The 288,358-nt window shown below is 43.4% G+C and overlaps 1 protein-coding gene and 1 long non-coding RNA gene across 16 annotated transcripts; one reads left to right on the top strand and one right to left on the bottom strand.

Moving 5' to 3' along the window:
• The first annotated feature begins 85,354 nt into the window (after positions 1 to 85,354).
• LOC122465897 lies at positions 85,355 to 91,261 on the top strand. The gene is made up of 3 exons (XR_006291030.1): positions 85,355 to 85,487; positions 85,919 to 86,009; positions 91,063 to 91,261. It is a non-coding gene; the product is annotated as an uncharacterized LOC122465897 (long non-coding RNA).
• A 24,200-nt stretch (positions 91,262 to 115,461) lies between these two features.
• ZNF462 (zinc finger protein 462) lies at positions 115,462 to 219,770 on the bottom strand. 15 transcript variants are annotated; one of them, XM_037902351.2, is made up of 14 exons: positions 218,133 to 218,981; positions 217,723 to 217,962; positions 172,965 to 173,216; positions 166,650 to 172,126; positions 165,461 to 165,625; positions 163,546 to 163,817; positions 160,449 to 160,567; positions 156,119 to 156,310; positions 135,656 to 135,923; positions 133,802 to 133,938; positions 128,461 to 128,684; positions 126,024 to 126,156; positions 120,135 to 120,249; positions 115,462 to 117,930 (listed from the first exon to the last, which is right to left on the bottom strand). In XM_037902351.2, exons 3-14 carry the CDS (start codon positions 173,182 to 173,184, stop codon positions 117,729 to 117,731), a joined length of 7,524 nt encoding a protein of 2,507 aa, XP_037758279.1. In that variant the 5' UTR covers positions 173,185 to 173,216; positions 217,723 to 217,962; positions 218,133 to 218,981; the 3' UTR covers positions 115,462 to 117,728. The 15 variants fall into 15 exon arrangements, 13 of the variants coding, with proteins under 13 accessions (XP_037758279.1, XP_037758280.1, XP_037758278.1 ...); XM_037902352.2 differs by lacking the exons at positions 217,723 to 217,962; positions 218,133 to 218,981 and adding an exon at positions 219,386 to 219,770; XM_037902350.2 differs by lacking the exon at positions 217,723 to 217,962.
• Positions 219,771 to 288,358: the final 68,588 nt, after the last annotated feature.

Raw genomic sequence — 288,358 nt, 5'->3', positions numbered from 1 at the left:
GGCCACACATCTGAACATCTCCACGACAATATTGAGTACCATGATGGTCATCAAAAGCACAGAGGGCGTGTGGTCAATTTAGTTTAACCTAGTGCTATTTGTGTGATTTGATAGTGTCACCATCAAGGGTCTTCCCAAATCCAAGCCTCGACTAGGCAATTGTGGAATGTGCTGCTGACTATGCTACAAGGAACTCTGAGAGGGACCTTACCTCAGCTATTGGCTGTGATTAATCTGGAACGTTGATTCCAAGCATGCCTATCATATTAATAAGTATCGTAAAATTGTGAGACAAATCCTGCAGGACTAACTTGGGAAAAACTCCCTTTATTTGGGCTATTATTAAAAAGTTAGAACAGTTTATTATCATATGATTTATTAATAACATATTACAGCTATCATTGTCATTATCAGGAAGATTTTAATCAAAATGCAGTTAAAATTAATTTAAACAATTGTTGGCCCAAATTGCACTGTTCCACGCATAGACCAAACTTTTCAAACCTGGGTGTTTAAAGTTAGGCCCCGGTGTCCATATTTAGGAGCACACGCTTTTCAACATTTTGCTTTTAATGCCTGTAGACTAAAGGAGAACAATGTGGTAAGGCCCAGGGGGCTGGTCACACTATTAGCAGTCCGTACAGACCATCTGTTCTGCAGCAATACAGCTGCTAGAATACACTGCTGTCCTACAATATGGGTCGTCTGACAGCTGGAGTGTGTGGTTCCTCTGGACTTCTCACGGGATTGCTCATATGTGTAGCTACTCTAGTTACTTAAGTACTTTATGTAAAACAATCTTAACTTTTAGGTCTTGGTGACCAACAAGCTTTCTAAGTGACAGAATGTCATCAAAGTTCCTACCCCATTCTATAGCCAATGCAACTCGAGAGCAATTGAAAAACTTATATTATGACTCATAATCAAACTGCTCTCTGCAAAGCATAGTCAATGGAGCTGCCAAGCTCCATCTGCTATTTCCATTTACTGACATTGCCCTCCCTGCCTCCTTTCCTCACCAGCTGCTTTCCTCCTCATGTAAGTGCTTTTCCTGACTGAGACAAGACAGGTGATTTTACTGCATCACTGTAACAGGGCTCTTACATCAGCTGGAGACAAATCTGAGTATAGACACATGCATACGATAGGTCTATGCAAAGCAACTTGCATCTGCCTAACTTGTAGCGTAGACCCAGGCCCCTGTTTCCAGCTTGCATGACTCTTCCCTTCCCAGCTCTCTGCTCTTCCCAAGCTCTGCTGCTGAGCAGGGGTTTGAATAAATGTAGCTGGCTGGCGATGACGAGCACAGGCAGCCGGCAGCCAGCAAGTCCATCGGCCTGCGGGTTGATTGTTCTCCTTCCTGCTACGAGCCACCAGTTTGGGGGGCAGCGTGATCCAGTGGGTAGGGCATCAGACTGGGCGAATAGACCTAGCTCAGTCATTAATAAGCTAGTCATCAGGAGCTGCTGATCTTTAGACGAGGTGGTACTACTCAATCATTTTTGTCTATGCATCATTCGTCCATACAGTGGCATTGATGAGTTCCATCCCCCAGAAGGATCAATTTCTTGATTTTGGCACCTTCTCATTGGACATCACCAACTTTGCGAATGACTCGACGTCAGGTTAGAGGTGATAAATCCATCAGTTAGGGAGGTGAGTGTCCTTGCACTTTTTACCCATCCAGTAGGTGGCAGCTAAGCTTCAGAAAAGTGAATCTTTCCGTGCAGATTCAGTTTTTCCTGGAATTCTTTAATTCCTTTTTGGTATTGTCAATTCACATATATAATACTAACATAATTGTGCCTTTTTGTTCTGTTTTCTATTAATGCTTTCTGAAACATTTAACAACAGTGATAACTGTCTTTTTCATATTCTTTTGTAAATTATTTTCTTGAAGTTTCATTTATCTTGGAGTTTCATGGGTTGTATATACCCCATGCTGGCCTGACAACCAAGGGGTTAATGCAGGAACCCCGCCCAATGCTGATTGGCAGCTTCACAGCAGCTGGGAGAATAAAAGAGCTGAGAAGCAGAGGGGTGGGGCCAGCTGCCAGGGGATCAAGCAGGCTGGAGAAGGAAACTCCTGCGAGCAAGTTAAAGCCACCAAGAGGCAGCACACAGAGAAGGAAGGACCAGATCTACAGGCTGGAGAAGCCTGCAGAAACAAGGCGGGCATTAAGGAGCTCAGGGCACAGCAGGAGGAGTTCTTCAGGCCTGGTTCTGCCTGCCGGGTTTAAGGGCCCTGAGCTGGAACCCAGTGGAGTGGGTGGGCTTGGGTTCCCCTACCTACTCCTCAGAGACTAAGAACTTGAAAGGGTTTCCAGACCCCCTGAGCACCACCAGAACCACCTGACCCTGCCAAGTGTAAGGGAACCCCGTACAGCTGGCAGGCTGAAACTAACTGTGACCCGGGGTGCTTGGAGCAGCCCTCACTGGAAATGCCAAGGTCAGGGCAGGCTGCAAAAGGGAGAGCAGATACTCCCAAGACTGGTGGGTAACACTGAAGTTATACTCCCCAACCAGTCACAAACTGTGCTTCTGATCCTCCACACTGGTTATCAAGAAGCAAAAAAAGAAATCACGCAGCCCCCTTTATTGCATTCCAGTTCTCTGACTCCCAATCAGCACCTAGGTCCAATACAGTGAGCAGTTATTTAAAAAATTCTGCTCACATATACAAAGTGTTTGTCTGACCCCAAAGGGTTGGCCACGTTACCAGGTCAGTATAGGTTTGGATCTTACCCAAAATACCACGCTGCCAGCCAGTCCTTTAGTATCTAAAACTAAAGGTTTATTATAAAGAAAAAAGAAAAAACAAGAAGAGAGATGTTAAATGGTAAAACAGGCACATACGTAAAAAGACTTCAAAGTCCATCAGGTTCCTAGCAGTACTGGTGAGTTTGCTGGCTTGAAAGTCTCTCTAGAACAACCCACAGCTTGGATGGGTCATTCAGTCCTTTGTTCAGAGCTTCGTTTGTAGAAAGGTTACTCCAGAGATAAGAAGCAGGAATGAAGACAAAATGGAGACGATGCAGCCGCCTTTTATAGTCTTTTGCCAGGCAGCTTGATTTCCTTTGGTCCAAACACAAGCCACCCAGCACGTGTCATGGAAGCCTTAGAGTTCAGTCCATAGGCATGCCCCTGCACGCCTTCCTGAGTCATAAGGTACATCCCTTACCTTCTCTCAATGGGTCAGTTGTATAGCTGATGGCCCTTGATGGGCCGTCAAGCAGGCTAGGCAGTACTAATGCCAATCTGTCTGGGGATGTCATCCAGATGCTTGGAACTACAGACATACCATACATATAACTTACAATACAAAGGTGATACAAACACATAAATGAGATTATCATACCTGGCAAATTATAACATTTTAGCAAATTCTTTACATGGCACATTTGGCATAACTCATTGCAATTTTATAATATTGGTTTTCATAATATCCTAAAGTGTTTCCCAGATTGCATACAGCATCACACTAACATCCTACATAGCCCAGAATGGGACTGCCATAGAGACTCAGGCCTGGTCTACACTTAATACACTGCAGCTGGGCTGTGTCCGTGTCCATGAAAGACATTACCTATGCCGACGGGAAAGCTTCTCCCCTAGGCGTAGGTACTCCACCTCCCCAAGAGGTGGTCTACAGCGGGGGTTAGGTCAGATTAACTGTGTCACTCAGGGTTTTTCACACTCCTGAGCAATGTAGTTATACCAACCTAATTTCCTAACATAGACCAGGCCTCAGGCAAGAGGAGCTGCCTGATCTCCCTGTCAAATTGAGTGAAGTCTGTGCAATGCCCTGCCTGACCAAAGCATCAGCACACCAGCTTACATGGAGTTTAAAGTTTATTCTTAATACTTCCTTCAATTAGCTTTAATTTGAGGACAATTTATCCTGCCTTCAAGCATAGGAAAGTCTTATTTCCCAGTTTGATTCTAATTTCAAACTACTTTTGGGGTTCATTATGAAATCAATATCCTAACTCCTAATTTTTAGAATCCTGTGGCTATTCTAAGCATTATCCCAGAAAGTTCTAACTAATATATCCTAATGTTAAATTCACAGTTGTTACTCTTAAACTCTGTATAACATTCCTATAGTCCATAATATGTGAATATGCATTTCAATACCAACAATCCCTTATAGTAGTAGCTTAATTATTAGTCCTAAACTAATACCTACAGACAAATATACAGTTTGTAACAAACCTAGTTAGACATTCTTGCTTTTAGTATATTTAATTCAAAGCTCCATGCCTTGTTACAAGACAGGAATTTGTAATTGTTATACTGATTGTTAACAGAACCACCATATAATCCATTTGGTCGACTGATTCTTTGATTTCCTAGATGGCAAAAAACACTTGATTGTGTCCTAAAATCTGGTAACCTTCATAAGAAAACTCCTATGCTAATTTATTTCCTAGCATGTGTCTCTCAGCTCTTGTCTATGGAGGGGAGCAAGGGCACGAGGAACATGGAGGGTTAAACCGGGTTGATTTGATGCACATCATTTAACTCACAATATATAATCTGCAGTAATAGCATGCACATGGTTTAGCTGTGCTTTCTTTTTATTCACATAATTGTGTACTCATGGCAGTGACTTGCTGCGTACTAAGCATGTGGTATTCTCAGCGGGTATCCCATGGTCCTTTGCTTTGCTGCTGAGCAGTGTGCAGTCTGAGATATTTTCACTGTGCAATGTGGGATGCATAGCAGAAGCCAGGCGGGTTCAAATTTTTAAATAATAATCCCGTGTATCTTCTGTCTCCACCTCCCGCTTTCTTTCTGGGCAGGCTCGGCTGCCGGCATGGATCCAACAACACTCCACGCCACTATGCCACCAGCCACACATATGCAGGAGCTGCTTGGGCGTCGTTCAGTACCTAAAGCCAGGTAAATTCAGCATTGGCCTTTGCCCGCCACACCACCGAGCAGATGCTATGGCAGCAGCATATTTTTCAGCTGGTGATATGTGTCTAATCTTGGAATCAAATAATGTCCCAGGGGCTTGTTCTTGACACGTAACAAAGAGGTCTTTCCAACTCCCAACATCTAAGATGGCGTGCAGCTTGTATATGTTGTTCAATTCCATATACTGTATATTCAGTGAAAAGGCAATTTCTGATCATTCAGAGTTTATGTGGATGGCCGTGGCACTTCTGAGATAGTAGGCAAGATGTATCTGTATGTCTTCTGCAGGTGTAGAAGCAGCTTTGGTTAACATGTCTTTCACCAGTTCTTGGGGTACAGAGTACAAAGGAATTTATCCTCTTATGAGGTCACTGACACTGGTATGTATTTTTTCTCTGTAGTTCCTGTCTATTGTTCTTTGTTAGCTGCTTTTATTTATCTTCTAGTTTTGTTCACTTTATTAATTCTGAAAATTCATGCCCAGCACTTTCAGTCGTTTCAGATTGAGTGTTCAACACAACAACATTGTCTTCTACAGTTCTACCAACTTTTATCAGGTTTGCTTGTTGTTTTTCAGCTTGGATACTGGCAGTGTCAAGATCTTGTTGTAATGCTCGAATATTCTGTTGTCTCTTATTTGTAGCAAAAGAAGGAGCAATACAGGATGTAGTGGAAAATAAAGTAAAAGCTATCACCACTTTAAGGTGGCAAGGAATCTCTTCTGGCAATGACAGTTTACTTGTCCTTGGTAACACAGAATTTTCTCAAGCTGGACCAGGATACTGGATGTCTCTTAAACTTAACATAGTTTGCATTCCACTTAAGGTAGTCTGGATCTCAGCTTAGTATTTTCTTTTTAACAACTTCTCTGGGATCCAGAAGTAGACAAATTCTTTGGCTGAGAAGATAAGTTACTTTTCTTTGTAACTGGAGGTTCTTCAAGATGTGTGGTCCCTATCTGTATTTTACTGTGAAAATTCATGGGCTCCCTGCACCGGAGCTGGAGAACTTTGAAAGTAATGTCCGTTGGTCCATGCATGCACCCTCGGTCTCCTTGTGCCTCCAACTGAAGAGATAAAGGGTGGGATGGAACCACGTCTCCATTTCCTTCTCTACCACCAATCAAAAGATGATTCGAAGCAGAGGAGAAAGAGGGTGGGTAGTGGAAAACAGATAGGGACCACACATTTCAAAGAACCTCCAGTTACGAAAGTTCCTCTTCTTCTTTGGGTGCTTATTCTTATGGATTTTCCCCTGTAGGTGACTGATGAGCAAGGGAGGAAGTAGGAAGAGGGTGTGAGGGGTACAGCTGAATGAAGGACTGCCATTCCAAAGGATTCATCAGTGGAGGAGACCTGTATTAACATAATGCCTCACAAACATGTGGATGGAACTCCACACAGCTGCTTTGCAAATATCAAGCAGAGGTACTTCTTGAAGCAGTGCCATAGAGGTCGCTTGTGCTCTCATGGCATGACCCCTCTCCCCGTGAGGGGGTAGGGAGATTAGATAGCTGATAGCAGAACAAAATACAGCCTGTGGTCCAATTCAAGATTCCTTGAGAAGATATAGCTTGACCTTGAACGATATAGCTTGACTTTCCACTATGGCGATACAGTCTGGCAGATTTTCTTACTGTTTTTTTTTTCTTTCCAGGTAAAAGGCTAAAATGCATCACACATCAAGCCTTCTTTCTTCTGAGGATGCGTGTGGTTTCAGAAAGAACACTGGTAAGTGAATTGACAGGTTCGGGTGAATTTAGGGCATAGACACAATGAAACCTTGTCTCTATGGAATATGGTATAAGGAGGATTCACTATCAGTGCTCCAAGTTCATGAACTCTCCTGGCTGAGGTGATGGCTACCAGGAATACAACCTTCATGGATAGGAGGGACACAGAATATGCACCTAATGGTTCGAAGGAAGGCTTAGTGAGCATGGAAAGAACAAAGTTCAAGTCCCATTGAGGAGTAGGTTTTTTTCTTGGCTGAAAGGTTCTGATTAGGCCTTTCCAGAATCTGTTACTCTGCAGGTGCCCAAAGATGGAATAACCTGTGAAGGTGGATGTTATATACTGGCTCCAGGATGATATTTGTAACAGGAAGTGCTATTCAGCTGGAAGTGGAAGACTGAAGGATGTCCCAAAGCTTATGTTGACGATTCTGAACTTCCTCAAAAGAAATCTGAAATTCCCCTGCAATTCTACTTAACAGTTCCTGGAACTACTCATGGTCCAGAGGGTTAGGAGAGACAGGAGCCATTGCTTCATCCAGAGAAGAAGGTAACAATCTTGTCGGTACCAGTGGAACCGCTGGATCCAGTGCATACTCCTCCTCTTCAATAGGGTCAGAAGGAAGTTCCAGTTGTCCTTTTGGGGGGGAGCACGGGGGAAAGGACTGATTCTCTAGCACATCAAATAGGATGGTACAGGACCCACAATCTGGAGTATGGCCAGTAAAATGTGCCAAAGGGAAGTTGTGGAGATCCCCATGGCATGGGATACCAACGGCTCTGAGGTAGGTGTTGAGATGGAAGTTGGCTCCAAACTGATTGAGATCCCATGTCCAGGAAGGGATGCTCTGAGGAGGAAACATCAGTTCATTGGGTGGATCAGATTCCCCTGATGAAGAAAAAGCCAATTCTGGATCCCTGGGGGGCACCAACAGTTCCACTGGAGGGAAGTCCTAGCTGGAGGATGCAATGGGAGACAGGCTTTCTCCCGTAAGTCACATCTCACAGTGGAGTCCTTGTGAGGGAAGGACCTGATGGAGAAGGAAACATCTGCCCCAGGAGGGTAAAATTATCCTCAGGAGGAGTGTAAATCTTGGCTCTTCCCAGAGTGCGAGGTATCCTGTCTGCTTGAACCAACGGGGCCAGAGCAGTGACAGAGTTGGTACCATTGCTAGTGATGCTCTCGATGGTTATCCTTTATTGGTGCCATCAGAGTCCAGATTTTATGCTTGAATGGCACCAGAGGCAAGGTTGTTGCTGGATCGTGGTCTGATTCCGATGGAGCCCTCGATTTGTGGGTTTTATCATCCTGCCCCTGTTACCAGATTTGCCCGTTACTTTGGGGCATGCCTATTTATTAGGATTACTCTTCGGCGGGGGTGGGTGTTTCTGTAATTCTGTCAGTGTACTGCTTGTGTCACTTGCGTTCACATATGGAGCTCTACTTCGGCAAGTTCCCTCCCAATGGAGCCATCCTGCAGGACCTGGGTTCTCCGGGGCTGGGTTCTTCCAGCCCCAGAATCAGACAAACACACACACATTAACAGAGCGCGTCTGAGAGGACCGTGTTAATCAGCACTCCCAAGCTGACCCCTTCTATGTCCCTGGACTCAGCAGCCTGGGTCAAACAGCACCTCCATGCTGTCACCCTCCTATGCCATGGGCACCGCACCGGAATAGAGCCCGCCTGAGCAGGCCAGGTCGAGCAGCACTTCCAAGCTGCCACCCTCGTATGCCCCAGGTTCAGCGCGTCCCTATCCCCACTTTCATGTTACCATTGTTCTGGTCGTAACCCACTAGATGAGCAAACCCCACAAGATTTTTGGGTGCTACAGGGATCTTTAGCTTAAGTACGAGGAACGTTGCTGCAGAGTGAATGAGGAAGCCAAAAAGCACCCACAGGGGGCAGGAGGAGGTGGGGGAGAGAGAGAGAGAAAAGCAACCAGCTTAATCATGACAGTTATTTATTGCCATGTAATAACCATAAGGGAGCCAAACAAATAAAACAGTGATAATATTAAATCTAACTTAAATTTGATTATAAAAGTCAAGTTTAGAAAACTATAACTGATCACACAAGTCAGGGTCAGAAAGCTATACCTAGAGAGAGAGAGAGCTGGGTTCTCGCCACTCCGTGAAGCTTGAACCGGTCGGGGTTCCCAGGTGCTGGTGGTAGCTGCAGGTCCAGAGTGCTGGAGTCAGGCAGAGCCCACAGCACGATCAGTCAGGAGAAGATGAAGTCCCAAAGGAACTGATGCAGATTTTGCATCCAGGTATCAGAACACTTACTTGAGTGTGGGTAGAGGGTTTTGTAGGGAAAGAACAATGGTTCAAGGGAGAACACTAGATTTGTTTATGAGTAAACTGATGGCTCAAGGGAGTATACCAAAGTTGTTTTGTTCAGGCTAGACAATAGGAACTGATCATTCCTGGCTATGGGCGGTGTTCCTTCGAGGGAGCCCACAATGCAATTAGGGAGTTTCATTGTTTTGGATACCAATAAAGGATTTATTACTAGAATTGGTCTGATAACTACTGAGCATTCATGTTCCTCCAATGCTTGGTCTTCACAGATGTAGCCCAAACCTTCTTTTCTCCTATACCCCTTTACATTTACTGTGTTCCACACATTATCTTTCTGGCAGGTCCAAGTGTTAGGATCTCTGGAGTATATTACTGAGTTATCATTAATCTGTAATCCCAGTGGGACTACTGCGTGGATTACTCTAATTTTTTTGCCTGCCACAGTTATCAGGAATAACTGCAAACTTTGCTGATGGTGATTGTACGAAGCGTTAAAGTCTCCACCAGGGACAGAGGACTAATTCTTCCTCTGTTACATGGGGCCGAATCAAGTTGATTGCCTCCATGGGAATTTGTCCTGCTATGGCTTGCCAAATCATTCCCATGTTTACGTTCTGGGTGACAGCCTGAGCTCGCTCACACGCTGAGGTCAATGAGACATTATTCTGGACAGACTGTACACCAGACATCATTACCTCTTCATCTTTTTCTGTGAGTCTTTCCCACCCAGGAAATACCTTACTTATTAACTGCTGTTCCTCACTTAACTGTTTCAAAGATGCTATTAATGGGGTTCCCATCTTTCCTATATTTTCGGTGGCATATGATAATTTATAAGCCAGAACTTCTATGTTTGTGGCATCAACTAAAGAGATTCTTGTTCCTACAGGTGCAATCCAATCACTTAATTCCCTTTTTACTCTATTTACATGGTTGGCCCCTTGTCACATTCTTACCCATTCATCCCAGCCCTTATGGCTAGTTCCAATCAAGGGAGTACATATAGATGCTATGTGAGAGAGATACTCATGCCTTTTAAGTGGATTTGAACCTCCTTCAGTAAAGTCTGAGGTTGAAGAACCAAATGTTCTTGTTGATCCAATTTCAACCAATGGGGTCCTGAAATTGGGGCTCTTAAACGTCGGAGGGGAGCGAGGTTTGTGAGCAGAGGGTCAACATTTAAAACTATTTTTTGTTGTTGGCCCAGTTCCATTCTGAGTTATCTGGGCTCATGGAATCCCTCCAAAATGGTAATGTGTGAATAGAATTTAAACCAAATTGTTGGCATGAGCTTGTCACAATGTATGACCTTTAATGGAACTTCCCGGGCTGGGGGACTTTGCTGAATCAGGTCATGTCCAGCTAAAGTCCAGTTCAGCAGTTCCCAGTTTATGAGGAATTGTGTGATACTCTTGCCTGCTGGCGTGATAAGAGACAGCTGCAGTTCTTCTCCGGGTAACGGAGGTGTCTGGGTTCCAACAACAGTGATGACACTTAGGGGCACGGTTGCTCCCCAAACAGTGGAGGAAACCAGGACTGTCCTGCACCTTCCACCACGCGGGAAGCTGTCACTGGTTGCGTTTGATGGTGTATGTCCCTTTCGAGACCACACGGCTTACAGAAGAATGGGATAGAGTCTGGGGTGGTCTTAGTTTCATAACAAAACTTGAGTGACTCCCCAGTGGCACTCTGCATGCAATTGGCAACGCTTTCCCAGGGGCAACCCGAGGAGTTGCCGACAGCGGAGAACTGGTCGCGACGCTGCAGGGCCAAGGGGTTGCTCCCATTCCCTAGAATCCATGCATGCGGCACAGTAGCAATTTTACTTCCTGGGGTGCAGCTGGCCAGCACCTCCAGAGGCTCAGAGGGATCACAGGTCCAGCATAGAGCCTGGAGCGCATCAGACTCCAGACACTTATGAACAGCAGGGGCTGGTGCAATGGTGGGATGTCATGGCTCATGTTCGGGACCTGTCAGAGGGCAGAGAAGAGAGAACAAACTCCCACACTCCCCCCTGTATATACTGGGAGAACCTGGGACCAGTATTGCAGGGTGAACATGAAGCAGTGACCTACGTGAGAGTGGTCATAATAAGTTGAGGACTTCTCTGGCCTTTTCCTGCCTCAACATCGGGCTGGGCACTGACAAGCCCACCCGACGCATATTTTTCCAATGGCCCCACGCCGTTTCTTCTTGCTAGCCAAGAAGGGTGGCTGGCAGGATGGAGAAGACAGTTATACTATCCCTTGAGGGTCAGGTGGTTTACCCTTCCACTCTTTGAGCTGTGAGGAATGAAACCATTTCTGCCAGAGTTTCCCATTTTGTCCACTCAGGATTTCTACCTGATAAACGCTGGGGCTGGCCCGATTCACAGTAAAGCAGGGGCCATCCCAGGGGTGTGTCAGAGAATGCTCCTTCGCTGAAAGCCTTCTGTCCCATCACTGGTTGGCTTAATTCCCAGATCAGAGGAGGTTTTCCCCAGCCTAGTTTTTTGTCGATGTTTTGCTGTACGATGCCGGGCTGTGCTGCCACTCGCTTGTGTAAAGCAGCGATCGTCTCTGCTCAGGGTTGTACCCGTTCATCTGTTCCCACGTTCCCTTCCCAGGCACTAGGCAGCTCCACTCCCAACCGCCAACTTTCAGGCATGCGCATTTGCCTTCCAGTCATAACTTCAAAGGGAGTGTACCCATGGATCGCCGTGGAGCCTCTTAGAGCCATTAAGATGGTTGGTAGCTTTTTATCCCCATCCCTCCCTGAGCTCTTTACTTGTTTTTTCAAAGCTTTCTTTAACGTGCGATTGGTTTGTTCAACTTGTCCAGAGGACTCAGGGTGTCCAGCTGTGTGGAAACGGTGCTTAATGCCTAAAGCCTTACGTAGCTCTGGCAGAACATCTCCCACAAAATGGGATCCCAAATCTGAATCAGTTACTCTGGGAATTCCCATTCTTGAGAAAACTATGTTAAAGACCTGCTTAGCAGTGACCGAGGCAGTGTTGGTTTTAGTAGCAATGGCTTCCACCCATTTGGAGAAGGGATCTACTATTACCAGGCAGTATTTATTCCCTCTACTGGTGGTGGGTAAAGGGCCTATGTAATCTATCTGAATCCAGAACCAGGGTACTTAAGTCCAAGGTATCTATTCTTTTGCCTCAAGTTTTTCCCCAGGCCACTAGCAATTAGGCAAATATCCCTGGGTTCCCCACTGTAGCCCTCACAGTGGGTCTCCCCCATACGTCGCACTGAAGTCTTGAGATCGGCGGGGGAGGCCCGTGGGGAACCAGGCACCCCTACTGATCGTCAGACTCCCCGAGCCTCCACGCAGAAGAGGGGGCAGGGATCTGGTTTTGACAGGGAGTGGGCATGGGGGACTCATGCTGTACCAGGGCAGTGGGCTGAGGAGGGGCTCCCTGCATTAACTCCGTTCTCCGCAAGACCTGAGAAAGCATTAATCAGGATGCTGAGGAGCTGACGATCGTATTTTCCCATATCCTCCCCTAACTTCACCAGCTCCTTCCAAATCATGTTCCTACAGGTCTCCTTGGGTCGGCGCTGCCCAGGGTTGTGGGAGGTAGGGGGATTAGAATTGGGAGGGCGGCTGGCAGGGTGAGGACCATTATTCACAAATGTGATAGCCTGCACTGGCTCTGAATCTTTTTGCTGATTTGCCTTTTTAAGATGCCCGTCTCTCGCAGCAAATCCCCTGCCCGTTTGATTTTTGCCACTAGTTCATTCCAGGTGAGGTGCTCTAGACCCACAGCCCCCATGGCCATGTCTGTCTGAGAATTTAGTCCTGCCTAAATGTTCTGTATTAATCCGGGTACCTGATAATGGGAAGTGATAATCCCATTCTCTTCTGTCTGGGATAATGAATCAGAGAGAGCTGCCAGCATCTTTTTTCAAATTAGGTAAGCTTCGGGGGCCTCTCCTGGTTTCTGCTCTTCCATTATATATAGTTTCTTGAGGGAAGAAGCAGGCAGTAATATTTTGAGAGCACTTACCACCCATTCCCGGGGTCCAGGCACAACCCGCTCCCAAGAAGCTATGCCTATGTCCAGAACATCTGCATCATAAGGAGAGGTGCATAACTGAGCCACTTGGGTTAAGTCCATGCCGTCAGCAGAGGGGTACATTTGCCAAATGCAAGCCAGCCATGCCACGGCAGTGTCACGGTTCACTGGTGCTAGTCTCTCGGCAATAGCTTTGGCCTGACTAGGAAACCATCTTACTATGTTCGTGACCAGCTCCATTGTGGGAAGATCGGCTCCTGCAACTATGAGTTTAACGTCCCTTGTGGAAACAGGGGCAACATTATGCATGTGTGGCCAATCGGGGTTGAATGGGTTTTTGGGGTCAGCACCAGGGGGTAACTCTTATTTCCCAGGGGGCTCCAAATCACAATCATCTCTCAACCTTAAATCACTACCACCCCCTTATGGGTACTACATTGGGCACGCAATTTACTAATCTCTGCCTCACACTTCTCATGGCCTGCTGCTTATTGCCTGCCTTATTCTCATCTACAAGGAAGCGAGTTGCTACTCTCACTTCTTCTAACAAAATTTTCATGTGTGTGTTAACTCTTTCCTATACTGTTCTACATCCCTGCTGGCCTTGTCGCTCTCCTCTTGCATATTTCTAAGTACAGTCCCCATTTTAAGCTTTTCTGCTATAAATACACACCCGTCTGTCTCACATTTGTTCAATCAGTCAATCTGCCTCACCCTTTATCTCCGCAGCTGGAGGCACAGGAAGAGCCAGTGTGCATGCACGGACCAACAGACACTACTGCCAAGTTCTCCGGCTCTGAGCGCATGCAGACCCACAGTGGCATATACATAGGGACCAGCACTAGAAGAATAATTCTGGACTCAGTGATGAGAAAATCAGAGGTCTTACAGCATCACTCGTGCAGGAGAACCTGGAATAGCAAACTCCTGAGATGGTTTCAGATCTGCCAGGGTGACAAGGATCAAGGGGAAAGCCAACACAACTGACGAACAGCCATTCCTAGATCTATCTATACCAGGAGATTGATAGGTTCAGAATGGGGATTATCCACTGGGAGATAAACTGTTCTACCTGCAAAGGCAAGAAGATGGCTTTCCTCAGGGTAGTGTAATGTTAAACCAGATTCAAGGGACAATCTGGTGGGATAAAAAAGGGCTCTTTTAGATGACATAATATGTCCTTCCTTAAGGTTTATCCTCAGGGGAAAGCCTCGAGTCATACTAGGAATTACCTGATTCTTATTGTTTACTTGGCAAACTTGCAAAATGGTTTTGCTCAGCTCTCATTTGTACTTTAGTATTTGCTTAGGGGGCACTGTTTGTCCCTCCAGGTGGGTGTTTTAATATCCAGATTTTCTGTGTCAGCATACAGCCGCCCAGAGACATAGACACATTGTAAATTGTTGAGGTGTTCTCTGGGATCCTCACTGGGGTTATGGTCAATAGCAGCAGCCATAGCTCTGGCTTCTCAGGGATCTTTATACTGTGTGTATTGTTTTCTGAGGGCATTACAAAATTATTCAAAACAGCTGGAGAAAGACAATGAAGCCATCCATTCAATCGCAAGTATGTCTCACAATGTCAATTTAGTCAAGATCAGACAAACCTCGGGCACTGTTGCCTCCTAGCTGTGAAATCACTTGCTGCAAATAGGAATCAGTGTCATGGTCTTATGAAGTCCAGATCATCTCTCTTCAAAGACTGAATGATGATATCCATCTTCCTGTGTGGGAATTTCTTTGTCTCTCTTCCACTAGTTCACTAACCTTCTCATTGACTAATTCCAATCCAGTGGCATGGAGTTTGTTCATTCAAAATCACTGGGTAGCAAGGTTGGCACAAAAGCCGTTAGCTACAGCAACTTTCCTTGTTTTATCTTTTAACCCTTTACAGTTATTGTGAGATTTCCCTACTACTCCTTGGATTTTGGCCAGAGGGTGTGTACTAGATTCTTTAATCCAATTATTTAATTGTGGGATTACATTCTCTAAAATGTTATGACTTATGCCCAGAATATTTAATTTCAATTCACTTAGACCTTCCATTCTAGTGCTAAAATGCAAGCAGTGTCTTACAGTGTAAATTATCGCTCTGCTAGCCACCAAATACTGTGTCAAATATGAATAAAATTCCTTTCTCTCAATGTGAGTTAGTGATAGTCTCTGTGATAGAATCTGGCTGGGCAGGTATAAGAGAGTCGTGAAAGGCAGGTGGATTAGTTCTAGAATGATAATAGCCCTTTTCCCTAGAAGATGAAAAGAGATTACCTCAGGTGAACTAGAGACTCCTGAGTCCAATTAAGGGCTGCCTGAGACTTTAAAAACCCCTCCTCTGGTAAGCGAGGAGGAGACGAGACAAGCTGCTGCAGGGCTGGAGGCAGCAGGGAGAAAGGCTACTCCAGGGTGGAGGGCTGATCTCTGCCCAACAGGGGAACCTACCTACCTACCTACCTACCTACCTGTCTGTCTGTCTGTCTGTCTGTCGGAAGGACTTGCACCTTGGGGCCAATAACAAAGCCACAATCCCTCAGTGTGGGTGTTAGGAAGAGGTATTCCCCTTTGTTTTGTGTTGAGAACTGGTTTCTTTTTTCGTTTGGTAGAGGAGCACTCCTTGGGCCTTCCCTGAGGCCTACCTGGAAAATATTGGGAAACAAACCCCAAGTGAGAGAATAAGCACCATCCAGAGTGGGGCTGATTTACTCAAGGCCCCCACCGCCAGAGGAGATGCCGTGGAGGAGGAGGTGCCTTGCCACATCACAGAGTAGTCTTCTGTCTTCTTCACTGATGAGAAGAGGACTTCTTAATACATGTCTTAAATAAATAAAGTACACTTCTTAAAGCTTTAACATTTCAAGTTGATTTTGCTATGAATGCTTTTAGCTTTCCTCCAGTTAGGATCACACCTGAAATGTATCAAATACACTTATAGAAAACAGAAAAAAAATGGTAGTTAGTGTTACATATGAATGTTAGCTTTGTTAAGTGTAGCAACTTTGATCCCATGACTGAGACTAAATGCAGTTTGAAATCACCAAAGGTGTCAATTTCTGAACAAGTTACATTTTGAGAGGAAAAAATATTACTGGGTCAGAGTCATGCATTAGTTATCAAGCGAAAAATAAGTTCAAGCCATACAGTGGGTAGGGAAAATTAATCGTTTTCGGGAGGCACTGCACTTAACAGGGCAAATTCTTGACACGCTTTGGAAACTAAACAACCCAGCCTTTGTCTGACTTGCCTGTTTAGATTGTAAACTCTTTGGGGCTGGGATTATCTCTTGCTCTGTGTTTATACAGTGCCTCGGATGATGGGGCATGGATCTCAGTGGAGGTTTTTAGCTGCTACTGTAACATATATAATAGGTTCACCTGCAGGAGTCCTGCTCCAATTAATCTGCTAAAGTTCTCCTGCCCAGTGAACTGTAAGTTTGTTATACACACACTGTCTTCTCCTTGCAGAAGAGCAGGCTGAGTTTGTTCGCAGAGTTTGGCTCTGACTCCCCCTCTGTTATTAGGGGCTGTGAAACAGCAGGAAAGGTCAGGCAGAGGTGAGACTTGCAGCCAATTCTGCTAACGTTCCCAGCTTCCTCCTCCATGAAGGAGGAGGGCCAAAGCTCCTATGGCTTGATTCAGTCAGTTTCTATTGTCTTAGGCAGCTCTTAGTCACTAATTGTAATTTCTGTTGGAAAGACTCCATACTTTCCTCCATTTTACTGTTTTGGATTCTGGCGTCTCCAGCTTGCCCACATTCCTTTTAATATTTCTCAAAGAAATTCCAGATTTCTCTCATCCCTGGTACATTACTTACACTGGTGCAAAGTCCAGGGCATTCAGTCACATCCAGGGCTCCGGTTTAGGTCCATGCCCCATGTGAACCGCTCAGTTCTCAAAACCATCTGACTAGCTCTTTGTTCCTGCTGCTCAGCTCATGAGAGAAACAGTGTTCAGACTCCGGCAGATCATTCTGCAACCTCATTCAGGGCAGGCTCCATTCCAGCCCCCTTTGCTTGAACATCCCACCATCAGCAGATCACCCCAATGGGACGATATTAAAAAAGACAGGGATTTGAACCCAAATCCAGGAATCTGGGATTGTCAGCATAGCTCCTATCCTGAGACCCTCGATACAAACACAGGAAAAAACGTCAAAGGAAAAAGCACTTCAATTTGCTCAGCTAATACCCAAGGGCAAAACATATTATGAAAAAAGGTACAGGACTAGGGTAGTTGAACCAGTTCTCATCTCTTCGGCCCCAAGTAAGGAAAGCATCCCTATTTAGGATAATCTCCAATAAGATTTAAACAAATACTTGAAGTTAAGCATGGTGGATTTGTGTGTTTCTGAATCAGGGCCCCAAGGCTGAAAACATTTGTCTAGCTGTGTATTTTTAAATTACCAACAACAACAAAAATAATAATCTGTAAAACCCAGATTTGTTTGGTATTCATCTGTAGTTGTTAACAACAGAAAAGATCTAATTGACAATTTGGAGCTATTAAAACCCAGAAGCGGTTTTTGGCTCCTGAACTAAAATTTTGCATGAGACAATTGAACACTCGGGCTCAGTGTGAACGCACAGCATCAGCAGTGACGTGATGGACTCTTACAGCTCCAGGGGCACTGGTGTGTTCTATCAGATCAATAATGTGCATGTGAAATAGCCCCTCCAGCACTCCTGGATCCTGGTGCTATGACTTATCAGATAAGAAGGCTGAATAATTATGAGCTACCTAAGTTAAAAACAATGTGTTTTAAAAGAAGGAAAGAAGGCATGATTGTTATTCATTTGTATTGTGCTAACACCCACAACATGAGGTGCCACACACACACACACACACACACACACACACACACTCACTCTCCTTGCCCTGAAGAGCTCACAATCTAAAGGCCAGATTCTGCCCCCTGTACTCATGTTGAATAATAAGTTAGACTAGATCCTGCAAAGTTCATCTTAGTGGTCGATTTTCAGGCTGTAACCTTTTCATTCACAAGTTACCCCTTGAACTCAGTGGGTCTATTTGTAGAGTCAGGTACTACTCAGGGCAGGATAAGGCTGTAAGAGGATAAACAATATATGTAGGGTAAGGGATAAAACACAATCAAAATTTATACTTTAAAAATGAGTGGATAGCTGTGGGACGTCTGCCTTGTAGCACCCCCTGCTGAGCTAGTGTGGCACTGCAGTCACTCCCTGACTCACTTTCCCTTCTCTTAGGGCCCCTTAAAAATTCCACCAAGTCCTAGTCTCTAAGGTGCCACAAGTCCTCCTTTCCTCTCTCTTAAGAGAGCCTTTTTCTCTGAGCACATCCCTGCACCTAAGCCCTGAAGGCTTTTATCAGGCTCAAGTGCTCATTATTCAATTAATTGCCTAGACAGGCTTGTTCCCTTTAGATTATCTCATGGTACCCTGGGCCCATGCTCCTCTTAAAGGGGCCAGCAGCTCTCTGACATAGATACGAACAAATACTAACTCAAACTGGCCTTAAAGAAGGAGAAAGGTAAATGATCAAACATAGTGCAATGGGCGAACTTGTAAAAAATCCATGTGTTTTCACTGCATCCACAAACGCCTTTATGTGCATGCACAAATGACCATGCAAATCATTTAAATGCAGATGCAAACAGGCAGAGGTGAAATGACCAGTTATGTCCGTAAAGATGTTGCTTTGTGGATTTCAGAGGTATGCACTGATTTTTATGCAGCCATTTGTTCCACTTACATTTAAAAAGATGGTCCCAAGTCCATATCTACATAGCAATAATGATTTGCATTAGAAAATGTTTTGGTATCCATTTCAACTTGGAGTCAATTTCTGTTCCTATTCTTCTTTCATTATTATTCTCATTGGCATTGGAGACTTTCATCAGTCCAGTGGGGAGGGCATTGCACTGAGAATCAGAAGACTTAGATGCTAATCCCCATTCTGCCACTGACCAGCTGTGTGACGTTGAGTAAGTCACTTCACCTCTCTGCTCCTCAGTTTCCCCTCCAAAACATTGACTGTCTTGTTTCTTTCAATTGTAATCTCTTCAGCCCAGGGACTGTCTCTCACTCTGTTTATACAGGGCCTCCATCTCTGTTGGGGCCTTTATATGCTATAATATTACTGATAACAACAACATTATTGTAGTTCCATTTTAGGATCAGTTCTGAGCAATAAGAAGAATGTAAAACTCTGGGCTTTATAAATAAACTTTAAATTATGTAGCCACTGATCATGCTATAGTAATGATTAGAGAAAATTACATTTTTTCATAATTACAGAAATTCATGGGTCAAAGATAAATTAAAGGGTTCACATACCTGATTCACAATGCCCTGCTTTCCTTTCTTCCATCCAGTGTAATGAAACCAACTGAAAAGTCTGGCAGATGGCATACATTTGCCAGAATACACAAAATATGCTATTATTTTTCTGTACCGGCTTTTCCTGGATTTTTTCATCACGGTATTTGAGATGCTCACCAACATTAATGGATGCAATCTCACACCACCATTATAAGATAGATAAATATTATTATCATCCCTATTTTATTCATGGGAAACTGAGGCATAGAGAGCTCAAGCGAGTTACAGAGTCACACAGGAAGTGCATTATCAGAGCTAGGAATTGAACTCCTACGTCCCTATCTAATGCCTTATCCTTTTCTTATGTAAGCAGGGTCAGTTGAAAGAGCCTCGTTAAGTCAGAGGCTCGAATGTCAGCATCTTGTGGAAGGGGCGGGGGCGAGGGGGAGGCACAAATATCCCCAGGTAAAAGGCTACTCACCTGCAAGGGTTCTTTCTACAGTGGTTTAACTTGTTTCTCCCCATTGTTCAAAGAATAGAGCTAAATAGGCTTTATTAGGAGTCTCTTTATCACGCTAAATGCCCAATCAGAGTTGAAATCAGTTGTGGTAGAACTGTGTTCTGCCCAGCCTGTGAAGAGCTAACAGTCACTGAGCACTGCCATCACTTAACATGAGCTAGTGTTTCTACCCAGCGTGCAAAGAGCTGAAAAGTACTAAGAGACGGATGTGCAGAGGTCACAGCAGAAGGCGACGGACAGTCAGCTGGTGAATTAGTGGCCAGCAGGGTGGCTTGTGGAGAGGCACGGTGAGCAGGTGGCCAGCAGGGTGGCGGCAGAGAGGTGTGATGAGCAGCCCTCAGGGTGGCTGGTGGAGAGGTGTGGCAAGAGCGGTGAGCAGTGGCTGGTGTGAGCGGCTGGCAGAGTGGGATGGCGAGTGAGTGCCCGAGCAGTGGCGTGAGTCAGGTACCTCTTTACCCCACTTGGGGAGTGGGGAGGTGAACTCTGCAGATGCACCTCTGAACTCTGGTCTGCACTGGCCAAGGACAGCAACTGTGAGTGGGGTGCAGAGAAGGGTCGGGCATGTGAAAGGGACTTTTGGGTTGCTGGACTTAAAAACCTGAGGGGAAAAGGACACTGCCCAACCTATGTGGGGGTGGGTCTTTTACTCATGATTTACGTTTATGAACCCTGTTTCGGTGTTTTCCCAAATTAATGCCGAGTTACTTCTCTCCTTTCATTCAAAGTTTATTTTGTGCACTCAGACTCTGTGCTTGCGAGTGAGGAAGAATTAACTCTCAGAGGTGCCTGGGGGTGGTGTGTAAATTTCCCAGGTTAGTGGGTGGGGGCTCAAGCAGGTTCTGTGTTGTATCAATGGAAAGGAACCCCTAGATATTGAACCCAGCCCTGGTTGCTGCTGGCTCCACCTGGCAGAAGGGTTACACTTACTCTATATCGTTTTATTGTGAACCCTGCAGAAATTCTCATAAGACCTCTCCTGTCTCATCAGTATATGGAAACTATACAAGTGGTACAATTACTGCTCAGAGCAATATTTTAAAAAGTTGGCAAAAGACTTGTTGCTTCAATTTAATTAATGGAACTGTGTCTAGTTTTCACCTACTTTGCTTCTCTTTGTGTGGGCAACAAGCAGGCTTTGAGAAAGTGTAGTTTCTTTTACAATATTCATTTATTTCCCTTACTGACGCTGCTTCTTGTAGATAAAAGCAGAGATACAGGACGAGCAGAATGATTGCTACACGACAGCTTAATAGAAAGACATAGCTCTGTCTCTTGATAGGATAACAGCTGCAACATCATCACAGGCTCTAAGAAGACAGAAATATGTGTTTGGCCATTGTTCAGCCTTGGCAAGCAACTGTGGCGATTTTGTGCTGGTAGCCATTGATACCAAGGGTAAGTCTCTCACTGCTTTTGTGAGAATTCACTTCACAATACCCATGGTGCTCTGCAGTTTTGCTTTTGAAGCATGCACTACTGACAAGTCACCTTAACCTAGATAAAGACAGCAGCGCCTGCTATGCGGAACAGCATTTCCAAAGGCAGCCACCCGTTTGCCAGTGCCCCAATTGTGCACTGAGTTTCTTCCATGATATGAGTCTCTGTTTTAGAAATAGTGTTGCCAATGAGGATAGAAATCCAGAAGCCAGGGTTTGAAAGTGAAATTCTATGAGAATCTAGCATGAAACTTTTGCTAGCAACATTCCTGCTGAAGAACTAAGAAAAAAAAGAACTGGCTCTAATGTATATGTATGTATTTTATATTTTGGCAGTTTTCTTCCCGTTATAAAAAAAATATAAACAAAAATGCATCCTGCTCCCTTCTTGGAAGGGGTCCAAGTTACACAAATTGGCAGCATGCAAATTGGTGTTTAAAGTCCCCCAACTCTTTTCTCCAAAATTTGGATCATTCAGAAAAAGACAGTTTATTTTCCCCCTTTACCATCCTGAAACAAACAGTAGTACTTAAAAGTGTGACTGTAGGATATTTTGGTGTGCAAAGGTAGTTATTCTGGAAAACAGCATAAAACAACAAAGACTTTTATGCCCATGATTCTGATCTCACTTACATCAGTTTATACCAGTGTAACTCCATTAATTTCAATGGAGATTAAAACTGATGTGAGATCAGAATCAGGCCCTGTATTGTTTCTAGGTCTACATTTTCCCCACATATAATGGAGCCACAAACAAATTTTGAAGGGGCTTTTAAAAGCATAAAGGTTTGGGGCTTTGATTTATACACCTAAGCACAAACACACACACACACTTTTAAAGTTGTATATGCTGTATTTTAGCACTCGCCATAATGAGATTTGCAAATAAAACCATGGGGAAAATATGATTTGAGATAAACGGAAAACTTTTTTTTTTCATAAAAAATATTCATCTGCTAAACAAAACAAAAACGTTTGGTTCACTGGTTCCAACAAATCCCAATTGCTCTTGCAGTTAGTAGTTCCTCCTTGCAATTGGAAGAATCGTTATGGAAAAGATTAGTTTAAGATTAGCTTACCGATTTCTGAGGTTGTTTATTGCTATGCAAATGGAGGGCCTTCAGACTGGAACTCTCTTACTTGGAGTGTGAAAAACAATATGATTTGGGCACAAACTCCTTCATATTTTCGGGGTAGATAGAATTTTCTGCATTTCCCAATTTAAGGCAATTTAACCATGAACAATGGCATTTTTCACCCAGCTGACTACAAATAACTCTGCCTCCTCTATCCCCAAACCATTACAGCAGTAGTAACATTTCTTAGTTACATTGCAGTAGCACCTAGAGGCCCCAGTCAGGATCAGGTCCCCATTGTGCTAGGTGCTGTACAAACTCCTAGAGAGCCGTGGTATTTGTCTCTGCTGTACAGTCTAAGGCACAAATCCTGCAAAGACTTAGACTATGTCAAAACTAGAAATGCTACAGCAGCACAGGTGCAGCACTGTAGTGCAGACCCTACGGCAACGGAAGGGGTTCTTCTGTCCCTACAGTAAATCCATCTCTCCGACAGGCAGTAGCTTGGCCACCAGTAGAGTTCTTCCATTGACCTCTATGCTGTCTACACTGGGACTTAGGTGTGCTTAACCACATCTCTCAGGGGTGTGGATTTTCACACCCCTGAATGACATAGAGGAGTCAGCATAACTTTCTAGTGTTGTCTAATCATTGCTCCTGGGCTTAACTTTAAGATTTGAGTAGTTCCATAACTATTCACGCACTTAAAGTTAAGTCTGTGCATAAGTGTTGGCAGGACTATGGCCTAATAGAATACAACCAATCCTACCATCCCAGTTGGAATTCCCTGTGGCTACAGGTTAGCATCCTTTGCAGATCAGTCCTGCAGGATATGGGTCTGAGTGGTACAGCACCTTGGAAGATAAGGCCCTAAGTCAATAGTGGTTTGTGTTCTTCCGAACAGTTATATAGAAAACGTGTGGAAATATGTAATTAGAGAAATTTAAACAATGTTTTTACAGCCGTTAAACAGTAAAGGTGCGAAAGTGTCCCTGCCCCTCTCACCCACCCACTAATTCAGTAATCATCATTAATTTTCACAGTCAATTCACTACTAAAGGGTTCATGCTTTCCTCATGCATGGTTTTAGGGGGCTTGGTCCTTATGTGAACTACCCACTAAAAAACTAATGCCGTTACCACTAGAAATGGGTCTGAACCACAGCCCCGGAGATCTGTCCAGCCCCAAACTTTTGGGATGGTTGACTCCTAATCCAGCTCAGAATATCACTGCTGGTTCTTGACCCCAAACCAAAACACCAAGTCACGTGAATCTTGGGGACTGTTAGCTTAGGATTCAGATGTGAATTTTGCAGCATTGTCTCATTGATGAAGGACTGTGAAGTAGGGAGCCTGTAACAAAAATCCTATATTTGTTTTTGAAGCACCTGCTTCCATGTTTCGCAGAGCTAGTTTCCCTGAAAGCAGTACCGATAGGCAGTCTGCTTATTCCTGAGGAAAGTCTGAACAATTACATACTTCTCCCAAAGCTAGAGAATTTTCTTCATCACCGTTTTTTTTAATGAAAATTAGGTTTTTGGTCACAATGAAAAAGTCAGTTAATAAGTGTAGTCCAGTGGTTTTCAAACATTTTGTATTAGTGACCCCGTCACACAGCAAGCCTCTGAGTGTGGCCCCCCTTATAAAGTAAAACCAGGCAGGCTTAATTTAATGTAATGGGGTCTCAGGGCTGGCTCATGACGCCCATGTAACCACCTTGCGACCCCCTGAGGAGTCACGGCCCCCAGTTTGAGAACCCTTGGTGTGGTCTATAATTTGACTACAGTAGTAACCCCTGGTAAGTAACAGTTTCAATAGTGCTTAAGGCCCAGATCTTCAAAGGCATTTGGTGTCTAACTCCCACTGAATGGGAGCGAGGTACTTAAATACCTTTTAAGGCTTTGGGCCTAAATCCCATTAGCTTTCAATGAGACTTAGGCTCCTAAATCACTTAGGCACTTAAAAATTATTCCATGAACTCAAATGCTAATGTCAGATCCCATCAGTTTAAAACGGCTGTGGTTAAGAAGGGCTGCACAATGCACTGAATTGACAGACTAGCATTTCAGCACCGGGAGTCTTCGTTCACACATGATCACAACCTAATGCTTAAAGATCATTTCTTCACCTTGCTAAACCACCCTACTGTTTTGCACAATCATTCTTCTCTACTGCGGGAAAACCGGGAACTGAATAGCAGGAATTCTGCAAGTCAGAGTTGAGTTTTTGGCAAAATCTGCCAGGTTCTCACTGGTGCTAAAAGAACAGGAGGACTTGTGGCCCCTGAGAGATTAACCCATTTATTTGAGCATAAGCTTTCGTGAGCTACAGCCCACTGCATCGGATGCATGGAGCGGTGCTAAGATTCTCTTCCTTTCATGGATTCCAAGACCACACGTGACCACTGTGATCGTCTGGTCTGACCCGTACAGTATGGGCTGTAGCACTTCCAATAAATTCCCAGAGCAGATCTTTTAGAAAATCATCCAACCTCGATTTTAAAATTGCCAGTGACCGAGACTCCACCATGAGCCTTGGTAAATTGTTCCAACAATTAAATTACTCTTAGTTAGAAATTTACACCTTCTTCCCAGTCTGAATTTGTCTAGCTTCAGCTTCCAGCCATTGGATTGTTTGTCTGTTAGATTGAAGAGCCATTATCAAATATCTGTTCCCCATGTAGATCCTTATAAACTCTGTCCTTTGCAAGGATTAATTCACAAACCAATAACTGTTTATTCTGAGTGCTATATCAAGGAGGTCAATTAAGACTATGAACAACTTTCCAAGGCAATTTTACTTTCAGTCTTAATGCACCTGAGCAGAGCTATTTGTCAGCACAATAATTTGTACATGAACAACAAATGACACAGTTTATTGGTTGAAATTACAATTAAGCACATGAGTAATCTCATTGAAATAAAGGGATTACTCACATGCTTAAAATTAAGCACATTCTTAAGTGTTCTGCTGGGCCCAGGGCTGGAGCACCCATAGAGTTGGTGCCTATGGCCCAGTCCCCTGTCCAGTGACCAGCAGATCTGACTCTGAATGCAGGCTGGGGGATTGAACTTGACACCCTTTCAAAGCATGGCACAGCAGCTGCATGCCTCCTACCCTTAAGGGGGCCGTGTTCACAATACCTCACAATGCTCCTACTGGCACACTCCCTGTGCCACTGCTGAAGTGTTCTTCTGCGGGTTGTGACTTAGAACAACCTGAAGGTCCCAGCAACTTCATACACTTACCCTAAACATGCAGGTTTCCTTTCTTGGTGTCTCCTTCCTCAGTTACATTTTGCTTCCTCCAGTTTTGATTGAGTTGTGCACGTTTCCTTTAGTTGTTTTCTTGGTGGGAGTTATTGCATTAAAGGGGGTTTGCACATCACTGATGGTAAACTGATCCTACTTCGAGCAAGCATCCCCCCACCCCCCATGCTCTGACTGCTTGTGGTTGAACTCATCTGGTCACTGACGCCTCTGGCTAATGGCTCCGATGCCTTCAGTGCTTAGATCAGTGAACGAACAATTGAGTGTGTCAAACTGATGATGGTGTGAATGAGCCAAGCTGTAATCACAGTCTCTTTGAGCTTCCACTGGGACTAAGTAAATAGGTTGATTCTAAGATTTTCAGGCCAAGAGACAGCGAGAGTCTGTTTATACTCCAGCAGGTGTCTAGGCAAGTTGTAAATGAAATGAACACTGTTTATGACATTTTGATTCAGCAAGAGAGAGTAGCCAGTCTTAAATCTCTGTGCATGCTGTGCAGTTTGGAGACGGAAGAGGAATGAACGAAATGGCCCACCAAATTCTGTAGGACCACAATCATATTCCTCGTGCAGGGTTATTCTGATAAGGCCTGGTTCAAAACCTATTGACATCACCATATGCATCCTTTCCTTTAAAAAATACTACACCATTCTACAGTGGCAGCCCGAAAGACTGCAGTGCTACAGCTGTTAAATTGCAGGGCCCGTTTCTCCTCTCCTCCCATATTTGCTATTTTTTGGCAATCTGCCTGTAGTAGCTTAGGCCTGGTCTACACTGGGGGCCGGGGGGGGGAAATCGATCTAAGATACACAACTTCAGCGACGAGAATGCGTAGCTGAAGTCGATGTCTCTTAGATCGACTTAGAATCACTTACTTCGTGTCCTCGCGGCGCGGGATCGACGGCCGCCGCTCCCCCGTCGACTCCGCTTCTGCCTCTCGCCGTGTGGAGTTCCGGAGTCGACGGCAAAGCAATCGGGGAATCGATTTATCATGTCTACACTAGACGCGATAGATTGATCCCCGATAGATTGATCACTACCCGCCGACCCGGCGGGTAGTGTAGACATGGCCTTAGAGTGGTTCCTCCCCATCAGCCTCGGAGGGAGGCCACTCCACCTCGTTGCGCCACTTAGTTGCTGATATCATGCAAATCCCCTGTCGAATGGCTAAGTGTCAGGAAAGAGTCTAGGGCCCTTGGGGCAGGGCAGGGCAATTGGCAGCTTTTAGCCCAGCTTCCTGACTGGGGCAGACAGCAAACACAGTCAGGCTCAAGCCCCCAGGATGGGCAGAGCAGGAGCAGTCTATAGCCCAGCTTTCTGGCTGGAGCAGTCAGCAAACACACACATCCAGCCTAAGGTGAGGCTGGCAGCCACCCTCTCCACTGAGTCCCAGCCCAGGACCCTAACAGTCATGAGTGTCCCATGAAGAAACAGCGGGCAGCCTACTGCAACACGCTGACTCTGGTTCCAACAGCACAACGGGACGAATGTCTGGTTTCTCTGGGCTACTTCCTACCCCTTCCTGTTTGTAGCGCTCCGTTGCTCGTGGGTCCTCAGTCTCTGCAGGGTACTCGGCAGCCGACAGTCCCACCATCTCCTCGAGGTAGTCGTCTAGAACCAGAACGAGACTGTGACTCTGGGGATGCCCACATTGCAATAACAGACCCACAGCAGTGAGTCTCAGTTGACTTGGGCTCGCAGGGCTGGAGGTAAAAACAGCAGTGTAGACATTCCCCATAGGGCAGGACCCCGGACTCTGAAACTCAGTATCGGGGGTGGGGGGCTGCGAGCCCGGGCTCCAGCCTGAGCCCAAACGTCCACGCTGCTATTTTTAGCCCCACAGCCCGAGTCCATTGACCAGGCTCTCAGACTTGGTGCTGCGGGTTTTTCTTTACAATGCAGACATACCGTCTAGTGGTGGTCCCAGCAGCTCCTTGGGATATTCGGTTGATGGCCACCTCAGCAGATCCCCTCCCTTAGGGTCCTCGTCCAGAGGCAGGGATTGGCACAGCTCGGTCCCTGGCCCAGGGCCCAGCAGCAAGGCAGAGGTGTCTGACTCCTTTCCTGGCTCTCGCTCAACTGAGCTGAGGGCCCTGCGTCTTACACTGCCTGTTCCACCCCTCCACTTCCAGCGCGAGAGGCAGGCCTGGCACTGCTCCCCAGCGGGCAGGGAGTGGTTCCTTCCTGTCAGCTTCAGAGGAAGGCCGCTCCACCTCCTGCACTGCCATTTAACAAGCACTGCACTGACGTAGTGTTTTGGTGTGTTTGCTGCTGAAAGTCTCACAATGCAGCACAACTATTCCTGTGAACTCCTTGAACCGAACTCTGCTTTCAGTGCCACAGATGCAACTCTGGAAAGTTGCACCTGTCCAGCTGAGAACAAAATCTGGCCCCTGTAACGGTGCTGGCTCTGGTGGGACCCAACGGAGAGTGCCAATTCAGGACAAATTGCTTCAAGCAGGGCAGTTACAGCCCAAGGCTGGGGTTTCTACGCACACCAAGGCAAACCAAACCAGCCAGACAGAGAAGACTTTGGTTTTACCCCACTGGCTAACCACAAGTCACACAAGCAATTCCCTTAGACACTCCAGTTTCCCAGTATCACCACCAGTGCCACTCGTTATGGGGACAGATGGTTATGAAAACCAATACCCTAATAAAAGAATAAAGGTTCTCTCGATCCCAAAGGACCAAGCCCCAGACCCAGGTCAATAGACAAATCAGATCTTACCCACAAATCACGCTGTTGCCAAACCTTTAGAATCTAAAATCTAAAGGTTTATTCACAAAAGGAAAAAGATAGAGATGAGAGCTAGAATGGGTTCAATGGAATCAATGACACACAGTCATGGCCTAGGTCTTGGTTCAGGCTTGAAGCAGTGATAGAATAAAGTGCAGGTTCAAATCAAGTCTCTGAAGAACATCCCCAGCTGGGGTGGGTCTTTCAGTCCTTGGTTCAAAGCTTCAGTGTAGAAAAGTCCCTCCAGAGGTCAGAAGCAGGATTGAAGACCAGATGGAGGAGCTGCAGCAGCTTTTTACAGTCTCTTGCCATGTGGTCTCTGCTTTCTTTGTCCCAAAGACAAGCTGCCCATCACATGGCCTGGAAACACTTCGGAGTTCTGCCCATAGGCATGTCCCTGCACACCTTGCTAAGTCCCAAGGTGTATCTGCCTTCTCTCAATGGGTCAGTTGTATCACTGATGGTCCTTAATGGGCCATCAAGCAGGCTAGGCAGTGCTGACACCAACTTGTTTGGGGTGTCCCCCAGAAGCATAGCACAAGTTTGAAATACAGACAGTATAGAGCCAATATTCATAACTTGAACTACAAAAATGATACACGTATATAGACAGCATAATCATAATCAGCAAACCATCACCTTGTCTTAGACACCTCATTTGACCCCCTTTATATAAGATTTGATGCCACTACAGGACCTTGGTTGCAACGATGATCTATACAGTCCCAGATTATGTCAATAATGTCACACCTGTCTAGCGGGGAACAAAATTTGGCCCCATGTCTATCCAAGGTGCCCCAGAATAGACTGTGTGGTATTGCTTTGCAACCACAGGTCTATGGTAAATGGGTAGCATTTCATGGCTTTTATCAGAATTATCATTTGCAGCAAAAATATTAATAAATCTCAGGGATTACAGCAGTGGTCACCAACCGGTGGATTGCCATCGAGTGGTTGATCCTGGAGCCTCTGACAGTCGATCGCGATCTCCAGACTCTAAAAGTCCGGCGGCACAGTGGGGCTAAGGCAGGCTCCCTGCCTGCCCTGGCCCCGTGTCACTCCTGGAAGCGGCCATCACGCCTCTGAGGCCCCGGGGAATAGGGGGGCAGGGGTCTCCATGTACATCTCCTGCCTGCAAGCACCACCCCCGCAGCTCCCATTGGCCGGGAATGGGGAACTGCAGCCACTGGGAGCTGCGGGGGCAGTGCCTGCCGAGAGGGCAGCGCGCGGAACCATGTGCCCCCGCCCCAGGAGCCGCAGGGGCATGATGGTCACTTCCAGGAGTGACACGGGGCCAGGGCAGGCAGGGAGCCTGCCTTAGCCCCACTGTGCCATTACCCGGGAGCCGCCCAAGGTAAGTGCTGCCCGGCGGGAGCCTGAACCCCCTCCTGCACCCCAATCCCTAGCCCTGAGCCCTCTCCTGGAGCCAGCACCTGGTACCCCTTCCTGCACCCCAACACTGCTCCAGCCTGGTGAAAGTAAGTGAGGGTGGGGGACAGCGAGTGATGGAGGGAGGGAGGAGGGATGGAGTGAGCAGGGCAGGGCTGTGGGGAAGGGGGCAGGGTAGATCCTGGGTTGCCCTTAAATTCAAAAAGCGATCTTGTGTGCATAAAAAGGCTGGAGACCACTGGATTACACTGTGAGCAAAGCACTTCTAAACACCTGACCACGAGTGCAAATCAGGGAGTTAGAAGTGCTAGCATTCTGATTCACACCTGCAGGTCCACTGAAGGGCACAAACTGCAACTGCACAAAGGGAGGTCTGGTTGATGGGCCAAACCCAAAGATTTATTATTATTTGTATTAAATTAGAACCTAGAGGCCCCATTAGACATGGGCCCAGTTGTGCCAGGTACCGTACATAGTGAGAGAAGGACTGCCCTGGAGAACTAACAACCTAAACAGACAGTAGATGAAAGTGGAAACAGAGACACAGAGAGGTGAAGTGACTTGCCTGAAGTTTCAAAGTAGGTCAGAGGTAGAGACAGGAACAGAACTGGATCTCCTATCCACTAGACCGTGTTTCCTCCAGTCAGATTCCTCTTTGAATTCCAGAGGAGTTCAGACATTAATCATTCGGTCTGAGGGTGCCCATATGATTTTCATTCCAGTTCAGATCCAGTACTGGACATGACCTATTTTCTGGTTTTGGTTTGGATGCTGTCGCTGCAACCTTGTGAAAAGAACTGTTGAAGAGAGGGAAAATCTGTTCTTGCAATGTTTTGATCAGAATTTTGAAGTATGAAAAATTCTGACTAGCTGTACTATTCACATTTCATGTATTTTAAACACCTCCTTATTTTGGGCCAAATGGTGACCCGTCCTACTTGTCTGCACTAGGGATTTAGAAGGTATAAGGCTCATCTCTTACTCTTGTACGTGGGCTATCTGGATGATGGGTTACAGTGCAGGGAGAGAGCAATCTCTTCGGGGCACGGCACTGCATCCAGTGCAGGTGGGTGGAGCTGAGCCTCCACTGTCCCCAACTCTCTGGGACGCTCACAGAGCCAGCGTGGAGGAGGAAGCACCTGCACCAAGGACAAGACGAACACTGATCACTGGGGAACCAGAACGAGACTGTGACTCTGGGGATGCCCACATTGCGATAACAGGCCCACAGCAGTGCGTCTCAGAGCCCAGGTCAGTTGACTTGGGCTCGCAGGGCTGGAGGTGTGGGGGTAAAAACAGCAGTGTAGACATTCCCCATAGGGCAGGACCCCGGACTCTGAAACTCAGTATGGGGGGTGGGGGGCTGCGAGCCCGGGCTCCAGCCTGACTCCAAACGTCCACGCTGCTATTTTTAGCCCCACAGCCCGAGTCCATTGACCAGGCTCTCAGACTTGATGCTGTGGGTTTTTCTTTACAGTGCAGACATACCCTCTGAGTCACAGTCTGGTTTCAGGCCTGTTTCTTTCGCAGCACAACTGCTTGCTTCCCCTTACTCTGTGCTACTGGCAAAGCCATGGGTCGGTCCTTTCTACCTTTACTCTGCCTGTGACTGGCGTGTTTTACAAGTTAATGTTAATTACATTTAATTTTTATGTGCCATCACAACCTGTTACAAAAGCAAGCCAAATCCTCACAGACAGAAATTCTAATTTACTCTTCCACTTGATTGCACCAGTCGCTTATGCAGATAAAACAGCACTCACACCACTTCTCCCTACAGGAAGCTCAATAAACACTTCCCCTCTCCATTTGAAATCGTTCCCATAATTATCTTCTCTGCCTGTATTTAGACACTTCCTCATCTGCTTTTATTCCATTCCTGCATTAAAGCTTACATTATACTTTAAAAATAAAAGGCAGACTTGAAAACTAGCTATTTCCTAGTAAATGATTTGCACCAAGGTAATTTGCTAATCTCGCCATTGAGGGCTAGATTTTGACTTCAGACACAGCCTTAAGCAAGGGAAGGCGCATTAACTACACCTCCCTAAGAGACATGATTCTGAGTCACAATTCCCCCCTCTGCTTTCTCTTGCTCCTCATTTAGGCCCAGATCCTCAAAGGTATTAGACTCCTAACTTCCATTGAGATCTATGGTTAGGTGCCTAAATACCGTTGAGGATGTGGGCCTTACTACTGATCTATACCAGTAGGAAATTCCTACCTCCCCAGCACTGGCCTACAAGTAGAAAGTTTGGAGTCCAGGTTCCACTCAATCTACCCAGGCTGTTCTCAAACTGTGGCTTGCGACCCGTTTGAATGGGGTCGCCAGGGCTGATGTTAGCCTTGCCAAGGCCCGGAACCGAAGCCAAAGTCCGAGCCCCCACTGCTCAGGGTGGCGGGGCTCAGGCTTCAGCTTCAGCCCTGGGCAGTGGGCTCAGGTTACAGCTCCCCCACCGTGGATGAAGCCCTTGGGGTTCATCTTTGGCCCCCCCTGCCTGGGACGGTGGGGCTCAGGCTTCAGTCCCCCTTCCTGGGGTCGTGTAGGAATTCTTGTTGTCAGAAGGAGGTCGCAGTGCAATGAACTTTGAGAATCCCTGATCTACCCCACCCACCCATTTCTTCCAGCAGCATCTTCTGACGCCCGAGGGCCAGATGCAGTCTGCAGAGGGCTGTAAAGTGGGTTCTTTTCAAATGATGACTGTTTCCCCTCTTCTCCCATCCACCTTCCTCCTCAGTTTGCCTCCTTTCCTTTCCAGTGCAGGACATTGATCCAAGGCAGGAGAGGAAGAGCTGCCTCTGCAACAGCTGGGGCAGTGGGACAAACACGGACAGGCAGCAACACTCACGGCAGTGCTCAGCCGGGAGCCTTCTCTTCCCACAGCATGGTTTTCAGTGCGGGGATGAAATGCATTCTTGGGCACTGCCATGATGGCTCAAGAAATCTGTGTCTTCATGCAATTTAATTGCTAATCATTCATTGCATGTGCTGGGCACCATCCAGCCTTCATTCGAAATGGTTTCCTGAACTGGAAATGCTCCAAGGAACATCAGATTATGGCACACGTACTCTGGCAATGCAGGGTATTGACCCTCTGCCGGAGAGTGTTAAGTCTGAGGCAATTCCGAATGGGACAGATATGGAGCTGCAGCCATTGACAGCAGCCTAGGGTCTGTCCCCGCATCTCCACTTGCATTCCGCTCTTTCAGCCACCGCACACGGAGTCCAAATGATTCCTCTAAGCCACCTTAACTGGCACAAGGCTCGTTTGGGCAGCTTGGGAGTCTGGGACAATGGCCGTAGTTGAGTACTGGGATAACTCCATGCTGGAAATAGCTACACTTGGAAGAGATTGCTTTTCTGTGAGCCAGCACACCGCCTATGTATGACCAAATCTAGTAACCGCTGGGAGAGCCATCTGCCAAGTAGATCCAAACACAGGGGAATGAGTCAGCATGTCCCATGAACTGTATCTTGTGGTCCATCACAGGGGCATATTGCTCATAACCGCTTGGTAGACCTTGGTGAGGGGTTGGCTCAACAGATCTTAACTAAATTGTACATATTTATATCCTTATTTCCACCCCTCACCCCCCCAGCCCATCTCTTATTTCCTTTTTTATTAAATTGCATCTTTCTTGCTTCAGTAGAACTGCTCTGGATTTCCATCAGTGCAAGAGATGTCAGACTCTGGCCTGCAGAGGTTAGTCTCCTTGCCAGAATACGTGCGCCTGCTTTTCTTCTCACATGGGGTAACTCCGTCAGTGGTGTGAGTGAAAAATGGGGGCCAGGGTTTCAGTGGGGCAACATGTTCTAGTGGATGGGACACTGTACTAGGATGGGAGAACTGGGTTCCCTTCCCAGTTATGCCTCTGACCTGCTGTGTGACCTTGGGCGATTCACTTCACCTCTGTTTCTCCTCATGCCCTATGTCTGACTCGTCTGGTTTTAGACTGTAAACTCTTCAGGGCACGTACTGTCCCGAGCTATGTGTTTGTACAGCACCTAGCACAAAGGGGCACTGATCTTAGGCCTTTAGATGCTAGGCTAATACAAATACTAGTCATACTTTGGAGGTGCAAATACACACATGGGATTTGGCTACAGTGTACAAGTTTGCTTCTGGACTTTCCATCCTTGCTATCTCGATGGAAGTGTCGCTAGCTTGTCAGACTGGATCTTCATCCTCCTTCTGTACAAAACAGAACTGTTTGCTTCTGTCTCCTCACCTGCCCCAACAGACCTGGGCACCTTTTATTGGCAAATGATTTTCCACTGGGCAGCCATTACTTACATTTAGAAACGGGATTCAAAGTAGCTTGGTATGTTACTGCAGGGCTCTGTTCTCTTAGTAATGGTTTGAGTACGAAAAATCCTACTCATGCCTTCTTTTTTTTAAAAGCACACTTGTTTTTATCCCTCTCTGGTTTAGAGGGGGAAAAAAGAGCAAGGAAGGGATTTGGTTTGACTCTTTCTCTGCCATGTTTGTGAAAGCAGCCAAGATTCATCTGTGCTTTTGACAGGAATATGTATTGACTAAAGGTCTTCAGTGTTGTAAACTCATATTATTTAAGGAGGCAAATGAAGCTCTCTCTATCTGCTGTATTTACATGCAGCTGTTAGTGGTTTCTTTAGGATTATATTCCTCATCTCAAATGAAGCAGTGACCACAACAGAGTTGACTACATTTTCACACTTGTTTAACATAGATGATATGATATGGAATTATTTAAACTCAGTACCAATGTGGACACAAGAACAAATGGATATAAACTGGCCACTAGGAAATTTAGATTAGAAATTAGACGAAGGTTTCTAACCATCAGAGGAGTGAAGTTTTGGAATAGCCTTCCGAGGGAAGTAGTGGGGGCAAAAGATCTATCTTGCTTTAAGATTAAACTCGATAAGTTTATGGAGGAGATGGTATGATGGGATAACATGGCTTTGGTAATTAAATATTCATGGTAAATAGGCCCAATGGCCTGTGATGGGTTTTAGATGGGGTAAGATCCAAGTTACCCGGGAAAGAATTTTCTGTAGTATCTGGCTGATGAATCTTGCCCATATGCTCAGGGTTTAGCTGATCGCCATATTTGGGGTCGGGAAGGAATTTTCCTCCTGGGCAGATTGGAAGGCCCTGGAGGTTTTTCGCCTTCCTCTGTAGCATGGGGCACGGATCACTTGCTGGAGGATTCTCTGCTCCTTGAGGTCTTTAAACTACAATTTGAGGACTTCAATAGCACAGATATAGGTGTGAGGTTTTTTTTTTTTTTGTGGGAGTGGTGGGTGAAATTCTGTGGCCTGCGTTGTGCAGGAGGTCAGACTAGATGATCATAATGGTCCCTTCTGACCTAAATATCTATGAATCTATGAATCTATGAAGACTAGTGAGATAAATTCTTTGTTTCGGAGAGAAAAATCAGTCTGTTTTATGAATGCACTGAATATGTAAACCCAGAAGGAACCATTGTAATCATCCAATCTAACCTCCTGTAATGCAGAGGCCACAGGATTTAGAATCATAGGACTTTAAGGGACCTCGAGAGGTCATCTAGTCCAGTCCCCTGCACTCATGGCAGGACTAAATATTATCTAGACCATCCCTGACAGGTGTTTGTCTAACCTGCTCTGAAAAATCGCTCATGATGGAGATTCCACAACCTCCCTAGGCAATTTATTCCCATGCCTAACCACTCTGACAGTTAGGAAGTTTTTCCTAATATCCAACCTAAATCTCGCTAGCTACAATTTGAGCCCATTGCTTCTTGTCCTATCCTCCGAGATTAAGAAGAACAATTTTTCACCCTCCTTCTTGTAAGAAACTTTTATACACTTGAAAACTGATCATGTCCCCTCTCTGTCTTCTCTTTTCCGACTAAACAAACCCAATTTTTTCAATCTTACTTCATAGGTCATGATTGTTTTCTAGGTTTTCTAGACCTTTAATCACTTTTGTTGCTCTTCTCTGGACTCTCTCCAATCTGTCCGCATCTTTCCCAAAATGTGGCACCCAGAATTGGACACAATACTCCAGTTGAGGCCTAATCAGCACGGAGTAGAGTGGAATAATTACTTCTCATGTCTTGCTTACAACACTCCTGGTAATACATCTCAGAATGATGTTCGCTTTTTTTTGCAACAGTGTTACACTGTTGACTCATATTTAGCTTGTGATCCACTATGACCCCCAGATCGCTTTCCGCAGTACTCCTTCCTAGACAGTCATTTCCCATTTTGTATGTGTGCAACTGATTGTTCCTCCCTAAGTGGAGTACATTGCATTTGTCCTAATTTAATTTCATCCTATTTACTTCAGACTATTTCTCCAGTTTGTCCAGATCATTTTGAATTATAATCCTATCCTCCAAAGCACTTGCAACCCCTCCCAGCTTGGTATCATCTGCAAACTTTATAAGTGTACTCTGAATGCCATTATCTAAATCACTGATGAAGATATTGAACAGAACTGTTCCAGACTTCCCTGAATTAATTAATTCCTGATTGAACAAAAGCAGATTTTTTTAGAAAAACATCCCATCTTGATTTTAAAATTGTCAGTGATGGAGAATCCACTATGACTCTTGGTAAATCGTTCCAATGGCTAATTACCCTCACTGATAAAAATGCAAACCTTATTTCTAGTCTGGATTTATCTGGCTTCAACTTTTACCCATTGGATTTTGTTCTATAATTTTGTTTGCTGGCCTGGAGTGGAGAGTCTGTTATCAAAGTTATAGACTACTATCCAGTCACCCCGTAACCTTCTCTTTGTGAAGCTCAGCAGATTGTATTCAGAAAGGCAGATTGCTGAACAGATGTACTCCATCAAATTTCATTTGTGACAAGACCAATCACAGTGATATAATAGGGATTAGAGGAAGTTAAGGCCCTGGCGCGGGACTCATCAGTCTTCGGTTCAGTTTCTATCTCCACCACAGACTTCGAGTGCGACTTTGATCACAGGTGCAATAGAACTAGGGGTTCTGGGGGTGCAACAGCACCTCCTGGTTTGAACTAATAATAGCAACCAAATGCATAGCTTCCATCCTATTCAGGGTTTTAGCATCCCACTATAAAAATTGTTCCAGCATCCTGCTTGGGCAAGTCATATAAGTGCTTCGTGCCTCAGTTCCCAGTCTGTAAAATGGGAATAATAATTCTTCCTCCTTCCACCCTTTGTTTTGTTGATCTAGCCTGTAACCTCTTAGGGACTGTCTTTTACTACACATGTGTACCATGCGTAGCACAATGGGGCCCTGGTCCTGGTGGAGACTGCAGATATGGCTGTAGTATAAACCCTAATAACTTTTTTGCATTATTCACCAAAATCTGGTTCTAAATCTCCTGGCCAGATGACAGTGGGGGAGCCCTTCCCCACCACATCTGCTGCTTGTACACTGCATCACGATACTTCAATTCCATTAGGAGAAGATGTGCCATATTATTACAGGCTGTCAAAGCAGTAGCTTTGAAGTCAGTTTGAATAAGGGGCCTCAACACAGCATCAAAGTAGGTAGTGAAAGCTTAAAGAGAAAATGTGTCAAAAAGAGAATAAAAGATGGGGTTTTTAGGTTGTCGTTTTCTTCCACAAGGAGAAACCTATTCTGTTAGCTATCACATTTTCCACTGTGTCAGGCTGTATATAATAAGGGCAAAACCTTCCCTTCAATTAAACAAACTAGGTTAGCGAATAATAGGTATGGAAAAATACAGGAACAATACCTTTTAGATGAGTTTGGCACTCCAGTGAAGTAGACTGTTGTCCAATATAGCTGCTTTTGTTCTTTGCAAATAGAATCGGAGCAGCTTTTTTTGGTCCTCCTTTCTTTGGGATATATATTTGTGTCTGTGTTTAAAAAAAAGAAAAGAAAAAAATAAAGGCACTGGTCAGGCGCGTGACTGGGATTTCTCGGTTGTGGTATCGCATTGCGCTGAAGTAACTGATGTTTTGCTGTGGGGGGGTAGGGGGAAGAATCACTCTAAAGCAACTAGGGCAACCAAAATACTAGGAAAAATATTGCGTGAGAGGGACTTATTCTGAATGTGCTTTGCAGGTTGATATTGAAACGTGGGGGAGAATGTCTTTCTAAGTTTGTTCGCACTAAGATTCAGATGCGGAGGTTTCCCGAGGTGCGGGGGAAGCTTAAAAAAACCTTGTCTGGGTTAGGCTAGAACTAGATAATATGTTCTAATAAGTTTGGAAACTCCGTGTTTAACGCATGCTAAGGCTAGAGAAAGCCTAGGCTTTAACTCAGCCCATTTAGCAGGGATGAAAGTTCATGTAGACAAGCCTCTCACCTCCAGGACACCTCGATGTGTTCGAGTGCAATAGCCCAGGGGCATCCCCTTAGCCATTCCGGTTCTACAGCAATCTGTGGTTTTCTATGGCCCAGCTCTACAGTCAGTCCACTAGTCCGTCCATTCCCCGTCCGGGGTAAACAGAAAAGTCCAAAAATAGGAAACTCGAACTAATGAGCCTCAAGCCCATCTCCTGACATTTATCAGGAACCTTTGGGAGAGGCAGGGGAGCCCAGGCCTGCCCTCTCCTCTGGGTTCCCTGTTTTAGGCAAATAAACTGTTTCTTCAATCTGTCTGCCGCTTCCCTGAATTGCTCATACCTCCACCGGGTCCCTGGACTCTGCTACCTCTGCCTGGATCTGAGAGTCCTCGGTGCTTCTCCTTAGCTAGCTAGGAAGGTGTTTTCTCACAGACTGACCCCAGCCCTTCTCTGCAGTAGCTGGGCTGTATTGCAAGCAGACCCTCCGAGTCTCTCCCCTTTAGAGCAGTCATTACCTCCCTCCTTCAAGCAGGAGCTTCCCCTCAGCCCTGCTCCTGGAGCTGGGGTTTGTGTCTCTGGCCTCTTGCTTTGGAATAATCAGCTGCAAGGCTTTTGCCAGCTCCCATCAGCTGAACACCCTCTCAAACTAGCTTTCCAATCTAGAGAGCTCAGGAGTCCAGTCTTCTCCTATCAGTATCTACACCTACTGTGAGGGCGGGGGCAGCTTTTATGCTGGCTCTTTTCTTCCAGTTCATCCTGATTGCTTGGGGAAGAGGGGAGCCTTGCCCTGCCCACTCTGCCAGGCTCCTGGTCCCAGGCCTTACTTACTTCCCACCCTTACTTATTTCTGGTGACGCTTCCTGTCTATTCCTATCCCTCCTTTGTTTCTTGCGTCTTTCTACTGGACCTCTCAAAACCCCTAAAGGGCCATGCCAGGTGGCAAGGTGAGCTGGCTAATAGGCACTACTGCCCTTAAGGGCAGGCCACCATGTCACAGTCCACTCTTGCAATTTTGTCATGAGTCTCATGATATTTAGTGTTTTCTTTAAAGCCCCAGCTCCTGGAGCCATGTGACTATTTGAGAATTTCACAATGAACCTTAAAGGCTCAAAAGCAGAAGGTAAATAAAAAGGAATCCCAAAGTTTGTATATTTTTAAAACAAAACAGGATATTTTAAGACAGCCACATGATTTCTGAACACTTGGCTGTACTCATACGCCGCTTTGTCTACACTGGACTTTTCAAATGTGTTAGTTAACACATGCTAACAACAAGCCTTTATGTATTAGTCTAGACAGGACCGAAGTACAATAACTCTCTCTATGTGGAGCAGTGGCTATTACTAGGTGAAGACTGTGGATGGTTAGTTCGAAGGACACAGCAATGCAGGGCTCTGAATGACAATCAGAGCACAATAGCTAGGAGTAGACGGGTCTGTGAGCTGTTAGGTAAATGTAAAACTAATGATCAAGGAACTGATTTGTTTAATGCAGACAAAACAGTTTTCCATTGGAAAACGCCATTTCAACAAAACTATGAAATCATATAGATTTAAATGAAATTTGATTTTAAAAAACTGTAAAAAACACTGCAACATTTGGGAACAAAAAGTGTTGTGTTTTTTAACCACTTTGTTTCAAAATTTAATTTATTTTAAATTAAGAAAAAAATTCAAATAAAAAGGACCAAATTTGAAATGAAACATTTCAGTTGGCTCAGAACAAAATTTTTTGATTTTTCACCTTTATTCAGCCTGAATTTATTTTTTCATCTCAAATCTTTTTGCAGGATGGAAAAATCTCATTTCCAAACGCTCTGTGCATTGGTATCCCAACAACAATGGCAGCTGCACTAGGACTAGGTCTCTACATAGGAGCTCAGGTATTTTTAAAGTCAGGGATTTTTACCATAGTATCCTGAAAATGGTAGTGAAAATATCTGATGTCTGTCTGCATGAGCAGATACATCATTGCTGATTGTTGCTTTAAAAACACGTTAATTGTCCTAGTAAACACACAATTCCTGTAAAATGGAGAAAATATTACTGTCCTACTTCCCAATTAACTAGTTAATGCTTGCAAATCCTTTCTTAAGCCTCATGCCTGCAAGCCGTGCAAGGAGTGAGACATAGTAATTATTATTTGCATATCAATCATTTAAAAAAAGATAACCTTACTTATGCCACCAAGATGTTCACATGCCTATGCTGAGTAAGTATTTGGAAAAAGATGTGGAAAAATTGGAAAACATCCAGCGGAGGGCAACAAAAATGATTAGGGGGCTGGAACACATGACTTATGAGGAGAGGCTGAGGAAACTGGGATTGTTTAGTCTACAGAAGAGAAGACTGAGGGGGGATTTGATAGCTGCTTTCAACTACCTGAAAGGCGCTTCCAAAGAGGATGGCTCTAGACTGTTCTCAGTGGTAGCAGATGACAGAACAAGGAGTAATGGTCTCAAGTTGCAGTGGGGGAGGTTTAGGTTGGATAATAGGAAACACTATTTCACTAGGAGGGTGGTGAAGCACTGGAATGGGTTACCTAGGAAGGTGGTGGAATTTTCTTCCTTATGTAAGGGGACTGTTGCCCCCTTATAACATTCAGTGGGGGTGTTTTAGTTGCTAGCTCCCAGTACTAAAAGGGGGAAGGGTCGATGGGGAATCAGGACCCTGAGACTGACAGTCCCCAGGAACAATGGGGAGAGGCCAATGTTCCAGGTCAGCCTGAATGACACGGTGGGCAGGCTAATCAGGGAGTCAGGAGGCCAGGGAGGTCCTGTCCTCCAGGTGAGCTGGATTTGCCTGGGTCAGACCGAGTGGGGCCCAGCTAAGGAGAAAGCAGGGGCCCAAGCTGAGCTGGGGAGCAGAGCTGGGCCAGATCCAGAGGGACCAGAAAAGCAGCCCACAGAGAGCAGATCCTGTCCTGGGAGCAGAGCTGTAGCAACCAGAGCCAGAGGGGCCAGAGAAGCACCCCAGGGAGCTGGAGGCAGAGCAGCAGCTGTGCTGAGGCAGAGTGGAGCTGGAGCTGGAGCTGGAGCTGGAGCTGGGGCTGGAGCTGGAGCGGTCCAGAGCCGGGTGTCGTAAGCAGCTGGGGGGAGCAAGGGGGGACCCTGGGCAGTGGGCCCAGCACAGGGAGATGCCTCAGCCAGGAGGCTCTGCAGGCCAGACTCGGAGGGGGATTGGTAACCCTGACAAGGCGGGGGCAACGCTGGGAAGAAGAGTCCTGCCACCTAGAGCCTGTGGCCACCGCCAGAGCAAGTGTCCAACCCACAGCATCCCTACAGCACAGCCAGTGCCTGAGCAGGGGGCCTGGGACTTACAAGGAGCAGACTGTGAACTGCCCTGACATTCCAGAGACGCTGTTTGTGATGTTCCCTGCCACAGAGCAGGGTGATGTGTTTCTTTTAACCTTTCCCATTTTCCCCTATTCTTTTTAAAATTAAGTGTTGATTAAATAACTTGCATTTGCTTTAACTTGTATGTACTGGTCAGTGGGTCAGAGAAGTGCCCAGGGCAGAGAGAGTACCCCGGAGTGGGGACACCCTAGCCCCTGTCCTGGGTGACCCCAGCAGGGTCGGGGGTCGAGCCCCCCAGGAATCCTGGGCCCAGCCTTGTTGGGGTTACGAGGACTCGGGAGAGTGGAAGGGGAGTCCTCAAGGTCAGGGAGGCCACTGGGTAAAGGAAGTGGGAGCGAGGACTCAGATCCTTTCGCTAGCCCACTTCACCGGGGTACTGCAGAAGCCAGGAAAGTTCCCCTCAATAACGGGACTATTCCCCCGCTTACACTTAGAGGTTTTTAAGGTCAGGCTTGACAAAGCCCTGGCTGGGATGATTTAGTAGGGGATCGGTCCTGCTCTGAGCAGGGGGTTGCACTAGATGACCTCCTGAAGTCCCCTCCAACCCTGATATTCTATGAATCTATCTTACTGCTGTTACCCTCATCCTTCCTCACTCTGTCCCCTCCCTGCTGTTTGCTCCTCTCAACTCATCACATTGCATCTAACATTAGATAGTGAACTCTTTCGTGTGGGGACTGTCTTTCTTTTTGTTCTGAAAAGTGCCAGCACACTCTTAGGGCATGTCTACACTTACCGGGGATCGACGCTGTGGTGATCGACGCACCAGGGGTTGATTTAGCGGGTCTAGTGAAGACCCTCAACTCCAGTACTCTACCGAACAAGAAGAGTAAGGGAAGTTGATGGGAGACTGTCTCCCATCGACCCAGCAGGGTGTAGACACTGCAGTAAGTCTACCTAAGCTACGTCAACTCAGCTATGTTATTCACGTAGCTGGAGTTGAATAACTTACATCTACTTACCCCAGTAGTGTAGACAAGGCCTTAGACTGCACAAAAATATCAAGTCATAATAATTAATGGAAAAAGCACTCAAGGATTAAAAACATCACATAGAGCTAAGTACTACTTATGGCCCCCATTTCCATAGTATGTTAGCACCTCACATTCTAATGTATTTCCCCTCACAAAACCCCTGTGCTGCGTTTATAGCTATTATTCCCATTTTACAGCTGGGCACAGAGAGGCTAAGTGACTTACCCAAGGTCACACAGGAAGTCTGGGGCAGAGCAGAGACTTGAACTCAGGTCACCCAAGGCTAGTACGCTAACCACTGGACTATCCTTCCTCTATTTTCAAATTGGGACCGATTCTTTTTTACTGTCAGGCCCCTTTTCATTGCTACTATCAAACTACTAATGAAGCCTTCACTCAACAGCAATGCTAGAGATAGTCAACATTTGTTTGCTGAGAAGTTTTTTGGCAAAAAACAGGTTTTCATTCAAAACTAAATTTTTCACAAACATTTTTTAATGAAAATATGGGCAGTTCCGTTAAACCTGAAAACGGACAGGTTTCTGGGGGGAAGTTTGTCACTCAAAAATTTCAGTTTTTAAGTTCAGAACTTCTTGCCTTTCAGTTGCCAAAACCTGAAAGTTTTAAGCCTAAACCCCAGAATTTTCAGGTTTCGGTTGCCCAAAATTGAAAAAGTTTGGGTTTTGTGTTTTCAGTTTTTCTGCAATTTTTTTGTGTAGGGTTGGGAGAGGGGGCCTGCCTTTTTGATATATATGTTTATAGTGTCTACATACAGTGTGTATAGGCGCTGATACCTGATAACAGCCCCTTAGACACTATTACAATATGAATAGTTAATAATTATAATGGGCTAATTATAGTTGGTCTTAAAAATGGGTGTGAGTTCAGCAAATGTCTGCATATTAAAGATAATCCACATAGAATGTGGAGTACAAAATGCTGCATTTGATTGCAATCAGACTCCTTAATGAGCTTAAAATAATCGATCAGTTTCAAAGCAGAAGGATGAATCAAGTTACATGGGGGATTAAACAGGTAATCAGAAGGGAGGATAGAAAAGCAGCATTTGGGGTAAATTGCCCCTCTCTGCCCTAAGAACGCCTCTCTTGCTCCGGTTGGAATCATGCATGCAGAGGAAAACCTGGAGAGTACTGTCTGTGTCTGCAAGGAATGGCCAATTTCACAAGAATGTAAATGAGAGCAGAATTGTATCCAAAAATGTCATCTCAGTGGATCCCCAATCCGTTCTGTAGGTGGCAGCAGCTGCCTCCAGAAAGAGAGGAGAGAGAGAGAGTGACTCAGAGAGAGGTCTAGCAACTCCAACCCTTCCTTCACCAGTAGTTTTACAGGACTCCGCAGGATCAGAGTTGAAAACCTCTTCCGATTTTAAGGCAAGGAACTGACACATTTCATCCTTAATGTCAGAACAAAGAAAGCTGTCCAAGCAGAGATTAAAAAACCCCAAACCCGTAAAAGGGAGACCAAGTGAGATAAGAAAATAAAATCAGTGTTTTCCTCTTTGGTGTGAATTTCAGACAGACAGAGACAGAGACAGATCTGTATGGAATCTACAGCAAAGGAGAGTGCTCCACAGTTTCACAAAAGCAATAACAACATATTCCAGGGTGTGTGATTGTACTTGGACAGAGGCACAAAAGAGGTGTGATAATTTCAGAACATCCACATACTCTTCTATATGTTGTTGTGTACATAAATACAGAGAGCGAGAGAGAGAGAGAGAGAGAGAGAGAGAGAGAGAGAGAGACTATGCCTATTCTTTGCCACAGTGCGGACTACGGGGCGGGTGGGGGGGGAGAGGGAAGTGTGAATTACAGACGGCACCTAAGTGTCCTGAGATTCCGTTAATGTGAACTAGGAACCTTTTACTTCATGCCAGCAGTGTCCATGTGTGGAAGTTAGATTGCAACAGTTTGCTATGCTCTGCAATTCATACCCCTGCAGTCCCCACTGTGGCACAATGTAGACAAACCCTTAGTGTGAAATTCTGTCCCTAGTAAAGTCAAGGGGAGTTTTGCCATTGTTTTCAGTGGGGCCAAGGTTTCAGCTTAGGTACAATTCTTATTTACAGTAAGGCCTCTGTACATTGCCAAAGGGATATAAAGAGCTGTTACTGTAAATGAGAACTAGGCCCACTTGTATTCAGGGCAATGGAGCTGCACCAATTTACACCAGCTGAGGATCTGCGTCTTTATATACACGCATGAGCACACGAGTCAGTGTAACCAACTCCTGTGAGTTTATTGCAAGTCTCACAACGTTCAGTTGTCTTTCTTAAAGCCCCTGCTCCTGGAAGCATATGATTGTGAGAATCTCATTTTTCATTTTAAAATGTAAGCTTTTAGCTCTCCTAGTTACAGAGAAGCTTGAAAATGTGAATCCAGAAGACAAATAAAATCCTACCATCTATTATTTTTGTATATCTCGTTATTTTCAAACCAATCTCATGATTTTGCGGGGTCCTGGTTCCTGGCTTTTGAACAGCTGGAGGTGCCAATGCTGGCATTAAATAAGTCAGGATTTAATAGAATGAATGATGGTGGTTACTTTCAGTGTACATGAGAATGCAGAGATCTGCTTTTCTTTCTTTTCAAAGCTTTTTTTTTTTTTTGTTCTTGCTCACCTGATCAGAGATGCAGTCTTGCATTTCAGTGGAGACCTTACATTGTAGCTGCACTCACCGGAAGCGAAAGGCCTGCATTTTAGTATGGACTAGCTAAATGTTAACTATATTATTCTGATCTAGCCAAGGGAAAAGTAAGGTTCTTCTCCTTCGTGTTTCTGAAAAGACTCCGTATGAATGAAACATTATAAGGGTCCCAGCCATAACTTGTGCACATTGTATTCAAAGGCAGCTGAGAATCAGGCCCAGTATATTTAAGAACTGTGAAAGAAAGTAAGGAGGGTACCTGCTCCAATGGAGACGTCCAGCACTGCTTTCCGCTCTCTACCAGAAGTTGGCAGTTACTCCTTAAGTGCCTGCTCCTGAGTAATAGGTTTGGGGAAGGTGACATGATAACGTCAGGCATAGTATTTCTTCCCCCTTCCTGTATTTCAGCTTACCTTTCTGCTATGGTACAGACCAAGAGTTGAGTCTGCACAGGACTTTGCTATAAATCAGCCATATAGAGTTAATCTTTGATAGGGGAGTGACACAAAACTTCTAAAGGAAAATGTTTGCTAGATCTACAGCTACATCTGAATACAGAACAGTTTATTTATAACCCTGGAAACAATTGCGACTGTTGTACTCTTTTGAACACCACAGTGTCAGGGGAATCTTTCCCTTCATGTTAGTACTGGTTACTATCACAAGTCAAAAGCAAAATAAATGCGGTGCACAAACATACACTTCCCGAGGGCTCTTCTCTGGGCAAATTTACCCTTCTCAGTCTCGGTGGAATGGTTGCCATACCTTCCATTGGATGTGCCAGCTCCTTAAAGTCTGGGAATCAAGTGATAGCCCCACAGTCTCCTTCAAACTCCCTTTGAGTCTCTGCCACGACAGCTTACAATTTGCTGTCTAGTCTTCTTCCTCACAGGATCTCCTGCACCCCAGCTGGGGACCCTAACCACTGGAAGGTAAAGTCCTTCTTGCACTCTTGTTCTGTCTCTGTGGCCCAATCATTCTTTATTTATGTGTCCAGAGTGGAACAGCATCAACGGGAGAGATTGAGCGAGCCCCTCATGTCAGAATATCCCATAGTGCCCAGTGATCAGACCACTTTCCTGAGAAGTAGGTGACCCCTGTTCAAACCCTTTCTCTTCCACTGGCTGAGGAAGTAATTGAACCTGGTTCTCCCCCATCCCAGGTGAGTGTGTCAACTGCTGGGCTAAAAGTTATAAGGTGGGTGCTACCAGAGGCATTGACTTTGGGATTTCCCCTGGGGTGCTGGACCCCACCCTGCCCCAGGCCCCGCCCCCCCCGTTTTCCCCTCTTCCCGCTCCCTCGCCCTGCCTTCCCCCTCCATCCCCCCCGTTCTGTCCCAGTGGATCTCTTCACATGTGCAGACATTATTGCTGGGTTGTGGCTGTCAGGACAGTCACATCTGGAGGAAGACAGACCAATATGGACAATGGATGAGAGAAGAGAACATTGTACTGCACTATTCTCATACTTACCTGCAACACTTGGGCCCAGTTCTTGCTCAAGCATCTCTTCCATTGATGTTCATGGGAGCTATGCTTGAATAAGAACCATGGGTATAGGTTAGGATCATATATATATTAAAATTCAGTGCAACCTGATACTTACTGTATCTTTGCATTTCTCAAATGCACTCTTGGTTATTGCTATTCCTCTGTTTCAGATATTGTATTACCAATTACTATTTGATCCTTAATAACAAAATTAGTAACCAGAGTTGAAAACACAACACTAACCAAAATGTTTTCAAGGGCAAACAGCGCATGGGTCCCACCTTTAACAATATGGGTGGAGGGAGAGTCCTTCACTTTGTGTGATGGAGATAAACAGAAAATGTTTCAAAAGAAGAAGGGTTTGACCTCTTCTGCTGCTCTGACCTATCTATCCCCTTATAGGTGTTCTGCATATCAGGTTTTCCTCCACTGTTATTTCTACTGTTACCATAGTCATAGCAACAGTCCTGATTAACTCAGTAGCCTATTAGCAAAACAAGATCAGCCATAATCAGTGCAGCTTTGAGCATCTCTCCTTTGCATTTTCACAAATGGCATAATCACATTTCATTTCTTCCCCCTGGCATACTTGGGAGATAATTGCTGTCATGTCACTAACCTTTGCTGATTTTTCTGGGTGGAAGTGCCAGTGGTTTAAAAACACAGCTAATCATGGCATGGTGTCATTAGCATTGGAGGGTGTGGGGGGGAGTGGGGGGGGGGGAGGTTATTAACCAGGTGTAGAGCAGGACTTCAAAAAGTTTGGAGTCTGGGGGAGCAAATTTAGAAGTAGTGCTACTGAGGGCAGGCATTGTCTGATATTTTGTGTTTGTTCAGCACAATGGGACCCTGATCTCAGTTTGGGCCTCTGTCCACTATGTAATACAAATAATAAGTCAAGCCGAAGAGCATTAGGGGAAGGATCTGTGACTATTCTTGGAGTACATTCAAAACAGGATCAAAGATGTACCAAACTTCATCTATAACAAGGGCCAAATTCTTCCCCGTGGTGTAATGACCACAGAATTACACCAGGGAATGTGGCTCACTGTATAGAACTGCAGAGAGTTGCTAAACAAGATTCATACTGCTCCTTCCAGCTCTGAAGCTCACTGCCATTGGCCCATTAAACCTCAGTTTATATCATGGGCTGACAGACTGCCAGAAATGTTCCAACTGCTCATAGTTTTTGGTGCTAATGAAGCTGCCAAAATGAAGAAGGAACAATTCAGCATGCAGTCGCTGTGTTGTAAACTCATGACACACGGGAGCTCTTTGGGTGGGTTGATCACTGAGGGTCACATTCTCAAACTTCGCCCCCAAACATTTTTATGCCCAGATGGATCAAAAAGGATATTTGCCCATTTGTTGCCTCCCTGATTTGACTCACAATTATTCGTGATAATATTGAGTAAGGGGAGGAGGCAGCTTTGTGAGTCTTTTCCCTTCATTTTTAAAATTCCCCACAGACTTGAGTGAATCCTTTCAAAGGGACATTTTCCAGACTGCTAGCCGTGTGAATGCTTGGGAAGGGAATATGTGAATATATTATAGCCAGAGTCCTCAAAGGGTTAAACTTGCCTAGATGCATGTGCTTGGCAGGCTGCTTTTCTAAAAGCAAGCTCTCTCGCCAAGGAGCTTTTCCCAAGCTTTTACAGCTCCACCAAAAAAAAAAAAAAAAGGACAGGGAGGGTGGGAAAAATGACGATGCTGCTAGGCTCCTACTGAGTCGCCAGAAACATCTTTCCAGCTCCGTAATGTAATGCCGCACCTACATTACACAGACAGGAATCGGTGAATCCAGGGCTGCCACCCCCAAGCTTTCAAAAATTAGGTCTCAAGGCCTCAGAAAAAAAAAATCACAAGGGTGGCTTAAAATTCATGAGATTTTAATTTGTTTCCTCGTTTCGGAGGCCCTGATTCTCAGAAGTATTTAGGCACCTAATTTCCAGAGTATCAAAGATATTTTGGTGGGAGTTAGGCGCTTCTGAGGATCTGAGCCTTTGGTGTGCACCTGTAGCACCTTTTCAAACTTTTCTCTTCAACCAATGAGAGCTAGAAACGAAATAACTAAAATAACATATGGGTTCCAGTGTGGGATGGTCGTTATAAAAAAGGAGTGTGTGGCTGGAGGGGGTTTTCTTTCTGTATTGAAGCAGGTTCTCTTGGGGTATTTGGGTGGCCCGTTCCATGATAAGATCTACTTCTCTGTTGGATGTCCTTGTTTGGTCAGGAAGGTTTTGAGTGTGTTAATGTGTATATATTTCGGACTATCAGCTATGCAGTCCCTGAAATCTAACCACAGACAGTGATTAAACCAGCCGACAAAGGGAGCACCATCACACTCCTCAACTGTGAGGACTACATGAACAAGGTCAACCAACAACTCTCCGACACTACCTACTGTAAAGAACTCAAAGAAGACCCTGCACCACAATTTACCAAGGAACTCAAGAATATCATCAAATCCTTCCCCAGGCAACTCCAACAGAAACTCTACAAACTCATCCCCAACAAACCCATCCCAGGGACTTTCTACATGCTTCCCAAGATACACAGACAAGGGAACCTAGGCAGACCCATCGTATCTGGCCAGAGCACTCTTACTGAAGGAATATCATGACTCCTAGAACCATCCTCAAACCACTCACTACACAAAAGGCCAGCTTCCCCCAAGATACAACCAACTTCTTCCACAACATTAACAACCTTCCTCAGAATATCCTTGCCACCATGGATTTCACTTCCCTAAACACCAGCACCCCTCACAATGACAGCACAGCTACCTGAGTCAACTATCTACAAGACAATGAGCAACTCTCAGATACCCGCCCCAAACATTAACTCTTCCATTTTATTTTCACCCATAACAACTTTACATTAAAAAACCAACACCTTGTCCAAACCATGGGAACAGCCATAGGTACTAGGATGGCTTCCCAGTACGCCAACCTCTTCATGGGCCACCTTGAAGAATTTCTGGACAAATGCATCATGAAAACAATGATGTACCTGAGATACATCGGTGATATTTTCATCCTCTGGACAGATCACTCCTATATAGATTTCCACCACAAGTTCAACCACCACCACCCCCCATCTATTAAACTCTCCCTGGAACACTCGCACACCAGCATCAACTTCCTAGACACCCCAATCAGCTTCAACAATGGAACCTCTCAGATAATTATATACAAGAAACCCAGGGATCACCACATCTACCTTCACAGATCCAGGAACCACCCCAAACACATCAAGACATCTCTTACCTACAGTCAGGCACTCAGACACCACAGAATATGCTATGAGGACAAAGTCCAGGTGTGACACTCTGTACCTCAGGGGAACCCCCTGCACCCCCATGTTCATCCTTATAATATGACTGTGTGATATGCAAAGTTTGTCACGTCGGGTGTCTTCAGAAGGTTCATGATGCACTGAGCATTGTTATTATAGTAATGTTATAGGTTGTAATTTCATGTATATAGTTACGAGGCTGAAAATGTGTCCTCATGGCTTAAAACAAGCCTAGGCAAAACTCTTCAGGAGCAGAGGGGCAGTTCACACCTCATAAGGGCATATATGGGACAAACCCCGCCCAGCCTTACAGGAACAAAGGACACTGGCCTAGGCAGCAATAAAGGATCTGTTGGACTCTTGAGTGAGTCACCCCTCTTCCCTTGGTCAGTTTGGGACTACGATGAGATAATGCTCACCTGGCTCTGAAGGGAGGCGGGCAAAGCCATGAGGGAAGAAAGAACATGATAAAAGGAAGAGACTTTTGCCATGCTCTTCCTCTCTCTTTCACCTCCATCTACAGACATCATGACCCAGCGACTGAATCACTGATCAAAGGGGAGAGCCTGGCTGAAGGGCAATCAGCCAGCCTGCGGTGAGAAGCATCTAAGTTTGTAAGGGCATTGAAAGTGTTAAGATCAGCTTAGAATGAGTTTTACTTTTATTTCATTTGACCAAATCTGACTTGTTGTGCTTTCACTTATAATCTCTTAAAATCTGTTTATTCTACCTAAAGCAGTGCGTTTGGTTTGAAGTGTGTCAGAGACTCCTCTTAGGATAACAAGCCTGGTACATATCAATTTCTTTGTTAAATTGATGAACTTATACAAGCTTGCAGCATCCAGCGGGCATAACTGGACACTGCAAGATGGAGGTTCCTAGGATTGTATCTGGGAACAGAGATATTGGCTGGTGTCATTCAGTTGCACAGTCCAAGCTGCGGCTGGCCAAAAGTGCTCACTCCCGTAGCTGGGAGCAGTTTACATGCCAGAGGCTGTGCGCGAACAGCCCAGGAGTGAGGGTTCTCACAGCAGAACAGGGTAAGGTTGGATCCCAGAGTCGAGGATTGGAGTGACCTAGCAGATCACTGGTCCAGATAACACCAGGGGAACATCACACCAGGATATACACCTGACCACATTCACAAAACCACTTTCACCAAACAAGGACTCTCCACCAGAGAAGTAGATTGGATCATGGAACAGGCCACGCAAATACCCTGAGAGAACCTGCTTCAATAGAGAAAGAAAACCCGCTCCAGCTGTACACCCCTAGTTGTCACCTACCATCCCAGCTGGAATCCATATGGGTATCATCATATAACTACAATCCATACTCGATGGGGACCTCATCCTGAAAGAAATTTTTCCTGGACCCTCTCTTCTGGTCTTCAAACAACCTCCCAACCTCTCCAAGCTCATCATCAGAAGCAGCTCCCCACAGACCAGGACACCCCAACTCAAAGTAGCACCAGACCCTGCCAGAACAATAGACGCAAAACCTGCAGACATAACTCCACTGCTACAATGATCAATACCCCCACAACACACCTTTCAAGATCCATGGGTCCTACGCATGCCTATCACAACATGAGGTGTACTTCATCCAGTGCACTAAATGCCCCAATAGTACCTATGTGGATGAAATCAGACAATCACTTTGCTTTTGAATGACCTTAAACAGGAAAATGATAAAAGACACCCTATCACCTGTGGGTGAACACTTTTCACAAAGTAATCACTCAATATTTTATATTTAGCTGTACCTTTCCCAGACCTGAGGAAGAGCTCTGTGTAAGCTGGACAGTTCTTCTCTCTCTCACCAACAGAAGTTGGTGCAGTAAAAGATCTTGTCTCTCTAATATCCTGGGATCAACCCGGCTATACCAACACTGCATTACCGTTAGTATAAGTCTGCCTGGCCAAACTGCATATGCCCTAAAAATCAAGAGGATTACTTGGCATACCCTTAATGCTACTCCATATTGCCACAAAGGCTGCCCCCATCTTGAGTAGTACCTTTGGGCATTACTGCAATACAAATATTTAATAAAACAACAACAACAACCACCCGTAAACTATTTGTGTGACTTGTGTGTTTCTTTTGTATTTGTAGTGATGAATAGACCTCTAGTGGTAACAGTAAATATATACTTTCATTTATAAATAACTTGCTTGGTTAGGGAAAATGCTGTAAATAGCAGCTTTTAAAAAGCAAAGGTAAGAAACATACAATCTGGATAATCAAATACTAAACCACCCACTTGTCATAGCTATGAGCGCTTAACCATATTAGTTGTCCGTGTTGGTCTTTGCTGTCAGTACTAAAAAATGAATAATAGTGTTAAGTGACTTTTTTAAAAACTGTGAAAAGATGGCCATTGCTATCAATCACTGTGGTTGTAATTGGTGTGTTTTCTGATTCAGATTTTCTGTACAATGGAGTTTTGAGTAACTTCTATAGTCTAAGTTGAACTTCAAACCATGCTTGTCTTTGACATAAGAGACAGCCAACATGCAATGGAAGACCAGTTCTGATTCAAGCCACACTTATGACCTCATCTGTGTGCTGTCTTCAGGCACTAATGGGCTTCGAAGGGGCATGGCAAACCAGGATTCAGCATGCTTTTACTCAGCTGGAGGAATGGATCATTGCCCCTTTCTCAAATCTGCTAGCTGGAGACTGGCAAAAGATTAAGACCAAGATAAACTTTTACCTCCTGCTAGCTCACACAGGTCATCCCAGGGACCTGCTCACCAGTGTAAGGGACTCACAATCTGGCTCCAAGGCCTTGCAAATCTATAGCACGCCAGCTTGCGGCACTGTAAGGTCCCATTCAGACAGTGCTCCAGCACGGTGAAATTCCGCACCATGCTTTGACATACTGTTGTTCGATGCGGTAGTATGCCCAGGTGCATTCTGGGACTTTTAGTGCAGTGTAGCATGGGCCGTTACTGTGTGGCAGTCTGGCTTGCTGTGCAGTAAGGTCACATGTAGACAAGCCCTTTGTTAGTTTAATTGAATCACCCTTAGAAAACATGACGGGGCTGATCTCATTTACTGCCCTGGCAGTTTAAGGCTCCTTTACGCTGACTTTAAGGCACTTTTACGCTGCCAGAGCAGTGTAAAGGAGCCTTAGTGTAAATGAGAATCAGGCCACAAAGGTTTAGCTCATAGGCAAACTCAGGTCATGTCTAAACCACAGACTTCTGCTAGCACAACTGTGTTTGCCAGGGTGGATTTGTGACTCACAGAAGTGCCTCGTGCAGATGCAGTTTCACTGACAAACTTCAGTGTTTTTACCAGTATAGCTTGTGTGGCAAATTGCCAGCACTACTTTGATGGGTCTCACGCTTTCTCTTCTTGGGGATGGTTCAGGGCACCGTTTCTCACCCCTGAACTGGGGTATTAACTGCCCCACTAGTGTCGTAGAGGAGGGAAGTGGAGAGGGAGGGACCCGGGCCCACCCTCTACTCCGGGTCCCAGCCCAGGGGCCCTAGGGATAGCAGTAAATCACTTGAACCAGCAGTTCCTTCCCCTGGGCTACTTCCCTCTCCTGCCCTTCAGCTTGTGGGGCTTCCTGCCCTCCCTCCGCACAGACCAGGTGTCCCTTACCTAGGGTCTTGGTCTTCTTAGCCCACCTCAGCACTTCTCCAAACTCTCCTCTGCTTCCCTTCAAACGGCTCTCTGCTCCAACACCAATCCACTCTGCTCCAACTCCTTTCCTTGTCTGATTGAAGCAGGGGGGTTTTATCAGGTGACTGGCTTTAATTAATCTATAGCAAACTTTCTTCCCTCTACGGGAAATAAGGCTCCCTTCTAACACTCTCCTGCTTTTTTTCAGGTGGTGGGCGGTGCGTCAGCTTGGCACAAAGATGGCAGCCCCGGGCAAACGGAAACTCGGGGCCGCCATTACTGGCAGTGGCACCGGGTGGAGGAAGCGAGGCTCGGGGGCTGCCGGGCCGGAGGGAAGCGGCCAGGGGCAGCCGCAGTCGCCCTTCATGGAGGGCTCCATAGTCAGGGTCACTATGGAGAATTTCCTAACATATGATAATTGTGAAGTGTCTCCAGGACCCCATTTGAACATGATAGTAGGAGCCAATGGAACTGGAAAGTCAAGCATTGTGTGTGCCATCTGTCTGGGACTGGCAGGAAAACCTTCCTTCATAGGGCGTGCAGACAAGGTTGGTCTGTATGTAAAGCGAGGGTGCGCTAAAGGCTTGGTTGAAATTGAACTCTTGCCTAATCTTTAAGGGAGGCTCCCAGCATGCAGAAAAAGAAAGAAAAGTGGTATATAGAAAGCAAGTGTCTTGACATAATGGTGTTAGATTTTTGGTGTATTTAATGTTAAGTGATGCAAATACTGTTTTATGTAAACCCTTATAACCATTAATATAACATGTAATTATATCCAAATTGTTTTATATTTAATAAAAATAAAATTAAAACTCTTCAGGAAAAAAAAAACACTCTCCTTCTGCCCTCTGGCCATGCTGTATCACACTTGTTTTGTTCAGAAGAATACATGGAATAAGCTATACCTGCAAAAGTGTAACTTTGCCAGCATAGCTGCTTCCACGCAGGGAGTGCTTTCCCTGTATATATACAGCTATTAAAGCACTCCTTGCATAGACCTGGCCTCAGACAGTGTTGGGAACTGTGACGGGGCAAGGCCAGATGGCTACAGAAAAGTAGTGGGAGATAGATATATTAGCTCCAGGCTAAACAAATCCCTGGTACCAGGATAAGTGAAATGGCAGCTGCTCCAGGTCAATTAAGACACCTGGGGCCAATTAAGAACTTTCCAGAAGGCAGGGAGAAGGCTAGGTTGATTGGGACACCTGAAGCCAATCAGGAGCTGGCTGAAACGAGTTAAAAGCCTCCCAGTCAGTCAGGTGGGTGTGGATGTCAGGAGCTGTGGGAGGAAGTTGTGCTGTTGGAGAGGCTGAGTAGTACACACCATATCAGGCACAAGGAAGGAGGCCCTGATGTAAGGGTGAAGTGGAGCTTGAGGAAGTGAGGGCTGCTGTGGGGGAAGTAGCCCAGGGAATTGTACATCTCATGTTACTAAAAGGTCAGCTACCATAGCTGATACTATTAGGGTCCCTGGGCTTGGGGCTGGAGCCTGGAGTAGAGGGTGGGCCTGGGTGCCCCCCCCAACCTTTGCCCCCTGATTAATCACTGAGACTGGGAGACAACAGAGACTGTGCAAGGAAGGATAACGTCTCCTCACCTCCCTCACTGGCTTATGATGAAAATGGCTCAGTAGACTGTGACCCTTGTCTCTAGAGAGAGAAGGGTTACGTGGAGGGTCACAGTGAGCCTCTGAGGCTAGCGAAATCTGCCAGGAAATGCGGGACCCATGGAGGCAAGGACAGAGCTTTGGCACAGAACCCAAAGAGCAGTTAAAGAAGTTCTTGAAAGCTCAGACCCCATGAGGGTCACCTGTCCCTAGCAGTCTGTTGGGTGTCGAGAGTCTGTCCATTGGACTGTTTTGTCACAAAGACTTTGAATGTCAGGGGTTTTATCTCTGGTTGTGACCTTTATAGTTATACGCATGACTTCTCCATCCACAGAAACAGGAAAAGGCCATCAACCCCAACATGCTTGCACTTTTCTGTCTGTTGTTGTTTTGCTTCACCTAACTCAACTCCCCTTCTAGTCCAGAAACAGATCTAGGTCACTCTCAAACTCACTGGTGACCTTTGGTGACTTATTCCATATGCTTATGATCAGGCCTAACATCCACCTCTTAGGATTTTCTCAGAAATGTATAGGGATTTTTACATACCAGTGCAGTGTAAAGGGGGCCTTGGGATAAATGAGAATCAGGCCCATAAGATTTTTCATTGGCTCATGAGACTGGACTGTGTGGTGTTCATTACTCCTGCAGGATCAAGTTTTACAGAGAACTCACCAATCTAGCTATCTTAGGTACATATCTGGTCCCTCTTACCACAGTATCTGAGAACCTTGCAATTGTCTATATAGCTGTTCCTGTGAGATAAGGAGGTAATATTATCCCCATTTTACAGATCAGGACTGAGACACAGAGAGGCTAAATGACTTGCCCAAGGTCAGACAGGAAGTCTGTAGTGGAGTGGGGAATTGAACCTAGGTGTCTAGAGGCTAAGAATAATGCCCTAACTATTAGACAATCTTTCCTCTCTACCAACCAACATTGCAGGAGTTGAACTGATTTAGCAGGCTGCAGTATAAATGCCATTTTACCCTAGTTTCTTAAAGGACAAGTGCAAGCGTCTTCAGTGATTCAGTCCACCCAAAGGACACTCAATAGAATGCTTAACTGCTTGCACATTCGGCATCTGTCAGCTTACGCCTATGCATCTTGCTTTCAAATGACTGGAACTTAGGCACTGGTACATCTATCCACTCTAGGTAGCTGGATCCTTCTGGCATGATACTCCGTGCTGAAATAGGGAAAGTATCCATTTCTCTTGGTGTTCTGGCCACAGACTCAAAGCCCACAGTTGTGGTTGATGCTGTCAGGGTTATATTTGGAACTAGAAAAAAGCTAGAGATTCCTCCCATCCCCCTTTTTAGATGAAAATAAACCCAGAAAGGTTAACTTTAACCATCAACCCGAGCCCTTAACCTTTCCTTGTAATGTTGTAGAAGCTGATATCTTTGTTGCCCTATCCTGCACCCTCTCCCAGGTTCGCTGTTTCTGGTGGTACAGTTATCAGTACAGTGAAAGTCAAAAAAATACTTTATAAAATAACAGTGCCATCTCTTTGGGCTTGCGTTCCTTTAGCACGGGATTTCCTCTTCCCACACCCCATTCTGCCCCCTTTTCACTACTCATGCCACACAAAGAGGGTGGAATCTGTTTGTGGCTACCCAGCTAAGAATTTCTCTAAGGTGGGGAGCTCTCAGCTAGTTCTATGCCCCTCTCCGCCCCTTCAGTATAGGGCGGTGCCAGATGAAAGAGAGGCTGTGTCCGCAGTAGGGTGGACTATCGCAACACTCTGCCAATTCTCAGCTGGCGTATAGTAGGGACTACAGTCATCTGGCATAATTCAGAGCATGCCCTAGGATGCTCAAACTTATGTCAGGGCTGGATCAGTTACAGTTTCAGAATGAGAGAGCCTTACCTTTCTCACCAATTAAGCTCTCAGTTCAGCATAGAATCAGGCCCATATTATCTCATTTACCTGCTGGGCTAATGAGCATATCAATCTTCTTCTCACAGTAACCCACATAATCAATCAGTCAAGGATGCTCTAATCAGCGGTTCTCAACCTTTCCAGATAACTGTACCCCTTTCAGGAGTCTGAGTTGTCTTACATACCCGCAAGTTTCACCTCACTTAAAAACTACTTGCTTACAAAATCAGACATAAAAATACAAAAGTGTCACAGCCCACTATTACGGAAAAATGGCTTACACTCTAATTTTTACCATATAATTATAAAATGATCACTTGGAATATAAATATTGTACTTGTATTTCAGTGTGATGCTGCTGGTGATTGTCTACTAGTTAGGGCACTATTCTTCGTCTGTAGACACCTAGGTTCAATTCCCCACTCCACCGCAGACTTCCTGTCTGATCTTGGGCAAGTCATTTAGCCTCTCTGTGTCTCAGTCCTGATCTGTAAATTCAGTGCTGCTGCTCACAAACCGGGAAGAATTAGCAGGGGAAGCAAAAGTGGATGGGAACCTGGGAGGCAGTGACCATGAGATGGTTGAGTTCAGGATCCTGACACTGGGAAGAAAGGAGAGCAGCAGAATACGGACCCTGGACTTCAGAAAAGCAGACTTTGACTCCCTCCGGAAACTGATGGGCAGGATCCCCTGGGAGAATAACATGAGGGGGAAAGGAGTCCAGGAGAGCTGGCTGTATTTTAAAGAATCCTTATTGAGGTTACAGGGACAAACCATCCCGATGTGTAGAAAGAATACTAAATATGGCAGGCGACCAGCTTGGCTTAACAGTGAAATCCTTGCTGATCTTAAACACAAAAAAGAAGCTCACAAGAAGTGGCAGATTGGACAAATGACCAGGGAAAAGTATAAAAATATTGCTCAGGCATGCAGGAGTGAAATCAGGAAGGCCAAATCACACCTGGAGTTGCAGCTAGCAAGAGATGTTAAGAGTAACAAGAAGGGTTTCTTCTGGTATGTTAGCAACAAGAAGAAAGTCAAGGAAAATGTGGGCCCCTTACTGAATGAGGGAGGCAACCTAGTGACAGAGGATGTGGAAAATGCTTTTTTTGCCTCTGTCTTCAAGAACAAAGTCAGCTCCCAAACTACTGCACTGGGCAGCACAGCATGGGGAGGAGGTGACCAGCCCTCTGTGGAGAAAGAAGTGGTTTGGGACTATTTAAAAAAGCTGGATGAGCACAAGTCCATGGGGCCGGATGCACCTCATCCAAGGGTGCTAAAGGAGTTGGCGGATGTGATTGCAGAGCCATTGGCCATTATCTTTGAAAACACATGGTGATCGGGGGAGGTCCCAGACGACTGGAAAAAGGCTAATGTAGTGCCCATCTTTAAAAAAAAGGAGGAGGATCTGGAAAACTACAGGCCAGTCAGCCCATAGTCCCTGAAAAAATCATGAAGCAGGGCCTCAAGGAATCAATTTTGAAGCACTTAGAGAAGAGGAAAGTGATCAGGAACAGTCAGCATGGATTCACCAAGGGCATGTCCTGCCTGACTAACCTAATTGCCTTCTATGATGACATAACTGGCCCTGTGGATGAGGGGAAAGCAGTGGACGTGTTATTCCTTGACTTTAGCAAAGCTTTTGATACCGTCTCCCACAGTATTCTTGCCAGCAACTTAAAAAAGTACGGATTGAATGAAAGGACTATAAGGTGGATAGAAAGCTGGCTAGATCGTCAGGCTCAATGGGTAGTGATCAATGGCTCCATGTCTAATTGGCAGCCGGTATCAAGCAGAGTGCCCTAAGGGTCGGTCCTGGGGTCGGTTTTGTTCAATATCTTTATTAATGGTCTGGAGGATAGCGTGGACTGCACCCTCAGCAAGTTTGCAGATGACATTAAACGGGAAGGAGAGGTAGATACGCTGGAGGGTAGGGATAGGATACAGAGGGACCTAGACAAATTAGAGGATTGGGCCAAAAGAAATCTGATGAGGTTCAACAAGGACAAGTGCAGAGTCCTGCACTTAGGACGGAAGAATCCCATGCACTGCTACAGACTAGGGACCGAGTAGCTAGGCAGCAGCTCTGCAGAAAAGGACCTAGGGGTTACAGTGGACAAGAAGCTGGATATGAGTCAACAGTGTGCCCTTGTTGCTAGGAAAGCTAATGGCATTTTGGGCTGTATAAGTAGGGGTATTGCCAGCAGATCGAGGGACGTGATCATTGCCCTCTATTCGGCATTGGTGAGGCCTCATCTGGAGTACTGTGTCCAGTTTTGGGCCCCGCACTACAAGAAGGATGAGGAAAAATTGGAAAGAGTCCAGCGGAGGGCAACAAAAATGATTAGGGGGCTGGAGCACGTGATTTATGAGGAGAGGCTGAGGGAACTGGGATTGTTTAGTCTGCAGAAGAGAAGAATGAGGTGGGATTTGATAGCTGCTTTCAACTACCTGAAAGGCGCTTCCAAAGAGGATGGCTCTAGACTGTTCTCGGTGGTAGCAGATGCCAGAACAAGGAGTAATGTTCTCAAGTTGCAGTGGGGGAGGTTTAGATTGGATATTAGGAAAAACTTTTTCACTAGGAGGGTGGTGAAGCACTGGAATGGGTTACCTAGGGAGGTGGTGGAATCTCCTTCCTTAGAGGTTTTTAAGGTCAGGCTTGACAGCCTGGCTGGGATGATTTAGTAGGGGATTAGTCCTGCTTTGAGCAGGGGGTTGGACTAGATGACCTCCTGAGGTCCCTTCAAACCCTGATATTCTATGATACCTGAGCCTGTTTTTCACTTGTGAACCTTGTCTGAAGCCTGAGTCCGAGGTGCCAGGGCTGAAGCATGTAACTTAACTTCGCGGGGCCCACTGTGTCATGGGGCCCTGGGAATTGCATGGCTTGACAGCCCTTAATGTCAGCATTGCATTTGCAATCCCCCTAAACCCTTCCTGTGACCACCCCTCTGGGGGCTACAACCCCCAGCTTAAGAAACGCTGAGCTAGATGAGTTGAGTAACCCCTGGAAGACCTCTGCCTACCCCAGCTTGAGAATCACTGCTCTAGATAATACTGCAGGGGACTGGACTAGATGACCTGTCGAGGTCCCTTCCAGTCCTACGTTCCACTTGTGGCACTTCTCAGATCTTTGACCTCAGATTAATTTTTTTAGACATATGTAGAAAGCATTAGCCATCTAGTGGCCCCATAACTTAACCTGTCCAAATCCTTTTGAATGCAGTTGGTTGGTCCTTGTTTCGATCTCCAGATATACTCTATTGTCCAAACTCTGTAATCTTGAAGCAACACTAGGTCTCCCTTCCCTCGCCGACTGTATATGTTTGGTTATCTGCTAGTGGATTACTGAAAAGGAAATAATAGTATATTCAGGCTTAACTCGAGATAAGGTTCACTCTTTGGCCTCGAGGGAGCCATATTATGTGCATGACTGTGCTTGCCAAGGAACTGCAACAGTCTGAACGTCGCTGCTTGTGGGATCTGTTTTGCTAACTGCATCATTATACTCAACAGTATTAGAGTAGCTCATAGAGGCCCCGGTTGAGAACTGAACCCCATTGCGCTAGGCCCTGTACAGACACATAGTGAAAGATAGATCTTGTCTGGAAGAGTTTGCAGTCTAAATAGGGAGACAGGCAAAGGAAGGGAAGGGGGGATTTAAGCTGAGAGAGATTGACTTGCACAAGGTCACATAGGAAGTCATAGCTGGAAATTGAACCCAGGTCACCTGTGTGTACAGGGCCTTAATTCTAAACCCAGTCTTCTTCTTACCAAGATTATTAGTAAAATATCAGATCAGTCCAATGAAACAAGAACAGGAATTTTCTTATGTCAATATATTTCTCCAGAAATAGTGCCTTTCCAAAATATAACTTCAGTGCATAAAATTAGAGACACTAATTCTGAGCTCACTTACATTCGTGTGAATCAGGAATACTGAAACTGTTGAAATCAAGGGAGTTACACTGTGCAGGGGCCAACTCTGAGTGGTGATTAATGTGTTGAAGTACTGAAACCTTTTGATCTTGGAAAAGGTATCTACTGGGAAATGCCGTTTCAATGAAACGGACAGTTTTGTGAAATCATATTGATTTCAACAACATTGCCTTGAGAAAGAAAAAAACCAAATGTTTTTAAAAAGTCAGAATGTCCCATTTTGACATTTTGAGAACAAAGTTTCAATTTTTCAGCTTGAAATGACTTTTTATTTTGAATGTTTTAATGTTTTTTAAGAAAAAAGGGTCAAAATCAAATGAAACTTTTACGTTTCTCAAAACATTTTCAATTGACCACCAAAGGATTTTTTTTTCAGAATTTTTTTTTTTACAAAACATTTCCAATTTTTGGTTTTCATCTGGATTTAGGACAAATTTTGTTTTCCAAAATCTCAATTTTTTTTGCAGAATGGAAAATACCATTTTCAGACCAGTTCTACTCCTAGTGCTCCCACCCTAGAAATAGTTATTATGCATCAGGGTCAAAACACACTGGCAGGGAGGTTGGGGTAAGCTCACACTGTCTGCCTTGCTTTACACATGAGGTTTGCTTTCACTAGGTCGAATGACATGTTAATGATGTATGCTCCCTTCTGGCCTTAAATCTATGAATGTATTAGCTACCGCATTCTAAAACTCCAGTGTAGACTTTAACACATGCTACTGAAGTTCAATAATGCTAGGCACCGCCCAGGTTTTGCAGATGCTGCTTAGCACATGCTGCTAACATACAATGGGTGGGTTTTTCAAATTTGCCCATGTGACTTACAAGCACCAGTCTCACTGAAAGTCAATGGGCGTTAGGTGCCTAACCTGCTTGGACACGTTTGTAAAGCCCACTAGAAGCCAGATCCCCAAAGACGTCTCGCTCCCATTGATTTCAGTGTGTAAAGCACCTTTGATGTCAATAGGAGTTAAGCACGTAAATATCTTTGAGGATCTGGGCTCTAGAGGACCTATTTGCAGATTGATAGGTGCCTAAATACCTTGTAAATCTGGCCCTCGGTGCTTCAATTCCCTAAGTGTAACATGGGGATAACAATCATTCCTTTCTCCTACCCTTTGTCTGTCTTGTGCAGGGCCAGATTAACCTATGGGGGGCCTGGTGCCAAACATATTTGTGGGCCCCCGTGGAGGCAATGGAGCATGGTGCGGGGAGGTCAGTCCCCCGGGTGAGGGACCAGCCAGAGGCAATGGGGCATGGCATGGCAGGAGTGGCCCTGCTCCGCCCAGTGCGAGGACACTATTTACAAACCGGCAGTTGCCTGCCCGACCCTGAGCTGCCAGCATGCCCCTTCCCCTTGGGGGTGGGCCTATGCAATGCCACACAGCCCCCCTGCGCAACACCCCCTGACTCCCTGTGGCCAGAGCCTCCTCAGACCCACCCACAAATGCACAGCACCCCCCACAGAACCCCCACTCCCTAGTGCCCCAACACACATAGATCCTCCCCGCCCCTTCATAGCCCAGCACCCCCCAAGACTCCCTGCAGACCCACTCCCCCATGCTCTGCCTCCCAGCTGCACTCACCGGCCCTGCTGGGAGGCGACTGTGTTTGCCAGACTGAGCCGGCAGCGCAGCCAGGGCTGGTCCTGGGGTGGGGAATCGCTCCGGCCCCTCGGGAGTGGCGCGATCAGCCAGGCCAGGACCTGCCCCGGCTGGGGTCCCTCAAGACACACTTGCCTGGAGGGGCCCAGCCAAGCCTCCCACACTGTTCCCCCCCGACACACACACTCCTGGCTGAGACTGGCCAGGCTTCTGCACCAGTGCCAGGCGGCTCAGCTCCGGGGAGACAGGTGGGGGCCCACAGGTGGTGGGAAGCAGAGACTGGGGTACGGCCAGGGGGCTGAGAGGAGCAGGAGGTGGGGCCAGGGGGCAAAGAGGAGCCAGCGGGCAGGCCGAGAGGAGCAAGTGGTGGGCAGGGGGAGCCAGTGGGGTCTCGGGGAGCAGGGCAAGCGGAGCAGGCCAGGGCCCCTTCTGAGCTTGGGCCCGGCCACTGGAGCCACTGGAGCCATTGTAAACCTGGCACTGGTCTTGGGTGTTAGCTTTCTATATACCATGGCATACGGTAAGATCTTTGGGTCAGGGACTGTCTCTCACTATAAGGTGTTTGTACAGCACCTGACACAATGAGGCCCCAGTCTCAGTTGAGGCCTCAAGACGCTGCAGTAATACAAATAAAAATAAAAAAATATTGAAAGAAAACGGCCCTTTTGGCATCTATTTGCTGATAAAAGATAGCAGCAGCCTGTTGTGTTAATAAGCAATTGAATACAACGTTTATGCCATATTAATAATTAAAATATCACCAATGGGAATCTGGCCTTGCATAAGCGAAGGCAGGTATGCCAATTAATACAGTAGTGAGGGTTCATCTTGGCCACAAGATATAATCTGAGGAGAAATTTATTCAGAAAGCATTTGAATTATTAATAAGGGGAGGTGGAAGGGGGAAGAAAGCACCCATCTTTCTATACAGCATAAATTAGAGCATCATAGAAGATGAATCAGGAGGTCATCAAGTCCAACCCCCTGCTCAAAGCAGGACCAATCCCAGCTAAATCATCCCAGCCAGGGCTTTGTCAAGCGAGGCCTTAAAAACCTCCAAGGATGGAGATTCTACCACCTCCCTAGGTAACCCATTCCAGTGCTTCACCACCCTCCTAGTGAAATAGTTTTTCCTAATATCCAACCTACACCTCCCCCACTGCAGCTTGAGACCATTACTTCTTGTTCTGTCATCTGCCACCACTGAGAACAGCCGAGCTCCATCCTCTTTGGAACCCCCCTTCAGGTAGTTGAAGGCTGCTATCAAATCCCCCCTCACTCTTCTCTTCTGCAAACTAAATAACCCCAGTTCAAACAGCCTCTCCTTGTAAGTCATGTGCCCCAGCCCCTTAATCATTTTTGTTGCCCTCCACTGGACTCTCTCCAATTTGTACACAACCTATCTGTAGCGTGGGGCCCAAAACTGGACCCAATACTCCAGATGTGGCCTCACCAGTGCTGAATAGAGGGGAATAATCACTTCCCTCGATCTGCTGGCAATGCTCTTACTAATGCAGCCCAATATGCCATTAGCCTTCTTGGCAACAAGGGCACACAGCTGACTCATATCCAGCTTCTCATCTACTGTAATCCCCAGGTCCCTTTCTGCAGAACTGCCGTCTAGCCACTCAGTCCCCAGCCTGTAGCTATGCATGGGATTCTTCCTTCCTCAGTGCAGGACTCTGCACTTGTCATTGCGGAACCCCATCAGATTTCTTTTGGCCCAATCCTCTAATTTGTCTAGGTCCCTCTGTATCCTATCCCTACCCTGCAGCATATCTACCTCTCCCCCCAGCTTAGTGTCATCTGTGAACTTGCTGAGGGTGCAATCCAGATCATTAATGAAGATGTTGAACAAAACCGGCCCCAGGACCAACTCCTGGGGCACTCCACTTGATACCGGCTGCCAACTAGGCTTTGAGCCGTTGATCACTGCCCGTTGAACCCGATGATCGAGCCAGCTTTCTATCCACCTCATAGTCCATTCATCCAATCCATACTTTTTTAACTTCCTGGCAAGAATACTGTGGGAGACCATATCAAAAGCTTTGCTAAAGTCAAGGTATATCATGTTACGTTCTAATTGACTGAACAATTTAATGTGTATTTTTAATTGAGTTTTTATCACAGGGAGAAAATGGGCTAATGAGAGGCTTTCACAACCTCATTTTCACCCTTATATGGCCAGATGATGTCACCACCAAACTGATCATCAAGCAATCCTCCATTTGTCCCCTGAAGTGCTGCAGTCACATGGCAGGTGGTTGTATCATTCTGCTCAGCACTGCTGAGGCCTCAGCTGGAATATCGTGTCCAGTTCTGGGTCCCACGCTTTAGGAAAGATGTGAATAAATTGGAGAGATTCCAAAGGAGAGCAACAAAAATGAAAACGTGACTGATGAGGAAAGGTTAAAAAGACTGGATGGAGAGGGGACCTGATAACAGTCCTCAAATAGAATCATAGAATCATAGAATATCAGGGTTGGAAGGGACCCCAGAAGGTCATCTAGTCCAACCCCCTGCTCAAAGCAGGACCAAGTCCCAGTTAAATATGTGAAGGGCTCTTAGAAAGAGGACAGGGATTGTTCTCCATGTTCACTGAAGGTAGGACAATAAGCAATGGATCTAATCTGCAGCAAGGGAGATTTAGGTTAGACATTATGAAAAACTTTCTAACTATAAAGATAGTGAAGCGCTGGAATAGGCTTCCAAGGGAGGTTGTGGAATCTCCGTCACTGGAGTTTTTTAAGCACACGGTCTAGGTACACTTGGTCCCGCCTTAGCACCAGGGGCCGGACTAGATGACCTCTCAAGGTCCATTCCAGCCCTGCATTTCCATGATAGCCTTAGTTTCTCTGTGACTCAGTTTCTCCCTCTGTAAAATGGAGATAATAGCTCTTCCCTACCTCACAGGGATTTTTAAAGATAAATGCATCAAGGATTGTGAGATGCACAGAAACTACACTAACGGTGAGGTGTAAGAGTCCTAGATCGTCTCACAGTGCAAAGATGTTTCTACCAATTTTCTCAAGGGCTGAAAATATCCTGGCAGTCTGGGATGGCGGATTAAAGATGACTGCAATACTGATGCTTTGGGATGGATTTGGTCTAAGGCAACTCTAGAGATGGTACCAGCCTGCACAAGTAGAGTGGCGCGAAAGCTTCCTGTCTCTGACTCAGGCTAGCATCCCCACTTCAGATCGCACTTAAACACAGGGTGAACTTCAGTGGAACATGAGAGAGCTTTCCTAAAGTGGAACTCTTGACATTCTGAATGTGTCAACAAGGAGTCTGGTGGAACCTTAAAGACTAACAGATTTATTTGAGCATAAGCTTTCGTAGGTAAAAACCCCACTTCTTCTGATGCATGGAGTGAAAATTACAGATGCAGACATCAATATACTGGCACAAGAAGAGAAGGGAGTTACCTCACAAGTGGAGAACCAGTGCTGACAGGGCCAATTCGATCAGGATAGATGTAGTCCACTCCCAATAATAGATGAGGAGGTGTCAATTCCAGGAGAGGCAAAGCTGCTTTTGTAATAAGCCAGCCACTCCCAGTCCCTATTCAAGCCCAAATTAATGATGTTAAATTTGCAAATGAATTTTAGTTCTGCTGTTTCTCTTTGAAGTCTGTTTCTGAAGTTTTTTTGTTCAAGTATAGCTACTTTCAAATCTGTTATAGAATGTCCAGGAAGATTGAAGTGCTCTCCTACTGGCTTTTGTGTGTTGCCATTCCTGATGTCCGATTTGTGTCCATTTATTCTTTTACGTAGGGACTGTCTGGTTTGGCCAATGTACACGGCAGAGGGGCATTGCTGGCACATATAACATTAGTAGGCGTGCAGGTGAATCAGCTTCTGATGGTGTGGCTGGGTCCTCTGGTGGTGTCGTTAGAGTAGATATGGGGACAGAGTAGGCAACGAGGTTTGCTACAGGGATTGGTTCCTAGGTTAGTGTTTCTGTGGTGTGGTGTGGTGTGTAGTTGCTGGTGAGTATTTGCTTCAGGTTGGGGGGGCTGTCTGTAAGCGAGGACTGGCCTGCCTCCCAAAGTCTGGGAGAATGAGGGATCGTTTTCCAGGATAGGTTGTAGATCGTTGATAATGTGCTTGAGAGGTTTTAGCTGAGGGCTGTACGTGATGCCAGTGGTGTTCTGTTATTTTCCTTGTTGGGCCTGTCCTGTAGTAGGTGATTTCTGGGTACCCATCTCCCTCTGTCAGTCTGTTTCCTCACTTCCCCAGGTGGGTATTGTAGTTGTAAAAATGCTTGATAGAGATCTTGTAGGTGTTTGTCTCTGTCTGAGGTATGGAGCAAATTCGGTTGCATCTTAGGCTTGGCTGTAGACAGTGGATCGTGTGATGTGTCCTGGATGGAAGCTGGAGGCGTGTAGGTAAGTATAGCGGTCAGTAGGTTTTCTTCAGAATGTGTTTTCTTCAGTTAGGTATCCAAAATAGTGCAACAAAATGTTCATTTTATAGGAAACGACTTCTGGCTCTAGATAAGGGTCCCCGAAATTTCGGCCTATTAACTAAGCATTCATTGAGAGAGAGAACAGACAAGTGCACAGCCACTGAACAATTTTAAACCTTGTTAAATTCACGATATGTGGAAGAAAGTAATTCAGAATTAACAGGGATTTTTTCCAGATACAGACTATTCTTTAGAAAGGAATCTCTACCAAGAAAAGTTGACATTTCCAAAGCCACTTTTGGGATTGGGTAGCAAAGAGCTAGCTACACCGGCCTAATACCACCAGTGGAATTCCCTTACCCAAGGTGAATCCCTGACTGCACCTTTAGTGCAATTTCCAGCCACTTTGTGCTGTCTGAGTGCCAAAGATCTCCCCCAGGTGTTTCCAAGCAGTGACTGTGCACTTTGATGGGAACAAGCTCAGGCCCAAATAAAAAATGACTCGAACAAATGCCACCCACCTGCCTCAATGGGTGGCGAACTTGATGGAGTCAGCTGTGAAGGGGACCGTCCCAGCAGCTACGGAGGCAGACACTTGCTGAGGGACACCAGTAGTTGCTCCCCAACTGAGGAATCTCTGGCACAAACTTGGGGGAGAGATATTGACTGGCCAGTATTCCCCAGTTCCCAGGATTTAACCTGGCATGGGGATCATGAGGAGCCTCTTTCAGCACCATTCCAGCAGCCCCACCTGCCCACCTGAACTACAAATGGGAACCCGGCCTGGCAGATGCTACCGGTCTCACCAATTGCCCATTTGGGGGGCAGAAAGGAATTTTTTTCTCCCTTGGGCCAATTGGCAAAGGACCAGGGAGTTTTTGTGCCTTGAAGGTGCTGGGAGGAAGGCAAGTCAGTTAAGTAGACATGTGCTTCGTACCTACCTGAGGTACTTGATGGATTTGCTAATTCATTGCAACAGTTTCCAATGTGATTAAACAGATAATAGGGAGAGTTCCTAGAGGTAAAAGACCTGGGATTTTCGTGATATGCCTTGGGCTCACAGAATAGGGTCAAATCTTGTGATCCTTGCGAGCCAGTCCCCACCCTTCTGTACCCTCTGTCCCCCTCATGGGGAGAAGGGTGCCAAGACCCAGAGAGAGATGAGTCCTACAGGGAAGGCTGAGGAGACTCTGTTGTTAGATGTTCGGCTGCATGTGTGTGTTTTCCCTGTGTGCTGCACCAGCTCTGCGCAGACAGCTGGCACAGCAGACCTTGAGTGAACCGCCCAATGACCACAAGATCTGTAAAGGTACGAAGACACCAGGCCAGGTTTATTGTCGACGAAGCATGGTAATAGCACCTGGCAGACTCTACGAGGATACTAAGACATGTACACCCATGACAATGGAAGCAGCTCAGTGAATGGCGGGACTTTCCATTCCCCTGTCGACTGAACAAAGACACTCCCTCTCAGATACATCTTTATACCCTGATACAAATATGTTACATACTGCCTCTGACATGGTTAGTTACTGCCCCCTGATGTGGCTACTTGTCACCCATCTTGTACACGTTGGTTCGATTAAAACATCTCTATTACGTACTGTCACCCTGACCTTATCTTTTAGGAGGGGTCAGTGTGTTCCTTGGGGAATGTTTTTGCACCATCCTTGATATCAGGATGTTCTAGTACCCCTTGATATCGGGATGTGTTTGCCTGAGTACTCTGTGCCTAGCACTTCTTAGGAATGTGTATTTCTGCAATAACAGCCCTGTTCTTGCCAGATGCTGTGAGCAGGGCCTGCCTCATACCAGGCCTCTGATACAAGGACTTATGTCTCAGGCTCTCTTCCCACTACAGACCGTACTCCAAGTTACAGGTTATATGATGAGGAGCCCTGTATCTGCTGCGCTGGAACCAATTAAATGCCTGGTATAGGAGAGTGTGAGTAGCAGGCAGGTAGCACCCCTCCCCTTTGCTAAAGTTTAACAAAAGTTGTGGCCTAACGCTTAATTCCACGCATGTGTCTCTCCTCATTTCGCTGCTGTGTTCACATGAGCATGGACTATATAGTCATTATTTGCTTGATTCTGTAGGCCGGCTAGTTTTCTAGGGGATAGTTGTTACGACACCAGAAGGGACCTGCCTCTTTGTAAAATGCAATATGTAGATCATACAGTCAACAACCAAAATGTTTGTGATCAATGGTACTAAAAAATCAAAGGCAAGCATATTTATCATTACTTATATAGGGTGTTCTATTATTACAGCCAGGCATACTGTAGGATTATTGCTTAAAGCAAAATCTAAACTTGGATAAACTAGTTCAAGGTCTGAAAAAGTTGGTAGGTTTCTTATACAAGAAAGCATCAGCAAAGGAATCAGTAATAAATAGGTGCCTTGAGCATTATCACCTTTTCTCTTTTTATTCGAGCCCTTCAACCTCTAGCTGTTGCCATAAGAATAAATCCAGGAATCAAAGGAATTCATAAGAGCAGTGGGGAGCTGTCATAAATATAAAGGGAAGGGTAAACCCCTTTAAAATCCCTCCTGGCCAGAGGAAAAATCCTGTCACCTGTAAAGGGTTAAGAAGCTAAAGGTAACCTCGCTGGCACCTGACCAAAATGACCGATGAGGAGACAAGATACTTTCAAAAGCTGGGAGGAGGGAGAGAAACAAAGGGTCTCTGTCTGTCTGTATGCTGCTTTTGCCAGGGATAGACCAGGAGTGGAGTCTTAGAACTTTAGTAAGTAATCTAGCTAGGTATGTGTTAGATTATGATTTCTTTAAATGGCTGAGAAAAGAACTGTGCTGAATAGAATGACTATTCCTGTCTGTGTGTCTTTTTTGTAACTTAAGGTTTTGCCTAGAGGGATTCTCTATGTTTTGAATCTAATTGCCCTGTAAGGTATCTACCATCCTGGTTTTACAGAGGTGATTTCTTTACTTCTATTAAAAGTCTTCTTGTAAGAAAACTGAATGCTTTTTCATTGTTCTCAGATCCAAGGGTTTGGGTCTGTGGTCACCTATGCAAATTGGTGAGGATTTTTACCAAACCTTCCCCAGGAAGTGGGGTGCAAGGGTTGGAAGGATTTTGGGGGGAAAGACGTGTCCAAACTACGTTTCCCAGTATACCCAGTTAGAGTTTGGTGGTGGCAGTGGAGATCCAGGGACAAAGGATAAAATTAATTTGTACCTTGGGGAAGTTTTAACCTAAGCTGGTGAAAGTAAGCTTAGGAGGTTTTCATGCAGGTCCCCACATCTGTACCCTAGAGTTCAGAGTTGGGGAGGAACCTTGACAGGAGCATAAAGCACTGTATTATGCAGATGAAATACTCTTACTAAAGGATAATCCTGGGCAGTCTAGGCCATCTTTGGTGAACATTACAGGAAATTTTTGACCAATGTCAAGCTACAAAATAAAGTTAAGTGCTGTCACTTTTACAGTTTTGTCTCTGTACAATGCCAGATGAGTTGCAATTCCCTAACTCTCTTAGAGAATGACATTCCTGGTTATGATGTTCAATAAGGGAGAGATTCCCATTGACTTCAGGATCGATATCAGTCTTGAACCCAAACCTAAGCATGTGTATATAAACCTGATCTAGCTCTGAACTCAGCCGCTTTGTCTCTCTGCTAGAAAAATTTATGAATTATCCACTTCTAAAATTGCCATTATACCACTCACTGTGTGCATTAAAAATGAGATGTCTTTGCTTTTAGGAATAATATCCTTCTGCCAATCATTAATCCATATCCCACTGAATAATTATCCTGGTGTAATAAAAATCTATTTGCAATAATTTTCAGATAAGGATTATTATATCTATAATTGGTTTTTTTTAATCACCTACCTTTAGCTCTCTCTCTCCCTGCCCCCCTACCCCACCCCATTTTGTTGCATGGGGTTAATGAATCTAACTCACCTTTTGTTCATTTTTGTATGTGTGGACTTCACATGACTGCAAACAGTGCAACGAAAACCAGGAAAGCAAGGTTTTATTTAAAATAAAACAAACACTGGAAATGTAACCTACAAATTGTGGCTTGGAATTGGCATGACAGAAAACTGCTGGCAATGGAATAGAAATAAAGGAACTCTAATATGTAGGCTTTGGAACTGTCCTAAAGTCTGTGTGTCCTCATGTGAAATGGACCTTTGCTCAGAGTTTTGCAGTGTTGCATTTCTAAAGACACTAACCTAAATTTTCAAAAGTGTCTAGTAGATAAGGTTGGGAGAAGAGGGGATTTTTCCCTCCCCATTTTTTGTTTTGTAATTCAAAATTTTGTCAAATTCTGAAATTTTCAAAATTAAACAAACAAAAAACCCCTGGCTCACAGGTAGTAAAAAAAAAGAGTGGAAAATTTCACAAATTTCCCCAAAGTATTTATATTCAACATTGATTTGAAATTTAAACCAAGCTATGGTAACATTTTCAAAAGTGACTTCAGCATGTAAGAGCCTAAGGCCTTGCCTACATTTGCGTCCGCGTGTAGGGTACACCTCGCTCTGTGCGGCCGTGAAAGGCAGTTTGCCTCCACACTCACTGAGATGGAAGCTTGCACACAGGGAAGGCAGCGGGGAGGCAGCAGGACACCACGCTGCTAAAACTAGCAGTGTGGCCATGGCAGGCATTGCTTGAGCACGTAGAGAGCTGTGCAGGGTATATACCCTAGGGTTCAGGCGTGTTTCTCAACGACCAATCCGTGGGCCAGCGCCAGTCTCTGAAGTCTCCCTGATACAGTTTAGGAAGGCAGCAAGCCAGGCCAGGGTATCAAAACGGTTGAGAAAGACTGGTGTAGGGCATTATACTCGCCTAAGCATTGCCTCACTGTCTATGCTGCTATTTATACCCGTGCTAGCTGGGCACGCATTGTATGTACTCCACGCACCACCACCAGCGTAGACCTACCCCAAGGCTCAAAGGAACTTAGGAGCCCAACTGCCTGAGTCACTTTGAAAATAGGATTAAATCTAAGTCACTCAAGTGTTTTTGAAAATGTGACCTCTAGTATCTAGTGATTCTGGGTACTCAGCTTGCCCAGCTCCTGCCCTGGCCCTCCTAGGCCTTCCTCTTCATTCCCTACCACCGCTCACCGCCATCTGTCCCAGCATTTCCCTGCAGCGGACAGTCGCTGCAGCTGGTAAAGCCATGCCAAGGGACCAGCCTCTCCCCAGAGTCCTCCAGCTCACTTGGCCCCCCTTGCTACATCTTATCGCCTGCCTACCTGGCTGGCCCTCTCTCGTTTCTCACCTGCCTATCCCACTCCACTCCACACGGCTCCACCATCTATCCACTCTCTATGATCTCTCCCGCTCTCCTTCTCAGGAAACCGTTCAACTGCTCTCACCACCACACACATTCATATGCTCCAAAAATCACCCTTGGTTTGAGTAATGTCAGGAGCACAGATTTTAACATACTGCTCAGGTGGGACTTTCCCTTCCACTGCAGCCTTTTTATGCTGCTGCACTGGGGAGAAAAAAGTTGAAATTTTCCATTTAAAAAAATTTCTCCTCATCAAAAAAAATATTGTTTTGGGTTAATGAAAACATTTTGTTTCAATAAAATCAAACTGTTCATTTCAATTTTGACATTTTTAAGTATTTTAATGTAATTTTTTGTATATTTTTATTTTAAAATGAGTTTAATAATTATTTTCAAAGCACAAAAGAAAAAGATTTTTTTTTGTTGAAAAATGTAATTTCAAAATGAAAATTCTAAATACTCCCAACCTTATTGAACCATTTTGTTTCCATTTTAAAAAATGAAATGTCATCAAAATCAACAATTCTGGAACCTGTCAATTTCAGTGAATCAGTATTTTCTAATGAAAACCTGTTCTGTTGGAAAATTTCCAAGCAGCTCTAAGAATCAGTGAGATAATATCAGAACTGGTGAGGAAGTAATCAGCGTAAGCAAATCAACACCAATTACTCTTAAATCAAAACCAATATCCACACATGGGAGCGGGGGGTTGGGGGGGGGAAATGGGGGATAAAAAAGGGGGGGGAAGGGAGCACCAATTTAACTAAACCAGTTTCTAAAATGATTAAATCAGAACAATTTTCTCATGTAGACTAGATCGTAGATAATCCTTCACCCATGCCACCTCCCCCAACCTCCATACCCTGTTGTCTATGCTGGACAGGGAACTGTTTCTATCCCTTGAGCACCCTGGGGCCACAAAGATACCATAAAACCATGTTTGCTTCCCTTCCCCCTGGGCTGAGAGTTTTGTTCTATGCCTCAAAGAGCCACAGTACTAACTTTCATCCTTATTCTTTTTTTCCCCACTGAACGACCCTCACTCCCCTCCTCCCATTGCCTTCAGCCTCAAAATGTCAGTCCCCTACTCCCAACTGTCGTGGTGTGGGCCTGATAGTTATGATGACCCTGCGAAGAATTTGCCTCTCAACTCCTGGGAAAGCAGCCTGAGAACTACTTGGTGATTTGAAAGCTGATGGATAATATCCTTATGGTGGATCAATTCCTGTAGGCCCAAGATCACATTAGCTAATTTAGATAAGAATGGGCTTTCAAAGTGGGTAGTAAGATAAGTGGATCCAGAAATTAGCTTTGAGGAGAGAAAGGAGCCAAGCCAGAAAAGAGGGAAGAATATAAGTCAGACTGAAGGGGAACAATAGCATGAAAGATCAAATTCAGAAAAACAAAAAAAATTAGTGGCCAGGAACCCACATAGTAAGATGGTTGCCCCACAAATGTCATTAGCTTTCAAATACTTAAAACAGACAAACAAACAAACAAAAAGGATTGGATAGAAGAATTAAATTGCTGGATGAGGGGATGGAAGATTGAGGCCCGATGCAAAACCGACTGTAGTTAATGGAAAGTATACCAGTGAGTTCCACCAGCTGTGTCTCAAGCCCCTAAAAAACACTGTCTGTGGTAATTATGTGTTAGGAACATTTCTTTATCATCAGTTCTTAGGAATATCATGGCTCAGAACCTCAGCAACTGCAAGGAACAGAGAATACAGCTCAGGATGGGGTATGAAAGGTGCTCTCCTGTCATACAGGAGGGCCAGCTGTATGACAGTGGACATAATTTAGGATTACAGCTAGTTGGAATTTTTACAACAACAGAAAAATGTTTTTTTGACCAAAGTGAACAGTTTCTACTTAGATTAGAAATGAACACGGTATACTGCAAACCAATGGTGAATCAACCCATCAAGTCAGGCGTGAATATTTTGAAAGAGTAATGAATGAGGAGACCCTAAGGGAGGAGCTAAGAACACATAAGCCGAACCTGAGCGCAATAGGCTGCACACAGGAGGAAGGGGTTGTAGAGGGACTCTGGAAAATGAAAAAGGAGAAAACACTTGGCCTGGATGAAGTACCAGCAGATATGCTTCACTGACATCATTACAAAGAGAAGGCATCAAGTATTTTACAAGTCTGTTCAATGATATTCTTAAGAAAGCTTATGCTCAAATAAATTGGTTAGTCTCTAAGGTGCCACAAGTACTCCTTTTCTTTTTACGAATACAGACTAACACGGCTGTTACTCTGAAACCTTAAGAAAGAGAAAATGCCAGATGAATGGCATTAAGTCTTTGTGGTGCCCATTTTTAAATAATAAAGGAGATAATACACTTTGTGCTGATTAATGCCCAATTAAGCCTATGTCCCATGCTATGGAAGTGTGGGAGAAGATTACTGAAAAGTGTTGGCATGGAACAGTTGACATTTGGAAGGGTCCGAATGGATTTATGCAGAGGAGTAGTACACTGATGTCATATTTGCAGTGCAAATCCTCATGAAGAAGTTCAGAGTCAAGAGACTGCAACTGGCATGATCTCTGCATCTTGGAGAAGGTGTACGATCACATACGAAGAGAATTAGTTTGGTGGTGTTTGTGACAGAGAGGCAAACTGGATGGATAAAATGGAGTGGCTAGGTAGTCAAAACCAAATGGGACTACAGCAGAGAATTTCCAGAAAAGGTGGGCCTGCATCGGCGTCAGGGTTGAGCTCTTTTTGTTTGTGGTTATTTTGAATGTGGTAACTGAGAATTTTCAAAGGGAGCTGCCTTGGAATATGCTGTTCACTGATGACTTACGATATGTGCGGAAGATTGTGAGACCCTGCAAATCAACTCTGAACAGTGGTCACACAGCTTTGAGAAGGCTGGCCTTAGAATGAACATTAGTCAGACTTAGGCTATGATAATGGAAGGAGGAAGAACCACCATAAAGGATATTATAGGAGAAGAACTTAAAAGAGAGAAAGAATGTAAATATATAGGATCGATGATTGCTGACAATGATGCAAGAGATGTCAAGAGTAACAAGAAGGGTTTCTTCAGGTATGTTGGCAACAAGAAGAAAGCCAAGGAAAGTGTGGGCCCCTTACTGAATGAGGGAGGCAACCTAGTGACAGAGGATGTGGAAAAAGCTAATGTACTCAATGCTTTTTTTGCCTCTGTTTTCACTAACAAGGTCAGCTCCCAGACTGCTGCGCTGGGCATCACAAAATGGGGAAGAGATGGCCAGCCCTCTGTGGAGATAGAGGTGGTTAGGGACTATTTAGAAAAGCTGGACGTGCACAAGTCCATGGGGCCGGACGAGTTGCATCCGAGAGTGCTGAAGGAATTGGCTGCTGTGATTGCAGAGCCCTTGGCCATTATCTTTGAAAACTCGTGGCGAACGGGGGAAGTCCCGGATGACTGGAAAAAGGCTAATGTAGTGCCAATCTTTAAAAAAGGGAAGAAGGAGGATCCTGGGAACTACAGGCCAGTCAGCCTCACCTCAGTCCCTGGAAAAATCATGGAGCAGGTCCTCAAAGAATCAATCCTGAAGCACTTACATGAGAGGAAAGTGATCAGGAACAGTCAGCATGGATTCACCAAGGGAAGGTCATGCCTGACTAATCTAATCGCCTTTTATGATGAGATTACTGGTTCTGTGGATGAAGGGAAAGCAGTGGATGTATTGTTTCTTGACTTTAGCAAAGCTTTTGACACGGTCTCCCACAGTATTCTTGTCAGCAAGTTAAGGAAGTACGGGCTGGATGAATGCACTATAAGGTGGGTAGAAAGCTGGCTAGATTGTCGGGCTCAACGGGTAGTGATCAATGGCTCCATGTCTAGTTGGCAGCCGGTGTCAAGTGGAGTGCCCCAGGGGTCGGTCCTGGGGCCGGTTTTGTTCAATATCTTCATAAATGATCTGGAGGATGGTGTGGATTGCACTCTCAGCAAATTTGCGGATGATACTAAACTGGGAGGAGTGGTAGATACGCTGGAGGGGAGGGATAGGATACAGAAGGACCTAGACAAATTGGAGGTTTGGGCCAAAAGAAATCTGATGAGGTTCAATAAGGATAAGTGCAGGGTCCTGCACTTAGGATGGAAGAATCCAATGCACCGCTACAGACTAGGGACCAAATGGCTAGGCAGCAGTTCTGCGGAAAAGGACCTAGGGGTGACAGTGGACAAGAAGCTGGATATGAGTCAGCAGTGTGCCCTTGTTGCCAAGAAGGCCAATGGCATTTTGGGATGTATAAGTAGGGTCATAGCGAGCAGATCGAGGGACGTGATCGTTCCCCTCTATTCGACACTGGTGAGGCCTCATCTGGAGTACTGTGTCCAGTTTTGGGCCCCACACTACAAGAAGGATGTGGATAAATTGGAGAGAGTCCAGCGAAGGGCAACAAAAATGATTAGGGGTCTAGAGCACATGACTTATGAGGAGAGGCTGAGGGAGCTGGGATTGTTTAGTCTGCAGAAGAGAAGAATGAGGGGGGATTTGATAGCTGCTTTCAACTACCTGAAAGGGGGTTCCAAAGAGGATGGCTCTAGACTGTTCTCAATGGTAGCAGATGACAGAACGAGGAGTAATGGTCTCAAGTTGCAATGGGGGAGGTTTAGATTGGATATTAGGAAAAACTTTTTCACTAAGAGGGTGGTGAAACACTGGAATGCGTTACCTAGGGAGGTGGTAGAATCTCCTTCCTTAGAGGTTTTTAAGGTCAGGCTTGACAAAGCCCTGGCTGGGATGATTTAACTGGGACTTGGTCCTGCTTCGAGCAGGGGGTTGGACTAGATGACCTTCTGGGGTCCCTTCCAACCCTGATATTCTATGATTCTATGATTCTATGATGCCCTCCTGAACGATGCTGGCATTTTACCAAAGTTGCTTGGTCCAAATGGCGGGAGCTGACCCCAATTCTCTGATAAAAAGATGCCAATAAAAGTTACAAGACACAGTGTAAAAAACTAATTTGACCCATCCTAGCATATGGAACAGACACTTGGTCAGCAACAAGAAATCACACTCTCTACCGTGGAATGAAGATGTTGAGTTTGTCAACTATTTGGACACTTCGTGCTAGGCAACAAAAGGAGGCTGTGAGAGACCTAATGCAGGTTGCCCCAGCTGAAGACAAGTTGAGGAGGTTAGACTTCTTTGGTATAGACATGTCCGGTGGAGACCTGAGAGTTATATTGGTAGGATGGCTCTTGCAATGATCATGGATGGAAGATGAACAAGGGGGAGGCCAAAGACTCGGTACGTGGACTGGATATCAGCAGAACTTGGAGAGACCAGTTTGCACAACAGCCAGGCCTACAGTCATGAGTTTTGGAAGAAGGCTATTAAAGTTGCTGACCCTGAACAGAGAAGTGGAAAGAAAGAGAGAAAGAAAGACAGAAAATTTGTTTTGGTCAAAATTTTCTGTGTTCTTTTTCATTGAAAAACTGGTAACCAAAACTCAAATATATTCAGTAAAATGTTTGGGTTTTGGTAAAAAACAAACAAACAAACAAACTTTTGGTTTGGGTTTTCATTAAAAAAATCTAAAAAGAAAATTGCAGGAAATCTTGAAAAAAAGAAAAAAAAAGCAGAAAAATTTCAAATTTTCCCATGATGATAATGGACAATTTTCAGAAAGAGCTACGTAAACCACAATTTAGTAAGACTCCCAAATCAATAAAAGTCATAATTAGAGCTGGACAAAAGTTTTTGACTAAAATTTTTTGGCAAAAAATACAGATTCAGCAATACCAGAACATTTTGCAAATTCATGTTGATTTCACTGACCTGAAGTCATTTTTTTCAACTTTTCATTTCATCAAACATTTGGAGAATTTTTGGTTCGGGTCCTTTTTTTTTTTTTTTTTTAAACTTTTCAAAATTGCTAACAAACTGAAAATTCCACCATGCTCTGGTGGGGATATTTCTTAATTAGGAATTCAAAAGCTTTCATGCTCCTCCTTCCATGGTATAATAGTATTAATGTATTTATTTGCATTGTGGTAAAGCCTAGATGCCTGAGTCATGGATCAGAACCCCATTGTGTTAAACTTCTGTATTTGTACAGCACTTCTTTATTAGACCCTGCGGCCTCAGCTGATGAGCTCCTGGTTTGTGATGACACAGCTGATTGGCATTAATGCACTACTTGCAATTCTAGCTCTTTTGTACCTCAGTCAGATTTCCCTGCAAGTCTCCTTTTATTCTAAATTTACACAAGCCAGTGCTGGTTAATCCCTCTTCAAATATCTCACTCCCACAATATCCAGATTAATTTTTAACTTGTCTTTGGCAGCACCTTTCTGATCTCAGTAACATCCAAGCAGACCAGAACGGTACAGCATTTCCTAAACACGATCTGACTTGCTGGATAGTCGCATCATTTATATGCTCCTCACTTTTAGAATTACATCTTGAGACTCTGTTTGCTTTTCGACGGCTGCCAAATATTGTCCAGATGGTCTTAATGTCACACCACTGTAGGCCTTTTATTTTCTGGACTATACTGGGCTTCCTTGTAAGCTCTAGTCTCTAGGATTATTTCTGGCCCCTTACCTCATTTCCTATCCCTTCTGCTGCATTAGTCATTCATCAGCCCAGGAAACCTCATCTATGTATCCACATCATTTTAGAATGGAAGAGCAGAGGAGAATTAATTTTCATACAGCACCTTTCATACCAGGCTATCCCAAAATGTTCTTCCAAGTAATTAGATACATACTGCCAACTGCAGTTACTGTGCGGGCAAACAGAGCAGCCATTATGCGCTCAACAATACTGAATGCACCTCTTACAACATGCTTTACAGAGAGGAAGAATTTTAGCCAGGAAACTGCGGTTATCACACACTGTCTGATTTGATAAGGCCTCTATAACTTGCATCTGGACAGCACCCAGGATTAGTAGAAAGGACCCTGATTTCCTATTTCATCTGAAGGAACGCATCCCTAACAATGCAGCCATTCCCTAGTATTGCCCTGTAGCATCAGTGTCAAGTATGAGCCCAAGTCCAGATATGTACTCACGGGGTTGCTTTAACTCACACCAGTTGGCTGTGGTAGCCAAGGGGCCTTATGACATTTGAGTACCAGCAGAGGGCGGGGCAGAGCGCACCTGTGCGTCTCCTACATAGCGGGTACGTAGGATGGGAGAGAATTGGTGTAGAAGCTGACTATGCTGCTTTATGCCAGCGGAGAGTGCCGCTATACCAGGGCAATTCTCTGCTGGTCACCTAGGCCCAGATACTGCCACTTTGATCTGCCTGAGAGGCCCAAAGTGGACACAAGAAGGGGAAAAAAACCGAGCCCTTGATCCTGCTGTGCCTTAGTCCCCCAGCTGTAAATTGGGGAAGATAATAATCAGCTCACCACGCATTCCGTGGCGGCAGAATTCACCCCTCGACAGCTACTTGTGCTCTAAGCACTCAGCTATCGTTTGCAAACATAGATTTCTGACCTTACAGCAGCCAGGCCACCACAAACCTGTGAACTGAATACAAGCTGACTAAGTGTTGCTTCCTGAATGCACAGAAAGCCCAAAAGAATTGCTCTGAGCTTTGTGACCTGCCTCCTTCATCTCAGTCAAGGCACTGTGGAATTTGCCATTTTGTTGCAACCTGACATTTTGTTTTCTACCTCCCTGCCCTGCTGGGACTTTTCTGCAGCTGACTCTTGCTCACCTGCCTTTGGAAGGGGACTTCACTGGGCTATATTGCATGGTTCCCTGGCTTGTTCTAGAGCCAGGCAGCAGGGTGGCTGTGAGCTGTGGCTGGAGTCCAGTTTATAGCCAGTGAATGTAGGGAAGCAGAAGTGCAGGCTGGTGAACTGGGCTGCCCAGAGTGTTCACAGCCACTGAGAGTTGGGGAGCTAGGGAGAGGCCAAGCTGAAGCTGCCTAAAAGCTCCCCCATGGCAGGGAAAGATGTTCCAGGCCAGGCACCACTTCTACATTGGGAGAGCTGAGACCTGGGAAATGAGTGTCTCTCTAGAATGCATGGAGAGCATAAGAGGGAAAAATCTCATCCTCAGAAATCATAGAATCTTAGAACCATAGAATCATAGGGTTGGAAGGGACCTCAGGAGGGCATCTAGTCCCACCTCAAAGCAGGACCGACCCCAACTAAATCATCCCAGCCAGGGCTTTGTCAACCCTGACCTTAAAAACCTCTAGGGATGGAGATTCCACCACCTCCCTAGGTAACGCATTCCAGTGCTTCACCACCCTCCTAGTGAAATAGTATTTCCTAATATCCAACCTAAACCTCCCCCACTGCAACTTGAGACCATTACTCCTTGTTCTGTCATCTGCCACCACTGGGAACAGCCGAGCTCCATCCTCTTTGGAACCCCCCTTCAGGTAGGTGAAGGCTACTATCAAATTCCCCTCATTCTTCTCTTCTGCAGACTAAATAACCCCAGTTCCCTCAGCCTCTCCTCATAAGTCATGTGCCCCAGCCCCCTAATCATTTTCATTGCCCTCCACTGGACTCTCTCCATCAATGGATCTCTCTCCTCAGTGGATTTCCCCTCATTGAATATAGTTTGAGTCATAGCTGTGTTTGCATGGGGGTGGGGTGGATGGGGAAGAAGGGCATTTCACAGTGACAGAATAAATTAATGTTGCCATGGAATGTAGAGTTTTTGCCACAGAATTCCGCCAAGGAGGATGCAGGACCCTGATAGTGATAATACTTCTCTCTTGGCCTTTGTCTGTCCTGTTTACTTACGCTTCAAGCTCTTTAGATCAGGGACTGCCTGTCACTATGTGTTTGTACAGGGCCTAGCACGCTGTGGCCCTGATCTCAACTGGGGCTTCAAGCACTACTGTAACATAAATTAGAATAACAGTAACAAAACCAGTTCCCTCACTGACAAGTGATTTGCAGTACAACACAAGCAATTCAGTGAACTTAGCTGCCATGCTTTTCTTATGGATCCAGCCTGCATTTCTGTGTTTGCAGTTGCTGAAACCGCATGTGCAATGAGTATTTGTATGCATAACCGGGTATGCTAACCCAAGTAAACATACAACTGCCTGATTTAAAACAGTCAGCTGTGATTAATGCACATGCAAAGTAGGATACAGCTAGACACAGATGCTGATTTTTAATCTCATGAAAATCATACTTGAATTTTTTTTCAATCTTGTTGCTTATCAATGTTCTTGTAAAAGATCGGTCATTTCCTAAAGCCTCCATAGTTCCTTTTCCCATTCTCAGTGAACTCTCTCAGCAAATTTTTTTCCGGCCGTTTACTACTTCCTTCCAAGTTCTGAGATACAATTTTCCAACCCTGGTACTTTCATAATTTCCCATAGTTTTTGCATTGCCTTAGCTGCTCAGATGCAACAATAAATCCTTTCAAAATTTTGCTCCCTGCACCCGCAGGAAAATGCAGCTTACTCTCTAGGATGCTCCAATCAGCTTCTTTCATGACCACTGTGGCAAAGATATAATTTAAATTTTGGCAAATAGCAACCTCATCTGCAGCCAGCTTTCCACTCTTGTCCTTCACAAGTGGAATCAGAAGGTTTATTCGATTATCAAAACAGAGCCCTGACCAATGGCAAACAGGCTGTCAGGTGATTTGCTATCCTTGACGTCATCTAAACAGTGAATGATTTCAACAGGTGGCAGATACTTCCTTCTTTTTTTTTTTTAAAGTATGTGTTCTCAGCATAGTTGTTGATGAATGTCAAAGCTTTTAACTCCTTGTCACCTGGATCTGGGTTACTCCCCAAATATTCATCATTCACCTGAAGCACCTGGCACAGAAAATTACGTGCAGGTTTGAAGATCAGCATCTGAATTTATGACTGTCCTTTTCTGGGGTGCAATCCAGACCAGCAAGGGGGGTTGTCTCACCACCTGCCCTGTAACCCTGAGTGCCTTAAATGCTCTGCTGCTGTGGTTCTCTTGTCTGGAAACCAGGAGACAAGTATGCAGGTTACACCCTGAGTGTCTGTGTCCTGTGCATCGCTGGATCAGCAACTCTGACTCCAGCAACCTGTCTAAAGCACAACAGCCCCACCCTTAACGGGGGTAAATAGACCCTTCCCTTTAAGCATAGCACCGAGTTCGTTTACAGTAAAAATAAAACATGTCTATTAACTAAAGGACATAGGTTAAGTGATGCCAGGTAAAAGAAACAAAAGCGGAGATGGTTACAAGCAAATAAAAGTAAAAACATGCATTTAAAAGTCTTATCTTAATCTAGCAAGGTACAGGCTTTGTTCAACATGTTTTCTCTCTCAAATCTTCCTTCATTCCAGCCATGGCTGACTTTCCCTCAGTCAGGATCTTCCACAGAAGTACAAGGTGCTGGCTTCCCTTGTCTTCCTAGGTGAAAGATCTTTGCCTAAACAGGTTTTTCACCTATATTCAGTTCCCAGAGACTTCAACCCCTCCTTGGCTGAAGGACCCATCTTTCTTAGCTTCCAAGAGCTCTGGCCCCTTGTGTCTGCCTAATGATGAATAACTTAGATGTTCTCTACCCCTCACTTTATAGTCCAGTAAACCTTTGGAAAGCATCTCTCTCAAAGTCCATTGACCTTGCTTCAAGAGGCAGGAACGCTTCCTGGGGGCCATCTCCATTCCTGGTCAAGATTGTTAAGTGGTCATCTTCCCCCACTTGCTCTCCTTATGGCTTTGTGTACCTTGCATTTAAATACTTCTTCATTTTCTCTGCCTGATAACCACACTGATCAGACAAGCAAATACACAGAAACCTGAAGAAAAGCTCTGTGTAAGCTCGAAAGCTTGTCTCTCTTACCAGTTAAAGATATTACCTCACCAGTCTGGTCTCTCTAATATCCGGGGACCAGCATGGCTATATCAACACTGCATAAAGCAAATGCACAGTCTGCTGTGATCTAGACATGCTGACTCCCAAACTAGTTGGTGAGCTTTGATGGTTTTGTTTACTGCACGTGTAAATTGCAATCCCACTTGTCACTCGTCAACCCTACTTCAGGTGTGTTCAAGACCTGGGCAGACCTGTTTTCTACTTGGTTCAAATACAGATTTTAAAACATAATATCAGAGAACATCCTTACCTCCGCCTACTGTGTGAATACATACATTTCCCAATGATATTAATCTACAGTGTCATTAGTTTTTCAATGACATATTACATGAGGCCTTTTAGATACCGATCATGACACCAAGGAGTCGGGGTACACTGGTCAAGCCAGCTGAAACCCACTGCTAGATACCAAGGAGCTCCCTGCTCTTGGGATGCTGTTAGGGTCCCAAATTACCACCCCATAATTCCAGAGCATTGTGTCAAGGTGAGATAAAAGGAGAGATAAATAGCTTTGCTTTCAGGTCAGAGCAATAAAAACTGTGCGAAATGATGTTCTAGGTCTTTAGCTCTAAACACATTATTATATGAAATATCTATTAGGCTAGGGTCTGAGCTGGTGTGAACTGGTGTAGCACCATAGAGGTTAACGGAGCTGCATTGATTAATATCAGCAGGGGATATGGCCCATTCTCTTAGTTAACTGAGAGCCTGATTCTGTTCTCCCCCGTCTTGATCTGCCACCTCACCGATTGTTAAGTAGCCCCTCACTCTATAAGCAGCCTTAGTTAGGGTACATGTGGATTTGGTTCGTTCTTGTGGATCACCATCAGAATTGTTCACTGAGCTCCCATCGCCAACACTCGTGCAAACCCCCTGAAGGTTGATGGGGTTGTACAGGTGATGGGGAGGGCATCATCTCAAGACATGGTGGTGCACAGGTGTAACTGAGAATCAGGTTTGGCCTTTATTTCTGCTGCTAATGAATGAGAAGGAATGAACCAGCTTGGTCTCAGATCTGGGATCGAGTTCCTGGGGCTGACAGATGGGGGGAAAAAAGCTTCGTACTTGTAAACTGGGCAAATTTGATCAGACACTAGTTGAGAAACTATGAATATGCAGCTTCATGATGCCCTTTCTCAGTCACTCCTCAGAGCCACACTTTAAAGGACAAGACCATGCATCAGTCGGACACATTATTGGGTCCAGGGTATTATTGTAGTGCATGTTTCTTGCTGGAATACCATCCAGGATCCAGAACACAAAGTGAGTGCTGCCTTCGTCCTACTGCATGTTGGATACTTTTGTGTAAAGTATTACTCAACCTCAAAAGGCAACGCTCATACACAGTCTGGATTTGTGGCCTACCGTACGACAGTCCTGCTCCCATGGAAGCACTCAGCACTACTACACAAGTGTCAGCTAAGCAGAATGTTACGCAATTTTGCTTGTGCCACTGTGTATGAGATTGGATCCTAAGACAACTCCTCTCTTACATTTTCAAATACTTGGAACCATGGCTTATATAACATTTCAAATTTATGTGATACTTACAGAATTCACTTCTCCACAATGACTTTAGAGACACTCAGAGCTAGATCCAACTAGCTATTTACATCATGTTCTGAACACCTTACAAGACACTGAAAAGATTGGAAGGATGAGTCGTTTTGCCACTGGAACCAATTATTGGAATTTCTAAGTGTTTAACAGGCAGAACGTCAGGGTTGAAAATCTGCCCATCTGGCCATGCAGATCTGCATGGCAGTTTATTCTACAAAGCAATGAAGGGTATCCGGAGTCTTTGGGCCAGATCTTCAGTTGGTGTAAATTGATGTAGATCCATCAAAGCCAATGATGCTATACTGATTTATGCCAGCTAAGGATTTGGCCCTTAGTTTCCTGGGGAAGTTCCAAGGGCTTGAAAACACTTTGGATGCTCATTCCAAGCTATCATGAGGGTTATCCTCTATTTGTGGAATATACTGGGAGGTGACAGGGACCTTCACCCATAATCAATCCTCTAAACAAGTCAGTAGGATCCCTTCATACAAACCCAGACCCCAAGATTCCAAAACAATAGAATGGTTTTTTCCTTTGAAACTTTTTCCTGTTCCAGTGTTGGTTTTTTCCAGCATTAAAAATTTGAATATATTTACTGTCTTATTTTAGAGATGAGACATCTTGACGCCTCAGACAAGAAACCATCTCTCTGACAAACTGAAACGATAGCAGAAGCAGGAAGTTGCAACCAGGAGGAAGTGCAGAGCAGGAAGTGGTTTCTGACAAAGGGCATCTGATCTCAACAAAGCTCTCACGCAGCAAAGCACAGAACACACCCCAGCACCACCAGGTGTCACCGGTCTGTTGGGGAACTCAGTGCCTCCAACGCGGCTCATCATTCCAAGAGAGACAGATGGACAAGCTGGTGCACATTATGGGCAATGATGCACTCTCAGATTTGCTCAGACTCTTGAGATGCCCAAGATGAATGCCAGGAAGCTGAAGTGCCTGAATATTTGAGCCGCCTGTGCTCCAAGGTATCAGTGTAACCTCTGGGTGTCCTCCTCAGGACTTGGTAGGTAAGAAATTGAGCTGAGCAAGGTCTTGCCAAAATACTGACGTGATCTCTGCCTCTTCTCTGCCTTTGCTTTTTCTGCAATCCTTAGAGCATCCCTTTCAACAGCCTTTTACCTGGCTCCAGCAGTGGTAACAGGATCTTGTCAACTGGCTGCCTGCCACATTTCCAAGAGCTGGAGAAAGCTGTCAAAAAGTGGCTGTCTCCCACCCCTTCCAGCTTAATTCTCCTGATCTCAATGGAGATGGAATTCAGCCCCAAAACTCCCTTCATCTGATATTCCACAGAGGCGAGAGAGTATCACTTCAATCCAGCCTTTTACATTTGCCTTTATTAGCATGCGGGGTGTTTTTTTTTTTCCATTAGCTTTAATAGTAATTTGAGAATGTGGATTCCTACCTCCAGGTGTCAATTTCGCTTTAATTAAATCTCCAGGTCTGCGAGGGTGCCAGATGTCCTGTTCAGAGAGAAAAGGGGATTTGCAGTGAAAATGTGCACCACCCGAGAGTTCAAAATAAGAACACAGGTTAGTGCTGTACCTTAATCAAAGCTAATTAAACCTTAAAGAGCTCCCTAATTTGAAGGGAAGTTTATTTTGTGCAGCAATCTGGGGATGTCTGAGGTTTAGCGGGAGGTGGGGGGTGGGAATGGGATTACATTGTCAACTTCTTGGTCCAGGGATGGTCTTTTAGTTCGGTTGGCTGCTGGTCCATGACTAGGGCTCCTAGGCACTATAGTAATAAATATAAATAATCAACCGTGCCATGCTGGTACAAATGACTTCCCTCCTCTCCTCTCGAGCATGGGGACTCGATTGTGACACTCCAGTTCCCAGACTGCTCCTGGGGCCATGCAACAACGTGCTGCCCCTGGCTCAGGGTTTGACCCAAAGCCTCAGTTGAGCCCCCAATGGATACACATTAATGTCCTTGAGAAAGAAATAACCACACACAGCCAAAGCCTTACCTGCTCATATCCATGGTACCTTGGGAAACATAAAGGAAAGGAGGTGAGTGCTTTGAGTGGGATGTGGCACAGTTATGCTAAGCAGCCTCTACTTGGCACCAACAAGAATGTAGATTTATTTATTAGGGCTGTCAAGCAATTAAAAAAATTAATCTTGATTAATTGCACAATTAAAAAAATCACGATTAATTAATAATCGGGCTGTTAAACAATAACAGACCATTTATTTAAAATTTTTGGATGTTTTCTACATTTTCAAATATATTGATTTCAATTACAACACAGAATACAAAGTGTACAGTGCTCACTTTATATTTATTTTTTATTACAAATATTTGCACTTTAAAAAAACAAAAGAAATCGTATTTTTCAATTCCCCCATTACAAGTACTGTAGTGCAATCTCTATCATGAAAGTTGAACTTATAAATGTACAATTATGTACAAAAAACCTGCATTCAAAAATAAAACAATGTAAAACTTTAGAGCCTACAAGTCCATTCAGTCCTACTTCGTGGTCAGCCAATCACTCAGACAAACAAGTTTGTTTACATTTGCAGGAGATAATGCTGCCCGCTTCTTGTTTACAGTGTCACCTGAAAGCGAGAACAGGCATTTGCATGGCACCGTTATAGCTAGCGTCACAAGATATTTACATGCCAGATGTGCTAAAGATTCATATGTCTCTTCATGCTTCAACCACTATTCCAGAGGACATGCATCCATGCTGCGAATGGGTTCTGCTCAATAACGATTCAAAACAGCGCGACCCAATGCATGTTCATTTTCATCATCTGAGTCAGATTCCACCAGCAGAAGATTGATTTTCTTTTTTGGTGGGTCAGGTTCTGTTGTTTCCGCATCAGAGTGTTGGTTTTTTAAGACATCTGAAAGCATGCTCCACATGTCGTCCCTCTGAGATTTTGGACAGCACTTCAGATTCTTAAACCTTGGGTCCAGTGCTGTAGCTATCCTTAGAAATCTCATATTGGTACCTTCTTAGCGTTTTGTCAAACCTGCAGTGAAAGTGTTCTTAAAACAAACAACATGTGTTGGGTCATCATCTGAGACTGCTATGACATGAAATATATGGCAGAATGCAGGTAAAACAGAGCAGGAGACATACAATTCTCTCCCAAGGAGTTCAGTCACAAATTTCATTAATGCATTATTTTTTTAAATGAGCATCATCAGCATGGAAGCATGTCCTCTGGAATGGGGGCCAAAGCATGAAGGGGCATACGAACGTGGGGCATATCTAGCATGTAAATACCTTGCAATGCCAGCTACAAAAGTGCCATACGAATACCCGTTCTCACTTTCAAGTGACCTTGTAAGTAGGAAGCGGGCAGCATTATCACCCGTAAATGTAAACAAATTTGTTTGTCTTAGCAGTTGGCTGAACAAGAAGTAGGACTTAGTGGACTTATAGGCTCTAAAGTTTTACTCTGTTTTGTTTTTGAGTTCAGTTATGTAACAAAAAAAAAGTCTACATTTGTAAGTTGCACTTTTATGATAAAGAGATTACACTACAATACTTGTGTGAGGTGAATTGAAAAATACTATTTCTTTGTTTAGCATTTTTACAGTGCAAATATTTGCAATCACTGTACACTTTGTATTCTGTGTTGTAATTGAAGTCAATATATTTGAAAATGTAGAAAAACATCCAAAAATTTAATAAATTTCAATAGGTATTCTATTGTTCAACAGTGTGATTAAAACTGTGATTAATCACGATTAGTTTTTTTGAGTTAATCGTGTGAGTTAACTGCGATTAATCGACAGCCCTACTATTTATTGCTGTTTCTTTCCAAGATAACTTTAGGTTTCGACTAGCAAGAGGTTAGGGGGCTATTACTACAATACGGTGACTATTCCTTTAATAAAAAAGGAGTACTTGTGGCACCTTAGAGACTAACAAATTTATTTGAGCTCTCTAGGTGCCACAAGTCCTCCTTTTCTTTTTGCGAATACAGATTAACACGGCTGCTACTCTGAAACCTATTCCTTTAATGTTTTCTTTTATTCTTTCCTGTGTGTCCACTGTAATATTGGCCCATGTTAAGTTTTGAATCAAGGGCAGAATAGGCCCTCAGTTACATCCACACTTGCCTGTTGACATCGCCGAGGTAGCACAGGTTTAACTGTAGATAGAGTTAGGTATTAAAAGATTTTTTTTAAAACAGAGAAACTGCAAGTGGCTGCTGTATTGATCGTTTCCCAGCAAAGTCAATGCCAGACTTGTATTACCCACGTCCTTATTCCTCAATAAAAGGAAAAGGAAAGTATGTGCGACATCCTATTTGCTAAGGAAATACTCTGGGTTCATCTCTGAGGACATACCAGAAAGAATCTGGGGAGATACATTGGTAATATAGACAGCCATAGCAGGCAAAAGGAAAAGGTTTTCACAGCACAGCACATTGTGAGGAACAAGCTTTGAAATGATTTATCTATTTAAAAAGGCACTATGGGGCCAATCTGACTCCCACTGGTTTCAATGTCCAGACACCTAGGATAAGAGTTCCTATATTATTTTGTGATAACACCTTTCCCATTTATTGTAATTGACTTGTTTATCTATGGTACCTGTATCTGAGTGTCTCGTAATCTTTAATGTGTATAGGTAGGGAAGTCCTACACTCCCCATTTTATTGATGAGGAACTGAGGCACATAGAAGCTAAGTGAGTTGCCCAAGGTCACATAAGAAGTCCGTGACAAAGCAAAGACTTGAACACAGGTCTTCCAAGTTAGCACCCTAACCTCTGACTCTTCCTTCCTCCCATCTCATAAGCAAACTAGGGAAATGGGGTCTAGCTGAAATTACTGTAAGGTGGGTGCAAACTGATTGAAAGCCTGTACTCAAAGAGTAGCTATCCATGGTTCGATGTCAGTCTGGGAGGGCGTATCTAGTCAATCCTGGCTCTGGTTACAGAGGATCCTGGGAGATTTAGGTTAGATATTAGGACAAACTGTTTAACTAGAAGGGTAGCTAAGCTCTGAAATAGACTTCCAAGGGAGGTTGTGGAATCCCTATCACTGACGGCTTTTAAGAACAGGTTGGACAAACCCCTGTCAGAGATGGTCTAGGAGTTTACTTAATCCTGCCTCAGTGCAGTGGGCTGAACTACATGATTTCTCGAAGTCCCCTCCAGTCCTACATTTCTATTATCTTAAAACCTCACATCTTAAATCTAGTGCATAAGACACCTTCACCAGCGCTCCATTTACCATATATGTGTCACCTTCCAAATATCAGCCAGAGCTGAGGAAAAAAATTATTTGCCCAATTTTGCCATTTAATATTAATTAATAGTTGCAAAAACTTGCAACTTTCTCAAGTGCATTCGCTATTTGAAGTTATTCACCCTATAATTGTAACAAAGAATTCTTCGCCTGTAGCATATTGATAAAGCAGTTCTTTGCAAGCATTCCATATTTGAAATTCAAAATTTGACACCCCTTAGTAACAGGGTACATTCTGTTCCTTGACTGGAGGGCGTCACTCTTTGAACTGAGTTTTTGATACAAATGCTCACATTTGCAATATCCATAACTTGTTTTCTGTGAATAGCATACAACATTTTCTTAAATTGTATTGTTTCAGCATGCATTCCTAGAGAAAGGAAGTGAACACAGTTGAATTCTATCTTATACTTTTATACTGCAACCCATCACCATAGTGCAAAATTTCCAGAAAGAGCCCTAGAGAACGTAACTAATGTGCACAACACACATTCTCAGGAATCTGCCAAGGGCAGGCCTTGAATTAACCATACACATATGATCCTCCGGTTCACTATCCGCACATATTGAGTCACTCAGTTATTCTGTCAGTAAACCAGAATTCAAACAAATATTTGCAGATTTCCGCCCCCACCATATTCTCAGCTGTAGTGCCAACATTCATGTGAAATATTGTCATTTCATGTTAATTTTATTGTAGCAATGACCAGAAATCAAACGCCTTATAGGACTTAGTTTTGCAATCTCGTCATAAAAGATCAATGGAAACCTATGTTAAAAAATGTTATGATACTAATACAAAACATAAAGGACCACATTTTCAGTTGCTTTTGATTGACATAGCTCCATGAAAAAAAAAAAAACAATGGCCCTATTCCAATTTACATCAGATGGGAATCTGGCCTCAACTTATGGGTCTCATTTTCAGCTCTGTTCCACCAGTATTATGTTGATATAACTCTATTAAATTAATTAAATCAATGTAAAAGTGATGTAACTGAGTTAGACGGTGTGGGTCTATTTTACTGTCAGAATATGGTAAATATAATAAAGCTTTCAAGTTGAGCTGTGAAGAAGCCAACATTTCCATTTCACTGGAAACTCCTCGGTTTTGAAATCCACTTTCATTCCGAATCAGAACAAAATGGAGAAATTCAGAATTTTCCACAAAATGAAAAATTCCAAAACATATTGGTTTGGGTCAATAGAAACATTTTGTTTAGATAAAATCAGAACTTTTGTTTAGCATAAAAGATGAAATCAAAAATAAAATAAAAGTTGAAACAAAAAAGTTATTTTGAAATGAAAATACTGAAATGATTCATTTTGATTTTACTTAAATTAATCATTTAATTTTTTTTTAGTGAAACTGACGAGCCCCTGCAGAACTTTTCAATTTTGTTGAATCAACATTTTCAAACAGAAAATTAGTCCATTGGAAAATTTTCAACCAGTAGTACTTTTGGAGACAGTACCAATACAAGTAATTCTCCCTCAGTGTGATGGGGTGGGACCCACCATGCCAGCGCCTCCTACTGGTCGTCTTGTGGATCAGCTCCACAAGTCGGTACGCTGACTCCTGGTGGTATCTCGCCTGCCGTCACTTCTGTTCCTGGATCCATGTTTCTCCAAGGACCGCGGTGTCTTCAGGGCTTGCTCCCAACTTCCAGGGGACAGTATCGCAATCCAACTGTCAAGACACTTCCTCAGTGGCAAGTGGGGGTGAGGGTGGGACCTGGGCCCACCCACTACTCCAGGTCCTGGGCCAGGGACCCTGTAGGTGGCAGCCACGTGCTGCTTCCCTCCAACCTCTCAGTCTATTTCACAGGGCCACATCCCTGCAGCCTCAGTATTTTCTTCTCCCTATCCTCAGGGCCTCAGTATACCAGTCTTAGCAGTCAGCCAGGAGCTTGCTCTCACTCCCCTGATCCCGCCCAGCACTGATCTGTCCAAGATGCAAGCATTCTTCCTCCTGCAAGGCACCTAGTCCTCCCTCCTTGAGCTCCAGGGAGCAACTCAACCTGCTCTGCCCTGCAGCTCTTCTTATATGGGCTTGCCAGGCCCTGATTGGCTGCTCCTCGCAGCCACTCACCTATTGGCTGCTTGCTGCACTGCCTCTCTGTGGCTCCATTAACTCCTTACAGGCCAGTGTGGGGCGGATGTCCCATCACACTCAGCAACATCAAAACAAAGTTTAGTTTGAGGTATAAACTTTTCAGATCAAGTTGTCTTGCTTGTTACATACCATAGGGCAAAATCTTTATTTCACTTGTAATTTTTGTTAAATACAATGAGCATCATTATAAATTATTACAATGTTTACTTAGGCCAAATTAACTGCATCTTGCTATTTGCTCTACCTCCCATACGGTACACTGGGTAATGTTAATTACTTGCAAGTGTCAATTTTAGAGATTTTAATAGCAACCAAAATAAATTCTGAGGATTCAACTACAATAGTACCTACAACCACCACCTCACTCTCCAAAAAAATAACCCCTTGTTTTCAAATGTTCACTTTAAAGAAACCTCAAAATTTTTGGCATAATTTTTGCAAAACTCAAAAGCTAAAAGATCATTTCTATTATGAAACAAATATTTGGATGGCTCCTTTAGACAGACTTTACTGTATTTAGTGCATCACATGATGAGAGGCTGCTAGTGAAGAACCACCCAAAGTACTGGTGTGCCATGTGGTCCAGTATTGTTGGACCATCTGGTAAAGACCTGTTTTCCATGGACCCTATCTCCTATCTTAGCACCTCATCCCATTAATGAATTTACCTTCAACCCCCAAAGGGAGAGAGGTTGATTGAACCTCAATTTACAGGTGAGGAACCAAAGCACAGCCAAAACAAGTGACCTGCACAAAGGCAGACAGGAACCATGTAGCAGAACCAGGCATCCAACATCATTCTGCTGAACCTTACTGAAGTACCGTAACCACAAGGCCACCTGTCCTTGCAGTTACAGGCAGTTAGTTCTGATGTGTTGGCACCAATGAGAGAGAAGCACAAACACCAAAGGGAAAACAAAAAGAAAAGGAGTACTTGTGGCACCTTAGAGACTAACCAATTTATTTGAGCATAAGCTTTCATGAGCTACAGCTCACTTCATCGGATGCATACTGTGGAAAGTACAGAAGATCTTTTTATACACACAAACCATGAAAAAATGAGTGTTTACCACTACAAAAGGTTTTCTCTCCCCCGACCCTGCTCTCCTGCTGGTAATAGCTTATCTAAAGTGATCACTCTCCTTACAATGTGTATGATAATCAAGGTGGGCCATTTCCAGCCCAAATCCAGGTTTTCTTCCCCCCCCCCTTCCCTTATTTTTTTTTCCACACACACAAACCCACTCTCCTGTTGGTAATAGCTTATCTAAAGTGATCGCTGGAAATGGCCCACCTTGATTATCATACACATTGTAAGGAGAGTGATCACTTTAGATAAGCTATTACCAACAGGAGAGTGGGTTTGTGTGTGTGGAAAAAAAAAGGGGAGGGGGAAGAAAACCTGGATTTGTGCTGGAAATGGCCCAACTTGATTATCATACACATTGTAAGGAGAGTGATCACTTTAGATAAGCTATTACCAGCAGGAGAGCGGGGTGGGGGGAGAGAAAACCTTTTGTAGTGGTAAACACCCATTTTTTCATGGTTTGTGTGTATAAAAAGATCTTCTGTACTTTCCACGGTATGCATCCGATGAAGTGAGCTGTAGCTCATGAAAGCTTATGCTCAAATAAATTGGTTAGTCTCTAAGGTGCCACAAGTACTCCTCTTCTTTTTGCGAATACAGACTAACACGGCTGTTACTCTGAAAAGGGAAAACATACCCTGAAGATAAATAGCCAACAATCCTTGAGCTGCCCTGGTGGCATCTGCTATCAGAGACATTAGTCTTTTAGGGAAATCTAGACAGTTTGATGTTGTGCGACACATCCATTAAAATTATATTTTTTACCTGAGTTCTTAGGGGCGTGACCCGGATTTATGGGATTTCGTTTTTTAATAAAATGAAGCTATTCATGGTTTGGTGTCATAGGCTTTGCTATGAATCACAGATGCCTGTTCAACAGTGGAATGAAACTGGCAGAATCCCACCTGCCCCATCTGAAGTGGATTATGTAAAACCCCGGTCATTGTTCTGTCAAAAATAATAAATCTATCCTGATAACACAGAGAACAAGCTAATCCATTAACCGGCTCTAACCTCTTTAAAATTAGCTCCAGAAAAGTGTCTGTTGGCTTTTTTACACTGCAAGCAAGTTATGTGCCTGGATTATCCATCCTGCACCATAAAAGGGAGAGACAGTGCAGGGAGCATGGGCTTTCTTTTCGCTTCTGCAAGATGAGGGTGCCTATTGCTCGTTCGCAATGGCCTGTTGATCCCCTCGGTGCCTGTGCTGGTAGTATGGCTAGACACGACGGTGCAGCAGCAATTTTAGAGGGTTCGATGGAAAAACATTCTTGCCCCCCGCACAACCCACCTTTGCACGGCAACTCGGGAGCAGTGAACCAGTTGGTAAGAACTTCTCTCCCCAGCCCCAGGCCAAAGCCCACTAAAGTAAATAAGAATCTTTCCATGGACTTCAGTGGGCTTTGGATCAACCCCCAAACTCTGGGGACCAGATTCCTAGCAGGTGTTATTCAGCTCCACTGACTTTTGAGAATCTGGCCCTGTAAGTAGAATCCACGTTGTATAGTACTTCAATTGTTCCAGGTGGCTTCCTAAGTGCAAACTGGATCGGCCCAAGATCTTCTGCTGAAATTTTCAAAGCTACCTAAATGATTTAGATGCCCAAATCCCATTCAACTTAATGTGTCCATATCTCCTAGGCAGCTCTGAAAATGAAACGGTTACTGACTGTAACCATGATTCCTCGAGATGTAAGGTAGACGTGTATTCCATGGAGGTGTGTGCATGCCCAGTGCCCCAGAGGTGGAGACTTTTGCCTAGCAGTACACAGAGGGGCCGTGCATGTGCCTTGTGACTGCGGCATCTCCCCCGGCTATATGAGGCAGCGCCGCCCCGTCCTTGAAGATTTCAGCTATACTGTGTCTGTTTGATAGGATGAAATATACCAGCTTGTAGTATGACTATTAATTTAATTAGTTACTGTTTCTAAAGTGTTTTGAACATGAAAAGCATGTGTTGGTGGATCTCTGTGTATCCCTATCTATGCTAAGAGATTTCTAGCTCCCTTGTCTCCCACGTCCCCCACCAAGCCAGGGTTTTGTATAAACCTGAAGTGTAAATGCTACACTGACATCTGTAAGACAATGTGCCAAATGCATATCATTTAAATATTTATTTCATGTGAAGTTAGAACATTTCGCACTTTCCTCCACAACTCTTTCAAAAGCAGCTCCTTCTCGTCTCTGGAAGAGTGCCCATTGTTCATTTGATGCTAAAGATAGGTCTTCCCTGTTTTCTTTTAAGGCAGCAATTGGGAGGGAAAAAAAGTTAAGCTTTATTATGCTGCCTTGTCACCAGGATACAAAAGGAATGATGTGAAACAAAAATTGCTTTCTCTTCAATGTGCTCTACCTCTCCAGCATACAGATTTCAAGCCATATTCTTCCTTCACTTACGCCTTGTGTACTGGATTTCAGATACTGGTGTCACTTAAATGGCAGACATTATGCATCCTGCAGTCTCAGTTACTTAAGAAGCAGTAATCTGTTTTCTGTTGCCCCCCAAATTCTCTAGATTTCTCAATAGATGGGGATGAGGGTGGTTTATAGCATATGCCTGTTTATCCATCGTACCTACCTATCTGGCCCCTATGCCCATATTATCTGAGGACTTCACAGTCTTTAATGTATTTATCCTCACAACAACCTGTGAGGCAGAGCCATGCTATTATCTCCATTTTACAGATGGGGAACTGAGGTACAGAGAGATGAAGGGAGGTCCACACTGCTAGTGGAGCTGTGATTGCATCTTACATAGACATACCTGCCTAGCTTTACTCTAACTAGCCTGGCTAAAAGGAGCAGTGAAGACAAGGCAGTGCAGACCATGGCATGGGTTGAGCACACTAGTACACATGTCCCGTTGCATCTTCACTGCTATTTTTTTAGCTGTGCTAGCTAAATTCAAGCTAACATGGGTTTAACCTACCTGAGCTGCAGTCACAACACTGATTGCAATGCAGATGTCTAAGAGACTTACCCCAAATCACACAGGAAGTCTGTGACAGAGCAAGGACTTGAACGCAGGTCTCCCAAGTATTTGGTTAATGCCCTTAGCCACAAGACCATCCTCCAGGGAGACCCAGCATATGAGAGTGTGTGTGCCCTGAGAAGGCGAATACAGGGATAGACGCTAACCAAATGCCTTTTCTTTGTGAGGACACAAAATAAACCTGAAGATCCATAGACATCTGTGGCCAACGGAAACCCTAGAAATCAATTTAGATACTCACCCTGCATTGATATTTGGTAAATTGGAATCCCAGCAAAGAACATGGCCTCTTCCACCAAGCTAGAGTCAGGGTGGGCTAAGATGTCCAATATGGCAACAAGTCTCAGTAACCTGATGACAAGTTAGGGATGAAAGGCCAGATCCAGAGTCCTTTGAAGTCAGTGGAAAGACTCCGGTTCACTTCAATGGGCATTGCATCAGACAGTCCATCCCTACTCAGCAAAGCACTTAAATATGTGCATAACAGGAAGCGCAAGATCTGAGTGGTTCCACCGACAGTCATGTGCTGCGTGTTTAAAGTTAGGCACGTACTTAACTGGGCTGAGGCCAAAAATGATGGGTTTTTGTTTTAAATGGGAAATGTGTCAAAGATAAAGCATTTTTAATACATGATCTGATGCAGTTCCTTTTGGGTCACTAGATGGAATGAGTCTGAATTGTGGAGTAATTATAAGAAGAAATTTCTAGTTAGAAGGAGGGCAAAAATAAGGCTCGGACCTTGCAAAAAACTTAACCACATGCTTAATTTTATGCAGATGAGTCAAGTTATGAACATACATAAGTGTTTGGAGGATCAGGGCCTACGTCCATATTAAACACATTTCAGTAAACACTTGAATGAACCCCCCCCCCCATTTTGCTATTACAGCAAATCAGACTCCACAGCAAATATAACTATATTCTACACCTAAGCATTTCAGTTGGTCAGGGAAAGGAAATAGGTAATAAATAGACTCAGCTTTTCATTGCTGTAGGAGTCCTGCAATTTGAGCATCCAAAGACTGAAAACTCATATCTATTCCCCATTTCCTGAAGTGAAATGTTCTAGGCTTTCTCCATCTTCCTTCTTCTCAACTGCTTCTGTCTTAGTGCAAGGCCCCAGTCTTGCAAACACTCCCGTGCATGCAACTAATCCCACTGCAGGATTGCTTAAGCCTTTAACCTCGCGCCCCACATCAGATTCCCATTTCTCCCCAGTGCAAATTAGTCTTGTGCCCACAGCTCAGAAGCATTGGCAGCAACACCTTGGTGTCCTCTAGATTAACAAGGCAGAGCTCTCCCGTAGCGGTTAGGTGGGAAAGGAAAGCACACACACTTTTGCTATTGTTATCCTTATCACTCAGAACTTTTGCCAGAGATTGTGGTTGAGTCTGAATACTGGAAGAGGAATGGATAGAGAGGAGAGGGTTTACGTTGCCTCAGCTGTTTTCTGAAGCTATCATTTACATTACAGTGGGGCCTAAAAGTGCCGTCAAGATTGGAACCCCATCGTGCTAGGTGCTGCAGGTCAGCCACAGAACCCAGGTCTCCTGACGCCCAGCCCAGTGCTCTATCCGCTAGGTCCCAGGGCCTCTTCCTTAGTCCCTTCTGGTTTGTTTTCTAGTGACACATCCCAATATCCTCTTTGCTCAACTAGCTACTGCCAGGCATGCTACGTTATCACTCATTGCTAAGAAGAAGAGCCTCCTTACGTGTTTGCCATCATTCAAGGTAGAGTCCCAATGGCACACCGCTCTGCACACATGCCATACTGCAGGAGAATCCCAGAGCTGAAAACAATTTGCTTTCCTATACCTCTGAGGAATACCACCAGGAAATTGCTAACACTGTAAATTGTTTCAAATATGCACTTACTAAAGCCTTTAAAGAGCAATTACTGAATGTTAAATGAACACCAATCAACTGTAAAAAGAGCAGTTACGCGGGTTTAATAGGTATATAAAGGAGAAAATCTCACCACCCTGCAATTAATTCTAAATCACATAAAAAGTGTAACTTGTACACTTATTGCTTATTAATCCATAAAAGCATGTATGACACCTTAAAACATTTCATTAGCATTTAAATAGCAGGCGGAAAGTTAAACATCAAATTATTGCCAAAATACTTGTTGATCTCTTTAATCAGCATCTTAACAGACCTGTAGCTTGAGGTGCAAAGGCCCTCACAGCAAACAGGTGCTCTGTATTACCGTTTAATGTGAGTCATGTCCCCGACGCCCTTCATCAGAGGTGACAATAATACAGTGTTCAGTGTAACTATCTATCAAGAAGCACTGCAGTCACAACCATGGAAATGTTCCAGCTAGGCATCAGAGGCGGCAGGCAGGGCTTAATATGGGCCAGAAGGGACAAAACCACACATGGGCTAGATCCTCAGCCGATGCAAACTGGTGTAGCTCCCTTGAAGTCAGTGCTGGCTTGCACCAGCTGAGGATCTGGACCATGAAGATTTGGCAATGGGAAGTGCCAATGTGGAGAAGTTAGTCAACTTCCCAGAGGCCGGGACTGGCCAAGAGGGGATGGAGCACTCGGAATTGCCCTGTTCAGATCATTCCTTCTGAAGCATCTGGCACTGGCCACCATTGGAAGACAGGACACTGAGCTAGCTAGACCATTGATCTGACCTAGTATGGCCGTTCTTATGTTCTTAATATGTTATTACCAGACTGGATAGAAAATGCACTCAGATACAGGACAGGGCTTGGGATAGCTTCAATTCAATGGCAAGCTGACAAGTGAAGACAGTGTAGAAAGAAAAGTCTTGGCAACATTGAACCTATAAAGCAAATATTTTGTTTCCTTACCAAAAGTTTAGAGAGAAATAAGACACAAGACTTTAAAAAAAAATTCAGATCAGAGAAGCAATGTTTTTAGCCCTAAGCCTGCACAGATTTTGCAACTATCCGGGACAATATGGATATTTTTGTTCTGATAAAGAGAGGAAGGCTGGTCTAGTGGTTAAGGCACTCAGCTGGGAGTCGGCGTATCTAGGTTTATTTCCCTGCCCTGCCACCGACTTCTTATAGGACCGTGGGTGAGTCACTAAATCGCCCCTTTTCCACAATTCCCCACCTATGCAATGGGGATAAGAAACCTTCCTCTCTTCTACGCTTGGGTTTGTCTATTTACAGTCTGTGCAGCCTTTAGACTGCAAGCTCTTTGGGATGGGGTTTTCTATTACTATGTGTATGTACAGAACCTGCTGCAATGAGGACCCAATCTCAAGGTGCTACTGTAATACAAATAAAATATTAACCATTTCCTCATCATTGGACCTGATTTATAAGCTTTTCATGATCAAAATGTGATGAAGAGGATAAAACAATCACGTACTTACTAGCTTTTGCTGAAATCATAGCTGAAGAACCCCTGTTATGAGTCCAAAAAGGGGTAGATATTAAAAGCGGAAGATTGAAATCACAAATGGAGTTTCCAAGGTCTTTCGTTTACACTAAGGCCCCTTTACATCACTCTGGCAGTTCGAAGAGACCTTGGGGTGGGACTGGGTAATATTTATAACCACTTTGAAGCCCCTTTACACTGCCAGAGTGGTATCAATGGGAATCAAATGCTAAGAATTTTGACTCAGAATTGTGTAAATCTTCCTCTACAAGATCTTCAGGAAAACACAGAACATAAATATTACAGATTTCTAAGGTTTTCTAAGGCTTGTGGGAAGTTAGTCTGGCATAGCTGTTTTCTTTAAAAACCAGAGCCTGTACTTGGATGAAAACTCTGCTAGCTAAAACTATGCTGGAAAACTGTTACTGAGCATCACTGAAGCAAGCAAGATTCTTCACCATTTGTAGACAGTTAAAGAGGTCTGGAAAACTTTCTAAGGATGGGTTTCAGAGTAGCAGCCGTGTTAGTCTGTATCCGCAAAAAGAACAGGAGGACTTGTGGCACCTTAGAGACTAACAAATTTATTAGAGCATAAGCTTTCACGGGCTACAGCCCACTTCATCGGATGCATAGAATGGAACATATAGTACGAAGATATAGATATATATATGCAGAGAAGGTGGAAGTTGCCATACAAACTGTAAGAGGCTAATTAATTAAGATCAGCGGGAGAAAAAAACTTTTGTTGTGATAAGCTTTTGCTCCAATCTCTCAGACAGAGACAAACATCTATAATATCTCTATCAAGCATTCTTAAAACTACAATACCCACCTGCTGAAGTGAAAAAACAGAGCCAGAAGAGTACCCAGAAGTTACCTACTACAGGACAGGCCCAACAAAGAAAATAACAGAACGCCACCAGCCGTCACCTTCAGCCCCCAACTAAAACCTCTCCAACGCATCATCAAAGATCTACAACCTATCCTGAAGGACGACCCATCACTCTCACAGATCTTGGGAGACAGGCCAGTCCTTGCCTACAGACAGCCCCCCAACCTGAAGCAAATACTCACCAGCAACCACACACCACACACCAAAAACACTAACCCAGGAACCTATCCTTGCCACAAAGCCCATTGCCAACTCTAATAGAACCTAATCACATCAGCCACACTATCAGAGGCTCATTCACCAGCACATCTATCAATGTGATATATGCCATCATGTGCCAGCAATGCCCCTCTGCCATGTACATTGGCCAAACCGGACAGTCTCTAAGCAAAAGAATAAATGGACACAAATCTGACATCAGGAATCATAACATTCAAAAACCGGTAGGAGAACACTTCAACCTCTCTGGCCACTCAGTAAAAGACTTAAGGGTGGCAATTCTGCAACAGAAAAGCTTCAAAAACAGACTCCAACGAGAAACTGCTGAGCTTGAATTAATATGCAAACTAAATCCCATTAACTTGGGTTTGAATAGAGACCGGGAGTGGCTGGGTCATTACACATATTGAATCTATTTCCCTATGTTAAGTATCCTCACACCTTCTTGTCAACTGTTTAAATAGGCCATCTTGATTATCACTACAAACGTTTTTTTCTCCTGCTGATAATAGCTCTTCTTAATTAATTAGCCTCTTCCAGTTTGTATGGCAACTTCCACCTTCTCTGTATGTATATATATATCTTCTTACTATATGTTCCATTCTATGCATCCAATGAAGGGGACTGTAGCCCACAAAAGCTTATGCTCTAATAAATTCGTTAGTCTCTAAGGTGCCACAAGTACTCCTGTTCTTTTTTCTAAGGATGAAAGCAGTTCAACAACGGAACACCTGCATTGAGAGGTCATTGTGGGGCACCATCAATTTAAATGTTCAATGTAGAGATGGATTCGAGCCACAAAGTTTTGTTCAAGATTAAAACTTTTCCAAAATTGAGGGATGCTCAGCCCTGAGTCAGCTGGTCCATGTTTAGATCCAGACTTCTCCAAAATGTTCAGAGTGTATGGATCTGGGCTTTTTGGTTCAGACTGATTTCCATTTCAAAGACATCAGGGTACTCAGACTGGAATACCACAGGGGATCAGTGACGCAAGTTGAAATGGTTTGGATATGATGACTCTTCTACTGTAACTGCTAGGATTTCCTAGTATTCTGAGCAGGAGACTAGGGATGGAGAATGGATTGTTTTTAAATCGCCATTGAGGAGACAGTCTGATCTAGTGCAGAAGGCACTGGACTGAACTTGTAATCAAGAGACCTGCATTCTGCCACTGATCCACAGGGCCTCGGGCAACTCAACCACCTCATGCCTTATTTTTCCCATCTGAGAAAGGCAGGCAATAACACTGCCCTCGCTTTGTAAAGTGGTTTGAGGTCAGCAGATTAAAAGCATTGTATCAGAGCTAAGAATCACTATTATTTACAGGAAAACAGAGTGACCTACAATGATGTTTAAAAAATGAACAGGGACCATGACCCAGTGTGTTTGGTTATGTCATAAGGCTACCATTAAGAAAAGAAAACACCCCCACAAATGCATGTTCAATAGCAATGACCTCAGACCTCTGGAAAATGTAAACATCCTGCCTGGATTCCAATGCCTTAGTTATCATGCTAACAAGACAAGCCACCTGCGTATGCAGAAGACTGTACCATGAGATGCATTTCCTTGTTATTTGCAGAGAGCACAGCAAATTCACTCCGGAAACTCGAGCAAATCACCTGGACGCTGACTCACTGATATGGCATCCCTGCTATTTCACTTTCCATCTTGCTAATGCCCTGATTGGAACTGAACTCTAACATTTAATATGATCATTTTAATTGGAGAAACTTTGAGGCTCATGCTGCCTGGCACCCTTTGCATGAGAATCAAAATCACCATCTCTTTTCCAGAACAAATTAACTGGCTGGTCACAGAGTGTTTGCCATTGCTGATTGATGCCAGATACAATCCAGTGTTACTCCTCCAATTCTATGTATGTCATAGCAGTGTTTGCCTCCCAAGAGCCACACTGATGAGTGAGTAATTTTCTTACCCTTAGGGACACATTCAAGGGCCAAGCTGATGTTACTGGCTGAGCACCAATGATCTCCATGGCAGGAAGCAGCTGGACTCCTGCCCTCCGGGCTGTGAGACAGGGCTGGAGTCACTGTGTGGAATTAGTCTGGCCTAGGAGCAAGAGGAAAATCTAGAAGATTCTATAGCTCCAGCCAGGCTGCTTAGCACTGACGTAACTCTGTGCCCACAAATAGTCCCACTGATTTCAGTAAATTGGCCTGTGTTTCTTGCACTACTGCTCTCTTCTATGGGAAGACAGTGGTGATTTTCCAGCCCTTACTACGTATGCCAGCCTGCACTGGCCTACTTACCCTGGCCCCAAACAACCACGGCTTTGCTGTGAGCATCCATAGTTATTGTGAATTGTAGGAGCACCAACGGACAGGACCTGAGCATGAGCACAGAGTAACAGTCCAAAGCTCCAAGGCAGGCAAAGGGTGGAAGAAGGAAAGTGATGCCCTCATTTCAGATATGGGGACCTGAGGTACGGAGGCCTAGATCCTCAAAGATATTTCAGCACCTAACCCTCATTAATTTTGATTCAGTGACTAAATAGCTTTGAGGTTCTGGGCCACACAGACTAAGGGCCAGATTTTTAAAGGTAGTCAGCCACCTAAGGATGCAGATAGGCACCTATTAGGATTATCAGAAGAACCTTGGTGCCTAAATCCCATTGAAATCAGTCAGATGCAGGTGTCCAGGCACTTTGGAAAAATCCTGGTAAGTGCCAATCTGCACCTTTAGGTGCCTAAATCCCCTTGAAAATCCAGCCTTAAGCAACTGTCCAAAGTCACACACAGTGCCTTATAGAGCCAGAATTGAACCCCACTCTCCTGAGTCTCAGGCCAGCGTCTTGACTGTGAACCCATCCTTCCTTTTCAGACAACTGGGCTTTGCAGGTTGTAATGGGTGAGCCCCCTATGCAAAGTCCTCCCCCCGCACTGAGCCACACCCAGTTGTGAAGCCAGCCCCTCTCCCTCCCCCCACCCCACGATAGCTGCTGAGTTAGTGGTAGGATTTAACTTCCATCAAGTTGGGGATATATATCTTTTTTTAAAACGATGAACCTCACACTTTTACCCTCCTGTCAGTGCCATGGATGTGATAGGCTTTTGCAGAATCTGACTTGCAAATGGAAAGGATAATCTCAGAATGATCATCTGCACCTATAAATGGGCACACTTAATTTTGCAAATGTGAATTTGTGAAGTGTGATAGTGCAGAGCAGTTATTTCTGTATTTCCCCTTTCCGTGAGCCCTCTAGTGCTTGCTCTCCTGCTGAATCTCTCTATGCACAGCCCAGGGATGACATCAACTTTATATAAATTAGGTGGGAGCGCAGTGTTTTCCTGTCAGTTTTCCAGTTCAGTGACACAGAAAAAAATCTGAGTTACAGCACAAATTCCTTCAGAAAGAAGTCCTAACTGCTAAGTACCTATGTTAAATGGCTTAAGTAACGATGGAAGTGTAGTCCATTGATCAGAATGTAATTATACTTTTGTTGCTGATAGCGGCTAAATTAATTGCATAGGATCTGATATGCACATTTGAGCACTCCTTACCTCTGACGTCTGGGTGTAGGAGTTGAGAGCTGGTGATTCATAACTATGGGAGCAGGCCCACAGGAAGACAAAATTTAATCTCATTCACCTGAAATTTTCCTTGGCTGTGACTGGGTCAAAGCAGCACAGACGCTGGTTTATCCCGGCTCTCTGAAGCAGAGAGGCAGGACCAGTGACCAATCAGAGTGAAGGCACTTCCAGGGAATCTTTTTCACTTGCCAGGTTGATTTGCTCTGCTCCGTAATAAATCCAATTACTCTATTTTCCTACCTTGGTGGAAAACACACCTCACCCTATCCAGCCAGGAATCAGATTCCTCTTAGGTCGGTGTCTGCACAATCTTGACTCAATCACAGAAAACAAATTTGTAGGTAAATGGGCCTGCAAAACTCCCATTGACTTCAGTGGGCCAGGATTTTATCACAGGCTAACAGCAGTAGGCAAGAAGGCACCTAAGGGGGGACACAAAGATTTGGCCTACTGGAAAGGCCACAGGGTATGGGTGAGAGAAACAGGGAAAGGGGGACTTTTCCCTCCAGCTCCTGAGAGAGACTTCCTCAACAACCGACAGCTGCACATTTAGGCCTACACTTTCCAAAACCACTAGAGGCTGATTTTCCAAGGGCTGGTGCTCGGCTCTTTCTGCTCAAAACTCACCATGGACACGTTAGAAAATGGAGTGCCCAGGGTGGCCGACGATCGCTGCCATCCACGGCTTGGCCAGCCAAGAGATGGCAGCGCTGGGGAGTGCCAGAATCTTTTCCTCTGCAGGGCCCATGAGCCTGCCTGTCCATTCCAGAGCGGTATGGTAGGCCCCTCTCTCACATTCACTCTTGGGGTATTCTCAAAAGGGGGCATCGAGGGATTACATTTCACTAACTGCTTTTTGTGAGGCAAACATTTCTTTGTGAAGAGATGTGAAGTGCCAGCAGCAGGGAGGCACCCCTGTAGTCGTAGCAGGGTGTATCTCCAAAGGGCTCAGAGACGGCCCCTCTCTGCACAGGTGATGGCCTTTCCAGGCTGTATGTATACTACTGCAAAACTGAATCCCTCCTAATTTTGCATGAGACTTAAAAATAACAGGTACCTGTTTTCTAACATCTCATAACTGAGATTCTAGAGAGCGTTAAAGCAGAAGGAAAAACTCTCCCAAAGTATTTTATGGACCTTCTCTTCTAGTGATTTACAGTCCTCAGCTAGAAACAAAGAGCCAGCTTGCCAACAGTGCAAGTCTGCAGTGTTATTCAGCGGGTTTGTTCTAGAATGACTCCAGTGTAACTGAGAGCAGACTTTGGCCCAGTGACTCAACGTGGTTTCTTCCAGCTGCAGAGAAAAGTGATAATTTCAATCTACCATTTTCACTCCAGCGTCCCTGATTTCTGAGGCATGCCTGGGAAATAAGGTTCTTGGTTAGAGGGCAACAGCTCAGCAGCAGAGACACATTTCGCTCCCATTTGGAAGGCAATCCTCTGGTTGGCTAGGCTAAGCTCAGCTCTTCATTAACAGAAGTGAACACTCAATGGTGAATCTGTGAATCAAGAAGCGGCGTATTGGCTTTTATACCAATTATTCAAAAAGCCAAATAACTGGAGAAGCAGAGGTGATAAAGTGGCTCCCTTCTCATTCCAACAGCTGACTTTATTTTTTCCTGAGCACCCCAACTGAAAAAAAATCGTTCTGAGTTCTCCATGGACTGTTATGTACATGCAGATTATCCCCCAACCTCAATCTATGGACAGTTGTGATGGGGTGTCCACCCCACACAAGGCCTAAATGGGGAAATTAGGCCAATTAACCTTAGACTGCACCAGGAAGGAACCCAGGGAATGCCAGGGCCTAATTGCCGATATGGTCCAGGTGGGGGAGGAACTCGGTGGGATCTATGAAGAAAGGAAGTTGATAGGCTGCAGGGAGGAAACCTGCAGTCATACCCCCTGTGACCGGAGTCCCAGGGGAGTCAACGGAGGTCACTCAATTAGGGTGAACTGCAAAGAATGGGGTGGACAATCCCCAAAGCTGGTGGATATTCCAATACTTAGATTTACCAAGCCAGCACAAAACAGCTTCTATAGTAACCCAGCCTCAGGCCTCCACCCAGACACTCAAGTCAAATAGGATGAGGATTACTGAAAATCTTATTCATCACATAAAAAAGTTCTGCCAATCCCAAAGGATCAGACACATCACCTCCCAGGTTAATGAATTTTTTAGATCTTACCCAAATACATGCTGACAGCAATTCTTATTAACTAAACTAACATTTATTAAAAAAGAAAAGAGAGAGTATTGGTTAAAAGATCAATATACATATAGACAGGAGCACAGTTCTTGAGATTAAATTCATAGTAGAGATGGTGAGTTTTGTAGCTGCAAAGAGTTCTTTTAGAATTGGTTCATAGGCTATAGTCCAATGTTCATATTCAGGGTAATTCCAGATTAGGACTGGAGATCTCAATCTTGAGCTAAAGCTTCCCCTGCATGAAGCATCAAGCAGATCTGAGATAAAAAGGATTGGGACCCATAAAAACATAAGAACGGCCATACTGGGTCAGACCAAAGGTCCATCCAGCCCAGTATCCTGTCTTCCGACAGTGGCCACTGCCAGGTGCCCCAGAGGGAGCGAACCTAACAGGTAATGATCTAGTGATCTCTCTCCTGCCATCCATCTCCACCCTCTGACAAACAGGGGCTAGGTACACCATTCCTTACCCATCCAGGCTAATAGCCATTAATGGACTTAACCTCCATGAATTTATCCAGTTCTCTTTTAAACCCTGTTATAGTCCTAGCCTTCACAACCTCCTCAGGCAAGGCGTTCCACAGGTGGACTGTGTGCTGAGTGAAGAAGAACTTCCTCTTATTTGTTTTAAACCTGCTACCCATTAATTTCATTTGGTGGCCCCTAGTTCTTATATTATGGGAACAAGTAAATAACATTTCCTTATTCACTTTCTCCACACCACTCATGGTTTTATAGACCTCTATCATATCCCCCCTTAGTCACCTCTTTTCCACGCTGAAAATTCCTAGCCTCTTTAATCTCTCCTCATATGGGACCTGTTCCAAACCCCTAATCATTTTAGTTGCCCTTTTCTGAACCTTTTCTAATGCCAGTATATCTTTTTTGAGATGACGGGACTACATCTGTACGCAGTATTCAAGATGTGGGCGTACCATGGATTTATAGAAGGGCAATAAGATATTCTCCGTCTTATTCTCTATCCCTTTTTTAATGATTCCCAACATCCTGTTTGCTTTTTTGACTGCCGCTGCACACTGCGTGGACGTCTTCAGAGAACCAGCCACGATGACTCCAAGATCTTTCTCCTGATTAGTTGTAGCTAAATTAGCCCCCATCATATTGTATGTATAGTTGGGGTTATTTTTTCCAATGTGCATTACTTTACATTTATCCACATTAAATTTCATTTGCTATTTTGTTGCCCAATCACTTAGTTTTGTGAGATCTTTTTGAAGTTCTTCATAGTCTGCTGTGGTCTTAACTATCTTGAGCAGTTTAGTATTGTCTACAAACTTTGCCACCTCACTGTTTACCCCTTTCTCCAGATCATTTATGAAGAAGTTGAATAGGATTGGTCCTAGGACTGACCCTTGGGGAACACCACTAGTTACCCCTCTCCATTCTGAAAATTTACCATTTATTCCTACCCTTTGTTCCCTGTCTTTTAAACAGTTCTCAGTCCATGAAAGGATCTTCCCTCTTATCCCATGACAACTTAATTTACGTAAGAGCCTTTGGTGAGGGACCTTGTCAAAGGCTTTCTGGAAATCTAAGTACACTATGTCCACTGGATCCCCTTGTCCACATGTTTGTTGACCCCCCTCAAAGAACTTCAATAGATTAGTAAGACACGATCTCGCTTTACAGAAACCATGTTGACTTTTGCGCAACAATTTATGTTCTTCAATGTGTCTGACAATTTTATTCTTTACTATTGTTTCAACTAATTTGCCCCGTACTGACATTAGACTTATCGGTCTGTAATTGCCAGGATCACCTCTAGAGCCCTTCTTAAATATTAGCTATCTTCCAGTCACTGGGTACAATAGCTGATTTAAAGGACCGGTTACAAACCATAGTTAATAGTTCCACAATTTCACATTTGAGTTCTTTCAGAACTCTTGGGTGAATGCCATCTGGTCCCGGTGACATGTTACTGTTAAGTTTCTCAATTAATTCCAAAACCTCCTCTAGTGATACTTCAATCTGTGACAATTCCTCAGATTTGTCACCTACAAAAGACGGTTCAGGTTTGGGAATCTCCCTAACATCCTCAGCCATGAAGACTGAAGCAAAGAATTCATTTAGTTTCTCTGCGATGACTTTATCGTCTTTAAGTGCTCCTTTTCTACCTCGATCGTCCAGGGGCCCCACTGGTTGTTTAGCAGGCTTCCTGCTTCTGATGTACTTAAAAAACATTTTGTTATTACCTTTTGAGTTTTTGGCTAGCTGTTCTTCAAACTCCTTTTTGGCTTTTCATATTACATTTTTCCATTTAATTTGGCAGTGTTTATGCTCCTTTCTATTTACCTCACTAGGATTTGACTTCCCCTTTTTAAAAGATGCCTTTTTATCTCTCACTGCTTCTTTTACATGGTTATTAAGCCACGGTGGCTCTTTTTTAGTTCGTTTACTGTGTTTTTTAATTTGGGGTATACAATTAAGTTGGGCCTCTATTATGGTGTCTTTGAAAAGTGTCCATGCAGCTTGCAGGGATTTCACTCTAGTCACTGAACCTTTTAATTTCTGTGTAACTAACCTCCTCATTTTTGCATAGTTCCCCTTCTGAAATTAAATGCCACCGTGTCGGGCTGTTGAGGTATTCTACCCACCACAAGGATGTTAAATGTTACTATATTATGGTCACTATTTCCAAGCAGTCCTGTTATAGTTACCTCTTGGACCAGATCCTACGCTCCACTCAGGACTAGATCGAGAGTTGCCTCTGCCCTTGTGGGTTCCTGTACCAGCAGCTCCAAGGAGCAGTCATTTAAAGTATGGAGAAATTTTGTCTCTGCATTTCGTCCTGAGGTGACATGTACCCAAGTCAATGTGGGGATAATTGAAATCCCCCCCCCTATTATTGAGTTCTTTATTTTGATAGCCTCTCTAATCTCCCTTAGCATTTCATTGTCACTATCACTGTCCTGGTCAGGTGGTCGATAATAGATCCCTACTGTTATATTCTTATTAGAGCATGGAATTACTATCCATAGAGATTCTATGGAACATGTGGATTGATTTAAGATTTTTATTTCATTTGATTCTACGCTTTCTTTCACATATAGCACCACTCCCCGCCCCCACCACACACACACACGACCTGTTCTGTCCTTCCGATATATTTTGTACCCCGGAATGATTGTGTCCCATTGATTGTCCTCACTCCACTGGGTTTATGTGATATCTATTATCTCAATCTATTATATCAATATCCTCCTTTACCACGAGGCACTCTAGTTCACCCATCTTATTGTTTAGACTTCTAGCATTTGTGTACAAACACTTTAAAAACTTGTCACTGCTTATTTGTCTGCCCTTTTCTGATGTGTCAGATTCTTTATGTGAATGTTTCTCGTCTGACCTGCCCCATACTTTATCCTCTTCCATCCTCTCCTCCTGACTAAAACCTAGAGAAACTCTATCACTAGACTCTCCTCTAAGAGAAGTCTCTGTCCGATCCATGTGCGCCTCTGCAGCCATCGGCTCCTCCCCACCCCTCCGCCCCCATCTCTTAGGTTGCTCTGCAACCTTTGTAATGTGAAGTGCCAGCAGGCTGGATCCACTGTGGTTTAGGTGGAGCCTGTCCTTCCTGTATAGGCTCCCCCCATCCCAAAAGTTTCCCCAGTTCCTAATAAATCTAAACCCCTCCTCCTGACACCGTCGTCTCATCCGCGCATTGAGACTCTGAAGCTCTGCCTGCCCACCTGGCCCTGCGCGTGGGACTGGAAGCATTTCTGAGAATGCCACCATAGGGGTCCTGGATTTCAGTCTCTTTCCTAGCGGCCTAAATTCGGCCCCCAGGACGTCTCTCCTACCCTTCCCTACATGTACCACGACCACTGGCTCCTCCCCAGCACTACACATAAGTCTATCTAGATGCCTCGAGAGATCCGCAACCTTCGCACCAGGCAGGCAAGTCACCATACGGTTCTCCCAGTCATCGCAAACCCAGCTATCTATGTTTCTAATGATCCAATCTCCCATTACTAACACCTGCCTTTTCCTTATGACTGGAGTTCCCTCCCCCGGAGTGCGAGAGGATATCCCAACATCATCTGGAAGGAGGGTCCCAACTATGGGTAGGTTTCCCTCTGTTCCCGTTGACTGCTCTCCTTCTCTGGGCCTTTCATCCTCCTTAACAGTGCAGGGGCTGTCTGACCAGAGGGGGGCAAATCTAGTGTCCTGGAAAGCCTCATCAACGTACCTCTCTGCCTCCCTTAGCTCCTCCAGTTCCACCACCCTGGCCTCCAAAGCCCATTCACGGTCTCTGAGGGCCAGGAGCTCCTTGCACCAAATGCACACATATGCCACCCGCCCACAGGGCAGAATCATACATGCTACACTGAGTGCAATAAACAGGATAGCCCCCACTCGGCTGCTGGGCTTCTGCCTCCATTTCTTCTACGGCTACCTAGGTTAATGATAGGGTTTTTGTTTAAAATCAAGGTTTGATTATAATTTAGTTTAAATGTTTTAAAGAATGGCAAGTGTACCTCGCCCCCTTCTGAACTCCCTCTCGAAACTTCCTGTTAGCGGTCCCTGTTCGCTTGCTCACTGTATGAAGTATAAACTGTATAAAGACCCAAGCCATCTTTATACAGTTCGGAGTCCTTAGGCAAACAATAGGCAATCACGGATACTTTGAAGTAGACCTATTTCCTAAGCATCACCTGTAATTTACATAAGGCAATTTATCCATTAAGCAGTTTATCACAAACTTTAAAGAGATATATAGACAATGACATTATTGCACCCAAGATTCATCGAACTGTTAATATTCCCTTTTGATCTCTGAATCAATAGCTATAGTGACAGACAGGAACTGTCTGTTTACATGGCTAAAATTTAACAAGATATAAGTACACACACACACACACAATTAGTATCACCTCTACTTTCTAACAGTATAGGTTTGCTTTTCAAAGTTCTAGCCTATCTACCGTGGAATGGCCCTAATTACCATTCACATACTTTTCTAACATGTCTCTAAAGCTGCTTAACTCTTTCTGGCTATGTGTCATACTTCTGTATAAGATTCATTGCAATTATATAACAGTGGTAGCAACAATGATTTGCATGGTCATACTCTAATCAGATAATGTCACACCCCCGTATACAAGGGGCAAGAGCAGGAAGCTGTAAGGACAGGGTAGGAAGCAATCCAGGGAGGGAGCAGTGAGGGCTGGGAGAGTAAAAGTCCAGAGCTGCTGGGTTGAGGGTCCCTGGACTGGAACCCAGTGTAGAGGATGGGTCCAGGTTCCCCTACCAACCACTGCTGGAGTGACACACTGACTAGGGAGAGCCCATTTGGGGATGGCTGGAAGCAGTCTAGAAGCAGACTTCTCCCTTCCGGGGTATCATCAAACTTTAATGTGACTTAGCCGGAGGGCTGAGCCATAAAGAGGAAAGTGCTGCAGCTCCAGGCACATGAGAGGCCATGGAGTGAATGAGTGAGTGGAATGACGGACTAAGTAACCACAGGGAGGGGCATCAGAGAACGTGGAAGACATAATTCCCCAGATGGGCCACAGGGCGGCACTGTAGAGCAGTGAGCTAAGCAGATCTCTGTCACAGCACTTATATATATTTTATGAACACTATAGGAAAGACACAATGCAACTAAGTTATAGGAGGATTTTTCCTTTTAGGGGAACAAAATAGCAAAATATTTCTAAAATGCAAAAAAGATGAGTATAATTTTTTTCTGTCGAGTTTCATCATTGAGGCCAAGAGTTTAGGGAGATTTGAATTGGGGTTGGATAGCAAGAATATTCTGAATAATTAATGTTAAGAAAGAGACGTGTGAATTGGAAGGACTCTGAAACCTCATGCTCCAGGGCTTCAGTCAAACTAACTATTGGGGGAAATGTCTCGCTGTGCGTGAACCCAAAGGCTCTTAAAAGAGCCTTTGTGGACTAGGATGATACTTTCATGGGGGACAGGTTACCCCACATGTGCCCACTGCAGGGTTTCTTGCATCTTGCAACAGGTGCTTGGCCCTCTTGGGAGAAAATGAGAGCTGGGCAAGGTGGACTATGAGTCTGATAGAGCCTGGCAACTCCCATGTATTTCAGGAACAAAATAGTTCTCACATGAAAAATAAATGTCATAATCAATGACGCTATGAAAAACTCACCTACATCCTGTTTTTTTTAATCCAAATTTTCCGTAACTTGGGCCTGAATTCCTCCATCTAGAAAAGATGCGAACACCAGCTAAGCAAAAACAAAGAACATTGGGAAAACTTTTAATTTCAATTGATTTGAGGCAAGTTGTTGAAACAGATATGGGGGGAGGAGGGGAGATTGTGTGGTTCACCACAAAGCTAATCAAGAGGTTTTGTCCAAGATGAAATCAAGTGATTCAGCTCCCAATCCTCTCCTGTACAATCCTGTCACAACAAATCCATTCCCATTGAAGCTAATTTGCAGATTTAAAAATATTCAGCGTTACCCATCCACTAATGAAACAAACCTGCAGAGAAAATGTTCACGTTTAAAATTTGTTTAGAGATTATAAGAAGAGAACGCCATCAGGTTTGATGTGCATTGTGTGTTGGTAAGAATACATTTGAATGGAGGTATGCTTCAAAGAAGTCATTGGGCTTAATGCAGGGGTAACCGGGTGAAAGTCTGTAATATACAGGATGTCAGGCTAGATGATCTAATAATCCCTTATAAATCTATGAATTAGCTGGCATGGCCTCACAGTAATTCACACTGCTTGAGCTGTTCCAGATTCTGATATTTGTATTTAAGTCTCTTATTCTTAGTTTCCACAAGGAAAGTAACAATCCCATATCTCCGTCTCGGAAGCACAAGAGTGAGATGTGCCCTGAACCGCCACCTAAATCCAAACCCCAGGTTAACTCAAATAAGTGTACTTCCTTCCTTTCCTCCCAGGACAGCTACCTTGGATTATTCTGCTAAATCCACTTCCACTTTTCAGAAGATCCGCCTGCTTGAGTGAGTGTAGTTTGGGAAGACAAAAGTGAAAAGGCATCAAAAGATCAACCTTAGAGCGGGGACACTCAGACCTCTGTGGTTCAGGAGCCAAATTAGCAATCAACATTCCCCAAAGGAGAATTCACAGGAGCGTGAATTCATTGTTTCATTTACTACAGTACTATATATTCATATTTAAACAGCATGACAGGGAAATAAAATTCTCACAGCAAAATGGCTGACCAAGTATTATTACTTTATCAACTACAATTGGTTAGCAACATAGCAAAAGCATCCTGATTGGTTAATAATTAAATCACACAGTGTTTTAATATCATGTGCTGCGAAGAGCCGCAGGAGACCCCTTAAAGAGCCACTTGCAGCTCATGAGCCTCAGTCGGAGTATCACAGCCCTGGAACATTGGGGCCTGTTGTCCAGAGCGCCGTGCAAGCTAACAAACACCCAACTTGTAATGGTGCTTGTTACAATGGGCGTGGCCAGTGATAACGTGACACAAAAACAAATGTGTCTGCAGAGAACCCGGATTTTATTAATGCTTTGTCTCTCGTTGGGCCAGGGACGTTCCCTTGACACAACAGGCCTCAGCTGAACTCCTGAAGTTAATTATTCTGACTGACTCTCCCTCAGCCACTTTCCGTTAGCCTGATGAACACAACTGGCAGAGAGAATAGTTCCTCCTTTTTCTCACCAGAAAGTGAAAGTGCTATGGCATCAGCCCACAAGTGTTGAGTAAAAGTATTTCTGTGGCTGGGCCAACAGAGTTCAGTTTGTATTTAAATTTACCCAAATGACCGCGTAGTATTCCTACCGGTTGTGGGATCCAGACGTTCAATTTTCCATGCCCAGGTTGAATGATGCGCACCTGTGGCTCTGGCTTTCCTTAGGTAAAGTTCCATGAAGAATGACAGTGAGTGACGGAGCTTAAATGTATTGGGCCAGATGACCATCTCCCTTCACACTGGTGTACATGTAACTCACTAGGACTTACAAGAGTGCAAGACCAGTGAGCGCAGCACACGGAGTTCACGGATTGTAATTGTCAGGACAAAAAGAACCAAAGCAAAGCAGTCAACTGGCAATAAGTTGACATAAAGGCCCAAATGCTTACACAGACCTCCTGAGAAGGCAAAAAGGGAACCAGTCCTCGAGAGCACAGCATGAGTGAACAGAAGACCAGTCCAAAACATATGAGTTCTCAGAGGACGGACTGCTCTCCAGAAAACCAGTGAATTGCCCCCAAGTTAAGAAAGATGGACCTTGAACGTTCTCTCTGTACTTAGAGTTTCCTAAACTGCGCTTTAATTCAGTGTAGGCACTTGAACCAGCTGAACTTTGAGGCACGCTCTGCTGCCCAGTGCAAATACAGAACTCAGAGCAGAAGCTCAAGGGGTCAGATTTTTCTCTCATTTCCAGCAGTATGAAGTCAATGGAGTTACACTATTGTAACGGACCGGGAGCTTTATACCAGTGTAATACAAGACTAGAATTTGTCCCAGTCTCATACTACATTAGCAATGTAACTGCTGTTAGTATTAGACAATTACTTTTACAAATTCAGGTTCACTCTGGGATGGAATAGATAAAAAGTTTACAGAATGTTGTAAATCAATAAAATATACAAATAAAAAGATGAGAGATTTCCAAAAAGCATCTAGACAGTGACAGAAACCCTTAGACATATTGTTTTGTTTTCTATAGTTCAAGGGAATATGTATTTCAGCCCCCACATTATTTTGATCTGGGTGGTATAAATGCCTAAAGAGAAGGGTACATATAAGGTGATGTGATTATCAGGGTTTTGGTGCTATTTAGCACCCCAGGCAATCAGCCCAATTCTGCTCCCAGTGAATCAAAGGAACTTCTGGCATTATAGGAGGAGCTGACATGCCGATACCCAAAAAATGAACACTTGCCACAAATCTCCAATGCATTTAAATATCTGTGGTTGCCAAGGAAAAGATTCCAGATCAGTCTTCAGTCATGAACTCAAAGTCCTTTCTAGATTCTCAGCAGAAACACAAGAGTAAAAAAGCCAGCCACAGTTTGCTGAAATCATATTTGCCCAAGGCAAAGTGCAAAATCAATTAAGCATCTGAGAGATCCTCAGATGTTGAAAGGGACAAATGCTACAGTAATGGGGGCCATTAAAAGTACTTAAGATAGAACTATACACACACATACACACACTTTTAAAAAGTCTTTATTCATTTTCACTGCCTTAAAAAAAAACAACCAAAAAAACAAAAACAAAACAAAAAACCAAACCCATCAGTGCAACAATTTAGGATCTCCCTCCTCCTCCCCCATCAGTAAGCAGTAATTTAAAATCAGGAAATACTGAGTGCTGGAGGCGATGGGTTAGCATTTTGCTATTTTATTTCCTTCTGTCAAACTCTGAAAAAGTCCTCTGTATAAATTAAACAATGAAAAAAATGTTATTTTCAATTCTATGTCATCATTACAGTTAACAGAATTCATAATAATGCATCTAAAATGTGGTGTCCACAATATATCAGGTATACATTGGAGGGGAGTCGGGGGGGGAGAGAAAAAAAAGAAATATATGACATTCTAGGCTTGTTAAAAGGATAATGGTCCCATATTTTTATTAACAGGTTAGCAAAACAAAATCCAATGGATTACAATATTTACATGTTATTTGAAAAATAAAGTAGTGATAAAAGCATGTCACAATCATTTATTTCATTTTTTTTTCTTTTTCGTTTTTGGTAACCATTACAAACACCCAATCCAGGTATGGAACTGTTTAAATACATTTGAAATGAGGCCAATTAAAAAAAACAAATACAGACACAAAATGTGTATTTATACTTGTCCCTCTGCTGTGTTTTCCACATGATGCTCCCTCCCACCTCCAAAGAAACCCCTCAGAAGATGAATCCTTAAAAGCAAAAACACCATGCTTTTCAAGTAGCACTTATTCCACAAATGCAACATTTTTGCCATCAATTTTACGTGAAGCTCTGTGGGATGCCGTCTTCTCACTAGCTTCCTGTCTTTTCCCCTCCCTCCCAATACATCCCCCCAAAAACAAAAAAACAAAGAGACACATGCATTTCTAAAACTAGGTTTCAGTCAAGTATTTTCTACTTTTTGGAAAGAAACTCTTTTTTGTTCACGGTCAGAACATACCATGGACCTGGATTCTGCACTCCTTACTCAGGCTAAACTCCCACAGACGTCAGTGGGCATTTCACCAAAGGGGGTGGGGGGAATTAAAGAGTGCAGGATCCTTCCCCGTGGGTGTAGATTCCTATTTATTCTATGCTGCTCCCCTCATGCTAAGGAGGAGGGAAAAATAGCAACTCCTGTCTTGACTCGAGTTAGATTCAAGCTCCATGTAGTATGTAACTATTTCACCTTCCCTTGCAAAAACACGTGTTATCAGAGACCCCCTCCCACCTCCCCACCGCACAAAAACAAAAAGAAAAAACCACACACCACATACAAAAAGGCAGCCAATCTTAACGAAAAGTTACTGGCGTGAGACTGATCAATGTTAATTTGACAAGCAACAGAATGGTTATGAGGACCTAAGTGGCTGGTCCGCAAGCTGCATAGCTGTGCCGTAAGTTTGGTTCTTTAGTTTAAATTTTTAAAAAAAGTTAAACTTCTTTGTTATTTCCATATGTTTAAAAAAAAATTTGTTCGCAAGAACAAGTCTCCTTTCCCCCTTTCCCCCCACTGAAAAAGAAATAATTTTACATGAGAAACTTAATTGTGCTGTATTTGTAACACCTCAGGCAGATAGAAAACAAACATGTGGCAAACAAAACCGCACAATCAGTCACATGAATCTATCAAACCCTAAAATTATAGTTGAATACTAACAAACAGCTTACCTGGAATAAAGGATGACAATTCACAAACAGTTATCTAGGAATTAAAGTCTCTCTCTCTTTTTTTTTTGTATTTTTTTTTTACTAAAATAATTAAAAAATCACAGTATTTTAAGAAATAAAACCCACACTGGGATTTTAAGCACAATTTGTTTTCCTTTCTTTAAAACTTCTTTTTTTCTTCCTCCATTCACCATCTCAGCCAGCAGTCTCTACATTTAACCACAACGACAACAGGTAGTACTGACAAATGCAGAGATTTCCCTTGGTTAATTTTGAGGTACTAAGAAACAGGTGACTGTTTTATGCAAAGCAGTTTTTTTTTTTTTAATCCTTTCTTTTCTTTTCTAAAGCAGTTGCATTCAGTCTGGAAAAGTGTACTGTATTAAAACTAGAAAAACGCACTGAAATTTGTGCGTCAAAAAGTTGTCCCCCCTTCTTCCATGCTCACGACGCGTCCATTCTCAAACAATCCAAGTCTCCATTGCAAAGCACATTGTGTAATGTAGGAACCCGGGAAGTTGCTTCGTTAGTCCAAGATGAATGTAACTTCCCATTGTCAAAATCCAGAAGAAAAGATGCAGTGATGTAATGGAGCCACTTATTCCATCATTTAAATAACTTTAATATACACACACTCACACAGGTACCAGTGCTTTGAAAATAGATCATTCAGTCCTAAAAGCAGCTTTGTTTCTTCCTTCAGCCCACCCCCCACCCCTTTCATCACTGTTCAAGTAGGTTAATTAAAATCACACCAAATGCTTATTCGTTTTTGGCCTCTGTGTTCTCTTGGAGAGATTTATCGGCAGCCACACCAAGGACTGCAGTTTCATTCTTGTGGGAAAAGTCCACCATTTCCTCACTGCTTTCCTTTTCTTCTGCTGATGGTACCTTAACATTCTCCTCTGCGTTCTCCTTCAGCTGTTCATCCTCCCTGGTCCCTCGCTTACTTTCATTCAGGGCCCTGAAATTTGAGCAACAGAAAGTGGAAAACTTTTCGATCAGACCCACAGAAAACAAAGCCCTCCTTTACTTATTGCAGCAGGGAAAAACAGCTCACTTCTCCTCCAATGACATTCACAGAGAATACAACTAGTCAAACATCCAGCATCTAATATGATACATATGCTTGCAACAGGACAAGTGACACAATGAAGCACTAATTTCTGCGCATTCAGAGTTTGATATTTGGTACTTATTCATTATGGGCTGTTGAACATAAGGGGCAGGAATAATCCCAAATTTGATGTTTGACCTTTTCATTAGAGGTCACTGAAAGGTCAACCCCCTTCCTCTTTTCCCTTGTACTCATCATTTGTATTAGAATTGGTCCCAAAGTGTGCTAGGTATGTGAGCGTGAAGACAGTCCTTCCCTGAAGAGTGAACAGTCTAAAAAGGCTAATGGCTTTTCAACCACTGAAGTGCCTAATGAGCTGCAGTCTTTAAACTCGATACACTCGTCATTACGATGATAAAGCCCCGCTGCGCGAGGTGCTGTCAAACACAGTGTAAGCACTTTAGGGCAGAGACTCTGACTATCTAAATACACAAGACAAAGGACAAGAACACTGAAGTGTCTGTTATCCCCAAAAGCAGGGTTATCATACATCTGGGTTTTCCCAGACACTACCTCTTTTTTGATCCTTCGCCTTCTGTCTGGGCAGATTTTTCAAATAACAGGCAATGTCCGGGATTTTTGCAGAGCAGTCATTGCAGCTCAGAAATAGCCCCAATTGGTCCATTTCCCTGCAGCCACAGCTGGTGGATCCCGCCCACCCCAGGCCCCCAGCCCTGGGGCGAGGGGGAGCGGGGGGCCCCGCAAGGAGGCGCTGACTGATGGGTGTTGCTGCATCCTGGGCTTGTGCCAGCCACCCTGTCAATATGACAGGGAGCAACACTGTCCCTCGCCTCCGGTGAGTACCCCTGCGAGCACTAATACACACACTCCAGGTACCCCTTCCAGCACCCCCAGATACCCCTCCCGGTACACCACACCCTCAATACCCGCCGAATACCCCCTCCAGCACTCCCAGCTGTCCTCCCCTCTTCAGCTCCCTCCCCCTCCAGCAGTGACCTCTTTTTGGGACCCTGAAATACGGTAACCCTACCCAAAAGGTCGTCAGCCTAGCAAGATACAAAAACAACATTGACGTGTCTTCCAAGTGACAGTAATGTTGCAAGAACCCTCCATTTTGGAGTACGTAAGGAGCATTTAAGAGATTTCAGACAAAAATATTCTCAAAGGCAAGTGACTGTACCAAACACCACAGCTGACTGCACCATCCACGTGCAATAGCGTGGACTGCTATTAATGAGTGCACAATATAAAATCATTTGCTATTAACCTTAGAGTAGGACTTTTAGAGAGATGTCCTCTGCCTGAGGATTTCAAACTTTAGTGCACATAATTTACCATAAGTTTAATATCAGTGTTCTAAGACAAAGACTAGAAAGGGAAACCAAAAGAGTGGAGCCCATGCGGAAAGTGCACAATGATTTGTAGGCATCTTCAATGCTGGCTTATGAGCTCGAAAATGGCAACAGTAGTCTCCAGCTTCATTAGGTCAATGAAGTGGTGTTCGGATCAGGATGACTTTTAGCATTGGATTCTGAGGTCCGGTTTAAGGCCAACCTGGTCCCATGATTCAAGTTTGTATTAGATAGCACTGTATTCCTGGAGCTGTTCACACAAGATTCTGGACCAAAATGGTGGACGTTTCTGAAGATGAGCTGTACTTGTGAGACTTCTCCCATCTTGGGCCACATCTCGAAAAGAGGTTCCGTCCAGCCTGGGATCTGATCCAGGCCTGAAGTTGCAAGGGAACACACTAACATCTGGGGTCTGCATCCAGCCCCCCCAATAATGGGGGAATAGAGAGAGTTAGACTGAGGTTTTGGTTCTGATCCATTTTGAGTACCATAGCCACCGTGGAACTCTGGGTTCACTAGATTCATAAATGTTAAGCCCAGAAGGGACCATTATGATTGTCTAGTTTGACCTCCTTTATAACACAGACCAGAGAATTTCACACAATGACTCCTATGGTGACTTCCTCGAATTATTTGTTCACCTCCCTGTGTTTGCCTTTACTAGGCTTGGGGTGGGGAGGAACAAAAATCTACAGTTGCCTTCAGCTGTGATGAAAAGTAGTCTGTAAACAAACTTACATGCCATGTCTCAGTACGTGCCGTTCCCACTCAGAGCCCTCTGTAAATGACCTCCCACAAAACTCACACGGAAAACGCTTCTCAGGAGCGCCACTGTCAGAGAACATCATGGAATCTGAGAAAGAGTAAAAGAAATGTCATTCACAGATTCATCAATGTTATGGCCAGAAGGGGCAATTACGATAAGCTAGTGCGGTTTCCTCTGCTATCCTTCTGAAAGGGTGTGTGTGTGGAGAGGAATCCTTTTGAAAAAGCTGGCTCAAACTCTCAACACACTTTGCAGTTCAAGATTTCTGCTCCCCATCTTCAAAACGTCTCTGCAAACCAATGTGATGAAGTTTACCACCCACAGGCACATCCCCTTTCTCCACATTTCAGTGGCTAGAGAACATGCATACCTCCCTCAGAGTTCAAAATCAATTTTATGAGGGAAGCTTAATGTGGAAACAGCTTGTAAGAAAGAAAATAAATACAAGTCTAAATACATTTTTCAGTCACAAAGCTAATTTTGGGCGACGCAGTCCCATTATAGTAGGCATCTGATCCCCAAATATGAGTCCCTCATGCCCATGTCTATAATATCTCATATGTAAAGCAGTACTGATACCATTCTCCAGTGATAGTTAACTGGATCAGTGTTTCCTCCCATCCTGATCTTTTACACAAAATGTCACTGCCCTGATCTGCAGAAGCGCCAAGCACCTACAACTTCAACTGAAGTCAGGGGAGGCTGTGGACACTCAGCACTTCTAAAAACCAAACCTTCGTGAATGGAGCCAGCTTTAACAAAAGATGAAACCTTCACTCACAAATTAAGAAGATCGCCACACAAGCCATTAAAAATAATTGCACGGACTATCTCAGTTGATTCTTTTCACTGGAAATGAGACAGCACCATCTGTTCAGAGCATTAATTCCTTAGCAGGGATTATCTTGAGCAAGAAATCAACAGAATGCCTTTCTGACTCCTCCCCAACTACATAATGAAAGAAAAGGGATTTTGCTTCATTCCGTTTTGATCTCTGCTTGCCTGGTTTCTTCACTTTCAAATGTAGTCCATTCAAGTTCAAGCTATGACTCAAAATTACCCACACACTCACTCCCACTCTCTGTATGCATGTTTTGTACAGATGTGTGTTGCTACGAGTTTGTAACCTTCATCAGTTGTTTAAATTGTCGGGGGAATGTTCCTTTCCACAGCTTTTATCCTTTCCCCTTGAAGGAGAACTGGCTTCAGATTTCACAGGATGCAGCCCTTCATTATATGGCTAAGATCCATGGGGCCAGATACTCAGCTGATGTGAATCAGCATGGAGTCAATGGCACCAGGCCAGTTTACACCAGTTGAAGCTCTGGCCCCTAAGCTTAGTCATACACACTTATGTGTGTCGTACAAATGTATAAGCACCACTAGAACACCTTATCTCTGCAGCAGGACTAATCTATCACCTACAGAGAGTAAGAAGTTTTGGGGGCAAGAGCTGCTCTTATGTTCAAGAATACACCTACAGTACAACAGCCAATGGGAAACTTATTCTGGGTCTGTGCAGAGCAGGTGCAGACAACAGACCCTATTTTGTTCAAATGCATGAGGGGGATTTAGACTTGTAATTCCCATTAACATTAATGAGTGTTAGCCTAGGAACTCCTCTACCCTTTCTGAACAGACCATGTTCTCCTCTCCCACTCCCCATGACTTCCCGGTCAGTTTGGTTTTAAGGGTTGTAAATGTGGATGGCTCCCTGAATTACAAATCAAGCTGAAAGCAGTAAGGTCATCTCAGATCTATCAAGCTGGGTATATGACATGGTTCCAAGGGGAAGAGGATATTTTGTACACGCTCAAGACACCTGACTGCCTTTGACTGTGTGTTATTTTGTGGGCATACATTGCTTGTTTGCTAATGTATGAATCATTTCACAATCTGAGTTCTAAGATCAAAGGATAGAAGTTCACAGGGAGACACTGTGTGTCTAGGACACTGCTTCTAGCAAGGGGTGGCACGTAGCTGCTCTGTCTCAGAAGCATCCCAGGAAAGGAACATCATCCCTCCCCTCCCTTTTGTTGCTCCCAGGGGTTGTTAATTTTCTGCTGTCCTACACCAAGTTATTCCTTTCCCCCAGCCCCGCACACAACAACTTATCTGTGCTGACATGTTGTACCCAGGCTCCATCCATTCCCTGCCACCCTTCACCCATCTTCTCCAGGGAGCAATATGTGGCTGCACAGCTTTGCTTACTCCCGCATTCATGGATTCTGTGGTTCCAGTAGCCCACATAAGGATGTGACAGGGATTCTTACTTCCCTGTGCTGACTTATAGGCCAAGTCACGACCTAGCCCATGGTGAGAAATCCCAACTGTACTGAAGTCATTGACCTGAGTGGGGCTGTGGTGTATTAAAACTGGGTTAAAATTACAGTCACATCAACTTTTAGGGGATTTTCCTGGTCCGGTTTGCAGGATAGGGGGCTTTATAGGGAAGCATGAGATTTGGGCCTAACAGCAGTCAGTCTACAGACAGCCAGGCTACAGTAAGATGGGGAGACTTGTGCCTCTTTGTTTTAGGGAGCAGCCTGCTTTCTCTCTCTCTGTTTTTGGGTTCTTGTGTGTAACTGTTCTTAATTCTAAGAAATAAAAATAGTGTTATACTACAAACTTCCAGCAAGAGCACTTATGTTTTTTTTCTAACTTTTCTCTGTGCGTGTTTTGAACATAACAGCGAGCAGAATTTCATCCATGGTACTTACAGTTGAAAGAGGCCTGTTATGTAAAATCCAGTCCCTGGCACAAGATGCAGAGTGAAATTTTCATGTCCTAATGACATAGAAGACTAAGTCTCATTGAAAGTCAATGGAACTTGGACTTTTAAAGTGCCTAATGTTATTTCGAAAATGGGACAAAGGCACTTTTGAAAATTTTACCCACAGTGTCTCTAACAGCGGATGTATGTACCATGTCAGATATTACATGGATACTACTGCAGCTGATACTAGCTAAAAGGGAGAGAAGAGAGATCATTTCCTAAAGAGTAATCAGCAGAGAATGGTAGGTAAATAAAATCCTCAAAAAAGTATGATTTTTCGACCCATTGTTTGATCAAACATGGATTATTTTTAACCACTCACAGATGGAGAGACCCAGCTGCAAGTGAAAATATATATACATAAAATGGTGAAATACTCTCCACATTATAACCACTGTCTTTGGGAAATGTAGATATATCTACTGTCCCTGATGATTAAAACCCCAATCCGGATAGTTCTAATCTTGTATTTGCATAATAAAAAGCATCCAGAGATGTAAGTATCCTGAACAGAAGTTAAAATAAAATGTTTACTGTGTTGGTCTACATCAGAAGGTAATAGGTCTGCTGCAGCTGCAAGTCAGGGGATCTGGTCCTCTCGCTAGAGCAGTCAGTACAGGCTGATGCTTTCAGCACTGCAGCTCCTAGGCTCGAAACCCACTGTTGATCTGACAGGACTAATTACATTGACACTAACTTACACTTTTACCTGGGATGCTGCACCTTACAGATGCCATATTTTTGAGTATTTGTGAAAAAGACATCCCTTCTGCTGATCTTTTAATTTCTCTCGTGCCACCATCAAAGATCTCATGGAAAAAAGATTTGATAAGAGCTATGTAGTTTCTTAACCAACACTCCTCCCGCTCATTCAGGGCCATTCCTAGGAGAGTGCAGGGTCCAGGCCTGAAGTGACATCACTTCTGGAACTGACTGCGCCGGGAGCAGGTAGGGGAGGCTGGGGAGGCGGTGCCTCCCCAACCAGCCAGCCTGGCCCTGCTCACACTCTGCCCCCCGAGGGCCTCGCTTCAGTATCGCCGCTGGGCTCCAGGGGGCTGGGCTATGCTGCCTGCCTTCCCGGGGCTGGGGAGGCTTCAGCGGTGGCTCTCCCTCCCGGCGCGCTCTCCCTCGGGTGGAAGGGGCAGGGCTGGGGGTAGCCTCCCCCGGCCAGCGGTTCACCCACCGCCCATGCGGGGCCAGCTAATTGCACCAGCCCACGGGGCCCCCCCCAAAGCATGGGGCCCAGAGTGGTCACCCTGATTCGCCGTCCCCTAGGGACGGCTCTGCCCTCATTAAAAAAAAGCTCTGGGTGAGTTATCACTGAGCACAAAAGCTGTTAAAAAGCAATGTCCTAACTATGGACTGTGCCATGATACTCAAATAGCTAACATGCTGAGATTTCACTGGTAGGAAAGACATAACCTAAACCCACATTCTGTTCTATACGTTGCCTGTGAGACAACAGCAATAAGTTTAAAAAACTTCAAGGAGATGGGTATTTTCCCTTCTGAAATCGTTTTTGAATGCAATTTTGAATTCTTTTTAAGTTCACAAAAAAAATTTACAGCATTCCTTTAGTTGGATGTAGAGAGAAATTGGTAACCTGCCAATCAGCAGCATGATAGAATGTGGGAACTGGATGGCATAGGGAACTGGTAATGGGATTCATCTTTGAGAGTCACTAGTTCAAAATGAACCCTGGTTAGCGGTGGCTGCCATATTATGTCTGGTTGATAGAAGTACGCAATATAGGGTGGGTTCTGAGACTACACAGAGTACTTCAGTTCTTGGGGCTATTGGTCTAGCAAATTACATAAAAATTACATTGGTCTAGCAAATTACACTAAATCGACTTAGAAATATTAAAGGAAAAAGCCCAGTATTACGAATAGAAGATTTCTCTTTCATATTCCCTCCCAACTAATGTTGGTTAAATTACCAGGATCAGCAGCTGCAGAAAAGAAGAATGCCATTCTCCTTGTGATGAGCGCTTTATGAACAGAGTGTGCTAGTGAGTAAAATAGAGTAGGACTGCACAGAAGAGCTGGCCAGAAAATGGAAAATCTCTTTCCAAGAAAAATTTCCCATTTTTGAAAAAAATAATTGTCCCGAACCAGGATGAAACATCAAAACAGTGAGAATTTTCAGAGGAAGGGTTGAGAACAAATTCCATCTTGGGAGAACTGATATGGAATTTTCCGCCTGCCTGCCAAGAAGGCTCTTGCAAATTTCATTTGTGGAACTGATGAGAGCCGTCTAACTTGCCTGCCTGAGAGGCAGAGAGCCGGGACATTTGACTTCTCCTCCAGCTCTGGGAACTAGAGCAGCAGAGAGCTGGGGCACTCAGCCACTCCAGCCCAGAGCTAGGGCAGAGAGAGAAGAGGCTGAGGGTGTTCAGCCTTGGCACCTCTTTTGGGAAAGGTTTTGTCAATTTCACTGGAAGAAAATGTGAAAAATGTCAGTTTTAGGTTGCCTAGCTCTTGTAACTTGAAATTGACAGATGATTCAGGCCCTGATTCAGCCACTCACTTCAGCAAGTTCTCAGCTTGAAGCAAGTGAATTGTCTGACTGCAACCAACGGGAGTACTCACATCCGAAAAGTTAGGCGCATCCTTAAGTATGTTGCTGAACTGGGGTCTTAATAGGTAATGTGCTTCCAAGATGGAGCACTTTGTTATTCTTGCTTCACAGCTGCCAGCCAGTCTGAACCTAAAAAGGGGAGTCACGCATAGAGGAGTGGGAGGACAAAAAGCTAACGAAGAGCAAGACAAGAGAACGATGATGGTCCAAAAATAAATTTCTCCACTAACTTCGATATCACAAAGCATTAACATGGAACAGGAAGGTTGCATATGGGTTACCGACATACAAATGCTACAGAACAATTTGCTGACATGTACAAAAGATCTCAGTTGCCTAGATGTGATCTGCTTTTTCTCTATATGCACGTTGTCTATTAGGCCTTTGCTGACATGTGTCTATGGTTCCTGAAAAATCTCTTGTTAAGTCAATGGCTCATCTTGTTCTATGGGGCTTTCAGAGACATTCCTATGCCCAGATTGGGAGAAAAGGAAGCAATACTGACCTCTCTCTTCAGTCTTGGGGCTCATCTCCTCTTCCTTTTCTTCCTCATCACTGCTGGAGCTCTCGGTTTTCCCTTTCATTTGTTCCAGCTGATCCAAGTTAACCCGTCCAACCAGCTCAAAATTACGACTCACCTTAAAAGAAACAATATAAACATTAATTAATATTCATGTCTATTTAAAAAAAATCAAACCTCTATTTGCAGAGTAATGGCTGATGAGTAAAATTTGCCAGAGGCCATTTTACCAACACTCTGTCAAGTTAATACCCATTCCCTTGAAACACAATTAGACACTCCTCTAATTGTTTCGCTTAAGTTTTTTTATACAGCATTTCTCCATGCTTCACCTTGCAACCATCTTAGCTGAGGGATCTTCCTTGTTTTTCCCTTATGTGCAGGTTTTAAACTTAATAAATAATAAAAATAATACAAGCACCACTATTAATCCCCAATCATTCTATAGTCTTCATCATTGCAGGGGATTACTAATCTTATGTGGTATAATATTAATATAGCACCACGCTAATGCAACAGAATCCTTTATGAATGATTCATTCAGTTAATGCCTGGGAGATGGGTCCTTTAACTATACAGGTCTGCTGTCCGAGTGACTCATTAGTAACAGATTAATTTTCATTACAAAGGGTTGCTAAGTGCTTCACAAACTGATTTACAAACTATAAAGGGAACACTTCACCCAGCAGGCAAATTCCGCTAACCCTCAGGTGAAATGCGCCAGCTATTTAACAGCTCACAGCAATAGTACCTAACAGGTTTAGGATGGGAAGTGAAGAACTCGTGTATCCAACTCAAACTGTGGACAAAGATTTACGACAGAGACGTAGAATACAATTACCCAAGATGAAACGCGACCAGGACACTGGGGTTAATACCTTTTATGTGAACAGCGCCCTGGGATTTTTAATGACCACTAGTGGTCACGACTTTGGATTCAGACTGATCTGAAATGACAGCACTCCTGTAGCACCAGCATTATGCCAAGGCTCTGATCCAGTACTGACTTAGAGAGCGGGGTGAATCCAGTACAATATTTCCTGCAGCACCTTGGATGAAGTAACAGCTTGGCACGGCTGTTTTCTGGGAGGGGAATTGGAATGAATTTAAAGCGCAAGTCACTTTACATCTGAGAAACTTTTACGAAGTGACCTGTTTTCCCACAGGGAAGTGACAATAAACACAACAGCATGACAGTAGCACCTACACCTAAGGAGCACTGCTAGATACAAGTCCTGCGCACAAAATAGTCTGAAATAACTAGTTTTTAAAGAGTGTGAGACAGCATGAACAAAGTAACTACTGGGGTTATATAGGCTATGACTAGGGACAAGGAGAATACACCTCTGGCAAGAGCCAGGACGGGGTAAAATCTTCCCATAATGAAGCACCCAATCAAAGGCCTGGGGCATAGTGAATCCTGGTCCAGCACCCAGGCTGTGATCAGTGGGGGAAATGTGAGAGCTAAAAATTGTATATTGTGGAGGAGTAGAAAGATTCTAAAGCTGCAGTAAAGAGAAGGGGAGAGAAGCATGCCAATTATTAACAAGCTGACATAAGGAAAATAAACGCATTGCAGTTCACAGAGCTAGTTTTTAAAATGCAGTGGAATAACTTTTAGGGCAAAACAGATTCTGCTGACACTTTTGGCGCTCATTTTGTCAACAACATTTTTGGTTTGTTTAGCAAAAGTAGTGGGAGTAAATTTCCAGCATGGGGATTTAACTGCTTAGCTCCTGTTAACAAGAGTTAAGTGGTTATTTCCCTACAAAGTCTGACAAAAAATATGTATTCCTAAAATTCTGAGCTGAAGCAATGCAAAGCCTCAATCCTGGAGAGGATCATCCCTCACAAGAACATCTTGAGTTAGAATTAAAAAGCCTGATCCGAAGCCAACCGATATTACTGGACATATACTTAATGACTTCAATGGGTTTGGGTCACAGCCATATAAAAATTAATATTGCTAAAGCACCCTTAACTTAGCATGATGTACACGTGATGTATTTTTTATGTATCTTTTCCTTAAGTGTAAACTAAAATCTATCACACGGTTATTAAAATATGCATTGCACGCCATGTTGTTGACGTTATTTATTTCCAGAGCAACCTCAACTTTGAAATCTCCCACCTTTTATGGGACTGGATCACACTGCCTTAATTGTTGCTTCATAACTATTAAAATAAGGTACATTCTCTACATAAACATTCAGGTATCTGAATGGCTCAGGAGGGGTACCCAAAATTCAGGAAAAAGCCCTACAAACAAACAAGATTTTGGAAAATAGGAATTTCACAAAAAAATTATTCCATCCTGGGGGTCATTTCCAAATCTTGAATCACTTACCTTTGCTAAAAGTCAAGTCAACTTACCACTTGCAATGTGTACATAGTCCCAGAGAAAATCCTGCTAAGAACTTACTTTATGCTCATCTCGAAGATGAGCGTCCAGCTCCTCCGTGTGTTTGGTCTCGTAGTAGCAGAGTTGGCATTTGTAAGGTCTCAGTTCATTGTGCTTCTCTATGTGCTGCTGTAAGCTCTCATCACTGGAGCAGGTGAAGGTACACTTATCACAGCGGAAAACTACTCCCTGCAAGTATTTTGACAGTTTGGATCGGCAGACTTCGATGGGAACAACTCGCTCTTCTGTTGGGATAAATGTGATGAGAAGAGCATTTTCATTTTAAAAACGTCAGCACTGTATCCACAGCCTTCCCCCTCTTTCCCCCCGAGAAACAAGATTTGCTATGTTTGTATACAATCCATTTACCAGCAAGTAGTTTGCAACGTTTTCTTGAGGGTGGGATAAGATTGGGGGGGGGGGGGGGGGGGGAAGGGGAGCTAAACTGGACTGACACAAAGAAATGCAACTACATTCCCTCCACAAAGGTAGGGTCAATTCTCTTCAAGGCAGTGAATGCAGAGGTCACCCTGAAAACTATCACTAATTAGGTGGGAGAAAGGGAAGGAAGAGAGGAAAGGGGTGTGGCCAGGAGTCAGGGCCGCAGAGTCTGGGAGTTGGTGGGTAGGACACAGTTGACGGGATGGTGGGTCTTTCTGATGATGGCTGAGCTGAGCATACCAAGGGAAGAGCCTTTAAATATTATTGTGGTACCCTAGTCACAGACCAGGACTCCACTGCACTAGATGTTGTACAGATTAGCTTTTAAATATTGTGACTGTAAGACTAGAGATTAACGTCCATTTCATTTCTCACCCAGGTGCTTAATTCTACCAATTCAGTTTTTCATGCCAACCTGCCCAATGTGTTAATATACATTTCAGGTTTTAGTTTAAATATATAGTGAAAAATTATTCTACTGAATTTTAATATTACTCACAAACAGACAGGTGTATATACTGTATAACACACACACACACACACACACACACTCATGTAACAACGTAACCGATAAGAAGTTTTCCATGTTTCCACTGAGCTAGAATCCTACAATTTGGTTCCTTCATCCACTATCGGCCACTGAGTATTGTGTGCACACAAGGGAAATCCCCCATTCAATACAGAGTCACCAAAAGGTCATCATTACTTAACTGCCCTTTTGAACTAGGGCACAGGAATTTAAGACTGTTATTCCTTAAGCACTGCAGGTGAAGAGGCAGTTCAATGTTTGTAACATAGTGAATCACTAACAACTTATTTTAAAGAAGTAGGCCCAATTCTCAGCTAATGTAAACTGGTGTAGCTCCATAAATTTCAGCGGAGCTCTGCCACAGAAGAGGTGGATCCAGATCAATGTATCAGTTTCTTTGGTAAAGTGGAAACATGGGGTCTCTTGCCTCCCATTTGGAGAAATTAAAGTAATCCTGGTTTCTAGTAATTTATTGTACATGTAGAATTCCTAGACAACCCCCCCCCACACACACACACAGGAGTGATATGCATATAATAAATGCATTTATCATGCCTCTCTGCCCATTTCACGTACCCTCTCTGCCCATTAATCTCTTTTTCAAATATTTAAATATTCCAAACCCCTCAGCTCCTTCAAGCATCTGTTTATTAAACAAAAACAAACAAAAAAATCAACTTGATTTTGAAATATTTCCTTCTCCTCACACCACTCCAAAAAGTGGAATTTTCCCCAAAGCTATTCTTGCTAACGGCTCAGAACAAGTAAGATTTGCTCCTGCACCAGTGACAGTTGTTCCACCTGTAAAAATGCAAGGCCCTTCAGGGGAAGAAAAAACCGGTGATGGTGGGGAGGCTACAAGATAACAGGATTTAAAGTTGTGACCATTTGGGGGCATAGGAAAGCTATTTTCGAAGGCTCCCTCCGAGTTCTGTGCATTTGAACTTGTGGAATCAAGGCTTTAGCTTTCAGCACTGGAAAAATATCAGAGCCTTTCGTCATATGCTGGATAGGAAAGCACATCAGAGAATGGCCAGTAAAATGTAACTGCATCGTCTGGGCTAAATTAAAGGCTAATGGCTGAGCTGGGCACAGATCTGGAGTTCTCTGGTTCCAGTTACAGAACTTCCAAGGACTCTCCAAATCGGACTGCCATGAAGCCCAAGAGTGACTCAGAAGTCTCCTCACCACTGTGTGCCTGCAATGCAGGCTCTGGTCCTATAAATTCCTTCCCCCTTCAGACTAGGAAAGGGCACAGAATCACTGCTCCTCTGTGCCTATAAAAGGGAAGTTAAACCACACTGACGATGTGTAACTGATTGAGCTGAGTAGGTGACACATGGCAGAAGGCTCTCAGGGGCAGACTAACAACATCCAGCGCCCATAACTTTTAATGGGAAACATACTCCTTGCTTAAACTTCTCTAACAAACCATTCAATGCTCTAGCTCATAATGGCTTTCACCACAGTTAATGGGTGGTGATAGAAGTTGAGCCATTCACTGGGCTAAAGAGAAGATGATGTGCTGTCAAGTGTCAGCTACATCCTTTGAAATCAGGGACCTTTCATTCCAGTTGGGGCCTCTGGACATCATCTCAACAGAAACAATATTTACAGTGCATTTTCATCCTTCAGTGCCACATGGCAAAGAAACGAACATCACAGTGAGAACTAGCCAGGACAAGGTTGTACACCTGTAACTAGTTATCCACTGGGGAGGGAGAAGGGGCACCAAGCAACATACTGGACCAGATCCTCAGCTGGTGTAAATTAGCATAGCTCCACTGTTTTTATGCACAGCATCCATTACTCACCCTCAACCCCCTGCAAAATTAGTGCTTGGACAGACAGCCTGACACCAAGCCCTCTGTCTGTCTCTGGAATGGCTTCAGAACAGACTGCACCAGGGCAGCTACCCCATGTCTCACTCCTGTCCAGAAAGGCTTAGCTTTCAAGATCCAAAGATATTTCAGTGCCCTCGCACATTAACCCCTCAACCACTCTACTGAGGCCGCCATAATTAGTGTCATACACCATGGTGAGGTTTTTGATCTGTCATATGTCATCAGGAAGGAGGACTTGGATGGATGATTCAGGCATTGACCTGGCAGTCCTTTAGCATTTGGGTGCTATGTGTGTGGAAGAATGGCTCTTCGTAGGCCCTTGAAAGCGGACATCATCTGACTCTTCCCAGGCCCAAGTCTCATTTACACTAAGGCCTCTGTACACTGCCTGAATGGTATAAAAGGGAATTTCTGTAGGATTCACTGCAACAACGTTCACAAAGGCTATTTACAATGAAGCTTTGCCTAAGGACGATGGGGGGCAGGGAGAGAGGAAAAGAACTTGGAAAGTCTGGATACTTTTTGCCCTTTTTTGGAGGGGTCTCTTAGTAGTGTTGACTATCAAGTTCGTTTATTTGGTCTGTGTTTTCAGGTTTTTATTTTGTATGTCTAGAGATCTAAGATAGGAGCACTGGATAAATTGGATAAAATTAAAAGACAAACATACGTCTCTTTTCACAGGGCCAGATTAGAACGGAGATGAAAAATGCTCTATCTTATAGAGCTTGTTGGAAAATGGAAACAGAAACGCAGCTCAGCAAGGAGCGCAAATGTGCAAACGTGCACACACGGTCCCATCTAGCAAATGGTCTGGTCTCTATTATTTACAGACACCAATAACTCTTAGGGGACTGTTCTGGCAGTTGGGCAGAGGGATGCTTCACAGCTGCCACGTGGGCAGCTCTGCTCTACCTGAAGACTCACCAAGACAGGGGTTCAAGGCTGCTCTGCATGGCTGGAGCATTGCAAAGTCGCTGCAGTGTGCCAAGGAACTGACCCACAGTTTCACAAAAGAGTTATCTGCCTGCTTCCTTGGGGTGTTGTGAGGATCGACTCATTAATGTCTCCACAGTGCTTTGAACACGTAAAGTGCTACGAAAGGTTATTGAACATTCGCAGTTTTCCTCAAAAATCTTGCATTAGTGGAAGTTTTCCAACCAGGTCTAGCGCGCTGCAACCCATTGTCTTATCTACATTTGTTTATTCCCACTTTAAAAGTTGTGCCTAATCGCACGGTCCAGATACAAACACAGGACAGAGAACATCATCACTAGGGCTCCTATGTGTGGTAACACAAGTAATGATAACAACTCCTCGCACAAACTATACCTAGTGAACTCTTCTGACCCAATCAGTACCCCAGAAGTGCTGATAAACACATTCCTCAGTGATGCTTCTATTAGCCCAAACACACCCTAACCCACCTTCTTCTCAAAAGCCATTGAAGACGGATCCTGCAGTTCAACAGACTTGAGCTGTCTAGTGCTAGAATACCTCTGGAGGATGATCTCAGCACTGAGTGCCATTGCCTGCCAAGCTTTTACACTCACTGAGCTGGCTCTATGACATGCCTTTTGAGTCCTGGGACGGTCTGTATGATCTCCCCAGATGCCCCTTCAACACAGTCTTTCCAACAGCCAGAAGTACCTATCAATGCTATCTACTTCATTGTTTGGAGCCTTTCTAAACCTGAAGCAGCCCAGAATATAGTGAAGTATATTGTGTGACAGCGCTGCCACACAAGAAGAACCTCCTCCAGGAAAAGATGGCATTTGAAACACACGTTTGGTCAGCATCAATATCATACTGCGAGATTCTGCTTAACCTACAAGTAGGCAGGGTGCCAGCACAACACATGGGTTTGGATTTAGGCAGCCAACAGACCATCTGTAAGCATCAAGTGCGATAACTCTCGGCAGGAATCCCAGCCCAGAGTGTCCAAACAGCTGTCTCTTCTGAACTTTCAAGCCTGTGGTTAATAGAGTAGGATAATCTCTAAGTCAGCTCTTAATTGTTTTAAAAAGTTTTAGCCATTTTTGCTCCTAAGAATAGTTGATGCAGATGTGGTGAAGAAATATGTGTTAAGTCCTCATGGGATCCTCTGAGGTGTCCAGGGTAGGGGACGGTGCAGATGGAATAGAGCCATCCTTTAACAATGTGTACAGAACAGAGATTATTAGATAATGGGCTCATTAGAAATACATATATACGGTAAAGATGTTTCTCAGTCAGAAGGGTGCTATCCTGCCCCACAGAGTGATAGGAGAACCATAACATGCTCTAAACAGGTGTCAAATGACTGTAAACATTTCTGGCAAAAATTCTAAACAGCAATTTCAAATCTGCCTCTATCCACTTTGGTCTAATTCTTTGTACTTCACAGAAAAGAAACAAAATGCATTACTAAAAATATGTGCAAGGGCTTCCGGGCTACTCAACACTTTGATGCTCACATTCAGATGAAAACTTCATTTCATGGGCCTGAAATAAACAGGCATTGTTCAAGGTTTTCTTTGTCAGACACAAATACTATAAGGGATGTCTTTACCTCTGTGCAGGACTATATGGTCAATCATGTTACGTTTGTATTTGGTGTGGTACAGGCAAAGAGGACAGCGAAGGTCTTTGGGTCCTTCCTCAGGAACTGCTGAATGCCCAGCTTCCACATGCATAGTAAAAGCAGATCTATAAAGTAAGGAGAAGCAGAAGAGATAAAAATCAGTATTTCATACGCCTACACACTTCAAGTGCCACAGCTCTGTCACTGAAGTGTTATTTAAAGTGCTACAGATGCCACTTACTCCTGTCTGTATAAAGCCACATGATACTTCAGTGGGACTCCTCAGACGAGTAACACATGTGCATATGTATTTGCAGGATTTACTCTTACATAGCCATCATGTACTCTGACAAAATATTCTATTACAGTGGTTGCACTGGTCATGCCGCTATAGGTAATGCAGCAAAAGAATTTCCATTCCACAGGCTCAAAAGAGGTCTTTGGGCTGAAAACTTCCATGCTTGGTTTCTGCCAAAGGCGAAACATGTTTGGAAAGTTTGAGCAAAATTCCTTCAACTGTTCTGGAGTCACAAGGCTGAAGATAAATGTCTTTCTGACAGCAGAAACATTCTCGCCACCTTTCTTTTGTGGGCCTAACTCAAAAACAGCTGAAACGCTATGCTCCGGATCTGGTAGATACCTAGACTTTAGTTAGCACTGAACGTTTGCAGCAAGTTATAGTACTAGCTGCACATGCAGAAGACAGATACACTGCCCGCTCATACCTAGGAAGTTAACTAGGCACCTGGCTGGCTACACGGCCAGCTGTGGAGGAGGCGTTTGTAAACTTGGGTGGTTCAATAATTTTGGATTAAGGAGTGGTGGAGTCTATAAATGCAGCAAGCTGCTTAACCCTTCACTAAGGAATTTACAGTCCCTGTTGGCTTGATAGCAAGGAAATGATAAACTCTGCTGGCTTTGGGCTTGATCCAGTGGCCATTGAAGTCAATAGGAGTCTTTTCATTGACTTCAGTGGGTGTTCTTCTGTGTTTCACTCTCCATAATGAATAGAGGACAGGACTTTTCTACATTCCTGAGAAGAAAGACCTAATCCCCAAATGCTTGAGAAACACTGCATTAAGGAACGCAAACCTCCATGTCACAAGTGTCAACAGATTTAATTATATGTTGATTTAAGAGAGTTTTGTTATGTCCAGTGTTATTGGTTGGAGAAAGGAGTAATAAATAATAAAATAATAATAATAATAAGTGATGAAAAACAGTCTAAAACCCTGGAACTGGAAATACATGGAAATAGCTGAGTTTTTATTTTCGGGTGTTTAACTGATTTGATGAAATATTCAAATATACTGTCACACACTTTTGGGTATGCGTTTCACTTCTGCCATCTGAACTAGATGGAGGAAAAGGGAGGAAATTATAAAGTTACAGGGTAAAGATTCCTTTAGACAGGCCGTGCTGGAACTCTGCTACTTCACTAGAACATCTGCCTTCCTTACTTCTCATGCTAGCTTCTAACGCCCTCCAACAACACACCCAGGAGTTTTCGGAAGGGAACCCTCATGCTTCAAGGCATAAACCAACTTCTAACCACAGATGATCAGGAAGAATCATTCTCTGTGGACACACTATTCTGTAACAACCTATTGCAGGGATTTCTTGCACCTTCCCTCTACAGCAGGTAGTAGTGAATGCTGTCAGACAGGAAACTGGGTTACATTAATCCTGTCGTGATCTGGAAGGGCAGTTCTTCTGTATTTCTCCCTAATCATCCATTCTTATGTTTCTCTTCAGCTCCAGGCAGCCATTTCAGGAACTAGTGTGCTTGTCTTTTAAAGTGTTAGAAGTGATTTCAGTTTATCTGTTTTGTACAATACGTACTTAAAGCCTGTATAAAAGGAACAATCTTTGCACTTGAAGAGCTTCTTCCCTCCATGTTTGTCACGGTAGTGACGCCGAATGCTCTGAATGTAACCCGAGGAGAATTCACAAAATTCACAGTTTAGGGTGGCTTCAGTTTTCTGTTCAGCTCCTGCAGCCGCCCCAGAGAGCGGGAGGGGGCTAGTGTTGTTGTTGTTCCTGGCCAGAGCTGCTGACTGGTAGTGGTTCAGCTGCTGCTGAACGTCAGGAGGTTCGGAGTATGAAGAATCTGGGGAGAAAGTGAAGGGGAAGTTATAGCAGCTGGTCAGAGAATCTGAGGTTTTAAGGACCTGGTCCAAGTCCCGTTTACTGGGATTGGAGTTGGATCAAGCCCTAAAGCATGGAAATCTCGGACGCTTCTTTCAGAAGCGGTGTGGAGGGAAGAACGGTACTTATTCATCTCTATAATTTCAACCCTAGTTTATATTTCACAGTTAAAGGCTGTTGACTGAAATGATCATTTTTAATCTATCAAGTGAGAGGCTTCAAAAGGGAGCCAGTATAAAAAGGAGCCTAGTTTCAAGACATCTGTAAACTGTGAAATAGAGGCAGGTTAATATACTGTGAGCATTCTTCTACACATGATGCGTAATCCAAAACAGATTTTCAGATGGGGTGAATTGGTGCATTCCCATTGATTTATGCTAATTTACACCAGCTGAGGATCTAGCCCCTGATGTTTACGAGTAACCTTTTTTTTCTTTTCTTTTTTTAAAGCATTTACAGTTATTTCCCCTGAAATTCATGGATTTATTGGAGAAACCCCTTAGCAAAGCTAGTTAAAACAAAATGTTCCAGAATGGAGAATTCACTATAATATCTAACTATTCACATCCTAACATTTGAAATGATTTTAATTTTAACATATAAAAATCAGATATATTCTCCTGTGACTGATGTTTAAAAGTGAGACAATATTAAAAAGGGTATTTAATCCTAAATCCCACTAAAAAGAGATTTCCAATCAGGTTTCTTTGAAAGATATTTTTGAAATGCCATTAAAATATCATGACAGAGAAATGCAACTGATTGGGGGAGGAGAGGAAGGAGAAGAGGAGGGAAAAATCTCAGAACACAAACTGAAAACCAGTATTCCTTCCTCCCAACATAAAGAGGTCTTGAACCTTTCCCAATACACTGTTTTGAATGTGGAGGTTAGGAATTCATCAGCTTTGTCCTATATAACCGACAGCTGCCCATGAATGGCACGAATGAAGGCAGATGAATACAGCACAGATGAATTTCAGTGTAACTTTCCTGAAAAGAAAACAAAGGGCTCTTTTCTTAAGCTTTTCAAAGAAAAAAGAAAAAGAAAAAGAAAGAAAGAAAGAAGAGGGACTACAAACTGTACAAGCCACCTCCTGCTTTGATGGAGACTTAATTTTCCAAAGTATAATTCCCTGAGGCAGGATATGTAGGAATTCTCCAACATCCATACTTGATGGAACTTAATACCATCCATTCTAACCAATTAGTAAAGACAAACAAAAGGAAAGCAGCACTACATAGCACTCACTGTGGGGACTTCTCCCCACCTGTCTTCAAAAGAGTACAACGCTTTCTTTCTTTCTCCCTGCCAAAAAGGGGAATATACGTGCTTTAGAAATGATAAACAAAACAAGACAAAAAACAAAACAGGGAGAAGAGTTAATAATGTCTCACGCCTCCCTTGGTTTATCACCAGGTGTAGAATGAGGACAAAGGAATAGACATAAAGGATCCTGGTAAAATGCATTAAGTTCTCTCCTACAGTCTTCTATCCAAATCTCATGAACCCAGACCTGACCAGAATGCAGCATTTAGCATCTGTGCATTCATTCTTTCTGTAGCAAGTTTGTTTACCATTTCATTAGTGGTTTACAGAGTCCGCCCCCCCCCCTTCCCCCCCCCCCACCCCCGCCTTTAAAATCTCAAGGTTTGTTTTCCTTTTGTTCGAAACAGACCCGTATACCCTCCACATTAGCACAGGTCTAGCAAGCTAAGAGCTGAAGCAGCCTTCTCTAAAAGCCATTACTTCCTTAGAGAGAGAGGAGGCAAAGTGCTCCTTTGCATTGCTTTTGGCCAGTAAGTCATAAGAGTTCATTGTATACTGTCTAACTTTCAAAGAGGGGAAGCAACTAACGTCTGGGTTATGTGACCCAACCGTTCTAACGTCCCAGTTAGACACAGCCTCCCATACAAGGGCCTGGCATCCTAATAATTTTGACGTCACAGCAGGCAGTTGTGTGCGCGCGCCATTCAGGCCTCCTGTAAATCACTGAACAAAACCTTGTTGATCCATTACTTAGCAACAAGGAGACTGACAATTTCCATCACATCTTCAGCATTCTGGGCCAGATCTTAAGCAGAAATAAATGGGTTCCTCTTCATCCACTCCAATGGAGCTAGGCGTAGTTATAACAGCTGAGAAGCTGGCCCACATTTTCACCCATCAATGTTTTGAATATTAGCCGTTGGTAAAAAGGTGGCTGATCTTTTAACCCGAAGTGGGGTTTCTGGAAGATCCATTATACTTTATTTCACACATTTTCCTTCTCCCTAGAGTCTGCTGCACATTACTCCAGCTGCCTCATTGAAAAAAAAAAAGAAAAAGAAAAAAAGAAGAAGCCTTAAACTCTGGTATTTACATATGTATGCGGAAGCTGCCCTGTGAAACCTGCAGAAATAAAGAGGCACTTTTATAAACCCACAGGAGGTAAAAGGTGAAACAAACATCAACATTCTTATCATGGGAAATACCCAAAAGGAACATAATGTGCATTTATATTTGAATTTTCTTCATTCAACTGGGATTGGTGTGCATTTGTTTTCTATTTTTGGTTTATAGCTCTTTTGATGAAAATATTCTACACTTGATCGGCACTTCAATATTTATAGAAAATAAATTATCCACACCCCACTGTAGTTTGTGATTATACGCTCACGTTTAAACAATGTTAACATTTATGCCTACAGCTCTGCATGGCTATTTCACCCCTCTTCTTTTGCCAATATGTTTTATTTCTCTCGGATTCCTTGAGCAGTGCAAGATTTAGCGCTTCCTGAAGGAAAACAACTAGGATTAACGTGAGTATACGTGGCTTCTGTTGATTTCTAAGAAGCAGTTTGCAAGACTACGTAATATTCTAGATCAAAGGTGGAATGCTTACAGACACGATTCTACAAGGAACACTTAGGGCCCAGTCCAAAAAGCCACTGAATGGAACAGAGTCTTTCCACTGACTTCAATGAGGTCTAGACCAGTGGTTTTCAACCTTTTCATTTGTGGACCCCTAAAAAATTTCAAATGGAGGTGCGGACCCCTTTGGAAATCTTAGACATAGTCTGGGGTCCATGGACCACAGGTTGAAACCACTGTTCTATGGTAATGACAAACTTTTGCGGATCCCTTAGACAGTCTGGACACCCCCAGGGGTCCATGGACCACAGGTTGAAGACCACTGCTCTAGACCAAGCCCTTAGTACTTGATCCAAAGCCCACTGAAGTCAATGGAAAGACTCATAATTGCCTTCAGTGGGCTTTGATCAAGCCTTTAGTGCATAGTACAGCAAGCACTGTACGTAGGTAAAAGCCATGTTAGGGGTAAAAAAAAAAAGAGCTGGTGTAGTACAATAATGACTGGTTAGGTTCTTTATTCTGAGCAAAAGAATGGCAATTCAATACAAAGGAGAAGGGGTGGTATAGCCCCAACTCAGCAAGACAGTTATATGTGTGAGTAATAAATCCCACCCCTGGTCAGCAAAGTATTTAAGCACCCCTGGACAGCAAAGTATTCACGGCCATGAAAAACGCGTCACAGACCGTGAAATCTGGACTCCCCCGTGAAATCTGGTCTTTTGGGTGCTTTTATCCTATACTATACAGATTTCATGGGGGAGACCAGTGTTTCTTAAATTGGGGGTCCTGACCCAAAAGGGAGTTTCGGGGGCGGGGGGGTGTCACAAAGGTATTTTAGGGGGGTGCAGTATTGCCACCCTTACTTCTCTACTACCTTCGCCGCTGGGCAGCTGGACAGCGCCAGCTGCTGGCCAGACGCCCAGCTCTGAAGGCAGAGCCCCGCCAGGGGCAGTGCAGAAGGAAGGGTGGTGATACCGCATCATGCCACCCTTACTTCTGCGCTGCTGCCTGCAAAGCTGGGCAGCTGGAGAGCGGCGGCTGCTGACTGAGGGCCCAGCTCTGCAGGCAGAAGGGTAGCAATACCATATCCTGCCATCCTTACTTCTGCGCTGCTGCTGATGGCAGTTCTGCCTTCAGAGCTGGGCTCCCGGCCAGCAGCCGCTCTCCAGGTGCCCAGCTCTGAGGCAGCACCACCAGCAGCTGCGCAGAAGTAAGGGTAACAGTACCGCAACCCCCTCTACAATAACCTTGCAACCCCACCCCTCCCTCACAACTCCTTTTTGGGCCAGGGCCCCTACAATTTCAACACTCTGAAATTTCAGATTTAAATAACTGAAGTCATGAAATTTACTATTTTAAAAATCCCATGACCATGAAATTGACCAAAATGGACTGTGAATTTGGTAGGGCCCTACTAATGGTGCAAATTACATGCCAGCCTTTTGCTGCATCCAGAGGAAAAGTTGGGTTGGGCAAACTCCCAAAAGGCATTTGCAATCTCAGCCCAGAGTAGACAGAGGGATCTGCAATCCAGGTTTGAAGAAAGCAAAGAAAAATGGTATCCCAAGTTTGCATCAAAGCCCAGGAAGAAGAAGAAAGACATTCAGCAGACAGGGAGCAGTTATAAAATTATATTAAATAATGGAATACAGAAAACCAAAAGAGAGGCCCTAAAAGATTCATAGCAGGAAAAACAACCATGAACGAGGGCTGAGCATGTGATAAGAAAAACTAGCAAATTTTTAAAAAATAAATTCAAAACAGGAGAATGGCTAACATGACAAAGAAAATATGGGACGTTTCTGTACACAGATATCGGAAACTGCATTGAAATGCGACTGGCAAGCAACAAATCAACCAGGGCGAAATAGTCAAATATTCAAACAAATACCAAAGAGATTTGCTTTTATTAGCGATTTTTACACAAAAGACATACAAGACATACTATGCTACTTCAAAAGTTTATTCAGAGAAAATATAGAATGTTCAGACATAAAAAGAAGAGCAGCAGTAGCCACGCCAATGAAGGAAGAATTGGTAGTAACTGAGACAACAAAACTTGGAAGAACAGTGGTCACGGTAGAAATATTGTGACTTGCAATGTAACCTGTAAGATTTTCCAATAGGCTAACTGCATAGGTGGTGCCATAAGAGTAGCAGATAACTAAGTTCCTGCCTATATTCAGAAGTGCTCACCATTGACCTAATTCTGTTCTCAATGAAATCAATGGAAGTTTTACTATTGACTTCAAAGGGAGAAATTTTACTATTGACTTCAAAGGGAGCAGTTTTGGTCACCAAAGATTGCTTCTGAAAATCCCGTCTAGAAATAAACTGTGTGCTCGTAACCACATGGCGAAGTGATCATCTGAACTGGTTATATCCAGTACAAGTTGGAGGGTGGGATGGGGAAGAGTTGCTGTGACTCTTGTGTTAACTATATTTGTGTTAACTACATTTGTGCATCCATGCCTACCACGTTTCTTAACCATTGCATTCTGGGAAACTCTCTTAGTAGTGACTCAGTAACGGACAAAGGATAAAAATTTCAAAAGCACCTAAGTCACTTTGGATCTTAAATCTCATAGGCTTTAAGTGAAACTCAGGCACTTTTGAAAATTTGACCCAAAGTGCCTGGAGGATATGCAATCAGATCATTTCAGCAACACTTTGGCTAGTGCATACAGGATGCCCTAATTAAAGAGGCCTACGAAAGGAAGGAGTAAGATTGGCCATCCCAGTTAGGAGATCCTAGCAACACAGAAAAACAACAGTGTTGTGACTGATTACTGCTTTTTACACTGGAAAGAGCAACACATGGTTGGCTGCCATGGTACCATACCTGATGTGTACAGCCATACGCAATGGCATTAACTGTTTACAGAGTTTGTTAAAAATTGTGGTATCAGGAGTCTATGGAGAAACACCTGGACTTCCATAACTCAAGAGAATGAGAAAACTCTTCTGTATTAACACAACATATTAACAATAAATATCATATGTAAGGTACAAGAGGATTTCTTTATTCCAAAAGAAATGAAGCATATCTGAAATAAGCAAGTGGAAGAGATGCAATAGAGAAAACAACAGTTTCATACATATACCATGGAATTGTGGAAAAATTAGAGAAATACTAGGAAAAAATATTTAAAAGTGCAGTAAGTCACTAGATAAGAATGAAAATTCCCAAGTTTCCATAGCCAGTCTTGGGCAAATTAATGTACGTGCGCCAACGTGCATAAAAATTGTTTTTTTTTAATTTAACAAAAGGAAAAATAGAATATTTTTGAAGAAGGAAAAATAAACTTAATTTTTCATCCCAGGATATTATAATGTACTTGAAAATCCAAGAAAATCAAGTTGAAATACCATACAGAAGTCTAACATATAAGATCTGTCTATCGACACAAACACATCAGAGCAAACACCAGTTTAGGCTAAGAGATACAAACACAAAATGTTTAAACATCAGGCACAGAGAAGCAATAGGAAGATTACACAATTAAACTAAAAATAATAAAAAAAATACAAATGAGTGCCCCAGTCTTTCAGACACTGAAGTCAATGGGCTACACATGTCTAGCATTAAACATATGCTTCAGTGCTTTCAGCATTAAGGTCAGAGATGGAGAATACAATATTGCATAAGAGATGCAATAGACTGAGTACATGAGGAACAAGAGTACTCTAGCCTCTAAGTGATAGCGAGAGAGAGATCAATGACCAAAGAGAGAGAGACAGATAAAAATAAAGACATTAGTTCCCTGTAAAATTCATACCAGAACAGAAACTACAAAGTCACCGATCATCTTCTTGTGGAGGGTTGAAGGTGAGGAATGAAACAAAATAAGAAATCAGAAGTTGGAGAAGCTCTTATCCAGCTCCAGTTTTGAACAAAGAAAGTGCGAGAGATTGGGACACTTCAACATGTATTTAAAAGCCTCTTTGGGCAAAAATGGGATGATGAACTAAAGCAAGAAGCAAATGGGATACCATGGAAAGATCCAAGACAATACAGAATAGGAACAGCAACTTCAGCATTGAGGACATATTGGACAGCCTGTAACAGGGAAGCCCCTAGAATGTTATTCACGAAGGGAAGACTGTAATAAGGAAGAGTCAGATTTTTTTTTTGAGAAAGAAAAAATACAAGCAAATGGTTTCTCCTCTAAGAAAAAAACCAAATCAAGATGCGATGCTAGACACTGAGCAAGTAAAAACACGTCAGGGTGGGATTTTGAAAAGAGTCTTTGTGATTTCAAAATATGAATCCCACTGAAACTCAACCGGACTCCAAGGACCAGCTTAGGGAGCGGTGAGAGGATATTCTACTCATGTAGCAGCAACAGCATGAGAAGTGGGAAGGTGGGGAAGTGGAGTTCCACAAAGATCACGAAGATGACACACACTTGTTCACTTGACGCCACACCTCACTGACCTGAAGAAGGAATATGTGGGAGGGTGAAACACTCTAAAGATGAAACATAGTGGGGGAGGAGAAGGAGGGTGAAAAGACTGAGAAGGATTCAACACAGACTTGAAGCATGGGTGCTTGTGGAAAATACCGAGAGTGCAAGGAAATTTAATATGACCAGATTTTTTTTTATTTTTTTTAAAATTGAACTCACTGGGCTTAATTCTCATTTACGCAGAAGGGCCCCTTTACTCTGTCAGAACAACATTGAAGTGGCCATGGTGTAAATGACAATCAGGCCCTCAACGTTTAGGCCCTGCCAAGAAATAAGCAGGAGAAAGATCTGAGGGGATGAAAACAAAAACCCGCCACACACTGCTTTATGCAGCAGAGAAAAACAATTGACATTTAAGGATGCATAAAAAAAAAAGGGGGGGGGGGGAGTACTGAATATACACTGGAGGAAGTTATTCCAGCACTGTGTATCAAGACCACATTTGGAATGCTTCGATCAGTTCTGGCCATTTTTTTAACATTAAAAAGGATACTATAGATGTATAGAAGGTACAACAGAGGGCAACCAGAAAGATACACAGACTGTAGGATCTTAGTTGATCAAATAAAAAGGTTGGAGAGACTATATCCATGCTCCTTTGTAACTTTTAATCTCCTTTTTTCCTTTGAGTTATAGACACACACGTAATTCTGAACACAACAAAGAGGGGACAGACGTTGCACAACTCCTTGTGCTAGTGTCAAAATCACTTAGAAAGGACATGCACTTAATCTAGAGAAGAAAATAACAAAAGGAATTTAGAAGGTGAAACTCAGAAGGTAAAATTATTTTACACAGCGAGGGACCCATACTGCTTCCCATTGAAGTCTATGGGAGTTCTCCAATTGATTTTTCACTGGGTACAGGATCAGGTATACAGTAGTAATAATACACTCTATAATCAATTACAAGGAAAAGCAATGGGAACTAGATACATTTCAGAAGAGAGAAAAGTAATTGGAGGACGAAGTTGTACCATATTATTTTTATCTGCAGGGAGGGGACCAACCAAAGAGCTTCCTGTCCCCTCCTATTCCAAAGCTTCCTATACTGCCAGGAATTTCTATTAACATTGGCATTCAAGGCCTCTATTTATCCACAGAGTAGGTACAACGTGGCCAGCAGCACTATCTGCATCCCTACGCTGCTCTACGAAAGTGCTGATTTGGAATGACCAATTCTAGGTAGGAAAGGACACTGCTCTCTGTGTATCTATTCAGTCTTGGGCCATTAATTCTGTTGCTTCTTTATCCCACCTTTCCCCCAAGCTGCTTTCTTGGTTTTATTTTTAGCTTATTATCCTTTAACTTTACCTCCAAACATTTGTTTATTATTATTTTATGCCAAGCACAATTCCATTTGTTAAAACGCAGGTTATCCCAGTCATTTTTCTGCAACAAGCTCCCTGCTTACTATTTTTTCAGGCCAGAGCAGAATTCTAGTGTCGAATGTGTTTTCTTCACTGTGATTTTCCTCATTATATAGGACTGATGCACGCGGAATAACTTTACACATTTGAATGACCTGCTTGAAAGTATGGCATCTATGTTTAGTCAGAGACTGCTGGTTAAAGTCTGAGCACTGCAGTAGGCTAGGAGTATGCTGCCACCTGGATGTACTGGCTTAACAGTTCAATACACAGGTCAGGTTTCAACCATGTATTTATTCAAGTGATAAAAATTCCACAGTCTAAACATGGAATAGGACTTGGAAATAAACAAAACGTATTTGTATTTCAAATGTCAGATCTCAATACACACACTATCGCCAAAGATTTTAAAATAAAAGTTGTCCATTTATTTCTAATCTTTTGAGCCAATTGCATTCATGGTGCAGCTCCAGTGCGACAAATGAAGTTACCCAAGGGATGAAGTGTGCCGCTTAGGACTAGATGGAGAAAGCAAAGCAGAGAGGTTAGACACGAGGTGGATCTAGTGAGACAGAGATTTAACCATTCAACAATTGGGCGTGATCAGTAATGGTTAGTTTCTTAATTTATGTAAATTTTCCATCTACCATTTATTCCTCATTCCAAGCATAAAGGGCTGAGCTGTGTCTTATGAACTTGTAACCATCTCAGACTTATTTTATTCTGCTCTGTGATTCCCTTCCTGTTTAATAAGCATGATCATCAAACACAAAGTATTTAAATGTTTCTTCATTGTTCTGGATCTATGTGCATTTGTGTGTGTGTGTATGTACAAACACATATACACAAACTGCAGTCATTGAATTGCATTTCCTACATTTAAGCCCTGTGTTTCAAGGTTTAAGACACTGTCTAACTATTGGGTGTTAGAAAGAAACTTCTCCCAAAAGCAGGTCCTTAAGTGCCAGTTACATGGTTTCTTGCACCTTCCTCTTGCACCTTTCTCTGGACTAGATGGACATCCAGTCCGATCCAGTCTGGCAACTCCTGTTACTTTGACTAAACTTGCTCTGGAGAATATCAAGATTAACAGTGGACACCTGGGCAAGGTGTGAAGGATCACGGGTCTTGAATTTGGGCCCACAGGTTGCCAAGAAGTGTCCAGACCACAACTGTTACCTGACAGTTCTGCCAGTCCCCTCCCATGCTGGTTCTGGAGAACTCTGGCCCACCAGAGACTCTGCCCACAGAGCTTCTGATTGGAGCAGATGTCCAGCTCCACCAATTGGCCGGGTGTCCAGCCCCATTGATTGGCCTGATGTCCAGCCCCTCCGATTGGTCTGGGTGCAATTCTAAAACCAGAAAGAGGAACAGGAAGTTGTCTGAGCAACTGAGTGAACTCCTGACCTGATGCTGTACTGGGCTATGACTCTGGCTTGACCACAGGCACTGTTCCCTGGGTCCGAATTGATCCTTGGCATGGCTGATTCCGACTTAACTTTTGGCATAAATACTGACCCTGATTCCAGTCTCTACCCTTGGTGTGATCCTAATTCCAACTCCAGCTCTGGCTTTGGTTCCTAGTGTCTAACTCTGGCTCTGCCCACCAGTTCTGACCATCCACACCTTGATCCCCACACAAGGTTACTGTCAATAGATTGAATATCAGGAGATGCAGATTCTATTCCCGACTTTGCCATGATTTGTTGTGCAACCTTAGTCAAGCCACTTCGGTCAATATTTTCAAACACAAGTGCCACATTTCAGTGCTAAAATCTCACTGACACTTGAAGAATCAAACTACATATTCAGATGCCTAAATAAGTATGTAGGTGCCAAAACTTTAGGCACCCAGGCGCAAAAGTGTTGATATGAACCTCTGTGCACCTGTGTCCTCATACATCAAATGGACATAAAGCTGACCATCCTTTACAAAGCTCTGTGAGATCCTTTGATGGAAGGTGCTAGAGCAAATAAAAGCAGCAATAATGAAGGGCCCGAAATAAGGTGGCCAGGTGTCTGGTTTTCGACTGGAAAGTCCACTCGAAAAGGGGACCTGACAGCGTCTGGTCAGATCTACTGACCGAACACCAAAAGGCTGGTTAATGCAGGTGGAGAAGGCGGAGAGGCACCGGGTGATCACCCGCACCAGCCCCTATTCAACCGGGGCCACCTCCTACCTGCATTGGGCAGCTGCCCCAGCTCCGTACTTGAGTCCCTCCCAACCTGAGCAGAGGGGGAGAAAAAGGGTGGAAAGAGGGGAAAAGCAGCGAGCAACAGGGGGTGGAGAGGGAAGAGGAGCAAATGGGGGGTGGGGCCTTGGAAGGGAAAAGGCGGGGCCGGGGAGGTTCTGGTACTCCTGCTGGAGTGTCCGGTTTTTAAATATTACCAAGTTGGCAACCCTAGCCCTAACACAGGGGGCTGACATACTGGAGCCACTCTTTCCCATGCGGCCTGAGTCAAGCAAATAGATACAAAGACTTTGAGCTATTCGGAATTCTAGCACTGGCATCACTTGTACTGGATTTTGGGCCATCATCAAACACAGGTAGCGGCTGAGAATGAGGCAGCGGCTCAGAGCAAACTCTCATTAACTTCAATGGTAGCAAAGTTAGACCAATGCCGAATGATTTTGAAAACTGCACCTTCGCTATTTTCAGGTTTGTTTGTTTGGTTTTTTAAAGTGATAGTGGAAGTGAAGTGTTTTATTTTTAAACAATCTCTGTCATTCTCCATATCTTTTGACTACTTTTCCCCCTTCAGCTTCTCTCTCTCTCTCTCGCTCTCTGAAAGGTTATTAAGACGTGTCCCTCTTGTGTACTTTACAAATCTGTATAATACGGTCAAAATGTACTTGCTGGCTTGAAGTGAACCACAGAGCATTAGTTTAAAAATAATTAAAAAAACAAAAAACTCTCAACCAATTTTACGGGGGAAAATAGCTTCCTGTGACCACCTCAGGTTTGCATATACAATTTCACATGTCACCACCCTGAAAAATATTAATTTAAGTCTCCAGGCTAACTTCCTTTCAGAATCGTCATGCAATACATTAGCCACACAATTTTTCATTCAAATTTTGGGTTGAGTATAAAATATAAAAATGCATAAAGGAGTTTTACATTGCAGCAGTGCCCTTTATCAGAAGGTCTGTAAATCTTAATCAAGCCACTAAATCACTATTTTCAGTGGTTTCTGACTTGGTAGTCAACATGTGATGTGAGACCAGAGCTTTGCAAAAAACCATTAAGAAAAAAAATATTTTTATATTTCTGTTGAGTTTCAGCCTTCCAAGTTTTTGCTTTGCTCTTTTAAGTCTATCTGGACATCTTTAAGTTGTAATAACGCAAAGACAAAAAGAAAAGAAAAATCATAAGCAAATTCTCCATTTTAGGAGTTTCTCTACTCTAAATAAATGCAAAGTGTTTTGCTTTAAAAAGAATAAATTTTAGGAGAGTATTAATCAAAAGAAAGTGGGGTTTTTTTGATGAAAAAAAGCCAAACACTAAACCAGCAAAATTAATGACCGGACCAAAGAATTATGCATATGCTTAACTTCATGTACTGGAAGTACTTTCCTAGAGTTCAATATGCCCACTGTGTGTCTATAAAGTTAAGGACATGCTTAAGTGCTTTCTTGAACTGGGACCTAAGTTACTAACAACTGACTGTCTTTTACTGTGCAAGGGCAGTAACTGTTTCAACTCGCACTTTCACTGAAATCAGCACAAATATACACACAAAAAACCCGTAAGAGTTCAGTATCAAATGTGCAGATATACCTATCAAATGTGACTGTGGGTGTGCACATGGTGACATCCACTTGTTTTAACAGCATGTTCATCACACCATGTTATCTGATCACCAAAGATATTCTGTGCAGTTGCACATCCAACTCGCCTTGCAATTTAAGCAATTATGCCTTAAGCTTTGTTTGAACTTGCACTTTTGTCCTTGCTGGTTCTGTGCCTTCCCAATCAAACAGAAGCCAAATAAAGGACTGCCAACTTCAAAGGGTTTCTTTCAAAACCTGTGAGGCCCATGCAGTGAAAAGGATACTTCCATGTTCCCACAGCAACAATGTTCCTATGAAACATACTCTGATATTAGTCTGCTGAAACTCAGCAGTGGAACAGACCTACAAGTGTGGATGAAAAAGGCTGTGATGTCCAAAAAGCACTAGCTGCTACAAGCAAAACAAACAAACAAATAAAATTAGAGAAATAACTAAAGTGAAAATTAAAGGACTGGCCTTAGGAGGGATCGATTTAGAGACCTCTGCATAGGAGACTATTAAAACACTTTGAAGGAGGACAACACTGCAGCTAAAAGACAAAAGATGAGCTAGAAACTAAGGCCTATGCAAAAAAACAAGGGATAGCTGAAGTCTCTGAGTATGCTGAAAGATCTGCCCGGACAAGTTGTTGTTGTTTTTTGTGGGAAAAGTGGATCACTAGCTTTGTGCAGCTCAATGGATCTGTTCTTGTCTTGCTGGTCTTCTGAGAACCCCTCTCCTTGCCAGGCTTCTTGTGGGTTCTGGTGCCACAACAACTCACTCTAATAAATATTTGGAAGGCCCTCTGAGCCCACGGGGATTTCAGATGTCAAAGCACATGAGATACGTATTTTTCCTGACTATGCAGCATCACTTCTGAAAAGGGGATGGGAGGGGAAAACAAAAACAAACAAACAATAAAACACAGATTTGCACCTTTCAGGCAACAGCTTAAAAGAAGGGACTCAGTTGAGCAGTTCTATGCCCAGCCAGGCTCCGGTGAATCAAGACAGACACGTCTTTATATTTCAGTCTCCAGATGAGGCAATGGCCTTTATCAAAGGGAAAATAACAAAGTTCAAGAAGAGCTGGAATACATGGGACTGGGTGCTTTGGACAATGACGGAGCTCAGATATTGCTGCTTAGTGAATTTAATTATCATTGCATCTGCCTTTTTTTTTTTTTTGGAAACTGAGGTGTTGGGACTGTTCTGAGTTGCTGCTTTAAAAAAAAAAAAAAAAAAAGAAAAAAAAAAAAGAAGTGAGCACACTCATGCATACCATAAAGTAAAACTCAAAAAAGCTTCTGTTTTGAACATTACTGACTCTGTATGTGTTCTGTAATGTGTGCCTGTATTTATGAGGGGCAAATATTTTTCTTGGCATGCGTGGAGGGAAGGGGATGACCACTGAGTCGCAGGAGTGTGCGTAAAGTGCATTGTATTGCTTCCAAAGGGTATCTCCAGATTCTGCCATCCGTACTCCTACCTTTCTCTGCAGTCCCACCAAAAACCAATCCGGCTATTCAAAAAAATAAGTATCACTCAAAATGAGCACAGGTGAGCAGCCATGCTGACTTTGCTTTTAAGTACAATGTGCATGAAATAATAATACAAATGCCAAACCATTTATTAAGCTGTTGGGTATTTTTTTAATGGGTTTTAAATGTTACAGAACCCACTCATGTACTTCTCTGTCTCTCTTCTTCTTAAAATGAAATAACATTGCCTTCAACTTCTAAATATATTTGTTTAGGACTGGAACTTGCATGGAAGACAGCCCGATTTACAGGTCTCAGAAGCTTCTCTTGGGGAGGATGAAGGCATCGAGGCAGCTCCCAGACTGCTGCACTGGGCAGCACAGCATGGGGAGGAGACGACCAGCCCTCTGTGGAGAAAGAAGCGGTTCGGGACGATTTAGAAAAGCTGGACGTGCACAAGTCCATGGGGCCGGATGCGCTGCATCTGAGAGTGCTAAAGGAGCTGGCGGATGTGATTGCAGAGCCATTGGCCATTATCTTGGAAAACTCATGGCGATCGGGGGGAAGTCCCAGATGACTGGAAAAAGGCTAATGTAGTGCCCATCTTTAAAAAAGGGAAGGAGGAGGATCCGGGGAACTACAGGCCAGTCAGCCTCACCTCAGTCCCTGGAAAAATCATGGAGCAGGTCCTCAAGGAATCAATTCTGAAGCACTTAGAGGAGAGGAAAGTCATCAGGAACAGTCAGCATGGATTCACCAAGGCCAAGTCATGCTTGACTAATCTAATTGCCTTCTATGACGAGATAACTGGCTCTGTGGATGAAGGGAAAGCAGTGGACGTGTTGTTCCTTGACTTTAGTAAAGCTTTTGACATGGTCTCCCACAGTATTCTTGCCAGCAACTTAAAGAAGTATGGGCTGGATGAATGGACTATAAGGTGGACAGAAAGCTGGCTAGATTGTTGGGCTCAAAGGGTAGTGATCAATGGCTCTATGTCTAGTTGGCAGCCGGTATTAAGTGGAGTGCCCCAAGGGTCGGTCCTTGGGCCAGTTTTGTTCAATATCTTCATAAATGATCTGGAGGATGGTGTGGATTGCACCCTTCGCAAGTTTGCAGATGACACTAAACTGGGAGGAGAGGTAGATACGCTGGAGGGTAGGGATAGGATATAAAGCGACCTAGACAAATTAGAGGATTGGGCCAAAAGCAATCTGATGAGGTTCAACAAGGACAAGTGCAGACTCCTGCACTTAGAACGGAAGAATCCCATGCACCGCTACAGACTAGGGACCGAATGGCTCGGCAGCAGTTCTGCAGAAAAGGACCTAGGGGTTACAGTGGACGAGAAGCTGGATATGAGTCAACAGTGTGCCCTTGTTGCCAAGAAGGCCAATGGCATTTTGGGATGTACAAGTAGGGGCATTGCCAGCAGATCGAGGGACGTGATCGTTCCCCTCTATTCGACACTGGTGAGGCCTCATCTGGAGTACTGTGTCCAGTTTTGGGCCCCACATGACAAGAAGGATGTGGAAAAATTGGAAAGAGTCCTGCGGAGGGCAACAAAAATGATTAGGGGACTGGAACACATGATTTCTGAGGAGAGGCTCAGGGAACTGGGGATGTTTAGCCTGCGGAAGAGAAGAAGAGGGGGATTTGATAGTGCTTTCAACTACCTGAAAGGGGGTTCCAAAGAGGATGGATCGAGACTGTTCTCAGTGGTAGCAGATGACAGATCAAGGAGTAATGGTCTCAAGTTGCAGTGGGGGAGGTTTAGGTTGGATATTAGGAAAAACTTTTTCACTAGGAGGGTGGTGAAACACTGGAATGCGTTACCTAGGGAGGTGGTGGAATCTCCTTCCTTAGAAGTTTTTAAGGTCAGGCTTGACAAAGCCCTGGCTGGGATGATTTAATTGGGGATCGGTCCTGCTTTGAGCAGGGGGTTGGACTAGATGACCTCCTGAGGTCCCTTCCAACCCTGATATTCTATGATTCTATGATTTTCGGGCTCAGTCCTGCAAACACTTAAGTCCCGGCCTAGTGTAACTACTTGCAGGCAAACTGAAAGATTTATGCTTCCTCCCATCTTTAAAAGGGATGAAGCAGGGTATGGTACTGCCTTGGAAAGTCCAATCAGGCTTTCCCTAGTTTTGCTGGAGGATATCAGAGCATGTGTAGTATGACCTCTCACCCTGAAAGAAGGGGTAATTAATCTATAACTCAGGCCCTGCCTACAGTAAGGAAATTTGCACTGTTATAGATAAACCAGTGTAATTTATTTCTGTGTATTACTGGATTAAGCTGCACAGCTGTAAAGCCCCACTTTGCACCAGAGTGGTGTGTCTACATTACGAGTTTGTGCTGGTGTAACGAACTAGTGTGGATTGCCTTACTAGAGACAGAGCCAAAGACATCCTTTCTCCAACCTGCTCTTTAGACTTGGAAGTGAAACAGAGGTTTGAAGAAACCCACCAAAAACACAAAAACAGTTTGACAATACAAAAAAACAAACTCTCAAATGCTTAGTTTTGAGTCTCCTTATTCTTGTGATATCATCATTTCACAAGCATGCCAGTCACTATCCATTCCACAATGCCAGCCAAGACCTGACTTTCTAATTCAAAACAACCAGAAGGAAAGGTGGAAAGCAGCATAGCTCCACTGAAGCTCAGCAGTGTAACAGCTGTGGATTTGGCCCTTTATCTGGATTATTATTGTTTAAAACAGCAACAGACTACAAGGGATCATGCTACACACAAGACTGCACTTTAATGTCCAATATTTACACAGGCCTTTCATTTTTGTTTTTCAAAAGAATTTGGCGCTTCCCGTCCAATTTTTTATTAACATTAGACAGACATGCCTAGTTTGGTCAATGTGTGTATTCAGAGATGTCACTCAGTTTAATAAAATCACTGATATGTTGGGGGTAGTGTAAAGATGCTCACTAACATGGTAAAACCCTATTAAAGAGAGAGCTCTGATGATCATACTGCTGTATAATGTTTCTCTAAACAAAAGCTCAGTGTTGCAATGATTATTGTTTTGTTTATGATATTTACATGGCAAGCTGTTAAAACTTCCTAATAAATAAATAGTTTGTGCGGGGGAGAGAATTTTGTGCTTACAGAATGTACCGATTCCCATCTAAGGAGCACCTGATACCATGGCGACAGTCACCTTCTACACCAGAAATACTGTGCACATGTAGAAGTCCCCCTTCCACAAACCAGGTGTGGTATAAATAGGATCAGCTTCCCATGTTGTCTCACTAATAAGATTCAGTATTGACCTGCAGGGCCTACCTCTCTTGGAATTGAGAGGGCGGTTCTGCTTCTATGCCTCTTTAGGCCTTCACCTCACCGCCAACACAGTCCATCAGGTTATTTCACCACAGACCTCCAAACAACTACTTACTGCTGACCTGGACCAGTTTATATCAGCATTATAGCGTTTCTATGATTCTTCTTTTTTACTGACAACACAGCCAACAATGACCAGACCACCAAAAGTGCCCTCGAAGTCTACTCTCACTCAAACATCTCAGCTCCAGGACATACACTGTAAAGCTGTGCTCACTGCTCCCAATAAAAAGCTAAAATAAATGAGCCATACAGATTTAAATTCCTTCATGCCTTGTAATGCATGGACCAGCCTAAATGTGTTTCTTTGGACCTTTAAAAGTGGTGCCTTGGGAAACAAATTCTGCCTGACCTGGAGGTAAAATTTCTACTGGGCGCTCGCCACAGAACCATTTTATCCCAGCAAGGTTGCGACAAATGTGCATTTCGCCATTTTGGTTGTGCACCCCTCCTGCCCCCCTTCTTTAATGTATTCTTTCAGGCTCCACATTTTCCCACTCCCACTCCCACCTCTCTTTCAAGCCATCCTGCTCTAGTTCTGTTCCATTCATTTCAATGCACGTGCATAGTAAATAGGCCTGATTTATAAGCTTTCAACTGTACTTTGTTGCCATATAGCTACTGATTCATGAAACAAGTTCAAATTCATTTGATATAATATCCATGTTTGCCACTTACTCTCACTCTGATCCAATTTTGTGTCATCAGCAAATTAACTAGATTATAGCCAGCCCAGGGGAAGGTTATTTATATATGTTAGAACAGTGGAGGTCCAACTACTGTGTATTGTGCGAACCCCACTTAATACTTCCCCCAGTGGGGCGTAATAGCACCTTTCACATGTACTGCCTCCTTTCCATTATTCTGACCAATTGTTTATCTATTCCACGTATCACCTGCAGCTTACAGGTCTGAGTTACACAGAACTCTATTCAGCCCCTTCTAAAAATCCAAAATGAACCATATCAAAAGCATAGCAATCATCAATTTGGTCTGTAACCAACTCCGCAATGTCAAGAAAATTACTAAAAGCATGTTATTCCTTTCCCAAGTGATACTGAGAATGTTCATATGATTATTACTTCACCTATGCTCTTCTAATTGGCTGCTGGTGGCTTTTATTATTTTCAAAGTCATTTAACTATTAACCTAGTTTAAAGACGATCAAGCTATTTGGGACAAATTCTGTCTTGGCCTCTGGTCTCAATACAAATCTGGACTGTTTAACAGAGACCTCCTCTGATAATGGGTGTGTTTCAGTGTACCTAAAACTTTTTAACCAGAACCCTTTAACTAATATGTACTCCTCTTTAAAAATAAAAAGGCTACAATATTGAAAACATAACAGGCGACAGATGATAACTGCAATTCATGCCTTGCTCCTGTAATCAAGACTTGGAGCTCTGAGTGTGAGCAATAGAAAGCAAATGCATCATCCCTCCAAAGCCCGTAACATTGACTCTGCTCATCTCTTGATACCTTCATCATTAGTAGAACCTTGCTAATTCACATTAAAGATTGGTAGATCCATTGATAACGACTGAGTTCTGAAATCTGAAGAGTCACAGAAATATTTTTTTAAAACGCAATAATGCACACCAGATATACTTTACTCATTGGACTAGCTTAGTATTAGCAAAAATGGCATTAGTAGCAGCTCGGTCAGTATTCACTGCCCAGTGCCAGACACCATCCTGTGAAAGGAAGGGATCTGAACAGGGCTGGTCAAAATTGTCTCACTGAAAGGATGTTTTTGAAAAAAGAAAAAAAAACAGCCTTTTTGGAACATGTTTGTGCTGTTCACATCTTTAAAAGTTTTCTTTGAAAAAAATAGTTTCTATTTTAGTCTTTTGGGGTTTCTGCCTTTCTGGGTTTAGTCCTCTTTCATTCTTTCCCATTCCCCCATTCGTCCAAAAACACTAAGTGATTAGAAATGAAACTTTTTGTTTCAACAACGACAAAACAAAACAAAATTCCAGAACATTCTATGGAATATTTGGAACAATATTACATTTCTTTCTTTCGAGCTTTTCCATGGAAAATCTGATCTGAGGAAATCCCAGACAACCTTGGAAGATCTACACAGAGCTGGAACTTCTGCCCAGCCCCTTGTGCATCTATTTTCTTTGTCAATATGGCTCACTCAGGAACCATAGTAGTTTCTTGCCTAAGTACCAACTCCCTTGCCGGCCTGGGGGTTCAAGATGTGGAGCTTGACACTGCAGCTGCATTATCTCCCTATAAGCTTGCTAGGGTCTCTGTCATATATAGCATCCATACTCCAGTTCTGCATCTGCTCTATTCAACCACACTGACCAAAATTCCCAGAGCCCCAAGCAGCATGCTTCTCTTACAATGGGCTTAAGGGAGGTAGGAAAACAATGCCTCTTCGACTTCACTCACCATCTTTACCCACCATCCTGATACAGCCAATATTTTGGACTTCTTTTATACACACCCTGTCGCTTTTAGGGGGAGATTTTCAGAGGCACAGATAGGGAGTTAGATATCCTGTTCCCACTGATTCTCAGTGGGAGTTAAGAATCTAATTGTGTCTTTAAAAATCTCCCCCATAAAACTTTGCTGAGAAGTGAAGACACCCTGACATACTCTGAGTATCAGTTATGGGCTGGACAAGTTAGAGGAGCATGAATTAGTGAGGTTCTTCCGTAGATCATATACTAAAGCTTCAAACAAATTTATTCTCAATTTAGAAGCAACTTCAGATTTTCCTTTACAAAGTGACCAAAGAAACTGCCTTTGGGGCAGGCTGTTGCCTTAATATATGTGTGGGTGGGTGGGTGTGTAAACAGCACTTTAGACAGTTAGGATCTTGCTCTGAGGCACCTCTTACCATTAGAGTCCTCCACTTCTTCAGCAGGAGTGTGGTTCTTGGAGGCGTGTTGGGCGAATGAGGCTACAAGGCTGACAATGCGGGGTCTTGGTAGTGTCAGTGCTTTCCCATGCACTTTCAAGGAGTGCTCTTTCAGCTGGCTGATTGTCATGGTGGAAAATGAGCAGGAGGAGCATTTGTAGGCATGTTCACCTGGGTGAGCGAAATACAGGCAAGTCATCAGCTCACAAAAGAAATAATGGGGCCCCATCCTTCTCCTACTGAACTCAATGGCAAAACTCCCATTGACTCCTCTGGTGCAAGACTGGTTCCAAAGAAAACCAGCTATTTAGTTTTCCTGTTGGAACAGTCGGTACTGGAGTCTATGGATAGTGACACCTGCCATATGACAAAGATATTGCCCTTTTGAAACCCTGGCCCCCTTGTCACATGACGAGAGGCCAGCAAATAAAGACCAGTCTCTCATCAGCACTCCCGTGCATCACAACTTTGTTGCATGGTGTTGGAAGAAAACAATCTTTGGCGAAATGGAGCTGATTGAATCCCTCAAGCTGAAAGAGAGCTGGAAGCGGTGGGTACAGGACTTCCAAATTTTCTTGGAAGCAAGAGGCCTTTCACAGTCGTTGGAGAGGGTGGAATCCTCCATACTGCTACATGTGGGAGGTCCGGAAGCATTACAGAAGGAGCACGAAGGGCATTACAAGATGCTAGCCAAAATCCTTCAAAATCTTCAAGAATATCGTGATCCAGGCAATCTGGGAAAGGTACATTTTCCTGACATGAAACAAGCTGTCAGGCAAGATCATTGGTCATCATGTAACAAAGCTAAGTCACGTGAATTATGTGTGGTATAAGTGATAATCAGATCAAGGCAAGGTTATTACAAGAAATGGACATGACATTACTAGGAAATGTGGATATTTGTAAGGCTAGCCAAAACTGTTATGGAAAGCATTAAGAAGAAGTGAAAGAACAGAAGTGCTTGTAATTCTAAGTACATTCCAAGCCATAAAGACAGATAAACAAGGATAAACAAATTGGAGAGACCAGATTTGTTTGCAGTAAGTGCGGAGGCAACTGGAACACAAAGCAAAGTTGTCCAACACAAGGGTTGTGGTGTTACACATGCAAGTATCGCTCTTATTTGGAAGGGAGAACAAAGCACCACACCGAATAAGCATGGGTTACAAACAAACCACAAAAAAACAAGACAAAAATAAGTGTAAAGTATTTATGAACATTAGCTGGAGGACAAAGCTTTGATAATGAAGATGCAGAAACAATTCTTTTGTGGGGGGTCTCTTCATAAATTTAGAAAACAAGGTTCTGGAACAGACTGGGTTTGTGACACGGAAATAAACAAAAAGAGAATTTGAAAATATATACTGGAGCCCAGTGTAACATAATCACAGCAAGCATAAACAAAAAGGTTAGAGACCACCCTGTGCTAAAATTAAAAAACAACAACAGCTAAGCTTCTTTAGTAAAAGACAATGGCAAGCACACACTGGTGTATCTGGAGAAGGACAGACCACTCAGAGTACGAAGTAGTGGAACAAGAATTCTCATGTGGTCCCATCTGCAAATGCTGATTAACAAAGGTGTACAACACATTTACAGATGATATGCAAATGTTATTCTTCCAGAATATGATTTGTTGCTTAGTGGGACAGGACGCACTAAGGATGTAATGCATCCCATTGACATAGACACCAGCATGCTGTCCAAAATACAGTGAGCAAGAAGGATGAGCTTCACGATATGGTAAAATTAGATGTTATTGAATAAATACAGGCCCCAACTGACTTTATTAACATTAAGGATATCATAATGAAATCAAACAAGATGAGTACTCTTATGGATCAAGAAGATTTGAATAAGGTTATCAAACATAAGCACTACTCTATGAAAACAGCTGAGGTGGTTGTATCTAGGACTTCAAAATGCAAGAGTACTTTCAGTTTTGGATGCAAGGCAAGAGTTTTTGAAAGTCTGACAATAGAAAAACTACAAAGACCTATCTTCTACTCCCCATTTTGCAGATATATATATATAATATCCCTTTGGGACTGTCTCAGATCCTGAGATGTACCAAAGCATCATGATCCAGATTATTTAGAATGTGGATGGGGTGGAAGTAATTGTTTAAATGATCTGCTGATTTGGGGTGAAGACAACAACAACACAAGAGGCACCACATAACGTTCCGTAACATGCCAAAGAAAGAACATTACATTGAACAGGAACAAATGCCAGCGAGGAGTGAATGTAAAGTACGTACTCCATGACAAATGGAGTTTGACCAGAGTCAGAAAGATGGAGGCAATTGTACAAATGGAAAGACCCAGAATAAGAAGCAGGCTAACGTATCTAAGCAAATTCACTTCTAAATTTGTACAGATTAGCACTGGTCTGATAAGGGAGAGAAAAAGTTTTGGAAATTAAAAAAAAAAAAAAAAGCTGTCATGGAAGTGCTAAAACTGGACTATTTTGAGATTAGAATGAGTCTAAGATCTTGGTTGATTCAAACTCACATGGATTGGGGGGTAGCCTTCCTGGAAGGTGATTACTTATATTTCCAGAGAGCTGACTAAAAACACAACAGAGCTATGTTTAGATTGAAAAAAAATGCTAGCAACTTTTTGGTTTCATGAATGTCTATTTGGTAGACACTGGCTGAAGCAGAAATAGACCATGAAACTTTGGAAATCCTATTACACAAACCATTGTGCAAAGCACCACCTACACTCCAGAAAGTGACCACAAAATTCCAAAATGTGAGATACAGGCCCTGTAAGGAGTTTCTCAGAGCAGACATGGTTTCAAGATCACCTATATATAGCAAAATCAAGAATCTATAGAAAAAGGAGTTTGGAGGAAATATGGCTCACTTACAAATTTTTAAACTAAATTTTGACAAGCTCAAACAGGAAATACAAAATAGCCCAACTGTACAACAGCTTGAGAGATTAATTCTAAATGGACGGCCAACAAAAAACATCCAGGCGCCTCCACACATGAAAACTTATTGGGAGTATACAAACTGAAACCGCTGTTTAAAATGGGTATCTCATAATCCCACACAGCATGAGGCCAGAAACGTTAAAACTAATTCTCAGTGCCCAGCCGTATATTGAGAGGTGTAAGAACAGGGCCTGGCATGAATGCTGCCATTGAAGATAAGGTACCCAAGTGTGAAATCTGCAATCAATATAGGAAACAGAATGCAGAGCAGCAGCAAAACTATAGGCGACTGCTGACTGACCTTCGTCCAAGGTTAATTTTGATCTGTTTGAATTTAACAGGAAAGATTAACTTCTTGTTAGTGGACTACAACCAATTTTATTGTATTAATTGCGCCACTGCAGAACAGGCGGAAGGAACTGCTATGAGAACAAGACGTGACCATGTAAGCAGCAATCCCTGGAGGTTCAGAGATGTAGTTATTGACAGATGTCTAACACCGTTGGGTTTTAGTAATTAGCTAGATTACTGTGTGGTGGTTAGTTTTGGTTGACAGTCTACTTATCTGCATTTGATTTGAGCTGACTCTTTTTGTTTTTTTTTTTAAAGGAAGCTGTAACAGTAGCCAAAGGAGTAAGTAGATATTGACCCCAGTCCTGTGATAACCTTTTTAATGCAGAAATATATCACATGGCTGCGGCCAGGAAATCACGATCAGTCTCTGAACAATCTTGTGTCTCATACCTTTAGACAGTCACAGGTGCAATATTTTGCTGTGATCCTTTCCCTCCCCGGATCACTTTCCCAATTCCCAACTATCACAAGTGTGTTGGGTGTATGTACATATTCTACACAGCAGGGTAAAAAAGTCTATAAAATACTTCACTCCTCAACTTGTGTAAGTCAGCATAAGCTCCATTTACGTCAATGGAGCTATGCCAGTCTAAACCAGCTGAGGATCTGGCTCCAAGTTCACTTTGCACACTGAAGCCAACACATGACAGTCCAAAATGCAAATCCCAGCTCATTTCAGGAGTCATTTAAAATATAAACATATCAGAACAGCAGATCATCAACATATGAGTATCAAACTTGACTGGTCACCATTACTAGAAGCTGAATGACTGAGCACACTTTTAGAAACAAACAGTGCAGGATTTTCAGAAGTGCTCAGTGTTGGCCTAACTCTGCTCCCTCTGAAGTCAATGTTAAGACTCTCACTGAATTTAACGGGAGCAGAGAGTTGACCAGTGCTGAACCACCGTTGAAAATCCCACCCAAAACTGGCAATGAAAAGTTTAACTGGTAACAGTGGCAATAAGACATTTGTTATAGTTGCTGCATTGTAAAATTGACAGAGACTTACCAGCATGAGCTTTGAGTATATGAGTTTTCAGGCGGCTATTATAGGAAGACTTGAATGGGCAGAGTTTGCAACGGAATGGTTTATGGTGTCCGTGGTGAGTCTGCATATGGCGATCCAAACTTGGCAAGGGAGAGGCAGAAAAAGGAAACACAAAATATTAAATAACTTCAGCTACTACTTCACATGCCAGGCTGAAAACCTAACGGGCCAGACTCTGCCACTCTTCTTCATGCTGGGTAGCACCTTAATCCAGTGAGGCAACTTGCAAAGCAAGGTAGTATCTAGCATGAGGAAGGGTGGGAGAACTGAGCCCAACGTTATGCAGAATGCAAGCCACTTAAACAGGATAATTGGGAAAAATCAGGTGTTAATCAGTTTTATCCAGAGTGTAACAGGATAGATGCTATGGAACAGAGCTGGTTAAAAAAAAAACAAAACAAACCACAGCAATTTTTGGTTTGGCAAGAGTCCTTGTGAAAAGTTTGCCCCCTTTCCCCCTCCAATCAGCAAGTTTTGAAATTTTTCAACCTGCTCTATTGAGGAAGCCTTCTTTTGGCAAAGAGAATAGAAACGGACTAGTCTGTTCTGGGGAAGATGCCAGCAGGCTGTGCAGGAGCCAACCAAGGAGTTCCAGGAGCAAAAAAAAGATGGTTTTAGAGAGAGATTTGGAAGACAGCGCATGGAGCCCAAGAAAAAAGTGTGGGTAGCAGGAAACATCTATGCTAGGATCTTCTTTGTGAGAAGTCAAAGCAAGAGAGGGGGGTAACAAACCCTTTCAGATTCCAGACTCTTTCTAATCAATCTTTATATAACAGCTCAATTCATAATTACATTTGATTTAGAAGAATGAAGCACTAGGTGATCATAATATCTGAATAAGAACCCCAGAGTTTGGAAGCTTCTCTAAACCATCTGATCTTCCTGAGTTCACAAATCTCAAGCGAGCAAGCACCAACTTTAGGCTGGACTAGACATATCCCCAACAACAGCCCCTTCTCACGGTATGTTAACATGTTTGACTCTTGTCCTACCTTCAGCCTGCATGTGCAAGAGGTGCATGGCAACAGGATAATGGGATGGGGGAAACAGTCTTTAGTCTCAGAAGTGCTTCCGTTTTATTTTCAAATTTGCTTGTATTTCACTTAAACTGGCAAATTCTTACTAAATATTAGCATCTTCACCCACAATGCAGAAGTTCCTGCTACATTTTTCATCCTGTACTACCACAAAAAGAGCCTAATCTATAAAAATGCTTGTCCATCGGTGCAAAAGCTGCATTCTTAGTCCATTCAGATTAACACCTGATAGTAACAAAATGTACAGTATGTCTATTTACAGTAGCACTTCATAGCAAAATAATGTTATTGTAAATTCAATAAGGAGCTATAATTACTGCCAGTCCAGTGAAATCAACAAATCTGCTCAATGAATAAAATATGCGGAGCATCCATTTCCGTCGATACTTCACATAACAACAAAACCCCTATCTTAAATACCTGACAAGGAAACAAGCTTGCTTAACAATTAAGGCAGACTGTCCATCCAAAGAGGTATAATATACAATACTAGTCCATACAGGACCACATACAATTAAACTCAAACCATAGGTCCCATCTCTGAGATTCTTTTCCAATCAGTTTTTATTTAGGGTTTTTTTTTTTTAAAAACTTGTACTACGGATTTTCTCTCTCCCAATTACCTATTTTACCCAAGTTAAAGAGATGACGTAGATAGGTTCAATCAGATATTGGGTGACTATTTCTATAGCAACCACAATTTTATAGAACTCCAGCTTGATCCTCCCTATTTAATCCCAGCATCTTCTTCATTCACAACCATAATAACACTTGCCAGGGAAGAGTGCAGGCAACCTCAGTGCTAGAGTTGTGGGGGGAGGAGGATTATTTTAGTACAGAGACTTTTAAAGTGGCACAATCTGTATTCCACCAATGCAGTCCTGCCAGGGCCTGCCAATTCAATATCGGAACACCTCTGCTCAGAAGGGGCCCCCTGTGCCAAACACACATTCCCCGGGGGATGCCCTGTCCTTTTACCTCTCAGAGCCTGTAAAACAGATTATGGTTATAACCTAGCTGGACACACTTAGGATGCTGGTGGAAGTGTCGCCTGTCTAGAACACAAGATTTGTTTTCTGTGTCCTGCTCTCTCCCTGGTATGGATTTGGTTGCAGAGCAGACACACTTAAGCCTGACTTACGATGCTGTGGATGATGCCACAAATGTTTCAGACAGAACAGAGCATGGCTCTTCCCTCCTTCGTTGGATGAGTAGGTGTCTCCTTGGAGGATAGATGAAGCATGCATGTGTTCTCAAGCCTGTCAATGGGGGTTTGGTGTGGGCGAATCCTACGGAGTACATTTCTTTGTGGCAGGCCTTCAAGAAGTTTAAAAAGCCAATTAAGCAGCTACCTCTCTCCCTAGTCTAAGAAAACCTTTAGCACGTACTTTGTGAGAAGTTTGTTTATTTCCGCTAATACTTAATCTGTTGCATCAGAAAATGGAATATGTTGTGGAACTCATTCAGAGAAGAGCCCTATACTCTTGTGGATAATGTTTTCATAGAACAATTTACATAACACAATAAAAAAAATCAAGATTTTTTTAAGTTCAGCTCTTGAGAACTGCTCAGCATTAAAGAGACTACATCTCTCTAAATCAACCCAACAAAACTCCACCAACAAAAAATCACACTGCTATCTGAAAACTGTTGCTATAGGTAACACCCAGGTTCCTTATTTATGAGTATCTCCCTCTTTTCTTTCCTGTTTATTTTATTAATTTGACAGCACTGCGTAGAAGGTCAGTTTCATTGTTTCCTCTGTGTAGGAAGTTTGCCCCTTTTGTTTGTGTGTTCTTCCCCCACAGAAAAAAGGAGAATGAATATTTAAAAAAAAAAAAATATGAAAAGACATTGGTAAGGGGACTCAGAAGAATGTGAATACCTGAAAACTAGAAAAAAGGGGCAGGAGAGCAGTTAAACAGTAAAGGTGTCCAGTTTTCAAGTGTACAGTGCCCCCATTAATGTCAGCACATATGAAAACAGTATCACTGGTCTGTACTTCTATTGCAAAAACTTACTTGTGCCTGAAAGCAGAGACAAAGGAGCAATACTGGCAGCTGTACTTGTCTTCACGGGTAAACATGGCCAGAGCCAAATGACTTCTCTCATGAGATCGCAGACCCTGCATAGACATCAAAACCCGGTCACACTGGCTGCAGTGGTAGCCCCCAGGCCTGGTTTCATCTTCCAAGGATGCTCCAGATTCAGCTTCTGTAAATTCCACCATGCCATGGTCTTTTGCTCCCTCAAAACCCTCCAAAGTTGTGTTTGAAGAATCTTCCGCTTCCTGCTAAAAAACACATACCCCCCCAAAGCCATCAATTCTCTCTCCCTTCTGCCTTGGGTCTTCCCCATGTGTTAACTTTCCCATCTAAGCTTCCCTTTTCAGAATGTCTCCTGGAATCCAACTACATCCATGTTCTAAAGATATCCCTGCACCGTTCCCATATCATCAATGGCTTCCTTCAGGAAAAGGTCCCCCAGTTTCAAATCTATTCTAAAAAAACACTAAATCTCACAACTGGCCCTAAGTAATATTGTCAATGTCATCACAAAAGCCATGGAATTGGAGTAGAAACTGAACTAACTACCGTCTAACTCCTGGAAGTGGACCCCACAAAACAGGTTAGAGACACATAGGAAGGTGGTATGGAGGAAACTTGCATTGTCCTTGCCTCTGGGCTAACCCAGACCTCCCCTTTCCAGGGCTGTTGAGCAGACACTTTCCACCAGCACTAAATTCATGAGAAACAACAGGCACTCTATGAAAACACTACTCCTCTTCAGAAATAGTTACTTGTTTCTTGTTCCCCTCCCTTAATATTATTCACCATGGCACATATTTTGTTGTGATCAGCAGCTTAAAATTGGTAGAGAGTGTGGCACCACATTCATTTGACCTTGGTTTTCAGCTTTCTTGCTCAACTACTTAAGTAATTTCCTTTTGCTCAAAAAGATGGCAACGGTCCTGTAAGCTACGCTTGAAAAGGATAGCTGGGCAGGAGAAAAGGAACAATCTCTTTTGTAGCATCACATAAGCAAAAGGGGAGGGCAGTGAAAGGACAACAAAATAATAAAAGCCCTCTTAGGTAGAACAGCTCAGACCCTTCTGGATTTAGTTGCCCTAACGCAGTATGCAGTAGGGGTTAGAAACACGGGACTGAGGGGTCAGCTCTGCTACTCAACCCACTCTGAATTCTCACTGCAGCAAAAGGAATGTGTTCACAGCTCCTGCGGCACGATTGCATGCACACGCCCCAGTTGATATCCTGAAGAACCTGCTGTTAGGTAGGAAACCCCAGTCCTCCCCTGCACACCTGATTTCCTAGAAGCAAAAGTCCATTTGCACATGAAAACTAAAGTGCATTTACAATTGGCCTCTTTAGTTGGGCCAATGGCTCCGGTAAATGACTAATTAGCCATCTGAATGGCTGTTTGCAGATACAAACACCCGGTTTGCTTGTGTGATTGTAACTATGCATGCAAGCATGTAACACACAATTTCATGTACATTTGTGCATGCACACTTCAGGCTTCCTCTTCTGAAAATTTTGCCTTCAGAGGCAAAGACAGTAGAAAAGTAGCCCAGAATAGCTGGACAAGAGCTTCCTGCTCAGAGGCCTACGCTTTCTACCATGGACAAGACAAATTCCTTTATGCAAGAGAAATGGAATATACTCAGTGGCAAAAAATAGTCTTCATGTCCTGAATCAAAGGTAGAAGAAAGTTGTCACTAACATCTGAAGAAATCTAGCATTAAAATAATCCAGAGACAACACAGAAAACTGTCCATTAGATTTGGATGATGGATTTAGTAAATCAGTACCTAATCCAAATTGAACTTAATGAGAGAGTCTGCCCATCAGCTTCTGTGAGTTTTTTGATCAGGCTTTAATCTCAAACAAACACATAGCCAGTTCTTATAATTCTCACCTTTACGGTAGCTGTCACAGACGAGACATTCCCATACTGAACATGCTTGCGAAGGTGATTACAGATGGCTCGAAGGGTGGGATGAACTTCCACGCAAAATTTACATTTGTATCCAACAACTTTCCTCTCCTTAAATTTTGATACATCTTCCAAGTGACCGAATGTCTGTTGGAACACATCAGTATAATCAACAAAGACACTGAAATTTGCTTCCAGAACTAACTTAACCAAAAAAAAAAAAAAAAAAAAAGAGAGAGAGATTACAAACGTACTCTGAGACAGCATGGATTTTAAAACCAAAACAATTAGGCAAGCCATTTTTGTTTGTTCAAATAGAAAAGAAAAAGGCCCACTCTCTTGGCGCTTTAAGGACAAAGATACAGATTTTGCAAAGCCGTCTAAATGACTTACACACACATCCATTAACATAGATGGATAATGTGTTTAAATCCCTTAGGCTGGTTTGCAAAATCTCCTCTCAAGTTTTCAATTAGCCTTTGTTAATGCCTTTAAAATATACAGGTAAAACATTTCCATAGTATGAATTCTGAATTTCTGCCTAGTGACAATTTTATTAATTTTTAATTACAAGGCCCAATTATGCCATTGGGTGACTCTGATATAAACTGTGAGTCACTCCTTCGCAATGGTAAATAGTTACTCCAGATTTACACCAGTGAAACAGAACAAAATTTGGTCCAAAGTTCATATGGGGCCTGATCCAAAGCCTGAAGTCACTAGAAAGATACCCATTGATATTAATAGGCTTTGGATGAGGCCCCATGTCAGATATATTACCCCCATTCTGCTGACACCATGTCTTATTGAGTAGGCTATTCCTGAGAAGGAAATTTGTGTTATTACAAGGAATCATGACCAGGAGGATTGGGAAAGAGACAGGCCAGTGGCCTTGTAATAGAAAGTCACATAATTAAGTGCCAGATAAGGAGGCTACTCATAGGAGGAGAGGAGGAAACAGCAATACCCTAGGAAGCTCTAGAAAGAGATACAGAAGGGGGGGCAGATGTAATCAAGCTAGAGCATTTAATTGATTTATAGAACTCATTGGCACACTAAGTCGCTTGCTTGTAGCTGTTTGGCTGCCAAAGAGCACATGCATGGGGACACTAATAAGAAGAAGCCGGGGAGGGATTGGGGGTGTTGAGAGAACACACACACACTCTCTTACCCTCTCTTGTTTGAAATCTGCAAAAGCACCATCTGCATATTTCTGCTTGCTCAAAAGCTGTTTCCTCCTCTCTTGACGTTTGGCACGCTTCTGGAATTCCTCATTGTGACTGTTCAAATGTGAGGTCAGTTCTGCCATGCTATGCAGTTTACTATCACAGTGCTTGCACTGGTAGGCAGAGCTCTGAGAGCGGGTGCCACATCCCAGTATGGTAAAGTCTCTCTTCAAATCCTTGCTGTGGTGGTCAGTGTAATGCATACACAGCAGCTCGGCTGTGCTGAAGGACAGTTTGAAACATTTTATACACCTGAAAGGAAGCCACTCGATTTCCTGAGCCTCATTCTCCACCTCAGACTTTTCAAAATCATTTCTCTCCTCACCTAGGATCTGCTTTTCATGCTCGTCAGCATACACAGCTGTAAAGTAGCCCCCCAGCTTGCTCGCATGCTGCTTCTTAGGGAAAACACCAGGGTGACGCTTCATGTAGTGGGACACGATGCCTTTTTTGCTAAAGGACTGGAAGGAACAAAGCGAGCACTTCTTCTTTTCCACTGCCCTCCTCAGCTCCTCGCTCAGTTGAGGAGAGGTGTCTTTGGGAGGAGACGGAATGATCACTTTACTGGGCTTGTCACTTACCGTCCTGGAGGCTGCCAGGCAATGAGTGTAATAAGCGTCAATGTCATGCCGTTTCTGGTAGTGTGCTGCAAGCCCTTTGCGGATGGGGTTTGTGTAGGAACACAAAGCACATTTGAACAGGTTGTTTTTGCCTTCCGGCTGTGCCCGGACGTTGTTGTGTTTGATGCGGTAGTGCCTGGCTATCCCCTTCCGGGTGGAGCAGAAATATTTGCACAGCTGGCACCGGAACACTGTGTGCGACACGAGATGAGAGCTGGAGAAATGAGAAGCTGGCACGGCGACTTCTCCGATGTCCTCAGCAGCAATTTCCGGAGAAGCCTTTATTTCAGGGGTACTCTCCGGCTCCATGGACGCAGACACCTTTGGTGGTGACTGCGCAAACACATCAAATTCAGGTTGGTTGTGGTATTTTTCATAGTGAATTTTAAGCTTTTCCAAAGTGCCATGGGTATAAGGGCATAATTTGCATCTGTAAGCACCATACCCTTGCTTGAAAATCCTACTTGTTTCTTCCACATCATTCTGGGACATGTCATTAGACTGCTCCACATCATGCACAAAATCCTCAGCGGTGACCTTTATTGACGGATGCCGTTTCTGGTAGTGTGTAAGGACACCGTGGATGCGCGTATTAATGTAAGGGCAATGCCTGCACTTGTACACGGCTCCTGGGTTAATGTCTATGTCCTGTGCAAAATCTGCAGCTTTAACTTTCATGCCAGGATGTTTTTTGCCATAATGTGTCAGGAGGCCGTGCAAGTTATTGTATTCAGACTGGCATACTGTGCACTGATACGGTGTGGAGGATATCGCAGGGTTTGCAGAGGCCAGCTGGACATTTTTTTCTTGGGGGAGGCTGGAGTCTTCTGTACAATCCACGTCCTGTTCCATCTGTGATGTGGTTATCTGGTCTTCAGAATTAACCCTAGTCCCAACTTCATCGGACTGGGTGCCAGCTTTCTCAGCAGCATCTTTCTCCTTGATGATATCCAGCAACACAGATTCATCCCCATTCATGGCCCAAGGATGAAAAGCCTGATAGTGATTAGTAATATCCCAAATGGAAGATGCTTCAAAAATGCAGTCTCTGCATTTATAGGTTTTTGCCTCTGATGGCATCACTAGGGCTGGAGGGGAAGGATCTGGACCTGCCCAGAGTTTAGTGGCCATGTATGTATAGTCAACATAATGCTCAGGATGTCTCCTTTGGTAATGCACGAGCAAACCGCTAGGCTCTGTATGTGAATAAATACACCATTCACAGTGATAACCAGCTTCTATTAAGCCATCCAAAAATGCCCATCGTAAAATGGATGTAACTGTGGCCTTCAGGCTTGGATGGTCTTTTTTAATATGCTTCCTCAGTGCGTAAAAATAAGGCGACGTGTAGGAACACTGCCGGCATTTGAGAGCTCTTAGTTTAGCCTTGTCCCGCTCTGCATTGGAAGTGGGCGCAGGCATGCTGCTGGACAATTTTTTCTGGCCACGATCACAAAGGCTCCTAATCGTGGCTGTGTGCTGTCTAATCACATCTGCATTGGCTTTGAAGTCACGATGCTTCTTTTGATAATGAATGAGCACGCCTTTAACGGTCCGATTTCCATAGTCACAATGCTGACAGAAGAACATTTCATTCTCAAGGGGAGCCACAGAGCTCTCAGAGCTGCCCCTGTTCAGCTGCACAGACGCTGGTGGCCTCTGAATGCCAGGTGGCATTTCACCACCCCTCATCATTGCTGCTGTGGGGGGCGTCTGCCTAATGTATTTCGCAGTGACCTTTATTTCTGGATGCCTTTTCTGATAGTGGACGAGCACTCCCACCACCGAGCGGTTGCTATATGAACAGTGCTTGCAGTAGTAGAGTTCAGTGGTGAGGTCTGGTGGTGGTGGGGGGGGAGGTGGTGGCTGTGAAGCCATGTTGGAAAGTTTTGGGGAGATGGGAGTTCCCAGCTCAAAGGACAGTTGAGCCAGGGCAGAACCCCTGTCGACAGACACCACCCGCATGGTCTTCTGAATCCTGAAATATGAAGCCTTTTCTTCAGGGTGTTTTTTCTGATAATGCACCAGAACAGAATGCATGTTAGGGCTTGCAAACGAACACACATCACAGTCATACACCACAACGCTATTAACTGAAGGCTCTTTCTGATTTTCACATTCTGGACTAAAACTCTTTGAAGCATTTTTGTTAAATGTAGCAGGAACTCCAGCCCCGCGGGCCACCGGGGTGGAAGTTGCCATGGTCTTGGGAGCAGAATTCAAGATCTCTCTCAGTGTTTGCGACTCTGCATTTAACCCTTCTTGCTGTTCGACTACATAGCTTGAAAATATCATTGCATTGTTAATTTTAACAGTTGGGTGCATTCTTTGGTAGTGCGGCATCAAGCTTCTAACATTCGGGCTAGTGTAAGAGCAAAAGCGGCAGCGGTAGATCAGATCAGAATGATCAAAGTTGAGTACATTCATAGCTTCCGGATGATGCTCACCGTAATGCTGCTGCAGGTCTTCAAAGTTGGTGTAGTCAATGTAACATTCAAGGCATCTGTACACAGCACTGTGATCGTTAGGGTCCAATATATACCTAAAGCTGAACTTAATGTAAGGATGCATCCGTTGGTAGTGGGTGCTAACACTCCTCGCAGATTTGTTGCTAAAGTCACAGTGTTTGCAATAATAAAGCCGTCCGGAATCATTAAACTCTGCATTTTCACTGTTTTGATCAGATCCATACATACTCGACTGGCTGCCCAGAAGAGATGCATTAGGCCCCTGATGATCCTTCATGTTGACAGAAGAGCAATAATAATCTTCCTCATCTTCAGATAAAGTTAGCTCAATTTCTGCCCCATTGGTGGAATTATAATCATGCGGCATGTTCCTGAAATTAGTCTCCTTCTGAGAATCATTAGTATCTCTTCCCCACATTTGCTGGGGTGCATAGGAACTAGACACCTCCATCAATGGCTCTGTTTGTTCTTCTTCCTTGTCCAATTCTACTTCTATCTCCACTTCATTGTCTTCCTCCTCCTCTTCGTCATCCTCTACGTTAATCACTGCATCTTCTTGTTGCTTGTTTTGGTTAATTTTGCTCTGTAGGTTGCTCGCTATTTCATCGATTCTAGTTCGCTTCTTCACAGGCGATAGATCTAGAGGAAAGTCATTTGTCAGTTTTCGAGAGGTCTTAGCTACAAAGTTATTTTTAGATGATAACCCAAGAATTGAGGTCTGGCTTTTCTTCACAGTGCTGGAGGCAGCGTGGGCATCCACCTCACTCTCTTGTGGAGCATTGGATGACGGTCCCTCGTATTTTGGCAAGTTATCACAAAAAGAATGCTTGTGTTGTTGATGAACTCGGAGACCTTTCAAAGTAGTTGTGGAGTAGTTGCACAGCGTGCATTTATAGGGGTGCTGAGAGTGGGGTTGAGGGGACTGCTGCTGTTGCTGCTGCACGGATTCCATCATTCCGCCTGACTTCCTGCCATTTATATTTCCACTTTCATAAGACACTGTGCTTTCATTCAGAGAGGAGGCTATGCTTTCACTCTGGGAATTCACAGCATCCCAATCTGATGTTGTACCTGTATGACATTGTTTATGAGCTCCAAGTTTTAATGAACTCTTACAAGTGAAAGGACATTCATCGCACTTGTATACAGCCGTCTTCCCAGAGAGGTGGATGTTCTCAATATGGCGGGAGATGCTTCGGCGGTGCATAGTGAGGAAAGGGCAAAAAGGACACTGGAACCTGTTCATGTATCTTCTAAAGGGGATCCCCTTTGTTTCCAATAATTTGTTACCATCAGATCCCATCAGCTGCTCTGCAGACATTCCTGAGGTCTGGTGATCCATGGAGTTCAAGCCATTCTCACTGTCTATTTCATTTAGCTCTTCATCAGAGCTAGAGTCATTTAGCATACTATTAGTTTCCAGGTCAGCAGAAGAATTTGTCATGTCAGCTATTCCATAGCGGGATCTGTCAGACAAATTAACCATACCAGAGTTATGAGGTGACTTAGGCTTCATTTGAGGATAAGACACAGAAGAAAACTTTGAAGATGTAGAAGAATTGGGTCTGATAAGGGAGTTACTCATGGAGCCTCTGAAGTTTGAGACGTTGGCATTCGGCATCTCACGTCCTGTAGCATTCATAGAGATATAGTTGGAGTTTGGGGCGGAGTTTGGTGCACTTTTGTTCTGCACATCAGGTAAACTGGTTCCATCCTGTTGCTGTCTCAGGCTTGACAGTATTTTTACCATGCTGCGATGCTTCTTCATCATGTGGTCACACCAGCGTTCCCTTCGAGGGGTCTGATAGCTACACCATTCGCAGCAAAAGTTGCCCCTAGACTTTGTTAAAGGCTTGACCATGGATTCCAAGATGCTACGCTCTACTACTTCAGCAGGCAGCTCCTTGCAGGATTCCTGCACCGGCACGGATGCGGATGCAGATTCAGATATGGCAGCTGTGGCAGTAGGGGGAGTTGAACTCTCCTTTAGATTATTTTTGTGATACATTTTCTGGTGCTTAATAATCCTTGCACGCCTTGGCGATTTGTAGGTGCAGAACTGGCAAGAGAAAACTTTGCCAAACCCCTCATGCATCATGATGTTGTAATTTAAGGATCCAGCAGCAGGCGGTCCCACCGAGCTCCCTCCAGCTTGTGTGCCATGCACTTTTCGGGTATGTTCTATGAGAAGGTTTTTGGATCTGAAGTAACGCACACAGAATTTGCACTGGAAAAACTTGTTTGTTGGTTTAGGATTTGGGGCCATGTGCTGGCTATAAAAACTCTGGCTATGGCTATAATAACTTCCAGTCCCCATCTGAGCTGCATTTTGCCCTAAAAGAAAAAAAAACCCACAAGGAATAAATACATACGATTTCTTCCCCACATACCACTCAATGATATAATACAATATCCAACAAAAATCACATCCCATTGGGTCCATCAGTATTCCAATGCATGCAATACACTGGACTATCTCATTTACGATTCTCTTCTGTACCTGCTGCAAAACTCTGATATATAGGACGTAACGTGGTCTATGTATTACTTCTAAAATAAAGTTTCTTTAAATAAACACATTAGTTTTCCCCTTGTTTATTCTGCCCCTCCCCCTCCCCCCCCTTCCTCAGACGTTCTTGTCAACTGCTGGAAATGGCCCACCTTGATTATCACTACAAAAGGTTTTTTTTTTCTCTCCTGCTGGTAATAGCTCACCTTAAGTGATCACTCTGGTTACAGTGTGTATGGTAAACATCCATTGTTTCATGCTCTCTATGTATATAAATCTCCCCACTGTATTTTCCACTGAGTGCATCTGATGAAGTGAGCTGTAGCTCACAAAAGCTTATGCTCAAATAAATTTGTTAGTCTCTAAGGTGCCACAAGTCCTCCTTTTCTTTTTGCGAATACAGACTAACACGGCTGCTACTCTGAAACCTGACATTAGTTTCAGACGTTCACCCTAAATAAATACATAACTTCTAAAATTCTTGATGATAAAAAACAGATAAATCCCCAACCCATTTCAGTGGTTACATACAAAGCAGTAATCAGAACTGATAAGGCAGTAACTAGACAATACTCACTTTGCTGTCATTATAATAAAATTAATGAAAATTACAAATTAAAATATGCCAAGACAGGCAGCAAAAAAAGAGAGGTTTACGTTTACCTGCAATTTCATCTGCAATTGTAAATTCATCCTTTACAGAAGAAAATTCGACCTCTGTCTGGTTGCTAGCATTCATGGAGCCAGACCTTGGCTGGCTAGGACTTTCCTCAGAAACATCTGTTGGCTGCAAAAAAGCAGTGTGAACATCCTGAATGTGAGCTTTAAGGTCTTCATAGGATGGAGCTCGAAAATCACAGCCATCGCACTGCAGCACCTCCATGGTCCTGGATAATACTTTCACATCAGGAAATTCTGAAAGAAAAGGAATGGGGGAGAAGTACTTGTTACAGAAACATCATTCAGTGAACCATGACTAATATATAAAACCAAGCTGGTCAGCAATAAGGTTTAGTAACCTCCAGAATGCTAACATTACAGAAGTAAGAACTCAACTTTTGCTCAATATGTTGAAAGGCATCAAGGAAATTCAAATTAACAGAAAATCCTACCTAAATGGCTCACGAGTTACAGAGCTGGGCTCTACAAATATTCAAGCCTTCTGACAAATGGATGTTGATTCAGTAGACCTTGCCTTCTTGGCTTTTCCCTTACTCAGGTTCTTTCTGCCTGGGCTTATTGTTACACTGACAGTCTGTCTCAAATAAAGATGAGGGAAGCACATGTGATTTGAGCAGCTTCATTACTCCCAGCCATTCATGCATTGACCTTTACTATTAGAAAATAGGATTTCTGCCTCTTTCCAACCAGCACTAACCTTCCTCTAGATTAGACAACTACTGACTACTTCATTGCCAAAGACTAAAAAGCCTCCCCGGGAAACTTGCATTTTCAATTAGTTTAAAACATCTAGTCAGTTTTGACCTTGATGGAAAAAAGAAACAATATGGCAGTGAGAGATCTGGATACATTGACTTTTGATAGATTGTTGCACCTTAACAATTCCACCAAACACAGAAGAGAGCTACATTCTTGGTTGGAATTCCCATAATTATGCCCAGAGTTATACCCTGTCTCTGGGATCAGGATTTTGATGGGGTGGTGGACGGGAGAGGAAGGGATTTTGCTGTCATTTAATAAAACATTGCAACAGCACAATGGAAATATGAATAAAAAAGACCACGCCCCAAAGTTTCATGACTTCCTAGATTCCTCCACAAACCCTAATTTGATACACGGTGTAACAAACTGATCTTGGTAAAGTCAATGTAGTTCAGTACATGACCAGTTAATCCCGTGAGACATAATTCTGGGGGAGAATTTGTCTCTGTGCTCAAAATTTATGGACTGCTGTAGAAGAAAGAATATATAAACACAGGGAAAAAAGTCAAAGGCAGAGGTCCTCCTACCTCATATGTTTCTTGGGCACAGTAGCAACTTATTATCTTAATGAATGAATTACTTCTTTAAGTTTCCCACATGCTCCACTGGGCTAGATTAACCTAGGACTTCCAGAGATCTGATAGAGGGAACGGCAGCCAAAATATTTTATGATGAAAATTCCATTCATTTACTGTAGAATATAAAATTACTTCTACAGCAAGATCAAAGTCCAATAATATTATGTCAATGCAATAAAAGAGGGCATTGCATTAGGATTTTACATACAAGAATGTTCCTCCTGATAGCCTGCTAAAATAAACTTCTGTCAAGTCAAATGCTGGACAGACTGCGCACACAGACACTCCAGATGTTTACCTACACTACTGTGCACACTGCATTTTGTCCCCTTTCTCCTTAGTCCCCCATAAAGAAAATGAACACTGCACCAGCTTCTTTTCAGCTAGCAAAGACACAATAATCAAGATACTCAAGTTTTTTCCTGCAAGTACCAGACCAAATTGTGTGGAAGAGGTTGCTATCTCTGCTCTGGATCAAATTACAGCAGTGAGTGAAGCCCCACCCCACGTCTCCTTTAGCACAGTCCATTAGACCTGAAAACAATTTTTTTCCATGGAGCAGACGACTCCTGCATTTAGAGCACTTCACAGAAAAGCAGATCATCCAGTTTTCACTGCCCATCCCCCAAAGCTTAGTCCTTTCATCTCAGCCAAACAAGCCACAGCTCTGCTGAATGTGTTTATCACACTTTCAAGAGATATGAGCTCCTGCGTCACTGAAGCTTTAAGACTCACTAAGCTGCCCTAGTCCTCTGAGCTTTAGGAGCAGCCATTTTAGCTCAGACAACTCATGCACTCAGAGGCTCATAGCTTCTAGCTTGTGCACAACATGGCCTCACTTATCTGAGCTTCATCTCAAGCACACACGATTTTTTTTTTTGCTAGAGTGATGCTAGAAAAAGCATCCTCATAAGAACACTACTTGCCTTCTTCTTATGATTTACCTTTTTCAACAGAGAATCTGCTGTTCCCATGCACTGTCAAAACCAGCACCTTTTCTCCCTCACTGATCATTTGCAAAGATCTCTGAAGGTTCTTTTATCCCATGAATGATAAATGTGTTGATTAGTTCCAGCACAACAGTATTACTGAAGCAAGACACTTGTCCAAACTGTCCTACAGACTGAAGCAGCCCTCTTAAACAGGGGGAGGGGTATGGGGGGAAGGAACCCTCCAGAATGCCTCAGCCTCTTGAGAGTCGTCCTTCTATGCACAGAAGACATACCATCTGACTCTGCTTGCCAGATTCCAAAGTCTAATGACCTTTGTTAATCACCAGCCAGCCTGCCTGCTTCAGCAAACTTTGCCAACAGACACACCCTTCAACACAAAGGCTGGAGCTATTCCTTTTAAAAGAGGTTCTCTGAAAGCTCCATTGTGTGGAAGAGAGGAAAAACAAAAATCTTTCCTTAAAACTTCAGTCACTTTAGAAAGAACATAACAAAAGGCTTGCTACTGTGTGTCTTTTGGGAACATTTAGACCGGTTTACAAAACAAAAACCTGAAGGAAGAAAAATTGAGGTTCTGAACAAGATAAACGCAACGGCTTCAGCAGTGCATAGTTAGAGCATCTATATTATATAAAGTTACAGTTCTTTAATATTGTGGAACTTTCTGAAGTTATTCTCAAGGATGCTAGATGAACTTGAACCACAGTCTCCTTGTTCTGCTACAAAGCAAATTAAAGGGTTATGAGATCAGTAAAAGCTACAGATTTTTTAAAAAACGACAAAAGACCCTTTCTAATGGGTTCTAGCTTTAATGTCACTAGGGCCTCTCCCACAAAAGCAGCACTGAGTCAGGGAAGAGGTTAATCTCACAGCAGATGAAAGGAACAAACAGCCTCAGGTACAGTTGAATGGCCTTCAATTTGATGTTTTCACCAAGGCATGTACCGAAATCACAATGAATCGTATTTTGTGAGACAGTTTGCCTTACTATTTACACATTTCTCTTTAAAATTCAAGCGCTGTATGAAGGAAAAAATCAGAAACTTGTAGTTTGGGCTAAACTATCCAAAGAAACTGAAATGTGATGCATTCTTTATTTTTTTCCTTATCAAAAAGGGATATGGAACTGAGAGAGACCCATCTATCTGCAAGCAAAAAAGAGCACATTTTCAGTGCAGATGTTGATACTCCATTGAGACATGCACCAAATAAAGGAGATAAAGCAAGATTTGCACAATTGTCCATCATGAGGCAGGAAAGGCAACAGTTTCCATAGGTACACATACCAACGCTGTCTTCTACATTCCAATTTTTTAGTCAACACACAATCTGTTTTATTTCCAGATATTGTGACAGCAAGATTTAGTTATTTATTTTTGTTACCAAATCAGCAAAATCAAAAGCAGAATAGGAAGCTTCTGAACTACTAAAGCAAAGTTTTAAACAAACCAAAAACAAAAAGCCCCAAAATAACAAACCATTCAAGGAATCCATACATCAAGCAAGACCTCTACAATATTCCAACCCATGCCTTGTGACCATGCTAACTACAGATATCATAGCTTCTAAAATACCCATACTAATGCCAGGCTACTCTCCTCATGCAGCTAGGGAAAAATTAAAATTAAAATGTCTAAGTTTGTCTAAATTTGTTTGGTCTACATAGAGTGCAACCTTTTCTTAAATTATATGGCTGTTTCCCATGAAAAAAGAGTCTCTGATTTTCCAACTGGAAAAAAACTTGAGCAAACAGATTTCCAAGTTTTTGTAGTTTTAAAGCTTCAGGCTGAAGTCTCCTGTTCTCTCTACCTTTCTTCTCCTAGAGCTTGGCAACAACTGAACTTCAGTACAAATAGTTCTGAGGGACTTACTTGTTTTTTTTTTTTTTTTTTTTTTTTTTAAAGTGTGTGGTTTTGGTGCTTCAAAATACAAAATTAATTGTGAAGCCTAAAGTACTGTGACCTCAAAACTGAGCTTCTAGGGTTGACTACCCATCTGTTCTGTTTTGAGATGGAGTCAACAGTGCTTCTACAAGTTAAGAATACGTACGTGAACAACCACAACTGAAAAGCTCATGCTGAGCACACACTGAACATCCAGCTCAATTTTAGTATCACCACCTTTAAAAATGAGTACTCCAATTTTCTGGGTTTTCCAACATTTGGAAGATCAGAAGCTTCTTTAGACCTAGGAAACAGAAGGCAAACACAGTTTTCATTTTGTTCACTTTAAATTTTATTTATTGCCAAGGTGAAGTTAATACAGAGCCACCCTAGGGTTGTATCGTTTATTACAGATGCACCGCTGCTAAACCTGCTACAACTTGACAAAATTCCCTTGGAGACTCATTTTACTTGGCCAAAACAGATCAGCATGAACAAAGGGTTTTAGTAGAGATTGAATTCGTGCGTTTGAGCAAACTTCTCCTCTAACAAAGTGCAGGAGGCCTCAGCATTGGTCTTCTTCTTTTTTTTTTTTTTTTGTCTGCTGGAGCCTAACCTCCCAGAAATAAACTATGAAACACTACAGCAATGTGATTCACCAGCACCTAATTATAGACATTACAAAATCTTCAAGAAATAGAACCTTAAATCTCATGAGTAACACCATAGGGTATGCGTTTTTTCCTGATACAGAAATCTAGATTTTAAAAGATGCCAGTATTTCACAGCTGCAGAACCTTCTCCTACTACAGATTAAATTACTTGTGAAATGCTTTATTTAGCCCAGGCATGTGTGGCTTCTGATCTTATTTTCTTAAGTTGATTTTTTTTAAACACTATCTACATTTAACCATTCAAGACACCATTGAATAAAACTATGGGACTTTCTAGCAATGGAAAAGCTGACATGTTTGAGAAATGTAAGCCTGAAGGGTGCTATAAAAAGGGTGTGTCTTGTCATTTATATTCTTCACAGAATAGAAAGAATGAGGACATGAAAGACAAAATGTGTGCCCTCAGTTATATCGATGCAATCTCACTTGAGGCAGTGGTTTCTTTCAAAAAGACAACCTAAAGTGGTTTCCTTAGCAGCAAACTCAATCCTCTCAAGACCTTTGTTGGTATTTTTTTTCTTCCATTTTGTATTAGGAATGAAAAATAAAATCTATTTTCTTCCCTTATCTTTTTCATTTTTGTAGGTTTTGATGTTATTACATAGGTTGCAGTAGCCCACTTCCTTAGTTAATTCAGAGATCCAGTTTGGGTACAGTAGACTCTAAAGCTAAATTCTGCCCTCAGAACATGGGTATAGACTATAAAGTCAAACTCCCTGTATGTTAACCCAATGGTTAAGTCTTCTGCATTACTTTTTGAAAATAAAAGATATAAAACAAATCTGCATCAATCAGTCAAACACCATTCAAGTTGACTGTGTATGATGGTCATACATGCAGCTTCACCACATTTTGGCCATTAAGCACTTATCCAGCTTCCTATGACAGGTTTCAGAGTAACAGCCGTGTTAGTCTGTATTCGCAAAAAGAAAAGGAGTACTTGTGGCACCTTAGAGACTAACCAATTTATTTGAGCATAAGCTTTCGTGAGCTACAGCTCACTTCATCGGATGCATACCCAGCTTCCTATGTGATCTCAATTTACCCATATTGAAAAGACATAACATATAAGACAGCATGAATAATCAAGAAATTCAGAAAGATACAAATGTGTCACAAAACAAAGGTTTCAGGAAAATAAACTATTGTGATCAGAGATGTGCTATACTCCAGGAATAATAAATAATAAAACCACAATTTGAATAGCAGCAATAAAAGACCTAAACACTTCTGCTAGTGTTTGGATATACATTTTAGACAATATTTTGAATGTGGCATGAGCTTCAAGCCAGGTTTCACAAAATGAAGTCTACCTAGTATATGCTGAAATTCTGGTTGACCACATTGTTATAAAAAACAGGCACTGTGAAGCTCCACAAGGAGAAAGAAATGCATGTGAACATAAACACACACACACACACACACACATACAGACACACAACTAAATTCTACTCTGGTCAATTGAGTTGCATCTTCTTTCATGTCAGTGGAGTTGCATCCACTTATACCCCATGCTCAATTTGGCCCTTTACAATGTGTGAGTCCGTGTCACATGCAAATCATTTATAACATTAGGTCAGTGCAATACAAATAAGAGAGTTTTCAAGCTACTAAACAGCTTGCAAAACCTTCTATCCTTAAAAGGAAAAAAAATCCTACGTGAGAGCTGTATTTTTATGAGACAGAGGAAAACTTCACAACAGCAGCTTTGGGAGTTAGGACATAAAGTACTTAGACCTTTCAGTGAGCAAAAACTTCAATTCTCAGAAAAGCTCTGGATGTTTTCTTCTTGAGACCTTGACACTCACACATACAGAAACCACTACTGCAAACAGGTCAGAGCAACAGATAAAGTGCTACGGGCTCAACCTGTTCTCCAAGGCTGTCTTCACTGCAAAACGGACAGGTTTCAGCTACAGCAGGGTACCTGACATTTGTTAACTATCCCAGTTTAAAACCCCAGTGGAGACAATCCACTGTCATTTCTACTGCAAGGTACCCAGGCAAGGTCACTTTGCCTAGCTACCTTGCAGTCAAAACAAACAGTGCTTTGTCACCACCTGGGTTTTACAGTGGGACAGCTAACATCTCTTAGTTGTCCCGTGGTCAACACACTTTAATTTGGCATTGAAAACAAAGCCCAAAATGATCTAAAATAATTTGAACCGAAGTGTTACTTGGAAAGAAACCAGGGGGGAGTGTGGGTGGGTGGGGGTATGTTTAGACATAGGTTACTTGAATTCCATGAGAACACCAGATGGTTTTATTAGTTCAAACTGCCCTAATAATGGCAGTTTTCATGATAATAATTCAACTGATTTTTTGCCTCAGAATTCCAAACATATGAATGAGAAATGAAACAGCTTAAATTGCTGTCTGAATTCCTGGAGGATATTTCAAAATTGTAAAATTGAAGACAGATTGCAAATATGCTGCCACATCTTAATTAAAAAAAAAATTAAGGCAGTTTATTAAAAGCTACAAAGTTTGGTTCTGGACACGTCTCTCAGCCTTCATCTATTGAAGTCCAGTTGCCAGAAACCAAGTGAAAACTCAGGCCTTGGGCAACCGGACTTCCGCATAACAAAATCAGACACAGAAAGATTGTTTACAAGTCTCCCAAAATTAGATGCTCAGGCCTGTTTGACCCCCAAAAAGTTGCAATCTCAGTCATCGCTGCCATGTAATTCAAAGGATAAAAGAAGACCCTCAGAAGAATGCCATGTGGAAGATAGTTACCCTTACAATACCAAAAAGGGTCTGGAGACAGGGGTGCTGGGACAATGTACATAGTAGGGGTGTTGAGAGCCATTGAACCAAACTGTAAATCCTGTATACAATGGAAACCACTTGAAGCCAGGGGGTGCGGTGGCACCCCCTACATCCCTAGTTCCGGCACCTATGTCTGGAGAGGTGAATGATAAGAATTTGATCCTCCACAAAGATGTGGAGATAATGCACTTTTTCTTCCCTAAAAATTTAGGTAGTTCCTTACGTAGAGTGACCAGATGTCCCGATTTTATAGGGACAGTCCCGATATTTGGGGCTTTTTCTTATATAGACACCTATTACTCCCCACCCCCATCCCGATTTTTTACACTTGCTATCTAGTCACCCTATCCTTACCTGTGTTATTGGATAACTGTAGCTGGGCGGAGGGGGTGGGAGGAGACTGTCTCTCTAGGTAAAAGGAAATTCCCTAGAATCAATATGTAGAATACTTCCTTGAGCATATATTGCAAGAAGATCGAACAACTGCTTTACCCAGAAGGGGAAACGGTAATTTCCTTGCAGGTTCCTTTAGTTCTCCTATACAAGCCCAGACAGGCGGGTTTGCTTCCTCTTCCCAGCAGGTGAATAAATAAAAGTACTGAATCCTCTTCCTGGAGAAAACCCTCCAGGGAAATAACTCTATTAAGCCAGGTTTGAGATTCTAGTAAGTGCCTTTCAGAGGAAGATGCTATTAGACAAAACCATCTTCCAAAGGAAACATTAAGCTAAAACATTTTGTAAGAGCCCAAGAGGAACGGGCCATGACAGGAACAGGACAATGGAGAAAATCTAGAGGGCAAATGAGGCCAGTTGTCCTATTCACATGCTCAGTGCTCAAGGAGAACTGACTGCCTCAGGTTTCAGAGTGGTAGCCGTGTTAGTCTGTATCAGCAAAAACAATGAGGAGTCCTTGTGTATTTGTTAGTCTCCAAGGTGCCACAAGGACTCCTCGTTGTTTTCACTGCCTCAGTGGCACCCCACTGACTTCTCAACTTGTCAGAAACAGACATTGTCTTGGCCCTCCTGTGAACACTCTGATACCAGAGTCAAACAACTAAACCGACTTGGCTTTTTGCACCAGCCGCCTGAGTGTACTTCTCACATTGTAGAAAACAAGTGAAAGATCTTTTTTATTAATAGCAAGTTGGAGGGTTACCATAAATGCCAATTTATGCACCATGCAAACTGTTACAAGAGCACACACTCTGTGTATATATATAGTTAATACATAAGGTGCCTGGAGATAGTGCTCAGGAACACAACAGCATAAAGCCGGGTTTTGTAGAACCAATAAAACTACTTGTTGTGCCCTGCAAATAATTTTCTCTAGCAGCTCATTACACAATGTGTTACCAGACTCTTCAGCATGGCAGAACCTTATTCAAGTTGGCTGTCTTGCCAAGAAAGTCAACAAGTGAACCCAAGTCAGGACTACCAGGTTATATAATCAGGGTTCCCTCTGTGGTGAACTGGCTATAGCTGGCAGGATAATGCTCTCTGAAAAACAGTCCAAAGAGTCAGGAAGGGCAGAAACATCATACAGCAGAAAGCTACACTCGTCCCCAGTTACTCTGCTGCTCCTAGTAATCCCTACAATAGACAGACACAGATACTTCCTAACCCAGCCATCTGACCATTTGTCCCAGTCACTGTTATAAAGGTCTGACTGCTTAGGGTGCATGATTGATAAGCTATGTGTGTGCATTAGGAAAGTCTGATTTTAGTATCCAAGAAGCTCGATTTACACAGGCCACATGCCGTATGTACACTTTACACTTCAAACTGATGACACAGCTAGGCCCAGCTCATGTATTTGCGAGATAAATAAAGATCCCTGAAATACTACATTATTTTATGGGCCCAGGGATCTGAAACTTGGTGATGGCCATAAAACAGGAGGTTCCATTTCCCCAAGGTCAGCCAGCCAAAAAGCAGAGATCGGATCTGGTCCTGATGCTTACAAAAATCCTCAACAAGGAGAAACACAGAATAATGAAAAGATATGCCTCTCAAAGACTAGACAAACAGGAGTTCTGCTGGAGAAGTGTTCCATCTGCCACCTTGAGACCTAGACCCAGTGCTATATTGCATCAGTGCTACCAGAGGATTTCTAAACAGGGGGGTGGGAGGTGAGGGAAGAGACACAAAGTAATACTGTGGCTGGAACAAATTCCTGGGGTTGTTTCTAACAAGTGCTATGCAATGTCCACTTGGGTACGAGTACTAGGCTCCTAGCTGGATGAAGTTCAAAGCATGGGCTGAAACCCAGAACTACACATGGATCAGTTCCATGGAGAGCATCTACGGACTCTTTTCTTCATGAGCATGAAGTGAACTAAATGTCTTCCCCATGAGCTCAACTAAGTGAGGCCTCTAGAGTGAAGGGTGTGGTTTTCTTAATCGGCATTCTGAAAGCTCTATTTATCATCTTATGACTCCTAGTTCAAAAGAGTTGACATGTCTAGAAGCCTTCCAAGGAGGATGAGAAAGGGTAGTTACTAGTAAGGTTTTAACCCTGTAACTTTCCAAATTGCAAGTGATAAAACCAAAGCATTGCCAACCACCAGCCATGTTCCAAGGCATCAATAAGTCCAATTAAATTGGAACCTGGTTGACAAAGCCAAGTATGGGGCAGCCTATATGCTGTGTAGTGTTATCTCACTCAGATTCAGAGCCCATGTCATATGTATAAGGCCTAGGAGTACTGTCAGTGGCTGAAGTTTCCCTACGGAACAGAAAGTCTCTAAAGATGACTATTTTGATTAGGCTTCAAGTCCTCAGGTAAAAACAGTGATTTCTCTACTCTTTACCACAATCTTACGAAGCGTTCCTCTCACTGCTACTTTAATGCTTATTTATTTAAAGCTTATTTCCTCATATCCTAAAGTCTCCTGAAATGCCACGAGCCTTGGACAAAGAGTGGAATCTTCCGCCAACTGGCCAACAAGTTTCCTCAGGTCGATGCAACATACTGCTGACCAGTTTATAATGAAACCCAGGATGCAATATCATTTGCCCACTGAGTTCTGGCAAAATACCAGCAAGGATCTTTGCCTAGTCATAGCCTCAGGCAGGATCAGAGAAAACAGTTCAGCCAGTTTACTTCCCAGTGCACTTCAAAAGATGGAGTATTTGACAAATTGCCATTAGCACTTACCTGGACCGGTGCTTAACACTGGGTTACACTTTGCTGCATCTAGCCGGGAGCCGTTCCTTTGTCTCTTTGGGGTTGGAGGTTACCAACAGCCATCAAGTCTCACTCTTGACTCTACTGACCACCAATGCCATTGACTAGATTGAACTAGCATGAACAGGAACCCCTGATGGTGTCCAAAAGAAAGCTCTGCCTCTTGAGAAAAGGCTTTGTGAAAAGCAACAGGTCCATCTCATGACCCCGGTGCCATGAGGTGGATGCCAATTATAGTTGGAACATTCCACCACTCTAAAGACAGCCTCTTCAGGATCTCTTTGTGGCCCCTAGTCTCTGCCTACTAGAAGCTTCAACTCTTCAAGAGAAGGAAATCTGCATTAGAATGAAAGGGGTGCTTTCACTTCTTGGAGATGGGAAAAATTAAGCTCTGATGACATCAGACCCTCATACTCCATGAGAATCTTGCTGGTTCATTCAGATCAGTTTTTTCCTTCTGCCTCCACTCGCTGAAAGGAGTGAATCAGCACCAGTTTCTGTAAGCTGGTATAGGAAGACTACACGTAAAGTGTTTTTAAAAGAGCAGTACATTTTGGTTCAACTTTTATAATTGGTATAACACACAGGCACCATATGTTGTCTAGACAAAACAAAACAAAACTCCTGTACTTTAAAAAAATAAAAATAAAAAATAAAAAAAATAAAAATTACAGCATTGCCAGTAATAGCTCACAATACTAGCTAATCGACTAAGGTTAATGGAACATCTCCAGCCAGCAAGTCTTTTGACTAGAGAGGCATTGGACACTGTTACATTAAAGTAAGTAAAAGCAGCATTGCCTTTCCCTGCCCCATAAAAAGGGTGTCTTCAGCAAAAGAGGTGTGCACTCCATTACATAGGTGATTGTTCAGAACAGTTTCCAGAACAAATCTCCATCAAACTCACTTCTCATCTGTCAAATCACTACACTCCAATAGAGGTTACCTGTCCTCCTCCCTTTACTACTCCAAACACAATCAAGTTAAGAAGAGAAACATTTTTAAACTGAAAGAAAAGGAGTACTTGTGGCACCTTAGAGACTCCTTTTCTTTTTGCGAATACAGACTAACACGGCTGCTACTCTGAAACCTGTCATTTTTAAACTGAGTTATATCAAAAAAGGTAAGATGCCAGAGCTCTAATGGAGGAGTTCTGTCCCAGTTTATTCCTTTCTGCCTTAAATAAGCTCTTTGAGGGTCAGTCAGTGAGATCAAATTTCTTTTTCTTTCTTCAAAGAAATATCCATAAAAAGGAAAAAATAACTAAGACTTTCTTTGTAAATGAGGCCCATAGCTAAGGGAGGTAATCAGAGATTATTACTGACTGCATCCTTACAAAGACAGAATCACTACAAGTTTGTAGACACTACAGAAGTACAGTAGGAATACCAACCCATAAGATACAAAAGCAGGAAAAATAGAGAAACTGTAAATGAATTAGAATATTAAATTTTTGGACCTAAAATTAAGCACATATAAACAATTTCAAGATTAAAGCTGACCCCCTATCATCTTAAATTTTTTCCTACTTTGAGAACATAGTGGGTTAAATTTTGTTTGTCTGAACAGGATGCTGGGTAGAAGGTGGTAAAACATTATGAAGCTAGTGGTCAGATACCCAAACCATACTCCATTAACAATAAATATGCAGATTAGTAAAAAGATAAATATATATCTATATCTAGACATACATTTTATTTACCTCACTTGCACTGACCCTTCTTGATCTCAGGATTTTATCATCACAACTGAAAGAGACAGATCCCAATAACGTAACAGTACTCTGGATTCCTTGTTCTTATGTTTTTCACCCACAGTTGATCTTTCTACATTACTAGTGAATTAGACAAACAGCTGTTAATAATTTACAAATGGCTCATTAATTCTATTAGCCACCTTGGACCATCATCAGTTTCAGACTTGGCCCACATGTCTTATTCAAAACCCCTAAATAGATAGGCATGTCTTCTCTATGGGGGGTGGAGGGAGAAAGAAAGAAAGAAAGAAAATAAATCTATAGACTGCCCACCTGAGAGATGCTCTGTAGGTATTTCAGTTGTCTTCATTTTAGGAGTTCCAGTTAATCTTCAGATTATACAGATAAACATATAAATTAAAATTGAGGTTATTTTTTAAGGAAAAAAAGATCTGTCCTATGAGAATGCTTTCTTTAAGGCAAGGTGAACACAGGAACAGATTTTCACTTTTCCTCCCCTAACAAAAGAAAATGCATTGATGGGTCTCAGAGGATTCTTTGGAAAGCTCTCATGAATGTGCTTAATCAACAATGGGAACTTATCCAAAAGAAAAAAAAAATGCCTGGAAGGTCTGTGTCCCAAGACATTCAGATCAATCCAAGAAAAGAGCTGCCGTCCCCTACTCTACAGGGCGCGGTGGGGGACAGCGCTAGATTTGCATTTGCATTTTATTTTCAGATGTAATTATTAAAAATGATGAAGATAAGTCTGAGAAGAGCCACAAAGCAAAGTGCCAAGAGAACAGAAGCAGCATTTTCTTAGGCTTTGGCCTGAAAGTCTGACTCTTTACACCATCGTAAGTTTAAAAATGCAAATATCAAATAGATCACCATAGAACAGACCTTCCCAGCTGTCATTCTGCAGACCACCAGTGGCCCATGAACACTCACCCTTGGTCCATGACCCTAGTCACAAGGTGCTGGTTATCGTCTCGTTTTCAGCTGCTGTAATATTAATTCTCCATGTGAAACCACTGCTTAGTTTCCACAGCACTATTAGCTGCCTGGGGTTGCTGTAACATTCTCCAACAATGGAAGAGGAAAGAAAACACTCTTAGCTGCCAAAAATATTAGCAAGCTCCTTCACCAAGACACAAATAAGATGAAATCTCTGCAGAACGTGCATGTGTAACACCCATTTAGTATTAGCAAGATGGCCACTCCTCTCATTCCATCCTTCCCACTCAGCATGGTCTCATACAACCTACAATCCCTGCAGCAGTCTTGGGTAGTTTATCTTGGCACACTCTTCTTGTCTGTTCTTCAGGCTTCAGGTTTTCGGTCTTCAGGGCATACCAGATGCAGAATAGATAGGTACAAAAGGATGAGAAAAGTCTTACACAGTGATCAGAGTAGTCAGATGGCAAAGATGGCACTTGCAATTCTTCATTTAACAAAACCAAACAAAATGCCCATGACCCTCTAGGACACCCAACAGAAGTTTCAAGCCCAGTGAGATACATACAGTACATAATACATCGCGGTACCATTCAGGGTACCTGAAACCTTCAAGAGAGATGCTCTGAGAACAAAGAAGAGAATCCCTGGGTTAGGCAGTTAAACAAGAGTAAACAGGATGTGCTGCAGAAATTACGCTACTGTATTCCAACATAAAAAGGGCATGACTTAGATTGGTTTTATTGATGGTTGTGCAACTAGTTGGAAAATAAAACAATGTTCCACCCACGGGAAAACAAATGCCCGAACTTTCCTCCTCACCACTTTCCTGAGAGCTTCACTTGGTAGAGTGAAGAGCACTTCACAGCACTGGAGCCCTCCACCTCAACTGGCCACAGATGAGGAGACGGCAGTGGTTTGCAATGCACATATTGTTGTGACATTGTGCTGTAAAATATGCATTATGCATAGGCTCTTTCAGGATTTAAGATAGGGTTGCATTTCTAAAAAAATCATATTAAGAACTGAGGAATAAAGAATTAAAAAACCACATGGGCCAGAGCTTCAATTAGTTGAAGTCAGCCTCGCTCCGCTGGAGCAATGATTATTTATTTACAGCAGCTAAGGCTCCGGGTGCATGCTTACAAGTACAAGGGGAAATGGAGCAATGGATGATCCCATATAGGAAATGACAATAGACCTCTCTGTGTTATTATCAAGGGCATCCATTTCAAATAAGATCTTAACTGATTGCACTGCCAGTCAGACACAATGTTCAGTAACACCACTTTCTATTCAGGCCTGCCAATTCACTGGTCTTTCATTGCAAAGATGGTTATGTGAACTGTATGAGACCCAAATGTAAATACCAATCTGTTTTGTGGGACCTCTTGTTTACATGCCACCCCAGCCCTTAACACTATACCAAAGGTAAAGCATAATCAAAAGTTAAACTCTAAAATATTTAGAGTCCATTCTAGACCTGGGCTAATACTTCAGAAGTTATTGGTGAATATTTGTTTGAATAAAAACCACAAATATGCTGAGACGTATTTGCATCCCCTTTCATTCATTTCCTGAAAGCATTCATACACATGTGGGGGGTTGTGTTTGTCTGCAAGAATGTGGAAAGTGAAAGTTTCATATTCATGTGAATTCACTGACTCAGTGGTTTATGCCGGAAGTGTTCACGTGGACATGTTGAAATCTCATTTATAAAGCTTCCAACCAAGGAGTAGAAACAATACTCTGGGACCAGTCATACACCACGAACAAGTCATTGAAGGCCATGTTAACAGTTCACAACTAGCTCACAGGCTGAAATATTTTGGAATAGTGAACATAACCACAAAAATCCTACCCTGTTGAGGATACAACAAGAATGGAAAGAGAAGTTAAAATATATCAAATAATGTCTGTACAGCTTCAAATATTCCTCTACCCTGTTGCTAATTATTTGTACTACAGTAGCCTACAGGCCTCAGCGATTGAGGCCCCATTGTGATAGGCCCTATTCAAAAACATAAAGTAAGAGATAGTCCATACCATGAAGATGTTGCACGCTAAATAGATGGAGACAGAGGGACAGAGATAAGGAAGTGACTTGCCCAAGGTCACAGAGCAGGTCAGTGGCAGAGCCAGCAACAGAATCCTGGTTTCCAGACTTCTACTCCAGGTCCCTGTCAATTAGACCATGCTGCCTATGTGAGAACATCTCCAACGTCCTTGGGTTTCTCACCACCCCACTCGTCAAAAAAGTGTGGGAACAAATCCAACAGTTAGTTTTTTCCAAATGCTGGTGGTTGCACCTGCCATTCACTTCTGCGGCAAAAAACAAAAAGCAAGGCCCTTATGTTTTGTGGGTTCAAAAAGCTTTAAATTGCATCAAGAGAGAGAACCATGTCTTTTGAAAGCATAGGCTAGAATATCTTCAAGAAGGGCTTCCATTTTTGAAGCACTCCTACCACTTTCTTTGGACACTGGGATTTTCTCATGGTTACCTTTAGTTCTCAGATATCGTTAAAGGCTTGTGGTCCAAGGACTGACCAGGAGAACAATTGCTCCCACAACACAGGCAAAGCAACAGAGCTCTTGTAGCTCATAATGCCATGCCACAAGTGTAGGTGCCACTGAGATTGCGTCATGCAGAAAGGTAGCTATCGCAAAGATCTTTTTCTGCAAACTTGAATTGAGGCCTGCAAGAAGTCATGGAACTCAAACGGGAACTCTGCAGTCTGCTCCCTATGAATCCAAGTTCTACGGACAGACACAGATCTGGAATAATCCAATCTTCCTAATATCCTCCCCTCTCCCATACCCCACTCTCTCTCTTCTTATCAAAGACATTACTGGTGTAGCACTTCTCTGAAGGGATAACAATAGATAGGCTTGATCCCAGAGATGTTCCCTGCATTGCTGACAAAGGAAAATTAATGTATATGTATTTGCTGGGAGCTGCAGATTTGAGATTTTTCCTAGAGAGAAAACATCAAATGGCAACACTTCTTCAGGTTTTTACTCAACAACAGACCAAGACACCAACAGCTACCACAGTCTGAGAGGGCCAAGCTAAAAGGTTAGGTGTTCCAATTTATATTTACTGTGGGGTGGGCAAGGCAAACAGGGAGATTACATCTTCACTGTTCAGGTGGCATGGGGTACAGCCAGAAGAGGACCATCTCCCATTCACTAAACCCCTAGCTAGTAATAAGTTCTGTGTGGCTGATGTCATTCCTGAAGGAACCATCATACTGCCAGTGGGTAGCGGGCCCAGCTCCTTTCTCTCTGAGCCAAGTCAACTGACTGGCTCTTGGACTGCCGAGGTCAGAGTGGGAAAGATTTCAGGTTTCTTCATGGGGGCTAGTGGGGACCCTGGGCTCCCCACTCTTTGTCAGTTCCATTCCTAGTGCTAGGTAGGGTTTGGCAGTAGCAGACTGAGCAGCAACTTTTGTGGGGAAGTTGGTAGGAAGAATGGGGACCACCACAGAACTGGCAACTTCATAGAATCATAACAATTAGGGTAAATGACCTGTTGTGTCTCTTCCATCTCTTCCCCTGCCTTCCTCCCAAAGGTAGAATTATGCCCTGGAGTTTTTTAGCACTATCTTGAGATAAGTTTTAAAGATGTTACCATTAGAGACCTATTCCCACAACACAACACATCCCAGTGTTAAGGAGATTTTTCTAGTTTTTAGTTTCATCAATTCCAAAGCCAGAAGAGACTATTGTGATCATCCGGCCTTTATAACACAGAACACAGAACTTCCCCAAAATAATTTTAGAGTAGATCTTTTAGAAAAACATCCCATCTTGATTTAAAAATTGGGAGTGATGGAGAATCCGCCACAACCCTAGGTAAATTGTTCCAATTGATGAATTACTTTCACAGTTAAAAATGTATGCCTTATTCCGAGTCTGTATTTCTCTAGTTTCAACTTCCAGCTATTGGACCATGTTATTCCTTTCCCTGCTAGATTGAAGAGCCCATTATTAAATATTTGTTCCCCATGTAGGTATTTCGACTGTAATCAAGTCACCCCTTAACCTTCTCTTTGTTAAGCTAAACAAATTTAGCTCCTTGAATCTATTACTGTAAGGCATGTTTTCTAATCCTTTAATCACTCTTGTGGCTCTTCTCCAAACCCTCTTCAATTTATCAACATCCTTCTTGTATTGTGGAAACCAGAACTGGACACAGTATTCCAGCAGCAGTCGGATCACTACCAAAGACCGAGGTAAAATAACCTCTCTACCTATACTTAAGATTCCCGAGTTTATGCATCCAAGGACTGCATTAGCCCTTTTGGCCACAGCATCACACTGGGAGCTCAGTTCAGCTGAATATCCACCACGATCCTTTTCAGAGTCACTGTTCCCATAATAGAGTCCCCCATCCTGTAAATATGGCCTATATTCTTTGTTCCTATACACATTTACATGTAGCCATATTAAAAAGCATGTTATTTGCTCATGCCCAGTATTAATAATCTGTCCTCTTCATTATTTATCACTCCCCTAATTTGTGTCATCTGCAAACTTTATCAGTGATTTTGATGTTTTCTTCCAGGTCACTGATATAAATATTAAATAGCTTCAGGCCAAGAACAGATCTCTGTGGGACCCCACTAGAAACACACCACTCAGTGATGATTCCCCATTCACAGATGCATTGAGACCTATCAGTTAGCCAGTTTTTTATCCATTTACTCTATGCCATGTTAATTTTATATCATTCTAGTTTTTTTTTATCAAAATGCCATGAAGTACCAAGTCAAACATCATACAAACGTGTTTTACATCAACACTATTACCTTTATCAACCAAACTTGTAACCGTATCAAAAAAAGATACCAAGTTTGACAGGATCTGTTTTCCATAAATCCATGTTGATTGGCATTAAATTATATTACCGTCCTTTAATTCTTTATTAATCAAGTCCCATATCAGCTGCTCTATTATTTTGCCTAGGATCAATGTCAGACTGAGAAACCTATAATTACTCTTTTTAAATATGGGCACAACATTAGCTTTCTTCCAGTCTTCTGGAACTTCCCCAGTGCTCCAAGACTTATAGAAAAATCAAAATTAATGGGCCAGTGAGCTCCTCTTTTCAAACTCTTGCATACAAGTTATCTTGACTTGCTGATTTAAAAATGTCTAACTTCCATAGCTGCTCTTTAATGTCCTCCTAAGATACTCATCAAATGGGGGGGAAAAGAAAAAAAAAAGAAAAAAGTGTTGTTGCGATATGATGAGACAACCGCATTTTTTCGAAATACAGAAATATTTATTGAACACTTCTGCATTTTCTGCTATTATTAATAATTTTACAATTTCAATATAGAAATGGACCAATACTGTTGTCAAGAATCTTTTTTTTCCTAACGTACTTAAAAACTCCTTCTCGTTGTCCTTAATTCTGCTGGCCATAGATTTTCTCCTCGTGTCCCTTTGCTTCCCTACATTTCCTAGCTTCTAATTTATATTCATTACTAATAACTTCCCCTTTCTTCCATTTGTTATATATTATTTTTATAGGTGCTCATTTCCCCTCTAAACGAGGTTAGTTTTTTAACTAAAACGGCCTTCTTCCTTGATAGTGGCTTTTCAGGCATCTAATAAAGTAAATAATTATCTATAATCATTCGCCTATTTCTGATTAAATTCTTCCTCCCAGCTGATCTGGCTTATTATTGTTTTCAGCTTTGTGAAATTGGCCCTTTTAAAGCATCGACTGTATATATAATTACTGTTCTGGACTTTATTCTGCTTGCACATTATAAATGTGATGAAGTCATGATCACTTGTACCTAAACTACCATTAATTTTTAGTTCTGTGATCAGTTCATCTTTATCTATCAAGATGAGGTGTCATACAGAATTCACCTTTGCTGGTGGCTATACTTTTGGAGTTAGGAAATTGTCATCTCTCAGTCTTAGAAATTCCAATGATGTTTTAGTACTGACAGCATGAGACCTCCAGCATATATCACTCAAATTGAAATCCCCCATGATCATGCAGCTTTCTTGCCTACACATTATAGATAGGTGCGTACGGTCATCCTGTTCCCTAGTGTGATTTGGTGTTTGTAGCAGTCACCAACTAATACCTCATCTTGTGCTTCGCCTGTTAAGACACTGATCCATAGGTATTCAAAATCATTTTCATCTGAGTTATCAATGACTCAGAAATAGATAATGTCATTTTTGACAGAGTGCAACTCCCCCTCCCCTTTTACTTACTCGATCTTTCTGAAATAATTTATAACTATTGATTTTAACATTCCACCAGGTTTTACTACTACCAACTAGATTGAATTTATGCTCTTAAAATGAGCAATTCCAATTCCCCTTATTTGTTACCCAGGTTCCTAGCACTGGTGTACACAGGGAATTAGGGAATTAAATTATTTCTTCTCTTCGTGTCCTTTGGTTCCTTGATTAGTTTGGTTTAACATCTCAATTCTGTTCTAAATGAATGCTCATATCTCCCCTCTTCTTACCCTCCCCATCTGTTCTTAATTTAACAAGTTTAGTTTTCCCTGAGGGTAAACTGAGAGTTGCCCTAAGGGGAGATCTGACCTCTTCTCTGAAGGTGCTCTCACCTCTTAAGTCTGTGGAAAGGGTAAAAGTTGGCCACCTCCTACCAGCAAGGCCTCCTAACTCCACAGGTATATGAGGCAGCCATAGAGTAGTAAGATGGCTCCTTGATTTCTTCTACTTCTTCCTCTGAACACGGTTAGTGCACTGGCCCCACTATGATCAGGACCAGGTCAAAGCCAAAGTCGAAGCATCTTCTGCTTTTTCCTTTTGATTGTTTGACTTTACTTTTGCAAAGAAGCATGTTTTGAAAAGTAGGTGCTCCACTCAGACCTATTACCCAGTAACACAAAGGAAATGAGGGGGGAAGGAAAGCCAGACAGACAACACCAATGAAGTCAGTCTAGCAAGCAACTGTCGCTGCTGTCTCTCAGTTCACTTGAAGAGGAGGAGCATTACTAATTGGTATCTGAAGGTACAGAAGTCTTAAATTACTTCCTCTTTCCTTTTAAGGAACAAGAATCCCTTTGGGTTTTCATTGTCCTTTCCTCTGTACTTAGTAACGGACACAGCTTTGGTCAATCAAGATTTTGTGTGTGTGCATGCTATGTCTGGATCCTCAGAAAGGCAGTCTGGTATTTTATTTTTAAACTTTGGATCCAGTCACATAGTCCACACTGAAGGGCTTCATTCCTGAAGGTTAGATACTCTTCTGCTATCAGTTTTCAAAAAAAAAAAAAAAAAGCCAGATGCAAGCCACCAAGCAGAACAGGAGCAAAGTCCTCTCCTATGCATTGAAGCTTTTCCTCCCCTGTGCCTCACCCGTAAAACAAAGAGATCACAGCAAGATAGTTCTAATTCATGTATCACCCTCACCCCATTTCTCTATTTTATTAACTGCAGAATTTTGTGCAAGTCTTAGAATGTTGCATGTTATACTTTTAGAGATTTCTGCAGTGTGCATCTCAGAAACTTCAATGGCGCTCTGCCAATTTATACCAGCTAAGGAACTGACCTTAAGTGACTAGATCCTTTACGGAACAGTGGTGGTGGTTGCTGGGGGGGAGAGGTGTGTGAAAGGAGAGGCGCAAATATGAAATAAAATTAAAAAATGTTTCTTACCTGACTGTATTTTTCTAGTATCCATCTCCACAGAGCCTGCAATGGATCTTCAGGTCTTTGTAATCCAAACCTTGGTGCCATGCCCCTCCTGAAGAGCCTTGTCCCAGAGCTGACAATTTAACTAATTTTATCTCGTATCTTACACATCTAGACACCTGCAGTGCAAGATCACCGAATTTTTTTTTTAAGTTAGGTTTCTGTTTAGCACACAAACTCAGTTGAGCTATATCTGCAGACCTAAATAGTAGAAGACAGGAAAGTAAACATTCAGGTAAGAGACAAAGGTTTCCTCTTCTCAGTCACAACCAGGTCTGGAAGTAGGATTTTCATAGAAGTGCTAAAAGCACAGCCAAGTGGAAGACAGAAAGTTTGTCCCCTACCTTTGATTTTAACTTTTCTTAATGAAAGACATTCACTGGTCAGGATATTACTCATGGCTTAGATTTGCTCATTCCAAAACAAAAACAAAAGGCTTTTTTCCTCCCCTTCTTTCCCCCTTTGAATTCTGACTCAGACAGCTAGACTTCTGCAGCACTGCACTTTGGGTCCCAAAGATGAATTCCAAGGCTGAAATTACAATAGAAGCTCTATCAGCTGGAGAACCCCCACTCATTTACTCTTGCTGCAGAAGTAATGACTATAAGAAAGGAGATAGACGTATACAGCAAGGCCTCACTAGATGATTAAAAGATGTCTTACGGAATCAGGTTGATGCATCATTCTTCCATTGGCAGATTTGATTGAGCAACAGTTACAAAGAAATTGAAGATGTGAAGACAAAGCTGATACTCGTAGTCTTTGATTCATAACAATGAAGGACCGAAGACTGAAACTTTAGGCTAATTGAAGCTTAAATCCACTATGGAGATCATCCATGCGGCAACAAGGGATGACAGACAGATATTTGGAATATATTTAGGCTGAGGTCTATATATAAACTGAACAAGTCCCTCAGGTCTGCTTGAAATGCACTCATTACAGAAGGTTTCCAAGACTTTAATAGCCAATTTCCAGGAGCAACCATGTTGCTGAACTCTATTCTAGGCTAGTTTTTATGCTGCAGCCACCACAGAGATAACTGAAGCATCAGACTCTCAGGTTTCAGGCTGTAAAAATCAAATCTGCGAAAGTCCAGATAACTGAGTGGGTTCCTGGTGAAGAAGATTCTTGATGAAACTAAGTTTCTGGTTTGGGGAGATGGCCATCCTTAGGGTGGTCTATGAGGCCGCTATTGGGTGGCTAGAATTCTAGATGCTGCCCTGTCACGTTTTCATGGTGATTAGGAGAAACAAGGGCAAAGCACACATGAATATCCGTCCCTGTGGAGGAGAAGGCATCTAGAATCATGGAAATGTAAGGTTGGAAGGGACCTCAAGAGGGCTATCCCCACCTCCCACTCTGAGACAGGATTAAGTATACTTAGACCATCCTGACAGGTGTTTGTCTTACAGGTTCTTAAAAACCTCCAGCAGGGATTCCACCATCTCCCTAGATAACCTGTTCCAGCGCTTAGTCAGCCTTGATGTTTTGCTTGCCTCCAGTGTATGCTGCTCTGGTAGGCAAGCACTGCCTCTCCAGTGAGAGAGGATTCTGGTGGCTGTGTAATTCAGATCTGTCTCCTTTGTTCCTACTAAGCAGTGGACCTGTGCCCACTGCTATCCAGCTGTCACTTGATGTGGAATCCAGAGAGATTCCTAGGAATCTGCTGAATGAATGAATGAACCATTGTATCATCTAGTTTGACCCCCTGCAGCATAGGAACCAACTTGGTGGGTGCTCCAAAAAAATTAGCAGATGCTTAGCACCCATCGACAGCCGAGCTCCCCTCCCCTCCAGTGCCTCCTGCCTGCTGTGGATCAGCTGTTCCACAGCGTGCAGGACGCGCTGGGAGGGCAGGAGAGGAGCGGGAACGGGGCGTGCTCAGGGGAGGGGGCGAAACTGGGCGGGAAGAGTCGGAGAAGAGATGGGGCACCCCCGGGGAAAGTTGGAAACCGGTGCCTGTGCCCTGCAGGACACCGGCCATAGAATTTCAACCAGCTATTCCTACATTGAGATGAAGGACTCACATTTGACATAGAGCTTATTTTAGAAAAAGACATGGGCACCTTAAAAGAAAATCAAGATACTAAGTCTCAAAGTGATGAAGAATGTACCGCACACAGCCTTTAGACCTTGATTCCGGAAAGCACTTAAGCATGTGCTAAAATGATTTCCTGCACCAGTGCCTCGGTGAGCTATTCCAATGGTTAGTTATCCTCACTGTTAAAAATGTGTGCCTTAATTCTAATTCAAAGTCTTCTAGCTTCCGCTTCCAGCCATAGGATCTTGTTATGCCTATGTTTAGATTACACAGTGTTGACCCCCAAACTGAATATACTTTTTCAGTAGTGATTTACCAGTAGAGGTAGTATCCTCTCCCACTGAATATTTTCCTTGTTCATACATCCAAAGATTATGTTTCAGAGTGGCAGCTGTGTTAGTTTGTATCAGCAAAAACAACGAGGAGTCCTTGTGGCACCTTAGAGACTAACAAATTTATTTCGGCATAAGCTTTTGTGGGCTAGAACCTACTTCATCGGATGCATAGAGTGGAAAATACAGGAGCAGGTATAAATACATGAAAAGATGGGAGTTGCCTTACCAAGTGTGAGGTCAATCTAACGAGACAATTCAATTAACAGCAGGATACCAAGGGAGGAAAAATAACTTTGGTAGCCCTTTTAGCCACAGCTTCACACTTAGCGTTCATGTTTAGTTGGTTATCTACCTCCGCATTCTTTTCAGTGCCACTGCTTCCCAGGATACAGTGTCCCCCTACTTGTAAGTATGGCCTACACCAGAGGTAGTCAACAAGTGGACCGGGGGCCAAATCCAGACTGCCAGATGCTTTTGAACAGACCCCAAAATCTTTTTATTTACTTATTATCATAATTGGCTATTTTTTTATTATTATTATTTTCTCTTGAGTCTGGACCTTGATTATACCTTGATAAAAAATAATTGATACTCTTTGCCTAATTCATACACAAGGATAAGGGGGGAAAGGAAGCTCTATGGAGCTCTATGGAGGATGTAAAGAGGTAATGCAGAGTCATTTCTTGAATGAGTCATGGAATATTTACAAATCTTATTTCTGTTACAGATATAGACTGAATGAAGATAGAACTGTTACAGGGACTACAGACAACCTAAAGAAGACACCTGGGTCATCACTCTGAGGATGGTACTGGGATGATAGCTCCTATGTCTAGATACATTTCTCTTTTTTAAAAAATCTGAAGTACTCGCATGGAGGAGAGAAGAAAAGAGGGAGAAATCTCTTTAAAATTTTTGTAAAGGTAACCCTTTTAGATGCTTTTGTTTGAGGTGGCACTGCTCCAAAAGGAAAAAGGAGATATTTTATATTCTCCTTAGGATTAAAGGCCCTTACACACTCACATTATCTGGTTGATCTATTGAAAGGAAGTCAGTGCTTATTTCTGCCCTGCAAAGCCAGAAAGATGCTTCCTGGCTCCAGAAGAACAAAATGGCTGGTTAGCTCAAGGTCTTATCTGTACTTTCGGTACAAGGAATTCACTCCCTCCCCTTTCCTTCCTCTAATGAAACAGCAAGAATAAGAAAGCAGGTGGTTCCACTTGGATAAATCTTTGAGTATGTCATCTGCGGAATTCACCCAACAACTTAGTCCCAATGAAAAGTGAATAATATAAAGATGGTGCATGTGACAGACATTAGGCTCTTCTGATTTCCCCACTCTCTCCTCAGGTTGGTCTTATGCTACATATTGTCTTATTGACCATAACTTTGCCATAGTCTTTCAAGGATACAAGGCAAAGCCCTCTCTGATTTATAGGCCTCTTATGCACCATTTGGCAATCCACACTGTGGATGCCTTCTTTCCTTTGACTGAGAGGATGAATCAGAGCTCAAAACCCCATTGTTCTTGTAAGTGGTTTTGTGCAACATAGATATTTTATGGCTCTCCAGCTGTCTAGGCTATGCCGTTGTTTATCTTTTTCATGAATACAATCTGGACAAAATGCAAGGAATGCAACAACTTCCTGGTATTTATGGAATATGGCATTTATTTTGGTATAAAAGCTATGTCTTTTCTTGGTATGCCTTTTTCTGTGTGAAGGTACTGCATTATGACTCCATAGAAAAGAACCCCTAGTTCTGATATTCTTCTGTCTGGAGAGCTTCTATTTTAAAAAGTGCTACTTCAATTCTTAGGAAATACAACTCGTCATGCTGACTCAAAAAGATGGCTTTGTGAGTGCTTTAAAAACTGATCAAGATCCCATGGGGTGGCTTCTATACTTGCTGAGGTGTCAATAGGAAGGTCACTAAGGTCTCTCGAAGATACAATTGACTGGGTCTGCACTTAGCACAAGACTGATATTTGTCTTTTCAGTGCTTTTGCCTCAAGGCTTAAGACCTGGCCGTTTTGGAGAAAATTCCTGGGTTTGTGAGATTTGGGCTGAACTGGAAAAATTATTCTTGCCCCTACACCAGTATTTGAACTTTCGCCAAGTGGATGTGTTTATTTTCTTCTGTTGCTAGAGCCATGGTCTGGGGCAGTAGGCATCTTTGCTGGCTCCTGCTGGCATCTTTGAAAGAGCCGTACTTCGGCTGCACTTCCAACAGGGGCAGATAGGGAGGCCACAGAGTCTGCAGAACATTCTGCTGGGAAACAAGTTCCAGAACTGGAGGGAGGTAGCTCAAGTGGAACCCTCCCAGTATTTGCTTGTGCCAATGGGTTGAGACCTTAGTGCAGGTTTTCAAACAGGTGAAACAAGCAGGCAACATACTTAGATTCTTAGATCTAAGGCCTTGGAACTTTTCTTTGGTGCCTTCACCATGGTGACCTGGTGTAGGGTGGAGGACAGACCCTGCAGCAGTGCCTCTGAAGCAGAAGGGCCTTGAGAAAGAGTAAAAGGATAAGATCCCCTGGGGAAATGCTCCTGCAGGTCCCCAAGGTCAGAGAAGCCTGGTTTAAAAGTCCACTTTAGAAATTTAGGTAAAGAGTGTCTTTAATTTTTGTTTGAAGGATTCTTGCTCCCTGGTGCAAAGCTGGCAAGCTCTTTGAGAGGGACAGAGCTTAGTCCCAAGTACATGACTGACAAGTCTGATTCTGCCTCAGTGGTCTGTGGATTTGGATCCAATGGAAAATGGTTCTCCCCATGGAAGAATAATCTTAAGCATCTCAAGTCTGAGAAGCCATGCTCAAAAACTTTTATAATGATAAAGGCAACAATCCTTCCAGCTGAGGCAACACACAAAAATCTAAACAATTCTAGGGCTTCCAGAGCTTATTACGTAGCCCTCTCTTTTTTCAGCAGAAACCCCCTTGAGGCTGGGAGTCAATCATTTTGTCTTTGGAATGTGTAGTGGCCCTGAATTCTATACACACACCCACTTTAGCATTCATCTTTTAATTTTTTTTCATTATTATTTCTAAAGCATGGATTTGAGCATAAACTACCTCATACTTCTAAAACTCAGCCAGGCCTTAACCAAGGCCAGCTCTGCTGAGACAACCAAAGTAGATGTTCATAGCCACTCTTCGATTCAGCAATCTAGGGACTTGTTTATAGGGTAGAGAATTGACTTATGTAGCTATTCTGCAATAGCTGCTTCCGAATAGCTGCCCATGTAGACACACTATTCTGGAATAAAAGCAGGGTTGGAAGGGTTAGATTTGTATCTGTAAATGCCAGTAAAAGTCAATTTCACCTTATACTGTACATACAAACTGATGAAAAAAATATTTCCATTGATGATAACAGAAATTTACAGATAGGCAAAATAAGAAAAATGCTGCTTGAGGACTTAAGAGTTTGATTTAAGGATATTTACTTTGTATATTTTGACATGTGACATTGACAATTTGTGTTTTAATGGTTATAAAAGCTGTAGCTTTTTGAATCTCAGTGGCTACTGTCATTAAATTATTTTCTGATTTCCCCCACACACACACCATAATTTCCTGCAACTGTGAAAATTTAAAAATCAGTAAAAAAAAAAAATGCTTAAAAATAAACAAACATCAATATTATCCATTGAAATTATACAAAATATAGAAACCAAATTCTGCCATGCCTGAATAAAAATTACTTTATTTTGTGAGTGGAGCAATTATTCTGGAATAAGAATCACTTTTAGTCTGAAATAATGTGTCCACATGAGGGAGTTATTCCAGAATCGATAAATTATAGTGGAATACCTACGTCAGTCATTTCCCCCATGTAGGCAAATCCTTAACCGCTTCTCAGTAACATGTCATGATTAGTGGATTTCCTCACTCATAACACTTTCTGCCCAACCCTTCAAGACACGATTAGTTCTTTCCACCAACTTCTCAAAATGCCAGTTAGAGGTTGTACTAGACAAGCATTAATATACACAGACAAAAGGACATGTTCAATACTACGGGTCCATTGCCACAATTCTCCATGGCAATACAGCTGAGTGTGTCAACAGAGAGAGGTTCCACAACTTCATAACTATTGCTTGCTCGCTCTCTCTCCCACTCCATTTCCTTACTCTCTATTTCCTCATTTAACATGAGAGAGGGGAGAGGAGGATGGGAAATACCTTTTAGAAGGTGAACTCAACCTCCCTTCCTTGTTAACCATTCTGCACCTTAAAGACAATGGGTAAAGAAAAGTCAGATTGTTTCCTCCTGCATTTCCTCAGGCAGCAGACGTTCCAGACCTCTCAAGCCTTGCAGCAGTGGCATCTTCCTTTGTTTTCATCAAGTTGCACCAATAGCCATGTTGGTGCCAGTCTGCACAACAGAAGGTGACCAACACCATTAAAACAAAACAGCCTCCCCACCCCCCCATTGCACAGCCACTATCCTATAACAATGCCATCCAATGCTGTGGACTAGTAAAGAACAAAAGGAAATTGCATAAGGATCTCTTTTCCTCAACCACTGCTAATATGAATAGTCAAGCAGTGGTTGTGGTCAGCAGCTTAATTTTCCACACTACTAACATCAGAAAAGTAACTCACCATATCTACTGATACTCCTATGAGCTTTCAAAAGGCAACAAAGGATGGTTGTAATTTCTCTTTTCCCCTCCCCCAACATAATTCATGCTACACATGAAAGAACTGCTGCCACGCACCTGCATCCTCATTATGGAAAGAGTCTTCACTTCCACCAGAAAGCAAGATCTGTAGGTTCTTCAGAACCTCACTTGGTTGCAGACTAAAAATTCTGCTTGAAAACTGAATGTTATCCACCACGGTTTCTTGTATATTTTGTTATCTTTAAATTATGTGCTCTAGTATAGCTGAGTCCAGGTAAATGTCTTAACTCTCAGATTCTGGCTTCTAGCCAGACTTTAAACAAAACAACAACAACAACAACAACGGATTTACTAATCTATGGTTTTCAATGAAAAAAAAAAAAATCCCACCACAGGAAAAATCACCTGCTTTTAATCAAATCTAATCTAATCTTTCCTTGCAGCTATAAATTCAATCAGAGTGCTTCAGTCCCTAACTTTAGCCTCACACACATACATATGAGAATTACTGATGCAAACCTTTTGTACAAAGGTGATTCTGAAAAAAATATGTATAAAACATTATAAATGGGCTTGATTAATACTCAACAGTTTGCAATCAGAATCAGTAAACAGTTCCTGGAGAATATATTGCCATTTTTAGTAACTATAGTATCCTCCAAAATATACTAGCAGTAACATGATTACTGTTTCACAAAGGCTTTGACTTTCCTGCTATTATCCCAGTCTTGCTTTAGCACATACTTTGTATTAGAATCCATTCCAGGAAGCATATGGCAATAGAACTAGGTCAACCATTAACCAAATAACAGGAAGCTACTCTGCAGAGCACACCCTTCAAAAGCTTGCTTAATGAGCTAGCTCTTCAGAATGTGTCCTTCAGTAAGGTTGAAGCTAACAGTTCCAGTGGATTTCTTTAAAGCTGCAAGGTCACCCAAGTTTGAAAGCTTCTGGTCATGCCCAATTTAGAATGGTCAAACTCATTTTTAAGTGCAAAAGCATCCAGCTCAGAAACAGAGATGATGGACTCCCCCACATCTGAGCATTTTAGCCTGGCTCAGAGAACAGCAGAGAACAGGCTCCAACAGTTACTGCAGTTTGTGGATAAACACCATCCATCCCTCATTACTCTACATTCCCACAATTTCATCTTTGAAAACATGCATCTCTCACTGTACCATAGAATACCCTGGGGAAGGTGTGTTGCCATCTCTTCTTATTCTATACTTCTCCTTCATAGGCACACAAGTTATCTCCCAGATAATCAACCTCTGAATCATTGCGGCATTTGCAAAATATAAATTTTGTTCAGAGTTTGTGATCAATGTTTTTAACTAAGTTCTTCACGGTTTGATTTTTTCATTGATCTGTATCTATCTCAATGGCATGTTACAAAAGTTAGTGATCTGTCAAATACTGCATTTTCTGAAAATAGGGGGGAGGGAAGGAAGAGGAAACCACTGTCCAACATCACTGTTGGCATCTTCAACCTGTATTTTACCCAATACAATCCTACCAGCCAGTCACTTTCAGAATGCCTAGAGTTCAAGATTCTTATAAAACCATGCATGACACACTGATTCCAGTCTTCCAGTTTTGTGGTCCTGTTCTTCTATTTTATGTGTGCTATCCTACTAGAATACTGTGTGCCAAATAACATGCAACACAGAGGCCAATAAAGAGAGGCTGTTTTCTCAGAAACCTACAGTTATTATTACAAGTGCCAAGGAACAGAAATTCAGAAGTGACATGGGATGAGTTCAAATTCTGATTAATATGAGATAGCTATATATAAGCACTCAGCTCAGCTAGAGTAGGAGATGAGTTAAGGAGTCCAATCTCCTCATGGAAATAAAAAGATAATTTGCCAAGTTTCTATTTACGAGTATATAACCTATAAATAATTTTGTACATGGTAGTTACTGAAGCTTCTCAGATAAATGCTGAGACAATATGGCTGCTGGATTGCCATATACCACAAACCAGTATTATACTTTGAGAGCTTTAGATGAAGTCACTACCAAGCCATGTGAGTGTAATCAAAGCATAAAGTGGAACATATGAGGACATTAATGTTGGTCTTGTGATATCTTCAGAATAATGCATACTGACTCTTGTTATGCTCAGTTCCTTATTTTCTTTTGGGTAATATTTTTACCCAACTGCACAATGTCTTCTTTCTAAAGTCACTACATTACAAATCTTAACTTTGATCTCTCACACCACCACCACAGGCATTAAAAACCACAGAGAAGAGAGATCTCCCAGGAAGCTATGTTGTGGTTATGTACAGATCACAATTCCTTCAGGCAATCACACAGTCATTCATCAAGACATCCTTAGCCTAGTGTGACCTGTTTTGTGTATTTGATGCCAGAAACAAAAAAGGATATCTATTAAGAACATTCACTTAGATGATTGCTCCACAACACTATGCCACGAAGACTCACTATGATCTCCAAAATCCTTAAGAAGCTCTCTAGCATCCTACCTACTCAATACTTATAGGTCAGGCCCATTTCTCTGGTGTCACGTACTGTGGATTCCACTGGTCTTCCGGACAATGGTTGTAATTCCCAGTCATCAGCTAGAGCAAGTGATGATAACACAGAAAACAGCCAGTATGTGCAATCATATGTCCCTGCAGATTGCTTTATATCTTAAGCCAGAGCTCCTTGCTGAAACAGGCTAACTCAATGGAAGACTGCCAACTTTGCTGTGGGTAAGATATTATTTTAGAAGTTATTTATAATCAACCATTCTTACAGTGAATCACTTATTGTGTTTAAAAAAAAAAAGTCAAATATGATTTCTTTAGAGCATTTCTACAACACAAAGAAGTTTGAAGGAAAAAAATTCCAAGCAAAAATTTGGGAACTGCATGAAACATTATTTCTTATTTATGATGGGGAAAACACACCTGACTGTGAGTTCATCCAAAGTGTGCTAGGAAGTTGTCAAATAATACTGAAAACACAAGACAATCAGCCAATGGAAAACAAAGCTTTGTAGAGTGAGAATTATACAAGAAGTGATGAAGGAACCATATCTTCTATTATTAAAGTAAGTTCTCTTGGCTCAGATATATCCTTGAACTCACTAGTACAGAAATAACTACTGCAACCTGGGATTATTTTACATAACTTAGAAGAAGATCTGCATTGGGAAATGCCATTCCAGTTCCAGATAAATTGTTCAGTGTCATTTTTAGTTGAGCTTTAAAAACAACCACAAATATATACTGTAAGCACAAGTCCTAGACTTACAGTACTTCAACCAAAAATCTTCTGAATGGGGCCAGTGGAGTGAGCAGAAGGGTGAAGGGATGAAGTTATTAGAGCACAGAACAAACAGTCTTCCTAGACAAATCTCATTTTATGTACATCTCCTCCCATCCCCAAAATGCTACTAGAAAAACATACCTGTGGGTTGACTACTTCTGTCATCAGCTCTCAGGAACGTCTGAAGCTACTCATACCTTGCAGGGCTACCACAAAACAGCATCCAAGACAAGTATTCATTCAAGTTAGGCTGTAATAGTATCCTTCAAAATCCCACTGAACAGGCAACAGAAATTGAGAGGGCTCTGGTTATGAAATACAGCTCTGCCATGCCCATTACTGAGTAAGCTCTGGTATACTCCATGCTGTGACTACAGGAAGGTGTCTCCGTTTTAAAAAAAGAAAGAAAGACATTTCCTATTCAGCTGACAGAAGAATCCACAACACTGCAAGCCACTAGGTTTTTGCAGTCTGAGTCAACAGAATGCCTGGCAAGTTCATTTATGAAGTCTCCTCCTGCAGATTTATTCACTCCAGTGATTGTATTTGGCTTTTAAAATCTGGTAGCATGGTTAATTTACCTCTGGCTTTTACAAAAAGGGAAAAAGAAACCTTAAACTGTAGGACTTTCCTGTTAAGAGGGAAAGCAAAGACAACTGTGACTGTTTTCCATGGTTACTTAGCAATTACATAATTGCAAAGTCTATGCAGTATCACTTGCAATATTCTGTACCCTTCTTCACTTCACAGCTGCAGTACAATGTTCTCAAATGATTGCTGCTTTTGAACAAACTGTCTCTGCACTAAAGACAAAAGGATCTACAATGAAACTTCATCTGAAGCTCAAGACTCACATGACTAAACCCTTCTCATTCTCCAGATTTGTTCAACCCCCCTCCCCCTCTTTTTTTTTTTTTTTACCCATCATACATGCTTTGGAGTATACTTCAGTTGCTTTAAAAGACAGGTTCAAAAAGAGAAAGAAATGAAACCCTGCTGGGCTGAAGTTTTCAGATGACAAAGCACAAGGTAATCATTTAATACTGAAATGAAAGCAACATAGAAGGAGAAGATGCAGAGGGAAAAATCTATTTAGACTTCCTGCACTGGCATGAAATGGCTGCTTTCCTTCTTACTGCCAGCTCCAGTGCTTCATGTTGACATTACACATCCTGTACTGTAGATCCACCCCCATGCTGCTGCTTGCCCAACAGAATTATCTCCTGCGTCACAGCAGTGGTAACAGGACTGCTGGCTCTGCAGATCTGAAAGCACTATTTCAATGCTTAATACATGCAGCAACTGGACACATTACCAGATATTCTTGGTTGGTTTGTGCCACTCTCAGCAATACATTACTCGGCCTAACCTTCTGTTAACCAGATGGTCTGTTCTCCCCTTGGGATCAAACCATTAAACTTTATTTTATTAAATTCTATCAAAACGCAGGGACAGTTTACAGCAGAATGTCTGGTTCATCTCCAACAGGGTTGCTAAGATAAAAATAACTGGAAATACTGCTTCACACCAACAGGGAACAAGATCTTTTGGAGTAAATATTTAAATGATCTGCCAGATGAAGTACCATAGCAGTACAACCACATGGATAGCAACTTATATTATGTACAGACACACACCTCTAATTACACAGGGCCTTGGTAGCATTTTCCCTGATCCATTTTCATTGACAACTACATTAGTATCTATCATAATCACTTATATTTCAAAATCAGAAATAAAGTAACTTGTCAAAATCCCCAGCTTCCAGAAATACCATTATATATAAGGGTGATATGAAGTATCTAAACACCATCTACTGAGCGCACACTCAACAGAGCAAAGGGAAAGTTCTTTTAAGCCTTATCCTTATATGAAATCATACCTCAGGGATATGCAGGCACTAAATGAAATCCAACTTAAGTATCAGACAAATGCCAAATTGCACCTCTCCCCCCAACCAAAATGCAAAGTGTGGGAATGCAAAAAAACGAGGTATGAATAGAAGTGAAAGAATTATCTATTGCATTAGCACTTGTTAGAGAGCGTAAATGAACTCCATCAGTATCCCCGTCCGCAAGCACAAATGAACGACTTATGTATTTAGGTGGTAGCTGTTGAAAATTAAGTGCATTTCGCATTTAAACTGTCATTTCCAAGTGCATCACTGCAAACCCCAAGAGTCAAACTCTGGAACTGAGGGTCTGGTCCTCCACACATTTACTCACATGAGTAATCGTACTGAAATTCAATCAAATCACTGGGACAGCTCACATGAATAAGGGCTACACACAAATAAGCTTTTGCAGGATAAGTCCTCATCTTCTGCTGTTTTCCATCAGACTGTAGTAACCAGAACATGGAAAGGTAGCAAAGAGATCTGACCAATTAAAAAGCCATCTGGATATGAAGCATCCTCTGATTAAGGGGGTAAACCTGTGGGCTACAGAACAGGAAGCATTGCTGTCAACAGGCTACTTATTTCACCTGTAAAGAAGATTAGAAGTTCTCACTATATTTAGATGGCAAGTGTAAGAATATCCAGTGTAGCATTTTAGCTCCATCTACCTTTGAAATTTCCCAGATAGAAGAAAGTAAATGTTCTCCATTTTTTATGTCCCAGTTAAGATACTGCCTCATCATAATCATATGACTGAACTCCATTGCCATGGCATACAAAACTTCAGTATATGGTAATGAACCCTCCAGAAAGTCATTCCACAATCTGAAACATCATCTACCCTTCAAACACACTAAAAATAGCATACTCACCCCTTGAGGTCGCAACAGCCCATCTGATATTACAGTACAGTATTAGCAAAACTAAGTAGACATGAACTCTTAAAATAAACATCTCCACAGAGAAGATCGGAACACGGGTAAGCAGACCCTACATTACAGTGCATCACTGAAGCTATATGAATAAACCTATGGAGAGCCATTTAGCACTGGGAAACAGGGGAGGACAGCTAAGTATTTAAGTGGTGCAAGTAAAAAGCAGAAAAAGTTTCAAGTCATTTGCATATAAGATTTGGTTTGCTCATTTCAAGTCAACCAATGTACCACCTTGCCGCTGCAACTTCTGATTCAAGGCTTCAGGTTGGATTGCATTTTCTGGTTGTGAAACCATAATTAATATATGAACAGTTTTAATATGATTCCTTGTGACCTCCTGATAGCATAGCACATTGAAAGCCTTATATTCCTCCTTATTGCGAGCTATGGAGTACACTGGGGAAGGTGGAGTGGAAAGGAAGGTGTATGGTATACTAACACTTATGTTATTGCTCTGTAATCTGATACATTCATTTCAACAAATATTTTCAGGTGTGCTTATTTGTTCATGCGGTTGGGAGACCCAGATACATTGACTCATTCCTCCCTACAGTTTCAGCAAGTCACAAGATTCTGTCCTTGAACGAAACATCTCACAGATCTGACCTGATAACAGAGCCTCTGATGGCAGAGTCCACATACTCCTGAGAAGCAACTTTTCCTTTATCTAATGGAAAGTGTCCAGTGAACTCATTGCTTAGCTAGTCAGCTATAACCTCCAGAGAGGCATGCTTCTTATTTTTCCTATCCTACAACCACTGGCCAAGAGGCCAGAAGAGGCATCATATATGTTGATTCACTTAATGGCTGTAAGTGATATTTACCTCCAGGGGGCCTGGTAAAGTCATAGTCTCTCTACATAAATACTATCATACACAATGCTGTTTCACACAATATGTTTCATCATAGACAAGGGAACTTGACCTCTATATGACCTGACAAAGCTGAAAGCTGATATCCTTTCTCCCCCGTTCCCTCCCCGCAATAGAAGATAAAAGGTCAATAGACTAAAAGGAATTGATACAAATAGACTTGATATTACATGAATTTAACTTTCAGATGCACTTCTGACCAGGAACTGAAGCACTTCCTTGCTTCATTGTAAGCTCTGGCCTTTGGAACTGTACTAAGAGGATGGCAACCATTTCGTAGTGAGGAGCTAATTAATTAGACAGAACTCTCTGGATACTCTTGTAATATTTAGCACTCGCTAATTTCCTTAAACTGAATGGAGGACTGTCCAAAATACCTGAACTGGTCCTACTACACATGTGGGTTTCAGAACCTGCCAACAGTGATACCTCTATATCCTGTAGCCAGAGCAAATTACCAGAACAAAGACAAGCAAGAGAAAAACTAAAATGCAAAGACGAGAACTTTCTGTTCACCAGAACAAGAGACAGTATCAGTATTTCTGCTTTTATTCAATTCTCTGTCATTTCCCCCCCTGCTTTTCGCAAAACAAAATAAACGCAGAGGAAAATACTGATTCTAGTAGAACAGCAGACTACTTACACATACCCCTTTGTTGCTGCTCCCTTCCTGAGCCGCTCAGCCCTACCAAGCCACTACCAAATAAAGAGTTACATAGACACAGTGTGTATATTTTTAGTCTCCTCTTCCATACAAACCCTAGCTATAATACACATCTGAAAACAGACAATCAGTCAGCACAACTTAAGGTTCACTGGATGAGTACTTGAGTGGTAGCCCAGTGGTAATAAATGATAAATAATGAAACTTGTGGGCTCCCATAGCACCTTCCATCCCAGGGTCTGAGAGTGCTTAACAAGCAATGGTCAGATTCTGTTCCTCCTGCACACAATGAATAGTTCCTTACTCTGAAGGGGATGCTAACTATTTCTATTTCAACATGAGTAAAAAAGGAAGAATTTGGCCCAGTAAGTTTAGCCTCTCAATATCCCTTCTGACATGGATAAGGGTTGTCCCTGTTTTTTAGAGTGATTAGGGACAAAATTTCCCAGAAACAACCACTAATACTGGATTCCTCAGTTCCACCAGAGATCACTTCAACCCAATTTTCAGAAGCATTGAGCAACCACAACTCCAGCGGAAGCTGACGAGAGCTATAAGTGTTCAGTACCTCTGAAGAAACCAGGCCCCAAAGGTCTCAAATTAGGCACTCAACCAAAAAAAAAAAAAAGTCTGGCTACTTTTGAAATTTTGATCGCAAACGATTTGTCCAGCTTCACACAGGAAGTGTCTGGCAGAGCTGGGAACAAAAACTCATGTTTGACTTATAGCTCTGTGTCTTAACCAGCATTACTCTGTATAATCTCAGGAGTTTATAAGAACATAAGAACAGCCATACAGGGTCAGACCAATGGTCCAGCCAGCCCAGTATCCTGTCTTCTGAATGTGGCCAATGCCCAGATGCTTCAAAGGGATGAACAGAGGGCAATCACCAAGTGATTCATCCCCTGTCATCCAGACCCAGGACCTGTCAATCAGAGGCCTAGGGACACCCAGAGCATGCAGTCGCATCCCTGCCCATCCTGGCTAATAGCCATTGATGGACCTATCCTCCATGAACTTATCTAGTTCTTTTTTGTACCCTGGTATAGTTTTGGCCTTCACAACATCACATGGCAGAGTTCCACAGGTTGACTGTGTGTTGTGTGAAGAAATACTTCCTTCTGTTTGTTTTAAACCTACTGGCTATTAATTCCATTAGCTGACCCCTGGGGTTCTTGTGTTATGTGACGAGATCAATAACACGTCCTTAGTCACTTTCTCCTCACCAGTCATGATTTTATAGACCTCTGTCCTATCCCCCCCTTAGTCGTTTCTTTTCTGCACTGAACAGTCCCAGTTTTTATACTCTCTCCTCGCATGGAAGCTGCTCCATACCCCTAATAAGTTTTTGTTGCCTTTCTCTGTACTTTTTCCAATTCTAACATATCTTTTTTGAAATGGGGCAACCAGAACTGCACACAGTATTCAAGATGTGGGCGTACCACGGATGTATAGAGTGGCATTATGATATTTTCTATTATCGGTCCCTTTCCTCATGGTTCCTAACAGTGTGTTCACTTTTTTGACTGCTGCTGCACATTGGGCAGATGTTTTCTGAGAACTCTCCACAATGACTCCAAAATCTCTTCCTTGAGTGTAACAGATCATTTAGATCCTATCACTTTGTATGTATAGTTGAGATTATGTTTTCCAATGTGCATTACTTTCCATATATCAACATTGAATTTCATCTGCCATTTTGTCACCCTGTCACCCAGTTTAGTGAGATCCCTTTGTAACACTTTACAGTCAGCTTTGGATTTAACTGTATTGAGTAATCTTGTATCATCTGCAAGCTTTAACACGTCAGTGTTTACCCCTTTTCCCAGGTCATTTATGAATATGTTGAACAGCACTGGTCCCAGTACAGACCTTGGGGGACCCTGCTATTAACTGTCTCCACTGTGAAAACTGACCACTGACAAAGGAAACTCTTTGTTTCCTGTCTTTTAACCAGTTACTGATCCATGAGAGGACCTTCCCTCTTATCCCAGAACTACATACTTTGCTTAAGAGCCTTTGGTGAGGAACCTTGTCAAAAGCTTTCTCAAAGTCCAAGTGTACGTTATCCACCCTTGTCCACCCTTTGTTGACCCCCTCAGAGAACTCTAACAGATTAGTGAGGCATGATTTCCCTTTACAAAAGGCTTGTTGACTCTTTCCCAACATATTATGTTCATCTACGTATCTGCTAATTCTGTTCTTCACTGTAGTTTCAACCAGTTTGCCTGGCACTGAAGTTAGGTTTACTGGCCTATAATTGCCAGGATCACCTCTGGTGCCTTTTTTAAAAATTGGTGTTACATTAGCTATCCTCCAGTCATCGGGTACAGAAACTGATTTAAGCAATAAGTTACATACCACAGTTAGTAGTTCTTCAATTTCATACTTGAGTTCCTTCAGAACTCTTGGGTGAATACCTGGTCCTCAGGACTTACTACTGTTAATTTGTCAGTTTGTTCCAAAACCTCCTCTATTGACACTTTAATCTGGCACAGTTCTTCAGCAGTGAAGACTGATGCAAAGAATTCATGTAGCTTCTCCGCCATGGCCTTGTGTTCCATGAGTGCTCCTTTAGCACCTTGATCATCAATGACCCCACTGATTATTTGATTCCTGTTTCTGATCTACTTTTTTAAAAAACACACATTGGAGTGTCCACTTCATATACTGGTTAGCAGAAACCTTCAATAAATTAATCAACTTCACAAATTATTCTAGAACTTTTGTTTATCCCAAGTTAGGAAATGTGGAATTCTTGGAGCTGTCAACAGGAGGAAGGAGGCAGAAAGGGAAAAAAAGTTTACTTTTCTTTTAGTTTCATCACCAGACAGCTGAACTCTGACATTCAGACTGCAGTGAGCCCTTTATTAATGATCCCTTTCCCAACTAAACACTAAATTAAAGTCTTCAACAGATAACTAACTTTCAAGTAGTTAAAAGGTAAATATACCACACTCTGCATGTAAAATGGCACTGACCTCTTGACGTGAATCTCCAGACACATGAACCCTTGCATCTTAGCTATTTTGTTTACCTTTTTAAGGAATAATTCAAAAAATTTCATTTGAAACAAGGGTACAGGATTTTGTTTTCTCCCCCCACTCCCACCACCTCCAATATGCGCACAATTCTATCTTAGCCAATAAGCAGAGACAGTTTGGCAATATGTGGAAGGCAAGTCTTTTATGGGCCTCCTACAACAAACCATCATGGTTTGAATCCATTAGCATTGCAATCAATGTCCACTTTGTTGTATTCCAGCAGTTTGGGTCCATTTAATATCCATCCAGAATGTTCAGGAAGGTAATTCATCCCATGACAAGTGATGTCATCCCAAAGTAACACAGTTTGACCCAAAAAGACACAAGGGGCAGGGGAGAGAGAGTTTGCTCATTCAGCTGGTGCAGTGAAGCCCTTATTGTCCAGAAGATCATGGAAAGAGATACTCTCTCTCTATATCAGAAAATTCCATTTTTAGTATGTTTCAGTAAAGTCTTCTCCCTCATTATCATGAGCACAGATTTCTCTCAGTCTCCCTATATCATTCTGCCTCTTAACATCTGCTTTGTTTTGTCTCACAAATCATTCTAATGCCTCTCTACCCCACGCAATTGCTCTATTACCAGCAAGTTTCCACTACACATAATTACGGCATGCCTTCGCCTAGTTTTCTGTTGGCTGCACAGCCCTGCCTATTTTCTACTTGTGCTGATGCTACTGTTTGCTTTTCCTGACACTCTAATCCTTGCATCCTTTGAAGGCCTTATTTCCTCTACCTTGACAGCAGCTGGGATTCTAATTTTCAGGTCCCTTCCAAAGCTTTTCATTAGCAATAACAATGCAATGGTTTAAATATCCTATTTCTTAATCTTCAGGTCAGGGTCACAGATGTGCTTGTAAGATGTCTTGCAAATATGCCATATTATGCTGCTACCCATTCCTTTTCTTAACAATTGGTAAATTATTAAACTGCATACATATAGCATTCATCGGAGAAGGGAAAAGGCAGACCCACAATGTATGGGGTGAAGATTACTTGTTCCCCACACCCACAAGATCCTGGGAGAGTCCCATAGACTTCAGCACAAACCTAACAATTCAGTTTTATCTTCTTCCCAATTAAAAATATAAGCATCATCCATGGTGAAAACTGGATTCTTAAATTGACAGGTCTACTCCCTTGTGGTGACGCCGGTCAATCAAGTGCTTCTAGAGCTATTTGGCTTTCACTACATTAGCCTTGAAATGGTCATTACCCAGTTAAGTTTTCCATAAGTCCTTTCTAATCACTGATGACATTGTTGCTGTGACTACAGCTCTTTGTCCTGACTGCATCATGAAGCTTTTATTCTTAGAAGGAATGTATGTGACTCCCCATCTGGGAGCAATAGTTATGTGCCTCGCAATCTCTTGCCTGTATTCTCTTTTAGCAAAAACTAGTCCCAACAGCTCGGCTTCCTTGAGGGATCTTCCTAGCCCACCCTTTTCACAAAATACTACGCCTTTACAACACCAGCCTCACCCACTTACATCATGAACCCCCTTCAGGGGCCAACTGTGCATGTTCATCTTCCATGGTTTCAGCAACTGCATTCATATTGTCCAAAAACATTGGGATTTTCAGCACAAGGAGAAAAAGGGACGTCAGAAGACACAGCTTTTTGTTGCTCTATCCAGGATTGACATTCAATTAATTGAAAAAACAGAGCAGGTTATGTCTAGAGAATAAATACCAAGTGGTCCTGACCTTCCACTGTGGGGGGGGGGGGGGGAAGTTCTTTCCAAATATAGCTTAAGAAAAGTTTCTTCAATTAGCAATTAGGCAAGAATGGTTTGAGAATATTGCAATAATAAAACAGTGCCCCAAGCTGAACAAAGCAATTCTACCAATGAAAGTATTCTTGCTGAAGATAGAAAACAGTAAAAATAGAAACCACAGATGAGCCTGGGTACTTCCAAGTACCTGGAAAATGAAGATACACTTTTGCCATATCTCAAAGCTTCTCTAATGCTGTGTCTGTACTGAAACATGTAGCTTCTCAAAACTCTAAGACAACAATGGCAAAATGTTAAATCTTGTGGTCTTGTTCCCAAAGTTAAAAGAAAAAAAAGAAAAAGAAAAAAATAATCTCATTTGACTTTTCCCCCCAGTGATTTCAACCTCCCAAAAATAAGCTGAGTAGACAAAAGAATGCTTCCAAAACACAAGGCATAAGGGAAGTCTGAATTCTTATTAATCAAGTCCCCTCATTTGGAAGCTTCTACTAAACCCTTTTCACTACAACCAACAAGATAATTATCATAAGTCAAGCTATCTCCCTTCCTCCCCCTTTTTCTTCTTTCAGCACTGGCATACAAACCATGCTATTTTAACTTCTTTCCTGTTCTCCCAGTTCTTCTGGAACATTTTATTTTCAACAGTCAACTCGTTTGGAGAAGTGCCATGCTGAAGTTCAACCATTTACAATGTTAACTGTGTCTCTGCCAGCAACTGAAGACTTGCATCACACCACCTTCTTCAGACCCTCTTAGATTAAAGAATCTGTGTTCCTTGGTCTTATACATTTTAGAACATTTAAGCAATCTTAACTCTTATCTCAGCCCTGTTTTTTCTTCAGAATTACTTTTGCACATTGAAGAGTAAAGGGTGCCCCCCCCCCCACTCTTTAGTTAACACTTTCAAGACTTGGTCTTCAAATCCCATGGGCTCATATTACATTTTACTGTTATCTGAAAGATTTCCATAAGAATCATTTCCTGTCATCAGCAGGATAGTTCAGTACACCACAGTGTTTGGAGAAACACTGATGTTTAGACTGATGGGAATGGATATCTTTTTGGAAGCCACCAACTAGAAGTTCAGAACAAATCTACTCCCTTTCATTATTAATGAAAATTAAAGAATTCTGTCACTGGTAAAAGACTTGGAACAGTTTATAAAATGTATTTTTTCAGTCCAAGAGTGTGTACTGGAACCTTCTGGATAAATATTGCTATAAGGCTTCCTCCATGGTGTGACAGAACTTTAGCACAAAGTTCAGAAAAACAAACTAACTTAAAATGACACAAAAACTTGACATGCTTTGCAGACTTTTCTTCCCCACAACTAGTCCACCTCCCCAAATTACTCTTTGCAACATTTTAGCTCAACTAAGTGTTGTTATTCTTGATTAGTATACAACTAGGGGTATATTTTTCTGCCCTGAGTTTGGTCAATTATAGATTTATAATAAGAGAAATCTGGTTAAGGAATATTACCTAGTTATTTACCAATTTTACAGATTACATCCTTCTTCCACAGTTTAAAAGCTACAAAGCAGTGTTCTTTAGCTCAATTTGGCAAATTACCTGCAACAACATGCATAGATAGTATTAGAGCAGAATAGAACAATCTTAATTCTTATAAATACATTTGTTAGTCTCTAAGGTGCCACAAGTACTCCTTTTCTTTTTGCTTAATTCTTATTGTAAACCTGCATGTGCTTATAGAAAGTCCACACAACCATCATGGGAGTAGCTTTTTGCTCACTATTCTGTTTCTGAGAGTTCGGCATTTCAAGAAGTATCTTTGTTTTTTGGAATAACCTTCCTCAAACTGTAGTTTGACCTATAATAAGATTTTAGTACTTCCTATTTCCTTTCTAGTGCTAAAATTAAACTGTCCATTCCTTAGGGCCCAGCATAACATCTGCCAGATGTCTAAGTATCTATGTGGAGCATTTTCTCCTAATACTTATCAGCCATCCTCACAATCAGTTAATGGCTTCCAAATACCAGTCTTCCTTTAAGTCACAAACCAATGCATAACATGATTAAATCTCTTTTTAGCTTTACTGAGTTACAACAATAAATCCCCCCCCCCAAAATCTTACACTTCTGCTTGTGATTGTTCTAGTTTCCATATCAACCAACCAATTTTGCACTCACATTAGATTGTTCACATTCTGAACTCATTATATATACACATTAATACTTTTTTATTTTCCCTGGATAGTGAAATAGCATCTCTTGTCTCTATCAACTTGAAATACTCAACAGTGCTTTTTTTACATTCCATGTTCTTCAACAACATAGCTCATGGTGGTATGTGCTTTTATCAGGTTTGTAATTAATTATTGTTTAAACCAAGGAATAGAGCGTCAAAGTCAAGAGAACAACTTATTTTCCTATTTAGAAAATAAGACATTCTTTCCAAAGTTACTTTAAGGTTTACCACCTTTTCCATACTTATCTAGTCCATTTGCTGTGATGTGAATTTCAGTTGCTGCTTGGAAATATCCAGAATAAGTATCTTCACTAGCAGGAACATTCCTGTGAGAATAAGGCCATGTTCCTCCAAACATGAAGAGTGTTGTGTGGTCTTTTACATTCATAGTGACTAATTTAGGGTTTTCTACAGTGCCATCACTACAACATATATAGTCAGCCCTCCGTTAAGGTACTTCACCTTAAATCTCATACCAACTGCAGGGTAACACTTTTCATGTTCTGTAGGTAGGAACAAACCCTTTGGTTTCTCTCATTTTAGAAATTCACTGCTCTTTTGGCTATGGAATGTATATATCTAAAAATAGTTTCACAGTTATAGGGATGGGAGAAGGACAATGAGGACGAGAACCAAACTTACGGAATTAAATGAGTGCCTTTTCATTTACTTCAGTGGTCACTGAATCAGGCCCATACCATTGATCAGACAGTAGATGGATTTTCCTTGTTTTTTACTGAGTTTCAGTGTAACCTTAAACACATCTGAAATTAGGGTTCCAAAGTTCATCCCGCAAAAGTGCTGTTTCAAAGAAAGACACAGATGTTTGTAGCCTTTCAGAAACTGAGCAAGACACACTGGCAACCAAAACTCTGGAAGCACACCACCTAAAATGTTGAACGTATACTACCATTTAAAAAAAAATGGAAGTGATCAAGAAAATGTTTTTAAAACCTTCTAGCAGCTAGCATCACCAGGTTCTACTCCAACAACTACCGTCTCCAAGTATTTCTACTTTTGTGTGTATTATTTCCTACGACCGCCATATTGCTTTCTTGAGCTCTTCAAAATATTCTGAACACAGTACAAAGCACATTACTCACACCTCTCTACTGACCCATGCTTCCAAACTGTATATTGTAGTTCCTTTAAATGCTGCAATGTTTTAGGATTCCAGTTTGCACTTTTGAAGAACTGCATAAACTCTGCAACCAATCTGCAAAGGTTGGTGGGGAGAGGGTGATGGGGCACAGAATCATAGACTATCAGGGTTGGAAGGGACCTCAAGAGGTCATCTAGTCCAACTCCCTGCTCAAAGCAGGACCAATCCCCAATTTTTGCAGCAGATCAGTAAATGGCCCCCTCAAGGATTGAACTCATAACCCTGGGTTTAGCAGGCCAATGCTCAAACCACTGAGCTATCCATCCTTTTTTTAAGGCTATCCTAAACTATTCCATATTAAAAGGTGAAAAGAAATAAGCTTTGAAGAAATATGCCAGCATATTTTTTTAAGATCTTAGGTTTCCATAATGTCATTAAAAATAAACCAGAACACCAATGTTGCTAGACAGTTTCAGAAATAAGCATTTTTAAGACACAGGAAACATGAAAGTTGTTGGATGTTTTTAAGTCAGACAACATGAAGAAAAAGAGAAACCTCAATGAGAAACCAGATCCTTTATGGTACCTTAAGAACCTTCACCTTTCCAGCCTGCCCCAAGGCACCTCTGAAAGCTTTGTGGCATTGCAAACATGGAACCAAAGTAGTTGGCAACAATGTTTCATTTAAATGTATAATGTATCTAAAAGAAGGAATGTTGATGAGCCTCAGAAATGAAAATGCTCAATACAGGCTACCAACATTCCCTTAGCACAGTAATGACTAACATTTCATGGTGTTCTGCAGAAGAACCTGAGCAGCCTCAAGCGATAGACACTTACCTCCAAATACTTAAGAAAAATTAGGTTTTTGGCCAACTGAATCAACATCTCAAATCCCATGAAGTTCAACCAGAAGAAAAATCTAAAAGGTTGACTTCAAAATGAAAATTAGAGAGAAAAAACCTCAGGAAGTGTTTCTGTGAGTAGATGAGAGCCTAAGAAATATCTTCCATTTCCTTATAGAATGAAGTCACAGAGAAGAACCATCAAAAATGTTGCACACTGAAAAACTGAAGAACCCTTAAGGGAAAAAATAAACTATGATTAAGCCAGCCACTGCCAGCAAAGCTTCAAAAAATGGAGAGACATCCATAATGAGCACTTCCCATCTCAGCTTTGTCTACTGGGAGCCTGCTCTCTGTCTCTCTCCTCCATTTTCTGGTGGAGCTACAGAACATGACATGGCTTACCTGACTCAGATCACAGCTCTCTGCCAAACTAGTCACTTCCTCTTAGACATGCAAGCCGCTTCATGAGACAAACAGACACACACGAAAAGCAGCAGCAGAAAGCCCCCAAACTTGAAGGTCTTTCCAGTTGCTGACATTAAAACAAATGAAACTTTTGTTTTGTTTTGTTTAAAAAGGAAGAGAGGAGGGAGGGATCCTATCATATCTCATCTACAGGGAGCTTCAGGAGGATCTCACTCTGTGTAGGGTAGAAACTACAATGCTAAGAGGAAAAGAAAGGTTACTCCAGGAGACATAAAAAGCTTGGAGACTGTGTCTGCATGGGGGGAGGGGGGGAGCTTTGTGTGGTGGAGTCTGGACTGGAACCAAAGCAGACAGCTTGCAAATGGAGGACAGGGAGATAAAGGAAGGGAAAGGGAGAGGAGGGAAAGCTGCTGGGGGGGACGCTCTTTCTTCCCTATGTGGCTGGAAGACAGAGACACTCGGGGAACTGAGCAAGAAGTGAGGCTCTTTCCTCCTCCTTTCTCTCTCTCCCTCTCAGAGGAGAGCAGGAGCGTGTGTAATGGCTTCTCCTCTCCAGCTAACGCTGTCCTCCTCCAAGCAACCCCCTTCAGAAACCACCAGCCCCCCCGGAGACCCAGCCGGAGACCCCCACATCCCAACTTCAGGAGAGGCGGAGGGAAGGGGGGGGCGAGGAGGCAAATACCTGGGCGAGGGACCAGCGTTGCACCAGGGGAGGAGGAAGAGGAGAGAAGGAAGGAGAGAAAGAAAAAGAAAGAGGTCACCCGATTGCCTGGGTCGTGCCAGCACGGAGCGTTTCTCTCCTCTGTGTCTCTCCCGTCTCTGATCCAAGTCCACACACCCAGGCACCATCCACTCCTAACACATACACACATCCATCCATCCCCCCCAGCTCTGCTGATCTCTCACTTATCGCCCCATATCCCCCCCCCCCCTTAATGCAACAACAACAACAACAAAAAATTAATTAACCGCCTTCCTCCTCCCACCACCACCAGCACCTCCTCCTCCTCCTTCTCCTCCTCCATGCAAGAGAGACTTCTCTCTCTCTCTCTCTCTTTCAAACAAAACACCCCCCCTTTTTTCTTTTCCTCCTCGCCTTCCTCGAATGAATGGATTTCAGAGGAAGAAGGGGTGGTGGAAAGAAAGAAAGAAAGAAAAATACGGGGCGAGAGAGAGAGATGATCTCTCCAAAGCCAAACCGGAGATGGATTTTAATTGCAAGAACTTACAGTAGCGTCCCGAAGCTGCCGCTGCTTTCTTCTTCTCCTCCTCCTCTCTGTCTAGCTCTTCTTCTTGCGCTTGTTGTGGAAGTTGTTATGTGAGTCTCATGTGCTCCTTGCCAGGTCTCAGCAATGGAGGATCGCCATCTTTCCCTGCTTTTTCCCCCCTCTCCTTCGCTGGCTTGCTGCTGCAGCTGCAGATGACCTGAGATATCCGTCTCTCTCTCCCTCTCTCTCTCTCACCCTCTGTGTCTCTCTCTGAATAATGAGCAACCAGAGGGAGAGAGAGAAAGAAGACAATCTCCTCTCCTACCACACAAAACGCAAGAGCACCAGGGGGTGCACGAAGCCTTTCTAACAACAACAACAACGTGGAGGGGAAGAGGAGGAAAAAAGAGAAGGAGAAAGAGAGAGGAGGAAAAGGCAAGAAGAGGGGGGACAGGGAGGGAGGAGAGAGGGAAAGAAAGGATGGAGGAGGAGGAGGAGAAGATGATGCTGATAGAGGAGGTGGTGAAGATGGAGGAGATTAAGAGGAGGGAAGGTGGTTACAAAGTTAAGGTTTGGGACATGGAGTCACTCAGAGGCCAGCGCGAGGACGTGGAGGGGGGAGAAGCGATCTAAAGAGCTTCCCATTCCAAGCTGTTGCCTTCACACCGCCTCCTGCACCGAAGCGCTCACTAGCCCTGGCGAAGCTGAGACAGCCCGCTCGGATGGATCTCGCCTGCTGGGTCATAGCTTTCTACCAGCCATGGCAAAAACCGGTTCCTGCATGCAGATGTGCCCCTAAGCTGATTCCCTCAGACACATCCATCTCGAGGCTAATCTTCCCTGAGCGGGGTAAAGAACATAATGGGGCTGGAGGTTGCAAAGTATAAAACCAGATTCACCACGTGGTTGGTTTTTAATCCCCCTTCCAGCCTGCATTTGATGGGGAGGAAAGGGACTCGGATTGTCCATTGCTGGCACGTATTTTGAAGTCTTCTCCCGGACATAAAGACTCTGCCATTGCTAGGTTTTCATTACTCATAAGCGTGTAGGAAAAAGAGAGCTTGTAACACCGAGCACCAACATTACTTTCTAGATCTGTGAAATGTTCTGACGGGGGGGGGGGGAAATCCCCTACTTAAAATAACTTTTACACCTTCCAGCCCCAACTTGTCTGTAGCTGAACATTTTAAACCTTGGAAAGTAACAATCAAGGCTCATAATGATCAGGTGTCATGATGTTGAAGGCAAGAAAGCAAAGATGGAGTTGTTATACCCTGAATTTTTGTTTAGTGTAATTTTCCAAAAATCCTTCTGAGCCACCTCTTTTGCAAATGATTCCCTCCCCCGTTTCCATTGCATAGCACCCCCCGGGCGGGAATCTGGGACTGGGAGGGGTCCGGTCTCGAAACATCAATACATTGTAGGGATGCCAAAGCAATCTAAGTGCAAGGACATGACTGTATTCATCACGGGCACTTCTCTTGTCCTCCAGCTGTGTTGTACTTTATATGGCTAGGAGAGGAAGCAGAACTTTAATTAAAGGTTCTTTTGATCGGGCTTTAGTTTGGGCGAACAGGAAGAGCCCTTTTGTGGTGTGAGGGCGGGACGGAGAGGATCTTCTTAAAGGTGCCAGGGTTTTGTTAGAGATACGGAGGTGGTTTATTACAGCTCTGTTCTCTTTAAAATCCCAACTCAACAGCTACAGACCAAGCGAGGAACGGAGACAGATGCTAATCAGATCATGCCATGTAACCATCAGCTATTAAAACAATGGAGCGTCTCATTCATCCCTCCCATCGCTCTCGGTTAAAGCAGAAACCAGAGTGCTCCCATTAACTCGTCCTCCCACGAAGGCGAGAATCCCCGGCCAGGGCGGCAGAAAGGGGAGGACGGAGGGTGGCTGGGGCACCCTGGGGCGCGGGGGGGGGGGGGTTCTGGGGAAGCCTGGGAACTCCCACGGACTCTGGGGGTTTCACGCAGACACATGGAGCAGCCTCGGGAGCGGATAAAAGAGCAGGAGGGAAGGGAGGGACGGGCTTTCCGGCGGCCAGGGCGTGCCTGTGTCTGGCAGCAGGTCTCTGTAAATCACCCCTCGGCTTGAAGAGGGCGCCGGGACGGTTACAGGATCTTTGACGTCCCCTCGGCAGCGGAGGGGAGACTTTACCTCTGTCTTTAACGTGATGGAAAGAAAAGACAAGAAAACCCGCGACGCCTCTGCCAGGCTAGGCTCCGGGGAAATGACCCCCGGGCACCGGGATGGAGGCTCAACATCAAGCCTGGGACAAGAATCGCCAGCGAGGTAGTTTCTTTCTTGCCCCTCTTTCTGCCCCCCCCCCCAACCCCAAATCTCAATCGCTGAACTGATGTAGCCTCTCGGTCCGAGACTCCAGGGCAGAGGGCTGCCCTCCTGTTCTGGGGGCCTCTCCCCCACAAAGAGACTGAAAGACACGGGGAAGATGCAGCTGTTTCCCCCTCAGGTCCTTCAGAGGACTGAAAGGGGGAAGTGTTCCCTAAAATATCCCCTCTCAAATAAATGAATGAGCCACCCATCCGTTCCCCTTTAACACAAGAGATGACACGTGCACTAACGGAAGTCAAGTTTAGCAGAAGGTTTCTTGAGGTGGAAGTTTGGGCAGGGATATAAAAACCCTCCTGCTTCAAGGCACAAACTAAACCCCGACTAATGGGGGTTAGGAAGACATTGTCCCTGTGGACAGGTTAATCCATAACTTCCTTCTGCAGGGTTTCTTCCATCTTTCTTTGAAGCAACTGGTGCTGGCCACTCTTGGAGAGAAACTCCTGGACTAGATGGACCCACTGGTCTGGTTCTGTATGACAATTCCTATGTTCCTGAAAACAATGAATCGTGAAAAATAGAAATCTGGAGGAATTTTATAAAAATCTGTAGGTACTGCCATGCCCCCAAACTTTTAGATATCTACAGATATCTGTGTTTCTATTATCTGTTGTGCTTAGCCCTATTACACAAATATTGACCGTTCAAGTGAGCTCTCCGCACTGCTGCAGTATAGGAAATGTACACAATTCCACAAACTGCAATCAGGAGACCCAAGATTTTAGCTTATGGGGCAGCAGTTCACATACAGAAGGAAAATGGCAAGTTCATCAACTATCCAAATAAGCCATGGCATCCGATGAAGTGAGCTGTAGCTCAGGAAAGCTTATGCTCAAATAAATTGGTTAGTCTCTAAGGTGCCACAAGTCCTCCTTTTCTTTTTGTGGATACAGACTAACACGGCTGCTACTCTGAAACCTTTCCAAATACAGTAAACGAAAGTGTGTTTGACTGTCAAAACTTACAGCCCTCTTCTTAGGAATGTAAAAGGGATGAAGTGTCAAGATGTGACAGGTGGGTCCATCCACCCGAGGTGACCATATAAACGGAGTGTCTCAGGTATGGTGATCAGCAATAAAAAGGTTAACTGTGTTGACACGTAAGTGATCCTAATTAGCCTCTCAAATTATCAGCCCATTAAGAGGAAGGAGGAAAGTTTGCACTTCTCTTGGTGCTGGCATTTCGGTCTCTGATGACTCACCAAGACAACAATGCTTTTGTTTACATTCTGAAGGTTACCTTCACAACCAGAGGGCCTAGAAGCATAATTTTAAAAATGAAAGCACTGAATCTGTAGGAAACCAGGAAAATCTATTACAGGAACCTAAATCCTCTGTAGCTGTGCATCACTGTAGCTCACAAAAGCTTATGCTCAAATAAATTTGTTAGTCTCTAAGGTGCCACAAGTCCTCCTTTTCTTTTTGCGAATACAGACTAACATGGCTGCTACTCTGAAACCTGTCATATTTTTATTGTCCCATCATTCCACATAGGAGCTCAGACCTCATTCAGTTTTTGTTTGTCTTTAAAATGGAAATCTTGTTTCACCAGAATGGTTACAATCTAACACTACAGCATTATTCTTGTTCCTCTTGAAGCCAATGGAAGTTTTCCTGTGGACTATGATGGGAATAGGGTCAGGTCCGATTAAAATAATAAACTTTTCATTTTTGGTATAAAGGAATAATGAGAATGAGAAAGACCTGACCAAGGTAGGTGGCTAAGAAGCACAACACCAGAAGAAATTCAAGGTAACACACATTGTCCTTCCAGTTTTCAACCACTCATGCACGTTGATGGGTTCTAAATTAATTGTAACGGCTCATGAGAACCAGTAGACAACAACAAAAGTGCAAATAAGATGTACGGGGATATTAAGAAAGGGGTAAAGGATGATATTGGAAACACACATATATAAATCAACAATACACTATCACCTTCAATGCTATGTTTATTTCTGGTTACCCCATCTCAACACTATTGGAGCAGAAATGGGAGAAGTCAAGGAAAGGACAAAAAAAAAGTATTTAGAGTCTTGCAAAAACTTTCATAGTGAAGAGAGCTTAAAATGTTTAGGACTATTACATTTGGAAGAGTTGAATAATGAATGGTGACTGTCAATCAAGTGCTTCTATTTTCCTCTCTCGTAATAGGAAGGAAAGGGGCATTCAGTTAGAAGACAACACATATAAAACTGAGAAAAGGGCATTTTAAAACCTAGCACATATTCAGTCTGTGGAACTCACTGCCACAAGATATCATCAATGCAAACAGTTTGGTTGAATTTTAAAAAGGATTAGACATTTACAGGAATGTCAGTAGTTTCATTAATAGGATAAAATAAATGCTTTGGGACACAGATCAACCAATAACTGCCTCTCCCAAGGCCTTTTATGGTATAGGTGTCTATATGAGATGTTTTACATTTTCCTCTAAAATCTCCGGTGCTTGCTACTGTTGTAGACAGGATAGAGTGGGATTAGTGATCTATTTAAGTAGGGTAATACACATGTAAAACTACAGTAACATACCAATATGACCCACTCATCTTGCTATGCAGTAGGAGCAAAACAAGTATTAGGATGTTCCATTAGTCTGCTTGGTACTCCACACCCAGGAACTTAATAGAAGAGACAAATCTACAGATGAAAGCACAGAGGCATCTGGGAGCACAGAGGCATTCCAAAAACCTTCTAAACAAGTAACAGGAGGGAACTGAGTGGAACACAAAGAAGGAATATTGCCACTATCTCTGAATCCATAGTAATGTATCCCAGTCAAGAAAGTGGAATGACATTTTAGAACTTGTATTTCCAGAAATATCATACTTCCCTTGACCAAGGAGGTGGTTACTATCAGTATTATCACCTGTAACCCTACCTGTGCTGTGATGAAGAGAAGAAATACATACCCCTTTTTACTTTATAACTGTCAGAAAAAGGCTTCAGTTGCTAGAAGGGCCTCATGTTTTGATATCAATGTAATTCTGCTGATTTCATAGATTCATAGATTTTAAGGACAGAAGGAACCATGCTGATCACCTAGTCTGACCACCTGTATAACACAGGCCACAGGAATTCACAGAATAATTTTCACATCAAGCCCAACATTTCACTGTTAAAATAATGTGCTTAGTTATGCCAGTCCTCTGCTGAAGAGTTAAATCATTTGATTGCTCAGGGCTCGTCTACACTTACAGTGCTGCAGCTGCACCGATGTAGCACTTAGTCAAGATGCTACCTACACCAATGGGAGAATGTCTCCTGTTGGTGTAGGTACTCCACCTCCCTGAGAGGCAGTAGCTATGATGATTGGAGAAGCTCTCCTGTTGACGTAGCACTTTCTACACCGGGGGTTATATAAGTATAACTATGTCGCTCATGGGTGTGGCTTTTCCATGTAGTTATTCAGACATACATTGTTAGTGTAGACCAAGTCATGGTTGGACATCCATGAAATTATTCCTTTCTGGATTTGATGTAGCAAGGAGTTCTGAAATGAGTTCCCCTAATTAGTACTTTTCACCTGTAGAGCGGATGATGCCCCTTTTCACAAGCCAAGTAAGAATAAATTTGATTGGAGTGCCAGGAAACTTTTATATACACTTTTCTCTTTAAGGGTCCTTTTATCCTACACCACAGAGGCTTCCAATGCCTTAATCTGATGTCTACACTTCAGGGACTGTAGTGGCATAGCTACGGTGCTGTAGCTATGCTGTCATAACCCTGTAGTGTATATGCAGCCTACAGCGATGGAAGGTGTTTTTCCTTTGCTGTAGGAATGCCACCTCCTTGAGTGATGGTAGCTAGGGTGATGGAAGCATTCTTCCATAGACCTAGCTGCTTCTACACCAAGAGTTAGGTCACCATAATCACTGTGCCCAGGGGCATAAAAATATTTCACACCCCTGATTGTCATAGCTATGTTGACCTAGTTAGTGTAGACCAGGCCTAACAAACTAGCCTCTCAGTTTTTCCACTGAGGACCTGACTAACATTCTCCTTCTCTTGAATATCACATTCTGCAGGTATTAAGAGAGATTCACTCTCATTTCTGAGAAGATTAGAATATACTGTTCTTTTACCCAGGTAAAGAACTTACTTCTTTAATGTCCAGAGATTAAAGAACTTGGAAGACTGGTTGAAAAGAAGCAGGGAGACTCCACCCACCTGTGTGAGAAACAGGGACACCTACCCACTGGATTTTCTTTGTCTTCAAGTAAAAACTTGTGTAAACAATCCAGAATTCTCACTCCTGAGAGAGCTACAGAAGTTTTTGAGAAACTTTAGTTCTTTTAACATTGTTTTTGGAAGGTATCAGATATAATTGCTGCAAGCATGCTGAGTAGTTATAAGATTCATGAAGGGTTATTATTTATAGAGGCACCCCAGAGTGTGCTAGATACTTTACAGACATCTAGAATGATATGCTCTTTGGGGCATGGGGAATGTTGTAAAGGAAACTTGTTGGGAGGGAATAGTATTGGATTGGCATTTGATGTCAGCTCACTATCCGAAGAGTGTACAGATCACTAGTGCAGGCCAGAAAGTAGGGTTTTCCTCCCTCTGCAGTAAATTTTCAGTTTTTCAACAAAATCACAGTTTTACTTGAAAATCAGACACTTTCCATGAAAATGTTAATTTAGTCAAAAACCCAATATTCCATCAAAACCCAGAAAAATTTTGACCAGGCCACTCATTTTGACTCAGTTCTGAAAACTTCCCTATCTTGTGCCTAGTTAGTGTATACCACAGAACTGATCCAGGAGCATCTTATTTGGTGAAACAAAAGCACAGAGCTTGCTCATTCACTGGTTGAGTTTTAGGTGGCCACTGTGTTATCCTGAGCCATGTTCCTAAAGTTGATATTTGTGACAGACATGACAATATCCTGCAATCTGCAGGACAAATCTTATTGAATTAAGTTAAACCTGTATGTATTGCCATGGGGAAGGGGGATGATAGCCCCTCCAGGAGCTAAGAACAATGGGAGGTAGCTAAGCACATTCACTCAGGTTGTAACAGCTCCAGAGAGCTACCACTTCTGAGGAGACTCGCTTATACTACTTCAGACTGGATTCTCCAGGGAGGGGAGCAACAGACAAAGAAAGGGTTTTTGGTTAAATAGCCTGAGTTAAAACTGACTTGGTGTCTTCTTTTAAACCAGCAAACAGACAGGACCTGTGGTCCAAGAAGGAGGGAGGCAATCCTTAGGGAAGGGTTGATAGGTCTTTCACCTATTGAGGTCCCTGAAGACTTGGGAACTAGTTCAGTGATGAAGCAGTGATGAACGCATTACCACAGCAAAAACCTCTGTGTGGGGTTTGAAGGAATAATCACCAACCAGAGTCCTTCCTGGAGCGAGGGGTGATCTCTGATAAGCTTATTAGCATGCATGTAGGTTCTTTTATTGTTTTTAATATGTTTTCTCTGTAATGCTTTCACCTTAAGAATAAATGTGCTTGCTTAGAAAGAACTGTGTAGTAATTTATAACTGTTGGCAATTACACTGTGTACTGTCACTGAGGAAAGAAGAGAAACAGACCTGCTTGGGCAGGGTGTCTTTTAGGGAAAAACACAGTATATTCAGGCAGCTGTTCAGCCTAAAAATACCCCAATCAGAAGGGACTGAGATGCATATCTCCACCCAACAGAGGCAATGGCTGGGGAGCCAGGAGCACAGAGTAGGCACCCTTGCTGGACTGAGGGGGAGAATACAGGTGCAGATGCCCTGTACTATGACAATTTCTTTCCCAGGCAACATCTCCTGATGTCTGGATAAACTAGAAGGCCAGACTGTTAATATTATTTGTATCACCATTGCACCTAGTAGCACCAGTCATGGACCAGGACCCCACTGTGCTAGGCGCTGTACAAACACAGAACAAAAAAAGGACCCTGCCCCAAATAGCTTACAATCTAAGCACAAAACAAAAGAATAGATGGACTCAGACAGATAGATGGGATAGTAAAAGGACAGAATATGAGAAAATATTGGTCAGCATGGTAGGCACTTCTCCCTTTCCAGAAGTGATCAAAAAACCCAAGGACAGAAAACTCTGGATTTAGAGCCCAATCCTACTCATGCTAGAATCAATGGAAAGATTCCCTTTGGCCTTAGTGGGAACTGGACTGGGACCTAACTGAAAGCTGGGCTCTTTCTTGATAAGGCAGTAATCACCAGTTGCCCAAGATCTTTATATAAGTAATTTCCACAAGGTACCCTACCTTTCTTGTGTTCTCTTTTAATGACCAACTTGATTTTTTTAAAAGATAGTTGGAAAGATGCTTCTCTAACCACCAGTTACCGTGAGCTTTTAATTAAACCTTGCAAAGCATTTTGTACATATCCCACAGAATATCTTTCATCTAAGGATTTCAAAGTAATTATTATGCAATTCAGTCTTTCAAACCCAGCTAGATTTACTCACATTTCAGTAAAATGTACCTTTCTGAAGGGTTTTAGATGGTGTCAGAAAGATTGAAATTGTGGTCACTCTTTAAAACATCTGACCTTCTGGACCATGATATCAGCTGTCAATTTCTTGCTGAACGTTCCATTATCTTTGCAGTATATCTCAACACTATATTACACTTGCTAGCAGGAGGACTCAGAGAGAGTTTGATTTTGCCATTTGGTATGGATAAATACTGAGTGATTTGTGAAATAATTCAGTTTCTGAAATGTTTGGATTTTATGGTGCAGTCTATGTTGTCTGGCCATATTTAGTAGTCAATATCCCAAAGACATTTATCCTGAAATTAAAAAGGCAGTTTTTACTGAGAATTTTATAACTCGCATGTAATTCAATACAGTGTTATCTTTGCTTGCCTTTCCATGCAGAACATAGGAAAAGCAATGCACAGTGTTCTCTCTCTCTCTCTCTCCCCCTCTTAATTTCTGATCTGGATGCTGCATGTGCACCTCCTCAAACAATCAGAGCTCTGACTTTTTGGTATTTCCCTTTTCTTTTAGTGTATCTGACCATATGCTATTCAAATCTCACATTTTATTCTCAAAAAAAGAAAAGGAGGACTTGTGGCACCTTAGAGACTAACAAATTTATTTGAGCATAAGCTTTCATGAGCTACAGTTTAGTGAGTTGCATCCGATGAAGTGAGCTGTAGCTCACGAAAGCTTATGCTCAAATAAATTTGTTAGTCTCTATGGTGCCACAAGTCCTCCTTTTCTTTTTGCGAATACAGACTAACACGGCTGCTACTCTGAAACCTGACATTTTATTCTGTTAACCTTATTCTACCTATATAATATACTGCTTCAGATAGATTTGAGATCCACTCCCTATCTAATATTGCTGTTATTAGAGATATTTTTGGGTTTTATAGCTATTATTAAAATGAGCAAGGACCACTTTGGCTTCGCACCTGATAATATTGAATAAACTGTTGGAATATATAGGGTTTAAGAATATTTTTATTTATACATATGTGGTTATGATTTTATCCCAAATTTCAGTTGTTTTGGGGCAACTTCAATAGATGTGTTCTGTCTCCTCTCGTCTTTGAAACATTTCCAGCATAGATTATCACACATCCCCTAACTCTCTGCAGCTGTACTGGGAACCAGTACATTTTATTACCTATTTTTGAACTGCTTCAACCAATGGGTCACATTTCCTAGTAGTCATGTTATTTCTTCCCTAGCTTTTGATCTAGTCCTTAGTGTAACTCAGCTCCAGTTCATTTCCCCTTGTAAGTGTAAAGATGCCCACATGAGAAAACTGCACATTCTAAAGGGGTGTGTGAGGGGAGTCTTGTTTTTCTAACAATGAGGCTTGCTCAAGGTTCACAAGTTCAGCCTCCAAGACTTTTTGGTGGGGGTGGGCCATTTATTTATTTATTGTGGGGGGGTTGTTTTGTGTGTTTACCTAAATACACTTATAAACATTGCTTAAGGCAATTCTCTCTCAGCCCTATTTTTAGCCCTTGTTGTAAAAAATCTCAAATTTATGACCAACACAAGTCCAAGATCTCTCACATCCATGTTTTTATCCATTTATCTGTATTAATGATTGCATCCCTATTACATTACTTCCAGTGTAAATTTTTCCATTCTAATTCACCACATTATCAGCCACAACCTCAGCTTGGTGTAAATTGGCTAGATCCGTTGACATCAAGGGATACACCACCATTTAAAACCAGATGGTCTGACTCATTATTCTAACGGAGTTAATGAGTCTTTTCCAGCTATTTCAGATAGAAGGCTTTTGTTTCTCTTTTTGTTTGTAGATATTTATGCATTGAAGTTACACATACCTCCTTCACTGAAGTTTTCTTTACTCTATTTTTAAAGTCAATTAAAGTTCTTTTTCTCTTACCTAGTCTGCTCTTTTCTTAGTGTATTCAATTGTCTAAAGCCATTCTTGTTTTCTTACTTTTTAAATGATAGCCTACTACTGAGTTTCTATCCACATTTAGTTATTTTCATCTACCACATTTCAAAGCTTTCTTCTATAGTATCCTATTCCTAGCATCTCTATACTGTGCACAAAGCAGAAACTGCGTTTCAAGTCCTATTCTTTACAGTTACCTGTAGTTTGCAGTGTTGTTGTATCTCTCAAGATAACTGTCCTATAGAAGTGGAACAAAAAGACACCATTCATAACGCCAGCACCATCGCTGCATTGTTACTCATGAAATGTGGGCTAGCTAATAGCGAGACAGTCCCACAATCACATAAAGTACAGTGTATTTAAGAGGAGAGGAGCTACCATATGGTATCCAAGAACTACTTCACAATTTGAAGCAGATATGTTCTAAAGCCTAGGCTTTCTGTACTGAAGTTTCCACAGAAGAGTCTCAATAGTTTTTGGCAACATCATCTCAATATCATTTCAAAACGCTTAATAGGTCCCATTGACACAAGAAGCTTGGAAATGGTGGCCCATCCCTTCACAATGTATTTACTGGAGAGGTGGCAGCTCAGGGTCAAATTCTGCCTTTAAGTATTTATGCAAAACTATCAGTCATCTTCTGGAAGACTTTGGAGGGTGTTATAGTGGACAGAAAATTGGCCCTTAATGAGCCAGCATTTGCAATAAAGCCCATCCTATGGCTACTTTCCACTGCAGATAGTGACTTTACTATCAAGACCTTTTATTGGATTCACATTGGCTTCTATGAAGATACACCAAGGCTGAATTTAGAGCAACATATCTATCCTTTTCTTTTTAGTATGGTACATATACCTAATGTAAGTACCTTAGCTTCCAGGTGCTCCAACTTTCAATGCTGCTACTGTACACTTTAATTAAACTTCCTCGTCTTTTCCCAAGAGGTATCTGAATGAGTTTTCATGACACACAATGTGCTTCCACAGGACCATATTGTAAATCCTCTGATACGTCACAAAAAGGTGTTTTACTCTAAGGTCCCAACCAGCCTATGTAGGAGAAGTGTTTGCTATTGAAACCTGCAGCAGGCACTACAGTGATATGAGATTAGATATGGAACCTGCTCTAGGAATGGAGAGATGAGATAAGACTATCTTGGAGCCTTTTGATAGGGGAGTGGTCTACACTACACCACCACGTGTGTGCAGTAAGAGAGGGCGGAATGCAAACATACAGTGCTGCCACCTGTCACCAGCTCTAGGAGAGGCTGCCACTACAGTGTGAATGCTCTGACTGCATTAAAATTGGTTGGAGTTTTAGACAATGTGGTCTCACCTCATTCCTCAGATTCCCCTGATGTTACAATATTTTGGGTTAAAATGGGGGGCGGGCTCCATTGCTGCTGCCCTCACTCACTGAGGAGAACAGTATTGTGAAGAGGAAGAGATCCCCACTCCAGTGCTATGTTTTGGCAGTGATGGCTAAGTCCACAGTTTTAAGAACAACTTGGCTAGAACCGGACTCTGAAAGCCTAATTTTCTCAAGCTCAGAAGACAAAAGTTGCCTCTGAAAAGGGTACAGTAGTAACTGCTGTTTGACCTTATCCCTGAGTAAAAACACCATGGAAAACCTTAGAGGGGCTTCAGATAATGGGTACTAAAGAGGACATGGTTCACGTCACAGGCGTTTGGCATGCAACCTAACCATGTCTGATTTTTCCACTTTGAGTCAAAGGAAGACTACAGCACATGTTCTGAGTAGTGTGTTCCTGTTTATAGACACTAGATCCACACACATAGCAGAGTCCCCCTTCTCTGCCCTTCTCTCCCTGCCAGATTTGCCAGGATTTTGTCTCCTTCAGCTACAGAGACAACAGGGACAACAGGGCTGCTTATGAGAGCTGGGCAGAGAAAGGGAATTCTGTTTCATGGAGTATTTCATTGGTTCAGAATTTGGTTTTGTTCTGATTTGGACCCTGGAAGTCCTGGTATCTTGGGCTGGCAAGGATCTGTGAGCCAGGACTCCCAGGCCTTCCTGGCTCTCTGTCAGCCTGCCAGGCGGGCTGCTGAGGAACTGGAGCCAGAGAGCCCTGCAAGCCTGGCCTGCTAAGGAGCTCATAGCCTGAAAGCTCAGACTCCCCAACAGTCCACCAGGTGGGCTGTCGAGAAGCTCAGATGGCAAGCTGGCAGGAAACACACAGAACCGTGCCAGAGTTCCCTCAGAACTTAACCAAAAGAGAAATGTCTCTGCAAATCAGCAAATTCCACACAAAAAAGGTTCCACTGGAAGTTTTCCTACCAGCTCTACTGTTTATGTTACTCTCTGCCTTGTCACCAAGCCTTCCCATCACAACTTTCAGTGTGAACAACACTTACTGTTCTCTTACATCTATCAGTATGGATTCAGGCTTGATATGGGCATAAGTCTTTCCTCCTTGGATCCCAAAGGATCCATCTTTATTCCAAGATGGTGACCATTTCCCTTAAGCTCCCCTGTTTCTTTTCTTCTCCTACACCATATCACCCTGGTCCTCGTCCTTTGGCCTTTATGATTACAAAGAAACACTTTGTTCATATTTTCAAGGGTAAACTGATGCAGGATTGGCTTTAGCTATGTCTATACTACAAGGGCTACTGTGGCACAGCGGTAGAGCTGAAGCTACGCTGCAGTAGCGCTCTAGTGTAGACACTTGCTAGAGTGATGAAAGGGTGTTTTCCAACACTGTAGTAAATCCACCCCCTCAGGAGGTGGTAGCTAGGTCGATGGAAGACTTCTTCCATCAAGCTAGTGGTGTCTATAAGGGGGCTTAGGTCAGCTTAACTACATCTCTCACATTTCTGAGTGACATAGCTAGAGGCAGGTGTACACCGATGCAGCTGCACTGCTGAAGCAGTTTAATGAAGATGCTCTCAGCTGACAGGAGAGAGGAGGGGGTTGGAGTAGATGACCTCCTGAGGTCCCTTCCAACCCTGATAGTCTATGATTCTGTGATTCTTCCATTGGCTTAGTTAATCCACCTCCACGAGAGGCAGTAGCTATGTCATCAGAAGAAGCTCTCCCACTGCCATAGCGCTGTCTACAATGGGGGTTAGGTCAGTATAACTATGTTGCTCTCGGGTGTGGATTTTTCACACGCCTGGGTGATGTAGTTATACTGATACCGGTCTGTAGTGTAGACCAGACCTAGGTTGATCTAAGTTTTAAGTGCAGGCCAGGCTCTGAGAAGTGTGGACAGCCCCATTCATCTCAATGGGGTGTTAAGTTGTCATCTTTAGGCTTCAGTCTCAAGTGTCAGCATTACAGACGGTCTACAAGTGGGAACATTTGTAAAGTGTCTGGAAAATATGTCCCCTTTTTTGCATCAACATTTCAGAAATTGAACATTTTCAAGGCGCTCCAATCAGCATTTTAAACTATTTCCCTTTTGAGGATTTCCACAGAAATATCCAGCTAGTTGCTTTATTCCATAATTCCAAAATGTCTCCCATGCTTCTCTAGGTGAGAAAGGCTCTAGCTACTAAAATCCCCTGATAACTTTTATGATGCAATTAGGTGTCATCCTGGGGTCTGCATAAATTTAATTTTATATCCATATAAATACCACAGGGACTTGCGTACTGAGTGTATTAATTATTTTCATATATAATTCATTGGAAGCCTGAATATTTTAAACGTAAATCAAGTTGTCACATAATTTTGAGTGTGGGCCACAGGAATCCAAGAATCTTGCTGCAGAAGTTAGGCCTGGCATGCTGGTGAGTACACGGGACCTCAGCCATGTGCATAGAACACTAAACTTCTCAGTTGGTCTTGTTCTTATACTAGCATACTTACAGGGACTACTGGGCGGGTGATGTGCTCAGCTGGTGTACATCAGCCTTGCTCCACTGAACACGTAGAGTTGTAGTAACTGAAAACCAGCCCCACAAAGTTTTAGTGTTTTGAAAATTTACGTAATCATTCCCTTATTACTGAAATCAATCAATCGCTCTGATTTCCTTGGGAGTAACAACTTAGAGATAGGCCCAAACGTGAATAACAAATGATAAATACCACTAATATAACATGTGGAATTCTGCTCCAGTGTCTGTATGTCTGAAATATTCACGTTTCCTAGCTCAAACTCCTTCCATCTGTTAGAAGTTATGTTGCTGTTTCTTTGCCAAGAATCAAACCTTTCTGCCACTCACGTCTTCAGCTGAGCTTCCACAGTTCTATCCTAACCAAAAGCTTTAGCCAATCTCACGTCACCTCTCTGGGAGAGATTCCATTGCTTCGCTAAGGGCTGGTCTACACAGAGAGATGGATAATAATTAATTCTGCTATAGTTGTGCCAGTCAATTTCTCTGTGTAGACAAGCCCTTAGGCAAGTCGTCTTGTCTGATTCCTGCCCCCAAGTGCACAAACCTTTTGACCAGGACACATGGTCAATCTTTGTCCTCTCCTAGTTCAAGAGCAATCCCAGTTTTTTCCATTCTGTGCACGGCATTTCATCATTTCAGCTTCAGAACTCTTCTGATTTCCAGACAGTCTGTCAGCCAAGTCTACTGCCCAGCCGAACCACATGTGGCTACCACCACTCTCCATTGTGTGCAAGGCTCTCCTAAATTCTTCTGCTTTCTTCTGACCCTGGATTTCCAACCCTGCCCAAAACTGAACAATCCAAACAATGGATGGCTTCAGGCCTAAATACAAATTTGAAGCTGAATGGAAGTACACTTTCCCATCATTGGTAGATATACCTATATGATGCAAAGTTTCATGGTCTTGTTCTATAGTCAGAATCATATGATGTAAAGAAGTTGATGCCCTTGCATGACTCTGGAATTTTACTTAATGGAAAGAAGAGATTCAATGACTATACTTTATAGCTTGAACAATCAAGAGACTAGACACTGAATTCATCATCTTCTTAATTATGTTAAATGCCATCAGTCAAAGATGACACCCATCACAGCTTTCTTAGCCCTCCCTCTTCGGGCTGCTCCCAATGTCATCAATGGTCTGGTCATGCCTGAGTGTTCTTTGACATCACAACTTTTTTTTCCCCTTTTTTCTTCCCCCCCCCCCTTCCCCGCCCCCCAAAGAAACCATACACTTCATTTTGTATTCTAGTTTATGTCTACTTCTCTTTGTTCACTTACTTTTCTAATGGGCCCACCAGGTCCATACAGATCCTTTAAAAGGGAACAGATATGATGGGACAGTGGTACCAATGGGACCTTTTTCTGATTTGTCCACTGGCACTCAGCTTTTTGTCTGAATCGCGCAAAGTCTCCCACCTCTGAGTGGATGCTTGGCCAAGAGAACCACATAGTTACTGTGTTGAGTGTCTTTTCTCTCCCCAAGCGGCCCCCCCCACATGATATCACATGGACCAATTGTAGCACCTCCCTTTAGAACTTCCTCAGCACGAGCAGCTGCATTCTCACCTCCCCCAGCTTGGGTCCTTCATGGCCCAATATGCCCTTTCCTCAACCAGCATAAAATGGGGCCACTATTTTAAGAGCTAAGGGTCTAATATTGTGCCATCCTTATGGGGGATCTTTTCATAAGTCCAGTCCAAGGTTGGATCGTTCCTTTGTTCTTCTACAAAGTCTGGCTTGCTAGACAGCAAGTCCCTGTTGAGGGGTGGTGATGGTCTCTGGTTAGGCCCCAGTGAGTGGTCATTCACTTGTAAGGATGGTCCTCCCCTAATTCCTTGAATCCTAATGGGACACTCCCCTAGTGGTGCTCTTCCTCAGTCACCGCGGTCTTCTCTGGTTTTCAGTGGTCTTCTGGTCTCAACTCTGCCTCCAGTAGTGATGCACCACCCAATCTTTGGACAACCTCTTCAAAAAAGCTCTAGTGAGACCCCCAGTTTACTGGATAGGCCGGGTCTTCGGCCACTCTGACCTGTACCATCACGGTATGGTTTTGGATGTCAACCTCACCTCTTTGCTTCCCTCTGAGCCCCATCAGCCTTTCCTGATCAGGGTGCAGCTGCAGCCAGAGTCCATCAGTCCCTTCATGGTTACTCCATCCACTCATAAAGCGGCTAACATTTACCTTGGTCCCCTTTTCTGAACCTGGCTATCTGCAGTCCATGCTTGTACATAACTATAATCCATGAATGGGCAGTGTCACCAGAAATGGCCTTGTTGCCCACAAGTGAGGCAAACCCCAGTTCCCTAGGGACTCTTCAGGTGGACTCGGGGATCCATAACGTGTGGGCCCTGGAGGCACACTGGGCCGGCCTTTGGTGTTATGGCTTTAGACCTGAGGGACATCAGATAGTTCTCTGCCAGGGCAATGGCCTCTGCAACAGCTTCAGGATGGTGCCTCACCTCCCATTCACACTCCCCTAAAGGGATGATCTGCATGAACTGCTCTATAATGACTTCTCCCCTACCTGAAACCCCATGCAACCCATTGACGGAGCTATCACCAGCAAGGTTCTTTCAGACAGGGTGACAGCCTGGGTGACAGACAGGGGAATTGCTGCTGGTAGGTTTTAGGAGAGATGTTTAGGGCATAATCCTGGGCAGCCACTGTGTCAAGGCTTCAGTTTATGGACTAGGCCAGGCCCATCAGGTAGGGGGTCCATAGGGTGGCCCTGCTTTCCATAGACCATTGAGCAATGATGAGGACTCTTTCAAACATGATGAGGAACACCTCTGGGCCGCCCAAAGGCCCATCTCTGTTAGCTTCACCAGGATGGATAGCATGAGACGCTGAGACAACTGTAGGAATGTCATCACCTGTTCCTGCTGCTGCGTCACGGTTCCTGTAATCAGCTGGTGCTGCTGGACCAACTGATTCTGCTGCTGCTGCTGCTGTTGGGCCACCTGCTGTTGCTAGTTTTCCAGGACCCACCTCAGCAACTTCTCGAGATCCATTTCTGCCCCTTTTTGCCTTCCTCTGTCTCTTCTCTAACCTACTCTCAGGCCTGGGATGCTATAATAGTGCTCCACCTCACGAGAGACGGGGCTCTGAGGGCCAGGTAGCCTAGTGATTAGAACTCCCAACTTCTGCCCCCTTGCCTCTCAGTCAGGGCAGTAGAGGTAGCACTTCCTGACCTTGAGTCGGGGATCTTCAGCTTTCCACACACATGGGTCTATGCCCTTAGGAGCGTGCATTAGGGGGTTCCTGGCATTCCTTCTTCACAGGTCCTACCCAGGGCCCTGTGGAAGACTGGGCAGGGTCCTCCCTGCAGTGAGTTTAAGTGGCTTTCCTGGGCTATATAGGTCCAAACCACTACAACTGCCAATAAATGTAATCTTTATTTAGAGAATATTATATGAGCAATTCTATACAATGGGAATGAAATTACAATGGTGCTGCCCCAGAATGCATAGTGCACCTCTTTAAATATAAATCCTATTACAGGAAGTCTTTGAGATGGGCTCCAACCCTTCCCCCAGCAACACAGAACATCTGTGAGCAAACCAGACAATAGTACCCTGCAAGCCACAATATCTGGTATGCTACATTGGTTTCAGCTGCACAACTCAGAAATGAATGAGGAAATCCAGGGTAAGCTATACCTGTTTATTTCTGCGCTGCAATCAGTCTTCTTTTACAAATGAGCCAGAATAATAAATGAGGACTCAAAAGCAGATGGAACACATCAATGGCACTGCAAAAATTATCAACACCATGTCCCAATCAGCCCATCAATACATGAAAAAATTTGGTAGGGAGATGGGATAGTCGGTTCATACTTCAAAAAAGTGCATTGCTGCTCAGGATGTGGATGGGAACCTGGGAGGTAGTGACCATGAGATGGTTGAGTTCAGGATCCTGACACAGGGAAAACAGGAGAGCAGCAGAATACGGACCCTGGACTTCAGAAAAGCAGACTTTGACTCCCTCAGGGAACTGATGGGCAGGATCCCCTGGGAGAATAACATGAGGAGGAAAGGAGTCTAGGAGAGCTGGCTGTATTTTAAAGAATCCTTATTGAGGTTGCAGGGACAAACCATCCTGATGTGTAGAAAGAATACTAAATATGGCAGATGAGCAGCTTGGCTTAACAGTGAAATCCTTGCTGATCTTAAACACAAAAAAGAAGCTGACGAGAAGTGGAAGATTGGACAAATGACCAGGGAAGAGTATAAAAATATTGCTCGGGCATGCAGGAGTGAAATCAGGAAGGTCAAATCACACCTGGAGTTGCAGCTAGCAAGAGATGTTAAGAGTAACAAGAAGGGTTTCTTCAGGTATGTTAGCAACAAGAAGAAAGTCAAGGAAAGTGTGGGCCCCTTACTGAATGAGGGAGGCAACCTAGTGACAGAGGATGTGGAAAAAGCTAATGTACTCAATGCTTTTTTTGCCTCTGTCTTCACGAACAAGGTCAGCTCCCAGACTACTGCACTGGGCAGCACAGCATGGGGAGGAGGTGACCAGCCCTCTGTGGAGAAAGAAGTGGTTCGGGACTATTTAGAAAAGCTGGACGAGCACAAGTCCATGGGGCCGGATGTGCTGCATCCGAGAGTGCTAAAGGAGTTGGCGGATGTGATTGCAGAGCCATTGGCCATTATCTTTGAAAACTCATGGCGATCGGGGGAAGTCCCGAATGACTAGAAAAAGCTAATGTACTGCCCATCTTTAAAAAAGGGAAGAAGAAGGATCCTGGGAACTACAGGCCAGTCAGCCTCACCTCAGTCCCTGGAAAAATCATGGAGCAGGTCCTCAAGGAATCAATTCTGAAGCACTTAGAGGAGAGGAAAGTGATCAGGAACAGTCAGCATGGATTCACCAAGGGCAAGTCATGCCTAATTGTCGGGCTTAACAGGTAGTGATCAATGGCTCCACGTCTAGTTGGCAGCCGGTATCAAGTGGAGTGCCCCAAGGGTCGGTCCTCGGGCCGGTTTTGTTCAATATCTTCATAAATGATGTGGAGGATGGTGTGGATTGCACCCTCAGCAAGTTTGCAGATGACACTAAATTGGGAGGAGTGGTACATACGTTGGAGGGTAGGGATAGGATACAGAGGGCCCTAGACAAATTAGAGGATTGGGCCAAAAGAAATATGATGAGGTTCAACAAGGACAAGTGCAGAGTCCTGCACTTAGGACAGAAGAATCCCATGCACTGCTACAGACTAGGGACTGAATGGCTTGGCAGTAGTTCTGCAGAAAAGGACCTAGGGGTTACAGTGGACGAGAAGCTGGATATGAGTCAACAGTGTGCCCTTGTTGCCAAGAAGGCCAATGGCATTTTGGGATGTATAAGTAGGGGCATTGCCAGCAGATCGAGGGACGTGATCGTTCCCCTCTATTCAACATTGGTGAGGCCTCATCTGGGGTATTGTGTCCAGTTTTGGGCCCCACACTACAAGAAGGATGTGGAAAAATTGGAAAACTTCCAGCAGAGGGCAACAAAAATGATTAGGGAACTGGAACACATGACTTATGAGGAGAGGCTGAGGGAACTGGGATTGTTTAGTCTGCGGAAGAGAAGAATGAGGGGGAATTTGATAGCTGCTTTCAACTACCTGAAAGGGGGTTCCAAAGAGGATGGATCTAGACTGTTCTCAGTGGTAGCAGATGACAGAAGGAGGAGTAATGGTCTCAAGTTGCAGTGGGGGAGGTTTAGGTTGGATATTAGGAAAAACTTTTTCACTAGGAGGGTGGTGAAACATTGGAATGCGTTACCAAGGGAGGTGGTGGAATCTCCTTCCTTAGAAGTTTTTAAGGTCAGGCTTGACAAAGCCTTGGCTGGGATGATTTAGTTGGGGATTGGTCCTGCTTTGAGCAGGGGGTGGGACTAGATGACCTCCTGAAGTCCCTTCCAACCTTGATATTCTATGATTCTATGATTCCAAATCCAAATGAATTGAGCGGGGGGGGGGGGGGGGGGGGAGAAGAGAAGAGACAACAGGTATTTGTAGCTGGTGGTGTGGGTCCCGTTTAAGGGTTCCAGGCACCCTTTCTTTCCATGGTATAATAAAAGAGCTAGTTGAGACTCATTTGAAAGTCTTGTTACGCACTGCAGAACTGAAATCACTGATACCTACTTTGGGACAGTGTCTCTATTGCAAGAGACTCTCCAGTGTGCACCACCAGTGGGGTTCCCTCACTAGTAGCTGAAATCACTGAGAGCTGTGTTAAATACAGGGCCCTGAAGACATCTTGGCAAGTGGGTGGCTGGTGGAGAGGGCCAGAGCAGAGCCCTGCAGCGGCACGGCAATCGGCTGTTGGGGTGACAAGCGAGTGCCCAAGCAGCGGAGCATGTAAGGTGCCTCCTTACCACCCTCTTTCCACACAGGGTGGGAAGTGAACTCTGCGGATGAACTTCTGAACTCTGGGGTTGCGCTGGCCAAGGACAGCAACTTTGAGTGGGGTGCAAAGAAGGGATGGACATGTTAAAGGGACTTTTGGGTTGCTGGACTTAAGAACCTGAGGGGAAAAGGACACTGCCCAACTTACTTGGGTGTGGGTCTTTTGCTCATGGTTTATGTTTATGGACCCTAGTTGTGGTGGTTTCCTAAATTAATGCTGAGTTACTTCCCTTCCTTTATTAAAAGTTTTTGCTACGCTCAGACTCTGTATTTGCGAGAGGGGAAGTATTGCCTCTTAGAGGTGCCCAGGGGGTGCTGTCCCAGGTCACTGGATGGGGGCTTGAGCTGGTTTTGTGTTGCATTGTTGAAAAGGAACCATAAATACTGAACCCAGCCCTTGTTCCTGCTGGATCTACCTGGCAGAAAGGTTACATTGATATAAGTATTTGTGTTGTTTTACAATGATCCCTGGAAGATAAAATGAATTCACTCCTTAGAAAAAACCTGAGAAGATAGGCAGGCCATTCAGAAATAGCAGGCAAAGATTCATTGAACAAAGTTTCTCAAGGGAGTATCATCAAACCTGGTTTACTTACCAATAAATCCAGAATGCCACATCAGGGGATGTGCAAAGAGCAGACAAAGAAAAACGCAAAGTAACCACTGTAGTTAAATGGTGCACTAGGAAAGTTAAAATTCTCGAAGGCTAAATTTAGCCTTCCAACATCCTGCTAGCATGAGGAAAGATATGAGTTGTAGGAAAGCTAGTTTCTGGGCTCAGTTTAAGGCACATGTAGGTGTGGTCTGATAAAATAAATTAGAAGTTAATCATGTAGCCAGCAAATTATTGCACCTCCTGCAGCTTCAAATGCTCACACTTTTAGCACCTGAAGCAATCAGCAGCACAAAGTGGAGGAGGATCCGTGCTGTTAATGCAGGAACTGCTTATTTTGCACACGATCTTGAAAAACACCAAGGCCTGAAGCCAACCAAGTATTTAAGCAGATTCTTAACTTTAAGCATGTGAGTGGTCCCATGGATTTCACACCCATCTACCAAAAAGCAAGCCCACGTTGAAGTGCTTTGCTGAACCGGGTCCAGAATGTGCAGTGCTTAGCCAGACGGAGACCCCCATGCTCATAAAAAATCAAGTTCCAACTCAGACTGATAATTTTGGGAGACAGGATAACAGTGCTTCCTTGTTAGCACCACAAAAAATAATTTTCCCTCTGTTGATAGGCACCCCTTCTTGTCAACTATTGGGAATGGGCCACCTCCAGACTGATTGAATTGGCCTCATTAGCACTGACCCCCCGACTTGGTAAGGCAACTCCCATCTTTTCATGTGCTGTATATTTATACCTGCCTACTGTATTTTTCACTCCATGCATCTGATGAAGTGGGTTGTAGCCCACTAAAACTTATGCCCAAATAAATTTGTTAGTCTCTAAGGTGCCACAAGGACTCCTCATTGTTTTTGCTGATAGTGACTAACACGGCTACCCCTCTGAAACCATATATCTTGTGGCTCTCCCACCATATATCTATTGCTCCTGTGGAAGGTCAAGGCCTTGCATTTTTCAAACTCAAATAAGGGAAGTACCTGCGCAGCAATACACTTTTTTGAAGTATGAACCGACTATCCCATCTCCCTACCAAATTTTTTCATATATTGATGGGCTGATTGGGACATGGTGTTGATAATTTTTGCAGTGCCACTGATGTGTTCCATCTGCTTTTGATTCCTCATTTATTAATCTGGCTCATTTGTAAAAGAAGACTGATTGCAGCGCAGAAATAAACAGGTATAGCTTACCCTGGATTTCCTCATTCATTTCTGAGTTGTGCAACTGAAACCAATGTAGCATGCCAGATATTGTGGCTTGCAGGGTACTATTGTCTGGTTTGCTCACAGATGTTCTGTGTTGCTGGGGGAAGGGTTGGAGCCCATCTCAAAGACTTCCTGTAATAGGATTTATATTTAAAGAGGTGCACTATGCATTCTGGGGCAGCACCATTGTAATTTCATTCCCATTGTATAGAATTGCTCACATAATATTCTCTAAATAATGTATTTCATGAATAATGCATTATTTGGTACACCCATTGGAATGAATGGGAGTCTTTCCATTGACTACATTAGGATTTGGATCAGACCCTAAAGACCCAATTCTGCTACTTTTACTTGTACTGAGGGGTACCTTATTTTGCAGGTAGTCCCACTGGCATTGTTTTCAGTACCCACCATTTATTTTTCAGTAATGCTACTGACATGTGGGCATCTATCTTTTCTACCCAGTTTCCCCCACATTTGGTACAGTATCTCTGCAGTGGTGGAGGGAGGGAGCAAATTTCCTGCCTTGTTCCAGTGAGAAGGAGCTGTATTTCAATTAGACTCAGTATGCGGGACAATTGAGGAGCCTTTTTGTGACCAACCTCTACAAGGCCTCTTGTAATTCCACCTGCATCGTAACCTTGCCTGCTGCATTGCATACTTTAACAGGTCACCCAACCATAGGTGCTGGAACTAGAGGTGGCTTGAAGTGGTTCCATTATATACAGCATTTAGAGTTTGGTTCAATGGCTCTCAGCACCCCCACTATAAAAGTTGTTCCAGCACCCCTGCACTCAACCATCATTTATGCAAGGCAAGAGAGTCATGCAGAGTTCTGTGACCTTCCTGTTGCATCCACCCACTGTGATTATTCGTGCATTTTATAGCCCCTCCCTCTAATCCTTTTCAAAATTTTAGCTTCTACATCTCCTCCTCCAAACTGATCCAAGGACTGACCTTCTCTTCCTCATATGCCTGTACTTATGCCTTTTTGAAAGCGGATCCCTCAATCTCTGGATCATCATGGAGGAATGTTCAAGGGTCTCTTTTTCCTATGATCTCCACTGTTTTTCATGGTAGAGAATTTACTCCACTCTTCTGGAGCAACAAAACTTTCTACAAAGTTTGGGCAGGAGACAGAGCTTTCTCAGGGCTGGAATAAATTCCTACAGGAACTTCACAAACCTCATCATCTTCTGCTCTAACTGCAAGTCACATTTATTTGACCTTGCATTCTCTAACATAAACATATAGCAATGTGTGTATATATATACAGATAGATAGATATAGGTATAAAAGATATAGATATAAAAATTCCAAAAGAAAACACTGCAAACACTTCTCCCCCTGGGGAGAGGATGAAGGAACAAACATGCAACATATGTTAGTCATGTTGCTTAATGCACTATCGGAAAGTGCACAGATACTACAGTGATGAGCATGGTGCAGAAACATATATAGAAAAGATTAGAACTTCAACCAGTCGATGAATTGATTTTGGCTAGAATTGCTAAAGTCCATTTGATAATGGGGGGAGGGATAGCTCAGTGGTTGGGCATCAGCCTGCTAAACCAAAGGTTGTGAGATCAATCCCTGAGGGGGCCATTTAGGGATATGGGGCAAAAATTGGTTGGATGATTTAATTGGGGATTGGTCCTGCTGTGAGTAGGGGGCTGGACTAGATGATCTCCTGAGGTCCCTTCCAACCCTGATATTCTATGTCAAAATTTGGGCAAGCTCAAGTCTCCTCTATCCATGTTCAATAAAGTGTTGATAGCTCTATCAAAATGAAGAGATCACCTGTTCCATTTTGGCAAAATAGTTTTCAGAATAGGTATTAGTAGCACTTCGGACAATGAATATCATCTCAACAGTATTAACTCACCCCTTGAGGCCCATAGAATCCTGCATGTTTAGATCTTCTATTATGCAGTAAGTAGCTTGATCCCATGTTGGTTTTGCTTATGTTGTATAAGCCTGTACTTTGTCTGATTCCTATAAAAATCTTAGTTTTCCATTTCAAATTCCATGGAGTGAAAAGAATTGATTTGGGAAAGGGTGAAAATTCTAATTTGTCCAATTAAGGACAATAAGCTGATAAGATACCATTCTCTGATATATTTTGGACTGCAATTTTTAGATCTTTCACAAAAAGCAATATGCCATACATATTTCATGGATTTACTGTCCTGTAAGTTTACTTGAAGTGGGAGGCTGGAGCAGCTGATCTAAAAGGACCATTCTAGCCAATTGCCTGTGATTCTATGAATTTAAACATTTCCAACAGTATTCCCACATTCTTTAATAATATTGTAATGTTTGTTTAGGTTTAGATTGTTTCTCAAATATCACTGCTAGAGAATTCTAATAGATGGTTTAGCAAAATGGAGACCCATTCCTGACTGACACTACTGTAATAAAAATAATAAATTGTACTAGTAATCATAATGGGTATGGATTTATTGGTAAAATCTCAAAGTTAAAACATGTTGGTATTGTGAATTTCCCATCAGGAGTGCAATTTATGTATAAAACTGTAAAATATCGCAATAGTACAAATCAGACTGCAACATCTCAAAACAAGGAACACAGGTCTTCTACTTGTATTGATATATCATTATTTAGATAACTTGAGGTTGTTTCCTATTTAGGAGGAAATTCCTATGTCCCTGTGACAGGTTTCAGTTGGTCCACCGAGCTGCTGGCGGGCGGTGGGGAGCTATTGCCTCACCAGCAGGCATTGGTCACACCTTTCTGTCACTGGGGAATTAGCAGAGGGAGGTGTGCCGGCAAGAGTCTGTAGCGCGTCCCTCAGGCAGGGGGAACACCGGCAGGAGTCAGTGGTGCCCCTCGGGCAGGGGAGCGCCGGCAGGAGTCAGTGGCGTCCCTCAGGCAGGGGGAACACCGGCAGGAGTCAGTGGCGCCCCTCGGGCAGGGGAGCGCCGGCAGGAGTCAGTGGCGCGCCCCTCAGGCAGGGTAGCGCCGGCAGGAGTCAGTGGCGCGCCCCTCAGGCAGGGGAGCGCCGGCAGGAGTCAGTGGCGCGCCCCTCAGGCAGGGGAGCGCCGGCAGGAGTCAGTGGCGCGCCCCTCAGGCAGGGGAGCGCCGGCAGGAGTCAGTGTGGCGCCCCTCGGGCAGGGGAGCGCCGGCAGGAGTCTGTAGCGCCCCTCGGACAGGGGAGCGCCGGCAGGAGTCAGTGGCGCGCCCCTCAGGCAGGGGAGCGCCGGCAGGAGTCAGTGGCGCGCCCCTCGGGCAGGGGAGCGCCGGCAGGAGTCAGTGGCGCGCCCCTCGGGCAGGGGAGCGCCGGCAGGAGTCTGTAGCGCCCCCCTCGGGCAGGGGAGCGCCGGCAGGAGTCAGTGGCGCCCCTCGGGGAGGGGAGCGCCGGCAGGAGTCAGTGGCGCGCCCCTCGGGGAGGGGAGCGCCGGCAGGAGTCAGTGGCGCGCCCCTCGGGGAGGGGAGCGCCGGCAGGAGTCAGTGGCGCGCCCCTCGGGGAGGGGAGCGCCGGCAGGAGTCAGTGGCGCGCCCCTCGGGGAGGGGAGCGCCGGCAGGAGTCAGTGGCGCGCCCCTCGGGGAGGGGAGCGCCGGCAGGAGTCAGTGGCGCGCCCCTCGGGCAGGGGAGCGCCGGCAGGAGTCAGTGGCGCGCCCCTCGGGCAGGGGAGCGCCGGCAGGAGTCAGTGTGGCGCCCCTCGGGCAGGGGAGCGCCGGCAGGAGTCAGTGTGGCGCCCCTCGGGCAGGGGAGCGCCGGCAGGAGTCAGTGTGGCGCCCCTCGGGCAGGGGAGCGCCGGCAGGAGTCAGTGTGGCGCCCCTCGGGCAGGGGAGCGCCGGCAGGAGTCAGTGTGGCGCACCCCTCAGGCAGGGGAGCGCCGGCAGGAGTCAGTGGCGCGCCCCTCGGGCAGGGTAGCGCCGGCAGGAGTCAGTGTGGCGCCCCTCGGGCAGGGGAGCGCCGGCAGGAGTCAGTGTGGCGCCCCTCGGGCAGGGGAGCGCCGGCAGGAGTCAGTGTGGCGCCCCTCGGGCAGGGGAGCGCCGGCAGGAGTCAGTGTGGCGCCCCTCGGGCAGGGGAGCGCCGGCAGGAGTCAGTGTGGCGCCCCTCGGGCAGGGGAGCGCCGGCAGGAGTCAGTGTGGCGCCCCTCGGGCAGGGGAGCGCCGGCAGGAGTCAGTGTGGCGCCCCTCGGGCAGGGGAGCGCCGGCAGGAGTCAGTGTGGCGCCCCTCGGGCAGGGGAGCGCCGGCACGAGTCAGTGGCGTCCCTCGGGCAGGGGAGCGCCGGCACGAGTCAGTGGCGCGCCCCTCGGGCAGGGGAGCGCCGGCACGAGTCAGTGGCGTCCCTCGGGCAGGGGAGCGCCGGCACGAGTCAGTGGCGTCCCTCGGGCAGGGGAGCGCCGGCACGAGTCAGTGGCGTCCCTCGGGCAGGGGAGCGCCGGCACGAGTCAGTGGCGTCCCTCGGGCAGGGGAGCGCCGGCACGAGTCAGTGGCGTCCCTCGGGCAGGGGAGCGCCGGCACGAGTCAGTGGCGTCCCTCGGGCAGGGGAGCGCCGGCACGAGTCAGTGGCGTCCCTCGGGCAGGGGAGCGCCGGCACGAGTCAGTGGCGTCCCTCGGGCAGGGGAGCGCCGGCACGAGTCAGTGGCGTCCCTCGGGCAGGGGAGCGCCGGCACGAGTCAGTGGCGTCCCTCGGGCAGGGGAGCGCCGGCAGGAGTCAGTGGCGTCCCTCGGGCAGGGGAGCGCCGGCAGGAGTCAGTGTGGCGCCCCTCAGGCAGGGGAGCGCCGGCAGGAGTCAGTGGCGCGCCCCTCAGGCAGGGGAGCGCCGGCAGGAGTCAGTGGCGCGCCCCTCGGGCAGGGGAGCGCCGGCAGGAGTCAGTGGCGCGCCCCTCGGGCAGGGGAGCGCCGGCAGGAGTCAGTGGCGCGCCCCTCGGGCAGGGGAGCGCCGGCAGGAGTCAGTGGCGCGCCCCTCGGGCAGGGGAGCGCCGGCAGGAGTCAGTGGCGCGCCCCTCGGGCAGGGGAGCGCCGGCAGGAGTCAGTGGCGCGCCCCTCGGGCAGGGGAGCGCCGGCAGGAGTCAGTGGCGCCCCTCGGGCAGGGGAGCGCCGGCAGGAGTCAGTGGCGCCCCTCGGGCAGGGGAGCGCCGGCAGGAGTCAGTGGCGTGCCCCTCGGGCAGGGGAGCGCCGGCAGGAGTCAGTGGCGTGCCCCTCGGGCAGGGGAGCGCCGGCAGGAGTCAGTGGCTTTGTCAGGATTCTGGTACCCGAGGCAGGTTGGCCGGGGTACGGGAACGCAGGCCGCCCCAACTCCACTGCGTTCCAGCCCAGGGTCCCGCCACTGGGTCAGCGGGGATCCATCCGCGCCACGCCGACCAAATAGACCCACCGCACTGCGCAGTTCTGCCCCTGGGCTGCTTCCTACCTGGTCTCTCGAGCGGGTCCCTCGGTCCCTCCAGCTCGTCAGGGTATTCAGCTGCTGGCAGCTCCAGCTCCCCCTCCGCGTCAGGCTCACGCTGGCCCGGGCTACTGCCTGGCTCCTCCAGTTCCTCCGGGTACTCGGCAGCTGGCAGTCCTGGTAGCCCCAGGCCTTGCTCCAGGTCAGGTTTCTCCGGGCCCGGGGCCTCCCCTGGGTCAGCAGCAGGGTCTGCAGGGAGCAGCCAGCAGCCTGGGTCTGTCTGTGTCCCCCCGGTGCTGCCCCGACTGGGCCAAGAGCCCCGCCCTTTGTACTTCCTGTTCCACCCCGCCCCTTCCAGGGGGTGGAGTCAGCTTGGTCTGGCCCCGCCCACTCAGGCTGAGAGAGTGGCTCTTTACTCTCTGGTTCGGAGGGAAACCACCCTGGCTCCCTACAGTCCCAAATAAATCCTTTACGCTGAATACCAAGTTCTTTAGTATCCCAAGGTACGGGTTTATGATTAAATTAACAGGATAGGCCCTCAAGTTATTATTATATTGAACATCTAATAATTAAATATCTTTAGGGAAAATTTAAGGGTTTCTCACATGCTGGATGAAACGAGAAGCCGAGATAGCCGTATTTATTGTGGGATAGATATATGTAGAGAGAGATGGTGCTATACAAATCAGGGTGCAGGGATTTGCATTTATGCAGCCAGATCCTCAGCTGGTATAAAAAGATGCAGCTCCAGTAACTAGGGTGGAACTATATCCATTTACATGAGATGAGGTTATGGCACCTTTTACCACGTGGTTCCAGAAACTTCTGTTTGCTGATGATGGTATTTGTAGGCCCTTCCTACACTCATATTCACATGGAGACTCTTTGACTTCAATATAATTCATGATGTACTCTCCCTTTCTCATATTCTCTTCCTCAATTATATTTCTTTATCAAGCCAGACTACTAGGGCTGGTAGAAATGTTTCCATCAAAGCACAAACAAATGAAAAGTCTCATGAAAAGTGTCTACTTTCCTCTAAAATTCCCCAACTGAATTTTTTGGGTTTTGAACAAAAAGTTGAAATTGTCCACTGAAAATTTCAATGAAAACAAAACAAAACATTAATTTTCAATGAAACTTTCCACGAAGAAAAAAAGCTTTTTTCTCATCTGTTCTAGTAACTACAGCAAATTTTTATAAGTAGTATCCCAAGATACTGGAACCTGGTGTTTCATTAGTAGCCATTCCATGGCACTCTACATAATTATTCCACTGCCTTGTCTCTCACTCCACGAGCTGGTAGTAGTGAGGAATGCTGCAGGGATGGCACCTAGTCCACATAGATGGAAAACAGGAATCCCTCCAGCTGATTGAGAGGCAGCATTAAAAGACTCCATAGGGAAGTCCATCCAGTGCAAATGGATGGTAGCAGAAAGGGGCTGCAAGAATGGAAAGTGGGAATTGGCAGGAAAATGATGCTCCAAAGGGTATGTCTCCACTGCAAAAAAATAAAAGCAAAACCATGGCAGCAAGTCTCAGAGTCCAGGTCAACTGACTCAGACTTGCAAGGCTCATGCTTTGGAGTTAAAATAGTAGTACAGACATTCCTGCTTGGGCTGGAGCTCGGGCTCTGAAACCCAACAAGGGAATGGCTCTCAGAGCCAGAGCGGGAAGGTCTACTCCACTATTTTTAGCTCCCTAGCATGATCAACTGACTCGGGCTCTGAGACTCACAGCCACAGGGTTTCTTTTGCAGGGTAGATGTACCCTCAAGGTTTCTGGGTACCTGTGAGACTGAGTAGCTGTGTTAATAAAGAAAAATAGGGGTGAGATTAAGGTGAAGTCAATGGGAGCAGAGTAAAACCAATGATAAGTGCATCTGATATTCCATCCTAAGAATCCACTAAACATCTGAGGTGAAATCCTGGCCCCTTTGAAATTAATGGCAAAACTTCCATTGACTTCACCATGGCCAGCATTTCATCCAGATGTGTGATTGGCCATTTGATGTAAATGGCTTTACTTTTCTTCCTTAAACATAATTTTCCAAAAGTTAGTTCAATGCATCGTTTCTGTTCTTGGTTAGCCCTGGTTTCCTGGGTATGACTTACCCGGTGATGAACAGAGAATCTAAAATTAGAAAGCACTCCAGATGCTAAGCTAACCAAAGCCACAATACAGGTCTCAGGATGAAAAGACATGGAGGCTGCAGTGCTAAAGTTGTAGCTTAGCACATGGTTAAAAATATAGTACTTCTGATGCTCCAGCAGTAAAGCTAACAAGGTTATGAAGGCAAGTGACTATGACTTTCCAAGCTTAAGGATTAAGGTTTTAGGTTAAGCAGTCCTGGATAGAAAGTGGGAAGAATTAAAAATCAGAAGGAAGAAGATCAACTGTTTCTTTTTATATTATGATTGATAGGTACACTGGAAAAGTGTTGTTAAATATTTTGCAGTTGGCACATCTGGATGAATGGACATGACTGACAATGTTCAAGACCATAAAGCAGAGAGCAGGTCCTCATATATTAAAGAGTGGATAAGCATTGAGAAGTTTTTCAGATGACACTGGGCTAATCTGTTTGCAGCAGTGATGCAAATGATCTTATGGTGGTTTTTTTTTCAAGGCAATAAACTGGTATAATCCATAGATCTGAATCTGCAGAACAAAATTAAATCTCTCACGCGCTCTTTCTGCTTCTCATTCTCTCATACATGGTTAGAGTCTTCTCTTTGGAAATGCACTCTGAATGCTGAACAAAAAAGGAATTAAAAAAAATCTGTTATTACTTATGCTTCTGAATTTCTCAATGGCCAAAAAGTGGACAATACACACATCTTTGTGGTGAGAGTGATTAGCAACTGTTCTTTGCTCTCTCACATACACAAGCTAAACTTCTCCTTTTCGTTGTAACCCTGGTTTGAAGCAACTGGAAATTTTAACAGAAATTGATTTTTATTTTTGCTTGAACTCTGAAAGCACCAGAAGTTCTTTATAGTTAATATGTATGCTTAATACACAAAAGGTGTTAAGAAACTTTAGGGAGGGAAATAAAAAGACTTACTATCGACTCAAATACTTACAATGCTAAAAATCAATATTTACTTGCAGATGGCTAGAAAAAAAATGAAAATGAAACTTTCCATGACTGAAAACAGTGCATAGTCCAGAACTTTTGGAAAAAATAAAACATAGCGATGGACGAAGTATAATCAGTCCAATATACGTGGCATCTGACTGATCGAATAGCAACCCTCACTGGTGTCCCAATTCAGTAAAGCACTCAAACACTTGTTTAATTTTAACCTCATTCTTAAGGCCCATATGTCCTTAAAATTAATCATACGCTGGAGTGCTTTACTGAATCGGGGCCTTAAAACCAGTTTCACCAGTGCTCAAAGTAGGAACCATATAGGGCATAATCCTGTAGCTCTTCCTCATATTAGTGGCTCCTATGACTTCAGTGGGGCTACTCACAGGATCTAGGGCTGCAGGACTGGCCCCAAGGTAGGAAAATTTACATTTAATCCTGAAAGGTGGAGCAGAGAACAGGAAGGAATACAACTGCACAATCAGACCCACAAATCAATTACCCTCTTTCCTTCTCTCTGGTTCAGATTCATTCTTGTGCAGAGGGCCACACAAGGCCCAGGCACCGCTGATGGCCTTGACCCTGCAAAAACTTATGCACCGGCTTAGCTTTATTCACTGTTGACTTCCACGGGGGAACTCACAGCATATAAACTTCAGCATGGGCATGAGTCTGGGGGGGACTGGAACCTCCCTGGGCTGTGCACAGGGTTGCAGCTCAGCCTTTGTTTCCTTTACTCTTCTAGGTAATTCCTGCTGGGTTTTTGCATCATTTTTCCTTGTGCAAATGAAAAAAAAGAAGACCCTGTTTCTCTTCAGTCGGAAGATGTGACTCCTGAGGAAAAGCAGCAGAGAGTTTTCTCAGCTCCTCAGTTACTTGGAGCCTGGAGCTATGCCAGAGCAGAAGCGGTCACCTCCAGTACTGATCTAACCAGTAGGACACATACAGTTTCACTAAGTGGGGGAGATGAGAAGGGAGACAGACGTACGTTTAACAGGGATTGCATAGCGACCTGATTCTCCTCTCCGTTAGACCAAATTTGACATCAATGAAGCTTTGATAGAGTTATTCCTTGTTTATACCAGTGTCAGTGAGGGGGGGAAACAACAACCCCAGTGACTGTATTTGTTGCTACAATTAAAGCAAACCGGGGATGAAGGCTGACTGCGTGCTGAAGGCCCAAGACTGAGAGTCCAGGAACTCAAGCCCCACCTCTGCCATAGCCTTCCCTTCAGACAAGTTGCTTTGTCTCTTTATGCCGCTTTTCTCCAGCAATAAGATGCAGATATTAATACTTCCTTTGTCTCACTTATAACCCCTCCATATGTTCCATAAAATGGCCCATTTTTGCTAAAAGAGCATTAGCCCACCCCCGTATTCCCTGCCCTCCCCCCGGCCAGTAAAAGGCCTATCCACCACTGTGACCCCATGGTCCCCTCCTCACGGCCGTGATACCAGCTGGTGAAGCTAGCAAAGCGCGTGAACCTTTTTAGCGTTCCCACTGACTGGCCTCAGCCTATATGATTTGAGCAGATGTTTCTGCTTCTAGGAACTAGTCGTTTCCTCTTTTCCAGGAGCACATGCCAACACAGTCAATATCTGGAAACCTGCTGCTTCACAGTAAGTCCAGAGTCTAAACTGGCACTTTACTAGAAAATGGTAATAAAGCAGTTTGAATTGCTTTTCATCCTCCATGCTCTTAATGGCTTTCAGGTTCATAGGAGACCAATCAATTAATCTTCTTTCAGACCTATAGGAATGGGATGTTTCCTACCCTTTGAATTGGAGACAAGCCCATAACAGAGATTTTCTAGCATTACCAATCTACTTATTAAGACTTATGTCAAGTGGTGTAGTCTAACAGAGCCTCCAGCTGGGGTTGGGCTCACACATTTGCAATCCTGTATGCATGTTAGTCATATGCTAATTAATTGCCAAATCACAAAATGCAAATCATAATTATTGTTTCAGGTTAGCAATTTCCCCTGACCTGTTTGGACACTTGCTGTTTTGAAGAGTTAAGAAGAGAGATATGATCATTTACCTGAAAAGTACAGTGACTTTTCTTTACAACCTGTGTTCCCAGGTCCTTTTTGTTCTCTTTGTTACGTGCAGGAACATTCACTTTTGCTTTCATCAGACTGGGACAGATTCTGCTGCCCTCATTCACCCACTGAAACTAGTAATCCTGGAGTAAGGCCCTGATCCTCCAAGCTAGTCAGTCACCTAACTCCCATGGAAAAACCTAAAACCTTTGAGGAAGTGGGAATAAGATCATACCCTTGAGGAGTAAGGGTGGCGGCAGGATCTGACCCAGAGAATTTAACGTATTATGGCCCTGATCCTGCAAGGATTGTGGCCCCACTACTTACAGTGCATTAAATTAAACATACCCATAAATCTTTGCAGAATGGAGGCCTTACCATCTCACTATCTTGTGAATCTGTTTCGGAGAGTTTAAACATGAAACTTGGGCACAAACCCGCAAAAAGCAAACTCCCATTGATTTCAGTCGTGCAAGATCAAGCCCTAAATTCAATCATTGCTCATAACAACATCTGAAAGTTATAAATCAAAGTAACCTGGATAATTGTCTTGGCATTCAATCCTGTGTACCCAAAAGGGGAATGTAGCATTGGGCCTGGTGTGTTTGCAGTCAGACCCATCTATGAACAGGATAGATGATATTTTGCTGAAATCATGATGACGCTCAGGATACTTCCCTAGCCCAGAATGTACTTGCTCAGATTGTTATCTGAAATTGTTTCAAGCCATCAGATATAGCTTGTTTAGAGCTCTTCCAGTCGTAATTTTTCAGTGGGTTGTTAAGAAGCTTAGCATTGGCAGCTTTGAAATGATGGTTTGGAAATTGGAATAATTTACTTCCTAGGATTAAGACAGTTTTGGCATTCCAGTGAGTAAGTACACAGCAAAGACACTGTTGCATAAATCCCCAGGCCAAGATGATCCAAGCTATTAACGTACACTGATCTGCCTGCAATTTCTCAGATAGTTGCAACAATCATATTCATATATGAAGGAATTTTTACATGTGCACCGAGCTGGCCAAAATTCTGGACTATTTCAGAGCACCTTCATTATTGTTCTGCAGAGCTGACTTGAAGCACTTGCCCAGGGCAAGTGCTATGGAGGAAAATCACTGGGTAAAGAACTCCTCATGGTGATCTCTTAAAAAAAAAAAAAAAGCAGTGGATGCTCCTGGACAATGGTTAAATCAGTGGCACTGAAGACAGAGAATTTTCTAGCAATTGAATAACTGATGTAGGCTAAGAAGCGTTTGCTTTAGATTCCCTCCACCCTCCTTTCACTCCTGTAACTCTAGCCAGTCAGCAAATCAACACAGAAGACATTCAGACGAGCTCAGTGGTACTGGACTCAGTCCAAGTCTCCTTGCCAGATTCCTAGCACACCTGTTAAACAGATTCCTTTCACCCAGCTTTCAGCTAACATTGCAGCTGTAGTTGGTGATACTTTTGGCATGCTGCATTCTTATGGCTGCTAACTATGTAGGCCATCCATCAAGCTTCTTCCGGGTTGGTCAACTATGCTGACAACGTCAAAGAAAAGAAAACAGTATGATAATACTGAAGCTTTGGATATAAAACAAGTGACTGATCTATGATCTACTATACAGAGAACACCATTTTGTAACCTTAGCACCTGCCTTCAGACTGGCAGCTATAGAGCTTCCCAGAGTGTTGAAAGGAGCAGCCCTTGGACTATTTCAAAGGTCATGCTTTCAGTCTCCTGTGGCAGGTAGTACAGTCTGCACTGCACCCCCTCCAGCAGCTCCCTCTTTAGCCACCCCACTTTGTGCTGTGGTCATGTCAGACCACACAGGTTGGATGGCAGAACTCCAAGATATGCATAAATGCTGCACATAGAGGTGTTGGTTGATTCAGTTAAGTGTGATTCTTCTTTCCAGGATGCTTAACATTTTGCAAAGGGAGCAGCATGACGTTTGCTCTCAGAACATATGATTAGATATCCTCTCGTCAGTGGGGTTTAGTGAATATTGTGAAGCTGTTGCTTTCAGAGCAGATGAGGAGAGGAAGGTGGAGTGAAAGGAGCTCAGATTCAAAGGGAAACTACAAGCTGCCTGCCCCTGCAACCGCTATGCTCCAGAAGCACCTCAGTGGCTTTGACAGTTGAATTCAGAGGCCTGAAATGGGAGTTGGTTTGAGGCTCTCATGAACTTCTTACAAAGAGAGGAGGGAAAAGGAGCTGGAGGGCAACTGCCAGGAGCCGCAGGATGGTGGAAGGACACTACAGATTTTGGTTGTCCTTATAATCAGTTATTTCATTTTAAAAGGCACTCTCCAAGTCTCATTTTATAAATATCAGTAGAAGGGAGACAGGCAAAGAGACACTATACACCTTCGCGTTTACGTAATCTCTGTTTTACCTATATATCATAAAGGGCAGATTCCCTTCTACTTTTTGATGATAACATCCGAGATATGCAACACTGGGATTTGGTCCAGGGGTATGACATCACCAAGAAGGCTCAACTAGCCAATCAGAACATGGCTTTGGATGCTTGCTGTCCACAGCTGTACTCTAGCTACCAATAAAGTCCATGCTGGAGTTCCAGTGGACGGAGAAAATTCACAGGAGACATTAGTGAGTTAAGAGGAGTAAGGTGGAGCTTTATCATCTTTTAACTTCTGGCCCAAGATCAGAGCTCTTTGAAGCCTCAAAGGGAAGAAAAAAGAAAAACAGGGTCCAAATGAGCAAAAGGATTTTGAGCATAAGAATGGGAGAATTTATCCCATCTTTTTACACACCTAGATGTGCTAGTGTTTGTGTGGGGGAAAACTGTGTACTTATTTTCTTCAAGTAAATATAATTACTATTAAAATCAAAGTTAGTCTGTTTTTATAAATCTGGAGATAACGCCACATTAATTATCACATATGTGAATTCACACCTTCTAGCGCATAAGATTCGCAGCTGCCTAATTATAATTGTCCATATCTGACAAAGATTTGGCGTCTGTACCAATGGAGAAGGTTTCATTCATTGTATAATATCTTTAGACTTCCCTACATTAAGGCTTGATTCAAATCCCAGTTAGGTCAATGGGAGTTGGATCAGGCCATAAATTACTTAGTTCAAACTCTACTTTCTTGGATTAAAAAGATCCTTATTAGCCCTCTGGTTGTGTTTCACAGTGGCTGATTTATCTTTGTTGAAGTTAGAGATGGGAGAAGGAGGGCTGCTCGTATAGGTTTCAGAGTTGCTAAATGGAGGATTGATTTTGTTAGCAAAGTCATGAGTAAGATGTTCACTCTTAGCATTGCTCAAGGGCAGTATTAATTTATTTTTACAACAGTCCCTTTTTAGACACATATGTTGGTGACAGACATAATTTATTCATGGCTCTAGAGTTTTGCATACCATGTCACTCTGGCCTGCAGCAACTGGAAGTAGTTATTTTCCTAGGAACAAGTGGAGGCCAAAAGTGATAACGCACAGTGACATGCAGGAACATGCTTATGTTTGTAGAAGATAACACATATCGTTACCGGGAACTGTGCATTACAGTTAAAAATTCTCTTTTTCCTGGATGACTAATCCTCTTTCCAAGCTGTGGATTGGGCTAACCTTATAAGAAGACTTTCACAGTAAGGGTAAATGTTAACTTCCTATCACTTACACATATGTACATTCATGTTGGTGTTCATAGTGTTCCATGCTACCTTTTCCTAATGATTATAGGTATTTGTATTTCACCTTCTCACACCATCTTCTACGTGATCTTTGAGTACTTCATTGGGAGATATACAGATCTGGTGGCATGGGTGCAAATCCATAGTCATGCCTGTATATACTAGGTCCAAATCTCGCTATCATGTTGAATGTGTGTCATCATCATCATCATCGTTGTTCCCATGGCAACAGATTGCAATGTTATATTACTCAAGGTATATAACATGGTGTCAGGCAAAAGGAAACCCTAGACTGGGAGATAAAAAGCTTATGAGAGATAAAAGGCATTGTCTTCAATGATATTAGTGAACAAAACAGTTCCTGGCAAAGTAAATAGCTTTTTGCATAAGTGTTCCCTTCTTTTCTGAGTATGAAAGCCCTTCTCCAGAGCTCTGTCCCTTGCTTCATCTTTTCAGCTGCCACAGAAGGATGTGCCATCATGGATCTTGCACCAGATTATCACATAGGTTAAAATATGGCTATATATGGTTATATTAGTTGTGTGTACTTGAGTTTAGAGTGTTAGATTCCTAGAGTATAGTTTCTGGAATCCTGTGGCATCTTGCCCTGTTTCTATAAGATTAGAAGAGATGTTTTGTAGAGCAAGAAGGTCAAATTCATGCAATTTGTGACAGTTAACCTCTCTGTTCAGCTGATGAAATGCCATAAATTATGTCCCTTATTTTGATGATAGATAGGTCTATCTGTCCATCTAGTCCAACAACAAAAAAGCTTTAAGGCTGAGGGCTGTGATTGGTGATTTGTGTTCATATTACCTTTCAAGAACATTAACATTACAAACAAAATTAGATAGAAAGTTCGGATATTTAGAATTAAGATTGCTGTTCTTATACAAAGGCCGTTAAAGTCAATGGGATTCTTTCCCTTGACTTCAGTGGGCTTTGAATGAGCCCGTCAGACAACCAACACAAACTTGACTCTTCCTCAGTGAAGACAAATGAGGCACAGTCCCATAGTTGCTGATGTGATTTTCATCATTCCAATACACAAAACAGTCATGAGTAAATGCAAGTAGAGTGTTTATAAAGTCACAACAGACATGAGCTGTGATAAACTTACCAGACAATGTAATCCTCTGAAAATTCAGTTTCTGTATGCAAATCCAAAAATAGCAGGTTTGCATTCTGTCATTGTGAACACATGGGAAATAATTTTTCAAAGACAATACTTGCTCTGTTGCTATTTCAGGAATTAAAGTAAAGAAGCATTAATTAATTTATTAACAAATTTTATTCCCTTAAAATACAGTCTTCACTAAAACTAATCGCAGAGGGAGATATGTTCAATGGCGTAAAGGAAGCTTAGACATCAAACTCACCTTTGTGCCTTTAAAAATCTCACCCCAAAACATCTTTTAAAGGCAATCTTTCATTTACAAGGTCATTTTCGAATGCAAAAGGTTTGCACTCATAAATGTGTGGCAAAGTCCGACATCCAGAAAGCAATGGACTATGGTATCATTTCACCTCTCTGTGAATTTAAAAAAAAATGACAGATGTCCAGCAGCCATAAGGTAGAATTTGAAAGCACGGAACACCACAATGCCCTGATCCAGAGCCCATAGAAGTCAAATGGAAGATTCCCATTAACTTCAATGAACTTTCCATGGTGTCCATAGACTGGCATTGCAAAACCTCAGTATGAGACCATCCTACCCTTCTGAGTTTCTAATTTCAGAAAACAAAAATTCTGATGATTTTTCAAAATTGTTTAGGTGAAGAAGGTGGCACATGCGAAATTTTAAATCAGCCTGCATTCCTTTAAAAACAAAAGGGAAAGGCCTAATTCAGAGGTCTGAAAACAATTGCTGAGGATGCTTTATTAATGCTAAGATGATGAAGAAAGCTTTTAAAAAAAACCATTATGTGGCTTTCTTGTTATTGTCTTTAAGGTCTACAAAAATGCAGCTTCAAAATGTAAGATAAATAGTTCACACAAGAGTTCTGGATGCTAAAGTTCAGGCAAGCCAGAATTGATGGGACATCTACTTATTCATTATGTGCATTATGGACATGCCTTGAGGCCCTTATTGAGATTGGAGCTGGGCTCTGTACATATACACTGTGAGAGACTGTACATGCCTATACATTCAAACATTCTAAGTAGACAAGACAGAAAGTAAATAGGTGGGACAGGAAATAAGGTACAGAGAAGTGAGAACAAGGTCACACAGAAGCAGAACCTTGAACAGCAGTCAAGTCTCCAGTCACAAACTAGTGCCCTTTTCACTGGTCTATATTACCTCTCATATTGCTTCTAATATGGTAGTACAGATATTAGTTTCACCAGAACTCTGGCATTCATTAACATGTTTAGTATTTTGAATTTACCTACAGGAATGATTATGATAACATGAGATCTTGCAGGAGTCAGGGGTTTTTTCCTTCCAAAATGCAGACCAGAACATGTCTACAATAAAATAATTCCACCCCACAAAGTGACGTAGGGTTCAGGAGCAAATTAGAATGTCCCCATTAGCAATCTTATGCAAAGTTGCTTGATCTGTAGACCTTTACACAACCTGGTATTATTTATAGAATACATTACTAATACAAATTGTCTTATGTGAGAGTGAAACATCTTTTGGGCATCTCTCCATTCATACAGTGCTTCATAAGAGAATTTGGATAGCCTCCCATTCAAATTGGGATCATCTCAGAAAGGAGCCTTGTAATAAGCTATCACTGTAACTGGAATTATTAAAACCAGCAGTTAGGGTTGTTTCAACTCTCACGTTAGTAAGGATCAGAGAGAATTAGTGTCTTGTGTCAATGATTAGACATGCTGAACAATTAAACCTACACAGGAGATGAAGGAGGATGCCTTGAGCTGAGAGGGAAAATGCATGCAGGACCTTGGGTCCCATTTGCTCTCCTAGCCTTTATAATAATTTGAGAAACATCTTCAGTCAGCAACATCCATAAGAATAGTCGCTGTCAGTACCGTACATTCAATGGATATGTGCATAACTCATAGCTACAGAGAGAACTGAGTTCAATAGTGACAAATCGGAGTTCTTCGCTTCAGTTGCAGTTCACCCATGTGTGCAAATTCTCTTCTGGAACTGACTCCAAACAGGAGATGGAAATATATGCTTCTGAGGCTAACAAAACCTTGGTAGCCGAAGGATGGCCAGAAGGTGAGAAGAAGTTATTTTTCTCTCTGGATATGTTCTAACATGATTCTTGCATTGCAGAAGTATATGCTAAGAGTAGTTGCCTTGGAGAGCAGCACTGAGCCGAAATTATAAAAATCTAGACAGATTTTTAATGATTATACTTGTCATTTTCCTGGAATTAAGCAAAGGGAGAGTGTAAAAATAGAACTTTATTTTCTTCCCCAAATCAACCCTTTTTAATATCTCTCATCTCAGGGGCTCTCATTTCAGCTCAATCTTTTTTCTTGCAGTCCTCTTTGCAATTTGTACTTGTTGAGCCTTACGCTCTTCTTGATAACACTGTAATCTAAGCAACCTGGAAAATATGTTTGCCACAGAGACGGACTCATTGCCCCGTGCGTTCCATGTACTACCATTACTCACAAAGAGATCCTTGCATGTGCACAAGAGAGACCATTTTCCATTACAGTCTGCTCTCACCATTTCCAAATGCTGGTGACACCAGACCAAATTTGCTGACTCAGGGCCTGACCCAAAGCCCTCTGAAGTCAATGGACAGATACCTGTTTATTGCAGTGGCCTTTGGGACAGGTCTCTGAAGGATTAAAGAATGGAAGACACTTCATGAGCCTGAGCTGTGTAACCCTTTTGCCAGATGGAGCTGACAGCAACAAGGGCTGGGTTCAATATCTAGGGATTCCTCCTAACAATACAAAACAGAATCAGCTCAAGACCTGACCCAGTAATCTGGGAAAATTTAACACTATCCCTGGGTGCCTCTAAGGGGCAATACTTCCCCACTCACAAGCCCTAAGTCTGTGTGTAAGAAAAGAGAACTGTTATTAAAAGGGAAAAGGAGCCAAGCATTAATTTTGGAAAAACACCACAATCACATTCAAAAGCATGTGACCCTAAGCAAATCTGACCTCACAGCATGTTTGGGCAGTGTCCTCTGCCTCAGTTTCCCACCTGGCAGTGGGAAAGTCTGATGAACAAATGGTCCCTTAACACACCACTCCCCTCGCCCTCTGCGGCACCCCACTCCCTGCTGGATGTCCTTGGTTAGCGAAGACCCAGCGTTCGGAGCTGCGTTCACAGGGTTCACGTCCCACCACTGGGTGCTGCCGCCTCCGCACCTGGCTCACTGCAGCTGCCGTAGCTCTGCTGCCACGGGGTGCCACCTCTCTGCCACTGGTGTCTCTCTGCTGCCACCACTGGCGGCTGCTGCCGCTGCGACATCGCGTTCTGCGGTCCCACCCCTGGGCCTGCCTCTCAGCGAGTTCTGCAGCGAGCGGGGAGGCTTGCTGTCGGTGCGGTTTCTGCATTGCCTTTCACCGTTCCCACACAAGGACTAAGGCTTTGCCCCTAGGCTTGCTCAGCAGTGAAAACAGCTCTAGGACCCTTAATTGAGTCTAATCAGCTCTGCCATTAAACACTGGAGAGGCAGAGCTCAGAGGGTCTAAGACTCTTTAGGCAGAGTTCACACACTAGGTAGGAACACCTGTCTCCACCCACGTTCCTCTTCATTGGGATTTGGCTTCCCTACCCCCTGCCTAGCAAGAGAGGTTCAGTTTAGGGAGATGCCCTCAATCGGCGCATGCTAAACACAGTTCTGCTGCCCTTTACTTGTACAATAACTACATCATTTCATTACCCTGCATTTGAATACTAGAATTGCAACCCCAAACCAGCCAAAATTGATCATTTAGGCAAAGCAACTCCATCATGCTGTGCACCTAGGCAGAGTGGGCATGTCTATGCGAACACGGTCTGCTCCTGAAGTCTTTTCCCTCAGTGTGTCACTAGATGCAGGGGAAAGCTCATTCAGATGCTGCTTACATCTGGTTTCAGTGGTAATAATTACTGATAAGGAGAAGGTAATTAGTTGAATAGACACTAGGGAGTCAGTTTAGTTTACCCATATCAATTTTTTATCTGGTTGAACTGATTGTTCAAAGACAATGGAAAAGTGCCGACAATCTTTGGGCCACATTCTGTTTCTATGTATTTCCAAACAGAGTTCAGTTTCATGAATGGAGGTTTCATGAATGGATCAAGGGCTAAATAATTTCCTTTGTTAGCTAATAATCAAATATGTGTATTCTTTTAAAAGCAGATTTTTCACAAACACCCAGATAAAATTCTTGAATTATCTTGAAAAGATGCAATCAGCTTTCTGTCTGCAGTGTGGATTTTCCATTATGCTTTGCACATCAACTAGAAAATATTTTGGAAAACCCTTTGTTATTTCATAGTGAAATAAACATTAGGGCTTGAGAGCCTATTCCAGACTGAGATAACCAGGCTACAGTTGGAGAGTTCAGTGCCTTGGAACTTACTATTAAATTTAATCAAGATCACATCAATGCACTACACTCTCAATTCTTCCACTCATCCCTCCTCTTGTAAAAAATAGCCCTTTGGAGAAACTTTTAGGTCAGAAATATTAGAGTAAATAAATCAAAGACAATACAGTATGATTTTCAAAAGTGCTCACTGCTGGTCAAATGAAGTTTTCCTCCAAGTCAACGGTAAAACACCCATTGACTTCAATGAAAGCAGAGTTAAGCCAACACTTAGCACTTATTAACCCCCCATTTCTACTGCATAACAAGGACAGGATTTTCAAAAAGACTAACACAAGGGAGCTAGATCGCCAAATCCCATGGAAATTCAATGGGAGTGGGATGCCTAACTCCTTCAGGCTGTTTTGAAAATCCTACTCCAAATATTATAAATCAGCTCTCACAACAGAAGCCAAGATGGCTCCAAATAATGGTTCAGCTATTTCACTACATCAAGGGGGTTTCTGAGTTGAGATTTGCTGATGTTAGCCAAAGCAATGCCGTATTTTGTAAACACTATATTTGCATTTTCAGTCTTCATGCTGTGGCAGAAGAGCACCTGTCCAGCACTGGTAAGGATCTAAGGAGTCTATCATTCTTCAGGAGCACATGGAAGTTGTTCTACCCCAGTTCTAGGAACTTCTGAAGTCTAGAAAAACAAAATGTGAGAAGTGGATTATAGACAAAATGCCAAAGACTTGAAGGATTAGTCTGGGTAATCCCACAAAGATCAAATGCTCATTGTCATGGTTGTCTCTTGAGGACAACTCAAGACACTGGATAGCTGTTTCCTCAATCTTCCAGCCACCTTTTCCTCCATAGCCACTTCTACATTGAGAGCAAAGACAGTAGCATCTAGTGCAGGGGTGGGCAAACTTTTTGGCCCGAGGGCCACATCTGGGTATGAAAATTGTATGGCAGGCCATGAATGCTCACAAAATTGGGGGTTGGGGTACAGGAGGGAGTAAGGGCTCTGGGGTGGGGCCAGAAATGAGAAGTGTTCAGGATGTGGGAGGGGGCTCCAGGCTGGGGAAGGTGGTTGGGGTGTGGGGTGGGGGTGAGGGTTCCAGTTGGAGGTGCAGGCTCTGGGGTGGGGCTGAGGATGAGGGGTTGGGGGTTCAGGAGGATGCTCTGGGTTGGGACCGAGCGGTTTGGAGGGTGGGAGGGGGATCAGGGGTGGTGCAGGGGGTTGGGGCATGGGAAGGCGTCAGGGGTGCAGGCTCTGGTGGGTAGTTACTCAAGCAGCTTCTAGAAGTAGCGGCATGTCCCCCCTCCAGCACCTACGTGGGGGCACAGCCAGGTGGCTCTGCGTTCTGCCCTGTCCGCAGGTGCCACCCCTGCAGCTCCCATTGGCCGTGGTTTCTGGCCAATGGGAGCTGTGGGGGCGGTGGCAGCTTGCAGAGCCCCCTGGCTGCCCCTATGCGTAGGAGCAGGAGGGGGGACATCCATGCTGCTGCTTCTGGAAGCTGTGTGGAGCGGTGCAAGCTCTGGACCCCACTCCCTGGTGGGAGCTCAAGGGCCAAATTAAAATGTCTGGAGGCCCAGATGCGGCTCCCTGGCTGTAGTTTGCCCATCTCTGATCTAGTGAGATCCAGCGGTGGTTTAGCATGCAGTTGATAGGTAATCTTTAGCACTCACATGCTAAGCCTTATGGAGCACTGCTGACCCTGCTTTCAGTCCAGCAATGGTTGCAGCAGCAACAGAAATGATCTCTCTATCACGCCTGTCTTTCAAATCAGAGCTCCGGCAACCTTTCTCATTGTGGTCTGAGTCAGTCCGGAGACTCAAACCCTTTGCCCGTTACATTTTTTGCCTCTTCAAAACTAGCATTGGCTACCTCCATGGGCTGAGCTAAGCAAGTTTTTAGAGAGAGAGAGAGCGAGAAAAGATGACTGAAGGATTCTATCATTTTGATAACACATTGGTTTTCCTTTAGAGCAAGTCCTTCTTCGTCACCCAGACACAAAGGGAAAGAACCCAGTACAGACTCATGATATTGTTTGTGTCAAGTAGAATCTCATCAGGACCTGCTTCAAAGATGTGTTCCTTCTGTTCAAATGATCTCTTGTGGTAACGCTGTCAGTGGTTGAATTTTTATACTATGCAGGATATGGGTTTGCTCACAGTGTTAATCAGACTGTAGACTCTTTCATTAATAACTCCCTATGGCAAAGACTTCCAGGTTATTGGTATTATTTACAACAGAGTAGGTTAATATTGCATATTAATTATTAACAGGGAGCATCGTGTGTCATAGAAGTGTGCTTGGTTTTAACAGTGATGTATTGTTCAGCTCAGGCCCAAGCCAAAGCCCATGGAAGTCCATAGAAACCCTCCAATTGACTTCACTGGGCATTAAATGCTTACTTAAAGTATAAAAAAAGAATCTGTAATGCTGACAACCCGCTGTACTGGATTCACATTTTAGACGCATTTTTTCCCCTGAGCTATTTCCGCTTAACTTTTCTTAAAGTGAATACAAGAATTAAAGCTGTAGAGACACTACAGTGGGATACTCATTCTATACACACATTTATAAAGGGTTATTACTGACTACTGTGGACTTCAGTTGGAGCAGGAGCAGGCTTTCAGTGTTCGACAGCTTAGACCATGGAGTTATTGATATGTGAAAGGAGTGGCTGGCACATCTCTTTAGGGTGACAGGAAGTAACTGCAACCCGCACAAATTTGGGCAAGTACATCGTGGCTCAAGACAGGGTACTGCATGTGATATACCAAAAGTCTGATGCGGTATGACAAAATTCAGTGTTCACATGTATCAATTTTCTATAAAAGCTATTTTGTAAACTAATTCTGTGGGCCTAGCTCTCTTATAAATGAGACGCAGTGTAGTCTAGTACAGTGGTTCTCAAAGCCAGTCCGCCGCTTGTTCAGGGAAAGCCCCTGGCAGGCCAGACCGGTTTGTTTACCTGCCGCATCCGCAGGTTCGGCCGATTGCGGTTTGCCGCTCCAGGCCAGTGGGGGCTGCGGGAAGGGTGGCCAGCACTTCCCTTGACCCGCGCCACTTCCCGCAGCCCTCATTGGCCTGGTGCGGCGAACCGCGGCCAGTGGGAGCCGCAATCGGCTGAACCTGAGGATGCGGCAGGTAAACAAACCGATCCGGCCTGCCAGGGGCTTTGAGAATCACCAGCTTTGAGAATCACTGGTCTAGTAGACAGGAAACTGGACCAGACCTCAGACAAACTTGGCTCTGTCACTCATCAAGTGTGTTCTTGAATCTCTAGGCCCCTGTGTTCACTTTACACCTTCTGTCTGTCTTGTCTATTTAGACTATAAACTCTTTGGAGCAGGGAGTGTCTCTTACAATGTGGCTGTAAAGTGCAATCAAGATTGTGTGAACATTATGGAGCAGAGTGGAGTGAATAATTTTTGATTTTTTGGTTCCGTGGAAAACTGAAAAATCCCCCTTCCCCCTCTCCCCCACAATTGTGTCAGGTTCACAAAACAGAAAATTTTCAGTTTTTCTCACCAAAAAAAAGAAAAAAAGCCTGAAAAATATTTGTTTCAGGCTGAACAAAATGTTTCATTCAACCCAAAATGATTTTTTGTTTTTTTCCCCATTTAGTTTTTGAGTAGTCCCTCCCCCACCTTTTTGGGGGGGTATGTGTGAATTTTTAATGAATTTAGTTAATTTTTGAAACAAAATGTTTCAAAAGGAAAAGTCAAAACATTTAGTTTAGAAAATGTGGACACACTTAGAATATTTAGTTTTGGGGGTTTTGGGGCCAAAGCTATTTGTCGAATTTGACCCAAATTCGTGAATACCCTTGGCTGACCTGAAACTGCATCTTTCAGTAAATAAACTACTTGTCTGAAAAATTTCCTCCGGCTCTACTTGTCTGTGCACCCGCAGGTCACACCTCCGTTCCAGATAAAAGAAAACTTATGAGGATCAAGTTTTCTAAAGCTTTGTTAGTAGGTGCCAGCCCTCAGGATAAAAGAAATCCACAGCCTCACTTTTAACCCATTGATTATGATTTTTGGAGATCAGCTTGAGACATCATAAAGGGGTCTGATTTTCAGAAAGTGCAGAGTATCCACCCTCTGAAAAATCAGGACCTTTTAATGTGTTTCAGGTAGGGCACCCACATTCAAGTATCAGTGTTGGAATGTAGGCCCCCATGATTTCCCCCATGGCACCCTGCTCCCTTCTCAACAGGGTGAGAGGCAAGGCAGGAGTTGTTATCCTTCTGTGGCTGGGAAAAAACAAACTGGTTCGCTTCTGATCAAGGCAAGTAAACACACCACTAGGCCTTGGTCCTGCCTGGCCCCTAGAGTTTAGAGCAGGGGTGGGCAAACTTTTTGGCTTGAGGGCCACATCTGGGTATAGAAATTGAATGGCAGGTCATGAATGCTCATGAAATTGGGGGTTGGGGTACAGGAGGGGGTGAAGGCTCCAGCTGGAGGTGCGGTGTAGCAGGGTGGACACCCACTCTTGCCCAGAGGGGTTTAAAACAGCCCTGAGAGAGCGCTGTTGCAGGAGAAAGGCAGAGGGGCTGATTGGGGAAGCAGCCTCAGCTGGGGGCCGTGCCCCAATCAGGGCCCAGCTGGCTCTATAAAGGCTGTGAGCCAGAAGCCCAGAGAGAGTCTCTCTCTGCCTTGAGAGAGAGAAGGGCCTGGCTGCAGGGGCTTAACTAAGTATCTGGAGGAGAACAGGACTGGGGACAGGCCAAGGGAGCTCTGGCCTAGGAAAGCCCTAGGCTGCCGGCCTTGTAAGGCCTATTAGCTCCTGGAGTTGCAGGGGGCAGCCATGGGTAGCCAGAGGCAGTAGGTCCAGTAACCCCCTTGCCTGTGATGAGTGGCTGATACTGCAGTCTGTCCCAGTGAGCGGGGACTGAGTGGTGACTGGCAGTAGCCTAGGACTGAGGCAAGGTGGGGATAGTGGGAGGGGGAGACCTAGAACTGTGGGGTACTGCCAGGGGGCAGCACCCAGAGAAAGGGGCACCAGGGTTCTGGGAGGGACACGGGAGCCAGCAGCAAGGTGAGACACTGGCTGACAGAGGGTGCTCTGGAGGCTGGAATGCTAATTCCCTGAGATGACCAGCAGGAGGTGCTGCTGGTGAGTCTGTGCCTGGTTACATGTGGGCTCTGGGGTGGGGCCAGGGATGAGGGGTTTGGACTGCAGGAGGGGGTTGGGGGTGGAGCAGTGGGATTCAGAGTGTGGAAGGAGCTCTGGGCTGGGGCAAGGGGTTGGGGTGAGGGCTCCAGCTGTGAGTGTGGGCACTAGGGTGGGACTGGGGATGAGGGGTTTAGGGTGCAGGAGGATGCTCTGGGCTGGGACTGAGGGGTTCAGGGGGTGGGAGGAGGATTAGGGATTGGGGTATGGGAGGAGGTCAGGGCTGCAGGCGCTCTGAACTCTGCTCCATCCCCAGGCCCTGCCCCCGCAGCTCCGATTGGCCGCAGTTCCCAGCCAATGGGATCTGCAGAGCTGGCGCTTGGGGAGGCGGCAGCATGCAGAGCCCCTTGGCTGCCCCTATGCGTAGGCGCCGCAGGGGGGACATGCCACTGCTTTCAGGAGCCGTGCAAAGCCATGGCACACATAAAGCTGGGCAAGTCCTCTATTCTGCTCCCCGGCGGGAGCTCAAAAGCCAGATTGAAAGGTCTGATGGGCTGGACGTGGCCCGCAGGCGGTAGTTTTCCCACCCCGGCTTAGAGTACAGTGTCACACATCCTCTCTACTCAGGGTGGGAGGAAAATCAACTTCCCACTAGGGCCAGTGGCATTGCTTCTCCTCGGAACAGCTCTTGTCTACATGGCTGCAGTAATTAAGGTGATGGAAATCAGTGGGGTGCTTAGGACCTCTCAACATTAGGCCCTTAATGAGCCAGGCGTGAAGGTCCTTCCCTTCAGGCCTGGTAGCTCAGGTGGACTTTAGAGGTGGGTCTAGTTCTTTTCCCAGTGAATCTCAGCTTCTTCTGCTGTATGGCTTCTGGATTAGCTGAGATTCAGAGTAGCAGCCGTATTAGTCTGTATGCGCAAAAAGAACAGGAGTACTTGTAGCACCTTAGGGACTAACCAATTTATTTGAGCATAAGCTTTTATGGGCTACAGCTAACTGCATCAGATGCATGCAGTGGAAAATACAGTGGGGAGATTTTATATACATAGAGAACACGAAACAATGGGTGTTCCCATACACAGTGTAACAAGAGTCATCAGGTAAGGTGAGCTCACACGTCAACTGCTGGAAATGGCCCATCTTGATTATCACTACAAAAGGTTTTCTTTTCCCCCTCCCTCCTGCTGGTAATAGCTGACCTTAACTGATCACTCTCGTTACAGTGTGTATGGTAACACCCATTGTTTCATGTTCTTCGTGTGTGTGTATATAAATAGTCCTACTGTATTTTCCACTGCATGCATCTGATGAACTGGGCTGTAGCCCACGAAAGCTTATGCTCAAATGTTAGTCTCTAAGGTGCCACAAGTCCTCCTGTTGAATTAGCTGAGCCTCTCATGCAGTACATCAGATATGGCCTTTCTAAGGAACAGCAGTAACAGATGTTGTGGGACTATATTCTGGATCAATGGCTCATTTCTTGGCCGATAGACAATTTAGCTTTGCATCCCCCAGTCTCTCCAGATCAGCTCTCACAAGCCCTCAGAACACCCATATGAACCAAAAGATCCTTCTTTACAACAGGATACATTGTGGTCATGCGTCATTTACCCTATCTTTGCCATTGGGGTTTCTTGGAGTTCAAGAGGAAACAGCGTGTCATCCAATTATGGACTGCCCTCTTTATCCTCTCTAAGGTTGGATGGATGTGCTTGATGTCTCTGGATCCTGTTGCCATGATAAAGTGGCTACATCACTTAGCCAACATCTAATTTATTGTTTGTGCCATCAGAAGCCACACACCAGGTAAAGACCACATTAGAATCATAGAATTGTAGGACTAGAAGGGATCTCGAGAGCTCATCTAGTCCAGTCCCCTGCACTCATGGCAGGACTAAGTATTCTCTAGCCCAAACAGGAGGACACCTCCTTTCTTTCATTGCTTACCTGTAAAATTCACTGAGATGCAAGTTATTCGAGGCTGAGTTTTGCCTGACATGCTATTGCATTTAAATGATGCAGACAGAAGAATAAAAAATCTTGAAAGTGCAACAAGCATAAAGTTGGCCCTGGCTCTTATAATAGATGTTTAAAAATATATAAACACCAGTTCTAAAATCTGCTGCCTGTGTAGCCCCCACACATTCTGGGTGTGGTGTTCTGTCCCGTCAAGGGGCACCAAGACCACTTAGAGATTAATGAGTCTGCTCTACAGCCTTCCATAACTACTGCATGAGCTGAAAGCTATACAGCAGAGGCTCAAGCACTAACTCAGAAGTCCCAGGTTCAATCCTGCTCACCAATGACCAGGGTCAGTGTGACACCTGTTCTTCCAGGCTCAATAGCCTCCTCATATTAACTTCCCCCTCCCCCCACAGTTATTGTATTCAGTGAGTCACAGATCTATGCTGGCAAGAACACATACCTAATAAATAATGGAAATCATATACAACTTTATCAGGCATTTTGGATTTTGAGTTGCAAGGTTTCCAGTTACAGCATCAGCCTCTTCCAGGGCCAGCTGTGCCTTTATATTTATATTTGCCAGACATGCAAAACAGATTATTGGAATCTGCTTCAAGGAATTCAAAATGAAAAATAGGGCTCTCAGTTCATCTATCTGTCATTTGAGGACAAGCAAACCTCTAGAAAAGTATGAAATGTACACTTGTCAATGTACTTTGGGGGGGGGGGGGAATATGCAGTTCTACACAAATGAATCCCTTGTGACAGTCAGCTTCTTTTCTTTGCTTTTGCATTTAATATTGCTTAGATGCTTACAGTATTACCCTTGTATTGTTGCTTCCTGGCAAAGGACACTAAATTAAGACATTTTTAATCAGCAGTATCATGCCTTTATATAAATTTTGTTTTAAAATATAACCACTCTCACCTCACCCAATTCTGTTTTCCAGTATCCGTCATCTCCTGCCTCTTTGAAGGCTTCTTCCTCACTGCTTCACTACAAACAATGTCAAGTAGGCCAGTGATTCTCTTCTGATCACACCTGGTAATCCACCTAGGTCCTTATCTCCCCCTCTGCGACTCCCACATCTGAAATACACTTGATTTCTGAGAGTTTAGGTATACTGCGCACTTTGTCATGATTGTGAGGAAAAGACCACAAGACACCTGGGAACAAAGGGGTCCAACACCACCTTGGTCCTGCAGCTAGGGGTCCATCAGAACTTCTGGTGGCACCAGCAAGACTAAATTTTAGTGCCCTGTATACAACCAAACCCTGAAATGGAGCCATCAGCATACTTAAGTGTTTTTCTTCCCTTGTTTTTTTTATAATGGTCTGACTTTTTTCTTTTTGCTGACTTTTTTCCCCCCTAGATTTGTAAGGACAGAAAGGACTATTATGACCACCTAGTCTGATCTCCTGTGCAACATAGGCCGAAGAACCTCATCCAGTAATATGAGTCAAACCCATACCCTCAATTTGAACTACAGCATATCTTTTGGAATGATACCCACTCTTTATATCAAGACTTGAAGTGATGGAGAATCCACCACATTCTAGGTAAGTTCTTCCAGTTGTTAATCACCCTTGCTGTATTTCTATTCTGAATTTGTCTAGCTTCAAATTCCAGACATTGCATTTTATTAATCCTTTTCTGATAGATTAAGGAGCCATCTACTTCCCCATGCAGGTACCTGTAGACCATGATCAAGTCATCCCTTAACCTTCCCTTGGATAAACTAAATAGACTGAGATTCTTAATCTCACTAAGGCATTTTTTCCAGACCTCAAATCATTCTTGTAACACTTTCTGAACACTTTCCATTTTTTCAATATAATTTTTGAATTGTTGACACCAAAACTGGATACAATATTCCACTAATGGTCTCACTATGCCATATAACAGATAATACCACTTCCCTACTCCTACTTGATATTCCCCTGCTTGTACATCCAAGGATCGACACTGGCTAGGCAAAAAAGATAAAATATTGCAGGGCAACCAATAAACATATTTCCATTTAAAGATTCCTTCTATAAATGTAAAAATATTTTTAAAAAATCAAAATATTTTTGATAATGGGCCAAATTTGGATAATAAAAAATTCAGTTGAAAAATTGTGACCAACTCAACAAATCATAGATTTAGTGCATGTAAATTTATTCTAAAAATGAAGACTATACCTCCATTTTAGGCAGTGCTGTCATACATTATCCTGAAGTGAAATTTGCAGGAGACAAAGCCTTAGTCTCTTCTCAAGGCGGCAGTTTGGAGATAAGATGAGCGCTATGGACCGCAAATCTACCAGACTGCGGTTCTATAGGGAAATCCTGATGACTCCAATTCCTCAATACAGAATAGCCATTTCAAGAAAGCACATAAGCACGAGTTAAATCCTATGGAAGTAAATGAGATTAAAGCACATCCTTAGTTAGTAAACACATGCTTAAGTGCTTTGCTGAATCAGGGTCTGAATTGTTACACCCCCATCTTGATTTATTTTTTTTCTAAGGGCTGGTCTACACTAAAGCTGGAAGTCGATTTTAAGTTACACTGCTTCAATTATGTAACTGAAGTCAATGTAACTTAGGTTGACTTACAGCAGTGTCTACACCATGCCATGTTGACAGGAGATACTTTCCCATTGACTTAGCGTGTCTTCACCAGACCCACTAAATCAACACCACTGCATCAATTGCAGCAGTGCTGATTTTAGCTGGTATTGTAGACATGGCCTAAGGGTATGTCTACCCTGCAAAGGAAGACCGAGCCTCCTCACAGCCTCAGAAGGCACCCCTCCTTTCGTCTTCCCAGGGATGAGCATAAGCCCCCTTCAGCAGGGCCCAAGCCTGCCTGTCCTCATCAATCAGCCAACTCTTCCTGGTTTTTAATGAGGCTGGCGGTATCCTCCCCTGCCCACTTCTATGCTCTCTCCCCAGGGCTGGTTCCTGCCTAGAGAGAGGGATGATATCTGGTAATTGAATGCAGCAAGGCAGGAAACATTGGGTGCTCAAGCCAAGGGCTGAAGGGAGATTTCTGGAAGTGCAGAGGCAGAGCAGGCTGGTGCTTGGCTTCTTTCAAATGCCCAAACACCACAGCAGCACCTTCCCCCTTCCTTCCCCCCACCAATCAGAAACCACTCTCTTCCCCACCATATGCCCTCTTGCAGTGGTCACAGGAAAAGCGGCTGACCTTAAAGTATCACTCACTGGAGGCATAGCCAGTTTGCTGTGTGCTAAAGCCTCTCACTTCTTTGAACACAGTGAGGGGGAAAATTCAGGTTCAGCAATTCATACAAACAAAACACTACCTAGGTTACAGCTGGGGGGAGGACAACTACACACCTGGCAGAGTCTGACAAGGGAAGCCTTTGGTATGGCCAGGTCTTTTGCTAGGAAGGGCCCGATCCTCTCCCCCTGGAGTCTCTGGCAAAACTCCTGTCAACTTCCACAGGCGCGGACTCCAAATATTTTAGTAACCAACAAGGCCAGCTGAAAGTCAATTTTCTGGCACTGAAAGAAGCATTTCCTAACCACGCCGTGTGAAGTGCAATGGGTACAATCCTGCTCCTCTATTTCCTCAAGCAATGCAGCTACCCACAGCGCACGAGGAATGGGGCTGGCAATCAGTAGAGAACACTGTTCCACTGACGAGAGCAGAGTGTTTGTTTTGCTTGCTTCCCATTAAATATTATTGATCTAAGCGTGCAGTCAAAGAGCTGGAATGGTCACCTGAGAAATATAAAAAAGCTAATGCAGCAATAGCGAGGCTGTTCAAATCCGTATTTCTCAATCACTATCAGGAGGCTCACCAGGCTATAAGTAGTGATATCAGTCAAAGTTGCCCTTAGGCATATGGCTCTTTGGCAGGCTCCATGTAGAATTTTTGCTGGCCTGGCTAAAGATGCAGCTGGATCCAGCTCAAGAGCTTGTCTGCTGCAAGCTGGGGTAGGCTGCCTTATTTTTCCACATGCTCTTCTCTTTCGACTCACCTTTGATCTTGAGGAATCTGGCACTGCTTTCTACCGGAGAACAACTTCTTCAAATGCCACCCAGCACAGAGACCAACAGACCTGAGAATTAAAAGAAGTAGCAATGGCTGTGTGAGGAAAGATTAAGCTGTTGGGATGGAAGATTTTTGGGATCTGCAAATGAGCACTAAGCCATGCTCCACTTAAGCTCCTGAATAGTCTCACTGAAGTCAGAGACTACTCCATGTTTAAAATCACACCTCTCCTTAAGAGGATTGCTGGATCAGGGCCTATTTTCCCTTATTCAGCCCAACTCACAAATTTTCTCTATTAGCTCACAGATGGCTTCTGTCTCTTTTTTTTTTTTTTTTTTTTTTTTTTTTTTTAAAGTTCCATCAGTCATTACTTTATGCCATAGGTTCTCCAAACCTACTTACTGTAACCTTTTCAGGTACTGTTAGCTGTGATAAAACTATGACAAATATATTCATTATACTTCTGTTTATCCAAAACCTTATCATCTAAACCTCCCCATTACCTGAATCCCTTCCTTGTTCCCCACCATAAGATACATATCATACATGTCCTTTGCAGCACATATCTCATGCTGGGGGAGAAGGAAGGGATTCCGATATTGTGGGGGTTCAGATAATAGAGCAGAGACCCCTGGCCAGGACTGTGAGGAGGATGACAAGACCCCAGCCACGGAGGAGGTCACCCTGCTGCTAAATGGCTCCTGTGGCTATGCAGGGAGCCCTCTGCAGCTCCACTGTCATGGGATTGAGTGAGTGGAGGAGAGCAGAAACTGGTGAGGAGGAGGAGCCCCTGGCTGAGAGGGCAGGCCACCCCACCCACTGCTGAATGGCTGAACAACTCCTGCTCTCTATTATCTGAACTCCTGATTATCTGTTCCCCAGGCTATTTGGATGATCAGGAGTATCTTGTATTTTAAATGATGGTGGAAATGTTTTAAGGGTGTGAACATCAGTGCTGACCTAGAGCAACCGCAGGTTGTGATCCAGTTAGAACTACTCACAAAAAGCCACGCGCTGAACTCTAAGCGCATCACTGCATCACCTAGAAAATCGCTATGGAAGTCATTGGTCTGGGTGCGGTTAGTGATTGTTTCCCATATTAACACACACCACTCCATGGAATTTGAAGTTCTGTCACTTAGGTTCATACAATTAGTTGGAGTTGGCCTGTCTTTACCCCCTGGAATTTAGATCTGTTATCTGTGAGACCCTAACATCCCTTCAATGCCAACTGGCAAGGGAGTTACAAGAGTATCCTGATCCCGGTACATACATTTTGGTTCACCAAAGAATAGCAGGTGAGGTCCTGAACAAAAGCCAGCTGGTTGTGAAGTAAATGAATGTGAAATGAGGAGTACAGCTACTATGTAAGAAGCTATGTATGTACACTGAAAATGTGAGGTTTCTGTCAGACACGAGTTGTTGGTTCCGTGTCTGGTGTGTAAGTTAAACATTGTAAGTAACACACATGCAGTCAATGGGGGGGCGGGGGCGGGGGGATGTGAAATCAACAGCAGGGCAGCACACCAGAGACGGGTTACCCTGACTCTAGGGACAGACAATGAACTTTGGGGGATATAAGGAGAAAGCAAAGAGGACACCCCTTTATCCTGCACCTAGGAAGTAATTGGGCAGTGTGATTACATTCATGATTACAACCTGCCCTGACTGAAAGCCCGCAGAGGACATTTGGGTGAGATAAATGTCTTTTCACAGGAGGTCAGCCTGTTATGTTAAGTTTAGTCTCTAGAATTGTTATGATTTTGTTTTATATGTAACCCTGTTCCCATTATCCTTTCTCAGTATGTCTTGGATCTTTGATAATAAACTTATTGTTGTTTTCACAATAAATATTGTCGTCAGATTTTTGGCTGCTCATAGATCATAATGGTCCCTTCTGACCTTAATGTCCTCTAGTCTGACCTCCTGCACAATGCAGGCCACTGAATCTCACCCACCGACTCCTGCAATAAATCTCTCACCTATGTCTGAGCTATTGAAGTCCTCAAATCATGGTTTAAAGACTTCAAGGTGCAGAGAATCCTCCAGCAAGTGACCCGTGCCCCATGCTGCAGAGGAAGGCAAAAAAAACTCCAGGGCCTCTTCCAATCTGCCCTGGAGGAAAATTCCTTCCTGATCCCAAATATGGCAGTCAGCTGAACCCTGAGCATGTGGGCAAGACTCACCAGCCAGATACCCAGGAAAGAATTCTCTGTAGTAACTCAGATCCCACCCCATCTAACATCCCATCACAGGCCATTGGGCCTATTTACCATGAATCGCTAACGAACAATTAATTGCCAAAATCACGTTATCCCATCATACCACTCCTCCATAAACTTGTCAAGTTTAATCTTGAAGCCAGATAGGTCTTTTGCCCCCACTGCTTCCCTTGGAAGGCTGTTCCAGAACTTCCAACCTCTGTTGGTTAGAAACCTTCATCTAATTTCAAGTCTAAACTTCCTGATGGCCAGTTTATATCCATTTGTTCTTCTGTCCATATTGGTACTGAGCTTAAATAATTCTTCTCCCTCTCTAGTATTTATCCCTCTGATATATTTATAGCGAGCAATCATATCCCCTCTCAGCCTTCTTTTGGTTAGGCTAAACAAGCCACGCTCTGAGTCTCCTTTCATAAGACAGGTTTTCCATTCCTCGGATCATCCTAGTAGCCCTTCTCTGTACCTGTTCCAGTTTGAATTCATCCTTCTTAAACATGGGAGACCAGAACTGCACACAGTATTCCAGGGGAGGTCTCACCAGTGCCTTGTATAACAGTACTAAAACCTCCTTATCTCTACTGGAAATACCTCGCCTGATGCATCCCAAGACCACATTAGCTTTTTGCACGGCCATATCACATTGGTGGCTCATAGTTCTCCTGTGATCAACCAATACTCCAAGGTCGTCCTCCTCCTCCTCCATTACTTCTAATTGATGCATCCCCAGCTTATAACTAAATGCATGACCTTATACTTCTCACTATTAAATTTCATCCTATTACTATTACTCCAGTTTATAAGGTGGTCCAGATCCTCCTGTATGACATCCCGGTCCTTCTCTAAATTGGCAATACCTCCCAGCTTTTTGTCATCCGCAAACTTTATTAGGACACTCCCACTTTTTGTGCCAAGGTCATTAATAAAAAGATTGGTCCCAAAACCAATCCCTGAGGAACTCCACTGGTAACCTTCCTCCAGCCTGACAGGTCACCTTTCAGTATGACCCGCTATAGTCTCCCCTTTAACCAATTCCTTATCCACCTTTCAATTTTCATATTGGTCCCCATCTATTCCAATTTAACAATTCCCCATGTGGCACAGTATCAAATCCCTTACTGAAATCGAGGTAAATTAGATCCACTGTGTTTCCTTTGTCTGAAAAATCTGTTACTTTCTCAAAGAAGATCAGGTTGGTTTGACACGATCTACCTTTTGTAAAACCACATTGTATTTTGTCCCATTTACCATTGACCTCAATGTCCTTAACTACTTTCTCCTTCAAATTTTTTTTCCAAGCCTTGCATACTACAGATGTCAAACTAACAGGCCTGTATTCAGAGTAACAGCCGTGTTTAGTCTGTATTCGCAAAAAGAAAAGGAGTACTTGTGAGTGAGCTGTAGCTCACGAAAGCTTATGCTCAAATAAATTGGTTAGTCTCTAAGGTGCCACAAGTACTCCTTTTCTTTTAACAGGCCTGTAGTTACCCGATCACTTTTTTTACCTTTCTTAAAAATAGGAACTATGTTGGCAATTCTCCAGTCATACGATACAACCCCTGAATTTACAGATTCATTAAAAATTCTTGCTAATGGGCTTGCAATTTTATGTGCTAGTTCCTTTAATATTATCTGGGCCCCCGATTTAGCCCCGTTAAACTGTTAGAAGCGAAACTCAATCTCAGATATGGTAATATCTACCTCCATATCCTCATTCCCATTTGTCATGCTACTATTATCCCTAAGCTCCTCATTAGCCTCCTTAAAGACTGAGGCAAAGTAATTGTTTAGATATTGGACCATGCCTAGATTATCCTTAACCTCCACTCCATCCTCCATGTTTAGCAGTCCCACTTCTTTCTTTGTTTTCTTATTTATATGGCTATAGAACCTTTTACTATTGGTTTTAATTCCCTTTGCAAGGTCCAACTCTACTTTTAGCCTTTCTCACTTTATCCCTACATGTTCCGACCTCAATAAGGTAGTTTTCCTTGTTGATCCCTACCATCGTCCACTCCCTGTATGCTTTCTGCTTTTTCTTAATCACCTCTCTGAGATGCTTGCTCATGCAGCTTTGTCTACAACTCCTGCCTATGAATTTTTTCCCCTTTCTTGGGATGCAGGCTTCCAATAGCTTCTGCAGCTTTGACTTGAAGTAATCCCAGGCCTCCTCTGCCTTTAGATCCATAAATTCTTCAGTCTAATCCACTTCCCTCACTAATTTCCTTAATTTTTGAAAGTCAGCTCTTTTGAAATCAAAAACCCTAGTTGCAGATTTATTTTTTTTTGAGCCTTCCGTTCAGTTTGAACTGAATTAGCTCATGATCACTTGAACCAAGGTTGTCCCCTACAACCATTTCTTCTATGAGGTCCTCACTGCTCACCAAAACCAAATCTAAAATGGCGTCCCCTCTTGTCGGTTCAGCAACTACTTGATGAAGGAATCCATCAGCTATCGTATCTAGGAAAATCTGAGCCCTATTATTACTACTAGCACTTGTCCTCCAGTCTATATCTGGGAAGTTAAAGTCACTCATGGTCACATAGTTTTCATTAGTATTTACCTCTTTAAAAACATTAAAGAGGTCTCTATCCATATCCAAATTAGATCCCAGCAGTCTATAGCACACCCCAAGTACTATCACAGGGGAGGCTCTAGTAGTTTTCTTCCCCAATGTGATTTTTTTGCCCAGACGGACTCTGTCTTATCCATTCCATCACTTCTTATTTCTTTGCATTCTACCTCATCATTGATATACAATGCTACTCCACCACCTTTGCCTTTATTTCGGTCTTTCCTAAACAGCACATAACCTTCAATACCTGTAGTCCAGTCATGACTACTATTCCACCATGTTTCTGTTTTCCCTATAATATCTGGTTTCACTTCCTGCACCAGTAGCTCTAGTTCCTCCATTTTGTTACCTAGGCTCCTCGCATTAGTGTACAAACATCTTAATTTTTGCTGTTTGGCCTCGCTCACATTCTTTATCCGATTAGGCACAGACATTCTACAGCCACTATGACCTATTAGACTGGTATCCACACTGCCCTTCCTCTTTATGTCTATTCTCCTACCCACAGCTGTATCCTTTCTTACTTTGTTTTCTTCCCTCTCAATGTTAAAATCCGGTGTGGAGATTACCTGGACATCTCCCCCAAATTCCTAGTTTAAAGCTCTCTTAATGAGTTGTGACAGCCTCCATCCTAGAAGTCTATTTCCTTCCCTACTCAGATGAAATAAACTTCTAGGATGGAGGCTGGCACAACTCATTGAGAGCTTTAAACTAGGAATTTGGCTGCTTGTGTGTGATGTCCCAGCTCTGCACAGACAGCTGGCACAGTAGACGTTGAGCAAACCGCCAGTGCCCAAAAGATTTGCTGAGGTTTGAAGATGTCTAGCCATGTTTATTGTCAACGAAGCATGGTAATAGCACCTGGCAGACTCTATGAGGAGACTAAGATATGTATGCCTGTGACAATGGATGCAGCTCAGTGAATGGTGGGACTTTCCATTCCCTCTTCGGCTGGCCAAAGACACTCCCTCTGAGACTCCATTTTATACATTAATACAAACAAGTTACGTACTGCCCCTCTGACTTAGTTAATTGACACCCTCTGACATAGCCGGTTACCACCCATCGCCTTTTACATCTTTATCCATCACACTGTTATTCTGACCTTATCTTTAGGATGGGTCAGTGTGTTCCTGTTATCTTTAGGAAATGTGTTAGTATCAACATGTTCTGGTACCACCCTTCTGAAATGTGTTTGCGTAAGTGCTCTGTGCCTAGCACCTGTTAGGAATGTGCGTTTCTGCAATATCAGCTCTGTTCTTGCCAGATTCTATGAGCTTGCAAGCAGGCAGAGCCAGACTTCTGCTCACTTTGCTTTATATCAGCAAAGCTTGACCACTACTTTAGTTCAGGCCTTAGGCCTCACACCAGGCCTTTACTACAAGGCCTTATGTTTCAGGCTCTCTTTCTACTACACATATGTCTCAGTGCTGTGGTATTTTACAAGGCCCTGATCCTGAAAGGAATCATTCAAGCCAGTGGGTACACTGTTCCCTTGGGGACAGCAGACGTGGTATAACTGAGTGTCCAGTGGAGACGGGTCTGGGAACTACAAGGGGCTCAGAGACTTGTTAACCTGCAAGGCAAAGAAAGGTCTGGCATAGCCCAGCAGAGAGAGTTTGGGTGGCTGCAGGCTAGTAGCGACAGGCTGGAGCTGACATCCAGTTAAGTACAAACAAGTCTCCCTCTTGCTTGAGACAGGGGTGGTGGGGAGGCAGTAACAAGATAACTCAGAGTCCTGGGCACCATCACAGTTTGTTTTTAGGGGGATTCAGTTTTAAACAATACATATTCTTCTGCTCACAGGAAAGATTGTATTTTGTACTGAGATCTAGAAGCTCTACTTATCTCCTCCTCACGGAGAAGGCGGTTTGAGGTAGTTAACACAAGAGTATATTAGTGATGTTATTTGTACTCAGGCAACATGTAGAGGCCTCTACAGAAATCAGGGCTCCACCATGCTCGGTGTTGTACAAACACATGATAAGAGACAGTCCCTGGTTCAAAAGAGTTTATAGTCTAAATAGACAAAACAGAAGAGGAGTGAGAGGGGAAACAGAGGCACAGAGAGGTGAAATGACTAGACCAAGGTCATACAACAGGTCTGTGGAAGAAGTAGGAATAGAACCTGGGTCTCCAGTCCAGCACCCTATTCGCTGGGTGATGATGCCTCTCATGTACATGTCTGTGTCTATATATATATATATTTATTTTGAGAGAGAGGGAGTTATTTATTCACTGGAATTTTTCTTTGGTACTTTTTCACACTCTCCCTGTATTTGTTTTTCACTCTGCCCATTCGCAGCTCCATCTTTTTTATCCCATTTATTCATCAACTTTTTTTCTTTTTGCTCCCTCTCTGGTCCTTTGTCTCACAGTCTTTCCTAAACACAGCACATACCCAAAATTATTCAGCAAGAAACCCATGCTGCTTAAGTGGGTCAAAATTAGACAAAATGAGTTTGCCCAGCACTGCCTATTACTGTAAAATAACATTCCTGAATAACCTAAGAAAGCACTAACGGCATTTGTATGGCTGTGGATGATATAATATCCCTAGCTGAATAAGAGAAGAAAGAGGAAAAAAGAGAAGAAAATGTCTTTTTTTTTTTTTTTTTAGAATCTCATCACATTTAGGCCAAAATTCATCCCTCCGTTCCATGCTACTGATCCTTTATCCTCATTGCAGAGCTCCAGAGCTTATTCTGCACTCATTTGTGTCTGTTCAGCCACCTTTAATCACACTGAGTAGGAACCTTACTCTTTGTCTGAAAGCACTAACAAAAGAGGCATTCCATAGATGTTTGAAAAAGGTCTCCCTTCGACCATTATACTGGGCTGAATGACCCCGGGGCTCAGTTCTTCAGCGTGCTCAGTGTCTTGTAGGATTGAATCCATGAAGCATGAAAGGCAAAAAAGTTCTTAACTAATTCTTCACTTCGGATCCTGTCCTGCAAACTGTGGTGGTCCCATCAACTCCCATTGACTTCAATAGGAACGGCGGGTACATGGCCCCTTCTGGGCTCAGGATTTTACACTATGAGGATAAGGTCCATATCCTGTGGAGGTACCTTGGTTTACATCAGATGAGGATCTTGTCCATATCATCAAAGGCTGGTAGAGGTGAGGCAGTCGATTTCTCAGTTCTATTTTCAATAGCAATTTGAGCAGGGTAATCTGTGGAAAGAGAATCCACCTCAATTTCTGATAAATCACATACTCAGCGCGGCACACCAAGCCACCTCTTCATTCTTTGCACCAGCTGGAAAGTGATTTTCCTCCACAAATTTACACCTTTAACTCAGCTGCATATGTGGAGCTTTATACAGGAGGCCCCGATGCCATTTCTTACCAATTCTGCCTTTGTATAAATCTACCATGTCTGTGATGGGCCATGCTACATGAGGGGAACAGCAGAGGCTAGGGCTTTGAAGCAATCGTTTTTGTTTATACTTCGCTACAAAGAAGATTGCAGCTTTTGCAAAACAGGAAAAAACCAGCAACTGTAGAAGGCAAATATGAAATGTTGACTTTTTGTTTAAACCAGTTTTTAAGGTGGGGAAGGGTGTATCTGCCCAATACATGCAATTTACCATATCGCTCCAAAATTTCTCACATGGCTGTTACCAGCACACCCAATACATACACACATATACCTTCCCAGTGCCTCCTCTACGTCTAACGTTCCAAATCTCCAAACAGCTGCAGCCGGGCGGGTTTAAAGTCTGCTATCATACAAATGTGCAGAGGCAGAAAGAGGGGGCTAGATCCTCAGCTGGGGTAAATCAGCACAGCTGCACTGTACAAAATGAAGTGACACCAGTTTACATCAGTGAAGAATCCAGCTCAGGAGTTATATATCATTAGAAAGGGAGGCTAGTTTCCCATTGGGACATATAGCACTCACTCTGCCTCCGGAAGCTCCCAAGATAGCAGACCTTAAAACTGAAATGATTAGGTATAGAAAAGCAATATGACAGGTTTGCGTGGCTCTCTTTTTAGTCCTGTACAGTTCTACTTTTTGGTCAGATCCTCAGCTGGTGCAAACTGGTGTAGCTCCATTGACATTATGCCAGTTTACATCAGTCAAAGATCTAAAGTAAGGCTTTAGAGGTGGAGGGATACTTAAAACAGTTCCATTTTTTAAACTCCCCGTAACTCCCCCCACCCTCTCAATGTGTTTGGGCACATGCAAAATACTAGATAGTGGGGAATGAGAAAAACGTTTCTTCCAGAGCTGGTGAGAAACATTTCAACTTTTGGGGGAGGGTCGAGGAAGAAGTCAAAATACATCATTTCATCAACACTAAAAGCTTTCATGAAACATATTGGTTTCGATGGGACAGTTTTTCAGGTCAAGGGTGCAATTTCTGGAGAGAGAGGGAGACTTTTTCAAGCCAACCATGGATGTTCTGACAAAATTCTGTTGTGCAAAAACCTTCAAAAGGTTTTGTTCCAATGTGGAAGAAAAACAAATGCTGAAACTTCAAAAAGTGTCACAAACAAAATTGTCACACTCCAACCAGCTGTAGTTTTATTAGCACTTATTGCCTTTTTTTGGAAAACTGTTGTGAGAAACTGTTGATTTTTTCAAAAATTTTCATTTTTTGCAAAATGCATCATTTTTTATTTAAATTAAAACCATTATTGAAACTTAAAGTTTACCAAAAAACTGTGGTTTTCGGTGATTGGAACATTTTGATAACCATTTCAGTAATGATGTTTTAGATTTAAAAAAAAAAATGAAAATAGGTTCATTTCAAACCATGCAAAATGGAAGCAATTTTTAAATGTTTCATTAATTTTTTTGCCAGCTCTGCTTATGAATAATGTGGTAATCCCATGCCCACATTCCTATAACCTTATATCGCACCATGCTCCCTTCTCCCCCCACCACACGCACATATATTTTCTGATCTCTTTGCATACATAATGCCTCAGATAATGGGACCCCAAACATGGTTGGGGCCTTTAGATGGAACTAGAATACAAATAAATAAAATATTAATATAAATAATTAATAATGGGGTGTTTGTGTTGCAACGGAATTTAGGTCCGACTGGTCATGGAATGTATTGGGCTTCTCTACATGCACATAGCTATCTATTTACCATCCATCCTAAAGCTCTTTACACATTTTCTGGTTATACAGAATGTTATGTATTCTTATCCATCCCTTTATGTAGAGAGATGCATATGAATCAGAAATTGAGTTAGATCGTTATTATTATTTCTATCGTAGTAGCCCCTAGGGGCACTAATCAGGGACTCGCACTGTACGGATACAAATTTAAACTCTCAGCTCTGTCACACAACCCTTACAATCTGTCTATAGTAGCCTGTATAAGAGTAAATGTCTTAAGAGCTTTAGAATCCTATACGATGTGAGCTGTTATAAAAAATGCCAGATCAGCGTATCATCAAGGCACAGTGTTGCTCCAAGCAGAGGCCTCTGACTGGTGATTCAGGAAGCCTGGGGTCTAGTTCCACCTCTGTTGCTGACCTGTGGGGTGACCTTGGCTATGCCTCTCTTTACCTTTTGTCTGTCTAGTCTACACAGGAAGTAGAGATGACTTAAAAAATTCATCCCCCTTTTTGTAAAAGTTGTTACGAAAGATGTCCCCGTTTTTCTCCAAAAAATGTCAAAATTCAAAGTTTTCCAGGCACCTCTATTTGTAAACTTTTCAGGGCAGGGATTCTCTCTTACTGTGTCATTATCTGACAAAGAGACATTTTATCTGGAGCCATAAAATAAGAGGGGACAGTCAACATTATTACCAGCCATGACCACACAGTTTATGGTCTAAAATCATTAAATGTGCAGCAGAATTACCCAATACAAGCTGGATATTTTTATAACAAGTTAGAGCTTTTACACAGTCCAATGATTACTAAACTAATCAATGTCTAATCATCTGCCTTTTCCATTTCCATCCTTTTTAGGGACCAATCTACTCCTTGCATTGGTTTCCAGTATCAGCATTCACCTATGGTCTTCATTCACATTCACTCAATCCAACTCCCTTATTAGATACATATGAGCAAATAAAAGTGAGATTATCATTTTCACATCTTGCCCCAGATGGAAAATAAAGTTGGCTGCAAGGCTGTTAAAGGATCACTCAAGATGATCTCCTACAGTATACTGTAGTGGTAACGTATTCATCCTTTTGCTTTATATTTTCATCTTGCGTGTACAGATAATCTTGTAAGAGATATGAAAATGTAGCCAATATAATATTTACTGTGCCTGCATTCCTGCTTAGCCCTAGGACTTTCAAGAAAACAAGATGTGACATTTCATGATACATGTATTAATTTTAACTTGGAAAAAACAAACAAATAGGTAAATAAATACAAAATCGGCTTATGAATATTTTTTAGTTTTGATGGAAAGTTCTATCATTGTGCTGAAGTCATGTTCTCCTTCCAGAGGTTTCACTGGCAATTGTTTGATGCATTATATTGTTCAGAGGAAAATATTTAGAGAAAATCAAAACTAATAAGCTATAACTCCAGCTGCTGTCTTTGCAGTGGTCAAATCTTCTGCTGACAGAGATTTCATCATTCACTAGCTCTTCCTGAAGATTTCTCGGTTGACGACTTTTATATATACATTATTATGAGTTGCTACATATGAAAAACCTGACAAGACTATTCCATTTTACCCCCTTTCCAGGAAAATGGGGCCAATTCTCAGCTGCCATACTTTGAAGAATTTCCTGTCTGATAGTTTAGAAACTTCCAAGAGCAGCGAGTAGAAGCCAGAAAGAGCTATGTTGTCATTGGCCTGAAGAACCCCCCGAACGGAAAAAATAAAAATAAACAACCAAAACAAAAGAAAACCAACAACAACGGACCATATTTTAAATATGAGCTTCTGTTTTACACATCCTGCAGCTAGACAGTGTTTTTGGAAAGAATCCATAGCAGCCCACGTTTTCCCTGCCATCTGTCCACAGTAGCTTTGCTTACTGCAAGAGCTTAGAGGCAATGCATGAAACCTAGCAAGAGTTAAACAATCAGTTTTAAGAATTAAGAGAGTGGGGAAATTCAAAGGGCAATCAGTCTTAAATGTTGTGAGCAAGAAAGGGAAGCAATAGCATGTTAAATTGGAAAGGGACTGAACTCCCTGGCTTTTAACAGTTTGTGGTGCAAGCCTGACATTATTTAAAAGTGGATTTGGATGTGTTTATTTTACAGATGGACCAAAGAGTTTCTGGAGATAAATTAGATTTAGGCTAGGGTTCAGGATTTAGATGCAAGGACAAATCAGGACTGGAACTGGGTTCAGATTTTACAGCACTGAAATCTTGCAAGCTGTTCTCTGGAGATTTTGATCTTCAGTGCTGGAAGTTCCACAAGATCAGCTGATCTTGTGAGTTTTATGTTTTGGAAATCTCATAGGGCCTGATTAAGGAGCCTTTATCTTGATGAGCATTTACTCACACAAGTAGTCCTTTGACTACAATGGAGCTACTCACATGAATAAAGGTGAGTAAAGTCTCCACCATCTGGCCCATAATAAGTCGTTCTCTTGTGATTTCTTGAGTCAAAACCTAAGCCATGCTGGTGTAGTCATGAAATTTTGGCTCTCTCCAAACCAGACTTACTTGGGATATTAACTCCTTCCCCCTTCCTGGCTCCAGAGATATAGGTGCGAATTCAGATTGTGGGATTTCAATCTGAATTTGTATCTCTCCGGTGAATTTATAATTATATTGATAAAACATGCTTTCACTAATTGAGAATTAAGGATATGTACCGGGCTGTACTATTAATAACTATATTGGGCCTTATTTCAACAGCATCAGAGACACAGCTGCTCAGCACCTGGGAAAAATCAGACTTGTCACTATTCCCTGTGCACTGGCAGTGTGCTTGGAACTGCGCACAGCATGGCTACCTGGCCACACATGGCTGGGGTCCTGACTGGGTTGGAGACCAGCTCAGTCCATGTGCTGCTGCAGAAGTTGAGTTCAGCTGGGGCACTTGAGCAGACCCATCCTAGATTTAAAAATTGGGCTGGGGGGGGAGCAAAAGGGGTGGTATAGAGTTTGCCTGCTCTTCTGATTTTGGTGGCACAATATTTGGTATTTTTATTGAAAAGATGTGTGTAAAAAAGAACCCAACATTCTAGGGTTTTTTTAAAAAAATCTTATGATTTATAAGCCAAGCTCATGATTGTAGGGGCCCAACTCATGATTTCTGAACACTAGGGATTGGTGATATGTCTAGGAGTAGGGCATTCTCAGTGCAGAGTTTCTGAAGCTGGAACTTACTTTCTCCCACTGGGTCAACAGAGCCAGAATCCGCTGACCTTAGAGCACAATGCAAAGGAGATTTCTTTTCTTAAGTGTGTGTGTGTGTGTGTGGGTACACGTACGTGTGTGTAGAATGTGCTTTTTGTTATTTGGAAAAGAAGCAAACTGTATGTTTTTATTCCATTTGGTATGTGACTTTGCCAGAGCTGCAAGGCTGTGAATAAGAGCAGAATTTGGCTGTGTATATTGCATGTAGTCAATATGTCTTTTACGTGGTATACATGTGAGCACTGGAATGGATCGGCACCTGTGGACACATTACAGACTTTGATGTGGTGCCATATTTAGGATCTGTGCCAGTAACAGTCCTAATAAAATTTACAGATAAAATTTACTGAACATTTGCCACAAGTTTTTAAACCACAATATTTTTCTTATATTTTTGTTTTGTTTTCAAAACCACCAAAAGAGCATTTTCATTTTTAGATCAAAGTTATAAAACCTCAAGAAACCATCTGAAACTTATAAACTTTCCATTTTGTTTTATATTTAGATAATTAAAAATACCAAACTATTCTTTTTAATTGGGATTTTAAAAAATCACTCCCAGTCACATACCTTGTAAACTAAGTTTAATTGAACAGTGATTTTTTTTATATAGCTCAGTTAAAATAACTTTTGAAAAGAATGTTTTTTATAATTGAAATTCTGAGAAACTCCTGACTGTTTGAACTGGGCAGCAACCAAGGCCTGACTGATAAATACACCTTTGCAAAGAATAAATAAGTGATGATCTGTTACTGTAATATAAATGCTTATGCCATTATAAACTATAAAAGCCATCATAACAGATTAGGAAAACACAAAAAAGGAGCATTCACCTTTGAATCCCAACAGCCAAAGGTGTCCCAAATACCTCCAATTTCTTGCCTCTAGGAATATACATCTATCTTTCCGGAGTAAATTCTGCCTCTTGATACCAATTTCTCAAGCATTGTCAGAGCATAGATGATGAGCATAGGTCTTCTGGAACAAACAATGAACTGTGTACCAGAATCTTGGTGTAAGCTGGGAAATTAAACAGATGCTGCTGAATAAACATGTCATTGCATTAGTTCCCCATTCACTGCAGAACAAAGTCCAAAGTCCTGGTACTTAAGGCCTCTCAAGTCAGAGGGGAATTTGGTCTTTTGAGTCCAATTCTCACATTTACCCACGTGTAAATTAGGAGTAGTTCAATTGAAGTCAGTGGAGTTATACCAGTGAAAACCAGTAAAAGTGAATCAAACCCACAGTCTCTAGGCTATATATGGAGATACAGAGAGCCTGATTATCCTATCCCAGTGTTTTTTCACAAGTGCAACTCCACTAACTTCAACTGCCTCAAACTTCAATTGATTTACACCAGAACCAGGGCCAGAATATTGGAAGCCAGAACATCCCACCAGTTTCCCTCAACATTTTCAAATATAAGCCCTTCTGGCTGTAGCCAGTGGATAGTATTGTTCTCGCTGAACTTTGATGAAGGCAGGAGAGCACAGAGCAAGGATGAACCGATGGGTTCAACAAGGGGATTTTCTAAGGAAGTACAGCCTCAGTTCGATGGAACTGAGTTGGATTGTCTCACACTGTATATTTGCATTGTGCTTAAAAACTTAAAAATATAAGTCCCAAGAACTGGCATCTTCCTTTCCCATGTCCCCTCCCCTGCACTCCTCCTCCCCCCTAACCACCACCACAAGTTTTCCTTCCCCTGACATATGTTGTACAGAATTGCTGAGCTCTCAGAGATCTGGAATATGGCAGATGATCATTTCGGGGTAAAGTACACAACAGAGACACAAGATGTCACTGGGGAGTGTGGGTGTGTGTCACATTTCTGAATTGCACACTGCTTAAGAGATGGCAGAATGAAACCCTGAAGGGGTGTTCTATGAAGTACACTGGTCAGAGTAGTCATGAAACTAATTTTTTAAAAAAAGTCATGCCACCAGAATGAATGTTTGATATACCACCATATCACACAGAATGCCATTAAATCCTGTAAAGCCACATGAGATGCCAAGGGAGCTATGTTGATGTGCATTAGGTGAGGCTTTGGTCTTTGATCTTTACATACTACTGTAGTATTTCCATGTAATCACAAGTTACCCTGCTGAGTGTTGCTTAGAACAGCCATAATTGGTGGATTTATCCTGATCAATAGAGAGCTTCTACTTATTGATTAATATCCTGGGTATAAAATCATCAACACTTACCTGGAGAGGAGAAGCAGTGACTGAATGAAAAGGTCAAATATTCTGATTTAATATGGGGTGGGGGGGTGTCAGTGAATATGAAAGAAATAGGATCAAATTACCTGCAAGTGCACACAGACTATTGTAATTTGCAAAAATGGAAGA

The sequence above is a fragment of the Chelonia mydas genome, chromosome 5 (genome assembly GCF_015237465.2).
Source record: "Chelonia mydas isolate rCheMyd1 chromosome 5, rCheMyd1.pri.v2, whole genome shotgun sequence".
Taxonomy (NCBI): domain Eukaryota; kingdom Metazoa; phylum Chordata; order Testudines; family Cheloniidae; genus Chelonia; species Chelonia mydas.
Note: the sequence above shows the minus strand (reverse complement) of the source record. Positions and strands in the feature narration are given on the sequence as shown.

Bases quoted from the DNA above. Each gene is read 5' to 3' on its own strand.
- ZNF462 (XM_043546259.1), bottom strand. From the start codon at position 175,336: ATGATCAGTGAGGGAGAAAAGGTGCTGGTTTTGACAGTGCATGGGAAC. The intron at 160,568-163,545 runs GTAAGTTTTTGC...TCCCTTGCCAAG, and splicing joins GTCTCTGCTTTCAGGCACAA to TTTGGATCGCCATATGCAGA. The intron at 133,939-135,655 runs GTACGTATTGTA...CTTACTTTATAG, and splicing joins TCCTTTTATACAGGCTTTAA to ATCTGCTTTTACTATGCATG.